This window comes from Sus scrofa, chromosome 1, assembly GCF_054392235.1.
Source record: "Sus scrofa isolate SSC_HxYL_T2T_F1_AM1 chromosome 1, Sscrofa_HxYL_maternal_Yorkshire_Landrace_v2.0, whole genome shotgun sequence".
Lineage (NCBI taxonomy): Eukaryota > Metazoa > Chordata > Mammalia > Artiodactyla > Suidae > Sus > Sus scrofa.
The window spans coordinates 62,614,673-62,903,030 of record NC_139383.1 but is presented as its reverse complement, the minus strand read 5'-3'; the positions used below and the strand labels follow the sequence as shown (position 1 = coordinate 62,903,030).

The window sequence follows — 288,358 nt, the reverse complement described above, 5'->3', positions numbered from 1 at the left end:
TATAAAGGCTCACCCATTCACTCTAATTCTGTCTGGACAGCTCTGACATGTCATTCTTTCTTCCTCATATCCCGAGTTCCATATGAGGCCTACAACTCTGATCATGCTCCAGGGTTAACTCTTCCATTTTCATGCTTTCATGGGCATGTATATTCTGACAGTCTTCAATTCATATTTCCAGCCCAGATCTCTTGCCTAAGCATCAAATCTATATAACTAACTGCCTACTGGCTGAATCCTTTTATCAGGAGACATTATATTTCTGTGCTTAAGAAAATGAACTCTGGAAACTACTGCTTTTGTAAGCACTTTAACTCACCTGCCTGCTTAGTAAAGCTGGGATACCATCGAGTCTTTCTTTGCATAAGTTTCCTTATCTATAAAATGGACATGAGAATAGGATCTACCTCCTAGGTGTGTGCGGAATCAAATGAGTTAATGCACGTAAGGAGTTTACAACCATTCCTGGCACATTATAAGTTCAAAATAAATGTTAGCTGGTTACTATTAGTCACTAGGCTATCTTGCCTTTACCAAAGGAAGTGGATTCAAGTCCTAACTAAACGACGTTATCATTGATTTTCCATCTCCTATAGTGACTACTTCAAATTAATCACCAAATCATAGTGAATCTGTGTTCTTAGAATTGGTTGAATGTGTCCAATTTCTTCTTCTCTGTTGCCGCTATCTTAGTTTAATCCCATATCTCTTATTACAAGAGACCAGTTAAGAAATGAAGAACATGAACTATGGGGTCAACATGAGCTGGGTTGAAGTTCAAGTCCACTAGCTGAAAGATACTGGGTAAATTACATTTCCTATCTCTATTCATTATTATTATTATTTTTTTGGCCTGGAAAACAAAAATTGTTTTGCTTACCTTAGAAGATTGCAAAAACTATTACAAGGAAAGCACTGTTTGTGTTATCCACAACTTAAAATAATACAAATGACCATTAATAAAAGACTGAATTAAGTAGACTATTATGTTTTCATAAACAGAATGCCACATAGCAATGAAAATAAACTACTATTGGACACTTCAACATGACCGAGTCTTAGAAAGGTAATATTGAGTCTCTTCACATAAAAAAATCAAGACACAATATATAGTATTTATATATTTATATAAAAATTAAAATAGGAAAATCTTAACTCTTATTTAGTGAGGTATACCTCTTGGTGAAACCAAAGGGAAGCACGTGGTTGTAATTACCATAAGTCAAACACACAAACGGGGCCAGGAACTACTGAAAAGAGTTTGTCTGGGAAGTGATGATCTGAAGGCTTTTGAGTTGCTGACAATGTTAGTTTTCTCAATCTGCAAGGAAGTTGCATGGATATTTCTATATAAATAGGATTTATTATACTGTAGATTATATTAAACAATTTTTATGGATTATTATTTTATGTATTTTTGTATGATAGTTACATTTTATAAATTAGAAAAGTTTTTATAAAGGGAATGTAATCAATGAAAACTAAGTGTAGGCATAGGAAATAGGAAAATGTGAATAACACACTGACAGTATATGTGTGTTTGTATATATCATATATATATATAATATATGTTATATATAAAAATGCATATATATATAAAACTTTTGTGAACAACGGGTTATTATCAGGCTTGAACATCAAGCCTCTTTCAGAAAGTTCTCTTATTCTCTTAGCACTATTTCCTTGGAAAGAGTAAAGATGAATGAGGAATATTTTGTCTCCCTCACTTGTTGTGTGGAACACACATCTGCCTGGGATTAGGGGGGTGGTGAGTCTACATAGGGCCTATGTGATAACTATGATCTAAAGCTTGGTGGGGAAAGAGGCTGAGGTTTCCTTGTGTCAAGATGACCCACATATACCTTGGCTCTTATCTGTGGGAGGCATATGCGTCCATATGGTTGAGGTTGCAAATGAAACCTCTTTTTATTATACTTATGTAGCTCTGAGATGAGATGGGGATGAGATAAAGATGCTGAACCTACTGCTTAATTTCCTTGTGTAATGCCAAGTAAGCTTGATACTGTGTCCACTCCTCCCTGGGTCTCTTGGGTCTGGTTGCCCTCTCATACCCACAGTCCCACTGTGGTGCTGGAGGATGGTACTGGAAGTACATTTGGCTTTCAAACCATTGAGTCAAAACACTGTGATGCAGGAAATAGGACTAGGTAGGAATGGGGAAAAAATTCTGTTGAGAATTTGATGCCTGGGTAGCAGCATTACATAGATTTATCTCCTGGATTACTGGTAAAATAGTCAAGGAAAGGCAAAGTGGGACAGGCTGGCAAAGTGGCAACTAAAGAATTAAGGAAATGGTCAATTGTATAGACCCATTATTAGGTGGAAGTTAGGACAAGGGGTTAAAAAATGAAGACATTTAATGAATTCTTTCAAAAGATTTACTAGCTCATTAACAGTAGTTGGAAAGAGGAGAATCTGCTCCATTCTGGTAGCTGCCTTCCTTAATAAATCCCATGAGCTATGTTTCCTTTAATCAGCGTGGATGAATTTAAATTCAATGATGTTTTTGGGGAACGATAACAAAAGGTGTTGATTCAGGCTGACTCTGTAAATTCAGGCAGTAGAAACCAAAAAGGACTGACTTAAAGGTTACGACATATGTCCTACCTTCAGTGGAAATGCCAAGACCACGTGCCTTGATTAAAGTAGAATATCCTAGGTTTGGTAAAACTTTTTTAGTTGAGTGGGTATTGGTACGTAATGTACTAGAAATCTCCAGGAAGCAAGATGACAGTATTAATAAGCTAAAAAGGAAGTTAATGGGAGATGAAGGAGATGTAATAGGAGGTACAATGGTCCTAGAAAACTCCAGATAGAAACATAATAAAGGAAGAGATATCCAAAAGAGCCATCCCCTGTGCTTGAATCTATAAGTGGAGAGGATGTTGACACATGAACCGAGGTCTTGCCCTTATTGAGCTGTAGCTGAATGTTGGGGACATCTGCCCTTTGCCAGGTTTTAATTTGATCAGCTTAATCAAAGCCCTTGCAATTCCCCTAACTTTCCTTTGTAGTAAAGACTAAACTGTACTACCTCCAGGAGGGCAACAGGAAATCTCCATCCTGGTTAAAGAAGTCTTGGAATCGGTAGGAGGAGTTTATAAATTGTGGAGATTAATCTCTTGTCAATCGATTCATTTGCAAAGATTTTCTCCCATTTTGTGGGTCGTCTTTTCATTTTGTTGAGGGTTTCCTTTGCTGTGCAGAAACTACTAAGTTTAATTAAGTCCCATTTGTTTATTTTTGTTTTTACTGTCGTTACTCTAAGAGGTGGATCTGAGAAGATGTTGCTGTCGTTTATGTGAGAGAGTGTTTGGCCTATGTTTTCCTCTAAGAGTTTCATAGTGTCTGGTCTTATATCTAGGTCTTTAATCCATTTTGAGTTTATTTTTGTGTATGGTGTTAAGGAGTGTTCTAATTTCATTCTTTTCCATGTGGCTGTCCAGTTTTCCCAGCACCACTTATTGAACAGGCTTTCTTTTCTCCATTATATATTCTTGCCTCCTTTGTCATAGATTAGTTGGCTGCAGGTGCGTGGGCTAAGTGAAGTCAGACAATGAGACACCAACATCAAATACTATCACTGACATGTGGAATCTGAAAAAGGACACAGTGAACTTCTTTGTAGAGCAGATACTGACTCACAGACTTTGAAAACCTTATGGTTTCCAAAGGAGACAGTTTGGGGGGTGGGGGTAGGCACTGGGGGTGTGGGATAGAAATCCTATAAAATTGGATTGTGATGATCATTGTACAACTATAAATGTAATAAATTCATTGAGTAATAAAAAAAAGACAAAAAAAAAAAAAAGAAGTCTTGGAATCAAGTGTCCTAATTGAACTCCAGATCTTGCCATCTTCGTTGTGTCTGGCCTACGAGAAATTTCCAGAGATGAAGAAAACAATTCTCCCCAAAGCTTCTACTGGGCAGGCATTATAAAAACTATTAGGAAGTTAAGCAGGCCAGTGGTGGTGGCATGTGCTCATAGCCTCAGAATCTCCAAAAATGTTAAGCACTGTGTATATTTATACCAGAGAGATGCCACTCTGCATACTTCTACTCTCTTCTTTTAAAGTTACTCACATTCTGCAGGATTCGGTTACTGCCCTGTCTGTTGATTCCTTAAGCTGATAATATACTTTCCTTCTTAGAAAGAAAGCTGGGACTGGAGGGAGGGTAATTTAAAAGCTATAGCTGAGGATGCCTGGATAATCTGGCTAAGAAGAATCAAGACCCATCCCAGTCAGTCCTTTTTCTAGGAATGATATAGGCAAGGACCACAAGAGGCATTTCACAAACAGCAAAGGGAAAACTGCTATCCATTCTGGTCTTTACAGTAAGAGAGAGGCACAAGGCCTCAAAGGCGGACACATACACCATATCTGGGAATCCAGTTGGCCCTGATATACAAAGAGACTAATGAAAGCAGTGGGTTTGAATGTGAGCCAGAGCAGAGAGTAGCCCAAGCTTCCCCTCTGGGATTGATAATCCTGACATAATAAGTGCCAAGATTTTTAAAGTGGCTACTCAAGTCCCTGGCAAAAGCTTTAGAATGCTGCTTAAAGGTGATTGCTAGAATTCTGGGCTAAAAATCTCCCTGATACTATGTCTAAAAACAGCTCATGTGAGAGAAAGATTTTGGTGCACTATCTGGCTCTAGAAGAAATAGCCCTATAAGGGTATAACCTGAAGAGCGTCAGATTATATTGAGGCTTGAGTTACTGATGATGTCGTGGGTGGATAGCAGAAAACAAACACAATTCCAACAAGAAGGAGCTGTTTACTCTCCCTGATAAAATATAAATGGTATGTTTGGGAACATGCTAGAGAGATCTGCTCTGAGGGAGTACATTATGTGCATGAGTAGGTAGCCTTTCTGCCTCTACAGTGGAGCTCCTGAAGACCCACCCACTCTTGTCGCCCTGGGGTCTGAAACATGTCGAGGCAAAACCTCTGCCAGATTCCTTCATGGGAGTTGTCCTACTGAATGGTTGGGCTTGGTATGGAAGGCTGTAGTTCCCACCGTGGCTCAGTGGTAATGAACCTGACTAGTATTCATAACGATGTGGGTTCAATCCATGATTCCTGGCCACGCTCAGTGGCTTAAAGGATCTGGCATTGCCATGAGGTGTGTATGGAAGGCTGCTGCTGTCTGAGAGTCTGTAACAGTTCTGGAAACAGAAGGCAGTAAGTATACATAGTAGGGTGAATTGAGAGCAGTATGTATTACTATGCAGGAAAAATTTGGTTCTTGGCTTCAAGGAAATGTCTGAATACATAGAGGCTCCTGGGCCATGCCCAGGGCTGTGCTGTATAAACAGGTAGCACATGGTTCCTTGATGAACACATACCTAATAGAAGCATTGTGTGAAAGTGAAATTGTGAATGTCCCTGAAGAAACTCCTAGGGAGAACTGCATTTGTAGATGCCCACCAAGAGGCCCCTTTATGGCATTAGAAGGCCAAGGCAGATGCCCTGGTCTGCCCCTGGAGAAAAAAGTTGTGTTCATGAGATGAGCTGGCACAATAATGTTCAAGCAATGCCATGGTGGATGAAAGAATGGTATATACTAGTGTCACCTGGAAAAGTCACTAGTATGGTAACAGACTGTCCTAAATGCTATCAAGAGAAAAAATACTTCCAAAAATGGCATTGCATTGGGTCAAGGACATCACTGACAGATGGATTATGTAGAAAACTTCTCATAGCTTCCGAACTATTCCAATGGGTCTTTTCAGGAATAGATAAGTCTTTGGGGTCCCTTTCACATGTCTCATAGAGAATGCATTTCACCATAGCCAGTTTACCAAAATGGGACAAAGAGCACAATATACAATGTACTCCTATCAGTTACACAGGAGTGGCTTAAGTGAAAATTAGGATAAGTAGTTAAAACAGTCAGTTTTGAATGACAGAGTGTGCAAAGTATAAGAAGGATGAGAAAAGCTTGGCTAGCAGCTCAGTGGGTGTGTGCTTCATCTGAGTATAAGAAGAACTGAGGGAAGAACGGCCTTAGGAAGGGTTCGTGTGGACTGGGAGTAAGAGAGTGGGGAATGAAGCTGTGACACTCATCTGTGTCTTTTACACCTCTAGAGGCTTTTTTTTCTTTGGGGTTATCCAACCTAGTGGTTTACATTAGAATTACATTTGCCCTCCTTCCAGCTGAATGGAGCATTCCTCCTTAAGATACTCTATTCCTTTTAATCAGTTATTTATTCCTAAAGTGACCCTAAAGTGTCACTTTGCCTAATGTGATCAAGCTAAGACTCACTCTAAATGTAGCCTTATTGCCCGGTGGTGGAGACTGATCTGTTGTCTTCTTCTTTCTTTCTTTTTTTCTTTCTTTTTACTGCCACAACTGCAGCATATGGAAGTTCTTAGGTTAGGGGCCACAGCAATGCCAGATCTGGGCCACGTCTGTGATCTGCTTACGGCAATGCCGGATCCTTAACCCACTGCATAAGATCAGGGATCGTACCTGCATCCTCGTGGATACTATGTCAGGTTCTTAACTTGCTAGCCACAACAGGAATTCCTGAGCTATTGTCATTTATCTTTGCAAACATACCATCTATTTCTAGGAATGAAAGGACCTCTCGTTACCAGGAAGGAAGGAAGAGCCACTTGGGATATTATGCCCAGAAACAGTTCTGGGAAGGGGCTCTATGTTCAGAAAGGGATGTCTATGGTTGTTGATGGCTATTGTGTTTAAAGGCCAGTGCTGGGGTATTTTAAAGCACAGCCAGAGAGCTATACCTATTGAAATGCTAAGGGCCATCTAAATCATGGCAGGATGTCACTGGAACACGTGCTCTTTATCATTCCCTTATTGCATGCATGCCAGGTTTTAAAATGAGGGGCAACTTCTTGCTATACAGTTATTGGGTATTGAGCAGATAAAAGACCAACACTGTGTTCTCTCTGCAGGGTAAATGAGTTGTACTCTACATTAATATGTGGAACCAGTGTCAATAAAAACCTATTCTTTCATAGCTGAGTATGATTAGGCCTCCAGGCCAGAAGGAATCTTGAATTTATTGAACACTCTAGTGACCATCCCTGTCACTGAAAATATATAGTCTATGGGTAAGAGATGATTCTGCTGGGAAGGATGGGGAAATTACACCGCAATAAAAACAAATATTTGGTGTACTTAAGTATTACTGTAATATCTTATCTACCGCTATTTGGTGTAATATTAACAAGCAATTTGTGTGCTAAGCATAACTTTAATGTCTCATCTACTGCTATTTGGCATAATAAAGTATTTTATGGGCTTACATATGGAAATTAAAGAAAATAAAATGTTTACTGATGATGACCTCCAGGATGAAAAGATATTTTGGGAAACTGATTTAAAATTTTCAATTTCCCTTAACCCCTTGGAAACTAATTGTCCAGACAAAATGGTGAATTTGGCCTTTGAGAAACTAAACACACATATAAATGTCTCTAAAGATTTTTGAAAGGTACAAGTGATAATAAATGAGAGGAAGATGTGCAATTCATAAGAAAGTATCAAAGATTTATGAAGCACATTGCTCAAGATTAAAACATTTTAGGAAAATGATACCTACACTTTATTGGATAGCCCATATCATGGTAGTTTCAGATATGTTAGCTTGCTTTTTCCTGCATATAAAATATCAGATGTGCCCATCAGAAAAAAAAAATTGCAGGACATCTAAGGAATATATTTTTTTGAAAATATTGACTTGAGGTCATGGGGGTGAAACTGTGAGAAAGAATTTAAAATCAGCCTGGTCTGATACAGCCTCTCAGAGAACAACCTCAGTTTCCCAGAATACTCTTTTCCTTGGAAGGAATGGAGCTCAGAAAAAATGAGAAATGAAGTGTCTGCTGTGTGAAGTCAGCCCTGGGATGGGAGTGCATGTTGGCAAGCAGGTCTGGGGATTAAATGGTATCAAGAATTGGCAGAAGATACAGCTAGTAGCTTCTATGCAACAAGGTGACCCCCACACACTTTGGCTCTTATTAAGTGGAACCCAAACATCCTGTGGAGTGCTAGACAAAAGAATGTATGTACATGGGGTTGCTGAGAAAGAAGATGCTATAACTCTGAATCCCTCTGCCTGAATCATGTCATAAAGCTAAATAAAAAGAAAACCCATTTATGCAAAACATCTAGACCATTTAGGGAGACATCTATTCACCATGTGACCCAGCTTCATCCTCTCTTATAATCTCATTCCTAATCTCTGTATACCTATCTATTAAAAATATATAGATAAATATTTTAGAAGACTTGTACTTCCAAGAAATAGCTTTTCCTTATCCCCGACCATTTGCCACATTTCCCCCTTTGTTTACAATGTCCCATTTCCGCTGTGAACTTTACCCAATTTCTGCTAACCTGCCTTAAAGGATGTACTTCGTTACGAGGCAGTGATAATTATTCAGGATTTATCATGGCATGAATGAATTATATCCCAAGACTCTCTGTATCACTTTGATCTAATTTTATGTTCATTGGGCAATCTTCTAATTATCCTTGAGTTATTTTTCAAATCTTTCTCCTGGGCACTTTTATGTAATAAAGGAATAACCCAGATGGTGGGTACTAGAGTTCTGGTGAGTAGGCTAGTATATCAGTGTCCATGTATTAATTTATGACTTTATTAATGTCAATCAGTACATGAGGACATTATAATATGAAAGAACTGAGAAATTCAAGTATCTTTTATCCATAAACCTAAGGATTATGCCCTTGACACCAAAGCATTGCAGCTAGTGAGGCGGATTTTCTTCTGCTATCTTACTCTAATTGCAGTCAGCAAGCTATCTCCCTCTAACTGCAGTCAGAAAAGCTTGTTTTTATTACTGTATCTCTCCATAATCACAATAATATTTTCTTTAAAACAAAATTAATAATATTTTGTCCAATTAACCTAGGTCAATGACAGCTTTGTAAACTGGTATACATAACTTGATGCTAAATATATAATTACTTAAGGGAATGAGGAGATGAGTCACAGATGCGGAGAAAATATTTGCAAAAGACACATCTGATACAGGACTGTTATTCAAAATATATGAAGAAATCTAAAACTCAAGAATAAGAAAACAAAAAACACCATTAAAAAAATAGGCGCAAAGACTTAAACACTTCAGCAAAGGCGATATACAGATGCCAAATAAGCATTATGGAAAGATACTCCAAATCATATGTCATCATGGTAAAGCAAATTAAAACAACGAGACATAACTACACATCTATTAGAATGATCAAAGTCCAGAACACTGACAACATCAAATGTTGGTGAGGATATGGAGCAACAAGAAATCTCATACATTGTTGGTGGGAATGCAAAATGGTACAGCCAATTTGGAAAACAGTATGGTATATTTTTGGCAAAACAAAACTTATTCTAACCGCACAACCCAGCAATCATGCTCCTTGGTATTTACCTAAAGGAACCAAAAATTTATGTCACACAGAACCTCAACATGAATGTTTATAGCCACTTTATTAATAACTGCTAAAACTTGGAAGCCACAAAGATGTCCTTCAACAGGAATGAATGAATAAATTATTCTATACACAATGATGGAATATAATTCAGCAGTAAAACAAAATGAGTTATCCAGCCATGAAAAGACATGGAGGAACTTTAAATGCATATTATTTAAAAAAAAAACTTTGGCCACACCTGCATGTAGAGAATCCCAGGCCCGAAACAGAACCCATGACATAGCAGTGACCCAAACCAGTGCAGTGACACCAGATCCTTAATCTGCTGCACCACAACAGAATCCCTAAATGCATATTATTTTGCGTGTGTGTGTGTGTATGTGTCTTTTTTTTTGCTTTTTGTTTTTTAGGGCTGCACCCTTGACTTATGGAAGTTTCCGGGCTCGGATTCAAATCAGAGCTGTAGCTGCTGGCACTCACCACAACCACAGCAATGCCAGATCTGAGCCACATCTGCAACCTACACCACAGCTCACAGCAATGCTGGATCCTTAACACACTAAGCGAGGCCAGGGATTGAGCCTGCATCCTTATAGATATTAGTTGGGTTAGTTACCGCTAAACCACAATGGGAACTCCATGAATGTGTATTATTAATTGAAAACAGTCCGTTTGAAAAGACTACATACTGTATGATCCCAGCTATATGACATTCTGGAAAAGGCAAAACTATGAGGACAATAAAAGGATCAGTGTTTTCCAGGACTTAGGAGGAGGGAAGGATAAATAAGAGGGCTATAAAGGATTTTTAGGGTGGTGAAACGATGTATGATACAATTCATTATATTTGTCCAAACCTATATAAAGAAGTTCCTTAGAGTAAACTCTAAGGTAAACAATGGACTTTGTGTAATTATGACAAGTCAATGTAGGTTCATCAACTGTAAAATATGTACCGTTCTACTGGAGGATGTTGATAATGGAGAAGTCTGTGCATAGATGGGGCAGAAGGGTATGGTAAAGCTCTGTACTTTTACCTCAACTTTTTTTTTATGATCCTGAAACGAATTTAAATATTCTTTAAAAATAAATGCAAATGAACACAAACTTTAATTATTGCTCCTTCATGGAAGAGTTATAGCATACTTTTAAGACTATAGACTCCCAGAGTTTCCATAATGGTGCAGTGGAAACGAATCCAACTAGGAACCATGAGGTTGTGGGTTCGATCCCTGGCCTTGCTCAGTGGGTTAAGTATCTGGCGTTGCTATGAGCTGTGGTGTAGGTTGCAGAGGCAGCTTGGATCTGGTGTTGCTGCAGCTCTGGTGTAGGCCGGCAGCTATAGCTCTGATTAGACCCCTAGCCTGGGAACCCCCATATGCCATGGGTGCAGCCCTGAAAAGACAAAAAGACACACACACACACACACACACACACACACACAAAACCACTATAGACTCTGGAGTCATAAAATGTAAATTTGTATCTTAGATCCACTTGAATACCCATGTGACCTGGCACACTTGATTTATGTTTCCGTTTCCTCACGTGTAAATTGGCAATAATAGTGTTGTCACCTTCATCATAGGGTAGGTATAGTAATTAGGTAAAATAATGCATGTTATAAGTTGAAAAGTATGTCTGGATCATGTAAAGCATCCAATAATACTAGCCATAAAATATTTTGAACTGTCTCTTTTAATATAGGACTCAGGTGTCAAAGGGCATAAAATGATCTTGCAAAAAATATTCTCAGTGAGAAGGGATGATTCAGTGCATGAGCAACCAGGAATTGTGCTCGGAAATGAAAACATTTTATAAGTCATACATGCTAAGGAAATACTTCTGGTACTGGCTTTCATTAAGCTGATCAGTCAAGGTTACTGGTTCTTAATTAACAAAAATTAGCTTTCTTTGTAAAGTGAGTTACAGGTGTATTGTGATGTCAACAAAGCCCTTTTTTTTTTTTTTTTTCATTTTTTGGCTGCACCTGCGGCATATGGAAGTTTCCCGGCCAGGGGTCCAATGGAAGATACAGCTGTGGCCTAAGCTGCAGCTTGTAGCCATGCCTGATCCTTAACCCACTGAGCAAGGCCAGAGATAAAACCCACATCCTCACAGAGACAATGTTGGGTACCTTAACTCTCTGAACTATGATGAGGGCTCCCTATTTTAAATATATTATATTTACTAGGACATTCAAGTAAGAATGTCACTCTTTGTCAGCCCATTGCTTTGTGTAAGACTCTGGCTTTAATCAAATATGTATCAGAGGATGAAATATAAATTAAAAACATAAATAGAAATGTGACTAAAAGAACATCTAAGCCGTAGTTAATATAATTTAATAATCCCCAAGAGTTTTGCCAAAAACTACTAGCATTCCAAAGGAACAAGGAAGCAAAGAGCCACTTGCCTAAGTAATAGCAGTTATTCCTTTTATTAGGTATCCCTCATTCACTAGACATCTCATTGTCTCTTACTTACATTGTCTAATTACAATAATATCAAAATTGTCTCTGTGCCTCCAAAATGGCAACCCTCTAATGTAGGCTTCCCACTTCTATCAGAGCAATCTTCCCAAATATAAACTTGTCCATTTGGTCCCATTCTTAAAATTCTTCTGGTTTTCTGTTTCTTGTGAAATAAAATTCATTATGGCTATTGCCTAAACTTCCTCGGCTCATGGAGCCTTTCATACCCCAGTTATTTTCTTCAGAGCATCCTTCGGGTAAAATAAATATCCAACAGCATAATTTATTAAATAGTTAATTATGATAAATTAATAGTGGTAATCTGTATGGTTTGACACAGATATTGCAGTGTCTTCTCCTGCAATTTAAACGGCTCCATGGCATTCCCATGAGTTTGTGTGGCATCCTGAGGTACAATGGTGCATAATCTGGGTACTGTGACACTATGACATATTTTTATTCCTCATCTACTTCTCTTTGCTTAACTTAGAAACTGCCTCCCCTCCCTTTGAGCCTTCATCCCACTCGCAGACTCTTATCGTTCCACAATTCATTTCTCCGATGCAGTGGAGAATTTCATTTATCAGCAGTTTTTCTTATTCTAATTCCTCTTCATGCACTAATTTTCCTGTCCCTCTCCAACTGCAGAACATCTACTACATCGTCAAAGTTCATTCTAGTATTCCCCCTTTTATTAACATTCATTGTTTAGATAGGGTTGACTTCTACTTATGCTTGCACTCTACCTTACACACACTTCTATCATGGCAGCTGTAGTAGTTTATTTCTTTATGTTTTTACTTTCTCCTAGACAGTAGGCCCCTTGATCAAGGGGCAAAACCACATGTAACAGCTCAAGATGCATCCATAGGATGACCCTAATCCGCTTTAAGGACCCTGCTGAGAAAAGTCAAGGCTGCTAAAATAATTTGTTTCAGCTAACATCTGAAGATGCCCCAATTTCCCAATTTCTGTGGGATGTTAGAAGACTTAAATAAACATCAATTAGCAAATCCAAATGTATTTCATATGAGCTAATCCTCCCTAATTTTTTACATACCTAACTCTGTTGAGTTTCTGTTTAGCCCCTTCCCTAGTCTGACATTCTCTCTTTAGTCACTTCTGAACAAATTCAGTTCCTATTGTACTGTTTTTCCCTATATTACTTATTAAAATTTGCCTTTATCACTTTTAAGTGATAGTTTCAAGCCTTTTGAATGTATGACACCATGAAGAATTTTTAAGGAACATTTATAATTAATGCATTCAATATTTCAACTCTAATAGGCTATAAAGATTATAAACTTTATTCTCTTTCCAGTAAGTATTGATCTCATTTAAAATATGAATTTCCATATCAAAACTTGTATCCTAGACAAAAAGTTCATCTCTTCTCAAGCTGAAATTTCACAGCTTACAAAGGGAAACTTGGAAATGTTGGGAAGCTTTTATTCAATATTCAGTTGACCACTCGTATATTTTAAAACAGATATCTGGGAGTTCCCGTCTTGGCACAGTGGAAACAAATCCGACTAGGAATCATGAGGTTGGGTATGGGATCCCTGGCCCCACTCAGTGGGTTAAGGATCTGGCATTGCCACGAACTGTGGTGTAAGTCACAGACAAGGCTTGGATCCAGCGTTGCTGCGCCTGTGGCGTAGGCTGGCAGCTGTAGCTCCTATTTGATGCCTAGCCTGGGAATTTCCATGTGCTGTGGGTGCTGGCCCTAAAAAAAAAAGTAAAAAACCAATAAATAAATAAATAAGTAAAATAAAACAAATATTGATTGTGTAAGTTAACAATGCATAAAATATGTATGGACAAATTGATTGGTATGTGTTATTTTCTTAATATGGGTAAAGGTCCCGAATTCTACACACTAAATTAAAAGCCTTTACAATGTAACTTTGACAATGTATTGGTCCTAAAAAGGTAATGTCTTGGCTATGTTCCAGTGAAGTACTTGCCTCTTTTGAGACATGACCAAGAAATGAGATCATATCTAAATTCCCTTCCACTGTTAATATGTATTCTACTAAGGTACAGCTTAATAGCTTCTTTTTTTCATAGGGATACTGAGTTTTCTCAATCATTTTTTTTTTTCAACTTAGCAGGTAATTCAATTGCTGTTATAGACTTTCTTCTGGCAGAGATTCCCAAGAGAATCTTTGCTCCCTAAAGCTACTGACCCTTATAACATCACAGGCTATGGATTGTCAACAATTCATCACATATTTAATAACAAAGGTATTTTCATTTTGTGTGCTGCAAAAAGATTCTTTTTTTCCAGTAATGCTAAAAGCACCCTTGTGAAGGAAAGATGTTTTCCAATATTATATCTAATTGACAAATGGAGGAACTCTGGCTCAGAGGTGCAATTAAGGTCACAGAAGTCACTGGTGCACTAAGATGTGGAATTCCTAAACTGATGACTTCAAGGCCCTTGTTCTAAACATTCAGTCATTTGGGATACAATCATATGTGTTGGAGGGAAAAAAGAGTTGGAAAGAATACAGCTATTTTTCCCTTATCAGGAAATGGTCATGTTTTCTATTCTAATCTTTATTTATAAAAGTTTTACGGATACTAAGAGGAGGGGGCTGGTATTTGGTGGCAGTCTTCTGTGTGCTGGTCACTGTGTGAGGGGCTTTACATAGTATCTTGTCAGATCTAGCTAAAAAACAGTATAAGGTGGCTGTTTTTATCTCCATTTTACATGAAAGAACTAAGTCATTTCCTTAAGGTCACACAGCTAATAAATGTCATATTTGGGTCACAAGCAGCCTGAGCTTTGAAGCCCATGAATCCTTTACCTGAAGTTCCTTATATGAAGATACTCCTTTCTAATTCTACATGAGAATTGAGAAATGCATAGAATTATCAGATATATATATACTATTAAGACAATTGTATACCACACCATAAAATTACAGTTATAGAATATTAAATACAGAATTGTCTTTAAATAATAAGCTCAATTAAATGCTTAGTCTGTTACAGCTGATCAAGATAGCCTAAATGTTCCCCTCAATTTGACAGACGTTTCGACAGATTTCTAACCTCCTTTTTCTCAGAGCACTGACTTTGGAAAACTTCTAACTGTGACTCTTTCCATTTGAAACATATATAAATCTCCCAGACTCTCGCCAGATTTATATCCCAGAAACTTCTTCCTCAAGGACTTGGGAGCCATTCCTTTGAAATGTAACCATCAAGGAAGAAAGGGCCCCTGTCTCCTGGTCTCCGTGAGAGGCAGGGAGCCTAAAGTCCTTGAACACCTGTTAGCAAACACAGATGGCCTAATCTGCCCCTTCCCCCCAGATATCTGCAAACTCAAGAATAAATCTCAAAGTACTCAACATATCCTATTGATCAGCCCCCCATTTAACAACCTCTGTTCTCCAGTACTTTTCTACTAGCCCTTCCTAGAGCTCAACACCCACACCCCCACACCTTTGTCTAAGGACCAAGTTGGCTTTCCAGATTTGATCCATGCTTTCTCTCCTATTGCTGTCAATGTATCAATTCCTGTCTGCATGTCTTATTCAGTGTCATTTTACTTTCTTTAACAGAATACATCCAATTCTATGTAAATATTGAGAAATTTGCCTATTGATAAAATCTTATATTAAAAACAAAAGCATATTTTGTTTTCTGTGCTTATTACGTATTTGTTAACAAATTGTATTGTTTTCTATGAAAATGGCATTCGGGTTTAAGTAAAATTCTGTTCAAGAAAGATTGTTCACATTTCTCTAGTAGTAATTTCAAATACTTAATATCTACTGAGCAAAAGATGATTACCCACTTAAAATTAAATTGAAATGTCCTTAGAAAACAAACTTTTGATTACCAAAGGGGAAAAAGAGGGTGAAGGAGGGATAAATTAGGAGTTCAGGATTAGCAGATACAAACTACTAGATATAAAATACTGTACACCAGAAAAATAACACATCATAAATCAACTATACTTCAATAAAAAATTGAAACGTCTTCAAAAATATACATACAAAATATGTATGAAGGTAATGCTTTTAATGGCTTTTACTTTTCCGTCCCTTCCTCATTTCCTTCCTTTTAACTTAATTATCTTTTCAAGATTTTATTGCCAAAAACAATGAAATTTTGTGGTATGAGGGGTTAGAATTTCAACTTTTTTTTTTTTTAGGGCTACACCTGTGGCATATGGAAGTTCCCAGGCTAGGGGTCGAATCGGAGCTACAGTTGCTGGCATGTATATACCACAGCCACAGCAACGTGGGATCTGAGCCACATCTGCAATCTACACCACAGCTCACAGCAATGCTGGATCTTTAACCCACTAAGTGAGGCCAACGATCAAACGTACATCCTCATGGATCCTAGTCGGGTTCATTATTGCTGAGCCATGACAGGAATTCTCAGGACTTCAACACATGGATTTTGGAGAATACATTCAGCCCATAACTCTCCTCATTCCCTAACTCTCTCTGCCTAGCTCACTATTCTTTGGCTGGACTGCAATTCTTGATCTTAAAAAATGCTACCCAATGCTTTTGCTGTTTCTCATCGGGAATACTATTATCCCAGATTTTCCTAATTTAACACTTTTACCTCATTCAGAAATATCTTCCATGACATTCTAGTGGAAGCAACCTTCCTTTCCAGAACATAAATTCTTTCATTACACACACTCCTGCAAGTTTTCTTCACAGCACTGATCAGTACCTGACACAATGTTGTATCTGTGTTAGTTTGTTACTTCTTTGTCGGCCTTGCACTCCTTGCTTCCAATGTAAGATTCATGACGTCTTATTGGTCATGTTTATTGCCTGCATGCCTTGTATCTGTTAGGTGCTTTATTAATCAGGGTTTTCCAGAGAAACAGAAGCAAGAGGAGATAAGGCAAACATAGAGATATAGAAGTAATGGAAGAGAGATATAGAGATAGGGATTTATGATGAGGGATTGGCTCACACAATTATGGAAGGCTAAGATTACATGGGCTGAGAAGTCCTACAATCTGCTCTCTGCAAGCTGGCAGTCCTGGTGGTATGATTCCAGGATAAAGTTGAAGGCTTAAGAATCAGAGATGTCAATGATGTAAGTCTCATCTGAATTTGAAATGACAGGAACCAGGAGTGTTGATGTCTGAGGACAGGAAAAGATGGAGGTCCCAACTCAAGCAAACAGAGCAAATTTACCCATCCTTCTCTTCGTTCTTGTCAGGCCCTCAACAGATTGGGTGATGCCAAATCACATTGGTGAGGTTGATCTTTATTTCTTAGTCTACCTATTCAAATGCTAATCTCTTCCAGAAATCCCTTCACAGACATACTCAGAAATAATGTTCTACCAGCTATCTGGACATCACTTAGCCTAGCCAAGTTGACATAAGAAATTAACCATCATAGTGTTTACATTTTTTACTGAAAAATGGATTTGTTCTAAGTGTGCATGAAACTCTGAGTAGGGCTAAAGATCACCTAAGAATTTAGACACAGAAAGAAAGGATAAGTCCTGGATACACTGGATCTAGAACATTCAAGTTAAATCTAGTTATTAACAATCCGCATTTATCATAATTTAAAGATCCATGAAGTAGACCTATCATGAGTCTTTAGGATTTATGAGGCCCCAAATTTACATTGCTAAGAACTGCCATTATCAAGAAAGCTGTACATTTTTCTGACTATAAAATCATTTTACTACCATCAAAGCGTACATCTCTGTAATTTTAAAACTCTGGTTAGATCATAAATAGTTATATATATTTTTTATTTTAGCAAAGATTCAGAATATATTTCTTTAAGAAAAAAGTCACATCATGCAATCTTTGGGAACTATACCTTCCTGTATTGGTTTTGTCCTATGATTGATTTGATTTCTAAAAGTTGTAAAGTGAAGCTAAAATTGGAAGCCAAATTATTAATATTTAAAGATTGATTTACTCTTGACAAAGTAAGAGTTAGATTTATTTAATTACTATGAGATCCAGGATTTTATGTGGTAATTTCATAAAATTTAGGATATGGAATGACAGATTTAGAGAAGTCAAACTGTCTTCTCACCAAAATACTTCTGTTAGTTCAGCATATTTTCTGCCTGTTTCTATTAAGTTGATTTGAATACTCACAGTCTCAAAAAACTATAGACTATGATTCATGTTTTTAAGCCATGAAATATATTTTATTTTAGAATGTAGTTTTCCTACAGATAAGTTTATTTCTCTCAGTAGAAGTATATAGGGATATACTTGATAAGGTTATAAATACACTGGTAAAATAATCAGGATATATTTAATATAATAGAGGAAGGATAAAACAAACTTCCCTGTCAGGACAGCTGTTTCCAAGTATGCTGAGGACTGGATGGGAAGATTGTATATGAAGTGAGATAAGTGAAAACATGAGTCTTCCAGAGCATTTCATATATATAAATGACATCACAGAAAAATTATCTGAGAAGTATGTTTACTACAAGGCCAATTATAAAATTTAAACTGTTGGTGGGAATGTAAGCTGGTACAACCACTATGGAGAACAGTATGGAGGTACTTTAGAAAACCATACATAGTACTACCATATGACCCAGCAATCCCACTCTTGGGCATATATCTGAACAAAACCTTCCTGGAAAAAGACAGATGCACCCTCATGTTCATTGCAGCTCTATATGCAAGACAAGGAAACAACCCAAATGTCCATTGACAGATGACTGGATTAGGAAGATGTGGTATATACACACAATGGAATACTACTCAGCCATAAAAAGAATTAAATCATGCCATTTGCAGTAACATGGAGGGAACTAGAGACTCTCATACTGAGTGAAGTAAGTCGGAAAGAGAAAGACAAATACCACATGATATCACTTATATCTGGAATCTAATATAAAGCACAAACGAACTTTTCCACAGAAAAGAAAATCATGGACTTGGAGAACAGACTTGTGGTTGCCAAGGGGGAGAGGGAGAGAGTGGGATGGATTGGGTGCTTGGGGTTAATAGATGCAGACTATTGCTTTTGGAATGGGTTAGCAATGAGATACTGCTGTGTAGCACTGGGAAATCTGTCTAGTCAATTATAATGGAACATGTAATATAAGAAAAAAGAATGTATACATGTATGTGTAACTGGGTCACCATGCTATACGGTAGAAAATTGACAGAACCCTGTAAACCAGCTATAATGGAAAAAAATAAAATTCATTATATATGAAAAAAAATTTAAACAATCTCTATTAAAAGTCATTTTTGATGTATCTCAAGAGTTAGTGTAATAAAGTTAGTTCAGTATAATCAGAAGGTAAAGTTTTATGTAAAGATTGCCTACACATACCCACAAAAATGTTCTTTGGTTTCAACAAATTTGGAGAAAACTGTTTAGGTTCAGAGTAGTTGTCCCATTGGTGGGTGATTTTGGAGTTCTCACTAAATAAGCCACTGAGTGAAATGAGTAATTTTAATGCAGCCCTGCCTTTGTTTCCAAAGTTGAGATTTTTCTGTTTACAAACCTTTAGGAATGACTCTCAAGAGTCAATGCTCTAATTATGTTGCTTTTCAAATGACTTTTTTTTTTCATATAAGACTCAAAGATTATACAATTCACCCATTTATAGTGTGCAATACAATGAACTTTAGTACATTCGCAGATGTACGCAACTGTCACCACAGTCAATTTTAGAATAGTTTCATCACCTCGACAAGAAACCTGATGGATTTAATGTGTTTTAATGGTTGATTAATCCAATGAATGATTGATTAAATTAATGATTAATTAAATAATTATTAGTAACTTATTTAATGATTCACTAATTAACAATTTAATAATTTTCCTGTGTTCAAATGATAACTCAGTCTTTCTCCTGCAACTGTCCTAAAAGACAGAAAAGGAGAAATCTTTGTTGTTTGATATTCCCCTATTCCAGTGATTTACCTCCTCCTCACTCTGAGACAAATCGGTTTATAATTGAGACAAAAACAAAAAGATAAAACTAACTTGAGGTCATTACTATAATATGAGTGCATGACAGCCAGTTAATGAGTCTAGATTCCCTAAGCAATTTGAGAATCAGTCTATCTACATTCACTCCAGAACACATAGTTTTTTGCATCTATTTAAACATGAATTATCCCAGATCTTCTCTCCTGGAGGGGACTAAATGGTGGTAAATTTCATACATCTTGATGCTAAAAAATCAAGATATTTTCATTATGTACCTTGACATACTTAGTGAAATTCAAGTATCTTCTACCTCATGAAGGAATCAAATAGTTGACATGTCAGAATCAGGGAAACGTGTTCTTTTACCTCACTGATGTATGCATATGAATATATTTTACCTTCTCTCTCTTTCACACCTACGTGAGCACACACGCAACACAACATCCACACATCCACACATAAAACACATGCACATACATATACAGAAAATAGTGCAAGTTAACATCATTTCATGTGGTATAAGTTTTTTCAGCTGTTTCCAGAATTAAGATTATATTCAGGGATTTTTCTAAGTAATTATCTTGTTTTGGATTAAAATTAGTAGTAGTGGCTGATTTTAATTTATTTTTTATTTATTGCTTTCTTTTAAAGTTTTGTAAGCACAATACAGAAAGTCTGAAAAACAGAAAAATACTATCTTGCCATCAAAACAACATTCCTGTTCTAATTTTAGCATCTCTTTCCAACTCCTTATGTCCTTTTTCTAATATAAAGTGAATTACAAGCAATTTCATCGAATTAGTTACTCTTCATATACATCATTTTCTAATGCTCGAAGGATAAGGTTTTTGAGGAAATGTCTCTCTTGGGAACTTATAGAGCATATTAGCATTTAATGTTGAAAAAAGCTTAGAGCGAAGAGTCCTGGCTAAAAGAATCTGTTAACTATTCTTGGTCACAGAACTCTTTATTCAAATAACATTAATTAACATACTATGGAACACACTTTATGAAGAGATTAATTATTTACTTATTGATGCTCTCTATATGTTTGGGGATAAATATACTTGGGAATGTAGCTTTTTTCATACTTTATGTTATATTCATAAGACAGATTTCTTAAAATTGAAATAATGGGTGGAAATTACAGATATTTTTAAAGGATCTGTGAAGGATTTTTTCAGTTGCTTCCAGAAAGATGGACTGGTTACAACATACTTGAGTATGTTTCTTTCCTTGAACATTTGCCTGCATTTATATTATCATATTTTAAATCTTTGCTAATGTAATAGGAAAAAGGACACTTTACTTGATTTTAATTTATTCTATAAAATAATTGTCTGAGATATTTGAAATAACATATATTAATGTCATTTATTAATATATGTTATTTAATTTGAAAACCATTGTAATACCTATTTAAATATTCGTTACTGTGGTCTAGCAAATGTGAGCACAAGCATCTTTTGGGATCTGTGGGGGGTTAATTCCAATACTCCAGAGGACATGAAAGTCTGAGGATGTTCAAATTCCTTATATAAAATGGCACAGTATTTGCATGTAACTTATACACAGCCTCCCGTATACTTGTAATCATCTCTAGATTACTTATAATAGCTAATACAATATAAATGCTACTATACAGTTGCCAGCACATCACAATTTCAACTTTTGTCTTTTGATAATTTCCGTTTTATTTTCTATTTTTTTCCAAATGTTTCTGATCTGTGGTTGGTTGAATTTGAGGATGCAGAACCCATGGATGTGGAAGTCTGATTTTATTTAGTTGTACAACATCAAAGACAATAAATTATGCAATTTCCCTTTTTTTTGATTCCTAATAAATTTTAAAGTCATGGTCAAGGTGAAAAACAATTCAGCTGAGAATCCTATTTTAACTTGATGTTAGCAGTCTTTCTTTGGTCCCAGAGAGAAAACAAAACAAAACAAAACAAAATTGATTTGAGCTATTTTAAGGGAAAAAAAGGAGTTTCATAGAAAAAAAGATATGTATAATTTAATGGTTTAGTGGAGTATCTCCCAGAATTCAGAGTTTTGGACAATCAAACCACATGAAAGCTGCTGCTAAGTCAACTTCAAGATATACAGATTTGCCATTCTGAAGTTAAGTCAAAGCTTTAATGATACTTTGCCTCAACCACTCCATGGCTTATAACTGATTCCAAATGGAAAATGCCCAGAAGAGATACTCTGGAGCCCAGTTCTGGAAAGATGTAGCTAATACTAATATTGCAGACACATTATCAGTTTCATCTTTTCTACAGTAAGTTTCTAGGTTCCCCATGAAAACTCCCAGCTCTAGAAAAGTCAAAGGATCAGGTCTCAGGCCATCAGAAAAGTGGAAAGAAATGATGTGCCAGCCTTAGCAACACAACCTTGTGGTTGAAGCCCCATCCTCTTATCCTTTCTTTTTCCATCCCTATACACGTTCAGCCCATAATCAGAAGATGGAGCCTGCTGTACAGACGGGCTCTGTACCTCCCTCAAGATTATTGCATCAAAGTTAGGAGCTGATTTTTAACTAGTTAACTATTTTCATCAGAGATATGATAGTCAATTTTTAGAATTGCTTATTGAATGGCTTAAAAAGAAGCGAATTTTCTACAGAAAAAATACTCCATATATCTAGTTTATGATAATTTGGTTCTTTATGTCCTCATTATTCTTCCTCAGTTTAATCTTCCATAGACAATTAATTGTATTATAATTTTTTTTACTGCAATTCTGTTTCTAAAAAGATCAGATCCTAGACCAAATCCAACCTGCAGGTATGTTTTGTTAGGTTACATAAGTTTGTGCGTGTGTGTGTGTGTGTGTGTGTGTGTGTGTGTGTGTGGTAAAATGCACATAGCAACATCCAGTTTACCATTTAAATCTTTTTTTTTTTTATTAATTTTTTTAAGGCCACACCTGCAGCATATGGACTTTCCCAGGCTAGGGGTCCATTTGGAGCTGCTGCTGCTGGCCTACACCACAGCCACAGCCACACCAGATCCGAGCTGCAACTGCAACCTACACCACAGCTTATGGCAACGCCTGATCTGTAACCCACTGAGGGGGTCCAGGGATCAAACCCTCATCCGCATGGATACTAGTTGGGTTCATTACCACTGAGCCACAATAGGAACTCCCTTTTAAATCTTTTAAAATGTACTACTTACTGGTATTTACTGGTACTTACTGGTATTAAGTACATTCACATTGTTGGGTAACATCACCACTACCCATTCCAATGTTTTCATTATCCCACACTGAAATCTAAACAACAATTCCCCATTATCTCCACTAGAGCCTCTGAACACCACCATGTTACTTTCAGTCTCTGTAAATTTGACTATTTTAGCTAATTTAGGTAAGTGGAATCATATATTTGTCCTTTTGTGTTTGGGTTATTTCATTTAGCACAATATTTTCAAGGTTCACCCATGTTGTAACATTTATCAGAATTTCACTGAATAATATTCCATTGTGTGTGTGTGTGTATGTGTGTGTGTGTGTGTGTGTGTGTATCACCCGTTATTTTCTGTATTTTTTTATAAAGCCATCCTAGAAAGTGTGAAGTTGTATCCAATGGTGTTTTTAATTTGCATTCCCACATAACGATTTGAACCATTTTAAAAAGTAGACAATATTGAGGAGTTCCCTTTGTGGCTCAGTGATTAATAAACCTGACTAGGATCCATAAGAATGTGGGTTTGATCCCTGGACTTTCTCAGTGGGTTAAGGATCTGGCATTGTCATGAGCTGTGGTGTAGGTTGCAGACATGGCTTGGATCCAGCATTGCTGTGACTGTGGTCTAGGCTGGCAGCTGTAGCTCTGATTTGACCTCTAGCCTGGGAACTTCCATATGCTGCAGGTATGGCCATGAAATAGCAAAAAAAAAAAAAAAAAAAAAGTTGCCAATATTTAAAAAACCTAAAGATTTTATATAGAAACCTAGAGTTGCAACTTTTGAAAAAACAGAAGTTGTGATAATTTATAATTCTACCTGGCAGCTATGAGTTGGAGCTGAGACATGCTGGCCACCTTTAGATAGGACATATGTTTTCTTACACCAAGGAGACCATTTTCCAAACTCATTTATATTATTTGCACAGCCCCCATAAACAGTAAGTTTGCCTTCCCTGTCACCAAGTTGTCCTAGACAACATATGCTTCATTTGGAATTAGCCCATAAATATTCTAATGTTCAACAGCTATGGAGTTGAGATGACAATAATTGACTTCGGGCATAAAGAATAATTTACCAGGCTGAGTGAAATGATTATATTTCTGTTCTTATGACCATCTTAGATCTATAAACATAGAGTTTGTGGGCAGCTTTTAATTCAGAATGTGTCCTAAATTGAAATTATCTCCACAAGTGTTGTCGTTTGGAGTGTTTTAAAAATCTAATTAAATTCAAAAAAGATCTGGAAATTGCCTTAAGGTACTTATGCAAGCAGTGTGTGTAAAAATAAGAAAGAAAGTAAATAGCTATTTTAATGGGAAAAACACTCAGCCATGAAGGCTATTTTTCTAATTTTTGATTGTATCAGGGCATGTTTGGCTGGAGCCTGTTCACAGCTACTACCACCAAGAGCCAGTATCAGTATCCCGGTGTCTGCTTGAATCCATTGCAACTTTTTTTTTAACAAAGAAAGGAGAGAGGTGAGAGCATGACAGCAGTGATATGATACATTCTGTTTCCCTACATGGCCAGCTTTCAAGACTTAATTGAGAGAGGAGTTAAAGACAAATATGTAAAACAATTTTGAGTAAAAATCAGAACTACATAGAAACAAAGAAATCAAGTATGAGATAGAATTGAAGAGGAGAATGATTTTATTTTTCCTCTCTGCAAAGAACACAGCATGCAGCTGGAGGATTGAAAATTTTGGCAAAGTTTTTCGACGGCAAGTTTTACATGAATATTGTTGATTGCCTGATGGCTACCATTGATGTTGATGCCACTCTGTGCAGCTTAGAAGGAAGAGGAATTGGATAAGCAGAACGAGGAGAAGAACAAGTTCTGAGCAGAGGCTGTGCTGTGACTATAGTTGAAAGGCTGACTATAGTTGAAATCCATCATGTGAGAAACCTACTTGGGAATAATCAGAAAAAAAATAAGGACATTTGAGGGGTCCTAAATTTTAAAAATTAGGATCCTTGGGATTTTTGCCATTATGATTTGGATAAAAATGAAAACCCTGAACATTTACTATATAGATTTGTAATTATTGGGTTACTCATTTATATCAGTTAAAATGCCCTCTACTTCTTGCAACAGAAACAGTCACTTTTTCAAAAGGACTTCAAGAAGGAGAAGGATCGTCTTTTGCATAACAGTAGTCTAGAGGAAGTGTGGTATCCAGGCCTTGTTGTTTAGATTTCTGTAGTCCTCTTGGGTTTGCCCTTCACCCTGTTGTGGCTATTCTCAGATTATATTAGGGAATTTTTACCCATAGCAGGTACCATGTACGGATATGTGTCCAGAGAGAAAAATAGAGGGAACTATTCCCAGAGTTCCTCAGCGCTTTGCTTTGCATATCATTGGCTAGAATTTGCTAAAAGGTCCAATTGTAAGAATACAGTTGTTAAGAAAATGAGATCTCTAGGATTAGCTTTGATTTATGAGAAAATCTCCCTGAGGTTAGGAAGAGAGATCCTTTCCCCTTAGTCACATGAGATTGAACTTAAACAGAAAAAGGAATTCAAATGTGATAAAGGAAGGATGAAATAGAGATTATGTAGACCATTAAGATCATCTATCTTTTTTTTTTTTTTTTTTGTCTTTTTGCCTTTTTTTAGGGCCTCTTCTGTGGCATATGGAGGTTCCCAGGATAGGGGTCTAATTGGAGCTGTAGCTCCTGGCCTATGCCAGAGCCACAGCAATGCAGGATCTGAGCCGCGTCTGCGATCTACACCACAGCTCACGGCAATGATGGGATCCTTAACCCACTGAGCAAGGCCAGGGATCGAATCCACAACCTCGTGGTTCTTGGTTGGATTCATTAACCACTGAGCCATGGTGGGAACTCCAAGATCATCTATCGTTGAGTCTCTCTGTGAAACATTCAAGTTGACAGCAAAGGCAGTGCAGACTCTGGTCTCCCATAAGAAACCTGTGTTTGATCTCAAAGCAAGTTTGTCTTGTCCTTTCCTGAACTTTGAGCCACATGAAGGAAAGATGAAACCATGGGGACAAAGAAAACATCTAAAGAAAACAATAATCTAAAGGAAATAATTCCCTGAATGAACATGTAAATAGAGTTAGCTTCCACAAGAAAAATTATACCAACAACCCATTCCCAGATCAGGAAAGAGTAATGAAAGAAATACTAGTGAGGAAAGAAGAAGGCAATAGTTTTGAGCTCAAAGGGGACTCATGGCTGAAGATGAATTTTTTTAAAAATTTGTATTTCAGTATTATGATTTCTCACATCTTTTCCTCTCCATCTCTCCCATTCCTTCTATATGTTATCATTTTTGGAGGGGCATATTAGCTTTTGTAATCTCTACTTATTACCATTTGCTATTAAAAATATTCTGAGGATATATATGCCAAAGTAAATAAAACAGGAAAAGTATGAATGGGAGGAGAGTTTGGAAGGGTAGAAAAGAGTCATATAAACTTGCTGGAGAGGTTTAATAATTTATGCAATTGTGGCATGGGATACTACTCCAGATATTGAATTGGATTGAGTGAAGTAACTGTCATTACTTCCATCCTTAAATTTTTCAATTCAATGAAGTCGCAAATATAGCACTAATAATCTATTAAAAGCAGATTACATATCAGCTATATTTCCTTTGTATGACTCCTAACATGTTAAATTCAATATAATTTTGTATTTAATGATTTTCAATGTCATTTAGAGGGAGCACACTTTTCTGGTTTACCTTTGTACATGCACTATATATTTATGCTAATTTTATGTGTTCAATTATTTAGAGAGTCAGCCTATATTTGTTAAGAAAGTTAAAAAGAATAGCATGATATACCTTCTACACTCTAATCTGAAATGATTGGTTTTTATTTATGCAAATAGAATTGAGAACATATGTAAGGTGATTGTTTAAAGCATTCTACCACAATTTGTTTCAACAAATATTTTGGATACCCACAAAGTACTACAGTTTAAATAATAAATACTTCCAGATGAAATAGATTTTTGATACCAGTACTAAAAGAATATGTCAGACCAGGGCTTAGGTTAAAAGAGATGTCGAAAGAAGGCCTCTAAAGGTAGAGAAAATGGCCTGAAGTTATATGAGGGCCCAGACAACTGATGTTTAACGTCAGGAGGAATGTAAGAAAATTTATTTGGTGCATTACAGAAATTGTGATTCTGGAGATGGTCAGAAAGGGCACTGCAAATAAACATTGTATTGAATGCCTCAGAATCCTAGGGACAAATGTGACCGCTTAACCTCATTTGCTTGGCAAATAACAGTTGTTTGGGGAAAATGTACAAAACAATTTTTTAGTAACTCTCATTTGCTACAGAAAATCTGCAGAAAGTAACGAGTATCTGTGTTAACTGATGGTGTTTGGATAAGAGCATAGACTTGAGAATTTTACAGCTAATTCAAAATATTGTAGATGATACCTTAGATGTGAGGAGGCTTGATTGCACTTCATTGGAGTACTTGGAAAAAAAAAGTTTTCTCAAATTATTCAAATTACATAGTTTAGCATTTTCAATTAACTAGAATTTATTGATATCTAAGCTTCTTTAAATCAGTGACACATGTTTTTATTACTTCATTTTCATTTTTTATTTAAATTTTTTATTATAGTATAGTTGATTTACAATGTTCCTTCAATTTCTGCTGTATTGCTTTATTTTTATATTAACTATTTTTCTCATTAGCTTATAGACCCATGTAATTTCCTGATAAGTGATAAACTCATTGAAAATCTTGAAGGCACATTCAACTAAATCTTCATTACAACTGACAAGCTGCAATTTTATCTGACAATGATATTTTAAAAGTTACTTGAAAATAATTATATTTTCCTCAAAAAAGATTTAAAATGGTCATGAATTTGTACACTTGATTTTTTTTCTCATCAGCCATGATTATTCTGTCAAGGTATGTAAGGAGCCACAGAGTTGGCCATAGTTGATTTTGAAATTTGAATTCCAAGTGACAAAACTCCCATTAGAAACATTTGTGGAACTTGCATCTCATTTAAAAGTTCTGTAAGTTTAAAATGTGCTTAGCCAGAAAAATATGATCATTATGAGAAGTTTTACATAGAGATGAAAGTGGCCTATAAATGCCTTCACATCTTCCATGCTAATGTGGGTGCTGCTATAAAAATGGAAAGTACACTGCAACAATTTTTATCCAATTTGCAGTTCTCTGCCTTTAACATGGTAAAACACTGAATGCACATAAGGCTCCCTTGCTCATCTGGTTAAAAAAAATCACCATATCTAGGTCCCAAACTGCTCAATTCAAATGTATGTCCTAACATTTTATAGTAAAGTTGTTTCTCAGACCTTAGAGGCATAGAAAAGAATAGAAAACTCCTTAGTTTTTTACTTAACTTTACATATTTCAAATTAATTTATTATGAATTCAATAAATCACTATTTCATATGCATAATATGACAGATACTCTTCTTCTATTTGTTGTCCTAAGAATGTCATGTAAGAAATTCAATTTGGATCACAAGAGGATAGGGAAACACTTAAAGAGAAACTGAAGTAGAAAAGCTTTGAGCACACACTGCCAAATAGGAGGGTGAGGCCAATCTTGCCCCATCCAATTCAAAGTGGAACCATCAGATAACCATAGCCATGAAAGTGATACTAGTTGAGATCAGAAAAAGTAATCTGAGCCCAGACCAAGTTGTTATTTTATAGAATCTCTCTAGCTAATAGGCAATCATTTGAGAGGTCTTGATTTTTAGCAACCAATGGCTGAAACAAGTATGCACATTTGCTGGCAAATGGATTCACCAGAATTTGTTCAGAGGCCCTCTCTTCCAGTGCTATCAGCCCTACATGTAAAAGTCTTCAGAGTTCCTTAATGCCATATGTAGAATATCTCTATACCCATGTGTAGACATTATTGTTCTGTCTTGCTTATGAAGGAAATCCCTGAAAATTCATTACATCCCCAACCTGCTCTATTTTTCATTACTCATCATAAGGGAACTTTAAAAAATAGATTTTAGAAAAAGAGCAATAAACACAGAGTATGCATGCCACAAGTTCCTCACTGGCACTCTCAGCTAACATTGCTAGTTTATCATGATGTTCTTTCCATAGAGCCACAGCTGCAGAATCTTTTACACAGCTCCCTAGGTGGGCATTACCAACTGATACAAAATGGCCCATGAGATACCAGCCTTTTCTATTTCCACCCATTCCCACTAGCGTGGACTTTGCCCTACTTGGGGCCACTCTAAATTCTTAGGAGAATGCCAGGAAGGGATGTAACCTGAGAAGGGCAAGATAAATGATCTTGCTCTTACAGTTTTGACCTATTAACTCCTAGATTAAGTCAGCAAGGTATTTCATGCACATCAATTTCAGCAATATTTCTAAATTTCACTTTTCCTTCAAACGGTTTAAGGAAAAAATATTCTCTTTTGCTTATTCCTTGACTTTGTTAAACCAAAGAATTGACCAAGAATTCCACAGTTAAAGAACTGAGACCACCAAACATTAGAACAATGTTTTATAAATATTCTTCTGAAATCTTTGAATTTTTTCTCATAAAATGTTTGATTTTTCTTTTTTAATTCCTTTGAGAATATAGCAAAATTTATAACAATAATTGCCTAAATAAAAAGTAGCAATTTACTGAGGAATCTAGGTGAAGGATATATGAGAGTTTTCTGTGCTATTCTTGGAAATTTTTTTCTAAATTTAAAAATATTTCAAAATAAAAAGCTAAAAAAGTAATAATTACTGTTAATAAAGCTGAATAGTATAAATATTTGATTAAAAACACACTTTTAATAATAATCTGGAGACTCCATTTGGAGCGTTAGTTATCTCTAGCTCATATCCTGAAATTTCCCAGTTATTTTAATAGCATATTTATATGTTGAAATCAAACGCCAAATTTATCTGAATTAATGCCAGAAATTAGTAACATCAGCTACAAGTTTCTTAATTATAAGGGGGCATAATCTGCATTTTATTTTGATAAATAACTTTTACACTATTTATTTTATGTTAAAGATTAGTAGTTATTGATTTAGATCTTTCTAAATATAACTGGTTTGTGATATTGCTACATCTCAGAGGTGGTACTCAGTAGTCATATGCTACCATCATGTATCTGAAACAACTTTACATTGAACCCATAATATTAATTATTTAAATAAAAATAATATAATGTAGGGGAGTTCCCGTCATGGCTCAGTGGGTAACGAATCCAACTAGGAACCATGAGGTTGTGGGTTTGATCCCTGGCCTTGCTCAGTGGGTTAGGGATCCGGCGTTGCTATGAGCTGTGGTGTAGGTTGCAGATGCAGCTCGGATCCTGCGTTGCTGTGGCTCTGGTGTAGGCTGGTGGCTACAACTCAGATTTGACCCCTCACCTGGGAACCTTCATATACCGTGGGAGTGGCCCAAGAAAATGGCAAAAAGGCAAAAAAAAAAAATATATATATATATATACATATATATATATAATGTATAATATATATACATATATTTTAAGCATAATTCGAGATAAAATATCCATATTTTATCAAATTATTCGATAGAATGTTTTTATTTACTAATATAATGATTTTTCAACTGAATTTCACAGCAAAGTATGACTGGTTAAACATAGAAATGTAATATGAGACTCTAACTGTGACATAAAATAACTTCTATAATGAAATGTAATATGATTAATACTGACCAACTAAAAGTGATAGGGATGGAGAAGGCACAGGCAGTTGTAGAAGTTCCAATAAAGGATCATAGATGGAGAAGGAAATCCAGGGGGCTTTGAGAGATCACTGTAAGCTAATAAATTGCTCAAGAAGGCCATGAGAACAAGGCAGGCTTTCATGCTTGACAAGTGGAGGTGAGAGAATTGCCTCAGGTCATTGGGTGGGGGATGGGATGAGGCCTACATTCAGATTCAGATCTAGGGCAGGAATTTGAGGACCAACCTTCTGCTAATTTGAATACACACCTTACCAGATACCTAGGAGGACCTACTACTCCCAGAAAGGAAGAGGCAGGCTTTTCCGACCCCCAGTCCCCTTGGATGATAAAACTGTAGCCCACCAGATTCTGGGGCAGAGCTTCCTTGCCTGCCCACTTGCACTTTTCACAAGTGTCCTATCTTAATAAATCTATTTCTTGCCTATCACTCTGTCTCTCACTGATTTCCCTCTGTGCGGAGACATGAAGTACCTGAACCTCAGTGTGTCCAGACAACGGGTGAATGACTCTAATTTAAAACTTTGGGTTTAAGTCCCAATATGGGTTTTGCCTGAGTTCAAGTCCTAGCACACGCGTGTTCAAGTCCTAGTTCCTGTTCTGGCTGGTGTCAGGCCATTAATGCTGTCAGTTTCAAAAGCACATTTGCAACAAACTTGCTTATACAGTGGTATAAGGGGATTGGTATCCAGGACTTGGTATCCACTGGGGATTGGTATCCAGGATCCCTTGTTATCCACAGGGGATTGGTTCCAGGACTCACAGTGAATATCAAAATATCTGGGTACTCAATCCCATAGTCAGCTCTCTGTAGGTGGGTTCTGCATCTATGGATTCAACCATCTATGGGTAATGCATTGTTTGTGATCTTTGGTTTATTGAATCCATGGAGTTGGAACTCTGGATACAGAGCATGGATTGCATAGTTACTGTAAAACTCCACATGTAAGTGGACCTGCACAGTTCAAATCCATATTGTTCTAAGGTCAACTGTAGTATGGCAACTTTTTGTACTTAAATACAAACAAGAAAAAGTTATTTATGAAGTAAGATGCAAATATATTTTGTATCAAGAACAGGATACCTAATATTGATGATGCTCAATAAATGTTTCATGATAAGAATCTCTCAGTATATATGAAGGAAGTCTTCAGGCTAGATATCTCTTTCATAGATTCATTATTAAATTCATAAAACTGGTTTAAGAGGAGAGGACAAAATGTGCCTCAAAGTGGTGATAGAATGAAGTTAAACTTGACCAAAGAAAATAGATATGTACTGAAGTACTTTCAATGGGGTAAATTTCCAGTTTTAAAATTCTGCCTCTTTTGCTGACTTAAAAGTGTTACTACATTATTCAATTTATTAAAATCAAAGTCTGTTACTATACATTAAATGGGTTAAACATATATTACTTAATATTTCTCATACTCTAAGAAGGACTGACTATAGTTGAATTTATATTTTTATAATACTTATTCTGCAAAACAATGAATTTTTTTTCTTTTAATTTTTATCTTTTTAGAGCCACTCCCATGGCATTTGGAAGTTCCCAGTCTAGGGGATGAATTGGAGCTGCAGCTGCAAGCATACGTCACAGTCACAGCAATGCTGAATCCAAGCTATATCTATAAGCTACACTGCAGCTCATGGAAATGCTGGATCCTTAGCCCACTGATGGAGGCCAGGGATCGATTTCTCATCCTCATGGATAATAATCTGTTTCCAAAGTTGCTGAGAAAATATACATCAAGGACTTCCTGTTGTATCTCCTGCAGAAATGGAGGCTGTTTATAGTTTCCTATGCTCTTCTTCCCCCAAAACCACTTTTTTGGGAGCACACACTGTTTAGATAGTTGATATAGAACATGCAAGTCAGCAAAACTTTCTTTATGTATATATATATGAAAGGGGGTACATGCAATTAAACATACATCTTGGTAGAGAGTCATGAGAAGCAAATGTTTCCATTAATGATTGTAGCACTTTTATAGATATAAGAAGATGCAAGAAACTGGGTTCATAAAATTTTCTCCTGAAAATATGTAATTATCTGAAAGCCTTTCTGCCAGTTTTTCCCAGAACAGAGAATGCCTCACTCCTGATTTGTGCATTGAACTCCTTTCAGGGTGTTTTGGAGGTCAGTGACTGCAGCGGCTAATGACCTAATCCTTGTACAGCCAAATGGCAAATGTCATTCTTTAGTTTTCAGAAGCATATGGAATAGAAATGTGGTGTCGAAAGCTATGAATCACTTTCTCTTTCTTGGTCTCCATTCATTAACGATGCTTCCTTACTCAGCCAGGGAACTGCAAGGTGTAAACTGTTTCCATATTAAAGAGAAATACTCTACTCATTCAAACTACTCAGTATTCCTCTGGATATTATTTTTTATCTCTCTCTGCTTATGGATTTTTATTTACCTCCAAAAGAATTTTCTGATAAGACATTTTGTTATGTTTCTTTTGTAATTATTAAATAAAACTCTGTTCTCCCCCTCTTTAGTTACTTTCATCTCATTCTGAGTTATATGCTTGATTGTCTCCTGCCTGAGACTTACCAGAGTGTTAATGATTGTAAATCAAGAGATAGCCACTATTCAGTAACACAACTTTAAATGAGCTTTGAGTCTTAAGGGAATTGTTTGTCTGTTTTTTGTTTTACTAACAATAAAAGGAATCTCTTTTTCAATTTTGTGCCTTGAAATATGTGTAATTGAGATTTGCAAACTTTTAGACATATCTCACCAATGAGAAAATACTATGATATGTATTTTCATACCAACACTATTCTGAGGCTTATGTTTTATTCTTGAACTTTAGAAATTCATAAAAAATACTCTGAAGATTGTTTTCTCTAAACAAATTAAAATATTCATCTTAGGGGAATGCCAAATAGGATATCCATGCAAATTCTAATATGTTAACTTTATTGCACATACTTCAATATCCTCAAGACTTAGTATTATTATTATACTTGAGAAATGTCTTAAAATTTTTTCTATCACGAGAAAAAAATTATGCCATCTATGATAGTTGTGTAATTCAACACAGTTTACAATGATTTTTAAATAGGATTATTCCATATTTGAGAATTATATCTGAGTGAAAATGTAAATTTGTCTTATTCAAACAGCAAGTCTTTCAGAAATAATGCAAATTACTTGTATGTACCTATTAGGATAATTTCAGTGCTAATTAACTGAAAACACTAATGCAAACTAGCTTAAACAGTATTTTCTTGATAAACTAAAAATTCAAAGATAGGGTAAGCTCCAGGAATGGTACAAACATAATTCTGAACATTCCTTCAAGAGTTTAGGTCCCTTCCATACCCACTGGGCCAGCATTAACTTTGCCCTGGTCAGTTTCCCTCTGGTTGCAATTTTTTTTCATATCATCATGAAAAAGGTAAAGAAACTTTTTCCAACAAATGCAAAATAATACTTCTCTTCACTCTGGCCAGCTCAGAGAGTAGAGTTCTGCCCAAACCTGTGCCAGATACAACCACCAGAGACACTTTTGGGTTTAACATCAAGATAATGAAGTATTAGGTCCATCAGTTGTATAACGTTTTCCGAGGCCCAGAGAGAGACCCTAGCAATATGTTCACATGTTCATATTTTCTTTTTTGAAAATTTTGCAAAATAAAATTTTTAAATCTAAATTAGTTAAGACTGCTGTGTCTTAACTTTAGCTTATTCTTTCTCTACCACACTATCCTTCATTTTAGGTGGTGTTCAAGTTTTGAGTTTTGAGGGGCTCCTGCTAAGAATTTGTGTGAGAGTTCACTTAGTTTAGGGTTAATGGTATACATTCATGTGGTTTGTGGTTGCCTTTATCTTTAGTTGGTATAGTTAACATTTTGCTAGCCTTCCAGTGTACTGCCCACTGTGCTTAGGTTGAATTGTAATATGAACATACCTTAAGGAATTTAGTGTGGGAAGGGGGTGGGTAATGGTGGGGAAAAATTTTTAACTCTAGATAATAATATAGTCTATGAAATACTTTTCAAACATCAGAAGAATAAACTTGTTAGCTGAGGATTCAACTCTCATCTTTAAATTATATAAATAGAAGATTATTCTTGTCAAATACATTTAATATTGAAGAATATATAAGTATAAATAAATCATACTTTTTTTCTCTTTGATGGAAATTGCTTGAAACAGAATTTCTTAATTTGTAGTAGCAAAACCAAAAACAGGAAGTCATTATCAATAGTAAAATAAAAGTTGTTTGATTTTAACTTTTCTGGGTGAAGAACTGAAGCATTTTTCTACTCTTTCTATAGAAAGTGATACTAAAAATTATTTTGTAGGAAATAACAATCAAGATCTATGGATTTTGAAAAGGAAGGAAAATGTAGAGATGAGTCAAGCAGTTCATTAAAATTATATTTTTTGTGCTTGAAGTTTTTGTGCTTAAATTTGTAACTTTCTTTTTTAAATAATATTTAATCATCATATTTTTACATTTATAATTTGTATTCTTTTCCTACAGACAGTCCCCAAATTTTACAGTTTTCAGAAGCAAAAAAATCTTGGTCCTTCTGACTAAAGAAATGCTATAAAGACCAATCAAGATTACACTTTGGAATAAAAGGGTTGATTTGAGTTCTTCTAGGGTAGTGAAGATAGAGGCTGGGTGAGCCACCAAGATGTTCCAAGTCATGATAAAAGATGTAACATAGATAAATATAAAAGTTAATTTGTATTTCAAGAGAATATTGGTAAGTATTGAGAAGAATCACTTGTGTATATGCAACATATGGTTCTTTTTCCCTCCAGATAATCATAAGTTGGAATTTATAAATAAAGAGAAGCATTAGTCACCTAAATCCTTTGCTTTAAAAGAATGCATATCAAGACAGTTGATAGAGTTATCTGTTTTCTGCCAAACTCATCTCATCAGAAAATATATGGCCCATTGAAAATAGGATGATTTTGATGTATTTATTGACATAGATAAAAGAGTTGATGTTGGGAGATCACAAGGGCTACTCTAATGAAGTGGTTGTGGCAGCAGATGAGCTGGTACCACCCCCTAGGTTTAAGGGGACCAAGAGATGTAGTTAGAATCCAGAGGGATATAATGGGGTGTCCTCTACTGCCTGGAGCCTTTTGAGTGACTTTTGGTTCAGGGATTAGCCAGTTTGAGGTCACTTTGAAAGGGGAAGGAACCAGGAAAATAAATATCTTTACCTCAATCTTCTCTCTTCCTTCAAATTAATGCTCAATTTCTCCATGGGCTCAACTCAACTGGAAGTCAGAGGAATGAGCAAGCATGGATATGACTTATACAGGTCAACCCCCTGGGTTACAACACAGGATAGATAACAGATATGGTGGAGCAAAATGGTGCTAAATATTGATGAATAAATGATGTCAGAACAATGTCAATTTAAATTTATGTGTCCTTGAATTGACTGGATATTTAGTGTGATAGATAATGGATAGCTATATATATATCTATATAGCTATAGATATATATATAAAAATGTGTACACATAAATTTATGTACACATATACATAAATATGTATGTGTAAATGTATAAATTTTATCCTATGGGATAGAATATTGTACACATTTATATCTTTTTCTCTCTCTCTATATATAGTACACATTTATGTATCTATGTAAATGTATAAATTTTATCCTATGGGATAGAATACCCATTGTCTATGTCAGTAAACATATGTATTCAGTTACTCATAGAATAGAATTATCTTTTTCTGAGTTAGGCCATTTCTACCTAAGAAATATCCATCATTATTCAGATTTCTCTCATTCATAATTTGTGATATAATTGTTTTTTCTCATTGACACTTCCAATCTCATGAATAATTATATTTGAAGAGTCTTCGCAATTCATTTCACAACTGCACTCATAACAAAATAATAAGAAAATTATTTTTGAAGAGAAAAGGATAATTCTGTCATTTATTATATTTTTCCTTGCTCAGCTTTTGAAAGAGATCTAAATATGAATAAATAGAATCATAAAGGATAGAGAATAAAATTATTCTATTCAATTTTGCTAAAAAATATAAATTTTTTATGGGGAAATTTTCATCTGTTTATTTGAATTTCCCATAAGAAAAACTTCAATATGGATCCCAAGATGAGATTACGTATTTCCCCCAATAAGAGATATCTCTACTGAGCTTCAATTCACTTTATCCAATACTAAGTGGTGGTAGAATATACGATAAATGGGATTCAGTTTAAATGTCGGTTTTCATATGCCTGCAATACACATAACATACATACAGTATATAACATAGATTTTACATAAACTATATATGACATATACAAAAGTAGGTATGGTCACATATCTTGGGGATTAAGATGGATTACATTCATATTTCTTCATTAAGTGCTCATTGGAAAAATTCTTTTTCAAAAGAAACAAAGATAATATTGCCATTGTATTTATTATCACTGTATTTCTTGTGCAAATAGTTATTTTTTCCACATTATTTCAGATGGATTAAATTGTTTTAAAGGTATTTTCATCTTTGGGCTTGAAAAAAGCTCTAGCAAACAAAGTAAGCCATTATGAGATATTTCTTTTCTTAGCTATGCCATTAAGGAAAGAGATACAAACTAAATTCAGGTGGGTGTAAAGAAAAATACTTGATTGACTTTATGAACTAATGTAAAGAAGGGGCCTAACTTTGTGCCACAGCTAAATCTGGGCTTAAAGGCCCCCTTATTATTGAGATTTCTGGCAGCTTTGCCATTTTTGAAATAAAGGATGTACTGCTGTTCCATCTTCCTGTCTCCATTCCTACCCTCCATTCCTTCCTTCCTTCTCTACTTTTCTTTAACAAATATTTACTGAGCACTGACCCAGGGGTGGCTCTTAGTGATATGATTGCAAACAAGATGTGAATGATCAAATGATCTATTGCTTCAAAGAATTTGTAAATAATTAGTGAATTATGCTAAAATTACAATTTTCGTTATATATAATGAAATTTATATATTATAGTTGAGGAAACTGAGATCCAAGGAGTATCTTGCTTAAAGTCACAAACCAAGGCTGTAAATTCAGTCACAAATCAAAGCTGTAAGCCTGACTCTAGGATCTGTACCCTTAACCATGCACTATATTCCTCTCAGAGGGGAAATAGAGGAAATAAGTGATTCTGATGACAATAAAAATTGCAATCAAAAGATAGATGAAGAATTTTTAGATTATGATGACTGAGAGTTGATTATGTGAAATTATACCTGATGAATAATTAAAACACCAATTTCCCTTCTCTGTATCAATATCATTTAATTGGAAATTGTCATTGCATCTTTTTATTTGTATCTTTTGTTACATCAAACATTTAGTCCTCTTTGGAAGCATAGGTCTTTTGTTTTTCTTATCATCTATAGAATTTTGGGCATATGTGACTCCACTTTTAATGTACTAAAGAAACTTGAGTAGCATCATAAATATAATCATCTGATAAACTGGTTTTCTGGAATCCATTTATAGAATCAAATTAGTGCTTTGCAAACTATAATTTTGAAGTGTTTTCATTCCTGGAAAATGATAATTTTATTTGGGATATTTATGCATGAAATGCTTTATGATTATATAACTCCATTAGTAAATGTACTGCTTCCATCTTGCCAACATTTATCACCAATAAAGATGCCTATCATTTTGGCATTTCTTATTACTCAATGTTTATTGTGATTATTGCTATTGATTTCATTAATGCAATAGCATTTTGTTTTTATATCACTTTTGAAACATATGCAGAAAAGTTGTTTATAATACAAGTAAAATAAATCCCTTTAAGTGTTTCATTTGCTAGAGCAATGCACATTCACTGAAACCTTTTTTCTTTTTGTGGTAAATGCATTTGATGCTTTGGTTGTAATTAGAACAAGAAAAATTAGTTCAGGCATAAGTAGAATCTTGACTTTATTATTCTCAAATTTCATTTTCAAGGCTTTCATATTGCCCTGCCTAAAGCCAATCATTGATCTCATGTTGATGTTTGGCATCCGGCACTATATCTATAAGATTGACTCCCCTCTTCTGCTTAAGAGGATTCCTTCTCTCCTTCTTCATATTAAATTAGATTTTCTATTTCCCACCACTTGGTTGTTATATTCATTTCAGATATATAAATTATTAATAGTTAAATAAATGAGTTATATGCCACTGCATCTTGTATGGTAATTCTTCATTTTTAACACAGGCCTCTTGGAAGTGGAAATATTTATTTTTTCTTTTTTTTGTCTTTTCTAAGGCCGCACCTGTGGCATATGGAGGTTCCCAGGCTTAGAGTCTAATTGAAGCTGTAACTGCTGGCCTATACCACAGCCACAGCAATGTGGGATCTGAGCCACCTCTGCAACCTACACCACAGCTCATGGCAATGCCAGATCCTTAACCCACTGAGTGAGGCCAGAGATTGAACCTACAACCTCATGGTTCCTAATCAGATTCATTAACCATTGAGCCATGACAGGAACTCTGGAAGTGGAAATATTTTAATCTTAGAGAAGAAAAATATCTAAATGTGCTATATTAGCTAATAAGAGAGTGTGGCACAAACATTTTGGCTACAGGTGTTGTATCATTATTCAGTTTGAATTTCATTAGCTCTGATTGAGGAGATCACGTGCTCAAGAGATTTGAGGATTATGCAAAGCAAAATTGGAGTAACACTGAGGGAAGTGAAGCACTTGACTTAGTCACAGTATTTAAAGGGACACCAAAAAAATACCCAATTATGAAGATAAAAAAAATTCAATGAAATTTAAAAAAATCAATGCCAATGTAAGGAATAATATGATGAATAAAATATCAAACTTTTAAATCAGGAGAGGATGAATACCCGTGAATATTTTTTCTTTTGCCTTAGGATCCACATGGCACTTATACTGAGCACTCTTTGGTAGAATTAATATTTCTAAAATGTAAATATTTAAGTATTCGTTGTTAACTAAAAAGCAAAAAAGGAACACTAAAATGACTTAACCATTTTTGTCAAGCCATTGTACAATTAAAGATAAACAAAATAAAGAGGTGATCAAATACAGATGGCCAACAAACACATGAAAAAATGCTCAACATCGCTGATTATAAGAGAAATGCAAATCAAAACTACCATGAGATATCACCTCACACCAGTCAGAATGGCCATCATTAATAAATCCACAAATAACGAGTGCTGGAGGGGCTGTGGAGAAAAGGGAACCCTCCTGCACTGCTGGTGGGAATGTAAACTGGTACAGCCACTATGGAGAACAGTTTGGAGATACCTTAGAAATCTATACATGGAACTTCCATATGACCCTGCAATCCCACTCTTGGGCATCTATCCAGACAAAGCTCTACTTAAAAGAGACACATGCACCCGCATGTTCATTGCAGCACTATTCACAATAGCCAAGACATGGAAACAATCCAAATGTCCATCGACAGATGATTGGATTCGGAAGAGGTGGTATATATACACAATGGAATACTACTCAGCCATAAAAAAGGATGACATCATGCCATTTGAAGCAACATGGATGGAACTAGAGAATCTCATCCTGAGTGAAATGAGCCAGAAAGACAAAGACAAATACCATATGATATCACTTATAACTGGAATCTAATATCCAGCACAAATGAACATCTCCTCAGAAAAGAAAATCATGGACTTGGAGAAGAGACTTGTGGTTGCCTGATGGGAGGGGGAGGGAGTGGGAGGGATCGGGAGCTTGGGCTTATTAGACACAACCTAGAATAGATTTACAAGGAGATCCTGCTGAATAGCATTGGGAACTATGTCTAGATACTCATGTTGCAACAGAAGAAAGGGTGGGGGAAAAACTGTAATTGCAATGTATACATGTAAGGATAACCTGACCCCCTTGCTGTACAGTGGGAAAATTAAAAAAAAAAAAAAAAAGATAATCACTGAGGAAAAAGGATATCGGCCTGAACAGGTGTTTATTATAGACGAAGTGCCTTATTCTGGAAAAAAAATTCCACAAAGGACATTCATTAGTAAGGAAGAGAAACTGTCTAACAGCCTATCATCACAGGTAAATGGGTTTTTTTTAAAAGTAACAATGTTTCCAATACTCTACTATGGATTTGACTGTAATACTGTATGCCACAAATATTATATAATAATTCATTCATTACTGTATAAGCTAGGCTATCATGAAGCAATCATATTACATTAGGCTACAGAAAAGAGATCATATTGCTGCCTCATTATCAATGCATGATTCATTATACTTGTAAATAAACATGAATTTCTTTTTCACGTTATCTTTTCAAAAAAAAAAAAACAGAGGTGATCAAGGTGGCAAGAGTAGGACACTGAGCTCATCTCCTGCCAAGAATATATCATAGATACATCTACATATGGAGCATCTCTCACTGAAAACAAACTAAAGGCTGAAAGGAAAGCTCTTCTATAATCAAGGCTGTAAAGAAAAATTCATATGGAGTCAAGTAGGAGGGGAGGAGAAGTGATCAGATTGGGACCCACGTCCCTAGCAGGGGACACAGAAGAAGAGGGGGAAATCATGGGCTTAGACATCCTCCCTAGGAAATGAGAGGTTTGAGCCATATATTGAGTACCCCAGCCCTGGGGTCAATGCCAGGAAGACACGTTCCTTTAGCTGGTTTGAAAACCAGTGGCACTTATTGGAGGGCAGTGACAAACTGAGACTCTGCTCATGAAGAGCATATGCACACATTTGCCTATTTCTAGGAACAAGGCAGAGGAAGCCGATAAAAATAGCCTCGGGCTCTGACCAATTTCCTGTGACTGCCCTACCCTGCACCTGTTGCCTGCTCCAGCTCGTCTTGCTCCAGCAGAGCTCTCCACTAGGGCAAAGACTGCCTTGCTGAGAAGAGTGTGCATTGGAGCTTTGGAGAAAGTAAAACCTGACTCTGAACTGGGTCAGGGTAACCATTGGTAATGAGTATGTAGAGGCAGTGGATAAGGAACTGCCTGGAGTTCTGACTGGCTTGCTGGAACTGTTCCGGCACGCATGAAATCTAAGAGAAAGGATCACAAGCACTCCACTCAGAAAGTGATCAAATCACAAGAGAACAAACTATAAGAAGAAGAAAAACAGAGAAGTACAAAAATAACAAGAAAACAAGTATAAAATTACCAGAAGTATTACATATCAATAATCACTTTAAATGCTCCAATCAAAAGAATAGTATGGCTCATTAGAAAGAAAAAAGAAGTCCCATCTATAGGCTGCCTGCAAGAGACTCACTTGAGACCTAGAGACACACGAACTGAAAGTGAGGGGATAGAAAAAGTTATTTCATACAAAGGAGATGACAGAAATTCTGGGGTAGCAATATTCATATCTGAAAAAGTAGACTTTAAAATAAAGTCTATAACAAAAGACAAAGATGAGCATTATATAATGATAAAGGGATCAATACAAAATGATATTTGTTAACATAATGCACCTAATAAAGGAACACTTAAATATATAAAGGAAATATTAACAAACATAAAGGAGAAATATGCAATAATACAGTAATACAAGGGGACTTTAACAACACACATCAACCTACTATATGGGAAATGCATTTGCAAATGATTTGTCCAATAAAAGGTTAATACCTAAGCTATATTAATAGCTCATACACCTCAACATTAAAAGAACAACTTAGTTAAAAAAGGGGCAGATGTGAATAGACATTTTTCCATGGAAGATATACAGATGGACAAGAGGCACAGAGAAAGATGCCCAATATTATTAACTGTCAGGGACATGCAAATTAAAAACACAATGAGACATTATCTGACATCTGTGAGAATAGCTATCATCAGAAAGACTACAAAGAAAATTTGACAAGGATGTGGAGAAAAGTGAACCCTAGTACACTGAAGGTGGGAATGTAAATTGGTGTAGCCATTATGGAAAACAGTATGGAGGTTATTCTAAAAACTAAAAAGAGAACTACCATATGATCCAGCAATTCCTCTCCTGGGTGTATACCCCAAGAAAATAAGAACACTAATTTGAAAAGACATATGAACCCCAATGTTCATAGCAGCATTATTTACAATAGCCAAGATGTGTCCATCCACAAATGGCATTGTGGCATTGTGTGTGTGTATATATATATTTCATTATATATATATAATGAAATATTACTCAACCATAAAAAGAATGAAATTTTGCCATTTGTAGCAACATGGATAGACCTGAAGGGTATTATGTTTAGTGAAATAAATCAACATACAAAGATAACTACTGTATGTTATCACTTATATCACTTATATGTAAAATCTTAAAACATAAAACAAATGAATAAATAGAACAAAATTGAAACAGACTTATATACAGAGAACAAACTAGTAATTACCAATGGGAAGAGGTGTGGGGTAAAGAGTACAGTAGGAGAGGGGATTAAGAGGTACAAATGCTATATATGGAATCAGTAAGATACAAGGATATATATTGTACAGCAGAGAGAATATAGCCAATATTTCAAAATAACTTTCAATTGAGTACAATCTATAAAAAAATTAATTACTATGTTGTACACCTGAAGCTAATACAATGTTGTAAATCAACTATACTTATTTTAAAAATGAAAACACAGTATTGTCTTTCAAATCAAAATGTCAGATTAAGCACAAGTATTTACTGCCTAGGGCTATTGCACCATACTGAAAATGATAGGGATGGAGTAGGCACAGGCAGTTGTAGAAGTCCCAATAAAGGATCATAGATAGAGAAGGAAATCCAGGGGATTTTGGGAGATCACTGTAAGTCAATAAATTGCTCAGAAAAAGTCATCAGAACAAGGCAGGCTTGCTTGACTAGTGGAGGTATGAGAACTGCCTCAGGTTGTTGGGCGGGGGATGGGATGAGGTCTGCATTCAGATTCAGATCTAGGGCAGGAATTTGAGGACCAACCTTCTGCTAATTTGAATACACACCTTACCAGATACCTAGGAGGACCTACTATTCCCAGAAAGGAAGAGGCAGGCTTTTCCGACCCCCAGTCCCCTTGGATGATAAAACTGTAGCCCACCAGATTCTGGGGCAGAGCTTCCTTGCCTGCCCACTTGCACCTTTCACAAGTGTCCTATCTTAATAAATCTATTTCTTGCCTATCACTCTGTCTCTCACTGATTTCCCTCTGTGTGGAGACATGAAGAACCTGAACCTCAGTGTGTCCAGACACAGGGTGAGTGATTCTAAGTTAAAACTGTGGATTTAAGTCCCAATCTGGGGTTAGGCCAGTTTTGAGCCCCAGCACATGGGTTCAATTCCCAATCTAAATTTAGGCCTGCTTCGAGCCCAGGCATGTTCAAGTCCCAATCTGGGTTTAGGCTGGGTTTGCGTCCCAGGACATGGGTTCAAGTACCAATCTGGATTTAGGCCGGATTCAAGTCCTGGCTCTTGGGTTCAAGTCCCAGTTTATGTTCCGGCTAGGGTCAGGCTGTTAGTACTGTCAGTTTCAAAAGTAGCCAGTGAATTATAACAGTACAGCGTGGGAGGGTTATCAGAGGACAGTGCTCTTTTGGAAGGAGAAGGCGGTGGCAAGTGTTGAAGTAAGGTGGAGGAAGCAAATATGAGGATGCTTTAGGGGATCTTAGAAGCAAGAAATTGGATTCAGAGTAGACTGGGATAAAAAGAGAGGCCAAAAGCAGATGGATGGATACAGGACAACTTTGACTGTTTTCCAACCCAACAATACTCATCATATCCCTACACAGATGCATACCAAAGGCAGCCAGGCATTATTCCAAGACCTAAAAATCTGGGGCATATCTCCAAAGAATGTAATTCTAGTTTGCATGATTTTGCTTCTAAATTCTGGCATATGGGGACCCAAAGAGGGGGATTATTCTTTCCAGCAATATGAAGCTATCCTTCAATAAATTCTGCTTATATAAACTGAACTTATAGTGGCCAGGGTCCTGGATTCTGAGGCCACAGTGCCTGAAGATGAATGGAACTTATAAAAGTAATAATACATTTAAAAGTTCTAAAAAGTTCTCAATGATAAGTGTTCAATTAAATTAGTTGCCGATATTGTTATAAATTTCCACTCGGGGAAGATGTCTAAAAGAAATTAGCCCTATTTGTACCACCTCTGAGGAAGCATAGTAGATTTCTAGATCAGGGTTCAGTAAATTTTTCTGTAAAGAGTCAGATAGTAAATATTTTTGGCTTTGTGGGAGGTAAGGTCTTTGTTGCAATTGCTCAGTTCTGTCTGTGGCAAAAAAGTCACAGGCAATACAAAAATAAATGTGCATGGTTTTGTTTGAATACATCTGTACTTAAAAAACAAACAGTGAATCAGGCCAGATGTGGCTTTGGGTTGCAGTTTGATGTCCCTTGCAGAATAAATGACTGGCTTTTACACATAAGAGTAAAACAAAGGATCACTAGATTCAAGAGTTTTGAGGCCACTGTGAAGAACCTCTCAGATACTCCTCCTTTAGTGTAGGACTTGGGGTCTCAGATGCTGGGAGGGTTGTAGGTAGATGGAATTTAGCTGCCAGCTTCTTCAGTGACTGTCTCAGCCGCAGAGTGCCTCACCCAAGGTCACATCCTTCCCTGGCAGCGTCCACATCTAGTAAGTGATAGATGTGATAGTGTGTATGTCTGACCATCTCTATCCTTCTGGGGATATTCTAAATGACCATTCAGTTGGGGCATCTGAGGCTGTCATTGAGCCTGCACTGCAGATCAACTTCTTCCTTTGCTCAGCATTGTATTCTTCCTCTCTTTCCAGCTGGTATTAGTCCCAAAGGCATTCCATAATAAGTGCTTAGCAGGCCAAACTCTGTTGTATGATCTGCTTCCCAGGAACCTATGATTTGAAGAAAACAGGTGTTCTAAAAGAGAAAGATAAAAAACCCACAGACAATCTGATCTTCAAGAAAAAGAATTGAGAGATGGAAGGAAAAGCAAAAGAAATGAAATGAATATGGAAGCAATGTATATAGATTTAAGAAGATATTACAGCCATAAAATTATGAGATCCAAAAATAAATTTAATAAAGTTTAAAGAATAACAAACATTAAAAAATTGAATATAAAATATCTGAGTATATAGGAAAAGTTAGTGAGGACATATCTAAACAAGAATAATATTTATTTTAATGGGAGTTTTGAAAAAGAAAAGAGAAATTGAGGGTACTAAAATATTAAAGAAATATTATCATGTACATAAAATGAATCCCCAAACTAAATTGTGAATGATATTTAATTTTCAATAACAACTTAACTTTCCTTTTAGGCTTCATTTGTGGAAAAACTTAATGAGGTATGAAATGAAAAATTCTTGAGGTTTTAATGAACATTTCCTGATTACTGATGAGACTGAGCTCCTTGTCATATGGTTATTGGCCATTTAGAAATCTTCTGTAGTAAAATGTCAGTCCAAGTTTGCTGCCCATTTTTTTAGTGTTACCTGTCTTTTTTTTTATTGATTTATGCATTACTTATATGTCTCATATATAACTCCTTTGCTGGCTATATGCATTGCAAACAGCTTACATTATTTTATGATTTACCTTTCCATTCTTTAGTAGTTTATTTTGGTGAATAACCGAATTTATCAATCTTTTTATGATTAGTGTCTTTTGTGTGTGTAATATTTAAGAAATGTTGACTACCCCAAGTCTTAAAAAATTATGCTTGTTTTTTCTTTTTATGGTTGCATTTGTGACATATGGAAGTTCCTGGCACCAGGGGTCAAATTGGAGCTGCAGCTATGGTCTATGCCACAGCCACAGCAACACCAGATCTGAGCCATATCTGTGACCTCTGCCACTGCTTGTGGTAATGCCAGATGTTCAAAGCCAGGGATCAAAGGCCATATCCTTACAGAGACTATGTCATGTCCTTAACCTGCTGAGCCACAACAGGAACTCTGAAAATATTATGTTTTGTTTTAGAAGCTTTATTGCTTTACTTCTTATATTCGCATCTATAATTGATTTTGTGTATTGTATGAGAGATTATATGGATATGTAAATGACCCAAAGCTATTTATTTATTTATTTATTTTTTGCTTTTTAGGGCTGCACTCATGGCATATGGAAGTTCCCAGGTTAGGGGTCGAAACAGACCTACAGCCTCCACTCTACACTATAGCCACAGCAATGCCAGATCCGTGCCGAGTCTGTGACCTACACCATAGGTCACGGCAATGCTGGATTCTTAATTCACTGAGCAAGGCCAGGATTGAACCTGCACCCTTCTGGATCCTAGTCGGTTTCCTTAACCACTGAGCCACAAAGGGAAATCTTATTTATTTATTTACAAATATGTTTATTCTCCTGCCATTTATTTAATTTCTTTCACTAATATTTTGCATTTGTTTTTCTAGAGTGTTACCTGATGTTACTTGATATTAATATAAGTGATACATTTAAAAATTTTATTTTTTAAATTTCAATTGCTAATATATTGAGCTGTATTTTATTTTTATGTTAAACACATAGACAGTGACTTTGCTAAATCCACAATTGTATCCTTCTGTATTTTAAAAAATATTTCTATGTATAAAATTATGACTTTTCTAACTAATTTTAGTGTTTTTTTCTTTCTTTAAAAACCTTACACCTTTCCCTCCCTTCTCTTTTTATGTTCAAAGTAATCCTCGGAACAATACTGAATATTGTATTGACACAAAAAGAGCAGATTTGTGGTTACCAATGGGGAGAGGGAGTTGGCTATTAGATGCAAACTGTTTCACTTAGAATGGATAGGCAATGAGGTCCTGCTGTATAGCATAGGGAACTTTGTCCAGTCACTTGTGATGGAACATGATGAAAGATAATATTAGCAAGTGTGTATAGATGTATGACTGGGTCACTTTGCTGTGTAGCAGAAATTGGTAGAACAATGCAAATCAACTATAATAAAAATTATAAAAAGAAGCAAAAAGAAAGTATACATGTAAAAAATAGCAACCTCAAATATAAAGGTATCTAGAAACATATCTACGAAAAGTTGTATAAAACTTTCATGTGTGAAGTTTAAAAAAATTTTTAAGACCTAAATAAGTGGAAACATCCGCAATATCAATGGATTTGTAGAATTGATTTCTGAAGATGTTGATTTCCTGTAATTTTTGAATTGGAATGTCTTCATATTAAAATTCTCATGAGGTTTTTTGAGGTTCATAGGTTGACTCTAATATGTTTAAGGCAGAGCAAAGAACAAAGAATGCCAGAACAGTTTTGAAGAGGTAGATAAACATGAGGGTTCACTCAGTCCAGCACCATAGCAAGACTTAACTAGTTTAATTAAGCAATAAGAAAGTGATATTAGCATAGGGAGAGGCAGAATGGAGTCCAGAAACAGGCCTACACTCATATGGAGAGATGATAGTTCAAATCAGTGCGGAAATGAAGACTTCAAGTAAGCAGCATTGGAACAATTGGTTATCCATATGGAAAAAATAAGCTAGATCCCTACATCAAACCATATTTAAGTGGATTAAAGACCAAAGTATGAGAAAGAGTGACTTTAAAAGTTTTGGAAGAAAATGAAATATAATGTTTTATGATCTCAGGGTAGGAAAAGATTTCTTAACCACAGTATCTGAAGCACAAACATGAATGGGAAAAAAATATATTTGACTACATTAAAATATTTAAAAAATCTGGTTTTACCCTAAAGGTATTAAAAGAGACAACTACAAAACTTAGGCTTGGTGAAGCTTTTTGGTACATACTTCACCAAGAAGGGATTTGGTCCAGAATTTATAAACAGCTCCAGTGGAAAAGGCCAGGTGATATGAGGATACCCAAGGGCTTCGAAACATAAGAAATGATTTCCCTCCCTCCTAATTATCAATGTCATGTAAATTTATGTTTTTAAAATTTAAGTATAGATGACTTACAAAAAAGAAGCAATGATGGTTTGGAAGTTACAGTTTCATCAGAAAAGCACTAGATTATTAGAACTGATAATATTTAGCTTGGCATCAATTTCTCAATACTTACGAGATTCATTAGCCAACCAAAGAAGGAAAAACTACTCATTGTAGGTTTACTATAATCTTAAGTTACATCTATATAATTAAGGGCAATTGGTTTAATAAGTGTAAATAATTGAGTAATATTTTTTTTTTTCCTTTAAGAACACATTTAAAGAAAAAAAAACCTTATGATTGACTCAAAAGTCAGTATCAAGATTGTAGATAATCTAAAAGTAAATAAATAAAACAATAAGCTTTTCTGTCTTAAAAAAAAAGTATCAGCATTCGAGAAGATATAAGAAGATATAATGATGTGGATGGAGGAAGTGGGTAGATTTAGGACAAAGCAATAGGCCTGGTGATTTCTGAAAGCTCATTTAAAATTTGTGGTCCTGACTCTGGTAGGTGACCAGTCAATATACTTGTGAGTCAGCTACCGTTAGATGCTCAGTCTCAGTACAGTCTAGGTGGAAAGTGGATGTAGTGGAAACATATATAATACAAAATAGGGAAAGCCATGAGATGAGAACAGGAGGAAAGAATGTCCTGAGAGAGAGGGTTTTGGAGTAAAAAGAGATGTTACAAAATAGTCTGATTATGAAGGTAGATGAATATGAAAATATGATAAACATATGCTAAACTTTTACACATAGACACATGATATATAAATAAAATAATTCAAACTACCAGGAAAATCAAATTCAACACAAAACTAAAAAGCAAAAGATCTAATTAAGAAAACCATGTTCTATATATGGAGCAAATTAAGGTGTTTCATCATTTTAAGCAATTGATGGAAAGTTACAAGTGGGAGTTGCAGTGTCCTTGATGATAAGAATATGGCCCTTAGAGATTTCCAGGTTATAATATTGGAAAACTAACATACATTCTGGCTTTAGAACAATCAATAGCTACAGCATTTTACTCATATGCTGCTGTTCATAGGTTTTCAACTTTAAGAATCAAGAGGAAACAGAAGACTTAATTGTGATTTCCTATTTAGACACACATATTATCTTTAAAGAAATTGATCACCGAATAAGGTTCTAGGCAGAAGGGAGGATGAAAGAGCTGAGTCAATATACAGAATGAAGAGCATTCATCAACAAATAAAAATGTGTTATTGACTGTTAAAAAGGTAACTGATAGTGTAAATAGGTATTGTCTACTGAGGTGCTAGAGCTGGCCTGTACTGGATTACAAGAACTAATTGCTAAATTTTCAGGAATTTTTCAAGTCAATTCTCTGGTAACTTAAAATTATTTACTCCATTCCCACACGGAAATCAGTAAAGGCTACAAATTGGGGCTTTTTTAAGTGACGCCACTGTTAAAATTTTATCAACACACAACTGTTTAATAACCATGGAACAAGTTGTAAAGTCAAAGACAGCTGACTTAGGTTTTTTTAAGTTAGATGAATCTCTCACTTTCAACTCTTTTTTTATTTCTTTAATGACCACACATGTAGCATATGACATTCCTAGACCAGAGGTCTAACTGGAGCTGCAGTTGGGACCTATGCCACCACCACAGCAACACTTGATCCTTAACCCACTGAGTGAGGCCAGGAATTAAATCTGCTTTGTCACAGAGACAATGTTGGGTCATTAATTTGCTAAGCCACAACAGGAACTCCACATTTTAAACTCTTAGGAGGGAGTAATTAGATATCTTTGAAACTGAAAAATCAGGAAATACAGTCTTAAGATATTAGAAAACATAAAAAGAAATAAAAACAAATGTTTAGAAGAAATTGATTCAGATTATAATTGTGATTAGGAAGATTGGGGAGATAGATTAATTTTTTATTAAGACATTTCCTATTCTATGTGCTTACTAATCATACCACATTGAAATTCTGTTCAATAAGTTTAAATATATTAATTACGTAATAATTATGCAGTAAAATATAGAGATTTATGAATTAAATTTAAAGCTATTTTCCTAAAGAGATGAAGCATTCCATGCCTCTGATTATATATTCCCATTACTACTGCTAGTCATTATTTAGACGTAAAAATTGAGAAGTGCATGTAAATGTGAAATACATTTACAAATAGTGTCTACCCTCATAGTTACCTAAATCAACTCAATGGTTTAAGTACTTTCAATGTACCTGATAGCCACTCATCAGGTATAAGCATGCTGTTCCTGATATTCTTTGGGGGATTCTAATCTCCTCTGCTCCCCATAGTAGTCCCATTTGTCTTAAATGCACAAGGTGGGCTGTAGTTGAAGTGCTGCTCCCTTGAGGTAAGCAGAACAAAACACAGACAGAAAGGACGCACCACATTTCTGCAGGTACGTTTCTATAGGGGGAGAAACAGATCTTGAAGTTCCAGCTGAAATTTAATTTAGTATGGTATGAGAACTGAATTTTATTTTCCTTCTCTCCACTTATTATTTTACTGCTTCCTTCACAAATTATCTTTTTTCCTCATTTTAATTTTTATTACTATGAGACTGCAGAACCTGGTGTGTTTTTTATTTGTTTGCTTGTTTTTTTAATAGGGCATATTCTAGGAAGAAATTCATTTGCATGTGATTCTCATTTTCAGGTTGATTTCCATGCAAGTTTCAATGTGAACTTGAGAACACAGCAGAATTTCAGAGGTGAACTCTTGCCAGGGAAAGAAAAACATTTGGTTCATAGATGAGTTACAATGTGTCAGAATCATATGAAAACGTATTTTGAGGGGGTAGCTTCACAGTTATAAAAATTGTAATGTGCAACTAATTTTGCTTGTGATTGTATGTGACATAGGAGAAATGTTAACACCTGAAAAAGGAATAATTTTAGTGAATATTTTAAGTGGACTTAAAACTGTATCTTTTGGGAGTTCCCATCGTGGCACAGTAGAAATGAATCTGACTAGGGACCATGAAGTTACAGGTTTAATCGCTGGCCTCGCTCCCTAGTGTGTTAAGGGTCCAGCGTTGCTGTAAACTGTGGTGTAGGTCACAGATGCAGCTTGGGTCTTGTGTTGCTATGGCTGTGGTGTAGACTGGCAGCTGTAGCTCTGATTCGACCCCTAGCCTGGGAACCTCCATATGCTGAGGGTGCGGCCCTAAAAAACAAAAACTATATCTTTTAGCAGAAGAAAAACCATCATATTTAAATATACATTATTAAAAACTTTAAAAGCACTTGTTTCCCAAAAGATAAATAAAAATGTCTTAACTTACTTTCCAAATCTGTGTCACAAGAAAATAATTTCAAATCTGTGTTCACAGTAAACAGAAAACTGTCACATTCAGTAGAAAAAATTACGTTTTATATTTGGTTGTCAAAATAGATACATTGCATCTGTGAGGCAAGATTAAATTTTATCTTTCCTTAGTGTACAATAACATAGCTAAAATTTATAAGCTAGAACTATAGTGGAGGTACAACCTATCCGATATTTAGAATTTAAAGTATGACTGTAAAACTGAATCAGAATATTAAAGATAGGAGCTTTCTTAATCAAAACTTAATCACTTTCCTCCAATTTATGTGTATAAAATTGACATAGACAATTGCAATGTGATTAGTTCTGTATTGTGGTACTATAGAAAAATAAGAGAGAAGTAGCTAACTTAAGATAGTTTGAGGAAAAAAAAAAATCTCAAATGTGCTGGCTTTGGTAGTCATCCAGGTAAAGAATGAAGGAAATGCATTCCAGGTAGAAGAAAATGTACATGTGTAGTTATTGAAGGGAAAGAGTCTGTTTATAGAATCAGAAACAGAAATCCAAAAGACAATTGGCTTTGACAATAAAGCCATCATTTATGTTTAAAAATAATAGGGGTCTCCATTTGTGATATGAATTAGTCTCTGGCCCTGTTCCTTTCTGTTTTTGTTGTGTTTGTATGTTTTATTTTATTTTATTTTATTTTTTTTGTATTCTCATTCTTAAACTGACAAGATGACTCTCCACAAGAGCTGGAAAATATGTTTCTATGTTGAAGTCTAAAAAAATGGAAGAATACTTTTCACAATATATTGGAATGTAAATTCTTCAGACTGGTTGGGTCATGTGCCCAAACCTGGATACAACATAGTTGCCAGGGGAATATTATACGTTAACTGAATTTATCTCTGAATCCATTGGCATTTGCAAGGGCTTTGGGATTATTATGACTGACCAAGACAAATAAGTGTTCCTTTGAATCTAGCAAAGGGGTTAGCTTCCATGAATCAGAAAATTTTTTTAAATGGAAAAGATTGAATAACTTGGTACTGCAGCTACTATAGGAAGTTTCTAGACCTACATATTCATCTTCCCATCCCCTTCTTCTCTGCTTTATTTTGTTTTTATGCCTTTTTTTTTTTTTTTTTTTTTTTTTTTTTTTTTTTTTTGCTTTTTAGGGCTACACCTGCAGCATATGTAAATTCCTGGACTAGAGGTCAAATTGGAGCTGCAGCAACATGGGATCTGAGCTGGATACTGGTCAGGTTCATTACTGCTAGCCATAATGAGAACTCGCTCTTATATCACTGTTTATGAGAATTTATATATTACTTAATTTTTCTGTGTTTTCTGTCTTTCCACAATGAAATGTAAAATCCATAAAATATAAATTTGAATCAGTTTTTTAAATTGATAAATCCCTAGTTGATAGTTAATAAAAATCATTTAACTAAATGAAAGAATAAACATAAGTGAAAGAGAAAAATCTAGGGTTGTTTCCATAACATGTGTGGATTTGTTGACTTCTAAAGACTTAGGAATTGGATTGAGATAATACAATCAAGGATGAAAATGTCAAGGGAAAAAACTAAAATGATTGGTCACCCTAGTATCAAGGTCCTTGGGAGAAATATGTCCAAAAAATAAACGGGCTACTGGTTTATAGAGGGTAAAAGAAAGATCTGGAGTATATATGTTTATGTATGTATGCAATTCTCAGTTCTTTAAAAGATGACAACAGATTTTGGTTTTGACTGTCATGTGAGAACATTAGGCTCCAGCGATGTGGCTTTTTTTTTAAGTAAAGAGAATTTTTTTTCATTTTTCTTTCTTCTTCTTCTTTTTTTTTAATGACTGCACCAGTGGCATATGGAAGTTCCTGGACCAGGAATTGAATCTCAGCTGCAGGTGTGGCAACACCAGATCCTTTAACCCATTGTAAAGGGCCAGGGATAAAACCCATGCCTCCACAGTGAGATCGATCGATCAATCGATCTCTCTATCTAGATAGTATAGTATGCGTATATATATGTGTATATATATATATTATATAATTTGTACTATATATATATGTATATATGTTGAGTTATTAACAATTAGGTAGTAAGTGATTTTATGAGGGTAGAGAGTTTCCCAGAATTATGTAGATGTGGAAGAGACAATTATTTTTCTGTCTAGTGTCTGGAGTGTAGGCTTAAAAGTTTGCTGTTTATTTTGTTCCACAGATGAATTGTAATCTCTTGAAGAACGGACTGAAAATTCCAGAGGCCTGGCTCTGTCTTTGGCTTAAGGATGAAAGTTAAGTGGGATGTTTGAAGTTTTTACCCTTTCAAGATCAGCTAACTAAGAAAGAGTCCAGGGAGAAGCCTCAGTATAACGGAAATAAAATATTATGGAAGGTATATCTTAGGATCCATGAGAAGCAGGTACCAAGCAAATTTTGGTTTTCTGGTCAGGTTAGCAAATTTTTCAAGATAAAGAAACAGTAAGTTGCCATTATTTCACACTCACAATGAACCATATGAAAAGTATTTCTTTTTTTTTGACACTGCTGCCAGCAGAGCTAGTTGCAGTGGGTTCCCAGGTCTGCCAGTTACATTATAGGTCTGCAAATAATGGAAGCATTTGATACTACAGCTTGAGATATTGGGATTTATGGAATATCAACAGTGATGCTAAAAGGCCACTGGGTACATGAATCTCAATTATATCATAAAGCACCGTCTGGAGTTCTGTTGAAAGCATTAGTGTTGTAAAGCACTACTATCGTTTTCAAAATTTGTCGTTGTCTACTTTTAAGTATTTCTGAAGTTACTTGGTAAATCTTGTATATGTTTTATAAAATTCTGTTAGATGCTGCACCCTGTTAAAATAGATCAGATTTGGCTTTTCTCAGATATATTTTTCCTTCTAGTTTTAGCACAAGACATTTTTTTTTTTTCACAGAATGTATGAGAGGAGAACAACTTGAAAATCTCAATGGGAATTTTTTTTTTTTCTGAGCCACAGGGGGAGAAGGGATTGAAGCAGATGAGGCTATGATCATTGGGAATGCCTGCATCTATACTTCTCTTCAGATAAACTTTTTTTCTTTCTTATCTGTGCTGTCCAACTTGGCAGACACTAGCTACAGGTGGCTATTGAGCACGAGCAATGTGGCTAATTCAAACTGAAATGGGCTCTAAGTGTAAAATACACCCGAGATTTTGAAGACTTAATATGATGAAACAAAGAATGTAAAATACCTCATTAGTAGTTTTATTTACTGTTCATTGGATTTAATAAATTAAAATTTAATTAGTGTAATATGTTATTATTTACTGAATGATATACTCTAATATTTATTAAATTTGAGTAAATATTGAAATAATACTATTTTGCATTGTGTTACAAAAGAATATTTCTCAAGTTTCTTCTTGCAGTTTTAATGTGCCTACTAGAAAAATTTTAAAAATATATGATTTGCATTAGTGGCTCACATATAATTTCTATTGGACAACGTTGTTCCATACTTCTTAATCTCTCTCAATTCAACTGCAAATACAAAATGAGAGAATATACTGTGTGTGTGGGGGGGGGTAAGTGTGTATGTCTACATGTGTGTGTGTTGCATGGTTGGAATTATTAGTAATCATGTTGTTTCCCTTCATTCATCTAGAGCTTTTGTCTGACTTTAAATTTAAAGCACTATACACTAGTGACATACAATGAAAGTACTTCTACATAAAATGGATATTAAATAGAGGACATTATAGAGTAGAATTCCTATTTTATCTCTAGAGAAAATGTTTTGTAGTATAGAAGAAATCTTGGAACATTTTCCCCTAACCTTTATACTGTAATCTCTTAAGAAGAGAGGCAATTTAAAGCATACATTGCAGGTATTACAAGTATTATTTTAATGACAGCTTTCAAATGTTGATACCATTTATCATCTAAAGTCTTCTGAATTCTGAGATAATGTTTAAATTCCATAAAATATATTATTACAGTGTTCAAGTTTAGTAATGTAATTCTTATATTTTGCATGCAGTTCTAAATTAGAAAATATGAATAAAGAGTGTCTTCAATTTTATATAAAAAATATTTACATCATTCTTTCCATGAAATGAATCATTTGAAATGCTTATTAAATTCTTATTATATGCCAAATATTTTACAGGGTTGAACTCTCCAAACAAAACTATAAATTGCTCACTATAAGTACTCTTTTTTTACAGACCAGGCAACTGATATGCAGAGGGGTTGACTACTGTGTTCAAGGTCTCCCAGCTGGTTCAAGGATAGACTGGAGATTCAGCCCTGAAAGTCTGGTACTAAAGTCTCTACCTAAACATCATGATATCCTGTCTCTCCTAGCCATGATATTTTGATAATATTTCACATCTAAACTATTTTGACATTCATAAAATATAGCTCATTATAATTAAGTGAAAACAAATTTAACAAATTAAAACAGGGTAACAGTTACTGAGCAACAGCCATGTTCCTGAGACAGTTATAAAAACTTTACATTTATTATCTTATTTATTTATTTATTTGTCTTTTTGCCTTTTCTTGGGCCACTCCCATGGCATTTGGAGGTTCCCAGGCTAGGGGTCTAATCAGAGCTGTAGCTGCCGGCCTGCACCAAAACCATAGCAATGCTGGATCTGAGCCATGTCTGCAACCTCCACCACAGCTCACAGCAATGCTGGATCCTTAACCCACTGAGCAAGGCCAGGGATTGAACCTGCAACCTCATGGTTCCTAGTCAGATTCGTTAACCACTGTGTCACGATGGGAACTCCTACATTTATTATCTTAAATCTTCAACCATGATGCCCATTTTAAGGATAACGAAACGGACAAATCCACAGGTTGAGAGCACAGGGAGGACCTGAGCCCTGATTGTGCAGCCAAAATCCTACTCTTTTCTACACAAAACTGAGGACAAATTGCATGATAGATCCTTGGATGCTTGGAAACAACCAAATGGAGAGTGGTTATGTGACATTCAAGTACAGCACTTGCTGCAAAATTTAATATGAAATAAAGAAAGGACAAACCACTGCATATAAGAACAGAGAGTCAGATAGATGAAATAAGTGAAAATGCGCAAATACAGGACAACTTACTCTTTAAAAAAAAAAAAAAAATTGGGCCTTTCATGTAACCATCTAAATGGGGAAAGAAGAGCTCCAAGAGATAATCAGGTGATAAAGATACAGGAATGTAGGTAAAATTCTTATGTATTATAGTATACATTCCTTTGAAGTTACACATTATAGAGTATCTTTATGATGATAATCTTTATAATCTCTATTCTAGTTTAAGAAGTCCATATTTGCCTTAACTAGATCACGCTCAGTGCATTCTTGAACGGAAACTGCTTTTGATTCTTTGAAATCTGAGGCCATAACAGGTTTTCAGAACAACTAGGAATTAGAGGCTCTTGTTACTAGTTGCTTTTTTCCTATGGGTTTATTAAGCAACCTAAAGGTTGGTTGGGCTGAACTATCAGTAACAATCCCTATTGAAGAAAAAGATTCAGTCCATTTGGTAATTATTGAGATAAATACTTTGGAGGTTAGTAGAGTGGGTAGGAAAGATATTTATGGACCGTGCAATATAAGAGGTTATAAAACCACAAGATCATATCTCTTCACTTCACCCTTTTTGCGTGTGGTCTTTAGAACATTGTAAGTGAAATAATTACTCTGTGTAGCACAGAGCATGAACTCAGATGTTGACCAGTGGGTAATAGGTGTGTGCTGCAATGTATTTACACTTACTCCAAGGTAAATAGTGATGGAGAAAGGAAACATGTTATCCATAAGGACATGGTTGGGTTTAGATGCTAACTACATTATAACATGGTATCCTCACAACAACTCTATAAAATAGGTATATTACCTTTGTACATATGGGAGACTAAGACATAGGAAGGCTAGATAACTTGTCAAATATACACAGCAAATAAGTAATGGGATTGGGGTTCAAACTGGAGTCTTTTTTATTTCAAAACTCTGTTGTTGCAAGTCAGCAACAATTCAGTCACTCAGGGCATACAATTTAATTGAAGACTTACAAATTCTCACATATATTCTTTAGTCTTAGAATGCACTTATTTCAAATTTATAGCCAGCTCCATACTTGATACAAAGTGGATAGAAATCTTCTGGTTTGGGGCCTCATTTTCAGAAACACCATTACCATAACCAAAAAGAGTATTTATTTGGACTTTGTCCTAGAATGACTAAGAAAGTTATCAGATACCTCAAAGATGAATAGCATACTGGCAGACATAGACCACACAACTGAATGTTTTGTATTATGTTATCTGAAAATGCTGTCCTCTCTTTTACATTTTTAGCACTATCAGGAGGAAAGCCTCTCCAGTTCTGCTGATGTTGTTTCCAGTGGAGTTTCCTAATAGCATCACATTCCTTCCATTTTATCCTCCCACTCACTCTGTTACTGGGGACTGGGAAGGCATGACAACAGGTGAATTTGAGAAGAGTGACCTGTGCCTGGTGAGTCGTGGCCCTGTCCTTTTTTCTTAGGGAGCCAGTCAGCCTGTAGAGAGCACACACCCTTTTATTCTTCCTGGGAGGCATGAGCCCATCCCACTGTGACTGCACACATGTGATTGTCTGCTTTTGGTTGCAGGTACCAGATGCATTTCAATCTCATATGCAGCTCTGTCTCCCAAACTAAACTTGATCAGCAATAAAGATGATATTTTAGCACCTAATCTACAGTACTTTTTTTTTCTCTCTTGGTTCAAAAATTGAAAGGGTTATACAAGTAGTACTTCTCTTTCACTCAAAGCTTCCTCACATTTGGTTTTATTTTGAGAAAACCAAGGGATGAAAGAGGCCGTGGAATTTATAGCTTTAACATGCAGAGAAGTTTTGTTGTACATGGCTTTGGACTGCCCTATGAGAACACCAAACTGTGATTTTTAGCAGCTTGCCAACACTGATCATAGGCTAGGTGGGATTTTAGAGTTGTGAAACTTAAGATGGTCACCGATACTTAATCTTGGTAAGTGATTGTGTTTATATTGACTCTGTCCATAGCTCACGGCTGTTTCTGTGGGGCCTTCCATCCTCATAAAACAAGTACAGGTTGCCTCCTTTCATTCTCTGATGGCAAAAGTTGAAGGATACACAATCTGTCTAATCCACATATGGAGTAGAGTGAGAGCCCCTGAACAAGATTTCCAGCTGGTTGTGCCTCGGGTTGCCGCCCAAGAGGAAATACAATTTTTCTAAGAACCATTGACTTAAGATAAGGCTAGACTAAAGGGGAGATATTTTAGGATAAATAGGAAGGGGTTTTTAGTGAATTCCTTAGATGGGTCTATGAGTGGAAGATATAAATGGCCAGGAGTTGTGTTCCTATTCACTACAAAGCAGAGGATCTACCTTGATTTTGTTAGTGCTAAATTTAGCCTGATTTTGTAGAAGCAGGTGCTGCAACTTCTGTTCTGCATTCATGTCCAGGAAGAAAACTTTGGAGAGAACAGTTTGGAATTCAAGGGAATAGTTAGTGTGGTGGTGTAAGTGCTGTATGCTTCATGAAGGAACATGGCTAAGAAATTTTTAAAATTCAACACAGAATTAAAGACCATGGCCTACAGTGCACGCAGCAGTCTCTTTGGCCCATACAGTCTATAAAGATGAAGACTTCAGAAACATAAGTAGTAATTCTACTTAGAAATCTGCCCAGGGTGATGTTGCAGCTGAATCAAATGTAAGACAAGGAGAAAGCTAGCCTAGGAGGCATACATCTTACACGTAAACAATTCCCTAGTAAGAGACAATCACAGACATTTTTATGGGGCACACACTAAACTTTTTTTCCCCCCCGCAAGGTATTTTCAAGGCACAATTCTCAGAGTTATCTGCAATTCAGAGTGACAATCATGAAATCACTTCACAGAAAGTGGTTTGAATGCATTGGGTTGAAAGTGTATCTGCTTCCTATTGCAACTGTAACAAATTACCATACCTTTAGTGGCTTAAAATAACACAAATTTTTTATCTTTAGTTCTGGAGGTCAGAAGTCTGAAATGAGTCTAATGGGCTTTAGCCTGATTTTAATCAAGATGTTGGGACAGCCGTGTTTCTTATGGAGGTTCTAGGACAGAATCTGTTTCCTTACCTTTTCCAGACTCTAGAGACTGCCCGCATTTCTTGGCTCATGGACCCTTCCTTCATCTTCAGAATGCATCAGTCCAGTCTTTACTTCCATCATGATATCTTCTGTCTACTGGAACTTCCTGTCTCCCTCTTTAAAGACTCTGTGATTACATTGGGTCCACCTGGATAACCCAGGATAATCTCCCTATCTTAAGACTCTTCATTTAATAAAATTTTGAAGTCCCTTTTGCCATGTAGTAATGTATTTCCCTTTTGCCATGTAGTAATGTATTTATAGCCCCAGAAATTACAATATAATTATTTTTGGGGTCATTATTTAGCTTACCACAAGAACAAAAGATGTCTCATAGAAAATTTTATGACTAGTGTGTCATGCTTCCAATGCTAAAGTTTGAGAGGAAATGAATGTCTTTATGTATTTTGTGATTGGAGTATTAATTGTCATTTAATCTATTTGAAAGGACTGAGATATTAGTGAATATATTTGGACACTATTTGGGATGGAAAATAGAAGGAAAACATATTTTTCATTTCCAGCTAAATAATGGCCTTGGATTTAATGTGCTATCCTGAGTCATTTCTGAAGTTTGGAAGTCAATAGCTAAACAGGCACATGTGGAGACAGAAAGGTCCCCAAGGAAGCAGTGACCCCATGGATGATGTAGCATGAATTTCCTCTCCTGAGGGGCGCAGGATGATTCAAGAGTAAGGATTAGCCCTATAGGTTAAGACGATTAAAGCTGGGGGATATTGAGAAAGCTTTCCTCCCCAGCTGTGATATTTCTTTCCTTATTTGAGATAGACCGTGTATAACACATGGTCTTTCTCCTTCTCCTCTGGAAAGGTGGGCTGATTTATCTGGATGGCATATTTTTGAAGAATAACTAGAAGGTTCTGGCTCAACTTCAGGCTTCTATATTCTTTGGAAACCCACCTGCTCACAGAGGGCTGTCATCTTCATTTTTGTCCCAGGGCCAGTTCTTTCCATTGGGCCAGGTGCCTGCCTTAGTCCACCTGGCCCACTATTGTGACTTAGTAGATATGTCTGATTAATTCTGGGATTCAGTTATTGTGTCCCTTTGCTATGTTTCTCAATTTGTAAAATATCCACTGGGAAGGGAGGATGTTACTGATTTGTCATCTTAGAGATCACAGAAACAATAACGAAATGGATTTAGCCTAGTATTTACAAACTATGTTCCATGCAGCATCTGTATTTTAGCAAATGCTTTTCTGAGCTGTTTCTTGGGAAGGTTGTTTTATATTCAAATATTTTTGGAAATCATTGGGTTAAACAAAGTTGAAAGAAAATTTTATTTTATTTTTTTACTATTTTATTTAACCTATAATGGGAATTCTCAGTCTTGGATATGCTAATATGTATTGTGATTCTCCGAGGAATACAGTTTTTGCAATTTGTTTTTCCATAGATCATTTTACAAACAATTTCAATCCCATACCCCAAAGAGTTTTTAAAATGTATAGATATATAGAATAACTATAATAACTAATGAAGACTGCTATTATGAAAAAACAGAGCTATATTATCTGCCTTAGTGAAAATATTAAAAAACAGTTTAAAACTATGTATTAAATTTAAAAAATATGATGAAAACTTGGTTAATAAACTGCCCAGTACATTTAATCTCACACGTCACAAAACTCCAAATGAGAAAATGCACACTACATTTAACCTCATGAGCTGAAAAACTCCAAATGAGTTTCTGTGCATTGGCAACGGCAAGAGAAAAAAATGCTTTGTTGTGCATTTGTTAACTGTGGGCTGTTACTTTTTGTTTCATAATGAAGGTAGTTGATGTCCTCTTTTTTCCTTTGTGTTTTGGATTTGTTAAAAATGTATCAACTCAAGAAGTTAGAAAAGCTAATCTTGGATGTACTTAAAGAAGAAAGTATCAACAAAATATGATAATAATAGAAATTAATATAACAGAAAAAATTACCAAAAAGACAAGAGCATCAGATAAGATCATCATATCCAATACCTGATTCCTTAAAAGACTAATAAAATAAATAAAGTCCATATTAATTAAGAGAAAAGAGAAGTCACAAAGAAGTCATCAAGTCACAAAGAATTCATAAAGAGAATTTAAAAACACAAAACTGAGAAGTAAAACTAAATTTTTAAACGATTACAACTTTGTGTCACATTAAGCTTGAAAGATTAGATGAAAAGATTAATTCCCTTGAAAATGTAATCTAAAAATTCTGTTTTAAATAGGAACTTAAAAATGGGCAAAGACATTTTTGGGTTAAAATTTCCCCTATCCAAAATTCCAAACAAAGTTTTTATAGGCAAGTTCATATCAAGAAAAATATGAATTCTAACTTTTATAAGCTCTCTAGATAATAAAGTAGAAGATTCACAAACTCATTTATTGGATGTAATGTAATTTTCAAACAAGAAAGAGATCAAATTCTGAAAGGAAAATCATAGAAAATATCACTCTGAATATAGATGTAAAATTGTATAAGCATATTGACAAAAGGAATTCAGAAACAGTTTTAAAAAGTTACATGACTGAATTTACTTGTAAGTAATAGAAAATCCATTAATGTAAACCTCAACATTAAAGGAAAAAAATCATATCATCTGTTTGACTGCAATGATTCAATAGCTGCAAAAAACTATTGATAGTATTCAAATCTTCCATGTGATCGATGAAATAAAAAACAAAACTTTTTGTAAACTAGGATGTAAGGCTTAAGATCTTCAACTTGTCAGAAGAAAATAAACCTCTCCCTCCTTTTCCTTCTTTGTCTCCTCTGTCCCCTCTACCATTCTCTTTATTTCTATTTCTATAATTCTTTCAACTTAATGAAAGCAATTGATATTTGAAACAATTGATTTGATTTTATGACATGGCAGGAATTCCTGTTAATAATATTTTTTTTCAGCATTGCATTGAAGGTAGTCAGTGAAATAAATCAAGATAAGTAAATAAAAGACAATAAAAATTAAAACATATATAACAGAAGAGGATATACTGCCATACTTTACTATCTAACAGAAAAATTTTGAGTTGATGGATGAAAGATCCATACTTAAAAATCAATTCTAGTTTTTAAATTGGGAATAAGTTGTTAGAGTGAGAAATTTCTTAAAAGACAAAATTCATAATAGCAAAATATTATCTAGAAATATTTTTTATAAAACTGTAAAACTGTGGGTGGCAAAAATCTAATTTTTTGTTTGTTTCTATATAATATTTTTTGTACCTTTTATTCAGAAATAAATGATATTGCTCATATATACTTATGTATGCAATGAAATATAAAATGTCATTCTACAAACTGAAAAAAAAAGGAATTAAACAAAAACAAAACAAAACCAAACAAATGTCTATCAGGTGAAGAATGGTGGTTATTTCTAGAGAAGGAGCATACAGGTAGAGGTATAGATTAAGGCGATAATGTACATTTTAAAAAAATCTTTAAAAACAGATCTGATTTATTTATTTTTAATTTAATTAATTTATTTTTGGCCACACGCATAGCACATGGAGGTTTCTGGGCCAGGGATTGAATCCACACCACTGCAGTGACCAGAGCTGCTGCAGTGACAATGCCAATCCTTAACCTGCTGCACCAAAGAACTCCTGATGTATTTATTTTTCTTTTTGACACACCTGCAGCATGTGGAAGTTCCCAGGCTAGGCGTCAAATTGGAGCTGTAGCTTCAGGCCTGCTCAACCGCCACAGCAATGCAGGATCTGAGCCACATCTGCGACCTACATTGCAGCTTGCAGCAATGCTGGATCCTTAAGGCCCCTGAGCCAGGCCAGGAGTGGCACCGACACCCTAAAGGAGACTGTTTGATTCATAACTCCTTGAACCAGAATGAGAACTCTCTGATTTTTATTTTATTTATTTTATTTTATTTTAGTCTTTTTGCTATTTCTTGGGCCGCTCCCGCAGCATATGGAGGTTCCCAGGCTAGGGGTCAAATCGGAGCTGTAGACACCGGCCTACGCCAGAGCCACAGCAACGTGAGATCCAAGCCGCATCTGCAACCTACACCACAGCTCACGGCAACGCCGGATGGTCAACCTACTGAGCAAGGGCAGGGACTGAACCTTCAACCTCATGGTTCCTAGTCGGATTCGTTAACCACTGCGCCACGACAGGAACTCCTGATTTATTCTTTCAAGGACTTTTAAAAGAGATATTTTGAAGAGATCTATATTTCCTTACAGTATCAATAGCAATTGCTTCTAACTTTTAAATTTGTTTCTAACATCTTCTGTAAAGTATAACTTCATCACTTGAAGAATAGAACATAGGGTTTTTCCTCACCTTTGGCAAGGCACATCAGTGGACTAATTTTATTTCCCCAAAATTTAACTGATCAAACTCCACAATCTCTTTAATCTTCTTTTTAGCCAGAATTGATCAAGGTGAAATTTATAATTGTAAAACATAAAATAGCTAACTTGTTTAATTTGGGGTCAATTCATTGATCTTGATGTCTCTGGGATAACATGTCAATAGGGACAACAAACTTTGATTCTGAAACAGTCTTTTCTCCTACGGCTTAGGTTCTATAAAGTACATTTTTAATATTTTACTAGTAATATAAGGTCTAAAATAATAACCCTGAGTTAACCATTTATTAATGGTTAATAATTACTTATGGATACCTTAGTCTGTGTGCTTCACTAAGGGACAAGTGGGTATTTCCTATGGGGCATGATCTCAAATTCTCACATGAACTGCATGAAGCTTCTTTCCATTTTACAATTAAGGAACAAGTAGTTTAATAAAGGGTAAGTAATGTTCTTGAATGCATATGGGCAGATTTTATTTTAAACAGCTCATTAATTGTAGTAGGGAGTTAAACCTAGATTCTCTGACTCTAAATTCTGGGCTGGTTCCTGTATATCTTACTAAACATTAAAACACACTAATGTTAGATTATGGTCTCTTTGGTTGGTTGTTTACCTACTTTGGAGGGTTGTTATGGGAAACTAAGTATATTTCAAATCATGCTGGGCAGTTGCCATAGTGCTTTGGCTATCTCCTGCTCACTACCTTAGATCCATCATATTCTGCTGGAGGGAGGGCAAAGCAGTAAAAGCTGTGATCGACTGCTTGGGCTGATTCACTCTGACTGTAATGGTTGGAGGGATTGCTGCATACTGGTGGCTATAAGAATTTCAATGCTCCCTCTCCCTCACATGGTCTTCTTTAGTTTGAATACAGTCTTAGATTTGCTTGCTCTCTTGATGCCTGTAGCTCTAGTTTCACTTTTCATTTCTCTCTTACATATATATTCTATGACAGGTTCCCTGATGATGGAATATAATTTTTTAATTGACTTCTCAAAAAATATGCCTTCTAAAATTCAACTACCTGCCATGGTGTTTTAAACATCTCAAAATTGTCAAGATTAGGAGGTCACACAGAAACAGACTCACTGACATAGAAAACAGACTTGTGGTTGCCATGGGAAGGAGGAAGGGAGTGGGATGGACTAGGAGTTTGGGGTTAGTAGATGCAAACTATTACATTTAGAGAAGATAAACAATAAGGTTCTACTATATAGCACAGGGAACTATATCCAGTCTCTTGGGATAGACCATGATGGAGGATAACATAAGAAAAGGAATACATATATGACTGGGTCATTCTGCTGCACAGAAGAATTTGACAGAAACTTTAAATCAACTATACTTTAATAAAAAATTTAAAACATATTAGAAGGTCGATAGGTTTCAATGTTATTTTAAAGGATTAATGTTCATATTAAAAAACTACAGCTTAGTTTAAGTAATTTGATTTCTAGTAAGTTTGATTTATGGATTCAGAATCATTGTAGTTTTGATTGCTATAACTTCATTTATAATTACAGACTTTTCATAACTTTAATATAAAAAAATTTTACATGTAACATTTCCAGTATTTAAATATTAGACACAATATTGAGGTTCTCAAAGCAAATTAAAATGATCAAGACTAAGAGTAAACCACTTTAAGTTTTGCGATCTTCTTTATAATTCTAAAAGATCATCAGTTGTGTTGATGAACTGTACTTTAAGGATGTCATGGATCTACACTCCTAGGGAAACTATGATATCGCCATGTCTTTCATTTTTACCAATCCCTCTCTTATTACACTTAATTTTTTAAAATAGAAGACAAGTAATATTAAAAATAAGCTCTAGAGAAGTTATATTTTTATCCTCTTTCTTAAAAAGAAATCACTAAGAAAAAGTGAAAATAAATTGAAATGGAATTCAACTGTATATATTTTAATTTTCTGTATGGTAGTCTGGGATAATACAGGCAAGAAATCATATTCAGTGGAAGCTATGGGACTCCCTTATTGTGAACTTCCTATGTGAACAGCACTTTCATTTAATCTCAAATGATTTTTATAGCAAACTGAATCTTTATACTTCAGTGTTATTACCATTGCCATTTTCCAGGAAACTATTACAAGCTACTGCTTGCCCAAGGTCAGGTAGCTAGTAAATGTGCAGTCAAGATACAGACCCAGACATTTTGGACTACAGCGCCTATACTTGCTAGTATTCTGTAACACCACTGTGACTTTTACAGAGCCATTTGCTACCTTGGATTACCATTTTATACATATCACAAACTCTATTTTTCAGGTTGTAAAACATGCAACACAATCAGAATCCACAAAGTCTTAATATCTGCATGAAAACTAAGTTAGATGGAATAAGGGAGATCCATGATCATTTGCCGTTTTGATTTAAACATAAAAATAATGAAATGCTAGGATTTGAGTAACATCTAACGTACAACTGAAATTATTATTAAATAGGTATGCATGTGGCTTATAGATGGACCTGGTAGAGAAAATTATATTATCATTCACTTTCTTCTAAGAAGCATATATTTTCCTATTTAATTTCATATATTGTCTTTTATTAGTGTTCTTAAAACTTTATTCCAAAGATGACATTTTCAAAAAAATTGTCTAGTTTTCAAAAAACAACTTGCTTTTAACATTGAAGAAAGATATAAATGATCCGGCATGATTTCTCCTGATAGCTATGGGTTTACCTTCACCTCAGATCCAGAAATACGGTAGATATGTATCAAAAGTATAGATATAATCACTTAGGCATTTAAAGGGTGAGGATTGCCCTTCTTTTTCATTAAGACAGCAACTATGAAAAGGATAATAATTTGCATTCTGAACTGAAGGAAAATAGAGGCCATTGAACTGTTCAAATGAAGGAAAAGCCTGGCACAAGAAGATAACAATTTTACCTGCAAGTTTCTGAATTCTTCTTTTTTTTTTTTTTTTTTTTTTTGCCTTTTCTAGGGCCGCTCCTGCGGCATATGGAGGTTCCAAGGCTAGGGGTCTAATCAGAGCTGTGGCTGCCGGCCTAAGCCATAGCCACAGCAAGGCGGGATCCAAGCCATGTCTGCAACCCACACCACAGCTCACTGCAATGCTGGATCCTTAACCCACTGAGCAATGCCAGGGATCAAACCTGCAACCTCATGGTTCCTAGTTGGATTCATTAACCACTGAGCCACGACAGAAACTCCTGAACTACTCTTTATGGTGAGGAAGCTGAGAAGCTTAGTCCTAGTTGAGGAGCTGACCATGCAGGCTGGTGTCAGTTCAGATCCTGAGGTGCTCAAGAGTGGAATGACCCCAAGGAATGTGCCTGAGCTGAAACAGTCATGGCATCAGGAACTGGGTGGAAGTGAATGGAAGAAGGCTTGGCTCAATAGCGCATTTTGTCTATCATGCAGGGCTGGCTACTCTGACTTCAAAGAAAAAAAAAGTCATAGTATAGAGGAAGGTAGACTGGTAAATGAAGAAATTAATGCTTTTAAGTAATTAAGTAAAATAAGTGTAAAAATGCAATAAATGTTAAAATGGGATTCCAGACTTTAAAATTAGACAAATTTTTAAAATATGTATTGACTGGGATTTCTCTTGTGATGCAGCAGGTTAAAGATCTGGCATGTCACTGCAGTGGCATTGGTCAACTTCCATGTGCCATGGGTGTGGGCAAAAAAAAAAAATGCATCGACTAAAATCTTGGATTCATCTTTTCATGTATTTATGCATGTATATGTCCATCTATTCATTTAACACAAATTATTTGTGAGATGGTAAGATGCTAAGGATTCTACATGAATAAAACAGTTATGGTCCCTATCATCATTAATCTTGCATTCTTTAGCGAAACAAATTCAACAAATTATCTCATGTAACTAAATAGTTGTAACAACAACAACAACAACAACAACAATAAATGCCAAGGACAGGATGCTGTGAGAAAGAATTAGCAGAAATATACTGAAATTTGGGAAATCAGTGAATATCTCTCTGAGCAAGTGTAACTTAACCTGACAGAGAAGAAAGAGGTAACCTGGAAATGGGACACAGAAAGTGAGGTTCCATGTAAAGGCCCCGAATATTTGAAGACAAGAGAGAAGATCATTTCAGCTGAACTAGCAACAGAAGGAATCAAGTGATATAAAATGATTTTAAAAAGATAAGCAGTAATCTGGTCATTCAGGTGATTTTAACATCTTCTTTTTTTTTTTTTATCGAACTTTGTTAGCCAAAAAACTTCTTCGTATGAAGACAGACCCCAATCTATGAAAGAAAAAAACAAATGGTTTTGGGAAAAAAAGATACAAAATGCTCAACTTCAATAAATGTTCTGGTTAAATTAATGAATAATTTATAGGAGATAGATAGGAGAAAGACCTGAAAACTTTTAGGAAAAAAAGTCTCCTCTGCTTTGATTTGGGATAACCAATCTGGCTTTAGACTTTCACTCAGCAGTAATCAATGCTAGAAGACAAAGTAGAAATAGACACATAGTTCCAAACCATAGGAGAGATTAGCAAGGAATATTAACTCAATCTCAAAGTAATTCAAAGATAAAAACAAGGCAGATATTTTTGAACAACAAGGTAATTAAGGAATATGGAATCCATGCGAGCATCTTTTTAAAAAAAAATCCAATGGATAAGGAAGTACTTAAGCACTACACTGAAAGACATCTGGGTTGTTTCCAATCTTTCTATTACCAAAATGCTACAAACATAATTTTTCAAACCCACAAATAAATCTGTAGGATGAATCCCCAGGGTGGACTTAGTCCAGCATACTTTTGATTTTTAAATTTGATGCCTACATTTTAAGCTTCATGTAATTTTTAGCATCATAATGACCTTTATTGGCCTCATACGTTTTTTAAAAATAATTCAAAATTTGCCCCATGTATATGATGAAATCTGCTTTTTTTTGCTTACATTAAATTTTTGTTTTAGAGAATAAAATACGGTAGTCATGAGCAGAATTTCTGGAGCTAGATTGCCTGAGTTCAGATACAGTTCTGTCATTTTCTGTGTGAGTTTGAGCAAGATATATGTCTATTTTCAGTTTTTTTTTAAAAATGGATAAATAACACCTATCAGGTAGAATCATTAAGGATGTTGATTAATTTAACATACTTTGTATCAAATGATTAACACAGTAAGTGGCAGTTAGATTTAAATATTTTTTATTTTATCAGGCAAGTCCTATATACAATACATATTACTTCCTGGACTCTTAAATTCTTTGGTTGTAACTTTTTTTCCTCTTCAAGTGGAAAATCCTCTATAATACATGCATATTTGACTTTTAGATTAAGTAACAAATACATGTTTATTAGAGAAAAACATCTTAGATAATACTACTCTATATTATATATTAGCTTGAATATTTATTTATTTTTTACTTTTTAGGGCTGCATCTGCTGCATACGCAGGTTCCCAGACTACGTGTTGAATCAGAGATACAGCTGCCGGCCTATGCTGCAGCCACAACAATGCCAGATATGAGTCATGTCTGCAACCTACACAACAGCTTATGGCAACAGAAAATACTTAACCCACTTAGCAAGGCCAGGAATTGAGCCCGCATCCTTATGGATACTAGTCTGGTTCATTTCCACTGAGCTACAATGGGAACTCCTAGCTTAAAGCTTTATAATATTGCTAATATTCGATCATTTTATTGAATCTAGCTAATGTATGAGTAGGAAGGGTCTTTTTGTAACAATTTTAACTGTTTTCCAACAGAAGAGTTATTTAATATTTCCCAAAGCAGTCAGTCCTCAAGATGAGCTCTAATGGAATCTCTTTCCTGAAGAATTTCTCACCTGATACAAAGAGATTCGTCATTTGTAGAAATGGACTTTCACTATATTTAAATATGTTTATGCTGTCCATTGTCTCTATGTTTTTTAAATATTTCTTTCTCCAATTACAATTTTTTATTAGCACTTAGTTTTCTATTCTTTTTAAAATTACTCAATGAATTTTTTTACATTTATAGTTGTACAACGATTATCACAACACAATTTTATAGCATTTCCATCCTAATAGTTTTCTGTTCTTCACACACTATGTACTCAATATACAGGTATGAAATAAATAAATGTATTGAGGTATATGTGGACAAGGGCATAAATAAACTAGATTTTTATTATATTCTACATAATCAATGTCATCAAAATATTTCTTGATTTATTAATTAACAAATTAAACAATTAGAATGACTGTCCTTTGGCTTAAACCAAAAAATTGTTTGTTTGAACAAATTCAATAATAAATCATTATTTTTCTCTCAGCAGCTGGTATGAATAGATTGTGTCATGCCTTTGCTAAGAACAGGTTTCAACTTGTATGTGAAAGTATTAGTTTGGTGGTACTTTAATAATATCAGAAATAGAGGTCTAATAGACAATGAACAAAAAATGAAAAATTCTATGTGGTTGTTAGATTGCTTCTGGAAGGTCATGGAAGCAGAGATAGGCAGCGCCTCAGATAAGCAAACGAGAGCCATAGTAGTGATGTCAAGCAATAAGGATAATGGCCATTTGAAGCATCTGCTATGTGATAGGTGATTTCTATGTGTCTCCTTATTTGTTCCTTATATGTTCTCATAAGATAATTCATACCATAACCTGCCCTTATGAATGGAATAACTGAGGCACAGAGAGGTTAGGGCATTTATCCAAGATCACAGAACCAGTGAGTAGAAGAGCTAAGATTCAGACCTATACATCTATTCCAGAGTTGCATGATACACCATTATGCAGATCTGCTCTTCTGAGCTAGATACATCCTGTTTGCCTTCTAGAACTGCTTTTACGCATCTCCATTTTGATTAAACAGATAGCTATCAACAGGCTCATGTTTTCCTGGCTGTCTTAATAGATGGTTATCTACAGGCCAACAGGCTCTTTTGCCTTCTAGGCCCCTCTAGGGTCTGGCCAAAGTGGGACACCATCAAGAGATGAGAGAATGAGGCCAGGGCTCAAATTAAGCCATGAAATTTTATTTTGAATGTGAACATTATTTTTTCAAAAATAACAATACTGAAACCGACAATGACCTTCCCATTTCAACAATTTTTAAATATTTAAAGTTTAACTGTAGATAGTTGAATTTTAGAAGGTGTGTTTTTCTGAAAAATCAATTACAAAATTGATTATCTTGGCTCCCACCTTGCCACCTTATTGTGAGTTTGCTGTGTCTTTCTACAAAGACCAGAGTTCCTTTAGTTAACTGCTTCATATTGTCAGCTAGTCCATGTTCCAATAACTATTTCCTCACTTGTTCCTTCAGGTTTGGGGGTGGGGAGAGCTTCAATGTTATTTACCTCCTGCTCTATCTTTTTGGTTTACTTGAACCCTTCTGTAGTTTGTAAATAGTCCTTTTATTCAACTCATCAAATTATCCAGTTGGGTTGTTCTATCTTTTTCCTAACAGAATCATGATTGAAAAATCCTCTAGTAAAACATTCAATTATATCTTAGGAGATATTATGCCATCAAATCAAATGGTTTATGCCCTATTTTGCCAAATACATAGCAAGCACATTAATGCTTAGCACATAGTGAAGTGCTTAATTAGTTAAGTGCTTATTGACTGTCTGTGGAACTTTGAAGCTTTTAATTTAATTAAGATGTTAAAATAATATGTAATTATATTTAGAGTTTATCATATTATTTCTGTGATGCTGGATGAAAAATGATGAATCTTTCAAAAGGCATGCTGGAAAACCCATTCTTCAAAATTAGCGTAGTTAATCACTGGGACATCATTTTATAAAGTCTGATTTCCTTAAGGATCTAATGTCAAAGTAGAGAGTCTACAAGAAAGAGTTGTTCACATTTGCCCAATAATACTGAAAGATACTACTCAGCCATAAAAAGAATGAAATGATGCCAACTGCAGCAACATGGATAGACCTAGAGATTACCATACTAAATGAAGTTGCATAGTGAAAGACAAACATCATATAATATCACTTATGTGTGGAATCAAAAAAAAAAAAAAAGAAAGAATACCAGTGAACTAATTTGCAGAACAGAAACAGACTCACAGACTTCAAAAAACTTATGGTCACAGGCAGGATTTTCCTAAAGAAATCTACACTACTTGGACAATGACAAGGAATATTATTAACAAATAAATCAAAGAATGAAAAACTCACAGGTGATACACTTGTGTTTTGAAGTAGAAATTTCATGTGAACTTAAATTCAGAGCATTCCAAGCATGTAAATAACTTCTTAGTTACACAAAGATGAAAATAGCTTTGAGAAATCATTGTTCTGTCAAAATTCTTTAAAAAGGCAAATGAACTAATATTCATTTAAGACTAATCTTCACTAAATATAATCAACATTCAATTTTTTATGCTAAAATTTTTAACCAAGTTACCTCATCTTTGAATAAGAAAATACATGTTGTTATAAAAGCTCTCAATTTATTCCAGTATAGAGTTTGTGAAATTTTCATTTAAAAAAGTTATAACTTATGTTTTCATAAAGTGATGCAATGTCATTAGACATTCAAAATTAAATGTTATTCTTTTATGTTTAATTGTGTATAAAATTCAAATAAAACAAAATGGGATATTTAGATCTCTAGAATAATTCTAGAAATATAGAATAATTCTCTTAGGTTTCTCTAGAATACACAGAGTTTCTTTATTTTGTACCATTGACTTCATAGTATAGGTTAGGCTGATGAACCCCCCATCAGAATAATCTTTTAATGTATAAAATAGAATACATAGGATTACTAAGGAAAGTAATAATAATAAAATATAATATATATTAGCACCCCTTTTAGAAATGACTAATGACTATTATAAGAATCTAGAATTTTATTTTAATGATATATCAACATATTTGAAAGTATGAAATTTAAGGTTTATATGTATGAATGATGAAACTATAAAAAATTATAAAATTATAATAATTTTTCTGATCATATAAGTAATGTAGGCTTACCGGAAAAATGTAGAAAAACTTAAAGGGAGCTAAATGATTAATAATCCCAATATGCAGAGATGGGTCTTATCCATATACCATGTATATACTTACAGAATTTTAAAAATTGAGATAATACTAAATATACTTATTTTATAAATTTATTTTTCTTACACATTTTATAATACTTTTCATCTCATTTAATGATCACTTGGTATTTTATCTTTGGACAACAAAATATAGTTGATATGCTATTGAATCTTTAGGTTTTCTAATTTTTCCTATGGTAAACAATCTGTAATGTGCATTTAAGAGATACTATCTGATCATAGTAATTCTTTTTAGCTCATTTTATACAAATAGACTTCCTTGAAAATACTATAAATCATTTTTAATATTGTCTATTTTAAAATTTTAACAACTGCTTTCTTATTTGTACATTTTAGTATAAGAATCATATTACTTACATTGTTTATTTGTGATAAATTTTAGTATTTTAGTGAAAGAAGCCCTTGTTTCTATTTTTAAGTGTACTTCACTTTCTTGTCAATTTATTAAAACTATCTAGAACTAATTTTTAAAAATTTCACTGTGTTTTTAGTTGGGATGGTCAATACATAAATGCATTAACTGTTTTCTTCTCACTTCTTGACATCTTAATTTATATTTACCAGTCAAGTTTAATGTTAAAGTTTCTCAGGTTCATTTATCAAAAGTTGACATTTATTGCCATCATCAAAGAGCCTTATGTTAAGTTTTATCTGATTTGCACTGAAATATTGGAAAACTCTTGATTAAATTTTTAATAGCCTATTGGTTGATTTTTTGAATTTGTTAGTAAATGTCATGTCATCTGTTAATATTAATGCTGTTTCTTTCCAAGTGTTTTTATGGCTAACACATGAAGAATGTTGCTAAATAATGATAAATGAGAATTTCTGATGTCTGGCTCTTGGCTTAAATAGACATGTGTTCCACTTAAGCCGTGCCTCATATTGTCTTTGATTTACTATAGAATTTTAATGTGTTTCCATCATGTTAATAAATTTCACAATATTAAACAGCCTTGCATTTCTGGAGGAAATGTTACATTTTCTCTATATACTTATTATATTGCTGAATTTTACTTACTAATGTTTTATTGGATTACTTTTTAAATCATTGTGAGAGTTTGTCAGTACATTTTTTATTCTCACTTTTTTTTTTTTTGGTGATTCTTATCAGGGATATTTTGGCTTCATCAAAGCCATTTAACATGGACTTGGGGATTATTACTCATTAAGAAGTGTTATACCTATTGAAATGCATGGCAAATATAATGGACCATGTGTTGTGTTGGGACTGGCCAAAAAGTCAGGTATACAGGAACAGGGATAGGTCAGGTGCAGAAGAACAATAGATAGTAGGGGAATAGCGACTGATTCAGGTTCAGTTCTGGGCGAGATGGACCAGAAATGGCAGCTTATGTGATTATCACATACAGAGGCTTTAGGTACAGCTAGATGAGATAGAAGGCAACAATAAAGGGTCAGAAAAGGGTGGGGAGCTGCTATTAACTTCAGAAGTGAATTCTAAAGTGACGAGGAGTTTGAACACCTGACCCTGAAAAAAATCCACTTTACTGAGGTAAAACTGACACAAAAAAGCTGTAACATATTTTATGTCTACAACTTAATGAGTTTGGAGATAATATACAGGGTGAAACCATCATCAAAACCTGTGCCATAAACAACCTCATTATTTCCAAAGTTTCCAGTCATCCTCTCTCTCTCTTTATCCTTTCCTTCTTTTGCTCCTTCCTTCCTTCCCTATTATCTATATTGTATACATATTTACATATTATTATTTTTATGATTAGAACAATAGGATTCCCTTATTAAATTTTAGTGTATATAATATAGTATTGTTTATTGTAGGCACTATGCTGTATTTTTTCATCTACTGATCTTGTGTAACTGAAATTTTGACTAATACTTAACAATTTCTCTATCCCCTCAGCCCTTAGCAACCTGCATTGTCCCCTCTGCTTCCATGAGTTTGACATCTATTTTAGATTTCTCATATAAATGGTAGTATGCAATATTTGTTCTTCTGTGTCTGGCTTATTTCACTTTGTGTAATGTCTTTCAGGTTCATCCTTGTTGCTGCAAATATAATTGCAGGACTTCCTTCTTTTTTAAGGTTGAATAATATTCTTCTGTGTGTATATATCACATTTTCTTTATCCATCATCCTTTGATGGACACTTAGGCTGCTACCATGTCTTGGCTATTATGAACAATGCTGCAGTGAACATGGGGTGCAGCTATCTCTTCAACATCCTGGTTTTAATTCCTTTGTGTATATTCTCAGAAGTGGGATTGCTGGATCATCTGATAGCTCTGCTTTTAATTTTTGGAGAAACCTAAGATAACAAACATTGGTGAGAAATGTGGAGAGAAGGGAACTCTTGTACACTGTTGATGAGAATGTAAATTGGTGCAGCCACTCTGGAGAACAATGTAAGCCACTCTGGAGACCACAGTGCAGCCACTCTGAAGCTTTCCCTCTCTCCCCAAGTCTCTCCTCTCTCTCTCTTGCTGTCTCTTTCTAGTAGGGATGATTATGCTTAAATAACTACAGTTAATTAAATTCAAAATTATTACATTTTTTACACACTATTAATTATTTATTACTATATGAAATAAACTTTTCTCTCAAAATTCTTTCCTGAACTTGGAGTTTTGACTTATATCTTAAGGACATAGCAAAACACTTGATTCAATGACAATGCTAAAGTTTAGCTAATTCATTTATAATGTGTGTGGTTTTTTTTTTTATTTATTTTTTTTTTTAGGCTTTTTACGGCCACACGCCATGGCATATGGAAGTTCCCAGGCAAGTGGTCGAATCAGAGCTACAGCTGCCAGCTATGCCACAGCCACAGCAATGCCAGATCCAAGCCAACCTATACCATGGCTCATGGCAATGCCAGATCCTCAACCCACTGAGCAAGGCCAGGGATCTAACCTGCATCCTCATGGATCCCAGCCAGGTTCATTAACCACTGAGCCATGAAGGGAACTCCAAATAATGTGTGATATTTTTATTTCTAAAATTTTTTCATCCATAAAAGAACTAGTTACACAAATATGCATGTAGCAAAACTAAACATAGTTTTAAAAAAGTTTTAACTACAAAAATCTCAAACATCTTTTTTCTCGCAATAACTTGGTAATTGATTTAGCATTTTCTACAATTAAAAAAAATTACTGTTCAAATTTTTTTATCCATAAAAAGTGACAAGCATCCTTTAAATCAGGTACAAAATTGTTTAGTTTTTGTTTAAAAATTCTTCAACTGGAGAGAATGGTAAAACACATTTACAACTAGAAATGTATCTTGGGTCCTGCTATAATTTTGAAAATTCAATTATGAGGACATACGTTGCTTTAGCCATGTAAACATGTTAGTTATAGCTAGCTGTTTGTTTATCTGGCAAATGGAGATGACCATTTTGTAGAGCAGTCTGTTGTCACTTGCACTGTACCTAGTAAACTGTGATTTTCATTTTCCTAGGGAGTGCTGCCTCATTGTGGCCAGTTTAAGAATCACTGAAGTTTGACAAGGGATTAGCTTTGGCAAATAATGCTTCATCAAACTTTACATATACATTTTCTCACATGTAATATAAAGAAATATCTATCTATTTTATAAGAAATGCTATAAAAGATGGTCTCTTCTGCTGGGAGAGCTACTTAATTATAACTTGTTAATAAGCCTTTTCTGATTTACAGTGTCTTATGGATTTTGTTTCACTAGATGTTTCTAAGGTATCAAGAGAGAATAGCAGAAAGATGAAATAATTTATGTAATCATCATCTCTCAAATAATTTAGTACATTTAATCTCTAATACTACAAATTCAGGAAGCTGGTGGCTGTTAATATGAATTCAACTTCACGTTTAATTTCATTTTTTTACATTATCTTGATTGATTTTTAAGGCTACTGTTACTGAACCTAAACAGTGAAGATGATGAATTAAATTACATTATGATGACTGATTTCATCAGAGTGATTCCATAAAAGTTGACACTAGTGGTAGAAATGGTGATGATAACTCACTTAATGACGATGAGGCCATTATTGATTTCCCTTTTTATTTTAGTACATCAGTGTCTTCATTCACAGCATTGAAATCATTTTCTTCCAATTATAAAAGCAAATTGCTATAGATTAAATCGCTCTTTTTGAATATTAGAACAATAGAACATTAGAATCATGGGTTTTCCTAACAACCTTTTTCAACCACCCTTATTAGAGATGTAAAAATTCTTCTCATCCCTATGCCCCTCTTATTATTCTATAGATGTGAGGTCACAAAGTTCTTATATAGTATTTCATGCTGGAAGTAAGGCTGGGCAGGAAATCAGAAAACTTGAACTTTGTTCCTTGTGGCCACTAATGAGGTATGCATGCACTTGAATTCCATTGTGATGTGCACAGAGTCCTTCACCTTTCATCAGAGGACATTAGATTAGGCCATTTTTCAGACTTTTAAAAAATTATCTAAAATAGAAGTAGGTTCCCCAGTAGTTGAAATTCTGTTTAATTTGATTTAAATCAATTCAATTTGCATCCATTCCATTCAAAAGTATTCGAACCAAGGAGCACTGTCACTGCTTTCCATAGGACCATGCTTGTCATGAGCACTGGGCTATCGGGAACCAGCAGTGAGGAGGAAGGATGTTAAAAGATTTATAAAGACCATTTTGCGACTTCCAAAATAGTTCACTTCTCTTCTATTAAATGTGATCCTAGGAGTTCCTGTCATGGATCAGTGGCTAACAAACCTGACTAGTATCCATGAAGACTAGGGTTTGATCCCTGGCCTTGCTCAGTGGGTTAAGGATCCTGCGTTGTCGTGAGCTGTGGTGTAGGTCACAGATGTGGTTCGGATCCCGCATTGCTGAGGCTGTGGCATAGGCCGATTTGATCCCTCGCTCTGGGAACCTCCATATGCCATGGGTACGATCCTAAAAAGGCAAAAGAGAAAAAAATAGGTGATTTTTGTTACTGAGAAAGTGACCTCCTTAAAGAGGCTAAATTTTGGCATGTTTTCCTGCTCCTCTCCAGGTCTCCCAATAGCTAACTGTGTCTTCAGCCCACACCTGTGGGGCTCCCCAGGTCCCATTTGTTCTAGGCACTGTGCCCAAATTCATCTTTCTTTACATTCACTCTGATACATCAGCCACATTTTTCCCATTTTCTGGATGCTGTGACTTGTTCTCAACTACCTTTGCTATTGCGTGTAGATCTAAAATTATAAATGAATTCTAATTAAAACACAATATCTTGACATTTGTTATTTACATTTTGGATCCTAATTTCAGTTACACTGGATTAGAATCCCAACTCTTCCTCTAGAAGGACAGGCTTCCTCCCAATAAGAGGAAGATAATCTTGCCAAACTAACAGTTTTGTTGCAGCAACTAAATTATCAAAGGAAGTAATTTGTAAAATGCTCAGACCTGGGCAATTAACATTCAATCACTCAATAATACAGTGATCATTATGCTTATAATTATTGCTATTATTTTAGATAAGGCCATTTGAAAGGCAAGAAAACTCAAGGGGATTCAACATACCTCTCAAGGCTTGCCCAGCAGACATGTATTCTCCCACATTTTACATTGTTCTTTTTCCTCAAAAATATGTGCTTCAACTCTGCAGATAACCATGTTTCAACACTAGTCCCATGAGAGATTAATCTTATGCAAGAGAAAAAGATATTAGAGTAAGTTTCCGAAAACATTGTGTTTAATAGGCACCTCTTCCAAGGGCAATAGTCTGCATCTATTAACCCCAAGCACCCCTTTGGAATGGATTAGCAATGAGATCCTGCTGTGTAGCACTGGGAACTATGTCTGGTCACTTATGATGGAGCATGATAATGTGAGAAAAAATAATGTATACATGTATATGTAACTGGGTCACCATGCTGTACAGTAGAAAATTGACAGAACATTGTAAACCAGCTAAAGGAAAAAATAAAAATCATTATATATATAAAAAAGGCACCTCTTGATGATTCAGCTTCTCAATTAGAATGTTGAAAACACTTAGAAAACTTTTAATAAAGAAACTATACAACATCAATTAGACAAACAAAAGAAATAAAAGTTATCCAGATTGGAAGAAAAGAGGTAAAATTTTCACTACATGCAGATGACATGATACTATATTTAGAAAACCCTAAGGACTCCACACAAAAATCACTCAAACCAATCAATGAATTCAGAAAAGTAGCAGGATATAAGATTAACATTCAGAAATCAGCTGCATTTCTGTATACTAACAATGAAATATTAGAAAAGAAATATTTAAAAGTATCTTTTAAAATCACACTCCCAAAAATTAAATACATAGGAATAAACCTATTCAAGGAGGTGAGAGACTTATATGCTGAGAACTACAAAACAATCAAGGAAATTAAAGAGGATTCAAAGAAACAGAAAGATATCCCATGCTCCTGGATTAGAAGAATTAATATCATTAAAATGGCCATACTACACAAAGCAATCCACAGATTTAATGTGATCCCTATCAAATTTTTCAGAGAACTAGAATAAACAATCCAAAAATTATATGGAATCATAAAAGACCCAGAATTTCCAAAGCAATCCTGAGGGGGGAAAAAAACAAAAACAAAAACAAAAAACCAAAAACAAACAAACAAACATACAAAAACTAAGTAGGAAGCATAACTCTCCCAGACTTTAGACAATATTAAAAGCTATAGTCATCAAGACAGTATGGTACTGGTACAAAAACAGACATATGGACCAATGGAACAGAATAGAGAATGCAGAAATAAATTCAGACAACTATGGTCAATTAATCTTTGACAAAGGAAGCAAGAATATAAAATGGGAAAAATCTCTTCAGAAAGAGGTACTGGGAAAACTAGACAGCTGCATGTAAATCAGTGAAATTAGAATGCACCCTCACACCATGCACAAAAATAAACTAAAAATGGCTTAACAACTTAAACATAAGACACCAGAAAACTGCTAGAAGAAAACATAGGCAAAACATTCTCTGACAATAACCATACAAATGCTTTCTTAGGTCAGCCACCTAAGGCAATAGAAATAAAAGCTAAAATAAGCCAATTGGACCTAATCAAACTTACAAACTTTTGCACAGCAAAGGAAACCATTAAAAAAAAAACCCAAAAAGACAATGTACAGAATGAGAGAAAAAAGAAAAATTGAAAAATGAGCAGACCTAAACATACATTTCTCCAAAGAAGATATAAAGATGGTCAACAAGCACATGAAAAAAATGCTCAACATCATTATTAGAGAAAAGCAAATCAAAACCACTATGAGGTTCCACCTCACATGACCAGTCAGAATGGCTATCATTAATAAGTCTACAAATAACAAATGCTGGAGAGGGTGTGGAGAAAAGGTACTGTCCTACACTGTTGGTGGGAACATAAATTGGTACATCCGCTATGGAAAACAGTATAGAAGTTCCTCAGAAAACTAAATATAAATCTATTCTATAATCTAGCAATCTCCCTCCTGGGCATACATCAGGATAAAACTTTCATTCAAAAAGATACACCTACCCCTATGTTCATTGCAGCACTATTCACAATAGCCAGGACATGGAAACAATCTAAATGCTCATCTACAGACGAATGGATTAAGAAGATGTGGTACATATACATAATGGAACACTACTCCGCCATAAAAAAGAACAAAATAATGCCATTTGCAGAAATATGGATGAAACTAGAGACTCTCATACTGAGTGAAGTAAGTCAGAAAGAGAAAGACAAATACCATATGATATGACAGATGTGGAATCTAAAATATGGCACAAAGGAACCTATCTACAGAACAGAAACAGACCTAAAGACATGAGAGCAGACTTGTGGTTACCAAGGGGGAGGGAGAAGGAGTGGGATAGACTGGGAGCCTGGAGTTAGTAGATGTAAACTATTACATTTAGAATGGATAGGCATTGAGGTCCTGCTGTATAGTAGAGGGAACTATATCCAATCACTTGTGACAGAACATGGTAGACGATAATATGAGAAAATGAACATATATATGTATCTAAAACTAGGTAACTTTGCTGTACAGCAGAAATTGACAGAACATTGTGAATCAACTATAACAAAAAATTTTAAAAAGAAACTATACAAATATTATTATACAACAACTCCTAATGTGTGTTATATTAAACACATGTTGGGAGATGCTGGTATGTAAGTTATATAAAGATCAAATTACAATCTTATTGAGAACATTAGGAAATATATTATGAATCATTGCAGACTAACTTATAAAACAGGAGCCTATATTTCTTTTATGTATTTATGCAATATTTATTTTGAAATACTCACTTATTATTAAGATACTTCTTATTTTGAATGACAGTGATTTTGGAAATAAGTATTTCCTGTGATTTTGTGGTGAAATATTTTAAATATGTCTATATTCAATAGATTATTAAACATATTATTGAACAGATATTTCTTGAGTTTGTGATATTTTCTAAGCAAGAAATAGAAATTCAATTTGACCCAAATTTGACCCATTGCTGGAATACTTGTGTAATTTGGAGATCAAAGAAGAGTTGGGCATCAAGATTTAAGAAAAGCAGGGAGAATGCTGAACCCAGGCATGCCTGGTGTTAGGGACCTTCATGCTAAAGTGCCTCTCCTGTTCCTTTTTCCTTTTTCTTTCAATACATTGATTTCATTCAATTTCAATGTGGATCATCTTGCTCTATGGGCCAGAATATACCTCACTGAGAGCTCTTGAGTTTAGTGGTTTACATTTTTAGCCAAGAAGGCAGATTCTCACACATTCAGCTCTAGATCTCTTTGGGAAAGACTCTCAAGGTTAAGGTTCAACCAGTGCCCAGCACCAGGCCAGAACTCAGAGAACAGGTTGACCCTGTGCTAATGTGATTATGCCCACAAAACCCACCACGAAGTGTGCCTAGAAGAAAAGGGTGATGGAGAAGTAATTCATGGATTTTCACTGTGCCAGGATTAGCTATCACTGTTCACTGGCCAAAAGGAGCATTAACTTTTTCAATTAAACTTCTCAGAGGCCAATATCAGTTAAGTATCTTCCCTCTGGAAATTTACTCTCCTTGTAAGAATGTGCTCACATTCCAGCATCTCTCCACAGTTTCTCTGAGTTACTGGCAGCCTATGCACTACTGCTTCTAGGCCATTCTTATCCACCCATGCTGTCAGTCTGCTCAGGGAGCCCAGACTCTTCACTTTTGGTGAGGGGAGAATACGGTTGGCTGGCTCAAAGCTGTGTGTGTTGGGAGGAATGGGGTTGAATTTTTATAAATGCTTAAAGTGCAGATGGAAGGAGACTCAAAATGCTGGGTGTAAACATACTGTTCCTATGTCAACACCCTCAACCATCTCCTCTGTCACCTCTCAATCAGCTCTGAAGAAACTGTCTTCTGTCACATGCGGAACATTCCTCTATGTTCAGCACTCCCCCCATCCCAAACTTAAGGTCACATTTTCTACCACAGATACTTATTTATCTTCTCAAAGCTCATTTCTTTTTCCAAAAAGGAATTCTGATTAAAAACCTGTTCTCACTGTCTTATTCCACTACAGCCATCTATTTTAAAGGTTTCTGATGTGTTGCTTAAGTAATCTGAGTTCTGAGCTGAAGTTTCCAATGTCTTTGACCAAATAACAGAAGAAAAATATATATTCACACACACACATATATAGTACATATTGTGGGTTTTATTTATACACATATATAACATATATTACGTTTTCATATATAACATGTTATATATGTTTATATAAATATGTATATATGTGTATGTGTATAAAATTTACTGGATCTTTTTATTAATAAGGTTCTGTGAGAGTTGATATAAAGGTAATGGAGGTGAGTATAATGGAGCTTTAGCAGATCACAGTGATAATTATCAAGAAATGATACAATAATTTTGCCAATAGTAATAACAGCTCCCACTTACATAATGCGTGCTATTATCTAAGCGCTCTTCTGAGTACTTTATATAGAATAATTATCCTAATTCCTACAATCACCCTTTAAGTAGCTAATATTATTATTTCTATTTTACAGATAAGGAAAATGAAACACAGAGAAGTTAAATAATTTGTTCAGGGCACACAGCTCATACCTGGGATTTAAACCCAGGAAATCTGGCTTTGTGTCTCTGCTCTTAAAGAAACATTGGCATAAGTTTAAGAAAGTGTAAAGCATTGCTAATCATTGGGGTTCTTAGAGAGATGATAAGGGCGGGCGATCTGGCAGGGCTGTTTACTGCAGGTGAGGATGCTACCACGGGAGACTGGGCTGCATTTCTTAGGGGGTGGCTGTGGTGAAGAAGGTCACATGGCAGGACTGGATATTTGAGCAAGAGGCACAGAGCATGTAGGGAGATGAAAATGATGAAGGACCCCACATAGTGCAAGATGTGTTTCCCCCACAATCTTCAGTGCTTCACCACAAATATAACAGACACATCTCTGAAACAGTAATTAGTGGAAAATAGCAACATGGTCATGGTAAACATGATGGTCAGTGTGGTGCCAAAAGATGGAACTAACTTGAATTAGGTGTGGGCGCAGAGGAATCTATGATGACATAAATTTAGGAACTAAATTTGAGATATTTGGATATATGTAAAACATAATTTGGAACATATATCAGTAGGAAGGGCAATGTATTTTGATGTATGTGTTACAAATTGAGAATTTTGTTCATCAAGCCATGCCAGAAAATATTATGAAGCAATTTTCACATCAAGTCTAGAAGGAGCAAGTAAATACACAACTGAATTACTGTGGAGCCTAATCAGACAGCCTTAGACTTTGAGGAGTCCTTGAGTTCATGCTATTAGTGAAACCAGTTGGAAATGAGGGGGAAATAGACCACATACGGAGGAGTCATTTGCACCTGGGGGGCTGGACTTGCCATGGGTACCTCTCAGCATTCAGGAGTGAAACTTTGATGAATAAGGATCTTGAGGAATTCCCATTATGGTGTAGCAGAAACAAATCCGATAGGAACCATGAGGTTGCTGATTTGATCTGTGGCCTTACTCAGTGGGTTAAGGATCCAGCATTGCTGTGAGCTGTGGTGTAGGTCACAGATGAGGCTTGGATCTGGCATTGCTGTGGCTGTGCCATAGGCTGTCAGCTGTAGCTCTGATTCAACCCTAGCCTAGGAACATCCATATATCACAGGTGTAGCCCTATAAAGCAAAAAAAAAAAAAAGAATTCCTAGTGTGGCACTAAGCAGATCATTCTTTTTTGGTGAGAGAGTTCATTAAAATAAATCATAGCTCTGAAGAGACACCCTTAATTTCCTCTGCTTGGTGAGACTTGACATGTGTGATGACCTGGAAGACCCAAATAATAGCCCCAAAATAATGGGTACACACTGTGGCACGATTTCTGGAGTCTTAATGGAATTTATTGGAGAAAGACATATTGCCTGAAAGTCAAAGAAGATTTCACAGAAGTGTTTCAATTGAATTAAAAAAAAAAAAAAGTTGTGTTTTCAACAGACAGGGAAACAAAGGTTTTTCCATTCAAGGGAACAACCAGAAATAAAACAAGAATCAAAGGAAATTGGGGGTATGTGGGGAAAAGTGAAGTTTTGAATTTAGCTAAAACATGGGCTACAAGTTAGGAAGGATGTGGTGAGTAATACAGAGGGAAAAATATGTCCAGTTGACATAATAGAGAATTTAAATATCAGGATATTAAATAATGTTGGCATCTTATTAGTTATGTATGAAGCAGTAACTAAACATTATGAGCAGGGGAATGGCATGATTGTATTGAAATAGCCTATTTCAAATTCAGTTTGTTCCTAAAATGGTTCATTAAGTGTTGAAAATAATAGTTATAAAACATTTTAAGAACTCACAGCATGGCTTAAGAATCAGCTGAGTAAGTATATTTTTAAAATCTTCTTATTTGGTTGAATAAAAGACAGATTTATTCTTTTAGGATAGAAAGTTGAAGCATCAAAAAGGCCTCATATATAATATACATATAAAACATATATATATTTATACTAATCACATTTATACTCTTTTAATTAATATGTTAACTCAATTATAAAATATACATTTGGTCATTAAATATGCATTTTGATTATATATGCTTTCCTTATGAGTTTATGCTTTACATTTCAAATGGCCAGCAATCCTACATTTTCTCTTAGAAGAAGAAAGGAAATTGTTACATATGTATATTTACATAATAGCAGAAATATATCAGCATGCCTATAAAATTTTACTTGATTAATTTTGGTATAATTTTCATTATCTCATAAGATACATACAGCATAAGACACCTTTATAGTAAGATACCTATTTTATTATGGCATAAATTATTTGAAGTAGTCATACTTAAATATACATGAAATACATAGCAGAACTAAGTTTTTTTGCAAAGAGAATACAGATGTGTAATCGTGACCCAGATCAAGAGGTAGAAATCACTGGAATCCCAGATTCTTTCTTCCTTCTCCCAGTCATTAGCCATGTCCCACAAAATTAACCATTATTCATCATCTATCATCATAGATTTTTTTCTTTCTGTTTTTGAATTCTATATACACATGGAATCATGTAGTATTTATTTTCTATTTGATATCTTTCATGCAACATAACCCTGTAAGTTTTACTCAGGTTGTTGCATTCAGTAGTAGTTCATTTTGTTCCTTTTTGTTCCTTCTTTGTTTATATATGTAGGTCACTGTATAAATACACCAGTGTCTACCTCTATGCTAGTTTCAATTGTCTTTATTATTGTTGCCATATTTTTATTATTATGCATAAAGCTGCTAAGAGCAGCCTTGTATGTGTCATCTCATGTAGAGATGTACTCAGTTGTGTTTTTAGTATATCAGGGAAAGGAATTATTGCAACATAGGGTATGCATATATTCAGCCCTGGTTGAACTTGAATCATATTCTCTATTTTGAGCAGGGGTCTTTAGAGGATGGACCTGTTATCACTCTGGTAGAACAAGAAAAGTGGCTCTTTTGTGGTTGCTCTGGCAACATTAGTGGCACTGTTGTATTTAGTACTTGTTTTTAGGACACTACTGAATTTTCATATGTAAGTATGGAAGTAAAGCCAGCAAAGTATAATGATTTGATTAAAGTCGTATATAAATTAAGTAAGAGATTTGGAAATATAACTCGAAATGTGTCAACTCTCAAGTCATCATAAAATTTCCACTTAAAAATTAAATCAAAAGGCAAAATGTTCTTGTGAAAAGAACATGACTCAGGAGTCAGAGGAATGAGCTGAATTCCTGGGTTTGTCAAATGGTGTTAAGATCTCTGAAAGGTCTGAGATTTTACCCTACTTGTAAAGTAACAGTTTTGCCTGATTAAGTTTCATGGATCCTGCTAGAACTCTGAGACAAAGGACAGTTTATAACTAACAGTAATAGTACTAGCCAGATGTAGTCATCCTTTTGTATCCATGGGTGATTGGTCCCAGGACCCCTGTGGATACCAAAATATGTGGATGCTCAAGTCCCTTATGTAAAACAGCACATTTGTATATTACATACATACAGTCTCTTATATACTTTAAATAATCTCTAGGTTATTTGTAATATCTAATACGATGTAAATGGTATGTAAGTAGTTGCCAGTATGTGGCAGATTCAAGTTTTGCTTTTTGGATATTTCCAGAATTTTTTTCCAACTACATTTGGTCCACGTACTTGAATCCTCAGATGTGGGACTTGTTAATACGAAGGGCTGAGTGTGTAGGTGTATTTGGGTTAGTTCCCAAACCCCTGATCCCCAAAGAGTAACATGAAGAGGGCAAGATGACACCTGCACAGGTGGTTGGTTGCATCTCTCTGGGTTTAAGGAACCCATCTTTCATAATTTGCAGTAAGCACATCTGCTCTTTGCTCCAGATGGGCACAATTTCTCTTTACTCTATGGTTGTGAGACAATCTGCCTTTTGCTTTAGAGGGAGACACTATAGCTTCAAGACTACTACCTATACAAACGTCATAGAAAAGGTAATTTGGAAGAATGATTAGTCAATACTTTATTCACAAGATAGGCAAAAATGCAAAAGGTATAAGGAGAACTATCTCCAATAATACTGACTCTGTTTTTATACCACCTTGGTTTCTGGAAAAATTTCCCATACATACAGTACTATGTTGTACATCCTGATTCATCTTACTGGCAGAATTGTGACCATATCTGTTAAATATACCTCTTATAGCATTTACTTAAGTCTGCAATCAATAGGGACATCAAGCATCAGAATGAGGTTAACTTACAGAAATGACCCTAATGTAACCCCAATCCAACCAGGTCTGAACCAGGATGGCCTACAGTTGCCATCAGGAGAAAGAAAGAAGCATTATGCCAGAAAAAAATCAAGGTAGAATCTCAAATTTCAAAACAGATTCATATAACCCTCCATCCCTTTTGTCTTAATAATTACTCAGTCAGAATCCAGGACAAGAGAATCTCTCTTTGTGAATAACAACATTTAATGGATTAACTACCTAGTAACTGTGGACCAAGAAGTGATAAGGAAGGCTGAATCAGAACTATTTTGTATCTACTTTAAAAAAGCTCTTCTAAAGCCCAATGATCCAGATCCCTGTTTTGTTAAGGAGCATGAAAGGTCCATTGACTTCCTTGATTACGATCTCATTGTTGAGTGGCAATTTGCAATAAAAGGCACATCTTTGTGAGTCAGCAAAATTTATAAAAACTGAAAAAATGACAGATAGTTTTAAGGACCATAATGGTATGGCTAGAATCTGTTGTTCCCATTGTAACAGAAGAAGCATAACTTCGAAAAGTATCAACAGTGGTTCAGATGCTACTTGTTCTTGGGGAGATGGGTTTCAAGGTCCAGAATAGGAAATCTTCCTGGAGTGAGTGGGAGCAAAACATCATACAACGCAGCCTCTCTCATCACCAGAAAAACAGATAAACTTTTGGTAGAAATCCTATGTCTGGTGTATAAAAATAGACTCTGCTTAGAAACATGGAGTCTTTATTTTGTGTCCAGGCTATGATGGTGGATGTGTTGCTATTTCTAGTGCAATGATGGATGCAGGCAGTGGTGGTAGAAATCTGGGTAGTGGAGACTTGCTCAGCAGTTTGTTTCTAATTAGTCCCATCAGAAAATGGGCTCGTTGTGGGCATCTGTTTGAATGGTCTAGATGATTTAATCAGAAACAGCTAATTTGTTTCTATATTTTTCAGCTCAATAGAGGTTGTCTTGTCTTCCAGTAGTTTTTAGTAGGAGAAAATATATATAACATGGCCATTGGCAATAGGCCAAGAGCCAGACAAAAATATTTAACAAGGTTTGTCTTTGGTAGTATTGGCCAGAGATTCGAGACCAGCATTGGGTTTTGTTCACTGAGCAAAGTGACCATGTTCATTTTCACCAGGTAGACCCAGCCCAGACAGCCCACCTTCAGCATAACTAATTTTCAGTGAATCAGGCCCAGGCAGGTTTACAGAAACCTCTCTGTATTGAAGCCTCTATAAAGGCAGTGGCTGTGCTTCAGAAGGTGGAGTAAAGAACAAAGTTTATCCCCAGAATATAGCTACGAAACTGACACTTTTCATATGCAGCTGAGGGCCACTGGAGCCAGACAGCTGCATTCTTGAGTACATTATTCAATCTGACAACTTAGAGCTGGCGGAGGCTTTCCCACATAACATCTGAGTTGAGTCACCCAAACTGGGGACAGTGGGCTGGAGGGTCACGAAGGTCACATGGATCAGACACTCGGTTTTAATAAGAACTCAGTAGCAAGCTAATAGCTGTCTTTCAAAAGCATTGCGCCTGGTCACTGTGTGTGGGAGGTGACAAGCCCAGTGCCCAGAGGGGCACTACTGGGTGGAGTTTTCCTCTCATTGCCAGGGGTGCCAATCAGCACAAGCATCAATCACACACACTTGAAGCTCAAAGGAGTTGTGAGGGTTGGGAGCCTTCCTCCATAGTAGAAAGAATACCACAGTTTACTGGACAACTTGTTCCTCAGACCGACTTGAAGGTATTGGTTTTCCAATTGGCTGATATACAGGCCTAAGTGGAACTCCTATGTGAGGCATATCTGTCTCCAACAACTAGAGTGTGACCAGGTAGGTACTCAGCCTCCTTTTTCTTCCTTGGGGATTGAACAGACAGTAGGTTTTTGCTGACTGCCAAAACGTAAGAGATCCATAGAGAATTGTCTCTCTACACCTGGCAGTTGTAAAATGTGAGACAGGTTCCATACATTTCTCACTTTCAATTTCTTTTGTGGAGATATTGTAAAATCTGGAGCAGATGTGTGGAAAATGCCTGTCATATAGTAGGTTTTTAAAATGTTGAGCAGAAAACTTGTGCATAAAAGAGAAGTGTGTGTCAATATGTACAATAATAAAATAGATATATGGCTTAAATGATAAATATTATAAACTTTCAGTTGAATTCAACATTTCTATTAAAGTAACGGATTACATTATTAGCAATATGAATTTATTATATCATTCATGACTAAGTGCTGATTGAGAAGATATCTTTCTATAAAGTCCCTTATTTCAAGACTTCTCTTAAATAATAACACATACTGGCCTGCTTGTATATGTTCTTTGGTATAAATGCACATACACCTATACATAAATATTAATAAAATCATGCAAAACTCAAGGTGAATTAAAAAAATCAGGTCTGTATTTTGTAAGTTCACAAAATGTGCTGGGATATATTATATGTGCCTTTGTGTTTATCATTATCAAAATTAATATACTTGTAGAAATAATTCTGTAGATTGTTTTTTAACTGTTACTCTATTGCCATTTCTTCATATTCATTTATGCAATGCAATCATTAATGCATTGGTCAAGCATACGGATGTATCATTTTTAATGGTTTCTGAATAACATCCACTCTACCAGAAACTTGAATGGATATTAAGGAGATGTAAGGAATAATTTTTACTGACCAGGTATTAACAGTGTAATTGTGGAGAGCAATCCATGGTGATGAAAGTAAAAAGGGTAGATGTAAAATAATGTTAAAGAGAGGAAAGATGATTTAATGTGAGCTAGATAGGTTAGAGAATGCTATAAAGAGAAGGTCAAATTTAAAGAAAAGTGAAATTATAAAGGAAAGAAAAACAGAATTTGCAAAGTATTCAGAGGGCATGTAAAATGAAAAGTATTGTGATCTCTAAAGAGACTAGGTTAACTTCAGGAAAGATGCTGCCATAACATTGGCCTAGCTTTTGCATCCTTGGGTCAGTGACAAACCTCATAGTTTGATCTAAAAATATGAATTTAGGGTCTATGGCTGTACCATTCTGAACATGCCCAATCTCATCTATATGAATTTATGAAAGATTATGGAACATATATTTAATAAATATTAAACAAATTTTCCTTATAAAATTATTACAGTAATTTTTTTTTTTGTCTTTTTTGCCGTTTCTTGGGCCGCTCCTGCGGCATATGAAGGTTCCCAGGCTAGGGGTCCAATCGGAGCTGTAGCCGCCGGCCTACACCAGAGCCACAGCAATGTGGGATCCGAGCCGCATCTGCAACCTACACCACAGCTCACGGCAACGCCGGGTCCTTAACCCATTGAGCAAGGCCAGGGATCGAACCCTCAACCTCATTGTTCCTAGTCGGATTCGTTAACCACTGAATCACGACGGGAATTCCTACAGTAATTATTAACTATCTAATATTTTTGTTCCTCTTACATTAAATAATTTTGCCTAGGAAGTGGCTTGCTACTTTTCAGCACCCACCACCACACCCTTACCTCTAAGGGGGGATAGTGATTGGTTTCAGCCAATGGAAGGTGAGGGTACTGATGTGTGTTATTTTCAGCCCCTTTAGAAAAGGTTAAGAATTGAGTACACATGTATGCATTTCTCATTGTGTTTTCCTCCAACTATTATTTGAACAGAGGATTTCAAGGCCATAGAAAAAGGCAGAAAAAATGTTGGAAACCTGGGTCCCTGAAGGATCACATGTTGGGATCATGGCAGAAAGAAAGAAATACTACTGTGTTAAGCCACTGAGATCTGAGGTTTATCTTTCCATCACCTAGCTAATACATCAATTTATTTGTCTCAATTTACCATACAATTACATTTTAATCATAATAATATCAGAGCACCATATTTTCATTCTTTTCTAGGAAGAGAGCAAGCAAATTTTGACTTAATGGGACTCAATATATAGAATTCCTTTTAATATTCCATTCTCTGAAAGTCACTGTTCTGAAACAATAGTAAAAACCTTTTTAGGAATAAATTTCTGTACAGAGGCGAAACAAAGCAACAACAACAACAAAAAAACCCCACAAACAAAACAAACTAAAACAGCAAACTATGTGGCCTAGAAAACCTAAATACTAGTGTTAGGATCTAAAGGATGATGTGCTGAACGTTTTCCGGGCAGACAATGCCGGGGTGTCACAGACATATTTCTACAATATTTTCTTAGCCTCTTTGCTGGAAACTCCATCTTGTCCTGCTTTACTTTACCCTGTCTTCCTGCTTGAAAAACAGTAGCAGTGATGGTAAATAACTTAAGCTTAAGAACAAAGACCTAAAGGCATAAGTTATTCATATGGTCAGCTGAATAAGGACATAATGCGTTGGTCTAGGCACGCCGGACCTGTGCAGACTGGCACGATGTTTGCACAAGCATGATATGTTCTCTAAAGAATAAGAGAAAGAGGAACCTTATGGCCAAGTGGTTTATGAGCAGTCATTAGCAGAATATACATTAGCAAAGAGAACCAAGGTGCAAACCTAGCACACTGCAGATAGGCATGCTGTTTGCGGAAGCACAGTGAGGATTCTCTGAAATGATATGCATAGATAGCTAACACCAAGCTTCCTCAAATGCTAATGATTGTTAAATGCCTAAAAGTCAGAGTAAAAGCTTAACCATCTACCAGCTATGTGACTTTTAAAATAATAAAAGAACTTACAAAATAATTAAAAAAAAAACAACCCTATATCCTCCACCTATAGCCCCCTCCTCACTTGACATAATCCTAAAGAGCACAATAAAAGCAGTGTGGTTTCTTGAAGTTGTGCTCTTGGTCCCTGACACCTTGAGTCCCTAGGTTCCCACCTTTACTTAAGATAAATATGTCTGTGTTTTGTTTTATGTTAACTTTTTTCCTTAAGTTTCCCGGTACCCATTCTTCAGTCTCATCCTGCTGAGCTGGTCTGGGCACAGGGGAACTTTGTAAAAAAAAAATGTTTATTTCAAACTCTACTGCAAGGTGATTTAGGAAGCATTTCCTTTTTATAGCCTCACTTTAGGCAGTGTCCAGTGTCTTTTAGCAGACAATTTAGCTGCTTCAGTAGATTTTATTGCTTCTTTTTAAATTTGTCAAGTTGTCCTTTGCCTATAGCTTCAACTAGACTGGATGGCGAGAGTATTGCCTCCAGTTGTGATTGCTCTGTTTCCCTATGACACCTTGAGCCCTTAGTGTTAAGGCTTTTCCCAAGTGCTCTATCAACATTCAGATTCAAAGTTTACTCTGTTTTGTCATTATTTGGAGGTATATCTTACCCTGAGCTCATCATTTCAGGCTCTTTATCCTTTGTTGTAATGTCCTTATGTCTCAAACCCTTAGTGCATTATTCATAGCACTAGAAAATAGAGCTGATATTAAAATGTGGGGCTCTGTTTTATTTTACTCTTTCTCTCTCTCATATTTTGCTCCTTAGTTAGTGATAGGTACTACTTTTTACTATCTGAAAAGTCATGAATATTTTTAGCTTAATCTGGCACATTAGATGCAGACTTGTAAAATTAGAATCTGCAATATTTTCTTCAATTTGGAAACGTAATATGTGTACTCAAGAAAAAATTTGTATTTTCATTAGGTACTAAAAATTAAATACATCACAATTTAGGGCATAGGTGTGAAGAGAAGTTTTAAAAAATGTATGACTGTTTACAGGTATCTTGTAAATAATGACCACTTATTGATTAAGAAAAACAATCTAGGCTTCACTACACTAAATTAATCCTAGGTGACCTTATGTAAAACTGTTGAAAGAGATTGTATCCTTGCTATAACATCTTAAATTGCAAACACATATGTAGGATATTACAAACATCTTATTGTTTTGTCTGTGTGTATATTGTCTCTTTTAATAAAATATTTGGAGAAACATTTTTTAAAAAGACAGATTTTAAAAATTTAACTAAATGGAGATACAAAGGGAAATGAAGACAAAGGAAAAGAAAAAAGTTTCTGATTATGTCTAACTCTAAAGTTACAACAATGAGAAAACAATTTGTGTCCGGGATTCCACAAAGCCAAGCCAAAATTAGCCATGTTATCAAAGAAGCACCAGTCTTAGAATTAGCTCATATTCAAGCTCCTGCTCTGTAGGTGGGTGAGTTTGGGCAAATCACATTACTTATTCAAACCTCAGTTTCCCCATATTGAAAATAATAGGTTAAAACTAGGTCACTTCTAAAGTGCCTTCTAGATAGAAAAACTGGTCACTGTTTTGCCAGCAGAAACTCATAACTTTCTTGGCAATGAATTCATGAGAATGCTAAATTGGGAATTTGCTATTTGTTTTCCTAGCCATGACACTAATGTCCCTACAATTCTCCCCTCCCCTAATCTAAAAAATGTACCGATGAGTCTCAGAATATCAAAATTTATTATGGAAAGGAGTATTTTGTTTTAACTGACTTATTTTCTGTGAATTTGGCCTACCTGAGTAAAGTTAAAAAATATATTTATTTTAATTGGCAGTAGAGACAAATGAGGAATAACCTTATATCTCGCTAAGTAAAAATACCAAGATTCTTATGTATAGAGAAGGAAATCTTGTTTAATTAGTTCTCCATGAGAAATACAAGAACATCCAGAAAAAAAAAAACTATAATTTGAAAAGATACATGCACTCCAATGTTTTTGCAGCACTATTTACAGCACTATTAGCCAAGACATGGAAGCAATATAAGTGTCCAGTGACAGAGGAATGGATAAAGATGTGGTACATATATACAATGGAATATTACTCAGGTATAAAAAAGAATGAAATAATGCCATTTGCAGCAACATGGATGGACCCAGAGATTATGCTAGTAAGTGAAGTTAGACAGTGAAAGACAAACATCATGTAATATCACTTATATGTCGAATCTAAAAAAGGATACAACCAAACTTATTTGTAGAACAGAAATAGACTTACAGACTTTGCAAAACTTATGGTTACCAAAGGGGACAGCTGAAGCAGGGAGGGATGGACTGGGGGTTTGGGATTGGCATATGCACCCTCAGGTATATGGAATGATTGGCCAATGGGGACCTGCTGTATAGCACAGAAAATTTTACCCAATATTCTGAGATAATCTGTGTGGGAAAAGAATCTGAGAGAGAATGGATGGGTATACATGTATAACAGAAAAAAATTTCAAAAAATAAGTAAATGAAATAGAATCCTTTAATAGAGGATGGTATTAATTTTCTGTTTAACTTTGTAGAAAAATGCAACTTGAATAAAAAAGTTATACAAAATGTAGCATGCATTTCTTAAAGTATGAAGAACATGTTTTTTAACATCTAAGAAACTGCTGTTTTTTCTTACAAACAAGTGATATCAAACTTATAAACAGGATTTCCTAATGGTCCCTTAAATAGAAAGTAATTGTTTCCATATTCCCAGATATTTTATCAAAATTCTGTTTTACTGCAAGCTTTTTAAAAAGATATTTAGATAAATTTAGGGTTTTGAGCTGTATCAATATGTAGTCTCACTACTACGCTATCCCTGATTGCGGTATCCTCTTATGTATATTTACTTACTACTTATGAAGAGTTATATCATAACTTTTTCTTTTTGGCCACACTGGTGGTATGTGGAAATTCTAGGACCAGGGATTGAACCCACACCATAGACACGATCCAAAACATAGCAGTGACAACACTGGACCCTTAAATCACTATTCTACCAGGGAACTCCTATCACCATTTTTTAATTAAGTCTTTTTCCATTAGTGCCTGTACCTTTCTGTGTTTTCTATAAAAGATCAATGAACAGTTTTTGATACCATAAAACATAATTTTATTATGTTGCGTTGTTGGTTTCTACTGTCACACTAATCCGTCACCACGTATTCCTTGAGTCTCTTAATTTTAACTGGGCTGCTGAGGAAATTTAACGGTATGTATAAGAAATCCAATTTTTCTTCAAAAATAATTATGTGGTTTCTATGTCTTTGCTAGAGGTTAATATGCTGAGTCAAGTTCTAATTTATTTTTGATAACATTGATAATTTCAACAATTATCTTCAGGGAATATTGGGTGTACTAGGTTTTAAATTACAGGAACACTTGCATCTCTAAGGCACTGTATTAGTCAAAAAGGATTTTGGTTGGGATTCTCATCCTGGTGCAGTGGTTAACGAATCTGACTAGAAACCATGAGGTTGTGGGTTCGATCCATGGCCTTGCTCAGTGGGTTAAGGATCCAGTGTTGCCATGAGCTGTGGTGTAGATTGCAGACACGGCTCAGATCCCGCGTTACTGTGGCTCTGGCATATGGCAGTGGCTATAGCTCCGATTAGACCTCTAGCCTGGGAACCTCCATATGCCACGGGAGCTTTCTTAAAAAAGACAAAAAAAAAAAAAAAAAGGATTTTGGTTGTGTTTAATAACAAAACCCAATTAATAGTACCTGGAAAAAGTCAGGGATTTATATATTTCCACTGTGATGACCAAGAAAGTATTTAAAAGTGATATAAATGATATATCCAAAATGGATATATGGATTTGAGCTTGGCCTGGAATCATATTTCCATCCTTCTGTAAAATCAGTACCCCTCAGTACCAAATAACAGGTATTTAGTAAAAACTTTATTTCTGTGTAAGTAGACATTAGACAGAGTGGAAAGTTTGTTTTGTTTTTTGTTTCTTTTTTTTTGTTATTTTTAGGGTCGCACCTGTGGCATTTGGAAGTTCCCAGGCACAGGTGAAACTTTCACTTTGAAATCCCAGTGTCATACAATGTCCTGGACCATATTTAAATTATACCAAAACATACTTAGGTATCCATGGTTGGTAGTGATGAGAGTGGAATCCACTATCTTGCTGAAATAGTCTGATGACTTTCAGGAAAAATGTGAAAGAGGAAACAATTATTTCTGAACATTACTGACTATTTTAAAAGGCAACCAATTTCAACTCCCAAATACAGCCCATGATTCATTCAAACCTCTTTATTAGATGGAGGGCAAAACATAAGCTCCTATATTTCACAGAATAAATTAAATGTGTATAATTTTGAAAATAAGAATAAATAGGCCTTAAAGACAAGTATATATGACCATAGTATTCCAAATATTATGGCTGGATTAAGAAGACGTGGTATATATACACAATAGAATATTACTCAGCCATAAAAAAGAACAAAATAATGCCATTTGCAGCAACATGAATGAAACTAGAGACTCTGATACTAAGTGAAGTCAGAAAGAGAAAGATGAATACCATATGATATTACCTATACGTGGAATCTAATATAGGGCATAAATGAACTTTTCCCCAGAAAAAAAACCTCATGGACTTGGAGAACAGACTTGTGGTTGCCAAGGGGGAGGGGGAGGGGCGTGGATGGACTGGGAGTCTAGGGTTAACGAATGCAAACTATTGCCCTTGGAATGGATAAGCAATGAGATCCTGCTGTATAGCACTGGGAACTATATCTAGTCACTTGTGATGGAGCATGGTGGAGGATAATAAGAGAAAAAGAATGTATATATCTGTATGTGTGACTGGGTCACTTTTCTGTACAATAGAATATTGACAGAACACTGTAAACAAACTATAATAGAAAAAATAAAAATCGTTAAAAATATTCAAGAGAAAATAAAACAAACAGTATTCCTGTTGTTCTATATAATCTAGGTAATTGAAAAAAAATACATGTTTTAGAATATTTCATCATGTAAATCTCTTGACAGTTGTCAGTTAGATATGCTTCAAGTCATGGAGACCTGGTGTTCATTACAACAGGAAAAAAAAGTATGTTCCCTTCTATTATTAATCAATAGCCCATAATACCAGCAAATGCTTAATCAATCTATACTGCAGTTAATTCTATGCAAAATGCTTTTGTTAATTTAATACAATTGAATATTTACATCTCTGTAAGAGATACTACCAATACCATTTTGAGATATTACCAATACCATTTTTTCAGCTGATTAGAAATTTTAAGGAACTTACCTAATTTGACAAGGGTATGAAATGACAGATTTAAAATTGCACATACCCTATCCTAGTCTTCACATTCTTTTAATTCCATTATTTTAAACCTCTAGGTCATAGGACTTTCCGGTCTAATTAGAAAAATTTAGGCTCTTAATATCATTTAAAACCTATTATATCCAGCATTTGTATTGAATTCTAATTATATGTATTAATGAAAAGAAATAGGGGCACAGTGACATGAGTTACCAAAAATCTTTTTTTGTTGTTTGTGTGTATATGTGATGTTTTCTCTAAAAAATGTCTGCATAGAAATATCTTAGTGGTTGTGTCTGATATTCTGGGAATTTCATAAGATAATTCAACCACATGTGGAACAGTTATTTTAGAGGGATCCAGCAAGCTACTTAATTTTTTCACTAACTCTCTTATTTGTGTATGTTACCATACTACCCAATCTATGCTGTGGTGGAACACACAGTAACAGTTGACTTTCAGTAGCAATTTAAACACTCTCTTTTAGAGAAATCTGCACTTTCCTTCTGGATTCCCAATTGTTCTGCCATTTTTCACCTCAGATGAACTCTCCTGGTTAGCCGGAAAACAATTTAATAGTAATGTATGCGAATTCCTCCAGCTCTAACTCAGTTTACATAAGGATCAGGAGAATGGGCCTCAGCCATTCTCAGTTCTGAAATTATTTTACAAGTGGTGGCTGGAATGAGCAAGACAACCTGTATGTGCAAACCTTTGTTCTAATACCTATGCCAATGTGACCATTCAACAGGAGAAATGGCATACGGTACCAAAAGTTCTCTTGAATGTGAAGATTTGAGTCAATTCTTTCAAATTGCATTAAAGTTTCTTAGCATCTACCCTCAGTTTTTCAGAATGCAACAACCTCTTTCCTAACTTCTCCCCAGTGACCCCCAGATGAGGCTCGCTGGACACAGGAAGGCTCAGCTTCCAACTAATGTTTACTTCATTTCCAGATTTGTTTTTGTTAAAGTATTCTTACAATAGTGCTGTTAGCATAGCAAGGAGAATGATTTCTATTAAGCATCTGAGAGTAATCATGTGAACAATTAGTCTTTCCTGGAAATTAATAATACTTCATTAAACTCCCTCATTGTCCCATCCAAAAATGAAGTTTTCATAGTTCTGGCTTATTTTCCCTCCATGATTTTTCTCACTCTATATTCATTTTTTCCCTCATCAACTGACATAGATGTTCTTCTCCCCTGTTTGATAGATTCCTTAGTTCCCTTCTGAATTCTTCCTCTGATGATTAACTCTTTAGAAACCAGGTTGAACATGTACTCCCTTATGTCTAAGAGCAACTTGCTATTGATGTAAATTCAAGATACAAAGGCTTACTAAGTTTTATAATCATTTATTTTCATTAGTGCTTGAATCTCCTGAGAACTATAAAACACTATTATATCATGTCTGTTAGTAAGACAACACTACAAAGCTTCTATTGCTTTATGTACACAAAAAAGATTCAGAACTCCCAGAATTTGAATGGGAAATGTGTTTTGCCATTATTGCATTGATTGTGTGCTTCAAACAGGATGATTTACAACTGCTGCTCTTCCTGCTTGTAAATTATGGGATGCTATAATTTTCACTTAATCTTTATCAATTTAGCTTTGGATTATTTAGTGAACTCTCTAATTTGTAGTAAATATATAATTTTGACTTAAATTTTTCCAATTAATAGACTTTAAGATGTGAGTATTGAAATTCAAAGTTGAATTAGGCATACTTATATTAATTACTAAAGCAGATAAAATACATATTTCTCAAAATATTGACAGCTTCATTGTTTCTCTTCTACCTATGCATTTATGCTATTTAAATAACTTTCAATATATTATTAAATAAATATAATACATTTACTGTTATTTTATGTCATAGCATATTATTTTGTTATAAAATTCATATACATGGTCATATTTATCTCTTAACAATATTAATAAGCAACTTATAGGTAGAGATAACTTTTCAATGGATTTATTTTGTTAATCCTCAATTCTTTGTTATCATCAAGATATTTTTCCATGGAAAGAAAGCATGGTAGGGTGAGGAAAACTGGCTTTGGGTCTTCTGATCCCTTCCATTTCAATGTGGTAAAACTCATGAGCAAAAACCTATGATTCTGAGATGGTACTCCTGCAGAAAATATATATCGTCTTACTTTGATATACAGAATAATATTATTCAATGGAATTTCAGAATTAGTGATCCTATATTTTTACTAATACAAAGCAAAAATAAACAGGAATTTTACTTCATAGGAGTTGAAAATGTGACAGATTTCTATACCTAAGGACTAGCATAATAATAAATGGATGTTATCAAATTTTCAGAGGAAATATTTTTCTTTATGCACACACATGTAATGTCTAAATTAAAAACCCAATCTCATATTGCCCTAATAATCTATAACATATGTGTACATGCATATACATATGTGCATGTAGACATATATTTTTACATATGTGTACATATGTGTGCATTTTATATTTTCTATGTAATTGTGTCACTGTTGGCTTTGTTCTACTTGTAGCCTGTTGCATACTAGATATAGCAAGTTGTTGATGGCAGCATTTCTTTTAGGCTTAGACATAGCTGTGAATTGGGCAAAACTTATATCCAGTTTGATCCTCTTTTCCTGGTCTGTGTATTTTGTTTTCTTTTGGTATTTCCTTTTTAAATACTTGGGGACAGGAGTTCCCACTGTGACACAGTAGGTTAAGCATATGATTGCAGTGGATTGGGTCACTGTGGAGGCATGGGTTTGATCCACATGCATGGTGGGTTAAAGGATCTGCTGTTGCTTGGATTCAGTCCCTGGCCCAGGAACTTCATGTGCTGTGGGTGCAGCCATACAATTAAAATAAAATAAAGTAAAATAAAATAAAATAAAATAAAACATCTGGTACAGACATTTAAAAATACTCTCAAGGAGAAAGTAGACCATTAAACTTGTTTTCATTGAGTCAGGGAGAGAGACTAATAAGGGCGTTAAACCAAAATGTAAAGGCTAAGTTTCTAATGAGTGGATTTCAAACATTAAGAAGGGAGTAAAGAATGAATTCACCAGCCTCCTCAAAACCCACAGCTCACCCATAGGTGCCTAACCTCCCCAACTGCTTATGTGTCTTACCCAAAGGAGAATAGATGTATACAAATTTAAAAGGTCAATTAATGTTTAAAAATAGCCACACTCTATAGGTTTTAAATATTTGGTGTATAAAGTATCCTATATGTTATGAAAGAAAAAAAAATGTGAATTTGATAAAATTTCATTAGCAACTACTAATAAAACAATCCATATTTCCTCTTATTTTCTGGCAGTTCCCTAGTTTCCTTAACATTTGAAATCTGAGCATGGGCAGACAAGTTTGTGGTATGGAGAACATTATTAATCCTCATAAACTGCTAGGTTTACTTATCATATTTTAAAATGCAGTCCTGGACTCAGAATTTCTAGATTCACTAGAGTTCTTTTACAAAGGAGACTGCATACATTTATCTCTTAAAGCCTGACAGATTTTGGTCATCATTAAGCTCATTAATCTCAGACTCTAGTCTAATGACACTGAATGTGATATAGCAGTGCTGTGCCATATACAACATTAAAAGCATGTCGAGTAACTCTATGAGGGAATTGTCAAAATACATAAGAATTAGAGTTTCATTTACTGCACACTAAATTTTCAACACAAACCTTTAAGCATTGGTTGCAATTTGGTTCTAGGCTATGAATTAGAAGTCATTTAACAGTTTGGAAAATTACTATATCTGGATTACAGTAGTTAAAATAATATAACTGGACTAATTAAAAACTGTAACTGTGCTTGTGTGTATATGTATGTTTATATGTATATGTAAGTCATGTTATGATAAGATCTTAACTCCTTAGGAATCTTAGTTACTTCATTTAAGAAAACACAACATTTTACTATGCGAACAATTATTATTTATCATTATACTAGGCTTGCTACTTTGAGGGGGCCTAGATAATACAGATTTATCTATTTTTATAGATAGTTTGCTTAAGCAATCATGTTAACAAATTAATCACCTCCTCCATTTGTATATTTGTCAAATGTCACAGGTATATCCTCTTATTTCCAGAAGAGAGGTAGTTTGTTCAATCTAATCAGGACCACCCAAGCCCTATACCCCAAAAGGCTGCTTTCTGACCAAAGAGAAAAGAAAATTTTAAACAGGTAAGTACCAAATAATTAAATATGTCTCTTAAACATGTCATTTTGCTTTTGACAAATAACTTGCCTTTAACTTCTATTAAACAATAAGTGATTCATGCTGAAAGAAATAAAATCAAAGGTGATGATATTGACTAGGCTTTCTTCCTTTAGAATCTAACCAAAATAAACTAAGCCCTGATAACAATTCCTGGATTTTGCTATCAAAATTGTAAAAGAAGAAAACAATAATTATCATGGATTTTTATCTCCACCTTATGAACAGGATTACTTTAAAGTGGAATGGGGAATGGGGAACCCTGGAGAGATGCTAGTTTTCCTTTTTAGATAGTAATTTTTTTTCACTCACTTAATATTTTTTATTAATTTCCTGAGAACAGGTGTCATATTGGAGATACTCGTATTTCCTACCACAATTAAAAGCAACTTCCTTTTCTCATTGACCTGGACAATCCTCATTCATTTTATAAACTGGCAGGAGTAGCTTTCTTTAGCTCAATTCTGGAGGGAGGCTCTTCCTTGAACATCAGCCGTAAGAAAAACAGAAAGCACATGCATTTGTGCAACAAGCTGGAAAGAAATAAATCACTGCAGGAAGACAAGGGTGATTCAATGAAGAAGGCAAGTTTCTTTCGAAGGATAGGCTGAGGTGAGAGTAGAGACTGGGAAGCAGGTACAATTCCTGCTATTTTCTATAATACATGGTGCAATGGATGCAAAAACTACTTTCTGTTTCTATTCAAGGCATAGACTTAACTATATATACCACTGTTTCCTCTCAAGAGTATTACAAATAAGTACATTAAAAAATTTTTCATTTTGAAACAGACCTTTAGTATTACTACATTAAGGTTATTCAGTGGTTAAATCACGGAATCTTACTAATTTGATGAAGTTTTATCTTCTGCCTCCCTAGAAAAATATGGATATATACTCACATTTTTACATACAGTTTTTTAAGAGTTTACTGAATCCATATATCCCATGGACCCAAGGTTATAAACTGGTATCTGATATTACAAATTGTGAACTTTTATTTGAGCTTTAAACAGTTAAGATTAAGTAATTGTAATCTTGTGTGTAGTAAAAACAATACATTTCAATAAGCCAGAATTTTCAAACTGTGTTCCATGGATAAATAATTTTGTTGGATGTTAAAATATTTTACATTAAAATTATTTCCTACGTTCCATAGTCAAATAAGCTTCTAAGAAATGCTGAGTTAGTGATTATAAACAGCTTTTTCTGAATAAGGATTTCTCAGAGTTTTTAATACTCTAATCTATGTTTTGATTCTCCAAGAAGGGAAATGAGCTCAGAGAGTTTTTATAATATGTTTGTACATTGGACATTTTTTCTTTCATGGAGCATCTCACAGGAATAATGTTTATCTGAATCTCAAGAATTTGGGAAATGTTACAATAACCTTTTCCAAATTGGGCCACAAAGATTTAGAGATGCAACTACTTTGGACATCTCTTGTAAGTTGTTTGAACACAACTGAATCACACTGATTTAAGCATATTGATTCACCTTTAAGCCCTCACAAATTAGTTCTGTTGATATTTCAAATTTCAACTGGTACTGATGTGCACACTGATCATAGGGCATTTCTGTTATAGCTATGATCACATTGTATTTAAGAAAATATAAGAACCTGAAATAAATGAATGTGAGTCACTTTCAAATACATTTAATGAATAAGTCCATTTATTAAGTGAAACTTAAAAATTGGAGCTGATATTATGTTCAGTGTCTTGAGTGGAAATTCCAACCACATTCTTAATCTGATACTGAACTTAAGTAAAAGCTAACTCTTCTGTGAGTCAGAGTGAGCCCATTCTACTTATTTGTTTTTACTGGAGTTATATGCACATCAAAAGATTCGTGGATTTTGAACATCTAAAAATGCTAGACCATTCATCGTATTCAGCATATAAAACATGAAATACATGTAATTTAGATGAAGATGAGTGTGTTACATTCTAAGCTGATCCAATGGTAAATGCACTGAGCCAATTTTGCTTGAGTATATAAACTTTTTACATGGAATAACTTGGTTGTTTTTGAAACAATGAATTAATTTATGACATTTAAATTTACCATTTCTGTGACCTGATAAATTTAACGACACTTCCAAAGTACTTAAGATATCTTCATTTGACAGCTAACACAGGAAAATTTAGGCCAGAGGATGTGGAAGTATTCAGAAATCTTTGAATACAAGTTGTTCTTTCTCAGAGAAAGACAAATACCATACGATATCATTACATGTGGCAGTTAAATATGACACAAAATGAACCTATCAATGAAACAGAAGCAGACTCGCAGACAAAGAGAATAGATTTATGGTTGCCAAGGAGATGTGGGTGGGGGTAGGATGGAGTGGGAGTTTGGGATTAACAGATGTAACTATTGTACATTGGATAGATAAACAACAAGGTCCTACTGTATAGCACAGGGAACTTTATTCAATATCGTGTGACAAACCATAATGGGAAAGAATATAAAAAAGAGTGTGTATGTATGTATATAATTGAATCACTTTGCTGTGCAGCAGAAATTAACACAACATTGCAAATCAACTACAATTTTTTTTTTTAATTTGCTCTTTCTCCATCTTGGTCTCTATTTCTGCCTATGTCCCTATCTCTATCTCTGCCATTTCTACTTCTCTATCTGTACCTATAGCTACATTTATATCAGCCTATTGTGTTCCCCTCTCCCAGCTGGGAACTTAGGAAATATATTTACTTTTCTCTTATAGATTTTTCTCTTTTTGCAAATAACTGATTCACATTTATAAAACACATTTTCAAACTGGAATTATTTTTAATGCCTAACTTAAAATGTTATTTTAATATCTTGATTCTCTTATTTCCCAGGAGATTACATTCTACCCTAGGTTAGGTATAAGCATATTCTATCAGGACTCATAATTAAAAACAAAATTTCCCCAGAATAGTTTTGTCTGTGGTGGAATCAGCTTACCTTTAGTTATATGCTTGAGTGGCTGTAGCCTAATTATCAGCTCTCAGCTGAAAATGAGTACCCCAAGCTCCAGCTGCTATGGAGCCTGCATTTCATTTATTTAATTTTTTTCATCAGTGAGGCAAGCGTAGCATAAATCTGTGAGACACAAAACTGCGACCAGAGATTCAACACTTTCTACAGCTAAATTAAGCAGAATGTTATAAAAGCAAACACACTACTATCTGCAAAGTTAAGGGAATGGAGTTTATAAAAATCCAATATTCTGGTCAATAACGATCACTGTATCACACTGGTATAAAGTCATACATTTCCAAAGGATTAGATTGTGATGAAAAATACAACCTGATATATGTAACAATAATAATTTGACTTTTCTTTGATTAGTAAATAAAATTCTCTGGGTCTTAGAGTCAGTATTAATAACCACAATCATTGTTAAGAATAAATGCTAGTATTAATAAATAGACATTTTAATATTTTCAATTAACATATGGCTAGAAAAATAAAGGTTTAATATATTTCACTGATGAATCAATAAGTACTCTGAAAAATAGTTAACTCACATGGGATTCAAGGATGCACACAGACTGAAAGTGAGGAGAAAACAATATTCTGTGCAAATTGCATTATTTAAAGTCTTTCAGAATGTATGAATTTGGCTGAGAAAGAATATGTATGATTGTTTCCAATTTCTTACCCTTCCTTTAGTTGGCTGATATAAAAGTGATAGATAATGATTACATCTGTTTGGGCTTCTGTACATGGGTTTATTATGTTCTATCACAGGTTGAGGTTCTAAAATTCTAGATATGTAAAACTGAAAGAAAATTATACTCTGAGTATTCAGAGAAAAAGATATATTGATTCTAGAAATTCTGTTATATATATATATATTTTTTTGTCTTTTGTCTTTTTTTGAGGGCTGCACCCACGGCATGTGGAGATTCCCAGGCTAGGGGTCTAATCAGAGCTGTTGCTGCCGGCCTACTCCAGAGCCACAGCAACATGGGATCCGAGCCACATCTGCGACATATACCACAGCTCACAGCAACACTGGATCCTTAACCCACTGAGTGAGGCAAGGGATTGAACCTGAAACCTCATGGGTCCTAGTCGGATTCGCTTCCGCTGAGCCATGACAGGAACTCCAAAATTCTGTCATATTTATTTATTTATTTATTTATTTTTTCATCCTTGTGGAAATCACCTTGGAATATTTTCAGCAGGGACGTCAGAACATCTGCCTAACTCCAACTTTGTGGACTGAATTTTTCTGATTGTGATATATACAGTTTATATAGAGTAGGTAGCTGTTTGATGTCAGAGTTGCTCTGAGTTGACTTAATTTGGAAAACAAAAGCAACTGTTTTAACAATGGCATAGAGTTTAAGTAATACCAGTTTAATGCTTTCATAGAGAAGAAATCAAACATTAATTTTAGCTGCCTTATTTAGTGTTGACTTCTTTTATTTTGGTATGAAGTTACTGCAGATTCCCTCTAATAAATTTTCTTCCAGCAAGTTACTGATTAGATTTGTAACCTTTTGGAACGGGGCTCCTGTTTGAACATAATATATCTCAGCTGAGCTATATATTAATGTCATCACTGATCATCTGTAAAGGCCTCCATGAAGAATTTACATTTATGCTAGATGTGCTGGTAATTTACTGGAAAGAAAATCCATAGTATAATTATGAAACAACATGGCTGACCTATTTTTCTCTATTGATTCCAGTTCAATGTATCTTTGTTTTGTTGGTTAAACTTCAAGGTAGCTCTGTATCTGCTTTCACTCAAAGTGTGATAAAAAATTACCAGCATGCAAATAATTAGAGAAGAGCACTCCGAAACATATTTTATCCTAGGGGTTGATTTAAGTTCTGGAGGGAGATGGGGAGCTCCATATCTGTCATGCAGTGGTAAACAGATTATTGAGGACTACTTTCTCTAAGCATTCATCCAGTTGTATAAACAGAATGCAATTTCTCATTAAAAAGAATGATGTTATATAATAAAAATTTAGATGAAAAGTGACATGTGTGTTTCCATTACCCTAATGAAAATGGACAGTGCTACTATCTATCTAGGAAGTAGAAGGTAACCAGAGCCAATCATTACACTGAATATTCTTAGACCAGCAGCACCTAAGATTGGCAAGGACCCATTTTAAGATAAAACCATTTTCTGAATCTGCCTTGTAAATAACCCAGAAGCCTCATTATGTTGTTTCAATTCAAATTAGATATTTACTAGGTGTACAAAATTTGGAACAGCAAAATGTTAGATGATAGGGAAGGTTATTCTGAATTGATCCTTTCTCCTGTGGTGAGAATCATGTATATGGATTTTTATGCTATTTTATTTTGGCTATAGAAAATAGCAACTAAAAAAAATTAAAAACAGAATTGAAGCATGGCTGATAGTAGGTAAATGAGACAAATGGGAGCCATTTCAGAAAACCCTGGGGGCATAGACTGAGGTCGTGACTGAACTAAGGATGGCTCTTTCTCCCTGGGTGTGCTAATTATTTCAGCCTTATAAATTGACTGTGAACTAAAATAGTTTCAATAGGAAATGGAAACTGGGTGATAAGGTGTATAGGAAATAAAGATCTCTGAATTAAGAAGACACTCTCCGAGTTCCTATTGTGGCTCAGTGGTTAACGAATCTGACTGGGAAACATGAGGTTGTGGGTTCGATCCCTGGCCTTGCTCAGTGGATTAAGGATTTGGTGTTGCCATGAGCTGTGGTGTAGGTCGCAGATGTGGCTCGTATCCCGTGTTGCTGTGGCTGCAGCTCTGATTAGACCCCTCACCTGGGAACCTTCATATGCCATGGGAGTGGCTCTAGAGAAGGCAAAAAAAAAAAAAAAAAAAAAAGAAGAAGAAGAAGATGCTCTCTAGAAACTTAGGGGGAAAAGAGAGCAGCTAGTTTTCTGATCGGCTTACACAGCCATGAGTACAGAGAGATTGAAAACCTTAGATATAAAAACGCCAATACTCACTGAAAGCTAATAGTGTGTGACAACTAAAATGTAAAGGGACTAAAGAAACAAAAAAAAAGTGAATAGGAGAAAAGTGTAATAGAGTTTAAAGCCAGCTGCTTTCCTAACAGTGTGATAGAGACTGTACAGACCAGTGGGAGTTAATCAGAGGGGCCTTAGACCACAGAACATTCTTTTCCATGGGGAGAGGGCTGAGGGAGTGGGTCATGGACTCCAGTGGCTCAAGACATAAGTGAGATATCTGAACAGTCACCACAAAGTGTCCTGAAGTGTAGGAATGAATCCAGTGGACAGAATATTCTTTATTTAAGAAGATGAGGTAACATGAAATGAATCAAGACCTAAAATACTGAGAAATTGCTATTGGCAAGGGCTGATGCTCTGGCCAGAAACAGGAATGTTTTCTGTTAAAGTACGAGTCACCTGATAATTTTCCTGAATCAGTAATGAGGCTTCTGGATATGATCTGGTGAAGAAATCAGGTACTCTTGATTGGAAATGATATCAACAAGAATTTTATAAGACATCCTGATCCATTGTAAATGCCCTACTTCATTGTTTTTGTTATTTGTTTCTTCAGATGGAGGATCTTCATAATACTAAAACTAAAAAATGGAGATGATTTGGTAGCTGGGAAGGACTCATGTTTTAGGCTCTTCTCCAAAATCAATCTGTGGAGGAGAGTTATATCCCAAAATGGTAAAGAAGGCAATTAACTGTGAAGTGGAAAACAAAGTAGGCCGAATCCTTCAGAATCAGTATGATGAAAAAAAGGGCCTCACAGGACATAGCTTGGAAATCTCTGGTAGTTCCATTTCAGGAAGACTGACATTAGTGGAGGGCATGTCCCTATAGTGGTCATTTGTCATGTTGACCACTGTGCCCCAGACAACTTGCCTATTAGAGGGTACATCTAGGTTGGCTGGAAGGTTGGCATCTGACCAATGTTCACCCCTCTCCCAGCCTCAGGAACCAGAGTGTGGGCATGAGCTAAAATGCTTGGATCCTCCTGTCCAGGGTTCTGAACCTGGGACAAGTGATGAAAAGATGCATGACAGAGATAAGAATTCATTCCAGCAAGAATGGCAGATGTGGCATCTGGTGCTGTGGCAGCTGTGAGGTGGTGTGTTCCCATGTGGTACCCACCCCTTGTGATATCAGCGAGGGCAGCATGGTGGCTTACACTCTACTCTTCTTGGATCCTTTTAGCTGTAGTTCTTTCTCCCTGGATAAACTAAGCACTTTCCAGTTCTCCAAGCCTAGAATTTTAGCTTTTGTTTTAATTCTGTGAAATACTGCCACCTTGCCAATAACTTCTTTTCACCTTCTATTAAACAGGATGGGACTTCTTATATTTGAAACCAGCGAGCCTTATTGATAAATCATTTAACCAAAGAATAAACTGTTACTATAGCAGTGGAGGGAAGACCCATCTTGAGAAGAAATTTGTAGAAGAGGTGAGTTATATACAAGGAATCAGAGATATCTTAATGAGTATTTGGGCCTGGTGTGAGCTGTAGGCTCCAAGTCCTATCTCTACTGTATAGTTGCTATTTCAAAGTAACCTCTTTAAATTTCTTTCTTTATAATATAAAATGATAATACCAACATTGCATAATAATTAGATTAAATGGTTTAGTATATATGAGATGTTTAGAAAGAGGCCTGGAACATAGTTACTACTCAATATTTGTAATTATTGTCCTAATTCATATGAAACTCTTCATACATTTTAATTGAATTATAATTAGGTACAGATTTTGCACATCAGATAGAAGAGTGAACATGAGAGAAGACCCTCATGGAACTCAATTCCTAGTAAGTATAGAGGATTCCATACTCAGAGATGGTGAGTGGGGCAGAAAGAAACTCTAGGTCATCCAGGATGAACAAGGAAGCATGGAAGCCTGCAAGGCCAGCTCATATATGGGGAATGGCAAGGGTCATGTGTGGCATCTCCCTTGTAAAGGTACATAGGAGACACATAAAACTACGCTGAGGCAAAGAAACTGGCTGAATATCACTGATACATGAACATGTGCAAACTTGCCCCTCCCACTGCACCACACAATTTTTTGCGCTCCTTTAGAAATTCTTTTTTTTATTTTTAATTTTAAAAATTTTAAAATTTTATAACGATTTTTATTTTTTCCATTATAGCTGATTTACAGTTTTCTGTCCATTTTCTACTGTATAGCAAGGTGACACTGTTGCACATACATGTATACATTCTTTCTTTTCACATCATCATGTTCCATCACAAGTGACTAGATATAGTTCCCAGTGCTATACAGCAGGATCTCATTGCTTATCCATTCCAAAGGCAATAGTTTGCATCTATTAACCCCAAATTTCCAATCCGTCCCACTCCCTCCCCCTCCTAAAGTGAGTTCTCCTCAGACTGGTAAAAAGTGAGGTGATTTTATAAGAAAATTGAAAGAGTAGTATGAAGAGAGATTAAAAGTCTCAAAGTCGCTGTCTTTCTAACTTATTTCAGTTACATGTGAAATCTAAAATATGGCCACAAATGAACCTATCTACAAAACAGAAACAGACTCACAGACATAGAGAACAGACCTATGGTTGCCAAGGGGCTGGGGAGGAAGTGGGATGGATGGGGAGGGGAATTTGGGTTGGTAGATGCAAACTGTTACATTTAGAAAGGATAAGTGATGAAGTGCTACTCTTTAGCCTAGGGATCTATATTCAGTCTGTTGGGAAAGACCAAGATGAAAGAATTAGGATTACGATCAATTGTGATGAGAAAAAGAAGTATATGTATGTAAGACTGGGTCACTAAGCTGTACAGCAGAAACTGACACAACACTGTAAATCAAGTATATTCTAATGAAAAAATTTTAAAAAATAATAAAAGTATTATGGAGGAAAAAAGCCTCAAGATTTGAGGATGAGTGTCATGGATGTGGGAGGAATAGGAGCAGATAGGAAGCAGTAGTATGGTGCTGGGATGTGGCCACACAGTTATGAGAATGTTATCCAAGAAAGGCCTGTAGTACCTGCACAGAGCTGTCAGTATATATGTTGTCCTGTTCCTATGATGTAATTTGCATTCGTGTGCTTTTAGTTGGTAAAACTCAGAAAGAAGTGTTGAGGGTGTTCTCTTGGTGATGCTTTCAGCTACTTGACCTGACCTGGGAAGCTTTAGGAGGGAGGTTGAAAGTAAAAGCTCTCAGGAAAAAACCTGGACATGTTGTGATGCTGGTGTCCTTCTTTAACCACCACTCTATCTTTTTGATGTCAAATAAACAATACTCAGTGAAGACTTCTGGAGTTGTGTTTTTTTTCCTGCCACATCTGAATTATTTTGAAATGACTTTTGGCTGAATGGATTATTTCTGTAACTCAATAAAGATGCCACCCCCCCCCACCCCCCCGTGAAACACGAGGGCTCTCTGAGTCCAGAACAAGGTTGTAAAGTGGAGGAAAGAGCTAGGCTAAGGAATGCAGACTTCATTCTGTACACAAGAGGACACTTGGGCAATATAAGCTATGAGATTTGGAGTTAGATATAACTGTGCTTGAAAAATTTCTAGCTTCAAGATATTGCAGCTGCTTAGCGTCTACAAAATAAACACTAACTCAGAATTAGGATTACAATCAAGTGTGATAACATACATGGAGTTCATTATAATAGCTGGCATCCAGGTGTAATGTTAATGTAATTGAAATGTGGATGTAGGCATGAGGAAGAAGAATTCAGTACTGAAGATAAATATTTGAAAAAATAATAGTTAAAATTATGAACTAGAAGAAGGATCAGTCAATTGCAACAGTTTGTTTCCTGTTTTTGTAAATAAAATCTTAAGAACAGAGCTACCCCCCATTTCTTTAAGTGTTGCTAGCAGCTGCTTTCATGCTACAGTGGTAGAGTTGAGTAGTTATGACAGAGGTCAGGAAATGTATAAAGTTTGTGTTTTTTTGTTCTTTTTTTTTTTTTAAAGGCCACACCTGTAGGATATGGAATTTCCCAGGCTAGAGGTCAAAGCGGAGCTACAGCTGAGGCCTACACTACAGCCACAACAACACTGGATCCAAGCTGCCTCTGTGAACTACACTGCATCTGTGGCAACGCAAGATCCTTAACCCACTGAGCAAGGCCAGGAATCAAACCCTCACCCTCATAGACATTATGTCATGTTCTTAACCAACTGAGCCACAGCAGGAACTCTGTTAATATTTGTTATTTGTTCCTTTACAGAAAAAAATTTTCTGACTTCCAGACTAGAGAAATGAATGAGTTGGATAATAAAATATGGAAATAAAACTGAAGCGTCCTGAGCCCGAATATAAGAATGTCTCCATGTAAGGATTTTTTTCCTTTTCATTTTGGGGATATCATTAGTACTTCCATATTTATAAAGAGAAGATAACGGGGTCATCAAAACAGTCTATTAAAAGGATTGTAGATATAATTCAAAGTGTATCTTTTTGCCAAGTCCTCTCTCTTTGCATCAAGTAAATAACAAGCATGGGCAGGAAACTCAACCTGTTTTCAGCTTTTAGCCTAAGGAGGCTTCTAAGAAAGGTGAACATTTTCTAGTATAGGAGGAAATTCACAAAGGTAAAATTCTAGAATTTCTTGCAACTAAGGCTACAGCTAAATCTGTAAAGGTTTATTAGTCAAAAAGCCTGAGGGCAAAACTGTCATAGTGCACCCACTGTCCTAATGAAAAAAAAAATACAGAAAGAGAGGTAGGTGATAGATAGTTTAGCACTATGCTATATATCTTAAGCTTCATTGACAAAGTGAAATGACAAACAGATTTGTTTGGGTGCTAAAGTTTTCAATCTACCTCTCTATTTGGGATCCAGCTTAATCATATTATATCCAACATGGAAGGCAGAAGCTTAAATCACAAAATGATATTTGCAAAATTTCAAGCAACTGAACTAACTATTCCACACATGGATACCCCCTCAATGACTCTGCATGTAATACTGTCCTTATAACTTTCCCATTAAATTAAATGTGTTTTTTTTCTCCAGAGGACACCCTTGATGTTGGCATTTTGGCTTCAAGGCCCCATAGATTTAATGTTTCTGAACTAACTTTCAATCTTATTGGCATATCATGACTGAGAATGTTGCCCCTGAATAATGCTTACCCTTTTGGACATCTGTTCTTACACAGATATTACTCAGACTTAAAGGAAAAAAAAAAAAAAAAAACAACCTACCAGAGCATACTTAATCAGATTTATCTTGGAGTCTAACTACCAGATAAGAAAGTCAATTTAAAGAAACAAAATTGTTATCTGTTTGGTGATTTTTTTTTAAACTCAATTAGTTTCATTACCATTTCACATTTACTTTTTATTTAAAAGTGTTTTCATTTGAAAGGCTTTTATTTGAAAGCCTATTGTACGCAAAAGTAAACAAGCTAATAATACCCATTTAATCAATATGGAAAAAGATGGTGTGACTTAAGCAAGTGATTTTTATTTTTTATTTTCCTAAAATCTTTTGACCATACTTTTAAAACTGTATTTCCTAAATATTCAAGTGTAATGCTTTTATGTATGCATCATGATGTATTCAACATGACTCTTTGCTTTGATTTTTGACTACTTGCTTATGACCACAGATGAAGGTGAAAAAAATTATGTGTCTCTGAGAGATTTATAGAAATAAGTTAATGAAGATTTTCAAGGCAGTTCATTCTTGATTTTTCTGAAGTCCATAGTAGATGAGTTTCAAGATGAAATTCCAGTTAAAGTTATAAAACACGTGAAAATCGAAAACTCAATAAATCTTGCTTAAGTAGTCCAGGAAGAACATTCATCATGCTGTTCACACTCTCCAATCATCACATTCAGAGTCCCTAAGCAATAATGTGAACTAACCATCTTCATCTGATTAAACAAAGATTACCTATTAACATGTCAAGACCAACTAAATGAAAGTCACATTCCCCAAAATGACTCTGTCTTAGTAATGAGTTGTATGGATTTTTAAAATGAAATTGGTTCTGTTACATTTATAGGAGAAAATTGCTACCAATTTGAATACCAAGTGGAAAAAACTGGCTTCATTGTTTCACATCTTAAACAGTGGTAAAAATCAGAATATATTAAAAATATTTTAAAATAAACAGATACTTTCAAAAATTTATAAATCACCTTAGTTGTGAGCAGTCCTCACACTGTTCTTGCTTTATTATGAATGGCCATAACTCTTAAATACAAAGTGCCCAAAGACATAGTTGGTAAGCTGAACACAACATTTTGTGCAGTAGAAAGAGGACAGAAATATATTTCAGACCCATATAAGTAGTTTAGTTTATCCTATTTTTCATTTGCCTATGTATACCAGCTGCTGCAGCTTAGATTTCTCTAAGGAGAGCATGAAGTCAAAAATCTAATTTAAAGGTATAAGCTGTGAGCAGTTGAGGTTTAATTTGGGAATTTATAGATTCACCACTGGCAATAAACTCTAAGGAGTACATCTAATATAGCGCATTATGGCAGCATCATTCAATGTACTGTAGTTAAAGGCTTGTCAGCATTTCTATTTTAAACTCCTCTTTTCTGGTGTTTGTGATTTGACCACTAAGAATTGCTGGGGCTTGAAAAAACAGTTTCAGAAAAAATGAGTTCAGCAGCAAATTGTATCATTTTCATTTTTGATCAGTGGAATGAACAACAAAATTGTACAAAAGAGTCAAGTCAGGTCAAGTAAGGTAGGACTTGACCTTGTAACAGGAAGGTAGGGAGAAATCACCAGTTCAGGCTCTTTACATGGATGGTACACTAGAAATCCCAAATATGTAGTCATAAGTGGGAGAATATAACAAGAAATTGAGTTGGGGAATAAGGGGAAAAGCCAATAGAAATTGAAGAAAACCATCCTTTTAAAAAGCCTTGTTGTTATATGTGATACATATTTAACGAGACATTCCGTATTTAGTAGGAGAATGCTACCCTGTGAAATACAGTGTAAAGCTTTTGGAAAATTAGTTAGATAAAAATGCGATATATTAATATCTGGCATGTCTAGGAATGAGGAGTTTGCATCCTCTGTGGTAGTTGTCCACAAACTACCACAGAGGTTTATGTGCCATTTTAGAGTGCTGACTCTGAGCTTACATTCCAGCATGAAACTAGAGGAATACACAGACAAAATAAAAAACTGTGTGACTTTACTTCTATGGCTAGAGCAACCAGCAAGGAAAGTTGCATGGTGGGAAGAGAAGTGAGAGCCAGCAATTACATATCACAGTATAGAAAGAGACAAAAAAAAAACAATTCCTGAACAATGCAGGGCTACAGTCCATGGTTCCCATCATAGACAGTTCTTATCCAATTGAAGTGGACCATTTGGGTTGGATACACTTTCCCCCTTTTCAGGAAAGTGCCAACACCAATTTCTTAAATATCCAGTGTATATTCATATTATATTGATATATATATATAATTTGTTTATTTTTAAATTTTTATTTTAGGGCTGCACCAGTGGCATGTGCAAGCTTCTGGGCTAGGGGTCAAATTGGGGCTTCAGCTGCTGGCCTATGCCACAGCCACAGCAACACCAGATCCAAACCGTGTTTGCAAACTACAGCACAGCTTAGGGCAATGCCAGATCCTTAACCCAATGAGCATGGCCAGGGATTGAACCCGCATCCTCATGGATTCTAGTTGGATTCTTAACCCGCTGTGGCACAATGGGAACTCCCTTGGTGTATATTCATACACATTGTTCTATAACTGAGCAGGATCCTATGGGTCCTTCCGGAAATAGATACTGCCCTCCCATACCCAACTATGTCTTCTGCCTGCCTCTTATCTGTAGAAAGACTTTAGCCTACAAGGCCTTCCCTGAGTTCCAAAGAATAAATTTAATCAGAAATATGAGAAAATGCAGAAAGAAAGGTAAACAGAAAAGCAAGACAAAATGATAATATTTTAGGCATTAAATAAAGTCAAGGTCCTTCAGTTCCTCCTCCCAGACCACAGATAATATTCTTAGGCATGTCTTTTGAGCTATTTTGCAGATACTAGAACAACCACTAGGTGGACAAAGTTAATTGTAGGCATCCAATAGACACATAGACCCCAGATCAGTTAAAACCAGAAGGTTGATGATGTTGACTCCCAATTATCTCACCAAAAACCAATCAGAAGAATGTCTATGAGCTGATCACATACCTCACTCTCTCACCTTATCTTTATAAACCTTTCCCCAAAAACCTTTGGGGAGTTCATGCCTTTTGAGTGCTAGCTACCTGGACTCCTGTGTGGTGCCCTGCAATAAGTGCTACACTTTCCTTCACCATAATTCAATGTCAGTAGACTGGCTTTAATGTGCATGGGCAAGTAGACTGCTGCAATAACAATTCCACTCTGTGTCATTAGTTAATTCATTCAGATTGGACCTCTGGACTGAACTGACTCAACTAGAATCACCTTCCCAAGGACTTAGACTTAGGAAAAAGGAGAAAGGGGCACAGGATACCATTCTGTAGAGTGAAAGGGAGAAAGGAAGCTGACAGAGAGAGAGAGATGTAAAGATAACAGAGCAGAATCCTAATAAGTTCCTGATTCTGGTTTGTTCCTGAGGCCCAGATGCATGTCTGTTCTTGAATTCTCCTGATACTCCAGTGACCATTAATAATCCTCTTCTTGTATTAAATTTCTTAGCACCCATTACTTAAACTGGGATCCTCATGAATACTTAAGTTAACAAAGCCATACCAATATGGAAGCAGTTTTTATTCCATTTCATAAAATTGTAAGACTTGATTCATTTCTTTGATTTGTCATATATTAAGCTTTTCTTCTCTGGAGATCAAATTGATGAACTATTCTTTATCTTAATGTCTCATTCAAATAGAGTCCAGATTGATTGAAGTCTATTTTTATCACATTTTTTTTTCTCATGTCCCTCCTCTGATTTTCTATCAACTTACTAATTTTTCCTCCTTGGTATCTTTTCCTCTAAGATCTGAACCTTAAAGAATTATTATTTATCTGAGATGTAAAAGCTACAGATTGATCCTAGTCTTTGGTTTTGGATTCTGTTGATGATAAAAGAAAGGTAATGCAGAAATAACAATAATAAAAAAAATCAAGTAGGATTAAATAATAAGTTTTTTTTCATATCTAGGTGAAAAATAGGCTCTATTACTAAGGAAATCAGATCTAGTTGCCTTTATCAGCCCCCTCTTTGGTAGTCCCTGAAAGCTCTAGTTTTTTCAAATGAGGTTGCAAAATGACTGCAGCAATTCTACCCTTCTACAATGTATCACACCACCCCAAAGAAAACAGAGATTCTATAGCTCCCCCCCAAGGCATGGGATTTTTTAAATTCATTGCCTTATACTAGGTCAGGGCCAAAGGGAATGAGATGTAAAAAACTGGCTTAAACTAGTAAAGGTACACTGGTTAGCAATAAAGGAGTATCTCACCCAAGATGCTCTTCTGATAATGGCAGAGAGAACTTCTCAGACAATAATTACAATATGCCTGGTCATATAAGGAGGGAAAGATGTTGGGAAAGAAACCAGACCACATCTGCAGTACTATGCATTTTGTATCCTTTCCCAGAAGTGAGGTTAGTTTAGAGGATGTGGCTCAGATGGCATGGAATCTTCATTTGTGTGAGAGAAAGTAGGAATGGGTCACAGAAAAAGGAATATGCAGGAACTAGGAGCTCCTGTGGCAACACATGTGGTATTCATACAGAAGGTAGTAGTGAGAGTGCAAACTACTAAAATTAAGGCAGGAGGACCTGAAAGAATTGCTAAAGTAGAACACAGCAGCGGCAATAAATCTGGGAGAATGTGAGCATCTCAAATCTGGATCTGAGTTCCTCAGACCTCAGAAGCATGAAGAAATCAACACCCAAAGAGGAGACACTCTGAGAAGATTTTGCTAATAAACAGAATATATAGTCTAGGGAATATATGATTAGATTATTAAAATACCCTAATAAACGTCTGCCTGGCTTGCCCTGGGAGCAAATAAAAAGGTCAGCTAATTCATCCTGGAGATGGAGATCTTGGAAGGCTTTGGACAGTAGGGATATGAGTGGATTCTTGAGGACTCAGTAAGAAGTAGTTAGGTATGGAGGGTTGGTCAAAGCATTCTAGACAGAGGGAGTGATTTTATGCAGATCCTGATATAAAAATTAAAGAAAAAAAAAAAACAGGTCAATCACCTTCCTATTTCCTCCTACCAGGAACAGAAAATAACAGCATGTGTTCAGAGCATTTTAGAAAATAAGTAGATCTGATCTTCCTGAGCTGGGTCCGAGAATTCATAAATATCCTCCAATGATCCTCAAAGGGATCTGTGAACTACCCCTAAAATTATATCCAAACATGTATGCGTGTATAGGAACCTTTATCTAAACAAAAATTTTAACCCAATTATCATATCTGCAAAGGGGTTTACAACACACAGAGAAAGTTAAGAAGATAGAAAGAAAATTGAAAAAAATAGTAGAGAATCTCTGACAAGTCTTCTAGAGGAAAACAAGAAAAGATGATTAGAGTTTCTAAGAAACTCCCTGTTTCTAAAGGTCCTTCTAAAGTCACTAAGGTTACCCACCCAATAGTCTCGACTCTAGTCCCTTAGATGTCACCTCTTTAGTTACACCCTTTGAAAGTTTTAATACAGCTCTTGGAACACAGCTTTCTATAAACTGCCTGCATGTTCCCTATTCACTTCCTCATATTCTATTGTCTCTCAGGGACTAGTTTCTCTGGTGTTTTGTTGACAGAGAGAGAAAATTACAAATATTTCTTCTTAATTGACTTTAACTGCTTTTGTAGTTCATTTTGTTTGGCCATGAAATGGAGATGGCTCCACTGATGACTGGTTTGTTCCCATGCAAATCTCCTAGGAGCCCTGAGGAGACTGGCTACCTCTCTCCACTGCACCCCAAGTAGTGGCATCACAAGAGATCCTAGGATATACGTGCCTCCTGGTTTGCCCTGCAGTGTTGTCTTGGCATTTCTGTCCTCTATGGAGACATGATGGACCCACATTCCACACACGTTGGGGGCTGGGAATTTAAGACTATAGTCCTGACTCTCTTTCTATCTGGCAGTTTCCCACCAACTGATTTCCGTTCCCTTTTCTCCTGTGCTACCACTTATACAGAGAACAAAAGGGTGAGACATGAAGTGGAAAACACTGAGTCTCTGCTGAGCTCTTACAGTGAATTGGATGAGCCACAGGTCCTATTTAAACTCTGGTCTATTCTTCCACTTACTTGAGTAAATTTCTGAATATCAGGAGGCAAACATTCCACTCAGCAGCTACTTTGAGTATAATCATCAGACATAAAATGCATGTTACTAGTTACTGGGTTTTTGCTTTTGCAGAGATTGAAATCCTGGCTTACTCTCCTTAGTGCATCCCTGAGTAGTGATGATTTGCCAAGAGATCAGAGACTGCTGCTTGCTTTCCTGTCTAAAATGGCTGTTTAAAATTAATCAGTAAATGATGACATTTTAGACTCTAGTGGAAGATTGCAATTGAGTATCTGCTGTCTATAATCTGCTTTGCATTTCCAATTGCCTTCTGTCTTGGTGGAGAGCAGAACTTGCTATGTACACTCAATTCTGGAAACTCTGAATACCCACTTCTCCCACTGCCCTTTGTTTCTTTTTTTTAATTTTGTATTTTTTTTTACTCAATGAATTTATTGCTTTTGTAGTTGTACAATGATCATCACAATTCAGTTTTATAAGATTTCCATCCCACAATCCCAGCTCATCTCCCAACCCTCCAAACTGTCTCCTTTGGAGACCATAAGATTTTCAAAGTCTGTGAGTCAGTATCTGTTCTGCAAAGACGTTCATTCTGTCCTTTTTTTCAGATTCCACATGTCAGTGAAAGCATTTGATGTTGGTGTCTCATTGTTTAACTGACTTCACTTAGCATGATAATTTCTAGGTCCAACCATGTTGCTAAAAATGCCAGTATTTTGTTATTTTTAAAGGCTGAGTTATATGCCATTGTGTATATGTACCACACCTTCTTGATCCACTTCTCTGTCGATGGACATTTAGGTTGTTTCCATGTCTTGGCTATTGCAAATAGTGCTGCAATGAACATTGGAGTACATGTGTCTTTTCAATTCATGGTTTTCTCTGGATAGATGACCAGGAGTGGGACTGCTGGGTCAAATGGTATTTCTATGCTTGTTTTCTAGGAATCTCCATGCTGTTTTCCACAGTGGTTGCACCAATTTACAATCCCACCAACAGTGTAATAGGGGTCCTTTTTCTCCACGCCCTCTCCAGCACTTATTGTTTGTAGACTTTTTGATGATGGCCATTCTGGCTGGTGTGAGGTGGTACCTCATAGTGGTTTTGATTTGCATTTCTCTAATGATGAGTGATTTTGAACATCTTTTCATATGTTTTTTGGTCATCTATATGTCTTCTTTGGAGAACTGTCTGTTTAGATCTTCTACCCATTTTTTGATGGGGTTGTTTGTTGTTTTTTGGTATTGAGCTGCAGAAGGTGTTTATAAATTTTGGAGATTAATCCCTTGTCAGTTGATTCACTTGCAAATATTTTCTGCCATTCTGTGGATTGTCTTTTCATTTTGTTTAGGGTTTCCTTTGCTGTGTAGAAACTTTTAAATTTAATTAGGTCCCATTTGTTTATTTTTGCTTTTACTGTCATTACTCTAAGAGGTGAATCTGAGAAGATGTTGCTGTCATTTATGTCAGAAAGTGTTTGGCCTATGTTTTCCTCTAAGAGTTTTATAGTGTCTGGTCTTATATCTAGGTCTTTAATCCATGTTGAGTTTATTTCTGTGTGTGGTGTTAGGGAGTGTTCTAATTTCATTCTTTTCCATGTGGCTGTCCAGTTTTCCCAGCACCTCTTATTGAAAAGTCTGTCTTTTCTCCATTGTCTATTCTTGCCTCATTTGTCACAGATTAGTTGGCTGTAGGTGTGTGAGTTTAATTCTGGGCTTTCTATCCTGTTCCACTGATCTATATTTCTGTCTTTGTGCCAGTACCATACGGTTTTGATGACTGTTGTTTGTAGTATAATCCGAAGTTTGGGAGCCTGATTCCTCCAGCTCTCAGTCTTCCAAGACTAAACCAAGATGAAATAGAAAAGATGAATGGACCAATCACAAGAACTGAAATTGAAACTGTGATTAAAAAACTTCCAACAGACAAAAGTCCAGGACCAGATGGCTTCACAGGCAAATTCTATCAAATATTTAGAGAAGAGGTAACACCTATACTTTGGAAACTATTTCAAAAAATTGCAGAGAAAGGGATACTCCCAAACTCATTCTATGAGGCCACCATCACCCTGATACCAAAACCAGACAAAGATACCACAAAAAAGAAAACTACAGGCCAATTTCACTGATGAACATAGATGCAAAAATCCTCAAAATACTAGCCAACCAAATCCAACAATACCTTAAAAGGATTGCACATCATGATCAAGTGGGATTTATCCCAGGGATAAAAGGGCTCTTCAATATCTGAAAGTCAATCAATGTCAACACCACATTAACAAACTGAAGAACAAAAACCATATGATCCTCTCGATAGATGCGGAAAAATCCTCTGACAAAATCCAACACCCATTTCTGATAAAAAGCCTTCAGAAAGTGGGCATAATGGGAACCTACCTCAACACAATAAAGGCCATATATGATAAACCCACAGCAAACATAATTCTCAATGGTGAAAATCTGAAAGAATTCCCACTGAGATCAGGAACAAGTCAAGGATGTCTGCTCTCACCACTACTATTCAACATAATTTTGGAAGTCCTAGCCACAGCAATCAGAGAAGTAAAAGAGATAAAAGGAATCCAAATTAGAAAGGAAGAAGTAAAACTATCACTATTTGAAGATGACATGATACTATACCTAAAGACTCTACCAGAAAACTGTTAGAGCTCATCCACGAATTTGGCAAAGTCGCAGGATACAAAATTATTACACAGAAATCGACGGCATTTCTATACACTAACAGTGAAAGATCAGAAAGAGAAATTAGGGAAGCAATCCCATTTACCATCACATCCAAAAGAATAAAATACCTAGGAGTAAACCCTACCTAAAGAGTCAAAAGACCTGTACTCTGAAAACTATAAGACCATGATGAAAGAAATCAAAGATGATACAAATAGATGGAAAGATATACCATGCTCATGGATTGGAAGAGTTAATATTATCTAAATGACTATATTACCCAAGGCAATCTACAGATTCAATGTGGTCCGTATCAAATTACCAAGGACAGTTTTCATAGAACATGAACAAAATATTTTAAAGTTTGTTTGGAAGCACAAAAGACCCAGAATACCCAGTGCCCTTTGAAGCCAGAGCCTGACCACTCAATCTAGACTCAGTTACTCACATGCTCCTGCCCTGAACTTTGATGGAGATAAGCAAGATGGTTGTGGATGACAGCTAAGTCAGTGGCATGATTGAATCTCCAGGTTCAGCTGCTTCAGATTTTCCAGTGGGGCTTAAAGTGTCTAGAGGGAATGACAGTTGGGGCCCAGACATACTCAGCTTCACCTGGGCTTCAGCATCAGTAGCATCATGTCCTCTCCAGGTGTCCCCCCCGACTTTTGACAATATTTTTCAGTGGACTTGGCCACTATTCAGTCTCCTGGTCCTGACCAATTTCTGAGCCAGGTTCTCCAGCATTCCAGATGATTTTGTGTGAACTATCCAAAATCCTATTCTGCTAAAATCAGCCAAAGACAATTTCTGACACTCACAACTAATAGGATAAACTGAAATTTTTCTCAACTTAGCTGTCTGGCTGGGTGAATTTCTACTATCAGCTCATATAGCTGACTTATTTCTCCAGTGATTTTCATATATGGGACTCTATTCCTTCCAGTCTATCTTGTTAGAGAGAAATTAACCCAAGAAATGAGAACTAGAAGATAGAAAAAATAAAATCAATATGGTAATATTTTTTAGCTGGATACCTTTATTTTAAAAAAACTTCTATTTGTATTTTGTGTGTGTGTGTGTGTCTGGAATTTATTCCTGTGCCATAAGTTTTTGTTTCTTTAGTTTCTTCTGGGATATCTTTTTCTTCTATGCAACCTCCTCTTCTGGCTTAGGAACAATCTGCTCTTTTTCAGTAAGGATCAACTCAATGTGGTAGGGAGAACTCATGTAAGGGTTGATCTGACCAGGATTGGTCCTATTCTGCATCTTGGGGCTTTTTTCACCTGGATGTACTCAATGACCAGAGAATCTACATCTAAGCCCTAAGTTCAGCATTACCCAGTGTATTTTTTAGCACGTGTGATAAAAATTGTGCATTCTTTTTCAGCTACCAACCCTGTGTCCAACCCCACTGTTTGACCTGGACACACCTACCAACTCTCCCATTGGAAGGACAACATATATATATACCCTAAATGGGTAGTTTCACGAGTGTTCTTAAAGTAAACACGAAGATTTGAACCTCTGATCTGCATGATTTTGTGGGATTTTTCTGGGTCAAGTGAAAAGCAAACCATTTTTAGAGTTCAACTTAGGCGACTTACCAGAAAAGGAAAATGATCTTCTTTTAAAAATATTTTAAAAATACAATTATTGTACTTATGCAAATGAAGGGTGTTTTGTATTACTTGTGGAGATTATCTAATAGTTAATCACATATGTCAAAACGTATGATTCATTTAATACATGCAATCAATTTTATGGCAGGTGAGTGCCACTCATACATAAATAATACTGTTAATATTTTACTGCATGCAAATTCTTCTTTATAAATAAAATTAGTAATTAATGTTTTAAAATCTTTATACTGTGTAAATTATGCAAAGAAAATTCTTACAAAAGAGTATGAAAAGCATACCAGATAATTGAAAGATGTTAAGTGATGATTATGACAACATTTTTAATTACTCAAACATATCACTTGGAGTATTAAAGAGTCTTTGCAGTAAAGCAATTTTTTCTAAGAAAGCAAAGAACAGATTCTGCCAGAAGGGATCCCGCCTGGCACTCACAGCTGGGATGTAATGTTTTCTAGTTTAATATTAGCAATGTCACAAGGAAGGTCACCGTATTACCATGACAGATCAAGGCAAACACATGATCAATGTATAATTGTATATGAACACAAACAAAACCCCAAATACCATTCAAGCCATTAAAATGACGAAAGGTCCCCCTGTCCTGGCTAATGTGAGTAATTTCTGCCTTGTTATTAATCATAGCATAAGCTTTGCTCTATTCTTCTCTACTTCTAGAGAATTATCACCTCTGCTTTCTGACAGCATCCACTCCAGATCAAAGCCCCAATACCCTATGATCCCTCTCCCAAATCACCTTGCAGGATGATCCTATGACAGGTCATCCTAACATCCTCTTACTGAGACGTCCCACAGTTCCCTTAGTGTGCCTTCTCTGTCATTGAAAAGAGTCAATTAGAACAAATTCGTTCAATTACTGGTATGTTTCTGGTGGTCTGTAGTTCAAGGGCATCAGCAGTTCAAATATAAATTGTGCTTAGTTTTAAAGTACACGCTAGCTCCAAAGCATATCTGCATGTATCATTAATGCTTACTTTTCGGGGATGTTTTTCCAACCAAGGTATTACATCCAATGAGTAATAGGCCATATAAAATTGTCTCAAAATTAGAAAAATTAACATGAAAAAATAGGTAATTATTTTTTGCTGGTCTATCAGAAATCAGTATTTAAAAAAACTCATATTTTACAGAAATTTTTATAACTGACATTTTTTCTCTAATACTCTATTGTTCCCGTATTCATTTCATAACCATAAAAGCAAATTATTCTTGACAAGAGTCACAAATACATATATATTTGTCTTTTTAGGGCCACACCTGACGCATATGGAGGTTCCCAGGCTAGGGGTCAAATCAGAGCTATAGCTGCTGGCCTACCCTACAGCCACAGCAACACAGGATCCCAGCTGTGTCTGCGATCTACACCACAGCTCACAGCAACGCCGGATCCTTAATCAGAGAGGCCAGAGATCAAACCTATATCTTCATGGATACTAGTCGGATTTGTTAACCACTGAACCACCATGGAAACTCCATATTGCTAATTAGATTTAAATTTAAGAGTGATTTTCAAGTTGCAAATGAAACCTAGATCATTTTTCTTTTACATCCCCCCTCCCCAAAATAGCCATTGAATCTTTTGGTCTTATTTACAAAAAAGATAAACTTATATTTCTACCATAAGGAATATAAAGTAAAGAACTCTGCTGCCTAACTGAATTTGCTAAAGTCCACATTGACATTACTATAATTTTAAGAACTTTCTTGTCTGCAATGTAAATTTATAGCAATTACTGTCTTCAATAATATTTAAAAATAAACATACAGGTAGGAATATATATAGATTTCTCATTGTAGGTAAATTTAAGCTGAAGAAATATGCTCTCATCAATAATCTGGCCAGCAGCTATAGCTTTGTACCAATCCTAATAAATTTTACAAAACCACAGAATAGAAAGTCCCCAACATAAAGCAAGAGGGTAGGGATGTTACTAGACATTCTTCCAATAGAGTGACTTATGATGTTCAACAACAAAAAATGACAAACAGTTTCTTAGTTTTATTATGGCCAGAGTTGGATGCTGGAAATTTATAATGGAAAGTCTTTAAGATACTCAAATATTCATAAATGAAATCAGGTAGGGAATTGGAAATTCATTAGATTGTTAAAGAAATTGTTTTCTAAATGTATGTATGACATGTCTTCCCACACATAAAGTTGAAAAATTAGTATATTAGCCTATGTACACAGAGAATGCAATTTAAATAATCCAGGCATAGTTAGTGCTTTGAGCTTTAGCAAATATAATTTTCCATAGTTATTAAACTAAAAGAGAAAAACCTAAGGCTTTTTGGACAAGAAATGTCAAAGGGTCATTTCTAATATGGTACAAATGGCTTGAACATTAAGAGCTTCCATTAGTGACTCAAAGTAACTTAGCTACTAATTCACAATTCTTAATGCACATCAATTAATATTTTCTTCTCTACAAATATTATGGCAATAGTTTAACTAATGATGCATATGAACAGGAAAAAAAGTTTTGTATTGTTTGGTAAAGCTACCTAAAACAACAACAACACAACAAACTGTGAGTGAAGATTGATGGAGATCTAAAATCTTCCCTTTCAAGTTAAGAGTACCTCCCTGATCCTGTGCACTTTGTACTGCTTCATTTAGATTCTCAGTGTATTGACACTGATGTCTCAGACTTCTCAGTGTTTCCCATTCAAAGTAAAGCTTTCAATTTTTTTTTTTTCTCTCTCTGTGTTCCATCAACCACTAGGTACCTTTCTGGCCTCTACCTTTTCCACACAGCCTCTGTCTGCTCTTTAGCTGATATTCTATGTACATATTATGGTTAGCATTCTCTGACAAATAATAATGCCATAGGGATGGCTTAGAAAGGTATTTACTTATGTGATACATATCCTTTCAGAGGATATGTAGATAACTTTACATTTAGGTGGCTGCCATTATCATATCAGAATCATGAGGCTTACAAAATGATTTTGTTGGGATTATCATTACTTTTTGTGAACCATAAACTAAGGACTGAGTTAATAAAGGAAAGGAGAAAGGATAAACCAAATGTAAGCAATTCAATGTTTAGTCCCCTTTCAAAAGATGTTTCTGAAGAACAGTGGCTACCATAAAGGGTCAATAAATATTTATTGACTGTAGAGCAAATGTTAAAGGAGAAGGATTCAACTGATTTATAATCTCATTTTATATTAAGTGACATTTATTGGTTAAATGTGTATAAGGCATGTGATATTTCAGGGAAAAATAAATACCATATTGGAATGATAAAGTTCTCAGGGTTCCTTCTATCCTCACAGAAAAGGCTAGAAAAAAAATAAAAACCTTAAAAGGAAACATATATCATCAGTTTTTGCAATATGTACATCAGTTGATACCTATAATAGGACTATAGAACTTTATGGTTAGCTCCATGTTTCCCTTTATACCTTTTAGAAGGAAAATATTATTTCAGACAGGTACTGATTTTTATGATACAAATAACTTATTATTTTTTTTATTTTTTTATTTTTGTCTTTTTTGTTGTTGTTATTGTTGCTATTTCTTGGGCCGCTCCCGCGGCATATGGAGGTTCCCAGGCTAGGGGTTGAATCGGAGCTGTAGCCACCGGCCTACACCAGAGCCACAGCAACGCGGAATCCGAGCTGCGTCTGCAACCTACACCACAGCTCACGGCAACGCCGGATCGTTAACCCACTGAGCAAGGGCAGGGACCGAACCCGCAACCTCATGGTTCCTAGTCTGGTTCGTTAACCACTGTGCCACGACGGGAACTCCCAAATAACTTATTAATTTAAAAACCCCTTTGAAGTCTTTTAGAGCTTTTGATTCATCCTCCCTGCTACACTGGGAGGATGAATCAATTCTAGCGTGCCAATTTTTATTTTATTTTTATCGAGACCCATTTTTGAGAAAGAGCCCTCTGATCATCAGCATAAAAAAGAAAAATGTATTTTGTATTGATGAAATAAACATGAAATTTATACAGAATAATTCTCTGAGTAATTATAGTTAATACAATCAGGTATCAGTTTGTCTAGTCTGCTCTTAGCAATAGAAATTAATAACAGCTGATTTTTTAAAGAAGAAATTTGACAATAGTAATTAACCAGTGATCTTGTCTAATTTACCCTGAAACATCTAACATTTATGAAATTGGAGGTATCTGTACTCAGTTTCATCAAAGATAGATAGATTAATCTGTGCACTACTCCAGTCCCTTAGAAGATTAGTTTCTGAAATGCTATTCATTGCATTCCTGTTGCTTGAGTTAAAGTAATGATTTATGATCAAGCTGTATTCAAGTATTTTTAAACTACTACAGCTTAATTATAGACTTTTTTTCTGTGTTCTCTCTCTTGTACCTTTTTCATTGGCCAAAAATTTGACCACTTTCTCAAGTTACTAGTCTTATCTCAATATTAAAGAGGGAAAAAACAATAGCAACAACAATAAAAATTTTCTGTGGTTGGTAAAAACTGAAGCTTTCCATCTCTTCCAAGACATCAGGAACTTATACATGTAATGCTATGAACAAATTTATACTATCAATAAAAATATTTTGGTGCACCAGACTGTTTTCCTGTTAAACTTCTGCTGTAGTTTTTTTGACATATTTCTGTTAAATTTCTGATGTGTTTCATGGCCTTATCTTGAATAATAAAATTTAACTTTTTTACATCTTGGAAACTTCTTTAAGTAAAAAGTTATCCATTATCTTTAAAGAATAACTTTCCTAGTCATGTAGCTTATGGGAAACAGAGATCGCTTTATTTATAATATTTATGTTTTCAGGGAGTGGTTATTTCACAGTTACAAAAGATATATAATCAAACTTTCAGAAGTGAATTTATTCAGGTGTATCCAAAATGGCTAATTTCACTTATAAAAAAGAAAAAAAACAACTAAAAATAACATAGTAACATAGCTAGTGTAGCATCATACTAATTGTATCATTAATTACCATGATAAAAATTAACCAAAATTTTACCTTTTAAAAAACTATATCAGATATTGTTTCAACGAATAGGTAGAGGTAGGCATAGACTGTTAAATTTAGGGAAAATAAACAACTACCACTACAAGTTGAAGTCTGAGTTATCCTTATTTAGTTCAACCCTGAGGGCAAGCCTGGTTTGGGGGAGGTTGAGGATGAACCCCAGCATTGCTATCCTCTGGAAGCTACATCTGAGAATCCCCAGATCAGAAAAAAAAGCAACAGGATTTTCTAGGAAATCACTAAATGTCACAAGCATCCTTAAAAATATAAGATGCTTTTAAATGTTCCCTCCTCTTTTTTGGATAATTATGGCAATAGAATATCTAATATAATAAAAATTATATTAGATATAATTTTTAAAGAAGTCCCAAGTTCTGTAGCCCCCTCAGATAAATTTCATATCAAAGAATAAGAGGAATTTGTAATGTTTAACAGTTCTGAGAAAAATCCCTTTAAAACTGGTCTTTGAAATTTAATATTATGTCTAAACAAGAGAGAACTGTGCATTAAGCCTGACCAAACTACATTAAGACAATTATGGCAGTATAGAATTATTGTCAATCATATCTCTGCCAAAGAGAATTATAAAAGGGCCAAGAACACATCTTTCCCTTGAAATAACATCTAATTATAGACAAAACAGTTGGTATTTGCTTTAAAAATATAAGTGGATTTTAGTTAGGTTTAAGCCTATGAAGAAAAGACTAAATTTTAATAAAAGATTCAAAACTAGTGTGCTGTTCTCTAAAGTACTATAATATTGTCTTTAGTAGGGAATATAGGTATGAAGAATACCATTTTGGTTAGTTTCCAAATCACATTTTGATCTGGTACATTTATTATTTGTCAAATGTCAGTGAAAGAAGCCATCACTGACATTTGGCAAGTAATAAATAAAAAGGGTTTAGGGTGCCTGCTGTTAGGTTAAGAGGAAACATCATAGCATGATAAAGAATCTAGGTCATGGTAGGGAAGGAAAGAAAGAAGCATAAGCCTGGGTATCCAAAAGGCAGATGAGAAAAATAGAGGGGCAAAGATAAACTCCAAATATGAAATGGAAGGTTAGAATAGAATATTAGAGAGAGATTCAAAAATGCTTTTCTCATTGATCTATAACTTGAACATCTCCTCAAGTTAGCAATCATATATTATCAAGAATTGATGAGGCACTCAGTCTTTCAAAAGATTTTAAAACCCAAATAACTAACTTCACAGTAAAATATAGCTGTTATCAATGAAAAGATATCCTGCTGGTGAATCAGTTTTATTTATTTGTTTTCAATCTAATTTCATGAATAGAAAAGAGTTTGACCTCATATTTCTTTTATTTGTGAGTTGGCGTGCTTTGCTGAACAACTGTGAAAGGATATGCTCAATATTATCATGAAGTCTAGAGGCTAAAGTGATTTTCATGGATAAAGACCAGAGGCACTGCATTTAGATTCTATTCTTGACTTGCTCAGGGATGGTGCAGGAAGGAAGTTTCAATGTTTAAGCAGACAACATTTTTGGGCAGGAAACTTGCAGATGTGTGTTTGGGCAATAAGCACACAGTGATACTAATCAGTGGCAAAGTTATGAACTAAATTATGTTCCTTCAAATTCATATATTGAAGTTCTGACCTCCAATGTGACAATATTTGGAGATGGGGCCTAAAAAAAAATAATTAAGATAAAATGATGTCCTAAGGGTTAAGCCCTAATCCAAAATGGCTGGTGTTATAAAAAGAGGAGGATACACCAGAGAACTTCCTCTCTGCACAGAGAAGAGGCTTTATAAAGGCACAATGGGAAGCCAGGAAGAGATATCTCTCCAGAAACCAACCCCAATGTGACCCTGATCTTGGACTAGTAGCCTCCAGAACTGTGGAAAAATAAATTTCTGTTGTTTAAGCCACCAAGTCTGTGGTATTTTTTAATGGCCATCTAAGAAGACTAATAGAGGCACAGTGTCTCAGAAGACACAACTAGAGTTAGAAATAACATTTGGGGTCACAGAGAGACTATAGAAAGATGGCCCATTTAAGGATGAAACTCAACAATCTGGGCTTCCTAGAAACCATAATACAATTAGTAAAACCCGTAATTATTCCATACTCTGCAAGCCTCTGTATAAGCATTGTTTCATTCAATCTCATTAATAATTATATGAAGTATATATTCTTAACCTCATCAAAGAACAAGGCTCAGAAAGAACGGTAAAGTAACTTGGTTATGGTTCATTGGCAATAAATCAAAGAATCTCATTTTAAATCAAGGTCTCCTTGACCTGAATGCTCTATTACTCTGGAACCTTTGCTACCTTGTTAACCAGTCACAATTTATAGCCACTTTAATGCAATGTCAATAGTTTCCCAAACCAATTGTATTGAAGAGTAGGAGCACTGGGAAAGCTTTTAAAATTTACAATTTCTGGAGTTCCTGTCGTGCCATAGCAGAAACAAATATGACTAGGAACCATGAAGTTGTGGGTTCGATCCCTGGCCTTGCTCAGTGGGTTAAGGATCTGGTGTTGCTGTGAGCTGTGGTGTAGGTCGCAGGCATGGCTCAGATCCCCTGTTGTTGTGGCTCTGGAGTAGGCCAGTGGCAATAGCTTCAATTAGACCCCTAGCCTGGGTACCTCCATATGCCACAGGTGTGGCCCTAAAAAGACAAAAAGACAAAAAAAAAAAAAATTGCAATTTCCACGCATGCTTCAGCAGCACATATACAAAAATTGGAACAACATAGAGAAGATTAGTATGGTCCCCTGCACAAGGATGGCTAACATACAGCATTCCATATTAAAACAAAATTAAAAAATTAAAAAGCAATGCAATTGCTTAAAACAAAAGCCAAAAATTTAAAATTACAATTTCCAGTTCTCGCAAATAAAGATTTTTTAAATTCAGTGTCTCTGGAATACATCACTAGAGACAATTAGGTTATTCCTGAATTCTTTTTCAATTTCCTTATTTACAAAATGATGTGAAAATGTCTTTTCTTTTCCACTATTTCTCTTTAGAGCTGGGATATCCAATATGGCAGCTCCTGGTAACATGTGTTTATTAAACACTTAAATGTGGCTTCTTTGAACTGAGATATAAAATAAATGAAAAATACACATTAGATTATAAAGACAGTACAAGAAATAATGAAAATACTAACAAATTTTGTTTGTTACATTTTGAAATAATTTTAACTCTACAAGTTTAAATAAAATATATTATTGAAATTAATTTAATCTGTTTTTATTTTCCTATTAAAACATAGCTTTACATGATTAATTAAATATCAGTATAAAGGTAAGTGCTTCTTGGAGTTCCTGTTGTGGCACAGTGGAAACGAATCCAACTAGTATCCATGAGGATGTGGGTTTGATTTCTCGCCTCGCTCAATGGGTTAAGGATCTGGCGTCCTGTGAGCTGTGGCATAAGTTGCAGATGCGGCTCAGATCTGGATCTTGCATTGCTGTGGCTATGGTGTCAGCCTGCAGCTGTAGCTCTGATCCTACCCCTTTCCTAGGAACCTCCATATGCTATTGGCCTAAGCCACAGCCATGGCAATGCCGGATCCAAGCCAAGTCTGCAACCTACACTGCAGCTCACAGCAACGCTAGATACATGACCCACTGAGCATGAATGAAGCCAGGGATTGAACTCGCATCCTTACCCACATCCTCATGGGTACTAGTCGGATTCGTTTCCACTGGGCCACAATGGGAACTCCTAGAATTGACATTTATTAAAGGGGCAAGTATTTTGTGAAAAGATGAAGAAATGCAATTAGGTGTGTTTTGCAATGCTCATCTATGTTATGTAAATATTCCTATTGGGAGGCCATTTGTATTAAACAGTAAGAACTAGGTGAAATTTTCTTTAGTGGTGTTCTACTGTATACCTTAGTATTTCTCTTTTCATGCTTGGAATTGATATTTCTGATGAAAATATCAGAAAAGACTTGAAAGAAACCATTAAGGTCGTTAGGAAAATTATTAAAATCAAAAATTTTTTGTTAAAACATTAAATTTTTCTAATACTCAGTACTATTTACATAGACATTCAAAGCAAAGTGGATATAATATTTTTCTGTTTCTACTACTGCATGATCATTGCATTATTTCTGAAGAGGCAGGATTCACTTGAAAACCCATTCTGCTGATGAACAGAACTTCATATGACTCTCTTAGGTCACAGGTTTACTATAACACTGTATACTGACTGTAAAAACCCTTAGTTTTATGATATGACTTTTATAGTCATATTATTACATTTTTCTTACTACTATGATTTAAAGAGAAATAAATTTCATTATTAAGATGACTCATATCCAGTTCTAAGATCTTTTATTTTTAACTGGAGAACTTAAATTATATCCGTATTTTAGGTTTTTCTTTTTTAACGCAACAGTAAGATTATTCATTCTGTATGGTAGTTTATGAATGAATTGAGATAGTGTGTCCATTTTGTAAAGTATTTGGCAAAGAGAAATGCTGATAATACAGTTTGTTCTCCTTTTCTTCCTCATTTGCCTGTTCTGCAAATATTTTATCAGTATTTGGTTCCAAACATGTGCCTCACATTTAAAAATGTTGGGATGTTTTTATGCAGGGAAAACTAAATTTCTACTTCAAAGAGCATGTCTGTTAGCAATGAGATAATAAAACACCTCAATCTTAGAATTCAAATACAAACAACTCCTTAACTCATGAATCTGTAGGCTACGTTTTAGGCTGTACTAGTTCCTTACCGTTGCTGTAACAATTACCACAAATTTAGTAGCTTCAAACAACACAGATTTATTATTTTATAGTTTTAATCTTCAGAAGTGTGAAATGGGTAAGCGGGTTAAAATGTAAGGTGTCAGTGGCGCTTTCTTCCTCCCCAAAGCTCTGGGGGCCATCCATTCCCTTCCCTTCTCTAGTTTCTGGACGCCATCCATGTTCTTGGGTTCATGGTCCCTTCTACCTTCAAAGCAGCAGTATAGTATCATCAAATATTTCTCTCTCCTTCTCTGACCTTTCTGCCTATCTTTTCTAAGATCCCTTGTGATTACATTAGACCCACCCAGAGGATCCAGGATAATTTCCCCCATTAAAAATTTTTTTTTTCCTTTTAGGGCTGTATCCACAGCATATGGCAGTTCCTGCGCTAGGGGTCAAATCAGAGCTGTAGCCCCTGGCTTACGCCACAGCCATAGCAATGCCAGATCCAAGTCACATCTCCGACCTACACCACAGCTCATGGCAACACTGGATCCTTAACCCACTGAGAGAGGCCAGGGATCGAGCCTGCATCCTCATGGATGCTGGTCAGATTTGTTTCCTCTGAGCCACAACGGGAACTCCAAATTTCACCCATTTTAAGATCTGCAACATCCCTTTTGTCATTTGGGTGTTACTATCTATTCACAGGTCCTAGGAATGATAATGTGAATATACTTGGGAAATCATTATTCTGCCTTTTAGCTGGTCACAGCTAACCCTCCTCAGGGTTCTATGCTAGATTGAGAGTCAGATGGTTCTGTTTCTAGAGCTTGTTGCTGGCTGTCTTCCAAGTTTCTCATTTTACATGAGTCTATCACAAACCTAAATGCACAAAGGCCAGCCTTGCCATGTTCACACAGCATTTGCACAATCAAACTGTCAATGACACAGATTCAGGGAAGCCACTAATGGGGACTATCAATGCAATAAGTCTGCTACCACGGGTCACCAATATTTAAGTTTAATGAAAAGAAAATATAATTACTTACACAAAATAAATGGACAATTTTGAATTTGTATTCATTTCATCTATCTAGCTTATGTAGCATAATTGCACTTAAAAAATTAAAAAGTACTTGGTCTTAGGTAGGTGTATCTAATATTTCTCAAGTTACCAGGGGGCATGTAGGTTCAAATTGTAACTTGGTTATAGCTGGGCTATTATTTCATCTGAAGTCATCCCTCTTCAGACAATAATATAATGGTTCAAGTATCTTGCATTTCTTTGTTAGTAGTTATTTGCACCTTGGACATTTATTTGAAAAAATAAATCTTTTTTTAAAGGCGGCAGATATTAGCAGTAGGTATCTAAGCTTGACAGGTCACAAACTGTGTGCCTTTGAGCAAGTTATGTGAGTTAAACTAAGTGGTCAATAACTGTTCCCAATTAACAAATAGAGTATATCCAATGTGATCCTTCCAGTGATCTGTTTCTCTTAAGCCGCAGAGCACACCCAAGGAACTGAGAAGGAACTGGAGGATATATGTTAATACAGGTTGGTAGGTATATACGTACATGTGCAAAGATTATTTTGACTGTCAATTCAGCTCACTAAAAGATTTTCATAGTAAAGTAGAAATTTTATGCCATATAACACACATACATTTTATGATCTGACTTGTGAATGAATAAACGTTTGCAAAGGCTTTTTGGTCCAAATATAGAGTTTGACTTAACCCCATTTGCTAGTACTTCAGGTTGAATTCTTTTTGTCTTATCCAGGGGAAAGGACCAATGGAGAATAAAGATTAATTCAATCACTAACTTATTTGTGAAGTAACCATTAGAAAATAGTATTTATTTGGTACTGAACATACTTTTATGAAGATGTAGAGTTGCAAATGATTCATCTAACACTGATTCTAAAAACGTTTGTCATTCCAAATTTTTAAAGATTACTGCACTTGAGTAGCTCAATTAAGAAATATTTATAAAATAAATATTCTAGCTTAATTTAGCTCTCAAAGAAAGAGAGGTTGGTTACACCGTGGCAAATTGCTATTCTTAAAAGGATAATTTTTAAACATTTTAAATGTGTATGTTTACAGAAGACATCTAAGTGAATTCCTGTTTCATTATAATGTAAAGCTTGCCCTCTAGTGGTATCAGACCAGTTAAAATTCGGGGAAAACAATGGAGGATTTTAGTACTCGAAATTGGCTTTATCATTTTATTTTCTTTCAGAAGTAGCATGGTAAAAATATAAATATTGTAAACAAAATGCATCAGCTTCTCTGAAATGTATATTGGAAAGTATATCTTACATGTGTGACTTACTTTTTTTAAAACAAGTATATTTTAAATAAACACGGAATCATTACTAAAAGTTAAATTAAAACAAAATTTGGGGTTTCATTTCTCATTTTACTTGTTAACATCCCTCCCAATATTGTGATGATTAACAGTGAATAGGTAGTCGCCCATAGTGGCACGTGTGACCTGCTGTTGAGTCAAATGGACAAAGAAACCTGTATAAATAAGCTTAAGTCTATTTTAAGAACTTATTTTGGCTTAACTCACCATTTTATTTTCAAAAATTGCCTACAGAAGAGTAATAAAAAATGCAATGGATAGATTAAAATCTGTCTGAAAGATATTTGTTTAAAAAAATAAAAGAACAAAGGAAAATGCTTATTTTAACATAATGGGCCTTTAACACAGTGTAACTGCAGAGGAGTGTCTAAACTGAATAATTCTTGAATAATTTCAAAACGTTCATGGGAAAGAAGGCCCTATCTCCTTGTTAATTTTATTGTAGAGATTTTAAAAATAAAGTGGTTGTTTTGAGGCTCCAAAATGCATTAAACTTATTTATCTATTATCCAAATTTATTTAAGTTGCATATTATGGGCTCAGTTTATTTTGAAAGATTGTTTTCAAAGGAGTTTTGCAGAATTGTTATTCTCCTTTCACTTGGTAAAATACATATAAAATGATTTTTTAGGAAGGAGCAATCGTTTTTCTGACCTTGTGCTTAGAAAAATGATCTGATAATAAATCCATATTCTCCTCAGGTCACACAACCAACCTACAAAAAATTAAAGTATTGGTCCATAGAGGGATTTCTAAATGATTCTTAGGACAAAAGCAAAACAAGTTAACGGTGTTTAGTGTGCAGGAAATATTATATGTAATTTTTGTTTGTTTCTTTTATGTTTTCTTCTTACCAAATTCAGAGACAAATGTTGTACCTGTTTAAAGAGCAAAAGTAGATGCATTTTTAGGGATACATATACCATGAAAGCATTACCAAACACTACTGAAGACTGTTAACCAAGAAACCTATATCAACAAAACTATCCTTCAAAAATGAAGGAGAAATTTAAAAAAAAATATATGTGCCTTCCATATTTAGCTATGTTAGTTACCTTTATCAGTACTCTTTATTTCTTCACATACACTATTGTCTGGTGTCCTTTTATTTCAGCCAGAAATATTCCCTTAACTATTTCTTGCAAGGCAGTCCAGCTAATAATGAATTTTCTGTTTTGCTGGATATAGATTTGGTTAACAGTCTTTTTCATTTAGCACATTGAATGTGCCATCCCATTGCCTGCTGAGTTACATAGTTTCTAATGAGGAATAAGTTTTTAATCTCTTTGAGGATCCTTTGTACTTGAGTCACTTTCTTCTTATTACTTCTAAGATTCGTTTTAGTTTGGCTTTCAAAAGTTGACCAATGATGCGTCTAGATATTTGTGTCAAATTTATACTAGTAGGAAGTCATTGAGCTTCATGGATATGCAAATTTGTTTGTCACTACATTTGGGAAGTTATGGACCACTATTTCTTCAAAGTCTTTCTACCCCTTTCGTCTCTTCTCTTTAGAGGACTTCCACTATATCTTTATATTTGATAATGCTCCTCAAGTCTTTAAGCTCTAACCATTTTTCTTTATTATATTTTCTCTGTTACTTAGGCTGGAAAACCTTATTTGACCTCTGTATAAGAGAGTAGGGCACCTCCAAAATTTGGTCTATACAGAAAATCAGAATGTGAGCTGATTTGGAAAAAATAGGCTTTTTTCCCTGAATTAGTAAAGAAGAAGTTATACCAGGTTAGGATGGGCGCTAAATCCAATGATCAACATCATTATATATTTCTTTTACTTCCCTAGATAGGATTTCTTTAGCTTTTTGAATATATTTTTAGTAGTTGATTAAAGTTTCTGTCCAGCAATTTCAACATATGGACTGCCTGTGGGACTTTTTCTATTGAGTTCTTTTTTCTTTCTATTACTTCATACTTTCTTGCTTATTCAAGTATTTCATAATTTTTTTTTTTTTGTAAACTAGACACTTTAAATAACATAGTATTATTCACAGCAGCCAAGCTATGAAGTTAATTCTAAATGTTCATCTATGGGTGAATGGATAAAGAAAATGTAGTATATACACACAATGAAATCTTATATAAAAAGAGGAAATCCTGCCCAGGGAGGGGAGAAATGGAGAGTTGTTCAATGAGTATAAAGTTTTAGCTAGGCAGGATTAATGATTTTTAGAGCTCTACTGTACAACATAGTACCTATAATGAACAATAATGTAGTACTGTGCACCTACATTTTTTTGTAAAGAGAGTCTCTACCTTAAATGTTCTTACTGCAAAACAAAACAAAAGCAAAGGTGTATGAGGACATTTTTGAAGAAATTTTTTGGAGGTAATGGATATATTTATTATCTTGATCGTGGTGATAGTTTCATGGTTGTATGCATATACTCAAACTCATAAATCTGTATACATTGAATATGTTCAGTGTTTTATATATAAATTATATGTCAATAAAAGGCTGTGAAAGAAAGAAAGGAAAGTTCTTGTTGTGGTACAGCAGAAATGAATCCGACTAGTATCCATGAGGTTGCACATTAGATCCCAGTCCTTTCTCAGTGGGTCAGAGATCCAGTGTTGCCATGAACTATGGCCTAATCATGGACCCTGCATTGCTGTGGCTGTAGCATAGGCCTGCAGCTCTAGTTCTGATTCCACCCCAAGCCTGGGAATTTCCATATACCAGGGGTGCAGCTCTAGAAAGCAAAGAAAAGAAAGGAGGAAAAAAAGAGAGAAAGCGATTCTTGGGTGTTCCTGTTGTGGCACAGGGGAAATGAATCTGACTAGGAACCATGAGGTTGAAGGTTTGATCCATGGCCTCACTCAGTGGGTTAAGGATCCTGCATTGCCATGAGCTGTGGTGTAGGTCACAGACATGGCTCTGAACTGTCATTGCTGTGGCTCTGGCATAGGCCAGCGGCAACAGCTCTGATTATTCCCCTAGCCTGGGAACCTCCATATGCCACAGGTGCTGCCCTAAAAAGACAAAAAAAAAAAAAAGGAATGAAAGCAATTCTGGAAATCAGATCCCCTTCTCTCAGGGTTTGTTGTTATCATTGCTGCTGTTAGTTTAATGATTTTCTTGGATTAATTATATACAGTCCAATTTGTCATATGTGATCACTGAAATCTATGCTTTATTGGTTTAGTGGTCAAAGATTGGACAGAAATTTCCTTAAATGCTTATTTCAGACAATCCCCACATTCTTTGCTGAGGAGCTGTGTGTGTGTGTGTGTGCATGTGTGGGTTGTAGTTTAATAACCATGCTATAACAAGCATTTTACCTCTCTGCATTAGCCTTTACTTCTGCTTACAGACTCTTAAGGTCAGTCAGAGGTCAGAGACTAGACCTTCTCAGTTCTTTCCAGGATATCTGCATAGCCCTGATCATGTGTTTTTAGATTTCTTTACTAGGTCTTAGTTTTTCAAAGCTCCAAATGAACATCTCACTCCTTAGTTTTTTTGTTTTTTGGTCAGCTTCTTGTTAACTCCAGTGAGTTCAGCACAACCTGAGGCAAAGCTAAACAATTGCTACTAATTGTCTTTGACAAATGCCCAGAGGGTGGGGCTCCTAACTCAAAGTAAGAGCTTTGATTAAAGCCAAATACAGACAAAACCCTGAGGACTGTGTTTTTCGGCAAGCTGCTAGATAGGTAGGATAGTGACAAATCTCTGCAGATGGGATTCTGGTGAACTTCTAAGACATTCTGCTCTAAACTGCTGGTTTTAATAGCAGTTTTTTAAGATAATTTTTAAGGTTATTACAGAGCGGAGAACAGGAGACACAGATAAGGTAAGTTAAAATTCCAAAAATCATACTCTTCTTTCAGAGATTCGACTGTTTTTCTTGTATAAACACAACTCACATTATTCAATCCTTTACTTAATGTCCTGAGTTCAGAAAAGTTGATTTTAACATTTTTGCCAGAGTTCTGGTTGCTTTAATTGAGAAGTGGATTTTCAGAGGGACTTACTTTGCCATTCTGGAAATCAAATAACCTCAAGTTTTAAAAGCACCATTGGTCCTTATTTGGCATTAGTCTAAACTTGTGAATTACTGTAAGAATTTAAATTTATAAAATTTTCTTTTCCATTCCAAGTTACTAATGAAGCTTCATTTTTTTCTGTCCTTACATTAAATGTCTGATTTAAGTTTTATTGTATTTATTTTTCCTGCAAATTATCCAACTGCTTTGTACTAGTCTGAAAAAAAGCTATTGATTTCTATATTTTTCATGTGGCCTCTATACTGAACTCTCTTAATTTTTCTAATAGTGTACTCTCTTGGGTGTCTAGAGGGATTCTTAACTTCCATATGAAATGTTATACTTAAAATGGTTGCTTTGTATACATATTTTCTCATGAATTAAAGCCAGGTTTGAAGTAGACTTTTTAAAAGATTAATATGATTTTTAATTCTGAAACACTTGCTAATGATTTCAAGGGCATATCCTCCTGTGTGTGCGCTGAGTATGAGTTCAAATTTTGTGATGAAGGCTGAAAACATCCTGGTTAGTAGGATACGGAGTTCTAATTTTGTTGGGTGGAATATGTCAAGCAAGCAAGGGCATGTAGGAACTAGTTTTTAATACTGATCTATTGTCTTGCAGTAGAGCTTATATGAAACAATGCTGGCTTGACAGTGAGGAAAGAGAGGTACCAGTCTCAGGAATATAAGCTAAGGAATTACAAAAAACTTAGAAACCAATATAAATAATATTTAATATAAAATTTTAAAAAGAAAATGTGATACAAAAATGAATGATGAACAAAATATCTAAAGTTCAAATAAAGACAGACTTATCATCAAGCCATATTGGAGCCTGAGGTGAAAGAAGAAATTAATAAATGCCTCAATCACATCACCCTAGTCCAATCCCTAAAACAATAGTTATGCTAGTAATTCTAGTGTTTTATTTTGTGATATGGTTATATTTTTGAATTAGAATAAATTTAGTATCATGAAAAAATTTAGTCCATTCTAGCAAAAAACAAGCATGTATACATAGTATTTTCATAGACTATAATTTCATTGTTGAAGAAATATACATATATAGCATATGATGGCACTTGGTATGGGACAGAAATTCTTTAACACTTTTAGAAACACCATAGTGATTTAGACCAGGTGTTGCTGGTCCAAAGCAGGAATATTGCGTCACTTCTATATATGTGGTCTTTCTAAATGATTCAACAGGTTTAAAACACTGTGATTAAAGACAACACATAGAAATTTTTTGAATAACTTTATACTTTTTGTTAATTCAAAAATATTAACAGAGCCCTTATGATTCAAGCACCGTTTCTGCATTGGGCATACAGCATTTGACCACATGCACAGACATCTCTGCTCTCATGGATATTATATTCCTGTGGAGGAGCAGGGCATAAATAACATAAATGAAATATCTAGTACATTAATAGTAATAATTACTAAAGATAAAAATTAAAGTGAGAATGTTGAGTGTGAGAGGAATTCATAATTCACGTAGGAAGGCCAGGAAAGGCTTTACTGAGAAATTACATTTGTGTAAAACCCTGAAGGAAGTAAGGGAGAAGGTCATGAGGAGAATATCAAGAACATTTTTATAGGGAGAAAATGAAGAGTTGCAAGGAAGGATCATGCCTGGCAAGTTCAAGAAGTGTGACTAGATCAGAGTAAGCAAGGTAGAGAGAAGCTGGGCATGAAGTTAGAGATGTTACAGGGGTGCAGTGGGGGACCAGAGCACATGCATGGAAATAGATCTGCTTTTTATTACAAATGAGATGGCAATACATTCAAAAGCTTTGAGTAGAAAAGCAACATGATTTGGGATCAGTTTTAACATGTTCATTCTGCATCTTGTACTGAGAATAGAGTTCAAGGCACCCGAAGTGAAACTACTGTGATAATATAGACAGGAGATAAAAGTGGAATGGTCCCAGTTAGTGACATTGGAGGTGAAAAGAAGTGATAGAATTCTGAATTTTGAACACAGAATCAATGAGATTTGGTCAATGAAAATTTATATTTTGGATCTTTAGAGAAATAGATGAACCAAAGATGATACCAACTATTTTGATCAAAACAATTTTAAGTATGGCATTGCCATTAACAGGGGAGCTGCTTTGTACTGGAACCTCAGAAGCTCAGTTAAGGTCATTTTATGTTTGAGATGACATTCAAATAAAGGCTTACTAGCAGTTAGATATCATGAAATTCTGGATAACAGTTTTCCAAAGATGTTCATATCCTAACCCTTAGCAACTGTGAATGTTACTCTAGGCAGCAGAAAGGACTTCATACATGGGACTAAGAATCTTGATGTGGAGGGATTATGCTGGATTTTTCATGTGAGCCCAAAATAAGCCAAGAATTCTTCTCTTGTGCTTACTTATAGGAGGGAGTCAGGAGATTAGAATCAGTAGTGGGAGATGTAATGATGGAAACAAAATGTGGGAGTAATACAAAGATGTGGCTCTGAGCTAAGGAATGCAGGCAGACTCTAAACACTGAAAAGGCTAAGAACAAATGGACTCTTTTCTAAAGTCTTTAGAAGGAAAGCATATCCACTGAAACCATGATGTTAGATTTGTGACTGTCAGAACTGTAAGAAAATAAACCTGTATTGTTTTAAACCTGTTTGTGGTAATTTGTTACAGCAGCAATAGGAAACTAATAAAGGTATATATGTCTGGTGTTCAGGAGAAAGATCTGATTGGGAGTATACATTTGGGCATATAGATATACTGTTAAATTAGATCATACAGAGAGGGAAGAGAGAAGTCATCCAAGGAATGAGCCCTGGGGTATGCAACACATAGAGGCTGGAGACATGGCAAGAAAGATCTGCAAAAGAGGACAGGAAAAAAATCAAACTCTTCTTGTGTCCTAAAGACTTAAGAAAGAGACAGCCATTGGGCTATTCATGAGAATTTTTGAGGATGGTGAGATAAAATCCGAAAATAGTGAGTACACGAGAAAATGGACAAAGAGAAATAAAGGACTGTAGGTATATCTCAAGAAATTGTACTGTGATGAGTGAGTGGAGAGGGACTGTCCAGGAGGGAAAAGTAAGGTTAAGGGATAATTTATTTTTTATAATGAGAGGAATAATAGAATATTTTTTCATGCTGATAATTATAAATGGAAAAATTGATAAAGGAATGAGGAGAAAATTCCTTGAACAGTGTTCTTCTTTATGCAAGATATCATGGAGCTATTGCATGAGTGAAGAAATAGCCTTGGCCAGGAGCGTATTCAGCTCCTCCTTTGAAAATAGAAGGAAGGTAAGGTGTGTGGTCGTGGAAGTAAAAAGTTGGTAGATATTGTAGAGGTAGTCTATAAAAATTTTCTCTGATTGCTTCAGTTTTCTTAATAAAGAAGAAATGTGGTCAACAGATGAAAGTGAGAGGAAAGTTGTTAAAGGGCTGAGGAGGAAGCATGTCTCCTTTGATATAATACTTCCCATATTATTTCCCCATTATATTTTATCCCTAAAAACTCTTATAAGTATTGTATTCTGATAGACTTTATCTGTATAGAGTAGTTTTAGATTTTTAATAAAATTGAGAGGAAATTATAGACATTTTCCAGATACTCTCTGTTCCTACGCACATGGATAGCCTCTGCCATTATCAACATCATTCACCAGAACTGTACATTTTTTTTTTTTACCAAGGATGAACTACATTGAACCAGCATAATCAGTCAAAGTCTATAATTTACTTTAAAGTTCACTTTTGGTGTTGTATGTTCAATGGATTTGGACAAATATATAGTAACATACATCCACCAATAAAGTACCATTCAGAACAGTTACACTGCCCTAAACATTCTCTATATTCTATTTATTCATCCCCCATCTATTGCCCTCATCTCTGGCAAATGCTGATCTTTTTATTGTTTCCATAGTTTTGCCTTTTCCAGACATCATATAGTTAGAATAATGTAATATGTAGCTTTGTACATACACAGATTGGCTTTTTTTCATTTAGTAATATGCATTTAAAGTTCCTCTATTTCTTTTCAAGGCTCGATAGCTCATTTCTTTGTAATACTGAATAACATTCCATTGTCTGGATTAAAACCATTTATTTATGCATCACCTACTCTAGGACATTTTGCTTGCTTCCAAGTTCTAATAATTTTGAAAAAAAACTGCTATAATTATCCATGTGGTGGTTTTTATACAGACATGTTTTTAACTTTTTTGGGTAAATACCAAGGAGCATAATTGGTGGATGGTAAGAGTGTGTGTGTGTGTGTGTGTGTGTGTGTGTGTGTAATTTTATTTTATATTGGAGTATAGTTGACTTACAAGGTTGTGTTATTTTCAGGTATACAGCAAAGTGATTCAGTTACACATATATCCATTCTTTTTCAGATTATTTTCCCATATAGGTTATTACAGAATATTGAGTTGAATTCTCAATATATAATAGGTTTGAGTATATTTTATTTTATAAAAAATTGCCAAACTGTCTTCCAAAATGACTGCACCATTTTGCATCCCTATCAGCAGTGAATGAGAGTTCCTGTTGGTCCACATTCTTTCTGACAATTGGTATTGTTTCTGCTCTGGATTTTGATTATTCTGATAAGTGTGTAGTGGTATCTCATTTTTATTTTAATTTGCATTTCCCCAATGGCGTATGATGGGGACAATCTTTTCATGTTATATTTGCTCTGACTATATCTTCTTTGTTGAGGTGTCTGTAAAATCTTTGGTTCCATTTTTAAATTGTGCTATTTGTTTTCTTGTTGCTGAGTTTGTTTTTTGCATATTTCAGATAACTATTCCTTATCAGATGTGCCTTTGCCAAAGCTGCCTCCCAGTCTGTGGCTTTATATCTCTTGATACTGTCTTTTGCAGTACAGAGTTTTTAATTTTAATGAAGTCCAAATAACCAATGTTTTCATCCATGGATCATGTTTTTGGTATGATAAATAAGAAAGGATCATAGTACCAAAAGTCACCTTGGATGTCGTCTATGTTATCTTTTAGGTGTTTTACAATTTTGCATTTAAAACTTATGTCTATGATCCACTTTGAGTTAATTTTTTGTATTAATTTTTAATTTTTTTAATTCTAAAATTTTTGGAACCAACTCAATTGGAGAGCATAATGTCATACTAGGATCTGCCTCTATTTCCCCCCTTTTCAGCTTCTTTCATCTTTCTCTTCCACCCTATTGTCCCCATTATTTTTCACCTTTTTCTCTCCTTTTGTTTATACTCCATCACATTTTATATTTGTGGCCTCTTGGCATGAACATGTTTCATTTGGCATTCACGTATTTTGGAGACCTATTAAAGTAATCATGTTTAAATGAAAGTGTAGAATGCTGCTCGCAATCATATGAATGGCTGGAAATGAGCCATTTTTATTTATATTGGAACAATATAGAGTAGGTAAAAGTAACTAGAAAATAACAGATTCATTATATTTGTATATTACATGGTAAAATAAAGACAGTAAAATAGGAGCAAGTATTATCATGAAAAAAATATTTATTTCTATACAGAATTAATAAATCTGGTACCCTCATAAGTAAAAGAAAAAGTTTCTAGGTTCTATTTGGAATAATGAGAACTTTACACTGGTGTCTAAAGGATATTTAAATGAAATTTGTTTTATGACTAATTATTAGAGAAGAAATATAATATACAGTAATTAAAAATAACACAAACCAGAGAGATGAGATTCTCCTGATTCTATTTCCAGAGATTTTGTTAAAAGAGTATAAAGATATATTTTGCACAATAGAATTATTAAAAAGGAAAATCATATAATTATAATTTTTTATTTTTTTATTGTTAAAAATCTTTTTAGGGCCACACCCATGGCATATGGAAGTTCCCAGGCTAGGGGTCGAATTGGAGGTATACATGACAGCCACAGACACAGCAACATTGGATTTGAGCTGCATCTGCAACCTACGCCACAGTTCAGAGCAACGTCAGATGCTTAACCCACTGAGCAAGGCCAGGGATTGAACCCGAGTCCTCAGAGATACCAGTCGGGTTTGTTACCACTGAGCCACGATGGGAACTCCTACAAATTTTTAAAATTATGTATTTGGTGTAAACTGTGCCCAATAGGATACAAAATGAAGATAAAATATTTTGGCCCATCTAGTGCTATTTCAGTCTATATTAATACCAATACTACAGAGGTGATAGATTTCAGATTTATGCTATTCTGAAAACATAATAAGTTTCATACTGAAGACTGTAATTACTATGATGAGTGCTAAAAAGGTATTAAATTTTCAAAGTACATTTTCTTTTAGATTGTCTGTAAAAGAACAGAGTCATGCATTTATTAAAAGTGCATTGTTAGCATCAAAAGTAACTAGTCCTCAAATTTATGACTTCACATATACATTGACTGGGAAGAAATTAAAGTAGATAGATGACATACATATATGAAAATGGCAAGGATTAAGGGCATTGTTCAAGTGTGATGCAATGTTATCTGGCCCTGATGTTGGATAGTGAGGAGCATTTGCTCCACACAAACTAAGTTATATAAATGTGAATTTCTGTGTTTTTTCCAACTTTAACTACAACCAAGGGGTGTTTAACATTTGTGCTCTCTGAATCAGGAATCTAACTTCAGAGTCTTCAAGTGCTTTAATGTTGTTCTTGAAATATATGCAGGTAGGCATTATTAATTTTCATTAGGGATGCTTGTAATATTTGTTTCATTGATGAGATAAGTGGTATTAAAAGACACCGTTTGACTAGAAAGATTTTACTGGTTCCTCACTAGCAAGTCTAACACTTTCACAAGATACCCCACTAAATGGAGATTTTTCTGAACTATCTGACCAGAAGTTTCTGGCAGATCCTGCCATCAGGATATTGTTACCTCTAACTCAGAGTGAAATTTCCTATCAAGGTACTCCCTGAAATGTGTCAGGACAGAGAGTGAGATCTTCACAAAGCCTATATGAACAGATTGCTTGGCTGTTTTGCGTTGGCATTATAGTCAATGTTTGTATCTTTATCAGAATTTGGAACAAGACTTGCAGTTATTGTAACATGCCAGCTGGTATTGAGATTGTGGGAGAGAAGATGCATAGCTCCTACCTACCTCTAACTGCCAGAGGCTACCAATATTTACCCAAAGTACCCAACAATTGCTGAACAGCCAAATTGGCTTGGATCCACTGAACACAATCAGATGAGAAGAAAATCTAGAAGGTGCTATGCAAATCACTAAAGTTTTAGAAGAACAGACAACTTTTCTAGAAATCTTTTGGAACAATTTATTTTGAGGATAATCTCATGAGCATGAATTTGAATTGTATTTAGATCAGAGAAGAGATCAACCAGTAACTAGAATGACATATATTTTAAAATCAATGAAGAATTTCCAATCACATGTTTTCTCTGGGCTAGAGCTCTACAGAGGTTAGATAGGGTCAAAAATTTTATCATAGTCTCCTAAGATGTTCCACCTAGAGGGACAGAGAGTTTTATATGAACTTCCTAAGATCACATGTGTGGAAAGGCCATGATCCTAGAAAGAGATACATCAAAGGAGTCACTGATCCTGGTCTATTCTTTTATTCCTAATCTCAAATATCTGCAACCCAGCCATCACGCTTCACTTCACAATCCAGTCTTCCACGTGACCAGTTCATATGTCTACTCTTCTCAACCATCATCACCCCCTCCTACCCTACTCATTAATACAATGGATGCAATTGGAAGAGAGCATCCACATGAGCCTTATCCTATCAAATATCTACATGGATGTATGCAATTAGTCCTTTCCTTCTGTTCCTCTGGTTGAATTCTCAGTGATTTTAGCCAAGGTTATATTCTCTACTTATGCTGCTAGAATTCATCCCACTTTACATAATTAATTCCATCATTTCAGCACTTTTCTCCTCTTCATTGAAAATCATATTTTCCCCATTCTGTTGGATTCTTCATATCCACTTTCATTCCTCCAATTCTAAAAGCAAACTTCTCTTGACTTTGGTGTTTAATGCAAATATCAAACACCAGTCTTCTTTCATATGACCCTTTAGCTACATTAAATACAATTGTTTACTTTCTCTTTCTTAGAGCAAATCTTGTAGGAAACCAAATTGCTTTTTCCTCCTTTTTCCTTACTTTACAGGCCTCTAGTTCTCAATAATTTTAAGTAGATATCTTAAACTAATAAATCCCAAACAGAACTTATTCTTTTCACTTCTAAATCCATTCTTTCCTCAATCTTTCCCATTTAAACTCTAGCAACTTCATTCTTCCAACTGCATAAGCAAAACAATGTTATCCTTGATTCTTCTCTTTCTCTCAAAACCTATATTAAATCTCTGAGAGAGTTCTGTTGGTTTCGCCTTCAAACTATACCTTGATTGTTACTATAGTATCAATACCACCTCCCTGGCAAAAGTCACTGTGATGTCTTACCTAATTACTACACAGATTTTCTAATTTTATACTTCCTCATTTTTATAGTCTATTCTAAGAATAGCAATCAGATACAGTCCTCCATAGGACTGCATTACATTGACTTTCTACTTCATATATTAACAACTAGAGTCTTTCTAATGGTCTGCATAACCATCCATGATCTGGTCACCCAATTCCTCTTTGCCTATATCTCTTATTTCTCTTCTAGTCATTCATTCTGTATGACTCTTTTAGGTCTCCTAACTCTTTCCTGCTTATACCAGGCATGCACCTGATTTAGCAATCATTCATTTGTTTTTCCCTTCACCTGGAAAACTCTTGTTCCATAATTAAACATATGGCTCTCTTCCTTGGCACTTTCAAGTGTTTGCTTAAATATTACCATCTCTGTAAGACCCTCTATGGCCAATCTTTTAAAATTTGCAAACATGACCTAGACCTCCAAAACTACCTGTCTCTCATCCCTTTAAAATTCTTATCCCTAGCATGCAATACCTTCTTACATGCTGAGTATTTTGCTTATTTATTTTATCATATTCTCCAATTTGAGATCCATAAAAGAGGTTTTCTTTCCCCCTTTATCTCTTTCTCTCTCTTTTTCAAAAGTGCACTCATTTAATCTTCATATCTGCTTTCTTCTATACTTATCCTCTCATTTTCTAGATGAGAAACTGAAGCATGATGAGGTTAACTTAATTACTCCAGACCCTAGACCTCAGAATGTATGGAGCAGAGATTCAAGTCTAGGCAGATGGCATCCAGAGTCCATGCTAATATTTCTACTTAATTTTGTTTACTGATGCAGAGGGACATGATACATGTTCAAATATTTGTTGAATGAATTATCCTGCATCATCTGGGTGGCATGTCCTGCATAGTCTGGAGGCAGAAGCGGTTCTTATATTGTCTTCCTCAATGTACAATGTGTGATTCCCTATTTTGACTCTGCAAGGTAGTGGTCTTTGGAAAGGAAAATTTACTGCACTTCAGGTATTTCAGAAATATTTCACTGAATTCATAAGATCTAGATCTATACATCAATAGAGAAACCACTAGTACCATGTAGTTATTGAGGACTTGAAATGTGGCTGATTTGACCTGAGATGTGGCTAAAACTACACATTGGATTTCAAAACCTAGCTTTTAAAAATGTAAATTATCTCTTTAATGCTTTTCATATTGATTATGTGTTGAAATGGTAATATTTTGGGTTCATTGGGGCAAATATATATTATTAAAATTGTTTACCTACTTATTTTACTTATTTGTTTTTGCTTTAAAAATTATATATGTTGCTCACATTATATTTCATTTGAATAGTGCCAGTCTAGACAATAGCTGCGAGGCAAAGGCTGCATATAAACTCAATGGTGTGATCTATGAAGGCTTAGGCTGTCAGCAAAGATGATGACTGAGCTTTTATAGCAGGACCAATATGATTAGCTCATACTTAATGACATTTTTAAGAAAACAGTCCCTCCAGTTCACTTCCATCCTTTGCTTGGATGCCCTAGAAAGCATCTTGTTGCTATTTATATTGTTGCTATCCATGCAAATGAAGTTTAAGGAAACAGTTTATATATCATTGAAACAGATCTCTAGCAACATGGTGCACTTTGGCATTTCATAAGCATAAAACTGAATTGTGTTATCTGACCAACACTTAGTAAAGTTGATATTTAAATTGCTAATATCTCTAAAGAGAGAAGATTGAGACTTGCTCTCTAGATTGTAAGTAAATTAATTACAGCCTATATGTGTTTTCAGTGAAGTATAGAGTGACTGCTTCACATAATCTCTTTTCAGCATTATAGACAATATTAACATTATATCCAGAAAAAATATATTAAGAATTGCTGCCAGGCCATGTTTAGTTTGTTCTCTAGAAATCTATATGATCTGAGACAAAAAGCAACATCTAAATGATTTATAAAACTTAACTAAGAAAACTTTTAGAAAGTGAGATATTTTTCTCTGACATACATCTATTGTCTGGCAATCATATGTGTCACATTATTTCAAATGAATTACTTACTTTTCTTTGTACAATGTGAGATAAGTCAGATTCCTCTTCTGCAGCATCTTTAAAACTTTAGACTGCATATTATTTCCTCATTGAAAACTCTCATATGACATTAGACTATACCATGTGCAGAGTGTTATACTGAGATTGTGACAATAGAGGACAGTAAAGCACTAGGCTTTGTAATTTCACAGAAGAAATCGTCTGGATAGTGGGAAGAAAAAACCCAGCCTTGTAAACATGTATACCTTAATCGACTCTAGTTCTGTATCAAAATTTTTTATTTTCATATAGAGGAAAAAATTAAAGAGCTTTTTTAGGAGTGGAAATATTGGCACAAAAACTGAAGATCACATGTAAGTTTTAGCATATGGTTAAAATTTAAACTTTCTGTTTTTAGTGAAAGTTTTTACTGTTTTATAATAGAGACTTTGGGATATATGTACTTTTAAATTTATCCTTTTTTTTTTTTTGGCTATGACCTTTGAACACTAATAATAAAGAATCTAGTCACCTCCGCTGAATCCCTTTTATCACAATACAATGAAATATGTGCAGTTCATCTGCTGTACATATTTTATGAGCTGAGTGTAATCAATTAAAAAAAGGAGCATATTCTGAGTCCATGAACACTTCTTTTTTCTAGTTCACAGATCTGCCCCTCAAAGTAAAATTTTAATTGAATTTCATTGTGTATTAGAAGGGTAAAAAATGGATTTTTAAAAACTATTAGCTTGTTATAGACTCTTTTCAATATAAATCATAATAGTATAATATAGGCTTATTTACTTTTGCCAAGGTAAATGTTGGCAAAAAAAATACTGAAACCTGGCTAATTAGATTAGCTCATATTAAAGAATATGAGTCTATTTTCATCTTAAAAGTTACAGACAGGTCAATGAAACAACCTTCAAAGTATAACAACTGAAAAAAAAATAGGTAAAAAGCATAAAAACCTGTTCAACACATGGCAAATCTAACAGCATGGGTAATAAGAAAACAGTTATTATTATTCTTTTAATTTGGAATTTTATATGCCTTCCTAGTTTCAAGAGTGGTACAGTTTACACTCACAAATGCTAAATAATTTAAGTTCCCTATCTTTCTGCCAGATTTAATATACCATAGTTATTTTATTTATTTATTTATTTCATTTTTTTTCTTGTTTTTCATGGCTGCACTCACGGCATATGGAAGTTCCCAGGCTAGGGGTCCAATCAGAGCTACAGCTGCCCCCTACACCACAGTTCACAGCAATGCTGGATCCTTAACCCAATGAGTGAGGCCAGGGATCGAACCTGCAACCTCATGGTTACTAGTTGGATTTGTTTCTGCTGTGCCACAATGGGAACCCCTATCATAGTTATTTTAACTACTTAAATCTTATTTTACTCAGATGGGTTATTTCATATGGAGTAGGAATTAGAGAATGATCTCAGTCACAGGCTCAGAATAAACTCTGATACTTTTTGATGTCTAAAGTAAGAAGTTATTTGGCAGCATGCAGAAGTTCCCAGGTGACAATTCTGGATCCTTAAGTGCTGAGTCACCAGGGAACTCCGAAGCTGTGATATATTTATAATACTTTTTTTGCTTATATATAAAACATAAGGGCCTAACTCCATTCTAATTATTTTCTCATGAATAATAGTAAACAGAAGAGGCTGTGGAGAAGTATGAGCTTACATTTATGTTAGAAAATAATGTGAAGTCTGGTTAATTTCAATATGCTGTGAGCCACAGGGGAAGTTCCAGTTAATTTCAGTCTGAATGAATTTTTCACCAATTGACTGAATAAGAAATGATTCAAAATATTTTATTAAATATCTATTTGCTTCAGTATAGTAAAATAGTAGGCTCTGTGAATTTCCTACTCAGATATAATGTAAACATTATCATGGTGCACTTTATTGTGAATCGTTTAAGTCTACATTCAGTTCATTTGTTCTTGATCCTCTTTTCGTGAAGTCATAAAATTATGTAATTAGAAATTAAAATTATAATCATTCATGCTACCGATTTTATGTTACTGATTTCAGGCCATTTCTTGGAAGTAGCTAGACTACTATATTGCTTCTCATGACCCTCAATAGTGACATGTCAGGTGTAAGCATCAGATGTGCAAGACTTCCATTCACTACAGTGAAAGATATATTTGAATCAGAACCTGGTGAACTTGCATGTCATGTGGCCCAATAATGAATATAAAGTCATTGCTGACAAGTTCACATGACATCATTTCAATCACATGGAAAAAATATACCTATATCATAACAGAGACTATGATTTAAATAGGTCTTCCCTGGAGCTAGAATAAAACTCATACAAGATCTATAGATCAAAACCTAAGAGCCAGTCCAGAAAGTCATTTATTCACTAGTGACTTGAACTAGTCTTATGGTAGTGAAGTAGGATCTAGGGCTTTTGTAGAGTAAACTTTACATTCACTGAAATTTGTATTCTTGCGGTTTCTTCACTTCTGTATGTGTTGTGTGTATATATTAAATATTTTGAAGACAAATACATGAGCAGTAGCATATTAATAATATTGAAAATTAGACATAAGTATTTTCTCAAGTGGTTAAGAAGCTTGATAAAAGATCTTATATATTTTAGGTAGGCCAATTCTGATATATCTTTATTCTACCTAGAGCTTGAGAACAAGGACGTTTGAACTGGGCATGAGCTTATTCACCTGAAAATGCTAGTAGAAAGAATAGTTCAATAAAACTCTAACACAGAATTTTGAGGTATTTGGAACCAAGATAAATAAAGAACTTTTAAAGTGTTTCACTAGCAGCATTAATGAGGCTGTTATCATTGAGTAGTTTATCTTGCTAACTCCCAAAGTGCTAATAACATAATAATATAGAATGAAATCCTAATAGAATAATAATTTCAGCCAGAAACCCAGAATAGAAACTTTTATTATAAGAGTGCTATAGGGTCATTTTTGTAAATGTTCCAAAGAATCAAGCGGTTGTTTGTATTAGTGTTATTGGAATTCCAGGAGCCTTCAAAAGGAAAGCAATATGCCAATTTGTTTAAAACAGCTTCCATCATATATCCAAGGGACTGACCCCTTCATCTTTTTTTATTTTTATTTTTTAACACTTTGATCATGCTTGTCTTTTATTTTTTATTTTATTTATTTATTTATTTATTTAATTTATTTTTGGTTTTTAGGGCCACACCTCGGCACATGGAAGTTCCCAGGCTAGAGGTCGAATTGGAGCTACAGGTGCCGGCCTGCGCCACAGCCACAGCAACATCAGATCCGAGCTGCATCTGCAGCCTACACGACAGCTCACAGCAACGTCAGATCCTTAACCCACTGAGTGAGGCCAGGGATTGAATCGGCAACTTCATGGTTCCTAGTCGGATTTGTTTCTGCTGTGCCATAATGGGAACTCCCCCTTCATCTTTCATAAAGCTTCACTCAAATATCACCGTCTCATTGAGGCCTATCTGATGAATTTATTTACTACTATGTCCCCTACCCCTACAGTATCATAGTCCCTTAAATTCTGATTCCCATCTTCTTGATCCACTTTTTCCCTTTTCCCCATACCATTCTAAGGTTAGGATTTCCAAAAAGTCTGACTTCTGTTAAATGTTGAATCTTTCAACATAATAACTATGATATTAGAACGTACTAATGAGATGATTATTTCCCAGGCAGAGACTAAGATATCACTAATAAATTGTTCATCTTATTCAATCTTCACCCTATTCAAACTCTCACGTCTAACATCATTGCTAATTTACTTTCTCTTTCCATGATTATAATATATCCAAGAAGCCAGTTACATTTTTAGAAGACACATTGAGAAATATTAATTATAAAATACATTCTTATTAATATTTCTTAGACACACAAGAAAAAACATGCTAGTAGAGAAAAAAACTCCCCTGCTCTTCTGTGACCCAAAGTCATTAACTGCAAATATCTTTGCATGTTCCCTTCCCCTAGTTCTTCTGTTCCAGTTATCCTCTGATAGCTGATGTCATGTTGTGATTTTTTTTAACATAATTCTACAAGTACTTCCTAAATTATCACCAGGTCATCAACATCTTCATTTTTAATGGCTACATATTATTGCGTAGGATGTGAGTGCTCTGCTTTTCTCCTCCACTTCCTTATTTGGGTTGGCAGTTTACCTGCAGAGGTTATAGGTCTGCAGTCACCTTTAGTTCTATTCCTAGGGTTATTATCGTACTTCTGAGAATTTTTTGTAACTTGCAGGTTCAGACATTTAAAGCCAATGGAGAAAAAAGGTGTTTATGATTACTCTCTGCCTTTTGGAGAAATCTATGCTTTAATTTCTTGCCAGAGTATATAGGAGTGCCATTCATCTTATGCTCTTGCTATAGATTTATTTTTGAAAAATTTCAAAAATTTTGATAAGAATTCAGATAAGGCATATTCTACTCTGTCCTCTTACTGCATTTTAAAGATAATAAATACTTTTAGATATTCTAAAAAAGTTTTTATATTTTTATTCATAATTGCTTTCTCTTTCTCTGTAAGTGCAAATCAACATTGTCTCATGCTATACTTACTGAACTATATCCTATAATTATTACAATTCCCAGTGATCTTTCAAAAACCTTTCTATATAGCCACTGATTTACATGAAAATTTTAATTAACTCGTTATATAAGAAAATCCAACTCACATTATTATTTAGGTATTATATCTCATATTTTAGCATAAAATTATTAATGAAACAGGAATAAATATTTTAAAAGACTCAATTTAGTTCATTTAAACCCAGGAAACCTTCCTCAATGCCCTTTTAGTTTTATGGGATAATCAATCCTACATTTTTAGTGTAATGTATAAATTTACAAAACTCATTGTACTTTCCTTTAGAGAGCTGGTAATAAGATACATCCAGGTAAAACTATCTGGAAGATCCTTTCATAGAGATGCTTAACATGGCCCAGTTAAGAGGGACCCATTCCAGTTGAGTATGACCTGTTTATTCAACAGTGTCATATTCACAAGGCAATTACATTGGCCTGGATGATTCATGGGACATATTAAAGCACTGAATAAAGTGTTATTGTAGTCATTATACTTCACTGTAAGTGAGCATTTTCACAGCATTATATAAGTATTATGCAACATAAAGTTAATAGGGAAACAGTATTAACCATGTTTGTGCTCTGTTACTATTTGTGTGTACAGGTTCCCTTTGGTGTTTTGAGTGGTGAAATGAGTATAATGTTTTATGGAAACCGTTACTACAGAGTAATAATTTCTCATACTGTGTTCAGGATTCATGCCTAATCCCCTAGGTCACTAATTTAGAATACTGCATTGGCTGGCATGTGCTAACTCTAATCTGCCCAGTCCTTTTAGATTAAACATTATATTTAAGAGGCAGAATTTCAATCAAATTTGTGCTATTGTCAGAATGGCTCTTAATTAGCAATGTATACCTATGGTATATGTAGGTCTACATGATGGACATTCTGCTTACTTCCTGTTTACTGTCTACTTACAGACCACTTCAGCTCTGACATCACTTGGTTATATGCTGACTGATCTAGATCAAGATAGTTGTTGATAAGAAGGTGAGCAGGCTGACAAGAATGGCAGGAAATGAAATTTGCTAGTTTGAAGATAAAAATATGTCTCCACTTTTCCAAACCTTGATTAAAATTGTTATTAATAATAACTGTCTTAAAGCTATATTAAGATGTATTAAAAACTTAATAAACATATATTTAGAAAAGTATATATTTCTTTAATAATCTAGGTTAAAAAATTGCTAAAGATGATAATATGTAAGAGCAATGCCTGACCACATAGAGCAGCTCTCTTCTTCCACTTTTCATTAACTGAGGTTGTGTATTATTCTCTTTTCTGGTTTCCTAAGCTGAACACTACTTCTAATAGAAATGAGGCTGGCTGGTCACCTAACACTGTCCAGCAATAAGGCAGAAATATACCTTAACTTCTTACTTTCTCAGAGCTGAACTAGAAGAGCCAGGATGGCCAAGTTGAAGATTTTTTTTTTGAAAGCTGTTGCTTGCCAGTAAAATACATAGTTATGATAAATCAAAGAATAGTTTGAAAGAGCATAAGGTTACTAGATAATGAATTTGCAGTAAAATGTACTACTTCTTTCACATCCTAAAGTTTCAGATCTTAATATATGAGATTAAAATTTAACTGCATTTAGTGTATATTTATATGATACAGTCAAAAATAAAATTTATGAGATGTGCAATTACATATTTTTTCGCTTGTTTCGTTTTTAATCTCAGAAGCAATTTGCAATTCTTTGAGAGAAAGGCCAAGTGGCTGTGAGCTATGTCAGATGGTAGTGCTCTGAATACTGTTAGACAAAAGCAGCATTCATTCCCTCAAGAATGTAAAGTTTCACTTTTTAAATAAACATATATAGCCATATCTTACTTTACTGTGCTTCACAGATACTGCATTTTTTAACAGGTTGAAGTTTTGTAGCAACTGTGTTGAGTAAGTCTACGGACACTGCTTTTACAATAGCATTTGCTCACTTCTTATCTCTGTGTCTCATTTTGGTAATTCTTACAATATTTCAAGCTTTCTAAATATTATTATATTTGTTATGTGGATCTGTGATCAGTGATCTTTGATGTTACTACTATCGTTTGGGGGCATTGTGAAGCATGCCCATATAAGATGACAAACTTAATAAATGTGTATGTTCTAACTGCTTTACTGACTGGCCATTCCCCCATCTCTCTCCCTCTCCTAGGGGCCTCCATATTTTCTGAGACACAACAATATTGAAATTGGACCCATTTATAACCCTACAATGACATTTAAGTGTTCAAGCGAAAGTAATAGTCACAAATCTATCACTTTCAATCAAAAGCTAGAAATAATTAAGCTTAGTGAGGAAGGCATGTCAAAATCCAAGCTGTGAATACAAAGGAAAAATTCTTGAAGGAATTAAAAATGCTACTCCTGAGAACATATGAATGATAAGAAAGCAATGGCTTTATTGCTGATATAGAATTTTAGTCTTGGTAGATCAAATCAGCCACAACATTACCTTAAAACAAAGCCTATTCCAGAGCTAGGCCTTAACTCTCTTCAATTCTATGAAGGCTGAGAGAGGTGAGGAAGTTGCAGAAGAAAAGTTTGAAGAGGAGGTTCGTTCACAAAGTTTGAAGAAAGAAGCTATCTCCATAACATTAGAAGTTCAAGGTGAAGCAGCAAGTTCTGATGTAAAAGCTGTGGCAAGTTATCCAGAGAATCTAGCTAAGGTAACTCATGAAGGTGGCTACACTAAACAACATGTTTTTAAAGTAGACAAAATAGCCTTGTACCAGAAGAAGATGCCATCTAGGACTTTTATAACTAGAGAGAAGAAATCAATTTTTGGCTCCAAAACTTCAAAGGACACTCTGACTCTCTTTTTAGGGATCAATGAAGCCACTTTAAGTGACTTTAAGTTGAAGCCCATGCTCATTTATTATTGTGAAAATTCTAGAGCCCGTAAGAATTATACTAAATCTACCCTGTCTGGGCCTTATAAGTGGAACAAGAAAAACTGGCTGACAGTCTGTCCTTTTTTCAGATTTTACATGTCGGTGAAAGCATTTGATGTTGGTGTCTCATGGTATGGCTGACTTCACTTAGCATGATAATTTCTAGGTCCATCCATGTTGCTAAAAATGCTAGTATTTCATTCATTTTAATGGCTGAGTAATATTCCATTGTGTATATGTACCACATCTTCTTGATCCACTCCTCTGTTGATGGACATTTAGGTTGTTTCCATGTCTTGGCTATTTCAAATAGTGCTGCAATGAACATTGGAGTACATGTGTCTTTGCGAGTCATGGTTTTCTCTGGATAGATGCCCAGGAGTGGGAACTTCTTTGCAGAACAGATGCTGACTCACAGACATTGAAAGACTTATGGTCTCCGGAGGAGACAGTTTGAAAGGGGGGAGGGATGTGCTTGGGTTATGGGATGGAAATCCTGTGAAATTGGATTGTTATGATCATTATACAACTACAGATGTGATAAATTCATTTGAGTAATTAAAAAAAATACAAAAAAACCTGGCTGGCAGCACATCTGTTTACAACATGGTTTATCGAATATTTTAATCCAATTGTTGAGACCTACTGCTCAGAAAAAAGATTCCTTTCAAGATATTCCTGCTCATTGACAATGCACTTGGTCACCAAAGAGTATGATTATTAATCTTGTTTTCATGCCTGCTAACACAATATCCATCTTTTAGCCAATGGGTCAAGGAGTGATTTCAACTTTCAAGTCTTATAATTTATTAAATCCATTTTTATAAGGCTATAGCTGCTATAGATAGTTATTTTTATGATAGATCTGGACAACATCAATAGAAAATATTCTAGAAAGGATTCACTATTCTAGGTGCCAATAAGAACATTCCTTATTCATGGGAACAGGTCAAAATACAAATATTAACAGGAGGTTGGAAGAAGTTGATTCCAACTCTCATGGATGACCTTAAGGGATTCAAGACTTAATCAAGGAAATGACTGTAGATGTGGTGAAAACAGCAAGAGAACTAGAATTAGAAATGGAGTCTGAAGAGGTGTCTGAATTGCTTCAATCTCATGATCAAACCTGAATGGATGAGAACATGCTTCTTATGGATAAGCAAAGAAAGTGGCTTCTTGAAGTGAAACTTCTCCTGATGAAGATGCCATAATGACTATTGAAATGGCAATATATTATTTTGGCTATTACATAAATTTAGCTTATAAGGAACTGGCAAGGTTTGAGAGGATTGATTCCAATTCTTAAAGACATCCTAGTGTGGGCAAAATGCTGTCAAACAGCATTGCAAGTTACAGAGAAATTGTTCCTGAAAGGAAAAGTCAATCTCTGTGGCAAATCTCATTGTCTTATTCTGAGAAACTTCCAGTCACCCCAATCTTCAGCAACCATTACTCTGATCAGTCAGCAGCCATCAATATTGAGGCAAGACCCTCCACCAGTAAAAACATTACTACTTACTGAGGTTCACGTGATATTTAGCATTGTTACAGCAATACGGATTTTTTAAATCAAGGTATGTACACTTTTTTAGATGCTATGTTCTTGCACATTTAATAGACTATATATAGTCTAGTGTAAACATAACTTCAATATGCATTGGGAAACTTTAAAAATTGTGTGACTTACATTACTGCTATCTTCACTTTACTGCAGTGGTTGAGAGCTAGACCTGCCATATCTGTGAGATATGTCTGTAATGATAATTAGATTTATTTTAGACAATATTCTGGATTCATTTTTATTTTGAAGTAATTTTTAATTGAAATATGATATACACTCTGATAAGTATATAACCATAATTACATATAGCTAAAATATGCATAAATACAGATGATACATATAAATATATAAAAATGATATTTTACATATAAATTCTTTATCAGATAGATTGTTGCTAATATTTATTCAGTCTGTGGTTTGTCTTATCAATTTATTGATTATTTCTTTTGCTATGCACGAGTTTTTGAGTGCCACATCTTTTTTAGCAATTATTTTGCTATACAATTTTTTTCACTGCCACATCTTTACTTTAGCAATTATTGCCTGTGATTTTGGTGTCTTATTTAAAAAATCATTACCAAGCTCAATTTCAAGGAGCTTTACCCTATGATTTCTTCTAGGTTTTTAAGGTATTAAATTTAAGTCTTTAATCCATTTTGAGTTAATATTTGTGAGTGGCATAAGCTGAAGGTACAATTTTATTCTTTTGCAAGTGAATATAAAGTTTTTCCAACATTATTTACTGAAGATACTATTCTTTCCCTATTGTATATTTTTGGCACCCTGGCCAAAAATTAGTTGGCAGTATGTGTGTGGGTTTATTTTGGGGGGGTCTCTATTTTGTTTCACTGGTCTCTGTGCCTATTTTGATGCTAGTGCCATTCTGTTTTGATAAGTATTATTTTAAATTAATTTGAATCCTTAAATGTGATGTCTCTGGCTTTGCCCTTATCTTAAGGTTCCTTTGTCTATTTGGGGTCTTTTACTGTTCATATATCTAATTTTTGTTTCTGTTTTTATAAAAATACCATTGAAATTTCCATTGGGATTATACTGAACCTGTAAATTGCTTTTGGTAGTATTTTAACAGTATTAATTCTTCTGATCCTTGAGCATGGGGTATCTTTCCACTGATTTCTGTTTTTAGTGTATTTTATCAATGTCTTAGGGTTTTTAGTGCATAGGTTTTCATATCTTTGGTTAAATTCATTCTTAAGAATTATATTGTTCTGATGCTATTGTAAATGGTACTGCTTTCATAATTTCTCTTTCATCTAGTTTGTTGACAGTGCTTAGAAATGAAAATATTTTTTAAGTTAATTTTGTACCCCACAACTTTAATGAATTCTTTTATTCATTCTAACCATTTTTTTTGTGTGGAATGTTTAGGGTTTTATATACATAAAAGAATGCCATCTGCAACTTAATAGCCTAAAAGTGAATAAATCCACTTTAAAAATGGTCCAAGGATCTGAGTAGCCATTTTTCCAGTGAAGAGTTAATAAATGGCCAATAGGTACCTAGACAGGTTTACAACAACACTAATTGTCAAGAAATGCAAATCAAAACTACAATAATACAACCTCAGGTCTGTTATGATGGCTATTTTCAAAAAGACAATAGTTAACACATGTTGTGAGGTTAGAGAATAAGGAAACACTTATATACTACTGATGGGAATATGAATTGATATAGTTATTATGTAAAACAGTATGTCAGTTTTTCAAAAAGCAAAAATTGAGCTATCATATAATTTAGCAATCTAACTCCTGGGTATATATCTAAAGGAAATGAAATGAATATATCAGAGAGATATCTGCAACCCCATGTTCATTGCAGCATTATTCACAATAGCCAAGATAAGATATGGAAAACACTTAAATGTCCTTTGATAGATATAAGGATAAAGAAACTGTGTTACACACACGCACACTCACACACACACACACACACACACACACACGTCCACTCTCTCTCTCTCTCTCACTGAAATATTACCCAACCGTAAAAAGAAGGTAATCATGTTATTTACAATTACATGGATAAACCTGAAGGGCATTCAGGACATTATACCAAGTGAAAAAAGCCAGAGAAAGACAAACACTTTGGTATCACTTATATATAGAATCTAAAACAAACGAACATGATTTCAGAGAAACAGATAATAGAATAATGGATGCCCGGGCCTGAAGGAAGGTCCAAAGGGTACACACTTTTGGTTATAAAATTTCCGAGGTTCTAATGTTTATTGTCACAACGGAAGTTAATTATATGGTATTATGTGCTTGAAATTTGCTTAGGGTAGATCGTAAGCATTTTCACTACAAAAAAAAAAAAAAAGAAAAAAGTATTAAGTATGTGAGGTGCTGGATGAACTAATTATCTTGATCTTAGTAATCATTCCAAAATGTATGTACATCAAATTATCACATTGTACATTTTAATGTATACAATTACATTTGTCAATTATTCCTCAATAAAGTTGGAAATATGTACATATAAATAAATACATATGGGAAGTTCCCATGTTGTGCAGTAGGTTAAGCATTTGGCATTGCCACAGCTGTGGCACAGGCTGCAACTGTGGCAAGGGTTCAATCACAGGTCCGGGAACTTCCACGTGTTGCAGTTGTGGTCAAAAAATTTTTTTAATTTTTATATATATATATATATAATTATTTACATATGGACTTTCACTTATAAATATATTAATGTATATTTTATTATATATATGTACTTTATTATATATCTGTGCTTATGTGTATATATATGTTATGTGCTTATAAATATTTATTCATATATACAAAATATACATAAGCACATACATGATATATAACATGTCATTCAGAAATAGGAGATAGGTTTTTACAGGAAAATGGATAGGCACTTGAGAAGCACTGGCTTCTGCCATGAAGTCTTTCAGATTTGCTCAGGGTAGCAACAGTTCTGGGCTTTTTCCCGGTGATAGTCAGAAAGAAGGAATGATTGAAGTCTGTCTGAGGCATCATATATAAATGCCCTGTCTCTTACTTTGCTTTTGGCTCTTTTATTTTTTCACCTGGCAATTCTTTCCTTGGAACTTTCCATTAGTGTTTGCTTTGAAACAGTAACAGTTACACTCAAGGGAGAAGTTGTTGCAATGTCTTTTGCTATTGGAGCAGGTTTGTGTCTGCCTTCAGTTAAGGGCATCCTCCTCCAGGCAGTGCTGTACCAGCACTAAAGCCACAGGACAATTTGATCATCTTGATTTCAATTTTACAGACCTGAATACAGTGCTTGCCTGTGAATAAAGATGTACATTTAGAATGAAATTTTGCTTATTATGTCAAGGATTAGATGCTTTGATTTTACATATATTAAACATATTTATAAAAGCCCAGTGAACTTTAAAAAAATAATGTAAATGGCCTATGCCAGAGCCGCAGCACCATGGCATCCGAGCCGCATCTGTGACCTACACCACAGCTCACAGCGATGCCGGATCCTTAACCCACTGAGCGAGGCCAGGGATTGAACCCGCAACCTCATTGTTCCTAGTCGGATTCGTTAACCACTGAGCCACAAGGGGAACTCCCGCCCTTTAACAAAATTCTGAGATGACACATTTTTCTATAGCATAACAACATTTCTTAATTTGATGTTTTTAATAAAAAATGAGTAAGATTTATAAAGGCATTTCAAATTAGTGTAACAAATTCTTCTAATTTCTAGTTTTGAGATGCCAATTGTTTCATTTCTTTACTTCCCCTGACTTTTAAAATCTCATTGAAAAGAACAGGGGAATATGGAAATGTTTGAAAAGATCTATTAATGTCCATTGCTTGCGAAGGTGTGAGTATATGCTTCCTTGTATACAATGTTAGTGGAAATGTAAATTATGTCCATTTAAAATAACAACTTAATAACATGTAAAAATTAAAGGATGATAGAAATGTGCAAAAATATGTCTAAAGTTGTTATACATAACTACTTATAATTATAAAAGTTATAGGCAGAAAAAATGGTCATCAGATTGCTCAAATAAGCTATACCTTAAAAGTGTGTCAAGTTGCTTTAAAAGTACAGCAAATGATGATGATAGTAAACTATTCACCCATTTTAACATTTTAAGTGTATGTATTCAGTTAAGTAAGCACTTGAATGTATTTGCTGCACATGTATGTGTGTTTCTAAGTCCAAAAATATATCTCGAAATTAACTTGTTTTAGCAGTTAGACAAATTATAGGGTAAGTTTCTAAGAGGTTTTAAACTTTCTAAACTTACTTTCAATAACTAAACACATCTTACTTTTGTGAAGAGTTAAAAGAAATGAGTTTCCATTTAGATACATAAGTCATTTAATACTGTTAGATATTATGCACTTATTCACTTAATTTATTCATGTTTATTATAGATCTCCCTTGCCTGTCTGATGCCACACCAGGGGAGGTCACAGGATCAAGAAGTAAGACAATGATAAGGATGAATTAATAGAAGACCAGGGGTGAGGTGAGGTCAGTGTACACGAGAGATTTGTAGAGATTAGTTGTGGTCATAAAGGGCAAAGATGGGGCTTATTGTTTTCCATAAATATTTTTGAGAAGTTGTTTTATTGACTTTTTTTTTTTTTAGTCTGTTGTGAATTCTTTAGACTTATCAGAAGTATTTAAATTCAGTGTTGAAATAGACTGGAGGTTTGGGTCATTCATAGCGTTGCAGGGTTCTGACCTATCAACTAAGGGAGCGTGGAAGGGCAGAGAAAGTTCATTTTCTGGTTAGTTTCACTGGAAGGCAGTTGTTCTGAAGGAGTCTTTGGTTTCCAGATCTTTAGTATGAATTCCTTAATGTTTCTCTGAGTAGTGAGAGCCCTCTCTGAGGCATACAAAGCCTATTCTCTAGTGGATCTAACAATATTTTTGTAACTATATACCACATGACAACTAAGGGTTATTCTTTCCCTGAACTTTCTGAAAGAATAATTAAAAGGCTAGCTCACTTTTTTATCTGGCATTTTATCATCTGGAGTGGTAAAGAATACAACTCTTAACAGGGAGTCTGAATTTGAACACTGATTCTACATTCTCTTTTCTTTTCTTTTCTTCCTTTTTTGGCCTCACCTAAAGCACATGGAAGTTCCTGGACTACGGGTCAAATTTGAGCTGTAGCTGAGGCCTACACCACAGTAACGGCAACACTGAATCTGAGCCGTATCTACACCACAGCTTGTGGCAACACCAGATTCTTAACATACTGAGTGAGTCCAGGGGTCTAACCTGTATCCTCATAGACACTATGCTGGGTTCTTAATCTGCTGAGACACAACGGGAACTCCTCTACCACTTTCTTGTTCCGAATCTTTGAGCAAATCATCACTTTTCTGAGTCTTATATTCCTTTTCTATAAAATGCAGATAAAAATATTACATACCTCACTGGAGTTTTGCGATGATTAAAATGAGGATTATATGTAGAGAATGTAGAACCACGACTGGTATACAATACATGCTCAAAAAAATGGTCACTGTCCTAGATTCTCTTAATGACTACAAAAATCAAAGTATTGGAGTTCCTGTCATGGCTCAGCAGAAACAAATCTGATTAGCATCCATGAAGTTGCAGGTTAGATCTCTGACCTCACTCAGTGGGTTAAGGATCTTGCATTGCCTTGAGCTGTGGTGTAGGTCAGAGATGCAGCTTTGGATTCTGTATTGCTGTGGCTGTGGTGTCAGCCAGCAGATACAGCTCTGATTTGACTCCTAACCTGAGACCCTCCATATGCCATGGGTGTAGCCATAAAAAGACAAAAAAAAAAAAATCAAAGTTTAAACTATATTTTCATATATTTTAAAGTAGTATAGGGCAAAAAAATAATTGTTTTTAAATTTAATTGCAAATAGATTCTCAGTGAAAATTCTCTCATGCTAGCTACTCTATGGATAATTTGTCCTAATAAATTTCAAGCATCAAGATCATGAAAATGTGATTTTTTAAGGTAAAATGACAGAACATTCTTAATTGTTTAATTTGTTTTAATTGTGCAATGCTATCATTTAGGCTATTATTTATACTGTGTAAGAAAATATAGATTATTTTATGTGAAGTCAGTATATTACTGTCAGGAAGTATCTTAATTGTATAATTAAACTAAAACTAAATTTGCTAAGACATCTACGATATATTAGACAGTACAGCCATTAGAGAAATACATCATGGAAATCACTCCCTGAGATATACAGTGAATTAATATAATATGAAACTGAGTTGTTGCTATAAAGATGTATTTAGAAAAACGCATCCAAATGAATCACACAGAAGCTATTACTCCAAAATGATAATTAAACTGGCAATTCTTGTTGTCCTTCTTCAGTCCTAATTGTGCTTGACCGTGTTGGCCACATTTCTGTACTTTTTTTGGTGTTTATGACACTATACAACATTTGTTCTTTTCTTATTTTTACAATCTCTTTTTTACTCATTCCTTTTCTTTCTCCTCCCCACGCAAATTATATTCTCAATGCTGAGCCCTTGTAATGTTGTTCTTTCCTTTTATTTTCCTCCATTGCAAGATCCCTGTTTCTTTGTCACACTTTCCTTATGTGTCTCTCATCATTATCTGTTTCAATTTCGGATCCCAGTTTCCACACACTTTCTTTACGCATATTTGTACCACTGTATCACCCCAAACTCATTATTTAGGAATCCAAAACCTTCACAATCACACACTCCCAGATATTAGTTCCTATCTTCCATGAGTTTTCCTAATTTTTCCCATGATACTTTCTAATCCATTCTGGCCCATGTACTAGTAACTATTCAGGGAACACTGAGGTTTATGCTGGGAATGATGACCCCCTTATAGGTATTTGCTCAGACTTGGCTTCTGCTCTTTCACTTGGCCAGTTATTGCCCCCTCTCATTGGTCATCACTCTTTTTGCCCTTGTGTAAGCATGATAATTGGTGGTGGCAGGCTTACTCTAATTTGATAAATGATATAAATGATATGCTTGATACATAATATGTGCTCAATAAATGTTCAATGTTATGAAATTCTTTGCAGCTTTTCTCTCATGTACAAATTCTCAGTTCACCTCTTAACTTCTGCATTCATATATTTTACGTGTCCTTCTGTTTTGCAACACATTCCACTCAAGGCAGTATTCAATTTGGCCATCAACTTTGCCTCGGTACAACCAGAATTGTTTGGACTAGGAAATGACCTATATCTTGATTGTCCAAGCTTCTAAAATTTAAAACTGATGGAATATTTTAACTTTATCTAGGGAGCCACCTTAAAGAAATATCTCTACTTAAGTTTATCATCTTTTACAACATAAAATTCTAGGAATTACTTTTAAAGAAAGAATTTATCTCAATATTATCACTATTTTTGATGGACATAAAGACTGCTGTATACTGCAGGAATAGAGCATGAAATTAAAATTCCTATGAGTGTATATGTAATCTGATAAAGAGGATATAGAAATTCTTACATGTCCTGAAGTGATAGGATCCCAGTGGCTATGTCAGCTTTCTTCTATTGTCAACTTGGCTAATTCTACACAGTGGTGGGTAGAGCTAAAATATTAATTAGATGGGGAATATGAACGAAACATACAGAATTCTGCCCTTGGACTTTTCATCGATTTTTAACAAAACACATTTAAGCTTAGCTACCTGTTATTAAAATCTTGAAAATTCTAGTCATATATTTATATTTATATTAAGTTGAAGTTGATAACAACTAGAAACATATTGGTTTGCACTTCTGGAAAATGTGTAGGTAGAGGGTTATTTGTGGGGGTAGAGTATATATTTTAAGGGCCTGGTATTCACACATTTGTGCAGTCCCCTCCCACTGAATCTCAGTTGACTCTTGCTTTAACTAAGAGAATGCAGAAGAATTGAAAGTGGGCCTGTTGAAGATCAAAACTGAAAGAAGACCTGGCATGTTATGCTTTTGTGCTATGGGGTACTCTGGCCAACATGTAAGAGGTCTGACCTCCATGAGGCTGCCTCCTTCATATTGTGAGGAAATCAACCTACCCAACTGGAGAAGCCACTCAAAGAATAACCAAAGACCCTGACAGCGCAGCTGAGTTCCCAGGTAGCAGCCGGCACTAACTTTCCAGAAATGTGAAGGAGGCCATCTAAGAAACGAATTGTTCAGTTCTAGGAAAACTACCCTGCTGATGCCATATGGAACACAGATGAGCTGTCAGTGTCCTAACTGCAGAACTGCAAGCAAATGAAGTTTGTTGTTTCAGTCACTAAGTTTTGAAGACATTTGTTATGTAGCCATAGATAACAGAAACATTTTTTTTTCTTTGTATTGATGTATTTAAATGTATTAAGCTATGGCTGCTAGAGTTAATGTGATTTCTTTTGAAATATATTTTAAAAGTACATTTATGAAGTTTTCAAGTAGTGAGGAAAATTATATTTTGTTATTTCACCTTGCTGTGATATTTATGGCTAATCACAATTTTAGATGCATGGAGTAATTTATAGTTATATGAATAGGACACTGAACTAGGAGCTTGCCTATTTAACTATTAGTTTAATATACATCATAATTAACTAAATGGGAACAATAAAATTACATAGCCATGTAATAATTTATTTTGTGTTCATGCACCATGTCCAATTTTTCTATCTTAAACTTTAACCTTTATAATATCACTCACATTATGAATTTGTACAAACAGATGCTCATTTTATTTTATTTCTTAATTACTTGAGGGATCTGGCATGATTATTTATGCAATTATATTAATAAGATGTAACTTCAGAACATTGCTACTGAAAAAAAATGAAATAGCCACTCAAGTTTGATAGTTCAAAATGAAAATGTCAAAACAGACCACTAATTTATAGCAATATTTAAAAGTAGCATCATAAAATATATGCACATGTAATAGAGAAATAAAAGGAATAGAGAGAGGCAGATAATACTAATTCGTCTTTGTAAAGGGTGCTACAGGATATGCCTTCAGCCAGTGTTCCCTAATGACCAATCTGTTCTTTTTGAATGTAAATGTAGTGGTTGGTAGATAATCATATCATGTCGATGATCTACTTCCTTTAGATTCAAAGGACAGAATATGTCAAGATGGAAGTAAACGTTGAGAGAACATGATTTTTCTGATTTGGAATACATCATTTTTCATTCATGTTTATTCATGTAATAATTAAGTAAAATTATGTAACTGAAGCAAAAAATAAAATAAGGCAACCTTATTTTAAGTTATGTATAACACTCACACACTCACATATCCTTGTATTCGAAAGTGAGTAACTTTTTCTTTATTAAAATGCCTCTATAGGTTAGCATTTAGTAGCCTACATCTTCTTTTTCTGAACTGGTTCAATTATTTATGCAAAATAATTGGTTTAGTAATCCAGAAATTTTATTTCCGTATTTAGATGAGTTCACACTTATGTAAAGAGACATAGTCATATAAACCATCTAACTTCTCCTTTAACTTGTTTTATTTTTACTTAAAGAATAATATTTCCCAAACATAAATGAGGTAGAGCTAACAGAGGCTGAAAATGTTATGGTACAGTGATAATCATGTATATCATGTTTGTTCATTCTCACTGTACTAATGGTCTTTCATTTCCCCCAAAGTTACAAAGCATTTGCTTTACTATATATATTTTTCTCTTCTTATAATTCTCTAACCTGTTGTCTTCGGTATTCTAGGAAGACTAGATAATTTTATTATAGATAATTTTGATTCCTAGTACAAATACATTTCTAGTGATCATAATTAAAAAACTACCCTGATTCTTGGCATAGCTCTACAGAGCTTTTGTTGATTGTGGCAAAAGTAACTTTTTTTTTTTTCCAATTTCCTTAATTTCGTATGGTTTCTATTTAGAGACAGATACTCTTAAAACCTGCCACTAAGTCTCTATTATGGTTCTGCTGGGGTTTTAACTTATTAGATTTGGACCTAACCTTATCAAACGAGCTTCTAACTAATGATTATACTCTAAAGACCACTTTTAAGCTAATTGGCTTTCCCTGTTTAATTGTTTTACAAAATTGATAATTTAGTAGAAATATAATAAGCCTTTAGTATTTTAGATAATTTGGCCCCTTTGTGGTCTTTAGAGGGTTCTCACTTAATAGAAAATTATAATGCACATTATGAAATTTAGGTCTTGCTTTCAGCCATGATGTGTAAAGGCTATTGTACAGTATAGAGACAGTTTTGATAATGCTATGATATTGCCATGGATGTTGAATGATTACACTGAATGTTATATGTTTTATTTTACATTTTGAATTGTATAAAACAATAATCTGAAAGTATTTTGGGGGATTTCAAGTAATTATGTAATTTTCAGGAGGACTTTTTTATAATTCCTATTTTTCAATCAAGGCAAAAATCTATTTCTACATTTTACTTCATAATTAAATTATTTACCTGATTTTATTTAGTATAACTATAGCGGAACCTGTTTTCTGATTGCCAGAATAATGCATTCTACTGGGCCATAACAAAAGAACAATTTAGGACTTCCCATCATGGCTCAGCAGAAATGAATTCAACTAGTATCCATGAGGATGTGGGTTTGATCCTTGGCCCCGCTAAATGGATCAAGGATACAGGATTGCCATGAGGAGCTGTGGTGTAGGTCATAGATGCGACTCAGATCCTGTGTTGCTGTGGCTGTGGCCAGCAGCTGTAGCTCCTATTTGATCCCTAGTCTGGGAACTTCCATATGCTGTGGGTGTGGCCCTAAACAGCAAAAAAAAAAAAAAAAAAAAAAAGAACAATTTAAAGGTTGTTGAATAACTTTAAAATATTTGTTAAAACTACTCATTTCTGAGCCTCAGATGATGAAAAGTTGCTCTGAATACTGTAACACTTGCTAAAGAAGTTGTAATATCTGCTAGAAAAGTACTTGCTGCATTGCTTTATAATGGCTTTCATGTCCTTATCCACAGATCCAGAAGGACTAAACTCTATACTAGTTTTGCAGGAAAGGCTGAGGAACTCCCTGCCAACCTTGTACCCCATTGAAACAATTTGCTTTCCAGGAGTAGACTGAGAATGGGAAAGCAAAAATAGATAACAATATGAAGTACGGTAAATATGCTCTGATAATATTTCTCTTTTGAAAGTATAAAATATAGAGCATTTTTTATTAGGATAGAAAATAAAAACAAAAATGACCATCCCACCATCTTGTGGAATGATTTACTATAAGATTTGTTATGTTATAGACATGAAATAAATATTTGTTAAATGAGAAATGCAATGAAAGAACTTATGGTATCCACTCTTTTCTATCCCCTTTGATTAAGTGTAGAAAAACATTCTTTGGGTTTTGGGGGGAAAGGGGAGAAATGGAGGTTCCTGGATTGATTTTTCCTATATAGGCACACAAAGCTAAATTTTAATGACAAAATGAAATAGCTCTTATAACCATAATTTTCCTTTAAGCACCCATTAAGAGTAAAACAGTATTGAACACTTGTAAAAGAACAGCCATATTTCAAACAAACAAACAAACAAGCGATTATACGTAATGACAGTTTTAAAAAGGAAATTGTACTGTGTTGTCTTAAGGTTCTTTACAGAGTTGAGCCCTAATTTGGACATGCATTTTCTTCCTTTAGACATTAATTCTACCTATGTGCTCTATCCTGAGTAGCAAACTTAGTCTCCAAGTTTTTAAAAAATATCCCCACATTTCATAAAACTGCTCTGTAGTGTTGTGAGGAACATATCTGTAGATATGATTTAGATGATTCTAAACTTAGAATATTGTACAGCATAATCCACAGGGCACATCCCCCCAGATACATCATCTAATCTTGGGAGCCAGCAAATGACATCAATAAAGCAGGAAGTGAAGTTAATTACAGGTTCCCATTCAGCGTCCCTCTGTCACTGGTGGCCCATTATAATGAATCATTCTTCAAATTGAGAAGAGATTGACAGAAATTTTATAAACTTTTCATTCCCCATGTCTTCCCAGTGTAATAAGTGCCTGCTGTACACTGGGAAAGTGATTAAATATCAATTTCACGGAAACCTGGGAATAATGTTTAAAAGACTAATGAGACACTATTTTTACTGCTTAGGTACTGTGACTCCCCCATGAGTCAGAAGAATGCCTGTCATTCTAATTAGTCATCATTTGGCCAGTTTTTTTTTTTTTTCCTCATTCTTGTAAAGGTCCCTAACTGGGTTATTTGAGAACTTTAAACTTAGCTCCTCAGTGGGAGGAATGTTCTTATAAAATCAATATGATTGCCATGTTATAATTCTTTTGATTTTTTTTACACCAAAGGTAAGCACCAATTTTATTTGAAAAATATCTTTTGCAATAAATCCATTTCCAACTGACCTTACTCCCAACATGAAAACTTGCTTTATTAAAAGTTAGATTTTTAAATACCTGAAAATGGTTTCTAGTGCCAAAATTATGATTATACCTTTATATTTGATACACATTTAAAATTATTATTCCAATTATTCTGTCTCTTTGAGTAAAAGGAGCACATATCCTATAATAATATCTGAAGTAGAACCAGTTCCTATAAAAGTAAAAACAGACACATTCTTTCTCCAACATTAAAATGAATTGACTACTTGCAATACAAGAAGTGTTCTAGTTTCAGGAGAATTTGAAGAACTATTTTTTTTTTTTTTTTGTCCTGAGCTAAGTTATATCATGATCATTCTGAAGAGAGTCAGAGACCAAAGAGTAATATTTTCATGAACAATGGAAATTGTATTCACCCAGATGCTCAGAAAGGTAAAGTTTTGCTCATAAATATTTTCCAAACAATTCCAAAATTTATATGGTATAATAAGTATATAACTATTTAACTTCAGAGGTAGAAGAAACCTGAGAAGTAATTTTCTTCACTCTCCCATCCAAAGCCTTTTATCTCCTCTCCGATAGCCTCATAAACTTTGAACTCTACATCCCCTTTCCTCCAGCTTTTTAGTGGATTTTGAAACTAAGTAGGAATTGACATTTATCTTTACTAAAGTTCTTTTTGTTAAATATGGACGATCAATTGAACTTGTAAAAATAATTTTTTTGCATACAATTACACTGAGTATTAGCTATGCCCTCCAGTTTTGTTCCAACCTGAACATATTTAAAGATGCAATAGTGTCTCAGTCAAGTTATGGATACAAATTTTGAAGAGAACATTTCTCCAAGATGTTCAGTTACATATTCATATGCCAGGATTTTCTTTTCTTTTCATTTTTTCCTTTTTAGCTTTTTAGGGCCATGGGGTACAGCATATGGAAGTTCCCAGGCTAGGGGTCAAAATGGAGCTATAGCTACCAGCCTATGCCACAGCCATAGCAACGCCAGATCTGAGTCATTCTGCGACCTACACCAGAGCTGGTGGCAATGCCGGATCCTTAACACACAGAGCAGGGCCAGGGATTGAACCCACATCTTCATGGATACATGAACTCCAGCCCAGTATTTTCAATCAGAAAATGAGTATTTTCTTCAAACTCCCATACTCCATTTTTTCCACAAGTTTATTATGAAAGGCTTTGAAAAATGTTTTGCCAAAAAAAACCTAGAAATGCCGGCAAATGGCCTCTAATAATCTAATAAACCCATTAAAAGGCAAATAGATCTGACACCAGTGATTTCTGTGAAACTCTTGTTTAATTGGGACATTTCTTTGTTTCCAACATTTTGGCTTCTTTCCCATTTTCATGTATTCTCAACATAGACACAGGTCAATAGAATTATGTGTAATTTTCTCTGTACTCTCTTACATGAATCATTCAGGAAAAAGGACATGAATTCATTGATAGAAACTAAACTCTCTTGCAATTACCTCAGTACTAACAATTGCCTGAATGTTACTTATTTTCAAAGTTAAAATTATATTCCAAAAAAAAACCAGAAAAAAAGTGAATCAAACCTTCCTTTTTATATAAAACTAAATACTCTTTGAACATAGTATAATAAAGAAATCTAAAAGAAAAAAGAAAAACCAAGCTAAAAAACACAGAATTCCTCTTATTGTTATCTATTTAAAAATTTCATGAGTTCCCACTGTGGTGCAATGGGTTAAGAATCCAACTGCAGTGGCTCAGGTCGCTACAGAGGCATAGGTTTGTTATCTGGCCTGGCACGTGGGTTAAAGGATCCTGCATTGCCATGTAGGTCACAGTTTGGATTGGATCCCGTCCCTAGCCTGGGAAATTCCACATGCTCTGAGTGTAGCCATAAAAAAAAAAAAAAGAAAAAAAAATTCAGTTACAATGTTTCAGGTAAGGTGATCAATAATTGATATTTTAAGAATAAATAAGAATAATAGGAATAGACAAAATCAGCTTTGAAAGCTGATAAAATCTATATACATCTTAGGCACAGTAAACAGATTGGATTAAGAACGCACAAGTTCTGTTACAAAATGCCCCAGTGAGGGTATTAATTAAACATGGCAATCCATTTAGAATTTTTTCCCTTTTGGTTGCTGCTAATTACTGAGACATTATTTGATGAGTTGGTTCATCTGGGGAAATGTACGCAGAACACACACATTTTACCAACTCACATGATTTGGTATGGCTGCCATGTTTTTTAAATTCACTTCATGAGAATCATCAGCTTAAACAAGATGTCCCATAACATAATATTTTTTACTGTAAGATCTCTCTCTCTTTCTCTCTGTCTTTTTTTTTTTGGGGGGGGGGGAGACAATGATGTACAGTGGCTTGATGTAGCATCTCAGTCCAGACAAGGGATTGAACCTGACCCTCAGTGGTGAAAGCACTGAGTCCTAACCCCTAGACCATCGGGGAGGTTCCTGTAGGGTATCTTTTTGTTTGTTTCCACATCAACTATATGCTGGCATAATCTACTAAACTATGCTGAATGTATATATGTAAGACTGGATTTCACTAATCAAATCATTTCTTCCACTGACTAATCAAATATTATAATTACATAAAAGACAAATATTCCACACATCTAAGGGGGTCAGAACTATTGAAAGACCTATTTTCTGAGTCTGAGAAGCTAAAGTACAACATGTTTTTGGCAAACTTATTTCCCAGTTGTGAACTGTATTGATTTTAGTCCCTAATATGTGATCATCGTTTTTTAAAAAAAGTCTTGAAATCTCCTTTTCAGCACTTAGGTTTTAGCAAACTATATTGTTCCTTGTCTGAATTAAGCTCAAAATGAATATATGAAACACATTTTCAAAGATAACACGGAAAATCAAACAAAAATGACCTATGTACAATTGTGGTATTTGGAAAAAATGATCTTGTTATCTCCCCTGCAACTATAATTTTAACCATCTTTTCCTTTAAAGCCATGTTTAAAACTTTTCAGGATATCAGTGTTTTTACAGATTTACCTTATATATAGACTCAATTAATTGAATTAAATTTGTTTAATCATGTACTGCTTAAAAGAAGAATTATACTTCTGGTACTGTATTACTGGTAATTTAGAGAGTTTAATAAGGGGGCTATGTTTCAGTAGTTAAAAACTTACTTTTTGATTTGCAAATAATGTACATAGACTTGATTGCTTTTCATGCTTGTTATAGTGCTCATTTGGAGACTTCTCAATAGAATATATGAATTTCTAATGCAGTATTTATAGATACAAGGTCACTGGTTAGGAAAAAAAATCAGAAAAAAAAATTGGTAAATGACCAGATATAAACTAATGGATGAAGAGGAGTATTTAAATGGAAGATCAATTTCACAAAGCAATCAATTCCATATGCCCTATAAGGTTACACAAATTGTATTCATTACTTCATAATTTCAGTGGTAGAGGGAAGCACTTCAGACAAAAAGGCCAAGAAAATTAAAACACTTAAAAGGGTTGAAATGTTTGTGTGTGTGAAAGTTTTCTGCCTCTGCATATCCTCGTCATTAGCTATTCAGTCATTTCAGGGATAAAGTCACATGCTTTTCGTGAATAGGTAGATTATATTTTTGTGAAAGTCTGTAATACCTGATAAATGAGAGCAGTGGGGGAACAAGGTGGTAAATATTTGGATGGTGGCTGAGTGTTGATTTCTTGTCTGTTCAGTGCTCCAGTTCGACAACTCCTTTTGTCTGTATACTATTGGAAACCACAATCAAGATGTTCTAATCGTCTTACATTCTTAGGCTTACTAGCAAGTGCACGATATATTATAAACAGATGTTCAGCTTAGCGGGAAGTCTCATGAAAGACCTGAAATCCTGATCCTTTCCTGAAAATGTATAGCATCTGGCATGTTTGAAATAGAACTGCTCTCATTTACTCATCCATGCAATGATATTCCTGTGTGTTTAGATACTATGACTCACTTTTCCAGGGATGACTTAACTCAGTTTTTCTCATGAGAAATAACCTAGAAGAATTGTCAGGAAAAATATATGAAATAAGAAAACAGCATCATGTGTTAAGACCATGGCTGGCAACAATATTCCCTCTATTTCAATTTTGGGTCAAGCACTGGTATTATCAGGATACCATATTTTATTTCAGGCCTGTCCCACATATAGGCTATGGAACAAGTTAAATTTCAAAGAACTGGTCTTTCTACTGACATTATTATATTACCTAAAGCCTCATTCTTTAGAATACAATTTAAAATTGATTTTTCTTTTTAAAATGTCACTAAGGTACAAATTCATAGACTTGTGTATTTTATAATTCTTTTTTTCTAAACCAACCTCAAATATTTTACAATTTTCAAGACTCTGTTGCAGCAGCCTGCTTCCACTTATACATTCTTATCCCACTGGCCTATGATTCATTTGTATACAATTAGTAAATTATTTTATGTAACATATCAGTCAAGATTATGTAATGACTAAAAAGCATCATTAGATATTTCTACCTTGAAATTGAGAAGCAGCATTACAAGGATTTGAAAAAGTAGAAAAGTGTTGTGTGTGTGTGTGTGTGTGTGTATGTGTGTGTTTTGTAAGTATCCCTGATTCCTTTGACAGGCCTTTAAAATATTTTAGGCATACAAAATGTTGTCCTCTCAGATGTCCAGTACATTCAACATTGAGGGAAAAATAAAATAGAAAATAAAAGGTACAGAGACAGAAAAAGAGACAGAGTCAAGAGTGTCACAGTCAAGGATTTCCCATTGTGGATCAGTGGAAACGAATCTGACTAGGAACCATGAGGCTGCAGGTTCGATCCCTGGCCTCATTCAGTGGGTTAAGGATCCGGCGTTGCCATGAACTGTGGTGTAGGTCACACCTGTGGCTCAGATCTGGCATTGATATGGCTCTGACATAGGCTAGTGGCTACAGTTCCAATTCGACCCCTAGCCTGGGAACCTCCATATGCTGTGGGTGTGGCTACACCCCTAAAAACAAACAAACAAACAAACAAAAATGTTGTCACTCTCAAGACCTGGGAATTAATTCTAACAACCTGATTGAAGATGTTGAGATGTGATTGGTGTTTTTGTCAAATGAAAACAAGATAAAACAAAACCCTGTTGCTGTAATAGATCTCCAGAAACAAAGAAATATGAAGAAAACTCAAGGAAAGTAGAAATAAATAAAGAGAATAAAATAAAAAGACAAAGAAGAAAACCACTAACATGCAATGTAATTAACTTGATTAGAAAGAGTAGGAGCAGAAAGAGAGGAGCATCTGTAGGAAACAGCAGCTGTTAAAGTCAACTGAGAAGTCTTCCATGGGGAAGGGAGAAGACAAGGACTTTGAAGGTATCTAATGTCATCAAATAAAATACCCTAGCAGTCTGTAGAGCGTTCACACGTTTGGATTTTCCTATAATATAGTCACTGACTAAACATCAAGTGTTTTTACCTACTAGCTTTATTTTATGGTCTACCACCTAAACAGACGTAGTAGACAGAGCTAGTTAGAGCATAGGATGCATTCTAAAACACATGTTTATGATTGGGTATAAATGCTGGTGAAAGAAACTCTGGTTTAATCAAGAAGAAAGTGTATTTCCCTCTCACATAGAAGCCCACATTGGCATTCCAGGATTGGTAAGTACAATTTGCACTGTTATTAGATAATATTTTTATCCACATTTTTCTGGATCGTACTCAAAATTTGGATTTTAACTGGCTTTTCTGTTCCAGTCAGCTTGTCTGTAATTGGACAAAGAAGAAGGAGAGAAGTGAAAGGGATTGGATACACTCACTCCTTTTCAGAATGTTTCCTAGCAGTTTCATGTGTAATTTGTTTTCACAGCCCACTGGTAAAAACTTGCTTACTTGCATACCTCATAGCTGCAATGAGGATTGGACATCACAGCATTTTTCTCAAGATGGCTGTATTCCCAGCTAATAACCAGGAGATGTACCTGCTATAGGAAAAGAGAGTAGAACTTTGAAGATAAACAGCAGCATCTATCACTCATCTACTTCAAAATTATCTTCCAATAATGGGTAAAAAGATTTTGGAGGGGGGGGTATAAACTTTAAAGTGCAATTGGAGATAATTACACATGGATTGAAATTTGTGAAAATAAGATTATTAAAGATTATCATATTAATTTTTCTGTAAGTGTTTAGAATGTAAAAATAGCATCTTTAAAAAATTCTGAAGCACTGAAAATTGCCAATGAAAGTTATACTCTGTGTATGACTCTTTTGGAACACTTTCATAAGACTAGTTTTAGGAAGGAGATTAGAAATTGGCACATCTCTGTCCCAATCTTAATTGGAATTTTCAAAGGTTTTTATGAGCAAATGCAATTGAATAAGCTATGATTCTTCCCAAGTACAATTTTGTCACTTTAAATACAGACACAACACTAGAAAGCTACTATAGTCCATCAAAAAGAATGCATAAACCATGAAGCTGCAATATAATTTTGTGCCCTTTTCAGAAAACTCATTTCTGAATGCAATCTAGACTCTGAATAGTGTTACAACGCCAGTGAGATTGGTCTGCTTATGACACTTACCATATTCTAACTTAATATTTTTTCATGAATTGTTTTCCTAATTTTTAAGGGAATATGTTCAGTTTGACTACTCTTAGGTGTAATACCCCATCAGACAAAATCTTGAGTTTTCCAAAAGGGCACACCTCCAGAACCACCCAAAGAGGGCAGTTAGATTCTACATTTTTTTCTCCCTTCCCAGATTCTGAAATATTTCTGACAAAGTGTGTGCCTGTGTGTGTTTATCTGTTGCGGGGGGTGGGGGGAAGGTAGTTCAGAGAGTGATTTAAATTTTCCTTATTTATATTTATTTTATGCTTGTGTACTTTTCTTAATAGTTTTTGTGACTGTGATGTTTGGTTTTGATTTGTGGTTGCTCTGTTTTTTAAGTATGTTAACCCCTTCCTCTATCTGCTTGTTTTAGCCTGATATTTGTATGGGCTCAAACACATTTCTTACTTTCCTTCCCCATATTCTATGATTTTGAAATCTTTTTTAACATCCTCATGTTTGTCTTTTTGCTGTTCCTTGTGTTTATTTCCACTTTTATAGTAGTTTTGTTTTTTCTTTTAGATCTGGCTTATTTAAGTGATTGCTTTCCAATTGTGATTTCCTCCATACTATTTCTTCTTACTTCTTTTATATTGACAGAAGCCTTTTTAGTATTTCTTTTAGAATGGGTTTAGTATTGCTGTACTTGTTTAGCTTTTGTTTGTTGGAGAAATGCTTTATTTCTTCTATTTTAAATGATATTTTTGCTGGGTAGAGTATTATAGGAAGCAAATTTTTCTCTTTTATAAATTCAAATATATACTGCCACTCTCTTCTGGCCTGTAGTGTTTCTGTAAAGAAATCAGCTGATAGCTTTATGGGGTTCCCTTATAATTAACATTTTGTGTTTCTCTTGCTGCATTTAGAAGCCTCTATTTATCTTTAACTTTTGCCATTTTATTATAATATATCTTGGTGTGGGCCTGTTTGGGCTCAACTTATATAATAATAAATCATCCAATCAAGAAAAGGGAGGAACAAAGGAGAAAAACTTTCCTTGAAAAAGGCACATGCACCTGTATGCTCATTGCAGCACTACTCACAGTAGCCAAGACATGGAAACAACCTAAATGTTCATCAACAGATGAATAGATTAAAAAGATGTGGTATATATACACAGTGGAATATTATCCATTAAAAAAGAACAAAATAATGCAATTTGCAGCAACATGAATGGAACCAGAGACTCTCATACTAAGTGAAGTAAGTTAGAAAGAGAAAGACAAATACCATATGATATCATATGTCTGGAATCTAATATACAGCATAAATGAAACTTTCCACCAAAAAGAAACTCATTGACTTGGAGAACAGACTTGCCAAGGGGGAGAAGGAGGGAGTGGGATGGACTGGGGATTTGGGGTTAATAGATGCAAACTATTGCATTTGGAATGGGTAAGCAATGAGATCCTGCTGTATAGTCACTTATGATGGAGCATGATAGAGGATAATATGATAAAAAGTCTATCTATCTGTGTGACTGGGTCACTTTTCCATACATTAGAAAATTGACAGAACACTGTAAATCAACTATAATGTAAAAAAAATTAAAATCATTAAAAATAACAAAAATATTTTCCTTATTTAATAACACCCAACTATTTAAAAATATGACTTGCCTTCTCTGCTCAATTTTTACTTGATTATCATCTCTCTCCCTCCCTCCCTACCTCTCTTTCTTGATGTCTATCGATCTATCATCTTTTTATTATCTGCATTCATGCCTCTATCATTTGTCCCAAACAATAGTTATCACTTGAAACAGCTGCTTCTAATTTCTCCTCAAATTTCCTGTCTGTATTTTCCCCACAAAAAACCTCTCTCTTATCCAACTCCACTCTTACTCAAGCAGAATGTCATTACACTAGGAAATTGAGGGGCTTTTTATCATCCTCCTTATCTTCTAATCTGGAAGAACAAGGTCACTGTCCCTTGGCCTAATGCTACATCTGTTCATTTTTCTTTGAGGATTCTAATACTTGTGTAGATGATTCTGTGTGTTTTCCGGTTTTCCACCATTTTCTATCTATAATCCACAAGACTAGATTGAGATGAGCTTCAAAGAGTATAGTGGATGGCAAGAGTCAGGACAGATAGAAAACTAAAACTGAATATTGGAGACAAAATACAGTGTTTGATTAGTTTAAAAAAAGTATATTAGGAAAGGTAGGGCTTATTACTTCTCTCTGTTTTTCTTTCTTTCTCACACATACTTTAAAGTTCAAGAAAACTGTTAAGAAAGGCAAAGTAAAAACCCATGTACAGGACAACGAAATAAAGATGGTAATTTTTTTTTACTTTTGTCTCATATTTTTTTTCTTAAAAATATTGTAAAGTTACACTTAGAATGGATAAGCAATGAGGTCATACTGTACAGCACAGGGAATTATATCTAATCTCTTGGGATAGAATATGATGGAAGATAATATGAGAAAAGGAATGTTTATATATGTTTGACTTGGTCACTTTGCAGTACAGCAGAAATTGCCACAACACTGTAAATCAACAATAAATGCTAGAGAGTGTGTGGAGAAAAGGGAAACCTATTACACTGTTGGTGGGAATATAAATTGGTGCAATCACTGTGGAAAACAGTATGGCGACTCCTCAGAAAACTAAACATAGAATTACCATTTGATCAAGCAATCCCACTTCTGGGCATTTATCCAGAGAAAACCGTGACTCAAAAAGATACATGTACTCCAAAGTTCACTGCAGCACTATATACAATAGCCAAGACATGGAAACAATCTAAAGGTCAGTTGACAGAGGAGTGGATAAAGAAGGTGTGGTACATATACACAATGGAGTATTACTCACCCATTAAAAGGAAAGAAATAATGGCATTTGCAGCAACATGGACAGGTCTAGAAATTATCATGCTAAGTGAAGTTAGTCAGACAGTGAGACACCAACATCAAATGCTTTCACTGACATGTGGAATCTAAAAAAAGGACACAATGAACTTCTTTTCAGAACAGATACTGACTCACAGACTTTGAAAAACTTATGGTTTCCAAAGGAGACAGGTTGGGGGGTAGGAGGATGTGCTGGGGACTTGGGATGGAAATGCTATAAAACTGGGTTGTGATGATCATTGTGCAATTATAAACATAATAAAATTCATAAAAAAAAAAAAAAACTTGTAGTGTTAAAGACCATTGTTTAGTTAAGGTGATCACAGTCCAGATTTTGTTAGTGTTATAAATTCAGGGAAATTTGTACTTTTTATGTATTTATTAAATATATTACTTTGTATATTTTATACCTCTTCATCTTTCTGTGTTAATTCTATCAAAAGTTAAACATTAAAAATTGTCACTTGCTAAGTTTCTAGAATTTTCTGGGAATAATGACGCCAAGGAACAATTCCCATCTGTTGAAACATCTTGAAATAAAAGAAAATAGTTTAAAATGTGAACTGTAGAGGAAGAGTGTATATTTAGTAACTTATTGTACTGGAAGTCAAGGAAGTGGGATATGGCACAAGCGGGTGTGTATCATTTAAAGGGCAAGGAGTCTGGGTGAGGCAGTTTGATCCTGTCAAGAGAACCCAGATATGGGAGAATCCTCAGTACAAACCTAATAATAATAATAATAATAATAAAACTCCATACACCCTTTTCCAGTAGGTAATCTATCCCCATATTCCTACTTTGTTTTACTCTCTGAAACTGAAATGAGGTTCTGATCCAAGTCTCAATCTTTAAACCATCTTTCATTTTTCCTATTTTTTACAAATTTACCAGATACTCATTATTTTATCATAGAGACAGTTTTTGTGGACTGGTTCTGATATCCTGTATCCTAATAGCTCTACAGACAGCTCTCCATCTCTTCATTACCATCAGCACATGATAACAGAACCCAGATACCTGATTACCTCCCTGGTGGATTGTTTGGCATACCTGATCCTGCCACTCTGATTAACCCTGCCTTTGGGATCAGCTCCACAGAAAGGGTCTCACCCACCTCCCATTGACATTGTGCTAGTGATGCAGAAATAATGGATAATGTCTTAAATGCTGCTGACAAGGCAAAGAACATTGATAATGAGAGTAGAGAAGTTAACTTTCTGAAGAGCAAGAAAATTACTTGGAAGAAGGCTGATTCAGCCTTTGATTCACTAATTAATTTTTGAAAAAGACAGAAGTGTCACGGAGTCCAGGAGGTCATGGAACTGAACATTCTTCATTTTAGTTCAATAAGAAAGAGGTAAATGGAAACAAAAACTTGCTATCAGAGATTTTCTCAGGAAAATAAGTTCTGCCTATCTCCTGGAGCAAGTATTTAGTGAGCTCTAAGTTCAATATAACAATAACCAGAACCAAAGAACAAAAACTGATATTTATTATTATGCCCCTTGGCTAAAGTGTGTTGTGTTTGGTAGACAAGTTGATATAATATTTCTGAATTATATTTTCTCTCAAGAAAGGTTTTTACATTAACAGTGCATAAAGATTCAATCCCTTCAGTTTTCTATTATCCAGTTAGAACTCCCATGGTTGATAAGAAATATTTACCAATGTTTAAGTCAAAGGCACTTTAATATACACTTTCCAAAAAATTCCATTGAATTAATGATTATTGGTTCAATTTTTATGTCACTTATTACCATGCTTATTAGAAATGCATAATATATACACTTTTATTGACATTATAGAATGAAATTTTAATTTACATATTATCTAAAATTTCATTATTGAGTATTGCCTAAAACTTCCTTTTTATGTTTTATTTTTAAACAATAAGTTTATCACATATGTAACAAAGTTATTACACTTTGATTTTTTTTTATTTAAATTATTTAAGCATTCTTCTCTCAGTCCCCAAAAGTTTCATTCAGAATTTTAACTTGATACCATGACCAATAAAATCCCTTTTTCTCTTTTCTTATTTGATATGACACTGTTATTTGGTAATTAAGTTTTTCCTTTAATTTAATAGAGGTCATTTTCAACCTGATTTTAGAATGGTAGCTAAAATGGCATTAAAAACACAAAATGAGGTTTTGTCACAGTTAATGCTTAAGAAAAAAGAAAATGGTTAGTGGACTCAAATAGAGCCCATTAAGCTGGTTTGGGCAAAAGAATGCAGAGCAAACTGAATACATTTTAATGGGCATTGTTTTGGGAAAACTTGGTATTGATAAGAATAAAAATGTAGTTTTATTATTGCGCTTGTTAAAAGACACTTCTGGTTTGTAAAATAGTAAAGCCATATATCATTGATTATAGCCAGAAGAAAAAAAGCCCAGAAAGTTTCATGAGAAATATGGAATCTGTGTCTCTTTGAAATTTTTATTAATTATTCATATGGAATATAATAAAAACAAAAACAAAGGAGTTCCCATCATAGCTCAGTGGTTAACGAACCCGACGAGTAACAGTGAGGTTGAGAGTTCGATCCCTGACCTTGCTCAGTGGGTTAGGGATCTGTTATTGCCATGAGCTGTGGTGTAGATTGCAGATGCAGCTTGGATCTGGAGTTGCTGTTGTGTAGGCCAGCAGCCACAGCTGTGATATGACCCCTAGCCTGGGAACCTCCATATGCTGTGGGTCTGGCCCAAAAAAAGACAAAAGACAAAAAAATCAAACAAAAGAAAGCAATATTGCTCATTCCTATCATCACCACCCAGAAGGAACTGCTGAGGGCAAGTCCCAGACCCAAAATCTTTTATGGGAACTGAGTGGAGGTTGTCAGGACCTTAGGTGCCCCACATTAGACTCCGAATGGAGCGTAAAGTAAAACTGATGCAGATATTGTTTTCAGGGCCTTTTAGAAAGAAGAAAAGCTTTCAGACTTTCAGAAATTTAGATAGAGTTTGGGAATCCAGTGAAATTAAAAAAGAAGTAGGAACAGATTATGTGCATACAATTCATAAATCACTGTGGGAGTCACAAAATCAGCAAAAACCAGGAAAAAAGGACAAATTCAGTTCATTTGTATAGACAAGATTTCTAGTAAAAGTGCTTGGAATATATTGAATGCTGATTCATCCAGACCCTCTACTAATGTCTCTTTTTTTTAATTTTATGATCAATTGTTCACTGCATTTCTATGAGGAGGTTGCTTTTATTTACATTTTCTAAATTAGGAAACAGAGTTTGAGATGGTAAGTAAAACACTCAAGGAGCTCACTGATGATTTTCAGCAGAGACTGGAAATACCTCTATTCCTTTTTTGTTTACAATATTCTGTTCTTAATCCATATAATAAAAAATTTTAGCTATACTACATTGCCTCTTCTGCCTAGGGCTTCCACACTTACTCAGTGAAGAAGTGTTAATGGACTATATATTTTTGGTTGAATATAACTATGCCTAAGTTAATTGAATCATAAAGTATAAATAATTCTTATTGTATAATGTGAGTTCAATCATATTCAATTAATGTTTTTATTGTCTTCATAAACTTGCACATTGTAACACTCATCTAGGTATCTTGCCTGGTTCTCAATGTAAAAGTCAAGATTCTGATTCTAGGATACATGATTCTAAAAAAAGTTAATAAATAAATAAATAAATAAAATAAAAAAATGTTACCCGAATAAGGACTATTTTCTAACCTACATTAAATTAATTAAATTTCATTTAGTTGTGCAGTGACTTCCTATAGCCTGTTCCTCTCAAGATAATCCACCTTATTATAGAACCATAGTTGAGTATGATACTAGAGAGTATAAAATAATTTAAAAAAAATGAAGCATATAGGCAAAACTAGAAAAGACCTGGAATTGCTATTTACCAAAGAGGTAGGAAGTAGAAGAGAAAATGTTTTATGAATAGAAACAAAGTATATAATTGTTGGAAGAAAATCCAGGCTTTCTCAGGCATTGAGTAGCCTGGAAAAAGAAATAATGATTATTTTACCAGATTCTAAAGGCTATCTCTGGTGATTAAAGTGCAAGATTCTTGGTAAAAAGAAAAATAAGACACAATATGCAGGATGATTTTTTTTTCTGAGATTAACTTTGAAAATGAGGAAAATCTCTATTAGAACTAGTCACATCATATTTGAAGATCTGAGTTTCACTAGAGGAATATTTATATGAGAATTTTATCTTTTATTTAATACATACAAGCTTAAGCATTCCCTTTATAGATATGATTTTTATGTGTTAGATACACTTATGCATAAAATTTATATTCATTATTCACTAAACATTTCAGATTTATAAATGTATTTATAATAATTGCATTTGCTTTTATAATGTCCTTATGCAATATGTAGGAGATGAACTAATCTAACAGTGTTGCCCTGCTTTGGTCACCACTGCAATCACCACTACCAACACTTTCAGGTTTGGATGACCTTGCCACTTTTATAAACTGCTCCCAACCATAATTACTACCACAGTTATCAGAATTAAGTTGAAGGCATCCATATGGTAAATACTGGAATTTAACTGATTTTTAGCAAAAATAGGTGAGAAATCCATTTTATCAATTTAACATGTCATTGATTATTTATTTCATTGTGATAATTATGGTAAACTGACATTAGTAGGAAAATCAGTAAGCATAACCACTTAAATCCAAAATTCACGCATTGTTTTCTAAAGCCTGGTTACAATCATTAACTTATGATAATGGCTGGCATTTAATGATATGCTAGCCACATTGGCAAATACTTCGTCTCAGGAACTCTGCACAGCCATCCTGAGAAGCAAAACTATTGACTGTCATTTCCACTTTATGGATAGGGAAATCGAGGCTTAGAGATGTAACAATAATCTACCTAATTCACACAGACAAAAGGTAGGAAAAAACAGGATTGAAAACTTGGCTGAATTTAGCTACCAGAGCTCTGTGCAGGCAAAACCTGTGCCCACCATTATGAGAGTTAGCATTGGCAGGTGATGGAAAAAAACAGGAGGGGGGTCAGTTTAACAATTTGCACTTTCCTTCCTTCCTTTCTTCCTTCCTTCTTTTCTTTCTTTCTGTCTGTCTGTCTCTATTTTTAGGGCCACATCCATGGCATATGGAGGTTCCCAGGCTAGGGGTCCAATCAGAGCTGAAGCTGCAGGCTTATGCCACAGCCACAGCAATGCCAGATCTGAGCTGTGTCTGTGACCTATACCACAGCTCATGGCAATCCTGGACCATTAACTCACTGAGCAAGGCCAGGGATCAAACCCACATCCTCATGGATACTAGTCAGTTTCATTAACCACTGAGCCATATGGGAACTCCCACTTTATTTTCTGTAATGAAAATTTTAAAGAGTTCTTTGATTTTTATGGAAATATAATCATGAGCAACATCATATGGTGGTTGAAGAGCTTAAAATCTAGTGCTAAAGTACATGGATTCAATCCTGGCTCAACAAATTACCTTAATTGCATTATTTAACCTCTCTGTGCCTATTTTTTCATTATTATAATAGTGACTAAATAGTTCCTATCTCACAAGGTTATTATAAAGATTAAACAAATAGCTCACATAAAGTACTTAGTCCTTGGCACAGGGTAAATTGGTCGCCTAGAATATTATTATCACAAGTTGTATTTGTAACATTAAACTGGTATTGATAAAAAGTGGTTGGAATATATTGTTAAATGGTCATAGCTGCTGTAGACTGAACATATTTATATAACTTTGCACATAGAGGTAGAAATTTCAAAGGAGTGGGATTATAAAAAAAAAAAAAGCGTGTAATCACAGATTATACACAGACTAGATATGCAATATTTTCCTGGGAGTTTCAAAGTAAGAAATTTAAGAATAGAATCACATGAATTTAAGGCTGGTACATTAACTTTCTAGAATCAATGAATATTCAAATGGAAAGGACATGCAGTCAATTAAATAGAATGGCAAAATTCAATGTAATATTTGGAAATTTACCAATAAGTTTTTTGTTTTGTTTTGTTTTTTGTCTTTTTCCTTTTTCTAGGGCTGCTTCCCATGGCATATTGAGGTTCCCAGGCTAAGGGTCTAATTGGAGCTATAGCCACCAGCCAAAGCCAGAGCCACAGCAATGCAGGATCCGAGCCGTGTCTCCAACCTACATCACAGCTCACGGCGACGCCAGATCCTTAACCCACCGAGCAAGGCTAGGGGTTGAACCCACAACCTCATGGTTCCTAGTCGGATTCATTAACCACTGTGCCCTGACGGGAACTCCAGGAAATTTACAAATTTTTAAAGAAATATATACTGTATTCAATGTAGTTTGTGATGAAGAGTCAATTATTCAGAGTTGCTGTGTAACAATCTGAATCTGTTTCAATCTGTAGTGCTATAAACTTTATTTTCAATGAAGTCTCTGAATAGATATGCTTTGCTTGTTTGGCCTCTATGTATTGCCTATCAAAATAAGGAGCATGAGGTACACAGTAACAAAGTATAGAGGATTATTTGGGCTAGCTTCCCCCCAGAATGTAACCATTAACAACAATTCATGCTTACTTCCTCTTCATAAAGGATCACTGAACATTTACGAGAATGTTCTGATGATGCTTTCTATTTAGAACAAAACCAGAATAAAGCTTTATATAGTAGAAAGCAGTTCTTAGTGGCAATAATCTAGGACAATTTTCTTTCTCATATGGAACATCAAATCACTCTTGGATTAGGTTTAAATCCCTAGACTCCACTGATGATGAACTTACTTTCCTCTTGATAATTCACAAAACTTCTAAGAGGATCAGGAGTAAAGAACAGAATCTTTAACCCCATCACAGGGTATGATTGACAGATAAAGTTCATGATCCATGTTCAAATTCCTTTTCTTTTCTTTTCTTTTCTTTTTTTTTTTGTCTTTTTGCCATTTCTTGGGCCGCTCCCGCGGCATATGGAGGTTCCCAGGCTAGGGGTCTAATTGGAGCTGTAGCCACCAGCACCTACGCCAGAGCCACAGCAACGCGGGATCCGAGCCGCGTCTGCAACCTACACCACAGCTCACGGCAACGCCGGGTCCTTAACCCATTGAGCAAGGGCAGGGATGGAACCCGCAATCTCATGGTTCCTAGTCGGATTCGTTAACCACTGCGCCACGACGGGAACTCCCATTTCAAATTTCTTTATCAAAATCATCGTATCTGACTTTGTAAGAATCATAAATTCTCCCTTATTGTCCCTGGTTATACTCGGATTTTTTATACCTTACAACCAAGTAATTATGTTTTTCCTACAATTTTTTTCCTGGTTATTTACACATTATTAAATTTTGTCCAATACTACACTTATTTTTTCTTCATATTTTAGAGATTCATCAGATTACTGAGATTTTTTTTAAAATAAAGGTTTGAATAAGAAGAACCAACACATAATAAACTCAGTGGTAAAAGAATGTGGTGTTAAAAATATGATTCAAAAATTTGAGTCCAACTTCATTAAAATTTAGTTTAAGAGTTTGAGTTAAGGAGAAAATTCTCAGAGATGACTCACTTACCTCTCATCTATGTCCAGGGGAAGATGGCAGCTTTTTTCCTTTGTATGGTGCTTCACAGTTTCAAATTACATTCATGCACATCCCCCTAGTTCTGAGAAGGTGGAAGACTAAGAGCATTGACATACCTGGTGTGTAGGACACATGGGCTGGGTCCTCCAGGCTGGCAGAATGAGCTAGTGGGTGGCTAGCTGTCCTACTCAGGGATGGTCTTGCTCAGGCCCACAGATACAGGATGAATCCAGGCTTCAGCTCTTCCTTCAAAAAAAAAAAAAAAAAAATGCAGTTGCTTTCTTTAAGATACTAGAAAACAGAGATGGAGTTTCAAAACAAAGTGGGAATCAAGCTGATGTCCAAAAGCTTGATTCCTACCTAGAGCAAAGAAGTGCTCTAGGCTTTCAGAAGGGGCTGCCCAGAGAGCTGTGTACTACTTTAGATCTCTCATGGCTCAGAACTAACCATGTTGGGATCTGCTTTTAAAGTGATGCCCAAGCTTGTTCTCTGTCCTTTGACCCTAATGTGCTTTTCAGCATTATGCTTTGCATAGTCAATATCAGCTATTTTTCACCACCTTAGGACTCTGCTGTTTCCAGCTTATTGTTCTTGCCTACAAATCATTTCTCTGGCTAGAATTCCATTTCCAGCCTCCTTGTTGTCTTCGGAGTGTAAAATCCTCATAGAGAAATCCTATTTTTCTCAAGAGATAATGTTCTTCCTCACTGAGCAACAATAACTCAGCGGATATTTAGTTACACAATTACTATATCACAATTTGTTATTAAAAACTAAATCATGAAGTCATTATTTTTACATGTGTATTATGTACCACAGTGTATAGTAAATGCAATATTTATGGAAAAAATCTTTTAGAACCATATGGCTTCAATTTGAAACCCAAGTTTTGTCACTAACTAGCTACCTGGCCTTAAGTAAATATTAAAATTTTTTACTCAAAATTATTTTCTCTTAAAATTGTAAATTGTAATAACTATCTTACAGGGTTGTTGAAAATTGTTTAAGATAATGTTTGTAAATTATATTTTAAAATTGCCTAGAATAGATTCTTTCCATTTATTCTCATTTACTTCTATTCTTTGATGATTTTTCTACAAACTAAATAATTATTTATGCAATTACCCTAGGATTATTAAGTAAAATGTAGCAGTTGTTCTCTCACCCTATAAGCAACTGCTTGAAATAGCATTAATGCCCTGTAGAGAGTGACCCATGTTAGTCATTTTAATTAGAGTGAAAACATTGCACTTACCTTCCAATAAGAAAACTAAAGTTGATTTTATATATGCATTCTTTTTCTCCTATCACCCTCTCCCAGGTTCCATCCCAAGAGATTGGATATAGTTCCCTTTGTTATACAGTAAGACCTCACTGCCTATCCATTCTAAATGTAATAGAATTTGCATAGCCATAGCAGTTCCTCACCATATTTTGCTAGGCATCATGAGCTATGAATGTCAATATCACAGTAAACAAGAGAAAAGTAGAAAATGTGCAAATAAAAGCAAGGGGGTGCTGTCCTTATGTGCCTGCTTTTTATTTGCTTATACACCTAAAGTTAGATAAGTTAGCCTATGATGAAGTGTTTCTCCCTTACCAGGAATGAGGAAGACTCATTTAGCCAACATACATTAGTATTTAATCCATCACAGGCATTACATATACAAACACGAACATGTGCCCCTGATCTTATGTTCTAGTGGGGAAGCCAGATGTGTAAACACATTATTACAATTCAATTGGTTTAAACAGTCAAAGAGAAGTAGGAGTCTATTATGTTGGGACACCATAGAGGCTAGAAGAAATTCTTAAAATTAAAGTAAACTCAGTCTAGCATAGAACAGTGTAACATACAAATATGCAACTATAATGGATAAATTTATGTAGTAACAGTTACATAGAAAATCATTGGAATTGCTGAGTTATATGGTACTTCTATTTTTAGTTTTTTGAGAAAACTCTATACTGTTTTCCACAGTGGCCACACCAATGTACATTCCCACCAACAGTGCACAGGAGTTCCCCTTTCTTCACATCTTCACCAACTCTTGTTATTTGTTGTCTTTTTGATGATAGCCATTCTGGCAGGTATGAAGTGGTATCACACCTCATTTTTAAATAAGGTTTTTTTCTTTGATGTTGAGTTGTGTGAGCTTTTTATATATGTTGTACATTAAAACCTTATCAGTGATACCATTTGCAAATATATTATCTGATTCAGTAGGTTGTCTTTTCATTTTGCTGAAGTTTTCCTTTGCTGTGAAAAAGTTTTACATTTAATTAGGTCCTATTGGTTTATTTTTGCTTTTATTTCCTTTGCTTTAGGAGACAGATCGAAAAAATATTGCTAGGATTTATGTCAAAGAGTATTCTGCCTATGTTTTCCTCTAGGAGTTTTATGGTTTCCAGTCTTACATTTAGGTTTTTAATACACTTTGAGTTTATTTTTGTATATGGTGTTAGAAAAAGAACGTTCTAACAATTATGCAGCAATTCCATTCCTGGATATATATCCAAAAAAACTCGAAATCACTAATTTGAAAAGATACACCTATCCCCATGTTTATAGCAAGATTATTTACAATGGCCAAAATAAGGAAGCAACCTAAGTGTCCATTGACATTTGGATGGATAAAGTGGATGTAATACACACAGAACACAAACACACACACACTATATAATGGAACACTACTCAGCCATAAAGAAGAATGGAATTTTGCCATTTGCAGTAACGTGGGTAGACTTGGAGGGTATTATGCTAAGTGAAATAAGTCAGACAGAGAAGACAGATACTGTTTGATAATAACATATGTGAAATCTAAAAATACAACAAATTTGTGAATATTTAAAAAAATAAGCGGGAGTTCCCGTCGTGGCGCAGTGGTTAACGAACCAGACTAGGAACCATGAGGTTACGGGTTCGATCCCTGCCCTTGCTCAGTGGGTTGACGATCCGGCGTTGCCGTGAGCTGTGGTGTAGGTTGCAGACGCGGCTCGGATCCTGCGTTGCTGTGCCTCTGGCATAGGCTGGTGGCTACAGCTCCGATTAGACCCCTAGCCTGGGAACCTCCATATGCCGAGGGAGCGGCCCAAGAAATAGCAAAAAGATTAAAAAAAAAAAAAAAAAATCAAAAGGAGTTCCCGTCGTGGCGCAGTGGTTAACGAATCCGACTAGGAACCATGAGATTGCGGGTTCGATCCCTGCCCTTGCTCAGTGGGTTGACGATCCGGCGTTGCCGTGAGCTGTGGTGTAGGTTGCAGACGCGGCTCGGATCCTGCGTTGCTGTGCCTCTGGCATAGGCTGGTGGCTACAGCTCCAATTAGACCCCTAGCCTGGAAACCTCCATATGCCGTGGGAGCGGCCCAAGAAATGCCAAAAAAAAAAAAAAAAATAAGCAGACTCACAGATATATAGAACAGATGTGTGGTTACCAGTGGGGAGAGGGAGGAGGGGAGGGACAATATATAGGGGTAGGGAATTATGAGGTACAAATTATTATGTATAAGATGAGCTACAAGGACATAGTGTACAACATGGGAAATATAGCCAATAATTTTATAACTATAAACAGATTATAATCTTTTAAAATTGTGGATTGCTATACTGTACACCTATAATAGATTTAATATTGCACAACTAAACTTCAATATAATTTTTTTAAAACGAAAAATCAAAGTAATACATTTCTCTTAATAAACCTAGCTTCAAGTTTCTGCTTCTATGTAGATCCAATTCCCTCTTTTAGTTGTGTGTGTTTTTTTTTTTACTTAGTTAAAATATAAAAGTAGATATTAAAATGTCTATTATAAAATCTACAAATTTGATGTTCAAAAATTAGGGTTTAGGAGTTCCCATTGTGGCTCAGTGGTTAACGAATCTAACTAAGAACCATGAGGTTGCGGGTTCAATCCCTGGCCTCACTCAGTGGGTTAAGGATCTGGTGTTGCCATGAGCTCTGGTGTAGGTCACAGATAAGGCTTGGATCCTGCGTTGCTGTGGCTCTGCTGTGGGCGGCAGCTACAGCTCCAATTAGACCCTAGCCTGGGAACCTCCATATGCTGTGGGAGTGGCCCTAGAAAGGCAAAAAGACAAAAAAAAAAATTAGTGTTTAATTACTAGTTAACAAGCTGACACTCTTCTGCAAAGCCTTGTGCCAAGTACTTAGCTGTAAAGTTATGCAGGACAGAGTACCCCTGACCTAAGAGTTCAATTAACCTAAATTTCAATGCAATGTTACTATAGTCACCCATCATAGGAAATTAAATGAATGTGAAAACATAACAGCTTATGAATTTATAAAACAAAGTCATTTGTTTTGGGATATTTGTATTTTGGTTATCTATATATTTATTGAGCTAGTATAGACATCTGGGGATGTAACTAGATTTCTTAATTTGCTGGTTGTGGTGGTACCAAGTCTGCTTCCCTTGAAATTACCTATGATCTTACTGGAAACAAGGTACTCCCACCTCACCTTCAAAAGGTAATAATATTGTCTCCCTTGTGTTTTTCTAAATAAATATATTTTAAAAATTAATTGTCTATACATAGTTTTATTAGAATGTAATACTTCTTTTGAGTTCCTAATTTTTATTTCTGTTATACTAAGTTTCTATTGGATTAACGAGTTATTGGGTAGAATCATTTCTTTTCTTTCTAAAGCAATATTTATCACTATACTGAATATCTGTATGTCTTTCAAATATGCCTAGGTGTTCCCTTGAATTTCTAGTGTTAAAATAGTAATGTTTATTTTGTGTGCATAAGTTATTATATAATTTTTTGTTAATGAATCATTGATACAGAATAATCATCTTTCCTCTTATAGTTCTAGATTTTGATGCCTGTTGATATGAAGTGAATCTATTAAGCATGAAAAAAATGATAATATTTAAGGTGATTCCATTATGGACTCTTGAATGCATGTAAAATTGTTGCATGGTGGAGGAAGGAATAGTTTCATGTAATTATATTTAACATCACTTTTAATTTGCTCATTTATAGAAGATGCATGAGTATATAGTTTGTAAGCCCCCAAAATTTATAAAAAGAAAGAAAAAATGGACCAAAAGTCAGACAATTCAAAAGAATTAAAAAGAGAAAAATAATTGAATCTGATAGTAGAAACATCAGTAATAGTATTGTAGTCATAATAAATGTAAATATATTAATCTCCCTACTAAAAGAAAAAAAAACTAAGCTTAAAAAAGCAATTTTATCTAAATGTTATGCATAAAGAAGTTTAAAAAGACCCAAAATTATTTAAATGTTTGAGCAAAAATGTATGATGTAAATGCATATAAGTCCAGTTTACCAATACTTAATTAAGCCAATATAAATTTCTAAATTTCAAGATAAGAACATGAATGGAACAGAGCCCTTTTTGCAATGATACACACTACAGTTCATCAACATATATAATAGTTCTGATCTTTTACTCATCAAGCACCATAACATTGAATTACATACAGAAAAAAGTCATTACCAATACATGAACTAGACAAAACCACATTGAGAAGGAGATCAATCACACTTTCTCTAGAATTTGAGAATTATATTGGCAACACTATAAAGTAGGTTACAGAGAAGACATATAAATGAAAAAAATAAGATTGATTTTATGTCCATTGTTAATGCAACAAAGAAAAAGAGAGGGAGATGGAGAGACAGAAACAAAGCTATATATATATATATATATATATATATATATATATATACACACACACACACACAAAGATATATATATATATACACACACACATATATATATACAAAGATATACACACATACACATATATATAAAAGTATGTATATGGAGAGAGAGGGAGAACACATTGAATGTTCTGAATCAGTGATATCTTCAATTTACTTTAAAGATTAAATTTAAAGGAATTATAGATAATTTAGAAATTTATGATAGCAAGAACCAAGAGGGAAGCAGTCTTTCAGAATCTGCAGAATTTATGGCGGGGGGGAGGGATCTGGCTTTAGAGTTCAGAGCCATCTTTATCTAAATATCCGAAGCAGGGAAGGATGTGTGATTGTTAAGACTACATAAGTTTCCAAGGTAAAACAAATACAGATTTTCTAATTAAGTTCCCAGAATATTAACAACACAACAATATTAGCGTTAGGAGTATGAGTTCATTCAGTGAAACAAAATTCATGGTATGTAGCTTGGTAGAGAGGTATCATTATGGAAGCAAATGGCAAATTGCAATGTTAAACACTCAGAATATGGCAAGGTAATTCAAAAGGAAGATTTGATGTTATCAGGGCTTAGGACCATGGAAGGGGCTGGGCTGGTAGATAGTGGGACCACAGAAGGGACTCTGCCCAGTGAAAGTGGAGCCAAGGAGGAGACATAACTGCTGCTCCTACAATGCCCCACCAGTAAGGGAAAGGAAGAAGAAATAACCTGGTTGCTCCCTTCTCACTCTCTATTCACCCAAAAGTGCCTCTCACTGGCCAACATTAGTCAATATCTCATTAGTGAATGAACCTGGGACACCTCATTTGCTGGGTCAGTCCCCCATGATACAGAGAGCGTAAGGGGTGGAGGGAAACAGATCTTGTAAATAGGCAAGTGATGGGCATATAACATTACCTACTAATTGGAGAAGCCTACAGGTTTACCTTAATTTTCTCTTTATTATACTCAGAGAGAAATGGATAGAATAAATGTTTGTCTTATTAAACAAAATTATTAAAAACATACTATCACTAAGCATTCTTAAGGGAAAAAAAACAAAATTATTCCATTTTGGAGGAAAATATTATATGTTAGAAATCAAAATGTGTGTAGTGCTAAACAAGCAAGATTTGTGGCATAATCTTAACACATTTGTTCCCCATCTTTCTTTGAAACATTATTCAGCTGGAATAATCATACACAGAATGAGAACTAAGATAAATTTCATGCTTTGTTTCTCATTGGCTAACTGAAAGTTCTACATTTACTTTATTTATTTATTTTACATTAACTTTAAATAAATAATTCACCCCTCAATTCAGAAATTTAAATACCCAATATAGAGACAGGATTAAGATGGCAGAGTAGAAGGACTAGAGCTCATCTTCTCCCATGAAAACAACAAAATTACAACCAACTGCAGAACAACCATTAACAAAATAGACTGAAAACTACTAAAAATGTATCCTATACCAAAAGACAAAGAATAAAACTCACTGAGATGGTAGAAGGGGCACTTACACGATTTAAACACCCTCATACCTTCCAGGTGGGGAACCCACAGATTAGAAAATAACTATGTCACAGAGGATCACCCACAGGAGTGAGAATTCCAAGCCCCACATCAGGTTCCCATGCCTGGGGGTCTGGCATTGGGAGGAGGAACCCCCAGAGCATTTGGCACTGAAAGCCAGAAGGGCTTGTGTGCAGGAGCTCCACAGGAATGGGGGAAACAGAGACCCCACTCTTGAAGGGTGCACACAGGCTTTAATGTGCACTGGGTCCCAGGGCAAAGCAGAATCCATAAGAATCTGGGTCATACTTACCTGCAGATATTGGAGGATTTCATAGGAAAACAGAGGATGACTGTGGCTCATTGCAGGGGAAGGACATTGGAGGAAAAGGTCTCAGCATTAATCATCAGCATAAACTCCCCTGGAGGTGGTCATTTTGGAAAAATCCGGACCTACCCACCAGGGCTGAGAAGCCGTAGGCTGAATAACAAACCAGATGGGAACACAGTCCCATCCATCAGCAAACAGGCTGACTAAAGACATCCTAGGGACACAACCACCTCTAACCACACACAGAGACAAAGTCCCACCCACCGGAGGGATAAGAACCAGCTCCACCTACCAGTGGGCAGGCACCAGTCCCTCCCATCAGGAAAGCTGCAGGAAGCCCCCATACCAGCTTCAGCCACAAGGGGGAGGGGTTCATAAGAAGCAAGAGAGGCTACAGGTTATTGTCTGAAAAATGGAGAACACACACAAAAAAATCTATACAACATGAAAAGGCAGAGAATAATGACCCTTATAAATGAACAAGAAAAATCTCTAGAAAAATAGCTAAGTGGTCTGGAGATTAACAACCTCCATAAAAAAAGACTTTAGACTATGATTGTAAAGTTGACTCAAGATCTTGGAAATAAATTGGAAGCAAAGATTGATAAATTACAAGAAAAATTGAGCAAAGAAATAGAAGATTTAAAGATTAAGCAAGCAAAGATGCAAAATACAATAAATGAAATAAAAAAAATTCACTAGAAGAAAATAACAGCAGAATACAGGAAGCAGAAGAATGAATAAACAATGTGGAAGACAGACTGATGGAAATCACTGACACAGAATAGAAAAGAGAGAAAAGATTGAAAAGAAATGATGGTCTAAGAGAAATCTGGGACAACTTTAAATGTACCAACATTCACATTATAGGAGTGCCAGAAGGAGAAGAGAGAGAGAAAGGGCCAGAGAAAATATTTAATGAGATAATAGTTGAAAACTTCCCTAACATGGGAAAGAAATCATTCACTCAGATCCAGGAAGCACAACAAATATCATATAAAATAAACCCAAAGAGGAACACCCTGAGACACATATTAATCAAACTTATTGAAATTAAAGACAAAGAAAAAATACTGAAACCAGCTAGGGAAAATAAACAAATAACATACAAAGGAACCCCTGCAAGGTTATTGGCTGACTTTTCAGCAGAGACTGCAGGCCAGAAGGGAGTGGCACAATACACTTAAACTGATGAAATGAAAAAAACTCAAACCATGATTACTCTACCCAGCAAGGCTCTCATTCAGATGTGAATGAGAAATCAAAAGATTTACAGACAAGCAAAAGCTAAAAGAATTCAGCATTACAACAAACATTAAAGGAACTTCTCTAGATGGAAAAGAAAAGGCCACAACTAGAAACAAACAAAATTTACAAAAGGCAAGGCTCAACTGTAAAGGCGTACATATAGTAAACGTAGGAAATAATCCACACATAAATATGCTACCAAAACCAGAAATTGTGAGAAGAAGGTACAAATGCAGGATACTGGAGATGCATTTGCAATTAAGAGAACAACAACTTAAAACAATCTTGTTTATATATAGACACCTATATCAAACTGTCATGGTAACTGCAAACCAAAAATCTACAATAGATACACACACAAATAAGAAAAATCAATCCAAACAAAACACTAGAGATAGTCATCAAATCTCAAGAGTAGAAGGGAAGAAAAAATAGCAACAAAAACAAACCCAAAACAATTAACAAAAGGGCAATAAGAACATACTTATCAATCATTACCTTAAATATAAAAGGACTAAATGCCCCAACCAAAAGACACTCCTGGCTGAAAAGGTACAAATATAAGACCCATATATATGCTGTCTTCATGAGACCTACTTCAGTTCTAGGGACACATACAAACTGAAAGTGAGAGGCTGAAAGAAAATATTCCACACAAACAGAAATAAAAATAAAGCTGGGGTAGCAATACTTATATCAGATGAAATAGACCTTAAAACAAATATTATAAAAGATGAAAAAAAGGACATTACCTAAAGAGAAAAGAATCAATCCAAGAAGAAGATATAACAATTGTAAATGTATATGCACCCAATATGGATGGCCTTAATATATAAGTCAACTGATAACAGCCTTAAAAATGAGAAATTGACAATAACACAATAATCATGGGGGACTTTAACACCCCACTTATAGCAATAGACACATCATCCAGACAGAAAATCAACCAGAAAACACAGGCCTTAAATGATGCATTAGACCAGATGGACTTAATAGATACTTATAGAATATTCCATCCAAAAGCAGCAGCATACGCATTCTTCTCAAGTGAACACGGAACATTCTCTAGGATAGATCACATTATGGGTCACAAATCAAGCCTCAATAGGTTTAAAAAAATTGAAATCATATCAGGCACAATACTATAAGACTTGAAATCAACAAAAAGAAAAAAAAAAACTGCAAAAAAACCCACACAAACATGTGGAGACTAAACAACATGCTTCTAAATAACCAATGGATTAGTGAAGAAATCAAAGAGGAGATTAATAAATACCTAGAAGCAAATGACAACAAAGACACAATAATCTAAAATGTATGGGATGCAGCAAAAGCAGTTCTAAGAGGGAAGTTTATAGCAATAAAGGCACCTCAAGATCCAAGAAAAATCTCAAACAACCTAACTTTACACCTAAAGTAACTAGATGAAGAACAGACAAAACCCAAAGTTAGCAGAAGGAAATAAATCATAAAGATGAGAGCAGAAGTAAATGAAACGGAAACAAAGAAACAATAGAAAACATCATCAATGAAACAAAAAGCTTGTACTAAACACTTAGCCAGATTCATCGAGAAAAAAGAGAGAACTCAAATCAATAAAATTAGAAATGAAAAAGGAGATATTACAACAGACATCACAGAAATACGAAGGATCATAATAGACTACTACAAGCAACTATATGCCAATAAAATGGAGGACCTAGAAAAAATGGACACAAATCTTAGGAAAGTACAATCTTACAAGACTAAACCAAGGAGAAATAGAAAAGATGAACAGACAAATTGCTTGTACTGAAATTGAAACTGATTAAAAATCTGCCAGCAGGAGTTCCTGTCGTGGCTCAGTGGCTAACGAATCCAACTAGGAACCATGAGGTTGTGGGTTTGATCCCTGGCCTTGCTCAGTGTGTTAAGGATCCAGCGTTGTCGTGAGCTGTGGTGTAGGTTGCAGACTCAGCTCAGATACCGTGGTGCTGTGGCTCTGGCGTAGGCCAGCAGCTATAGCTCTGATTCGACCACTAGCCTGGGAACCTCCATTTGCCACAGGAGTGGCCCAAGAAAATGGCAAAAAGACAAAAAAAAAAAAAAGAAAAAAAAATCTGCCAACAAACAAAAGTCCAGGTCCAGATGGGTTCACAGGCAAATTCTATCAAAAATTTACAGAAGAGTTAAGAACTATCCTTCTGACATTATTCCAAAAAACTGCAGAGGAAGGAACACTCCCAAACTCATTCTATGAGGCAATCATCACCCTAATACCAAAACCTGAAAAAAAAAAACCACACACACACACACAAAAAACAACACACACAAAAAAAGAAACCACAGAAAAGGCAATATCACTGATGAAGACAGATGCTAAAATTCTCAACAAACTGCTAGCAAAGTGAATCCAGAAATTCATTAAAAGGATTGTACACCATGATCAAGTGAGATTTATCAAGTTAGATTCAAGGATTTTTCAATAGCTGCGAATCAATCAGTATGATACACCACATTAAAAAACTGAAGAATAAAGACCATACGTTCCTCCCAATAGACACATAAAAACCTTTTGATAAAATCTTACACCCATTTCTCATAAAAATCCTCCAGAAAGTGGGCATAGAAGGAACCTACCTTGACATAATAAAGGCCATATATGACAAACCCACAGCTAACATCATTGGTGAAAAGCTGAAAGAATTCTGGCTAAAATCAGGAGCAAGATAAGGATGTCTGCTCTCGCCACTTCTACTGAATATAATTTTGGAAGTACTAGCCATGGCAATCAGAGAAGAAAATGAATCACAAATTGGAAAGGAAGAAATAAAAGTATTACTGTTCGCATATGACATGATACTATACCTAGAAAATCCTAAATATGCTGTGAGAGAATTGTTAGGGCTCATCAACAAATTTAGTAAAGTTGCAGGATACAAAATTAATATACAGAAATTGACTACATTGCTATATACAGGTTAGAAATCCTATAATTAAACCCATGTACCTATGGTCAACTAATCAATGACAAAGGAGGCAAGAATATACAATGGAGGACAAACAATCTCTTCAATAAGTGGTGCTGGGAAACCTATACGGCTACATGTAAAATAATGAAATTAGATAACTCTCCAACATTATAAATAAAAATAAACTCAAAATGGATGAAAGACTTAAATATAAGACCTCTTAGAGGAAAACATAGGCCAAACACTCTCTGACATAAACCACAACAATATCTTCTCAGATCCACCTCCTAGAGTAATGGAAATAAAAATGAAAATAAACAGATTGAACCTAATTAAACTGAAAAGTTTTTGCACAGCAAAGGAAATACCAAACAAAATGAGATGACAACCCATAGAATGGGAGAAAATATTTGCAAATGAAACAACTGACAAGGGATTAATCTCCAAAATATATAATTACTTCCTATAGATCAATACAAAAAAATAACAAAATAAAAAACAAAACCAAACAACCCTATCAAAAAAACAGGCAGAATATCTAAACAGACAGTTTCCAAAGAAGACATATAGTTGGCCAAAAAACACATGAAAAGAGGTTCAATATCACTAATTATTAAAGAAATGCAAATCAAAACTCTTATGAGGTACCACACTATACCTGCCAGAATGGCCATCATCGAAAAGTCTACAAACAATAAGTGCTGGAGAGGGTGTGGAATAAAGGAAACTCTCTTACGGTGTTGGTGGGAATATAAATTGGTGCAACCACTATGGAAAAGAGTATGTAGATTCCTCAAAAAACTAATAATATTATTACTATATAATTCAGCGATTATAGTCCTGGGCATCTATCCAGAGAAAACCATGACTTGAAAAGATACCTGTACCCCAGCGTTTACTGTGGCACTATATGCGATGGCCAAGACATGGAAGCAACCTAAATGTCCATTGATAGAGGAGTAGATAAAGAGGATGTGGTACATATATACAATGGACTATTACTCAGCCATAAAAAGAATGAAATAATGGCATTTACGTCAACATTGATGGACTTAGAAATTATCATGCTAAGAGAACTTATGAGACAGTGAGACACAAACATCGTATGTTGTCACTTATATGTGGAATCTAAAAAAAGGAGTTCCCATCATGGCTCAGCAGAAATGAATCCAACTAGGAACAATGACACTGAAGGTTCAATCCCTGGCCTCACTCAGAGGGTTAAGGATCCGGCCTTGCCATGGGCTGTGGTGTAGTTTGCAGACGCGTCTTGGATCTGGCGTTGCTGTGGCTGTGGTGTAGGCCGGCAGCTGTAGCTCTGATTAGACCCCTAGCTTGGAAACTTCCATATGCTACAGGTGTGGCCCTAAAAAGCAAAAATAAATAAATAAAAAATAAAAAAAAGGATACAGTGAACTTATTTGCAGAAAAGAAACAGACTTACAGACTTTGAAAAATTCATGGTTACCAAAAGAGACAGGTTTGTGGCAGGGAGGGATAGATTATGGGTTTGGGACAGAAATGTTCTAAAATTAGGTCGTAATGATGGTTGTATAACTATAAACATAATAAAATTCATTGAATTAAATAAATAAATAACTACCCAATCTTGAGGATTAATAAAAACTTCAAATTTGGCCTATAATTAATTACTTTGTATTCTCCCAGCTCAGACCTGCTTCAGGTTGGGAAGTTGCCCAGGGCCTTGTTCCTTATTACCTTCTCCCAGTTCATTTATACCCCCACCAACTAGCAATATTTCACTCCAAGAAAAATAGAGGGAAGGTAGTCAGAAGAGATGGAGAATGGTCCTGGTCAATTTTGATGTAGCTGAGTTGCATCCAGGCTCTAGGTCTTACAGATCCTGAAATCCATTTCTTCTCTTTTGTTAACTATTTCAGTTTCCCTAATAAATCCATATTTCCTCCATTTCCCCAGACCCGGGCAAATACTTTTCTCCTCCCAAGTAACATACATATGAGTCTTTCCCCATCTTCTGGGCACGTGAAGGTGACTTCAGCCTCATTTTGCTGGAGGCTTTTCCATCTCAAGAACTTATTGAACAGGCCCTAAAATAATGTGAAACTTGCTTTCAGTCACATAGCTCATGTTCACAGGAGAGCTGGGAATGCATGGGAATCCCAAATCAGGAAAGTTACGAAAAATTTCTAAGTGTAATACCCAAGAACTAAAGAACCAAGCTTGGGAGTCAAGTAGCATAGGAAGCTATTAAGAGGAGAACTCAAATATGCCACCTAAGTTATACCATTAAAAAGAATGAATTATTAACATTTCTGTATCCCTTGAGTCACATGGTTCAAATCAGAGAGAGATTATTTGCTAATTTTATGTCTTGTGCCTACCTTTTGGCTTTACTCAATTGTAAAGAGAATGAATTGGGTAAAAGACTATTTCAAGACCCCTCTGTTTATATAAGCATTTAAGCTTAACTATACCACAAAATCTGTACATAATGTGGACCTTGATCAACTGTAGTGAAAGAGAAAGTCCTGCTGTGTAAGCATTTATCAAGCTTCTACTTAAGTCCTGTTCTCTAATATTGCATTTGGAAAAGCAGGTCACCAGACCAAACCCAGATGAAAGGCATTGAGAAAGAGACTCTGCCTCTTGCTGAGAGAAGCTGCAAAATTCAAAGTAAAGGGAACATGAAGAATGTGTGAATTTTCTTTGGCAACCTCTCTCATGAATTTCAAAAAACTGCTTCACATTCATACTAGAAGTTTCTCAACACTTTTGTATAAAGCACAATTCTTGGTATTGGAGATTTAATTATAAATATTAAAAAATGCTTCTTCCTAAGAAATATTTACTCTGAAGGGATAAATATAGGCCACATGACTGAAATACTATATGCTCTGTGCTATGATAAGAATATGAATGGTGCTGTTATGACATTGAGGGTAACGTTGAAGGAGGAGTGATTCCAAGCTTTTAGTAGAGGAGTGAACAAAAGTTATGCTCTCTGAAAAAGACAATTTGAAGGGTTTAAGTTAGAAGAAAAACAGGACCTATAATTATTCTACTGAAGTTTCTAGTCAATGTATAAAGCACAAGAAAAAAAAAAGTGGCAGAAAGACTAAAAATGAAAAAGTATAGCCATTATGATTTGTAGATGATGAAATTGTGTATGTAGATGATCCAAAAAGATCTATCAATAAACTATTAAAATTAGCATTTGAGGAATTCCTCTGTGGCTCGGTGGGTTAAGGACCCAGCAATGTAACAGCAGTGGATCAGGTAGCTGCACTGGTGTGCGTTTGATCCCTGGTCTGGGAAAGTCCACATGCTGCAGGCCTGGGAAAAAAAAAAATTAGTATTTGAATTTAACACTTTATGGACACAATTTCATTATGCAGATTTTAGTTGAGTTTTAGAGTAGCAAGAATTGTTTGGAGAATAAGGAGTTCCTGTTGTGGCTCAGCAGTAACAAACCTGACTAGTATCCATGACATGGGTTCAATCCCTGACCTTTCTCGTGGGTTAAGGATCTAGCATTGCCATAGCTATGGTGTAGGTCACAGACATGGCTTGGATCCTGGTGCTGTTATTGCAGCATAGGCTGGGGGCTATAGCTCTGATGTGACCCCCAGCCTGGAAACCTCTGGACGCTGCAGGTGCAGACATAAAAAGCCAAAAAAAAAAAAAAAAAAAGAATTGTGTGTAGAATGACATTTTTGAAGAAATACCATTTAAAATTATATCAGAAGATATCATTTATATGTGGAATTTAAAATATGTCACAAATGAACCTATCTAGAGAATAGAAAGAGACTCACAGACGTGGGGAACAGATATGTATATAACTGGGTCATTTTGCTGTATAGCAGAAATTGACAGAACTTTGTAAATCAACTACAATAAAAAATTTTTTTAAAGGCTCATAGTTGGTTATTTAACACGAGGTGTGGCTCTTATCTGTGAGCTTTCTCTTGCCTGAAATGGCTTCTCGGTCTTCCTCTCCGCTACAGTCCTAGTTCAGATATTCATATATTCTTCTATGACCTACTACAGTCATCCTCTTAGTGGCTTCTCAGTTCTGATTTCTTATGCATCCGATACAATCCTATTTGGATACGTAACTATTCTCAGTCAGAATGTGTTGATAGATTTCTATTATTACCTTACCAAAATCTAACCTCCTTAGCATGAGTTAACCTTACCCCCAACCCAGGCACATTTCCCTCTACAGCTGGCCTTTTGCCCATCTCTTCTCTCCATCTCTCTCTTCTTTTCCTTCTCCTGCTTATAACAGATAAGGCTTGCTAGTCTTTGAAGTCAACACTCAAATTCTCCTTTCCAAATTTTCTGTTTTCTCTCCTCTTAACCTACTATGGCAAACTCTCATATTACTTAACTCTGTTCTTCAAATATGCTTTGCATCTTATTAGAGACTGATAATCTTCTATTGTTTTCCACACATCTGTTTCTTCACTGCATTATGAGCCACTTTAATGAAAATACTAAATCTCTAAAGTGCCTGGTATAGGGAGAGGTTTAATAAGTATGTGAAAAACAAAATGAAATAATGAAATATTTTTCTTCAGAATACTTTGATTAATTACTTTAGGTGAGAAAATTAAAGATTATTTTAACTAACTGATAATTAAATAAGATGAAACTTTCTATTTCACAACCAGAAACTAGTATTTACTCTTAGCTGACTAAATGATTTTTTAAAAATCCGCATTATTTATCTTTTAAAGATAGAATGATGATTTGTATATTACAAACTATTCTCTCTGGCCCACATGGGATTTGACTTTAATGTTCTTTCAAATATTAGACTTACCACATAGAGATGTCTTCTATTAAGATTTTAAACTATCATATGACTTCCGTCCAAAAAACTACAGAAATAATCGAAATTTGAAATTATTATTTTATTTAAATGAAACATTAGATATAAATTATTCCAAACTAACTCTGAAGTATATTCTAAAAACAACATTTTCTTCTATGTTTTATACACAAATGGCAACAAAATGAAAGGGCCATTAAGTTAATATACATTAGATAAAATAAATGTAAATATTTCTAAAACAATGAAACAATTCCAAAACACCACTCTTTTTTATTATTTAAGTTATAATATAAAAGGAAATAAGGTGAAATTTTACATTTATAGTTATAATGTTTATGCCTTAGGCTATTGCAATATACCTGTAGTTAATGGAAAACTTGTTTTAACTTGGTGATATAAGCACAATTTGCTTCAGGAATTGAATTTAATTATAGAATTTTATTTTGAAAGATGAGATAAAATTATAGAACTTAATTCTTTCTTTATATGTACTACTTTCTTGAAGTACAGAGTAGAGGAAACTTTCTACCTGTAAACTCTATCTGACCATTCTATAAAAATCTATTTACTGATTTTGGTTCTATGTTTTAATCACTAATATATTTACATTTTTATTACTTAAAATCTAACTTTGAAATATTCAATATTATAAGTCTACTATATTTTTGTCTAATTTTATCTTAGAATTTTGAGGACATGATGTGTACATCAACTATCAGAAGTTTCAGGGATTGGATTTGGAGGGCTATTTGATTATATTAGGCTAAGAAATAAGGCATATCTTGCCAACCCATTTCTCCTATTAGAAAGTGAATAATCACTAATGAAAATAATAAACTACTTATTAGCTCTGCCTGACTACTGTTGGGAAACAAATACCGAAATCAACTGAACTAGATGGGAGTTTGGCCTCTTGCAGAGGTTGAAGCCCATCGTGGTGCGGTGGAAACGAATCCAACTAGGAACCATGAGGTTGCAGGTTTGATCCCTGGCCTCACTCAGTGGGTTAAGGATCTGGCATTGCTGTGAGCTGTGGTGTAGGTCACAAACGCGGCTCAGATCTGGCCTTGCTGTGATTGTGGTGTAGGCTGGCAGCTGTAGCTCAGATCCAGTTAGACACGTAGCCTGGGAACATCCTTGTGTTGCAGGTACGGCCCTAAAAAGAAAAAAAAAAAAAAAAAAGCAAAAGAAAAAGAAAAACACACTTAAATCTGAATCTTAAAGTGAGAACTTTCTTATTCATTTAAAAAAACAAAAAACAAAAAACAAAAAAACAAAAACAGAACTGGCAAAGATAGCCATTAGATTTTAGAATTCTCGTATGTCAAACTTTGAAAATATTTAATTTAATTAAAATAATTTTTTTGTCTTTTTGTCTCTTTAGGGTCGCTCCTACAGCATATGGAATTTCCCAGGATAGGGGTCCTATCAGATCTGTAGAAGCTGGTGTACGCCAGAGCCACAGTAATGCCGGATCCAAGCCACGTCTTCGACCTAAACCAGAGCTCACGGCAAGGCTGGATCCTTAACCCACTGAGTGAGGCCAAGGATACAACTTGCATCCTCATGGATGCTAGTCAGGTTCATTAACTGCTGAGCCACAATGGGAACTCCTAATTTTATTTTTTAAATCAAGAACTTTTTCTTCTAAATAATGACCTACATGAGAATATTCCTGGCTTCTGTTCTTAAATTAAGTATTTACCTGAATATGGCTTTGGTGAAAAGAAAGTTTAGATCCCAACTAATAAAAATCTAAACTGAAAATAAATATTATATTCAATTTTAATTTACTAAGGACATTTTAATGTTTGTCATCAAAATTTTATCAGAAGAATGTAATTGATGCATCTGGTCAAAATCCAGACTTGGCAGTTTCATTATTTGTATGCCATTTATAGAAAATGTAAGTTACAAAAACAGATATGAGTGATGAGTAGAGAGAATTTGGGAAGGATATTCGGAGAAAGCAGGATATGAATTCCTACAAAGTCGGGGCTCCATCTCCTTTTGCTCAGGTAGGCAGGGCAACAGGACCACTCAGATTTGTGAAATGTTTCTTGAAGTGAAACACACAAGCCAAGGACCTGACTTTCACAGAGATCTGGAGAATAAAATAGGGACTAATTTAATGCTCTGAAAATGGAAAGAACAGGTGTTTGGGGATCATTTTGAGATGGCTGTTGTGTTTTCTGGGGTTTGTAATCCTAGACTCAGTCTTTTTCAAGCAGAGGATGTATAAAGTCTTTCCTGAGTCATAGGTATGAGATGTGCACAGGGGAAGACATGCGTAGTTCCTATTAGTCACTGCTAAATAACGTCACCTGGGAGAGTGGAAAAGTTACAATAGCAAGAAGCTGAAGGTGAATGCGAGATCCCTAGAGGCTTAAGTGATGACCCAAAGGAATTCATATCCCAGGTTAAAGGATCTGTAGGATGAACTTCCCAGCAAATGACTCTCTATCCACAAGAGAAAGAGTCATCAGGCACATGAGTGTTAAGATCAGTTTATAATGCAACAATTTAAAGTAAGATCTCTCTACTTTAACCTCTTCACATCTTGCCTAATACACTTCTCCCCATGCCTCTCTCACATCCACCCTCGGTCTCAATCAGAAAAAAAAAATTAGAGAATTCAGACTTACTTTTTTTTAAGCATTCAAGTGAAAGTTGACTCAAAATAAGGAAAAAGGGAAAAGGAAATCAAAAAGTTTAAACAAAATTTGCATCAAGTACTTTTTGTACCAGACCTCCTAATGTCTTAGTCAAGTTTGTGCTTGTCAGTTAAAGGGACAGAAGCATCATATATGAACTAAGAGTGGACAGAAAATCCTTGGCTGTTTGGGAGTGATAACAGAATCATTCCTCCAAACCACAGCCCTCAGCCTGTATCTTATAAAAACATGTTATTTACTTTATAAAATTGTCACAAAATTTAAATATATGAATAATTGTAAGGAGCTTGGAAATAAGCTTGACACACAGTCCAATCTCAAAAATGTTAGTTGTTTTTATCGGGCAATAAACTTCTGAGTTAATTTCATATAGAATAAATCTTCTGATAAAAATGATCAAATAGTAATTTTCATAGGTCAAAATTGGCTTATCTGCAAATGTTTGTGAATATTAGCTTCTTGTATAATATTCGGTGAAATGTGAAAACATGCAGAATATTTAATATACATCTTAAATAAATAAGACTTTAGAAACAGATTCAATTATTGCCTCAATAACAATAACTCAGATATCAATCCCAGAAAACTTTAATTTTCACTTAAATATTATGGGTGCTTTTATCTGTTATTTAATATATATTTCTATGTCTTCTTCTTGATCATAATATAGACTAGTCATTCCCTTAACTGTGAATATTATTGTAATTGGTATCTTTATTTTCCCTTATCTAATTTTTTAATGTTACCTAAAAATTATTTTAGCGTATTTTATTATTCTTTAAGCTATTATATGCAGGTCATTAGATATGAAAATATATTTTGGTTAGATTCATCTAAAACTTCATTTTTCTTGGTTGACCCACAGTGATATATTTTAAGCTATTCTAAATTCTGTCATTATAACACACTCTTTATGCTGTAGAGACTTAATATCATCAGATCCTTGAGTACTGAAGAGACACAAATAATATAATTTTTCTTTGGATTCTGAGGTGAATATTTTAAACTTCATTACCTATATTAAAGTACTCACCTACCCAATTAGCACAAAGACTCTTAACTTCCAAAATTGGAAATAAGGAACACCATTTGCACTTGATTTTAGAATGTATGCCAAAAATAATTAGCTTCTGTAACAGAGAATGACTCTGAATTTATTGTAAGCTATGACTACAGCATAGAAAAGTACTGCCAAAGCAAAAGGAATTCTCATGTTTCAAGGACGTAAAGTTTTGATTTAACTCTCAAAAATGAAGTCAAGGAGTTCCTGTTGTTGCTTTAAGAATCTGATGTAGTGTCCCTGAGGATGCAGGGTCAATCTCTGGAGTTGCTCAGTGGGTTAAGGATCCAGATTCTTGTTGCAAGCTGTGGTGTAAGTAAAAGATGTGGCTCCTGCATTGCTGTGGTTGTGGTGAAGGCTGGCAGCTGCAGCTCTGATTCAGCCGCTGTCCTGGGAACTTCCGTAGGCTGCAAGTGTGGGCTTTAAAAAAAAAAGAGAGAAAGAAGAAGTCAAGATGTGTTTTAGACCATACCAGAATCTGGAGATTTGATGTGGTCTTAGACATTCCATAGCATGAAGTCAAACAGAAAATTCAACCAGCAACACCATCCCCTTTCAGATGTGGAAGCAATTTTGTACACCAATGATTGAATGAGGTGTAAAAGCAGTTTTCTTGCTTTGAGGCACTTGATCTCTGGCCATATCTACTCTTCATAATCTCCATTTTACTCTTCACTGATGGTCTTACTTGCCTACTTTTAAATTAGGTCCTTATCCAATATTGAAACCTGAGGGCTATCCACTATATAATACTCACATTTACATTCATTGCCTATTCCTGATATGTATTTACTTATTGTATGTGTGTTTATATTTGCTTTCCACAAATTCCTCTAAGTTCCTTGGAGTAAGCTTATCTTATTGACAGGTAAGTTTTGCTCCAAGAACTCAGAGTTTCTTGTAATATGGTAGGCCTTTACCAGGTAGCTAAACCAGGGGAAGAAATTTTTCAAAGATATGCTATATGCTCTCTTTGAGACAGTTTATTATTGGGCATCTTCTAGGAAATCTAAGACGGTTCTGTCAACTACTCAGGGTGTCCAGGGTCCTCAAGCATGAGCCACTCAGAATCTGAATTGGTCACAAATTTTCCTACATTCTTTAGGTCAGATCTGGGTATTAGCAGCAGAATCTTTTGTAATTTGTGAAATAACAATATCTACTGAAAACTATTAATTTTTATTTTCTGCCTTTTTACTATATAAATATATTAGCTACATTTCTCAATGAATCCAGAATTAGGGAAACTTCATATTCTTAGTACATTTAATAAACCTGAGAGATATTCACTCACCCATACACAAATGGTTAGCAAACTGTATTATTTATGATATTCATGCATAAGAATGTAACTGAAAAATCACTTCAGCAATGTTTTTTTGGGTCCATGCCTACAGCATGTGGAAGTTCCCAGGCCAGGGATTGAACTGCACCACAGCAGAGACCTGAGCCACAGCAGTGACAAAGCTGGATCCCCAACCCACTGAGTCACAAGGGAACTCTACTTCAGCAACATTTTTAATACTGGGCTAAGATCTTTCTCTTTTGCTAAAGTGTATCTGATAAGGCAAGTACACAGAAGGCATTAATGCCAGGCAGAATGTGAGAAATGCTGAGTTAGACATCCAAAATATTCTCATGATGTTAAGAGACACAATGCACACCATTTCTTTTAGGATATCAGGGAAAATAGCATGAAAATGATGTCTTATGCAGGCCTTGGAATAACAGTAAAGCTCTGTTGGATGACGCTATAGAAACTTCATCCCAAAGAAGAGTAAATGTTTGGAGGTGAAAGAAAACATGAAGCTTTGTAAAGGAAACAGCAAACAATCCAGCTGTACTAGAGGATGGAATTTGTGTTTGGTAGAAAATATTAGATTTCTTCTAATAAGTTGGAAGTGATCTAGGAGGTCATATTTCTATTTAGGTTAGAATTGATATAACATATCTGTACCCTTTAAATGTTAGGATATCAGTAGCATATAAGGCCATTCTTATCTTTATTTGACTGAAAATCAGAGACAGAAATATATTTATCCCACCACCTGCCATATATATATATACACACACACATATATACACACATAAACACACCTCATAAAAATGTTTTATAAAATTACATATACATACTTAGATGTGTTTTTACTTATGCTATTTTGTTCTTCTATAATTTCTTCTGTGCTATTCAATATTATTTTAAAATGATGTCTGTGATCCACTAGTTTATAAGTCCTTGAATTAGGCCATAACCAGCAGTTTAAAAGATACCAGTTATGAGGCATATAATTATTGGAATGGGTAAGTGTTTAGATAGGAGGGCTAGATAGGAAATAACAGAATTACTTCTAAAAAATTGAACTGATCTAAACATGAGTGGTAAAATCAAAGAATGTATGCCAATATCCAGAGATATTTGGGATGGAGTATCCATGAGTCTTGCATATGAAGGATATTTGTGAGGATCAGGAAATGAAGACAGACAGAATAATCCTCAAATTTCAAAATTAGGTGATTAGCAAATTCAGGGAGAATAGCCTATTGATGAAATAATAAATATGGGAAGTGTATGACCACGTAAGTGCTTAAATGTTGAATTTTCTTTTGGACACAATCCAAAATACTTTCTGCTCCCTTAGATTAAATTCAAAAAAAGGGAAATGCAAGGAGAAAAAAAAGTGTGTTTATAAAAGGAATAATGCAGAGTTCCTATCATGGCTCAGCAGAAACATCTGACTAGCATCTATGAGGAGGCAGTTTCGATTCCTGGCCTCACTCATTGGGTTAAGGATCTGGCTTTGCCATGAGCTGTGGTGTAGGTCACAGATGTAGCTTGGATCCCACATTGCTATGGCTGTGGTACAGGACAGCAGGTATAGCTCTGATTTGACCCCTGGCCTAGGAAACTCCATATGCTACGGGTGTGGCCCTAAAAAGACAAAAATAAATAAATAAATAAAAATAAAAGGAATAATGCTAAAATCTATCCTAAATGAAACTCTTCAACCTCAGTGACTTAACACATTAAAGCTTACTTCTGGTTTATGTCAGAGTCTATAATGGCATTCTGGTCAGGCTGCCATTCTTCAGAGAATAGCAATCCAAGAACTAATGCTTCTATGCTTCTTTCATCATGTGGCTCCTCCATCTTCAGTCTAGTTTTGTTGTCCTGGAGGTGTTCCACTCCAACCAACCAGAAAGGAAAATAACAGGGCATATCACATGTGGATTCTTATGGATTAGGCTTGAAAAAGATATTGATCACTTCCATTAAAATTCCATCAACCACAACAATCACTTACTTACATGGGTGGTTGGAAACCTCATCTAAGCAAAAGAGGAAACCAAATTTGATGACCTCTGTTTGAGATATTGTATTCATTTTCTAAGGCTACTGTAAAAGTGTACTGCAATTGAGCAACTTAAACAGCAGAAATTTATTGTTTCATAGTCCTAGAGGCTGGAAATCCAAGATCAAGGTCTTGGTAGAGTGGGTCCCATCTGAGCTGTAAGGAAGAACGTGTCCTATGCCTCTTGCCTAGCTCTCAGTGGTTTCCTAGAAATCTGTGGCATTCTTTGACTTATGGGATCATTACCCTCATTTCTGTCTTCAGGTGCACAGGGCATTCTCCCTTGTCTATGTCCAAATTTCTCCTTTTTATAGGGACAACAGTCATATTGAATTAGTAGCCCACTCTACTCCAGTATGTCACCATCTTAACTAAAACTATATCTGTAACAACCCTATTCCCAAATTCACATCCTGAGGCATTAGAGGTTAAGACTTAACCAATGAATTTGGAGGGAGACATAATTCAACCCATAACTCATACATAAAGATAATTGAAGTACTAAACACACAGACTTGGAATGACTTGAATTAATATGATGGATCAATTTCATCAAAGAAACCTTCAGGGTAGAGAGAAAAGAGAAGACTGCTTTGTGTAGATATTTTGGAAGTGTTTGGAGTAGAAGACAAGCAGGAAAATAATTCAGAGAAGCTCCCAGATTTCTTCAGGAGTGTCAGAGGTGAGGGGCAGATGAGGATAATTCAAATGAGCATGATATAGAGTCACAGAATCACAGAAGGAGAGTGTTGTGTCTGAGGAGAATGTTTCCTGAAGGAAAGAATTACCACTGCCAATGGTTGCAGCTGCCCTGAGGCTCTTTGCCAGGTTGGTGTTCAGGATTCGCTTTGTATAATGAGGACATTCTCATACAAAGAACAATAGTTTGCCCGACATATTTAATGAGCTACTGTCAGAACTGGGATTGGCAAGGGGAGCTCACAAGTCAGGAATGAGCCAAGTTCCTGGCTCCCTAGTCTATATATACCACCTGTCTGTTTTCACTGGGAGAAAGAGTGAGAGAACACACACTTGTCTCTATAGAATTTTAACTTGCGAAATGTTTTGGATTGCTTATTCAATCTTTCTGTTATATTTTAGGGCCAGAAAGTTTTCTGGATCTATTTCATGGCAAATCGGGATCTACAAATTCATGTGGTATGATCCTGTTACAACACCCGTGACTAGGGAAGTAGTATGACACATGCAAAGCCAGCCAGGCTGGACGTGCTACATCCAGGCTCTAGTGCTCATCCCAAGTATGTGAACTTGAACAGTCATCAAGCTATCTGAATTATAATCTCTTCATGTATAAAACTCATGTTAGAGTAGGAAAATGCTTAAGGTCTAGGACCATCCTGGCTATAATCTTCTCTGCTTTTATTTCCTACCTGGATTAAGTAAATGGGGACTGAGAGGCTCCATGTAAAAGAGGCTCCATCATAGGCTTTCTCACATACACTAATTATTTGACTCCTTACTTTGGGTCAGTTTTTAAGAGAATATTCTCTATAATGTACATTCATGGAGCACAATTTGAAATTGATAGAATGCTGTGCATTGTAATCAAAATATTGTTCTGAAACATCCCACCATGTGTCATGAAAGCAGAGTACATAGTAAAAGCAAAGAGAAACAGACTTTATGAAGACAGTATTCACAGAGAGGTAAGACTGGCATAACTCTTTCCCACACTTGGCACTAGAAGTCTATAGATATTGCAGGTTTCTTTATACAGCAATACCTGGAAGGGTTTGTTACCTAGGAACTTGAGGCAAATGTCTAAATAATATGTGAAAGATAATTGTAACCATACTCTTAAGTGAGAAATATAAATACATATATAATATAATATATAATGATTTAATGTATATATGTGTTTATTCATATTGGTATGTATAAATATGCACATTTTTTCATGTATATATCTCTATATACATGAAAATATATATGAAACTACAAATAATACCTATAAATGCTAGGAAATAGGTTTTTATGTAAACAAAATGTGATAGAAAAATAAGATTAACCAAATATTAATTTTTATTTGGGTAGTATAATTTAAGAAAAATATGATTCATAAAAATAGTCTATATTGTAACTTTAGTATCCAGTCACTTCAACTAATTTATAACGTATAATTTTATTAACATTTCTTTTTCCTTTTGTTTTTCTTTTTTGGCCACACCCATGACATATGAAAGTTTCCAGGCCAGAGATTTTTTTTTTTTTGGCTTTTTAGGGCTGTACCCACAGCATATAGAGTTTCCCAGACTAGGGTCAAATTGGAGCTGTAGGTGCTGGCCTATGCCACAACCACAGCCACACCAGATCTGAGCCACATCTGCAGCCTACACCACAGCTCATGGCAATGCCAGATCCTTAACCCACTGAGCGAGGCTGGGGACCGAACCTCCAACCTCATGGTTCCAGTCCCATTTGTTTTCACTGGGCCACGACAGGAACTCCCAGGCCAGAGACTGATTATGAGCAGCAGCTCTGATCTAAGCCACAGCTGTGGTAATGCCAGATCCTTAACCCACTGCACCAGGCAGGGAATTGAACCCAGGTCTCTGCAGCAACCCAAGCCAATGCAGTCAGATCCTTAACCCACTGAGCCAGGGCAGGAATTCTCTATTTGATAAAATTTTAATAAAATTATACAAAGATACTTACAGAGATGAATGGAAAAATAAAAATTAAGTGATCCTGTCTTTTCTACTATATAATCTGATATTAAACATTTTTATAATCTATTCTTTTTTATCTTTTAAATCTGTTCTTTAGAACAGATTTGACCCATTGAATCTGAATAAATGTAATTGTGAAAACATCAGACCTTGCAGATGCCAGTTCTTCATCTAGTTTTTTTTGGGGGGAATTGCATATGTAGGAATTGAAAACAGGTGCATATATAAAACAAAGGAAAAAATCCATTGGAAAAGCAAACTACTTTACAAATTTTGGCATGAATTTTTATGTAACACTTGGAAAGAATGTCAGTAAAAACTTAGCTATTTTTTTGAGTATTGTAGTATCTCCTTAATAAAAATTCACCATAGTCATTTTTTAGTTATTTTAAATAGATACTATTTTAACATTATTTCAGTAGAACAACTCTTCTTTTGGGAAGAACATCAGTAAAAATCCAGGAGACACATTTTAAGAATTGTGTACTGCCTTCATAAAAAGAATAAATACTGGCCAATATTTTAATTTTTTAAAATCAGAAAATATTTTGACATTATTTTAATCTCATGTTTCGTCTTGTATTAAATAGTAAGATAGAATGTATTTTCAATTATGCATATCTTTCAAAATAATTTAAGAGCTTTCTCTATGTCAAGTGTTCTTCTAGGTTTTAATACATAAGAGGGGCAAAGTCCTTGCTTCTTTGAGACAAAAAACAAGTAAAGCAGAAAATATGTACAAAATGAAACATGCGGTAGAAGGGTGAAGGCTATTTAAAAATGGGTGTCTGAAAAGGCCCTGCTAAGGACATACCAGTTAAGCTTAGAACTGTAGAGCGATAAGTAATCAGAGAAGATGTGTGAAATGTGTATTCCAAGCAGATGAATGGAGGCAAATAGACTTAAGAAAAGGGGACCTGAGTCTTTAAGGAACAGAATAGATGCTGAGCCAGGGAACTAAGACCAGGCATGTGAGGAGATAAGTTCAGCATGGTTGATTTATTACAGCTGGTTACTGTGGTGCTGAGAGGTTAGCTAAGGGACTCCATAATACTGCTGTCTTGACATCCATTTTGTGCAGCCAGGCAGCCTGCAGGGGCGCTGAACTGACACTAGCCCTCTGCTTGGAACTCACACCCTAGGTCACAGCCTGCAGAAGCACACGCAAATGTAAAATCCTGATATGAGAACAACCCTGAGAAAAGGATGCTCCTGAGCTGCCCAGAGACTTCACCTAGTGCAACCCTTAGGTAAGAGTCTCCCTGCTTAAGGCTGATCAAGGACGTGACTCCCGTGGACCCTAATAAAAGCATGTGTCCTACTGGTACCCTCCCTTGTCTTCCCCATGTGCCTCTGGAGGTGCTGGGTACCCCCCTCAGGACCTGCGAGTAATAAACTTCTCTATTTCACTTTCCCTTGCCATCTGGTCTTTTGTTGAGCTGTGGCTCACTCTGCACACCCTGGGGCTCTACTAAACAAATGTTAATTTAACAAAGTCACAACAAATGGGGTTTGGGGAAGAGGCCCAGGGAAGCCCCTGGGACTATAGGACCTTGTAAACAAATTTATATCAGCCTGAAAGGTATAGTTATGAGATGTTACCAGCCCTCAAAAAGATGAGTGTAGTTTGTAAGGGAACCCCCTGCTATATGTCTTCCCCCTGCCTCCTTTGCTGACCTCCCCACTACCTGTTGCAGCATTAGGAGAGTTTGAAGCTGAAGGAAGTCTTAAAGAGTTGTTATGGAGAAAAACTTTGCAATGGACTATTTGTTTCCTCCCCACATGCACCTGTTTAAACCCTAGTCCAGAAGTGAAGGTATTTTGAGGGGACACCTATGGGAGTGATTAAGTCATGAGGGTGGAGCACTGGTGAAGAGGATTAGTGCTTTTATTAAATGAGGCCAGAGTTAGCTGGCTCTATTTCTGCCATGTGAAAACACAACTCGGCCCTCTGCAACCAGGAGGGGGGCTCTCACCAGAACCTCACAGTGACTGCTCTGACATTGTGATTTCAGACTTCAGTGAGAAAGAAATGGTTGTTGATTAAGCCACCCAGCCTATGGTAATTTGTTATAGCAGCCTGAACTAAGACAAGACTTGTTTCAATTTTACATGTGTTAATCAAAATTATTTTACAGTGAGGCTGACAAGTGTTCTTGCAATAAAAATCTACTTAGATTCATTCAGATAGAATGGCATATTTTTTTCCTCTACCTTATTCAATATTCCTGAAGTGCTGAAAGTCCTATAAAGGGAACTGGGACACAAGTACCTCTATTCAGCTCACTCGTACTTAAAGGAATGTACCAATCAATAAGTAGTAATTAGGCATCTACTCTATGCAAGACATTCTATTAGAAGCAAAATAGGATGACACAGTTCCTATTTTGTAGGAAATTATCTTCTACTTGGGGAGAAGTGATACAGGCCAACAGGAAATATAATTAAACATATGAGTCAATACAACATCATTATAATTATCCTCCACTTCATAATAATAGCAAATAAGTTTATTGAATACTTATAATGTTCAGACATGCTTCCAAGAGCTTCTAAGCACAGACCCTGTCATCTAATCTTCATGTTAATTCTATGTGGTATATTGTTGTCATTATACTCATTTTACAAGCAAGAAAACAGGAAGATAGAAAGACCAAGGAAACTGCAGAACTAACAAAAATAAGTGAAATAGGAATTCACATAGGAGAGAGCCCTTTCAGTTTGAGGAGAGGTAAAAGGAGTTTTGATCTGGGGCTCAAGGTGCAGGTGGGTTTTTGAAAGGGGGTAGGGGAGAGGAGAGGAGATGAGGGGTGCCTTCTAGGCTGAAGAAATTGTTTGGGAAGTTGTAGGAATCAGAAAGCTCAAGGTGATTTCAGGGTTATTGAGTTAGCCCGAACAACTAGAAAGGAGGGATCTTGGAGGATAGTATGGTGAGAGATACTGAGTGTTCATCTTTGTAATTTATTTTATGTGTTGGAGAGTTAGGAAATTATTATATTGGTTTAGAGGTGGGATGATAAGGACAGAATTAGTGCGAAGCTACTGGGTCTGGAAATGAGGCAGCAGATGTGAGGGAGCTTTGCAGGGAATAATCAATAGGCTTTCAAAACTAATTAGATGTGAGAGCTGTGCTATGTCTGGTTGTGGAGGATTGAATTGCTTAACGAGTGGCCACAGGATGGAGCTCTCCATTAACTAGCGTGGGATAGCAGCCTGGGTCTTTTAGAAAAGAGGGATTATGGATAAAACACAGGACAGAATTCCGCAAAAGTCCTTTAATGGAAAAAAAATAAGAAACAAGAAAAACAAAAATTTTAAGCAAATGCAAATTTTTACATTTCTCTCCCCAAAGCACAGCTCCTGAAATAAAAACTCTTATTTGTGTAGAAATATATTTGTAATTGGACTAATGGTCATCAAACACAGAGAGATAGATAGGTGGATAGATAGATAGATAAATAGATAGATGATAGGTAAATTAATATCCTTCAATTTGGCAAATTTATTTAGGAGTTTATCATAAATAAGATATCAATGATAGCCACAACTCCATGTGTATGTATGTATGTATTTGTATGTATATTTGATACAGGTAAAAAAAACTTACGAATTGGAACCTGTTATCAGTAATAGAAAAATGGTTCAATGATTGGTACAAATTATCATATAATAATTAAAATCATGTCTTCAAGAATATTTAATGGCACACCCCATATGTATGATATACTATTTAATTTAAAAAAAATGTATTAAGCATTATGTAAAGAATGGTCTATGTTTAAAACTTATATTTTAGGAGTTCCCATCATGGCTCAGGGAAAATGAATCTGACTAGTATCCATGAGGACACAGGTTTGATCCCTGGACTTGCCTAACAGGTTAAGGATCTGGCGTTGCTGTGAGCTGTGGTGTAGGTCACAGACATGGCTCAGATCCCACATTTCTGTGGCTGTGGCGTAGGCCCATGGCTATGGCTCTGATTCGACCCCTAGCCTGGGAACCTCCATATGCCACAGCTGAGGCCCTAAAAAGATTAAAAAAAAACCTTATATTTTAAACATGTTATGTATTGATATATGAGTATCTATACATGTAAGTATACATACATCAATAAGATTTGAAGGCTGTCTATAGACCAAATTATAAATGGATTATTTCCAGATTTCTGGGTTATAGACCAGTTATTAGTTTTAGCTTCTTTTTAAATGATCTTTTCTAAATTTTACGCCGTAAGAAATCACTAAAATGAAGTATGTTTAAAAAACATACTGTGTTATGTATCAATGGTAAAGTACCTCTATACTTCTAGTTAAAACAATTGCTTACACATATTGCTAAAGCCTGGAACTTTTAATGTAGTTTAAGCCTCACACTGGAGCTCACACACTCATGGCCTGGTAAATGTTAACTGTGGTACCACCACTCTATCTGTCTTGAACTTCTTCAGTGATGTCAGAAAGACAGCTGTAACCCCATGCAAAGTAAATTAGCCTTTACTTCAAGTAGCTGCTATTTCAAGTAGCATTGGACTACTGCACTTGAATTTACCCAAGCAGGAGTAAAGCGGTAGCCATTTGTGATAGTAAAGTAAGAATAATCTAACATCTGCTACATACTTAGTTCAGCAATAAAGTTAGCTTAAATACAGTAACTGCTTATGGCCTGCTTTTCATTGTTTTGTTTCTTTAGTAAAAGCATTTAAGACTAAAGTTATATGATTCTGTTCTGTCTTTCCATCCCAGATTGGATGAGATGCTAGAAATAGAGTTAAGATAAATAAGTCCCATTGATTTACCATTGTATTTCAGTCTTACTTTATATTTGAGGATTATAGCTTTCATGATGCTGCATCTGGTTTCAGTTTCTAATAGCTATCATTTTTTTGCATACTCATAGTGCCAAGCTCTATCTATCTATCTATCTAGTCATTTAATCTTCTTCATATTTATTCCAGGCAAATATAATTACCCCATTCTTGAATCAGATTGATATCTTAGAACTGATAAATAACTTGCTTAAAAATCACACTGCAATGAGGTGAAAAGAGCTCTAATTGGATTCATGCCTGTCTGCCTCCAAGGCCTCTTTGGTCCCTGCCAGGTTTCCTTCTACATCCTCTGGACATTCTTCCTCTAGCATTGTTTACTAGTTGCATTTTTACCTCCTCATTTATAGGCATCCCTTGAGATTATTGATTCTTTTTCTATGCTTCTTGTTGAACTGAACCATTGGCATTACACTGATAATCTCTTATGAGGCAAACTTGAAGTTACACTGCTGCTATACACTTCACTCCACTCCTAACCAATTACATCTTTTAAGTCAACTTTCATGGTGAACAGTCACTAAAGTGGCCTGTGTGATCCCTGCCTCCTGGTGTTCATAACTTTGTGTGGGAGTGACTTTGTGATTTATAGTCATGGCAATGATAACTATGCATAATGTTTTATTAAGGGATTACTCCAGAACCTATGCCTAGGTTGTTAATTCTAGGTGTCAAAATTTCCCAAAAGCTCATCATTTTTTTTTCTCACTGTATCAATTATTTACGCTGGAGTTACTGGATAGCGCAGCGGAGGGCTTTAAGGGTTTGAAAAACCTTCTTTTTGACTTTCTCCCACAAGGCAGAACTTTACTGTGATAGGCTGAGAGCTGTTTCCACAGACTGAGTACACCCCCTGTGTGGTAACTTCTGGAGAGGAAAGGCCATGCACAAGGACCCCTTATTCAGCCTGTTCTCCTTGTGTGTCCTTTGAGCCCACTGAAGAAACCACTATTTTGTGTTAAACTTAGGTGTCACTTTCAATGATTTTCTAATCTTTATTTCTGCATAAATAATTCAACAATAGAGGATGGTATCAAATGATTTTTGTTCAAATTTTGGGGTGCTTAATGGAAGTGACCAAGTGAGAAATGTCACAGTTGAATGAATGAAAGCAAAGTCTTTCCCTAACCAAGTTGGAGAGGTGCTAACAAACATCTCTGGCTGAAAATGGCTGGTCAAAGTCTAGAACTTGGAAAAGACTTCAAAGTAGCCCCACTACTAGTAAGATGTCAGTGATCTCCTCACAGAGATAGGACAGGAAGAGACACAAAGCAAAAACAAGGTAGAGACTCTAGGATCAGGACATTTTACCTCTTTAGTTTCTGGACTTGTGTTCATAGAAGACATCTAGACATTGTACAATACCCATCTTAACTTCCACAGACTGTGTTTGGTTTTTCCGTTAGTGATCATGAAACCAGCATCCTCCACTTGAGATTGGGACTGCTTAGACTGATAAGGCTCTAGTCCCATATGTTTCCTCAAATCACTCAGAGTCCCTTGACCACAGAAAGGCTAGGGCTATCTGACTCTAAAACTTATTTTACATTAAATTGTAACATGGTCAATTCTCTCAAGGTTCAGGTGAATTACAGGAGAAAAAAAATGATATTTTCTATAATCATAAGAAATGATTCAGGCCATGAATCATTTCATGAAAAGCAAAGCAAAACAAACAAAACAAAACCAAGAAAGGCATGGAGAGTCAATGATAAGGTATATAGAGGAAGACTTTGGATCTGGCTTGTAGGATTACAGGTAGAGTGAATTTTTAATTATAATTTGAACAAGAGGTATGATTTAGACATAAAGATTAGAGATGAGGCATGACAATGCAGCAGATTGGGAAAACCTTCTATAGGCAGAATTACATTTTATTAGAAGGAACATATATTATCTTTTTTTTTTTTTTTTTTTTTTTTTTTTAGGGCTGCACCCATAGCATATGTAAGTTCCCAGGCCAGGGGTTAATTCAAAGCTACAGCTACAGGCCTACACCACAGCCACAGCAACGTGGTATCTTAGCCATGTCTGTGACCTACACCACAGCTCACGGCAGCACTGGATCCCCAACCTACTGAGTGAAGCCAAGGATTGAATCCGAATCCTCATGGATACTAGTCAGATTTGTTTCTGTTGTGCCACAATGGGAACTCCCATCTAATTTTCTTCTATAAATAATATTTAGAGAATAGGATATACCCTGAGGATTAGGGAGGATGAGCAAGAAGAAAGAAAGTCTAATGTTGGAATATGGGCTTTATTCTCTAGGCTTTGGGAGTTGTTAAAGACTTTTTAGAATCAGAATGATATTTCAAAGCAAAATGATCATTGGCTGCAAAAGTGAAAGTTAATGGAGATGGGAAAAAACTGTTATGAGAGTAAAATGTTCTCAAAGTTAGTGCTCAAATATTCTAGAGAAGATAAATTTAGAATAAAGAAGGAGGCGTGGTTGGGTAGGTAGAACCAAAAGCCAAAACATTTTAGAAGTTTAGGAGCAGATAAGCATTGCTGAAGAGAGGGACTCAAAAGTTTTTAGCTTCTTTGACTAGATGATGCTAGAAATTGGAAGGTTAGGAGGTAAAGGAACCTGTGAGTATTTTGGGAAACCTAGATAATTTTGTTTTTGGAAATGTTAATTCTAAGGAAATGGTGACAATCAAATTTTCCAGTGGGATCTTACAAGAGAGGTTAGTTGTGGGTACTAATATAATATTTGGGTCACTAACATAATAATTGGACCACACACCAAAAAGTGAGCAATTATGTAAGAGCCAAAATGTTACTGTGCTAAGTCGGTTGCTATATTTACAGCTTGTGGTGAGATTCACAATACAGTTGCCCAGGAAAAGAACAATGCTTAAAAAAAAATGTTTAACAGTTTCCTAGAGCACTTTCTTTCAGCAGGGCATGGACGGTGATATTTTTCACTTGAAATAACGAGATTTATTGAGATGGATAAATAACTTCTCTTTCCACACCAGAAGTCAGAAAGACAAAATTGACAAATAGAGAAAGAAAGTCTGAACAGATAACAAAGTGTTATAGGCCATATGACATAAGGGTAATGAGGGGATGCAGAAAAGGGAAGAAGTCTGACACCCTGGATGGGAGAGAGGAAGCAATGTGCATCCCTCACAGTACATGAGGTAGACAGTGAGAGGGAGAAATGAGAACAGGGAGCATAGACATTATAAGGCTTTATGACAAGGATAGCAAACTCTAGAAATGACAATATCATGCTGAATACTTAATGAGGGAGTTGGCAGTTCCTCTTGAAATGAGGATGGAGTCTCTCAGAGACTGATCAACACAGGTCATGGTCTCACCAAAGGTTAACCAATATCAGAAGATGGAAAACCAAGAGCAGGAGAACAGATGATAAATGGTACAAACAGGGTTGTAACCTCTTAGGTTTGCAAATTATTATCAACCCTCAAAAGAGGAGGAATAATTTTAAAACTCCAATTTGTGAAGATATCTGTGATTCATTGTGTGTCTTTAATTTAATGATTTATTAAATTTGGTCATTTTAAATAAAAAAATTATCCCTTTTACAGTTATTCTCAGACAATTTTACAGGGCCCTATGTTGTCTAGTAACCACAGTATCCCCTAGTATTTGATTAAAACTTGGACTCTAGTGGAAGCTAAATATTTTTGAATTAGTGAATAAGTGGGTGAATGAATGAATGAATGAATGTAGTTTCAAATTTACTATGGAACAGAATTCATGTAAGAGAACTTCTTGAGTCCAAGTGGACCCAAATGAACATCTTGTCTTCACAATAGTGTCAAAGAAGGGAATAAATCATCCTAATTAAGTCTACCTCAACTTCTACTAATGTGGTAGAAAGTGAGTCTGACAATTCCAGATGCAAGAAGCATAGTTTCCTTTTGAAATGTCTGCTGCTAAAGAGAGAATTAGGACAGTGATTCAAAAGGGTGGTAGCTTTGAAAATTTATAATTATTTTTTTCCTTTTTAAATTAGAATATAGTTGATTTACAATGATGTGCCAATTTCTGCTGTACAGCAAAGTGACCCAGTCATATACACGCACACATACACACATTCCCTTTCTTATATTATCTTCCATCATGGTCTATCCCAAAAGACTGGATATAGTTCCCTGTGCTATATAGTGAGACCTCATTGCTTATCCACTCTAAATGTAATAGTTTACATCTACCAACCCCAAACTCCAGTCCATCCTACTTTCTCCCCATCCCCCTTAGCAACTGCAAGTCTTGAAAACTTGCATAATGCAACACTGACTTGTCTATTTGATGAGATGTAAAACACTGCAACTCATTGTAATCCTGTTCATAATCCTCTTTCAATATTTACTAAAAAATAAATGATTTTAAAATAATTAAGCATGTTCACAAATGTATAGGTTTAAAACAAATATTGAAAACATAATTGCTTCTATAATGGTCATGAGATATGTTTTCCATGATGAACAGGAAAGTAGTTTTTTCCCTTATCTGTAGTTTCCACTTCTAAACTAACTTTAATATAGCCTTCTATCACTAGATGGATAGGTATTGGATAGTGATCGAAGAGATATGGTTCAATATCTGGTTAAAATTAAACCAATATAAATTTCACATCAATCATTTTGTCTATTCTAACATTTTCTCAAACCCTTTATTTTCTTTTTCTTAACTATATGCCCAAATATATTTCTTAATATTAATAGAAATAAAAATTTTTATTGAATATTCTATAAGGGCATAATGCACTAGAGTTTTTGGACCTAGGTTTTTAGTTCTTTATACTTAAGCCAGCTGTATAAAGTTCCATTTTTGTACATACAACTACTTTTAGCACAGTAGACTGCCAAACTTCACTGACTTTTTTTTCGTGCTGCCTGCTCTAAATTTGTTATTCTCCTCAGAGTTTTCAAATTTAACAAATTCACAGATGCTTTCTCTGTCTAGGCTCATTTATGTAGATTTTTACAACAGTAAATATGTCTACTGACCCACTCAACACTTCCCTTCTTACAGCTCTGGTAAATTCCCAGTGTTTTAAGCATCCCTCTTCCACTCAGAAACTTGACTTAGTATAATCATGTCATTATGTGATGTTTGAAAACTGTTCTTAAACATGGTAGCATGGAGGTTAATAGGACTTAGATTATTGTTTGCACAGAATTTTATGACCTCAACACTCCCATTTGCTTTTTATTAAGAAGACATTTTAACCCCTGTATTTGAGGAGAGATCAATATAACTTTAAGTTTTATGATCAGCAGTACTTGGTAGGACACATTGATTTTAGAGACAAATGTGGATAATGCTGGCAACTATTATCTTAGCAGTGAAATCGTTGCTTTGGACCATGGCCAACTAAATTTCCAGAAAATTAAGTTATAATTTGAGAAGAAATAAACAGTATTTTCCTTTGATAAATTTCATATTTCCCTCCCTTACATATCCCAAGCATTGTTAAGGAAAAATATAAATTATTAAAAGAAAATTATATTAGCTATTCTCTTAAAAATATAGAAATATGTTTTCTTCCTCTATAAGTAGTTTGAGTTTAACATGATGATCTAATACCTTTGTTTCACTTGTTCTACTTCTAAAATTATAGCTTTTTATTGACATGATGCTCAAGGATGTTTTTAGAGAATGCCTCTGGAATTGAAATGTCAGCATTTTTAATATTACCAGATTTGAAAGGTTTTATTCTTGGGATCAATTAGTCACATGGTAAATTCCATTTCAGTTATTCATGATGATGACTTTTTTATATTGTAAATTCCATGTGTGTATGAATAATATTTCTTGATCTGTGGTAAAAATTAATCATTTTTTATTTAACCTATTGTCAATCTATAGTTCAGCAGAGTAAATTCCACTCAGGAGTGATTCTTTATGATGATTGAGAGAATTAGTCATAAAATTTCTGGGGAAATTTCATGTTTGAAAATATCGGTGTTGAGTATCCAAATGCTACTAAGGTCATCAATTTTCCTGCCTTTGATGAAAATTTGTTTTGTTTATTGTCTCATCAACTTTTATTACCATGTTCTGCCTATTATAGCTGATGTTGTATTCAATAATGATTTTCTACAAAAGCCACTTTCCTAAAGATCTTGATTCTTTTATAAACTTAATTGAGAAGCTATTTTGGGATTTCATGAATCTTAATAGAAGCTTAACTATTGTTATCTATTTTTGTCTTTTAGCATCCAGAAATTGTACCTAGAGTACCAATCAGGACTGAAATCTCAGCATTCCAATAGAGAGTAGACTAATAACATATCTGTAATTACAGCTGGAAGAGAAGTTATAAGAATGAATTGAAAAACCGTTTTGTCCATGATTCTCAAAATACAAACTATGATATGAATTTTTGTTTTACTAACATATCAGAATATTTTAACTAATTTCCAAGAAAATTTAAAATGCTGTCAGTCACTTGCTTTATTGTTTGCATTTTAGGTCCTTGGAACTCATTTTCAGTAATTGAAAGATGTATTCTTTAATGCTTTACTATAAAAGATTGAAATTTTATTTTATATACCTATATCATGAACCTGCTTGAGTCTAAGGATAATATTATGGTAACTTTTTCCTTAATTTCTATAAATGGCTTCCTTTCTCTCAAATGGTCATGGATTCTTATATAACCACATATTTCTACAGCTTTTAAAATGATATTGTATTGAAAATATGCAGAATCTACTGGAACATTGGGCAAGTTCTGTAAACTATCCTCTTTAGGGATCTTACTTTTCATAAACATTCTTTTAATAGATATCAGACTGAAATTAAATCTAGAACATATGAACTGAAACAGAAGAAATACAGCTAGTTAGTATTTAAATAGAAGATTAATGGAGGGGAAAGAAAGGGTATGCCCCTGGCTAAATGAAATAGTGAAATTATTTTAAATTCATAGATGAGTGATTGATATAGAATACTGCACATGAATAAATAATTTTTAAAGAGTTATCAAATGATAATTCAATCATAACATGTCATATCTGGCAACATGGAAAATAAATTAGACTATGCTTGGCAAGAAAAATATTCAAAACTGATCATACAGAAAACTATTGGCATAATCATTATACTGAGAAGGAAGATTTTATTTTTTAGAATTTATTGAAAGTGAGATTATGGGGATTATATACAGGTTAATTTAAGGATCAACCAAATAAAAATGTCATCCACATTGCTCACCTGTGAGCTGACTAGAACTTTACCAGAATATCTGATTAAAAAAATTGGTGAGAGATAAATTTAAGAAATACTAAATAACAGAAAGAGTTTTTAGTTAGAATTGGACATATTAGATGTATACTAGTGATAGTAATATGGCAAAATAACTTGATGACCACACAATTTTAATATGATTTTGCAAAATATCTGAGGGATAATTTAATAATATATACTGTTACTTAAGTATACATTTGAAAATTTTGAAAAAGAGTAATTTTAATTATAGGATTAATAATAATTACATCAAAATCTGAAAGCAGCTCACTGCTTACTTTTAACATCTAAATAACCAATGTACTTGTATATAATAAGCTATATATTATATGATTACTATATATTATGCCATTGCATTACATATATTTATAAGAATTGTATATGTTAGTATTTCTATTGTTCATTTTCAAAGACTTAAAAATTTATGTAACTTTTCATTGTAACTGTAGATGTCAACTGCTCTTACTAATAAAAATTTAAAAATAAATTCCTTTAGTTAAAATTTAGAGGGTCTAAAAAAAGGGAATAATGATTTTATTTTTGCTTAATACATATACAGAGTGTTTATTCTATACACAGTTTGTACAGATACATCCCCAGTTGGGTACCTCACCCCTGAGAAGTTTTAAGGGAAATGTTACCTAGGAAAGAAACTTTTCTATGATTCCAAATGTTTCTGAGAAGCTTATATTTTGGCCTTACTCATGTGGAGTGTGTAAGAACTAATTTGACTGCTATCAGAGTCCTACGACTTTTGGCCAGAATTCTCATTCTTATTTCAGAATGTCCTTACCAATTGAGCTTCTTTGGGAACAGAGGAATTTCAGAATTCAGAGTCTTCTAACACTAGCTAAGGACCATTTGCTCTCACATCAGAAAACGGGCTCCTCTTGAGTGACAGAGCTCTTCCTTTTCAGCTACAGACAGTGCCACAGAAACCAGAACAACTTTGCGAAGACTACAATTGGGTCGCTATATACAGATTTGTGACAGTGTTAATCATTATTCTCATATAATCTTTGGACTGTCCTTAATGATTGGTAGGAAATACAAAGCATGTGTCAGAATGCTGCTGTTTCCATGTTAAGTGCATATGGACTCTAGTTTGAGATCCTGAGCTGAAACAATTAGAACCATTATGCCTTTAAAAGCATAAAATATCATAAAGACCTCAGTGTTGAGATTTTATTTTCTCATCAAACCCATCATAAAAAAGTCTAATGACTTGACTGATATTTATTACCCCCAAATAGTAAATTTTTTTAATTTTAAAAATGAAATCAAAACCATTGTGTATTTAAAATTTTATTAATTTTTTAAAATATCTATCCCAACTTCCTAGAATATGCTTTAATGCCTAAAATGAAATGTAACTTATAATATATATTATTTATAACACAAAACTCTGATATATATAATATATATGATATGTATAATATATAACCTGAAGTTATATAATATATATTGTATATATTATATTTATAATATATATGTACATAATAGTTCTTAATGCCACTATACTTCAGTTTTGTTACTCTGGTTTTCCAATTGTATGTGGCTGTGTGGAAACTGGGGATGATATTAAGTGGTTCAAAAGCTAGACCTGAAGTCATTTCCAAATATATGAAAGTTATTCATGTCCAATAAGCAAAGTATCTCTATTAGAAACACCATCCAGCTAGTGATAGAGGATATGGGGAAGGGCTAGGCTGAATGAATGGATTAACAAGTGAATCTCAAATCCAGTATAACTTCCAATTACATACAAGGGGACTGGGGAATTGAAGGGGTCTTAAACTCAGTCCCTTAATCTTAAACGAAATTGACAAGGGGGTTAGGAGGAAGAGTTATTAGATTTAGAAAATAAAAACTAGAGAATATTGGATTTTGGTAAAACAATGAAGGATTTTTTGGATAAGTTTGACCTATGTAAAATTTGGGACATAACTTATGCTAAAAATTATCCATCATTTATCTGAAAATCAAAGCTACCTGTGACATTTGTGTTTTATTTAGCAAGGCTAAGGCAGGTGGGGACTAAATAAAAAAAAACAAAAAAAGCTTCTGATTACTTTTAGGGAACCAGCCTTACTAATTATCTATGCTATAGTGTTCTCCTGTAGAACATGAGTAATTTCCCAGAACACCAACTTAGAGAAGGTTGGCCACCACAGAATGGAGTAAAAAACAAGACCTCCTACCATCATGTTTGAGGACAGATTAGACTGAAAACAGCTACTCCAGACTTCTAACTCCAAGTTTATTAATCTTCTATAACTTGAAATGTACCATTGCACAGTACCTAGTAAAACGCTATGTTTCCCCCTGTACTTGTAAAAAGCCTTAGCCCTTTTTTTTTTTTTTTTTTTTTTGTCTTTTTGCCATTTTCTTGGGCCACTCTCGCGGCATATGGAGGTTCCCAGGTTAGGGGTCTAATCGGAGCTGTAGCCACCAGCCAGCCTATGCCAGAGCCACAGCAACGCTGGATCCGAGCCGTGTCTGCAACCTACACCACAGCTTATGGCAATGCCGGATCGTTAACCCACTGAGCAAGGGCAGGGATCGAACCTGCAACCTCATGGTTCCTAGTCGGATTCCATAACCACTGCGCCACAACGGGAACTCCAACCTTAGCCCTTTTTGACCGACAATCTTGGACTGAGGGTCTCTGTGCTTAGTAACAGTAATTTGAATACAACTTCCCTCCAGTTTTTAGCATGGGGTTGTTGTGAAAGGTTTTTCACACTGCTAAAGAACCCCTTAATTGAGCTGAACACTATACCTATTTAATTTCCTTTTCTCAAACATGTATCTTGCATAATAATTAGCCAAAGTCTATTTCACTGTGGGGAGAGCATTGGCACTTTTGGCATTAGATTAGTTGTTCCTCAAAATCCTTTCTCTCCCTTTTCCATACTGAGAATATTTCACCTTGGCTCTTGGAAGGTGAGTGATCTGGATGTGTCTCTTTCAATGGGCTGTAGCAGAGGTGTGGTTGTGACCAAACTTAGACATGCAGATAAAGATAACACTCTAGAAAAGAGCAGAGTGTCAAGGTAGAGCAAGCCTGTGTTCTGAATGGGCATGGAGAGCAGAGCTACCCCTGAAACTTACCCGCCAAAGTGTCACAGGTTAAACCCTTATCTTACTTGCAGCATTGAGTTATAGGTATTCTTAGGTACAGCAGTTTAACCTATACACTAATATGTATTTTATGTTAAGGTTTTATTAATTACCCATGGTATTCCTTTTACTTTTTACTTTAATATTTTCCAAAGTTCTTACTGCCCAGGTAATATGCCCAGGTAAGAAGTATTAAGACAATCATAAAGTATCACTGTTGAAGATGGAATCAGAAACCAAATGTCCTGGATTGGAATCAGACTCTGTATTAATAAAATAATTGGACTTGAATGAGTTATTTTACTTCTGAATGTCTGTTTTCCCATTTGTAAAATGGTAATATTAATAATAACAATACCTGCCTTATAGAATTGTTGAAAGGATTCAATGAGATAATATTAGAAAACAATAGCAAATGGTACATTTTCTGAAACATAATAAATACTTAATAGGTTAATAATAATGATTATTGCCAATTTTCTCAAGGAGCAGCCTTTACTGATAATAATAGTAATGACAGTTTACATATATTGAGTGTTGATAATGTGCAAGACACTTTTCCAAACACCTTGAAAGGATTTTCATATTTATTTTTCAAATTCATTCAATGGATATTTGATTGCCAAGTCTGTGCAGGTTCCATTCTTGAATCTATATAAAGAATGCTGTGACATGATAAAAAACTCATGTCAAAGCATGTAAAGAGGGAATATATCTCAACATAATACCAGGTTGTGCTGGGAAAACTGGACAGCTGCATGTAAATCAGTGAAACTGGAACACATCTTCACAACATGTACAAAAATAAACTCAAAATGGATTAAAGACTTAAACATAAGACATGACACCATAAAACTTCTAGAAGAGAACATAGGCAAAACATTCTCAGACATTAACCATACAAATGTTTAGGTCAGTCTCCCAAGGCAATAGAAATAAAAAAATAAAAATAAAAATAAACACATGGGACTTAATCAAACTTACAATGTTTGCACAGCAAAGGAAACCATTAAAAAAATGAAAAGCAACTATTGCTGGGAAACCTGGACAGCTACATGCAAATCAATGAAACTAGAACACACCCTCACACCATGCACAAAAATAAACTCAAAATGCCTGAAAGATAAGACACCATCAAACTTCCGGAAAAGAACATAGGCCAAACATTCTCTGACATCAACCTTATGAATATTTTCTCAGGTCAGTCTCCCAAAGCAACAGAAATAAGAGTAAAAATAGACTGATGGGACCTAATCAAACTGACAAGCTTTTGCACAGCAAATGAAATCAAAAAGAAAACAAAAAGACAACTTACAGAATGGGAGAAAATAGTTTCAAATGATGCATCTGACAAGTGCTTACTCTCTAGAATGTAAAAGCAACTTATACAACTCAACAGCAAAAAAGCCAACAACCCAATTGAAAAATGGGCAAAAGACCTGAGCAGACATTTTTCCAAGGAAGATGTACAGATGACCAACAAGCATATGAAAAAATGTTCAACATCCCTGATTATTAGAGAAATGCAAACCAAAACTACCAGGAGATACTACCTCACACCAGTCAGAATGGCCATCATTAAGAAGTCCACAAATAACAAATGCTGGTTGGGATGTGGAGAAAAGGGAACCTCCCTACACTGTTGGTGGGAATGTAAGCTGGTATAACCACTATGGAGAACAGTATTTAGGTACCTTAGAAATCTATACATAGAAGCACCATATGACCCAGCAATCCCACTCTTGGGCATATATCTGGATAAAACTCTACTTTAAAAAGACACAGGCACCCACATGTTCATTGCAGCTCGATTCCCAATAGCCAAGACATGGAAACAACCCAAATGTCCATCAACAGACGATTGGCTTGATCCCCTTGCTGTATAGTGGGAAAATAAAAAACAAACAAACAAAAAAACAGACGATTGGGTTAGGAAGATGTGGTATATATATATAGAGAGATAGATAGATAGATAGGACTACTACTCAGCCATAAAAAAGAATGAAATAAAGCCATCTGCAGCAACATGGATGGAACCAGAGACTCTCATACTGGGTGAAGTAAGTCAGAATGAGAAAGACAAATACCACACGATATTACTTATATCTGGAATCTAATATACAGCACAAATGAGCCTTTCCACAGAAAAGAAAATCGTGGACTTGGAGAATAGACTTTTGGTTGCCAAGGGGGAGGGGTAGGGAGTGGGGTGGCTTGGGAACTTGGGGTTAATAGATGCAAACTATTGCCTTTGGCATGGATTAGCAATGAGATCCTGCTGTGTAGCATTGGAAACTATGTCTAGTCACTTATGATGGAGCATGATAATGTGTGAAAATAGAATGTGTACATGTACGTGTGACTGGGTCACCATGCTGTACAGTAGAAAAAAAAATTATTGGGGAAATAACAACTAAAAAAGATAAAAAAATGAAAAGACAACCTATGGAATGGGAGAAAATGGTTGCAAATGATGCAAACAATGAGGCCTTAATCCCAAAATATAGAAACAACAGATACAACTCAACAACAAACAAACAATGCAATCAAACTACGGGCAGAAGACCTAAATAGATGTTTCTCCAAATAAGCCATATAGATGGCCAACAGGCACGTGAAGAAAATGCCCAACATCACTAATTAATGAGAAATGCAAATCAAAACTACAATGAGTTACTACTTCATACCAGTCAAAATGGCCTTTATTAATAAGTCTACTCAAATAACAAATGCTAGAGATGGTATGGAGAAAAGGGAACCCTCTTGCACCATTGGTGGTTTTGTAAATTGGTACAATCACTGTGAAAAACAGCATGGAGTTTCCTCAGAAAATTGAATATAGAACTACCATATGATCCAACAATCCCACTCCTGGGCATATATTCAGATAAAACTACAATTCAAAAAGATACATGCACCCCTATGTTCATTGCAGCACTATTCACAATAGCTAAGATATGAAAACAACATAAATGTCCATCCACAGATGAATGGGTTAAGATGTGGTACATATACGCAATGGAATATTACTCAGCCATAAAAAGAATGAAATAATGCCATTTGCAGCAACATGGATGCAACTAGAGATTCTCACATTGAGTGAAGTAAATCAGAAAGACAAATTCGTATGACATCACTTATATGCATAATCTAAAATATGTCACAAATGAACCTATCCACAAAACAGAAAAGGACTCACAGACAGAGAACAGACTTGTAGTTCCCAAGGGGGAGGGGGTTGAGAGAGGGATGGACTGGGAGTTGGTATTAGTAAATGCAGACTATTATATTTAGAATATATAAGCAATGAGGTCCTGCTGTATAGCACAGGGAGCTATATCTAGTCTTCTGGGATAGACCATGATTGAAGACAATATAAGAAAGGGACTGTATGTGACTGGGTCAGTTTGCTATACAGCAGAAATTGGCATAACATTCTAAATCAATTATGCTTTAATAATAATAAGAGTAAAAAAAGAGGAATAACATGGAGAATAGACTTGTGGTTGCCAGAGTGGGAGAGGGAGTGGGATGGATTGTAAATTTGGGGTTAATAGATGTCAACTATTGCCTTTGGAATGGATTAGCAATGAGATCCTGCTATAGAGCACTGGTAACTATATCTAGTCACTTATGATGGAGCACAATAATGTAAGAAAAAGGAATGTGTATGTGTATGGGTGACTGGGTCAACTTGCTGTATAATAGAAAATTGACAGAACACTGTAAACCAGCTATAATGGAAAAAAAATAAAAATCATTAAAATTAAAAAAGGAATAAATCTGTTTCAATATAGAAAAAGAATGCTGTGATAAAACTCATAGCTTACAGGGATATTTATTTTCTACTGGATGAAATATAATATTAAAAAATAGCTGAACTTTTCCATGTATTAATATTATATAGAACAATAAAGCAGGCCAGATGAAAGTTTGGTCAAGAGAAGCTGTCTTCCAGAAAGTGATACTTGTGGAGAGATCTGATGGGAATGTGGAGTAAACAGCAAGCAATATTGGAGAGAATGCTCCTGGACAAGAGGCTACAGTGTTCAAATCCCTGAAAGATGATCAGCCTGGGCATGTTTGTGGAATACCAAGGAAGCCAGTATGGTGAGGCTGGAGGTGCAGGGGAAAGGGGAAGAAGCAGGGGAGGGGAGGAAGCAGAATCTGAGGAAGCATGGCCCTGCACATACCTTGCTTTCAGACTTTTATCCTCATGAACTGTGAGACAATACATTTCTGTGTTTTTCAGCCACCTCATTTGTGGCACTTTGTTTAACAGTCCTACAGAACTAAAACACTCCAACTTTCTGGTGTGTGTGCTCTGTGTTCTAGTGCCAGTGGAGAAGGTAAACGCCGGGATTCTTAGTGACGCAGAAGGTAGATGCCACTACTCCACTACTTTAAGGCTGGCTTTTTTACTACAAACAGATTTTCCCTTAAGAAAAAATGTGGACAACAAAACATGTCAGGAGTAACATGACCAAGTATCAGTTTAACTATAGCAGCTCAGGCATGAGAGTTTAACTTTTTTTTTAACATTGTATTTTAAAGTTTTATTGAAGTATGATTTACAACGTTGTGACAATTTCTGCTGTACAACAGTGATTCAGTTATACATGTACACATATCCATTCTCTTTCAGATTCTTTTCACACAAAGATTATCACAGAATATTGTGTTGAGTTCTCTGTGCTAATCATTCCATATACCAGTGTATATATTTAACTTTTTTTAAAAAAATAGCTAACATTTATTGAGTTTTTACTATATGGTGCATCTCATGCTATATTCACTCACCTGTATTGCTTTTATAACTCTGTGAGTTAGGTATCATGCATGTCTTTTAAATAGGAGAGGTTAAATGACTGGCCTTGAGAATTTTGGTGGCAGCCTTAGAACCTAGATAATCTGACCCATCACTGCTAGTCTCTCTGCCTTGTTCTGTGTCAGAAACACTGTTTGAGGAGCAATTTTTTTTTTTTTTAGTGGACTATGAGGTTCCCTTGGCTATTAATTTCAAGGTTCCAAAACTTGTTTTTCTCAAATCTTGTGTGTTTGCTACCTGTCTTCAATTGTTTTGCCTATAGTTTGCTTTCAGCTCTATCAGCTATTCTGATGTCTGTTCAGTATTGAATTAGCATTCCAGCAATCTTTCTGCCAACACTAAATTGGCTCATTTTCTCTTCAACAGTTCAGTACACTGACCATGCACTGCAGCCTGTGTGATTTGCTAAATTGAATCACTTGTGCTGTTATTTATGTTTATTATCAATGGTTATTTACATGGCATGCTGTAATCTTGATTTACAATGATAGCATTAATTGACTGCATTTGACTGCACCTTAACTCTACATAATTTGCCTATAAATTTTCAGAAATGTGTTGTTTTGTTTAGCGTGGGAGGCTCATGGCCATTTTTGCAAGGCTGCCCTATTGATGTTGTTCTCACTAATTGGCTGTATGTGGTGTAGAGCTTAACCTCACAGAAAGGTTTACAGTTTTCTGCCAAAACAAAATTCCCCTTTATCTCTCCTTAGCAATGTTTACCTCTCCTACTGCTTTCTAAATCACAAGGCCATAAGACCACTGGTGTTCACCTGTGGCCAGATAAATTCACCATTCAGTCACAAACACGAATTCCCATGAAAGTCCAACTTAAGCTAATAGAAAAGGCAGAGATCAATAGGAAATTACAATGGCTTTTCTGTAAGCCCTCTGCATCTGTTGGTTTTAATAACTGATATGCTACTTTGGTCTCCACACCAATACTCTGCACCTTGGCTTTCCATCAGAATCACCTGTGGCGTTTTTTAAATGGTACACATGGTCAAGAGCTTTTCATTTTGTTGTTCTATGGGAGTATGTTCTCTGTTCAATGTTGGCAAATCTGTTTGTAAATTATATCACTCATGATTAGAAAAAATGCTTGCTAAAATTTCAGTTTTCTTAAATTTACCAAGTCTTGATTTGAGTCCCAAGATGTGATCTATCCTGGATAATGTTCCATGTGCACTTGAGAAGAATACATATTCATTTTGGATGAAATGTTTTATAGATATCAATTAAGTCTATTTGGTCTAGTGTGTCATTTAAAGACAGTGTTTCCTTGTTGATTCTCTGTCTAGATTATCTGTCTAATAGCCAAGACATGGAAACAACCTAGATGTTCAACAGCAGAGGATTGGATAAATAAGATGTGGTACAGATATGCATTGGAATATTATCCAGCCATAAAAAAGAATGAAATAATGCCATTTGCAGCAACATGGATGAACCTAGAGATTATCATATTAAGTGAAGTAAGCCAGGAAGAGAAAGACAAATATCCTAAGATATCACTTACATGTAGATTTTAATAAAAATGATACAAAAGAACTTGTTCATAGGATGGAAAGAAACTCAGAGATTTCAAGGGCAAACTTGGGTTACCAAAAGGAAAACTGAGGAGGGGTAAGAATAAATTGGGAGGATAGGGTTGGCACGTGCACACAACTGTATATATAGGGTACATAACTAACAGGGACTTACTACATAGCACAAAGAGTTCTTCACAATGTTCTGTAATAATCTATATGGGAAAAATAATATATGTATATATATACATATATATGTACAACTGATTCACTTTAGTGTAAACTTAAAGCTAGTACAATCTTGTAAATCAACTATACTCCAGTAAAAATTTAAAAGTAAGAGTAAACCATTCACACCTGAACATAGCATTGGTCAACTCATTTATCTATTATTCTATCTGGTTTTGAGCATAAAATAATCAATTTATAGAGTAAAACTGAACAAAATACAATTCTATTTAATGTTATAATAATTTCAATTTTTTGAAATACATCCTCTTCAGTTTTATCTAGTTAGTAAAGTTTTGCTACAAGTACATGAAGCCCTGATACTTGAAAAACTGGAGAGATGTACCAAGTTCATGGATTGAAATACTCAACATGGTAAAAACTTTGATTCTCCACAAATTCATATTGGTTTATTGCAATTTCTGTCAAGAGCAGACCATGGATTTCAGTATACACAGAAAAGCTTACTCTGATATGTATATAAAGGGGCATGGGACTTAGGAAACTAAAACAATCTGAAAAAAAAATAATAAAGTGGAAGGAATCACTCTGCCTAATTTTAATATTTGCTATATAGCAAGCCTAACTAAGACAGGCTTAGTTGTTGAAGAGAGATATATCTAGAAGTTTTTTATTTAATTTTTCTTTCTGCAACCAAGATGAGGATATCTTTTTTCATTGAATAACATTGGTATTTGTAATGGCTTCATCTAGTAGTACTGTGGGTATAAAAATATTTAGTTATTAGGACAAATTATATTATTTGGTAGCCTTCCCTTTTCTTTCAGTATTTTAAATATTCAAGTGATTATATCAATATGACAATACACTACCTGATGAAGTGTTTATTAGTAATTATTGCTAACTTTGTTTTTCACCTCCATACCTATGTTTTTGAAAGTTCTTCATATGATTCTTATCTGCCTTAGATTTTGAGACTTACTCTACATTATATTCTTGCTCTGGATTTTATACAAAATATGTTCTACTCCATAGACTCCATAGCACTTACTAGTGAAATTATGCATCCTAAAATCAGCTTGGCCATTAATATTGCTATTCTAGTGTACTTGAAACTGTGGCTTATTTGCTCTTTTGCAACCTACATGTACATTTATTTTGACAAAAATCATACAAATACCCATATCCTTTACCTGGATCATTCATTTGTACTAAAGTCTATCTAGACAGATCTATTTTTCAAAAATAAGAAAAGATGAGAAGCAAAAAGCCTAGGAGAAAGCTGTGAAAGAAGTGAGATTGTTCTGCTTTAATCAAAGTTTTCCACAAAGAGCACAAAGTTGGAAAGTATATGTTCCTTTCTTTTCTCGCTACATATTTTCATTTTCCCCTATAATCTATAGCAGTTTTTAGGCAGAATTGTTATACAATTACTTAAGAGACGAAATAGAATGCTTCAGATTCTGTGGCTACAGTGGCTCCAGCAGAGATTTTGTGCAAAAACTTACATAAATACACGCTCGATATTGACCCTTAGTCTCAAAATTTAAAGGACAGGAAGGATATCAACAAATTGGTATAAAACTGCAGCAGAGTTTTCATAGCTCTACTCTGAAGTCGAATAGCTATATTTACACTGGGTTATTTTATTTTATTTTACAACTGGACTAAGTAATTTTTTCTTTATTTAAGGATCACCATTTATTTACTCCCTGACACTATGTGTCCCCAACCCCCAGCTTCCTTCACCACAGACCTAGTTCTTCCACAACTCCTCTTTTTAAACTTCTCTCTTTCAAGATTTACTTTTCTCCTGTGTTTTCAATTGTCCCTTCCAAATGAATCATTCCAGCACTCAAATGTGCCCTGGTATTCTCTGATATTAAAAAATAAATAAATAAAAGCAAAAGCAAGCAAAAAACAGTGTTTGACAAAACTGACATCTCCTAACATAGAAAACCTTTTTGCTTTTCTCATGTAATTTTCTTAAAAAAAAAAAAGCAGTTTAAAATGACTGTTTTCATTTATTCATTTTCCTTTCACTCTAAAATGGACTCTAATCTGATTTCTACCCAAATTGCTACAAGAAAACTGCTCCCTCATCAGTCCTTAATGACTAATGGATTTAAATGACCCCACATTTTAATCTGCAGCCATGAACTTGCTAATGAGATGCAAATTTATATCTCTGCCTACCCATTCAATATTTTACTAGACTGCTTCTCAATGATAAAAATTTATGCTCAAAAATTTACCAAACTTTTCCTCTTTTCTATGTTTTTACTTCTCATATTTTGCTTTGTTTTTTTCATATTTAAATACATGGTATACCTCTATTATGCCGATACTTAAAAATAGCTATTTTTGAATCATTCTCATCCCTTCTCTCACTGTCTACTCCCTCTCTTTCTGGTATGATTCTCTATATATTATCCATTACATACTTGTGACAATATTATGGCCCCAGTATTTCTTGATTTGGTATAGCTGTGTGCATTTCCATTGGCATCAGACTAACTCAAGCCACTACCACTTTTGTCTGGACTACTGTGAGAACCTCCTGTTTGGTCTCCCTGCTTTATTCTTGCCCTCAAATATATCATTATGCATAAACCTTAAGCTGATATTTTATAGCTGGACATTTAATCATGTCATCGCCCTGCTAAAAACAAAATTTAATACCATTCAACTCACTTTTTTCAAGGAATTAAGTATGACTCTGTGGGCACTAGGTTTGACTACTTCCCCAACTTTATCTTCAGACATTCTCTCTTGACTCACTGTGCCAATAATATTGTCCTTCTTCCAGTTCCCTGAATTTACCAAATGACTTCCTACCCCAGGCATTCACACATGCTATGAATTGTCTGGAATGTCCTTGACCTGCTTGATTTTTCGCCAAAGTGCAGATCATAGCTTAAATTCTGCTTCCTTGGACTCATGCCTCAATTCTCTTACTTTAACTCACAAAGCTGTACTTATTTAATATAGGTGCTTTTTCTGATTATTTTGTGCTTTTATTACTCATATATATATATATACTTTATAATCTAATATATATTTTATATAAAATTTTTAAAATGCATTATTTATTTATAATTTATTTTTTGTCTTTCCCACTAAAGTCTAAGTTTCATAAGAACATCACCTGTTTGTATTTTTAAAATACTGTATACCTAGCAGTTGTCATAGATCCTGGAAATACAAGGTATTAAATTATTTGTGGCATAAACAAATGGATTAAATGGATGAACAACAGAGATAAACTTTATTTCCTCCTTCAACATCTCAAAAATAACTTATGATGATGCATCTATGACATGTGTTGTGTAATATAGAGCCAAATAATATACAACATTTAAGAATTCTGAATTTGTTGTAGCAAATTAATGTAACCTCATTATAAATTGCTTGGAGCTATCCATTTACAAAATAATGCTACTAATGTGAAAAATGAAAGCACTGAAAAATGATTCCAATTTTAGAAAAGAACATTTTGAATGAGAACATTAACATTTGCAAAGACATTTATTTTCAATTTTTAGCAAGATGACTAAATGGCAATATGTGCTTTTGATTTGTGTACGAAGGTGTAGATGGTTGATTCTACTTATATGCTGGAGTGAGTGTATTACATACTGGAAAAAAAAAAGTTGAATTCAATTGCTGCCATTTCCCAATCTCAGCCTAGGATATGGTATAATATAGAGTCAAGATCTGCTTAACAATACTGTAACTTCTGCTTAATGTAAGTTATAAATTTTCATCCTGACATTTGTGTGAGGTGGTGCACCTTACTTGGTAAGTGAATGCTCTCTAAGACAAAATGATTAAAAGGATTTTTCAAGGTGGCAACTTCAGGGTTGGCTTTCACAGGCATCTGATTCCAATTCACAGGCTTTGGTCCACTAAGCCATTTTGCGTTTTCTTGTAAGGGTCAGTGAAGCCATATTCTTAAACCCTGAACTCAAGTTAAACATCCCAAGGAATTTTGGGGGCTTTATACTTTAACCTTTGTATATTTTCAAGCTAAAAACTATCAACCTTAGTTATCTCTGTCAAAAAAGGCCAAGCAAGTACTTGTAAGGCTTTATTTTATTTTATTTTATTTTTCTTACTAGATAACAAGAGGCCAGGTGGCAAGGAGCTTTTTTGAGATTTCCAGTTACCTCTCTGCTATTAAGCCCTCTACTAAGCGGAAAGTTCAGGCATTTGGCAAAATTTGGAAACCTAGCTGTCTTGACTACATGACACTAGAAAGCCAAGTTAAAGGTTAAGAATCTGTAAGAGTCTGTTAATGACATTTGTCTTCATATCTCAGAAGAATATAGGCTACATCTTGTGTAATTTAGAAGTGTATTACCTTTACAATCCTTCCTAGTCTTACCTTATTGGGTTTCTGTAGTTTATTCTCTTCAAGCCAAAAGAGGCAAAGAGAAAAAGAGGTTACCTACTAAAGAACAATCAATTACAAGAGTAGTTGAAGATCTTCATGATGTGTCTCTTTCTAATTTCACTCTATTTTTATGGATTTTAATGATCAACAAGAAGAACATTGCCTCATTTGTTGCAGATTTGGTTTTAGTTTGGCAAAATGATGTCAGTTATTTAACAGGAATTAGAATGTTACTTGGCCTACTAAGCACCTTCCATTAGTGTTTTAAGATTCATCCTCAGTCAAATGCCCTGCCCATTATTAATGAAGCATTTTTCCCTCCCACTCTAACACCCAGCCTATTGATAGGGTTGGTGAAACAAACACATAAATGCCTCTATATTGGGGTTAACTTAAAAACACTTATATTTTCTTTATTGAATCTAAAGGTTTGTTTTTGTTATTACAGATTGATCTTTGAGTCACATATGTCCGTGGCAAATCTCCATAAACTTGATATTTGACAATAGAAAATAATGAAATATCTTATCTGCCATGAAGTTTTCCCATTAATGAAAATTTGAAGGAGTGTTGGAGTTTGAGTGTTAGCAGCCAACTTGAGGAGTTGAGAAACTTTTAAATTGTCACTTTTATTTCCGCTTTTGTCTCAAATCTAACTAAAGAATTCGGAAGGAAACAACTTCCAACATATTTTTAAATTTTACACATCTCCAGAGTTGGTTTCTGGAAGCTTTTCTTAAGAGAAAGTGCCATAAAAGTGCAAAGGCCTCCATTAGCTTTTTATTAAGTAGTCTTAATTGTTTTGGTGAAGGAAAGAGAAAAATACAAGCAGAGTGAATTTTGAAATGTATTTGTGACTGTGGGAGAGCTTCCAACATTATATAAAATGTTATAAAATATTTTCTTTGAGCTGGATTGAGACACTGGTGAGAAAGTTAAAAGATATGTCATGAGGTCAATAAAGTGTCTCAAGATTTGGCAAAATAGTTATTTTGTATTTTCTATATTATTACTAATGAATACCACTACCCTGCTCCCATCTCTACCACTACTATGATTCCTACTATTATTAAGTTAATAATTATAATTTTAATGTTATTTTAATCATTATAAACAAGTCATCAATACAAACATTTTCCATATAGTTTTTTTTTTCACTTATTTCTCACACATATAATAAAGGTGGGCATTTTCATTCTGATACAGTAACTTAGAGAAGTAAATATTCCACCATATTTAGAGAAGACACTCTAACCTGAGTCTGCCTGACATTTAAGTCTGAGTTGTAATCACTGAATTGCATGATCTACTAAGTTCTAAGGGGTCAGAATCATAAAAGGCACTGGGAAGAGGCCGATAGCTGAGGCAACCAGTATGAAAACTTATTTCTTAAGTCTTGGTATAAGATCAAATGGGGCGCTTATGAGAAAGGTAGAATCTCAGGGCCCACACAAACTTCCTGAACCAAAATCTGCATTTAACACAATTCCTAGATGAAAGTCAATGTTGAGTTTATCTTTTTAAAAATATATCCTTTTAATAGAATGTTTGAAAAATATAGTCAATTTGTTGACTAAAATTACAGTCCCTGTATCTATGTGATTTTCTTAACATAATAGGCTACTAAGCATTTTTTTTTATTCAGTAACCCTTTTATTTTGATTTATTTATTTATTCAATAGTTATTATTTGTACTTCTATTTCAAACAAGATGTTTAAATGTTTTATATGATGCTAAGATAAAGAAAATATTTCATTTCATCAAAGGAGATAATATAAACTATAGATAGTTATTTCAGGTGCCATTGATTAAAGGCCATAAACAAAAATAAAGTTTTGACATTGGTAATGTTTACATACTCTGCGGATTTATCAAAAAAAAAGAAAAAAAATCTTCATAAAGTACTTCCTGTCAACAAATAAATTAAATATTTTGGGAGAATATTTTCTTGGTGTACTTATTCACTCTGGTTGCAGTGACTTAATTTATACAGTTACCCCTAATGAAAAAAGTTTAGCATTTTATTATTTTTGAAATGCATTTTCAAATTCTGTGAAAGCTAGAACAATATTCAACTTCCTCTTGTGTGTCATCTATCTTGCTCTTATTAACTACTTCTTTTTAGGTATAACTTTCACCTAAAATTCTTTTTTCAGAATCCAAAATTATAAACACTCTTGAGAATCAAAAGTTGACTTTTCATGCTCTCTTTTGTCAATTAACAAAAAATGCAAATAGAGGAAGAGAGAAAGATTTTACTAAAAACCTAAAATCTTTCATTCTTAGAATTTCACATCCACTAGAATGTCCAGTTTGAGTGGCATAGTCATCGCTTGGTGAGTTTGTTGCTACTGGTAGGCTGTCTTTACATGTTTATATATTCTCAAAGAAAATGCTCACTGCCTACATAAATGTTCCTAAGTCTCATTAAGCAGGTTATAGAACAATCATGAAGCAAGCATTGCGATAAAGAATGTATTATATTTCTAAGTGATCAGATATGGATTAAGATTTTAGGGATATACTGGAGATGAGTAGTAGAGTTACATAAACAAAAGTTTCATGGAGGAGACTGAATTTGATCTTTTTCTTCAAATGCACAGGATTCATTATAAGAAAAGAATGCTTTTAAAGGAGGAAGCAAAGATGAAGCATGAAAGAAATGTGAAACTGAGGGAAAGAGGCCATGTTGGGATTAAAAATTTCTATGGCAAAGACATATAGACAGTCAGCCTCACCATGACAGGATGCTGGGGGAGGCATGCTGTCATTATTTTTAAAATGTTTTAGTATAAAACTACAATGTAGCTTCATTAATGTAATATTGTTTATGATTCTTTAAATTTTATGTTAATGTTTGTTATGAATAATCCTATTATAACTTCATTTTTTATCCAACATTTTTGTTTTTAATGCTAATCTTATCAATACATTTAGGTAAAATTAATTTTCATGATTTATTACTATTTGATACCTTATTTATCCCCTATTAGTAGGCATTGGCATCATTTACAATTGTTTTGCTATAAGAGGGCTACAGTAAATATCATGTCATAGGTTATAAAGTTTTACACCTATAGATATTTGGGAATCTGCATTAGAAGATATGAACTTTACTAGATGTTTACCAATTTCCCTAAAAACATTGTTTTAACACTGCATTCTCACCAGAAATGTATGTGTTTATGTCTGTCCATACTTTCTCCATACTTAGTATCATCACTTAAAAAAAAAAAAAAAAGAGCAAAGTTAGAGAATCTAACACTTAATATCATCATTCTGTTTTAAAAATCCAAACCAGAACAAAGTCAGAGGACTGGCATCATCTGACTTTAAGACATACTTTAAAGTTCTAGTAATCAAGACAGTGTGGTACTGGCACAAAAAAAAAAAAAAAAAAAATAGGCAAATAGATCAATGAAACAGAATAGAGAGCCCAGAAGTAGAACTCCGCTCATACATATAGTCGGCTAATCTTTGACAAAGGAGCAAAGACAATGCAATAGAGCAAAGATAGTCTTATCAACAAATGGCAATGAAACAACTAGATGTCACATTCAAAAAAAATTAATCTAGACAAAGAAGTTACATCCTTCACAAAAGTCAATTCAAAGTGGACCATAGTCCTAAATATAAAGGACAGAACTACAAAATTCCTATAAAATATAGATGAAAATCTAGATGATGTTGAACATGGCAATGACTTTTTAGATATAATATCAAAGGTGAGATCTATTAAATAATTGATAAAGTATACCTCATTAGAATTAAATGTCTGCTCTGTAAGAACACTGTCCACAGAGTGAGAAGATAAGCCACAGGCTAAATGATAATATTTTCAGAAGACACAACTAATAAAGGACTTTTTTCCAAATATAGAAAAAAATACTTAATGCTAAGGAAACAAAGAACATGATTAATAAGTGGTCCAAAAGTCTTAAACAGAGACCTTACCAAGGAAGATAAAATTATAGCAAATAAGCTTATGAAAAGATTCCCAATATCACATGCCATAAGAGAAGTGCAAATTATAACAAAAAAGAAATTCAGGAGTTCCTGTTGTGGCGCAGTGGTCAACGAATCCGACTAGAAACCATGAGGTTGCGTGTTCGGTCCCTGCCCTTGCTCAGCGGGTTAACGATCAGGCATTGCCGTGAGCTGTGGTGTAGGTTGCAGATGCGGCTTGGATCCCGCGTTGCTGTGGCTCTGGCATAGGCTGGCAGCTACAGCTCTGATTCGACCCCTAGCCTGGGAACCTCCATATGCCGTGGGAGCGGACCAAGAAATAGCAAAAAGACCAAAAAAATAAATAAAGAAAGAAAGAAATTCCACTATACACCTATTAGAATGGGAGAAATCTAAAACACTGACAACACAGAGGAATGGGAACTCTCATTCATTGTTGGTGAGAATGCGCAATGGGACAGCCACGTTTAAAGACAGTTTGACAGTTTCTTACCAAACTAAACATACTCTACCATAAGATCAAACAATCCAGAATTGTGGTATTTACTCAAATAAGTTAAAAACATGTCCACATAGAAACCTGCAAGAAGTTACTTACAGCAGCTTTATTCACAATTGCCAAAGCTTGGAAGCAACCAAGATGTCCTTCAGTATGTGAATGGAAACTGAGCTACATTTAGACAGTGGAATACTAAAAATAAATGAGTTATCAAGTCATAAAAGAAATGGAGGGAATTTAAACACATTTTACAAAGTGAAAGAAGCCAATTTGAAAAGGCTGCATACTGTATGATTCCAACTATTTGACATCCTGGAAAAGGTAAAATGGTGGAGACAGTTAAAGAGTTTCAGAGGTTGCCAGGGGCTGGGAGATGGAGGGATAAATAGGCAAAACAACTCCTTAGAAAAGAAAATCATGGACTTGGAGAAGAGACCTGTGGCTGCCTGATGGGAGGGGGAGGGGGAGGGAGTGGGAGGGATCAGGAGCTTGGGCTTATCAGACACAACTTAGAATAGATTTACAAGGAGATCCTGCTGAATAGCATTGAGAACTTTGTCTAGATACTCATGTTGCAACAGAAGAAAGGCTGGGGGAAAAATGTAATTGTAATGTATACATGTAAGGATAACCTGACCCCCTTGCTGTACAGTGGGAAAATAAAAAAAAAAAAAATAGGCAAAACAAAAGGATTTTTAGGGCAGAAGTGATTCTGTACAGTACTCTAATGGTGTGTGCTTGTTGTTAGATACTTGTCAAAACTCATTGAATATACAACACCAAAAGGGAATCCTAATTTGAATTATAGATTTAGCATAATAATAATGGGTCACTGTAGGTTCACTAATAGTAACAGATGTATCACTCTGTTAAGATGTATTGGCGGTTGGGTAGGCTGTGTCTGAGAAGCACAGGGTATATGGGAACACTGTGATTTCTGATCATTTTTGCTGTGAACCCAAAACTTCTCTAAAAAAATAGTCTAATATAAAAATCAAAACCAAGAATAATTAGCACATCTAAATATATGAATATTGTGATGTGTTAATATTGTGAAGTATCCAATCAGTATACCAATACTCACTTGTTTTATATAATTTATATAATCTTTTTTTGTAGATTGCTCATTGAATAAGAGATGAGTAAGTTTCTTTTACAGTACAGGTTCTCTTGCTTTCCATATCTCCACCATTTTTTTGTTGTTGTTGTTATGATTGATAATTCAAACAATTTGGCTCTTGGCCTACTAGTTCCTCACATTTGGCGTTTTGTTGATTATATCTCAACAGCATTTTTTAATATGTTTTTCTGTCCTTCGTATTTCCAAGAAATAGGAAGTAGGACTCAGAGAGTTGGTTAGGTTTATGTTCCATGTTGATCTGTTTGTTTCTGCCTGTATGTGTTTTTGATGTTTGCTGTTATTAGTTTTGCTTCGCTTTATAACATGACTACTGTACATGTGGTAATATCTGGTGCATCCTGAGGGAAATTGATGCACAACTGTGTATTATAATTAAACAGATCCATTAATTTGACCAAGCATTCCATTCACGTTAAAGCACTGCTAATTTGTCTGCTAGATGGAATATTTCTTTAAAAGGAAGATTCCTTTATGTAATCTAGTATTTTTCCAGGGAAAGTGTGGGGAAAATTGGGTAAATATTTAATTCTTTCCTTTTCTTAGCTTTACAATAATGAAAAACATCCTTTAACAATAACCCTTTGGCAGATGGTAGTTCTTTTTTGTTTTGTTTTATTTTTTAGTCTCCTCATGAACTCATGCCTTTAAACATATTTTGTACATTTCAATCTATTGCAGTTGATATCAATACTCAAACTTTCCAAATTTTGGCCAAGTGGGATCCTTTTCAAGATGACTCCTGAGTTGTTTTCACATGTTCTCAACATCTCTGATACGTCAATATAGCCTATTTCATCTAGAATGTCTCCTACCTTGGTCTTTCTACAAGCCCTGGTTCCTTCAGGTGAAATAAAAGAAATACATGTATATATATATGTATAAATCTATATGTATAATGAAATATATCTATATGTATATATGAAATATATATCTCTGTGTTTGTATGTATATATATACATATATAGAGAGAGAAAATTTTTTTTTGGCCACAGCATGTGTGAAAATTCCCTGGCCAGGGACTGAACCCATGCCACAACAGTGACCCGAGCCACAGAAGTGACCCAAGACACAACAGTGACAAAGCTGAGTCTTTAACCCACTGAACCACCAGGGAATTCCCTAAATACTTATATTTATATTTATAAAGTGTATATATATATATATATATATATATATATATAACAAATTTAGATTCATTGCTAATGGTTATCATTTCTAAGCTTTTTACCTTGGAAACATATAGGAAAATTTTTTTAATGTATTTTCTTAAAGATATTTTTATTAAATTATCTTTGGAACTCATACTGATGCATCCCATTCAAATTTAGGGCCTCTAGGGTTTTTAGTTAATATCTTTCACATTATATATATTTCTCTTACATCTGTGCTGAGAACTCCAGTTCTCGATAAACCTGAGACTATAAGAATTAAAATTTAAAATACTATTCATTTGCTTTATCTCACACCACACTTGCAATATATCAGTATAAAAATATGAATACTTAAACAAAAATATGATTGCCTAAGTGATTTTTGGCATTTCTTTTTATCATTAATATATATTCTTTTGGGATAGTCAAATTATTATGCTTTAAGATCACTTAATATTTCCTCTCTTTATGTCACCAATTGAATACACATCTAGAATCATTTGTTCCTTGTTCTATTTTCAAAAATTTATTTAAAAGTATAATTCTAATGGTAAATATAAAATGTTTATAGACTTTCAAAGTCATATCTGTATAACAAGATATATTTAAAGAAGTCTAAGATCTGGGCTTGTACCTCCATGCTATTTCCTCCCTCCTCTTAGGGGCAACCATCCCCCCCCCCCTTAAACTATAACTTATTCTTCCATAATGTATCTATTTTTTCTGTTTTTAACATAGGAGGATGTCCCTTTTCAATATTTTGTTGGTTTGTTCCTGTGGTTGCCTTTATACTCCACAATTTTCCATGACACTGTCATCCTCCTTTCCTGTTAGATATACTGGCTCCTTACTGCAAGTAATAATTACATGTAATTATGAAGTTCATTACTAAATTCTACTTCTTCCTGTCCTCTTCCCCAGCATCTGATTTGAAGCAATTCAGTTTAATGCACAGTTAATAACTACAATATCATCAATGAGCACATTCCATCCCCTATTCTCTTTAGAGTCTGGTAGTGTTATTCACATCTGATTTAGTCTCAACTTTGAATCAACCCTATCCCCTAAATAGTCTCTAATTTTCTCTCCTTCATTTCCTAGAAATCATAAGTTCAGAATATTTTAAAATATTATTTCCTGAATATACCATATGTTCAACTTTAACTCATATTTATTGAATATATTATCTAATTTTGGTTTCATATTTAATGAAATGAAATGATATTAATTTGTTAATTTAATATTTTACCCCATCTTATTTTTCTACTTCCAGAAGATTTTGAAATTAGTTGTATAATTAAGGGTTAATTATTTCTATCAATTGTGTCAAGGAAACAGAACTCAAAATCTGGTCAAAATAAGATTCGCAGCAGATGGAAACTGAGCAGTTGTCTAGCATTATGGAAGACTGAATACGCTGGGAACTTGAGGGTCTGATGGATTCTAAAAGGCATTTATTACTCCTAAAACACTTTCCCAGTTTCCAGACATATTTTAAAAACTCCTGTCTAGATGAAATCCTGGAAGAATTATCTACATAGTATTATTAATAATGTCATACATGTAAGCAATAAAAAACATTTGCCAAATTAAGAATATTGTAATTACATAAGATCTTTAACTCCATATTTGCTTAAATATCTATATACGTGTGTATTTTATTTTAATACACTTTATATAGAAAAGATTCATATATTCTTTGTTTTTTTTTGTTTTTTTTTTTAGGGCTGCACCTGTGGCACATGGAAGTTCCCAGGCTAGTGGAGGAATCAGAGCTACAGTTCCTGGCCTACACCACAGCCACAGCAAAGCAGGATCCAAGCCATGTCTGCCACCTCCACCACATCTCAAGGCAACACTGGATCCCCCACCCACTGAGTGAGGCTAAGGATGGAACCCATATCCTTATGGACACCAGTTGCATTAATTTCTGCTGCTCCACTACAGGAACCCCAAGATTCATGTATTCATTTAACAAATATTTATGTAGTTCTTTTTTGATAACGTAGCCATTAACTTAAACTAACCCAGAAGATCAAAACAAGAGCAACAAAATTTGGAAGGATCCTTAAGTTTGTATAATCTCTTAATGGGTTAAAATTACTCCATTTTCTACAGAAAGTGGGAGTTTCTTTTTCATTTTCTTTTCTTTGCTTTTTTTTTTTTTTTTTTTTTTTGCCTTTATGTCTTTTTAGGGCCATACCCAGGGTATATGGAGGTTCCCAGTCTAGGGATCAAATTGGAGCTGTAGCCGCTGGATTACACCACAGGCACAGCAACTCCAGATCCAAGTTGCATCTGCAACCTACACCACACCTCATGGCAGCACAGGATCCTTAATCCACTGACCAAAGCCAGGGATTGAACCTGCATCCTCATGGATACCAGTCAGATTCGTTTCAGCTGAGACATGATGGGAACTCCAAAAGTGAGAGTTTCTGTATCATAAGTCCCACTCATCTAATTCTGATAGATGTAAGTAGCATGCATATGTTCTTAACATTGGTTAAATAGATATGGATGTAATGGAAATGTTTTACCTGTTGGCTACTTGGAACTACAAGGAAAGATATGCTTCCTTGATCCCATTCATTAAGTATATCATATTATTGTTGTTAGTCATGAATATGGGCACAGCTTAGAATTTCATCTGTGTTATCTTTTGAAATATCACATACCCTTTATTCTATCAGTTATGTGAGAAAGCTATTTATAGAGACATACTTATCATGAAGCTCTTATGTACTATCCACTGGTATAGGTACTTGTATTAAAACAGTAAGTTAGATAAATTGCAAGCCTTTTGATACTTTACAATCTAGTAGAGAAGACAGGCAAACAGGCCCTTCTAATGCAGAAAGGAATGTGATAAGTGAGCCTTTCTTATAGAAGATTTGATTATGAAGTAATCAAAGGGATGGGAAGTAAAATACTAGGCTAGGCACCTGGCTGGGTTTTAGTATTCCTATAATATAATTTGATTTTATGGCATGGAATCTGCTCTTAAAACCCAAAATATAGGTCGCCCTTACGTGGAAATTGTATATATACGAATGTAGTATTGAGTTGGCAAGGAGAAAAATAAGATATCTCATTCCACATTTAACATTATTGTATTTCTGGCCAAAGATTTAAAGAGGTTGTGAAGCTATTGATCTAGAAATCATAGTGCAAACATTACACTGGCAAGCACAAACTCATTCATATACTAGCTTTTAGAAATTTTAGAATTTGTATAACTATGTTTTAAATAATCTTCATATTTGCAATGAATTATGAATTAGATTTTGAAACATGCAATGGTTTAGACAGCAGAAAATCTATTGTTGTTAAGATTTGTATTACAATATCTATACAATTTCTAGAGAAACATTTTAAAATTCTAATGTGGATTTGTGATGTAAAATTTTACTAAGTCTCTAAGACAATTATGAACTTTGATTTTCCACCCGTACAAGGACTTGACTAAAAACTATTTTCTGACTCTGATGAAGAGTTTAAACATCCATGCCCATATTCGTCTAGAACCGTTTTTATGCATAGTTAAACCTATTTAAAAGTATGCTAAAGAAATGTCAAAGACCTTTTATGGAGGGTAGAATAAAGGGGTAAATAAATAGTATATACGGAAAAATAAAACTTTGAAAAAGAAAGCAGTAAAAACAAGAAAACCAAAAACTGCAATGGATTTATGATGAGGAAACTTAAATAATTATAATTAGGTAAGTTAGTTTGTATTAATCTATTTTTATTTCATCAGAGTATTTGTCTATGCACTTTTGTGAACTTTAGAGCTATCTAAATCATTACAGTATAGGTTACAATATAGGTTAGGAACACTGTCTTATTTTGTATGTACATAAAGACTAATGAAGTCATAAAATAACAAGGTTAGAAGGGATCTTAAATTCAGTTCAATCATCATTTTTGTGAGGTATTACAGGCTATTTGCCATTTGATAGATATTATACAAATGTATAATATTTTTCTGCATTTGATTATATGAGAGTAAATTTTGATAGTAAGAGAGTAATTTGTGGAGGGTGAATGTGGTCACATCAAATTAATAGTTTAGTAATAATATAGTAGAACCTAGCACAGAGCAGTCCTGTGATTAAATTTCATTTCTTCGTAATGGAGTCATCAGTGATTATATTTGAAACATAGATCTGAATGTTCTGAGATTTTAGAGAAGCTGTAGCTTTACTTTAGGATACAAGGTGGTGCTGTTTCATTTTACAAACAAAACCTGCTCTTACCAAAGCTAGCAAAGCTAGAATGAGGCCATCATATCTTATAAAGAGCAAGAATACTGAAGAAGCCAATTCCATACCTCTACATGCCAGTTATGATTTTGTTTAATGGAAAAATAGATAAGTTATATCTATATACACTGTATAATGTAAATACAGAGGCAATAACAATATTCAGTGAAGGATGAAATGTTCATTTTTTAGAATTTACAGGGTTCTGTGGCCTGCAATCTTTGCAGTGGCTGCAAAGGCCCCAGCCTTAAGAGAATAAAAATACATGCTTAATGAAAGACAAGTGAAAGTTAAGGTTTATTTCTAGTTCTTCTCTACTGACAAACATTTTAGTGGTTTTGTAAATGAAAATCTAAGCTCATCTTTTAGTTTCAAATCAAATGGCCTCCTTTATTAATGAGGACTAAAGGCTCCACATCTTCTATCTTCTCAAATGCTAATCACCATTGCCAACTTACAGTATGATTTTAAGTGCTACAAAAAGTGAGGACTTTTTTATATCATTCATTCTCTGAACTTCTTATTAGCTGGCATAGAGAATATAAATGAGAATGTAGGGTCCAGATTTTCTGTGTGACATCAAATTAAGTAAATTATCTGAGCCTGATTTTTAATTTCATTTTAAAATATGCTTAATAGAACATATTCATGGTAGCTCGTGGGGCATTTGTAATGTTTGTTAAACAAATTGAGAGAGTATTTTTTAAAAATCACAATATACATGTTTACTGAAAACTGATACTGTAAAGAATTTGGTTGTTTTGTGCATGTTGATATCCTTGGCAGATTTCAGCAAAAAATGATTGACATCGATAACAATTTTATCAGGTGTTTCTTTATACTTCAATCTATTTATCTTAAAGGTTTTGGCTACTAAAAAGAAAAAAATTAACTCAAAACCTCTGCCGGAAATTTGTGAAATGCAATTATACCCTTTACTGATTTTTTTTCAATCGTTCTACACTGACATATCAGTTATTTAAATGTCGGTATTGATGCTACTTTTCTTTTAAAATTTTTGCATTTTCCTTACTAAAAGCTGACTTGTTATTTCCAAATAATAGGGAGGGAAGAACTGCACTATCCACTTATTTTGGCCTAAAATAGACTTATTTAAATAATGCTTTATACTCAGCTTTACCAACAATAGTAGTAAACTCATTTATTGACAATATTATATTACATGGTACTATATATTCTATGGAGTACAAAAATATCATTAACATAACTTTGAAAAGAAGTTTATACTAGCAGAATTTAAGTCAGTGAGGACAAGGAAGGCAAGTAATTCATTTAGTAACAAAAACCCATTAATAAAAATGTTTAATAGATAGTAACCAATTAGGCTTAACTTGCCAAAAGGAGATCACAGCCCTTATGATACTTCTCTAAAATCTAATGTCTAGACACTTTGGTATGGGTATTAGAAATTTCTTCTTTTGAAAAGCATCTTTTAGGTTGTATTATTATGTAGGGATAGAAATTATGTCTTTCAATCACATAGGAGCCCGAATTTCAAAAATAGCTGTGCCATTTACTATTGTAAATAAGCCTCTTTTGGCATCAGTTCCTCATATATGAATAAAATGGCGATAGTGCTTAATTCCCTCATGGTTAGATGGATGATTTTACGTGATAATACATGTACAATGTTTATCGATAATGAATACTCAGTAAGAATTAGCTCATTATTATAGTAAACATATTTTCTGTTAAATCTCTTCAAATACCTTCAAAATACTTAATTGCTTTTGTTTTTTTGCTTTTTTCATTTTATAGCTGCACCCACGGCATATGGAAGTTTCTGGGCTAGGGGCCAAATTGGACCTGCAGCTGATGGCTTACACCATAGCCACAACAAAGCTGGATCCCCGGATCCAGCCAACATCTGTGACCTAGGCCATGGCTTACGTCAACACTGGATCCTTAACTCACTGAGTGAGGCCAGGGATCAAACTCACATCTCAGGGATGCTTTGTCAGGTTCTTAACCTGCTGAGCCATAATGGGAACTCCCCAAATACTTAATTGTTAAACTTTACTAATTCATTTCCTGTCACATAGGTATAAAAGGGACAAAATGTTTAAAAACTAATTAATTGCTTTCAAAGAGTATAGCATGGGAAAATGGGGAGAGAGCAACAGAATCATTTTACAATGGAGAAACCTGAAAAACACTATCCCAGCAGGTGATCAAGGTCAGCCTCAACAGTGATGTCACTTTGATAGTAAGCATCCTCATGCGATATGAGGAAATGGCACCTTTCCTGTGCAGTCTTCCTTCTAAAAACATATAACCACAGCCTAATCAGAAGATTAACATCAGACAAACACTTATTGAGGGATAGTCTACAAAATTTCTGATGAGTGCTTCTCAAAAGTCTCAAGATCATTAGAGACAAGAAAAGCCTGAGAAAATATCACAGGCAAGAGAAGCCTTAAGGAGGCATGATGACCAATTATGTAGATGTAAAATTATATGAATCTGAGTCACATTCAAATAAACTCTAACTTAAAAGAGTGCACTTGGCCATCATTACCAAAACACCCAGAACCAGTATCATTAACAGTATGTGATGCCATTCCATATCCTTTCTAGAAATATGTATTAAGTAATGGGTAGGTTGAAGATACATTATTTTATTAAGGTAGGGTGATAGTATATAAACTCTTTTAGTAAATATTCAAGTTCATTTGATGTAAACAGAAGAAAAAGAAATAGGAAAAACCAAAGGAACTGCTGTTCTTCAGATAAATATTTCTTTGTCATATTTTTTGCAAAAGATCAGGCAAAGGTTAAGGATTTATGAAACACACTATGAGGTTGAATCACTATTATTTAAAAATCTACATGCTTCAGTTTTTTATAGTATCAACTTAGGCTGGCTATAAATGATGAGATAATTAGATGCATTATAGAGCTTATTAATAGACCTATAAACATTGCTGCCTGAGACATCTGGGAAGCTGATCCTCATTCTTGCTCCACAGCCCCAAGTTAAGGGATGTACTTACACTGGGCTGTGTAAACCTGAAGAGGGTGATAAATGGGATCTGGGCTGATGCTGGGTATATGGGACCTCACCTTGTTAATGTGTGTTATATTATGTAAATTCTGAGATGGATGTGGAACACTTGGCTCAAAGGAGATGGTCCCTGGTGCATATCAACTAGCTCGAGTTAATGCTATTTGAAGCTTAGGTATATAAGCCTATGTACACAGGCAGGGCTAAGAGGGAGGCAGGAAACAACCAAAGTGCTTCATACTTAATCAGAAATTATTACTAGCAAACTCCTGTGAAAAGTTTGAGGTGCATATTTTTGTCCTTTCATTGATTCTAGAACTTTTTGATTTCTCCTTTGTGCACTCCCATTTTGCTGCCTTTCTTCACTATTCTTAATAAGAGCGAACCCTATATGATTGATCTAGTGGTTTGTGTACTTGGTCTTTCCACTATTTGGTTTCTGCTTTTGACCCAGGATAGTATGGTGGAAATACATGATAATTTTCATATTTTCTTCTTTCTCACAAAATTGTACAAATTATATTACTACATTTTATTGTTATGGTTTAAGGCATTTTTGTGGTTGTTTTTGCTCTGTAGGTATAACAAAGCTCCTTGATAGTAACTTCATTGCTGATTTTACATTTTGGTTCATTTGCTGATTGTTGGGGTCTGGTAATCAGGAATTTATTTTTCACAAAATGATCGTAGGTATTGTGTTACCTGAGTAATTTCATATGTGATAAAATCACTGTCTTGCTTTTCTTTCTTTTTTTTCATTTTAGGGCCTCACCTGCGGCACAGGTGAGTTCCCAGGCTAGGGACTGAATCGGATTTGCAGCTACAGGCCTGTGCCACAGTCACAGCAATGCAGTATCTGAGCAGCACCTGTGACCTATATACCACAGCTCAAGGCAATGCCAGGCACTTAATCCAATGAGCAAGGCCAGGGATTGAACCCACATCCTCATGGATACTAGTCGGGTTAATTACTGCTGAGTCACAACAGGAACTCCCTGCCTTACTTTTCTAATTGAGTAATATCTGGCCAGTATCAAATGAGTCTTGGGCCCCTTTTTATTTTTCTCAGGGCTTATTACCCATGGATTTATCATCTTCTGGTATTGAATGCTATGAAGGGAAATCTCAAGCCCTTATTTTTTCTTCTTGTAAGTGTGTTTATTTATTTTCCAGGATGTCTAAAAATTCTTTCTTTATCCTGATCTTCAGTAATATAATTTGGATATGACTCACTGTTAGCTGTTCTATATACCAAGCTATTCCTGGAAAATGGCACACCACTCTGTCTACAGATGTTGTCTTCCTTCATTTCAGACATTTTTTTTTTCTTGTACTGCATTATTAAATAATTCCTCATTCTATTTGTTGAGTTCCTTACTTCAGGGATATAAGCTATTCTGATGTTAGATTGTCTGAATTGTGCAATTATTATCTGCTCGCATTGTGATTATCTCCATTTGTGTCTCCATCAGAATTTTCATTTCATTTTCTTCTAGAAAAAAATGAAAGTGCCGTTTTTGGCACTTTTAGCTTCCCATAGCACCATAGTTTTTAAAACTATTTAATTCTTTTTATCTCTAATATTTTGTCTTTTTTAAAAACAAATTTTATGTTCTTATTTAGTGTTCTATTACGCCTAGCTCTCCTCTACACTGAGCTCAAAGTTCACAGTTGATCTAATTTGGATTTTAATACACTCTATAATTAAAAAAAAAACCCAAAATACAATTGCTGAAATCAGAGAGAAGTTTATTTTCCATTTACCTAACAGTTCAGGGTTAATGTCCCAGGTTGGTGAATGGTTCTACATATATGCATTCGAGACTTGGGCTAAAATTGACTCTAGACCTTCAACACATAGCTGTCATGTTCATTCTAGTCGTTACCACCTTTATCGGACAAAGAAAATGCAAATACACGGGGCCTGAGAGTTAAGAGAAGCATATATTCCAACAGTAGTAGTTTCAATCACAACTTTTATTCCTTGGCTTACATTTTGTCTAGGTTGAATAGTTATTATTTACACACTTTAAAAAATTCTGTAGTATATTTGCATAGTTCCTATGTCATCTCTTTCTTTTGGGGGGGGTATTTAGTGAATTTTGCCCAGATTTTCTCTTTGTACTGATATACTTTGTTTAGCTTCTCCTTAACTTTTATCTGAGACTGTTTAATTTTTCCTCTGAACTAACTTTTGTGAACCACATATACTATATACCAACCATATTTCTCAGTCACTGTCTTTAAGCAGGGGAAACTGAGGAGTAAGAAGTAACGTAATGTCTTAAATTTTACTTTTTTTTTTCCTTTTTCTCCATGTTTATGGCATCATATGGTTCCCATTCCTTTTTTGATAATTGCAAATATATTTTAAATTGTTTACTATACATTCATTTCACTTAAGAAGGATAGTACTTATTAGGCTTTCATGAACTGCCATGCTCTTTATCAGAAATTTTAGCATAATTAATTTTTACTGAGTTTTTTATTTTTTATATAGACTATGAGACTCAGTACTGTTGACTTGTTTGGCATTGTGGAGTAAGCAATATTTAGAATGGTGTCTGAATAGTAAACTATCAATCACTGCTATATATCTCAATGACTGATTTATAAATGGTCACAAACTTGCATATATAAGTCTCTATTTCTTTAAGGGAATTAAATGTCCATACATGAAGTAAAGTATTCTGAGATCTCTATTCCAAATGATAATGTAAGAAAATTCACTACCCATTATCTGATCTTCCAGTCAAAATTAACACTCTCTAGATGAATTCCATTTCCCACACTGGTAAAACAGATGGAAATAATTTCTAGTGTTTCCGGCAATTATTTGTTCTAGACACGTAGATGAAGACTATTAAAGAGAAATATATCATATTTATTTTATTTTATTTTACTTCACTTATTTATTTTTTCTTTTTAGGGCCATAACTGCAGCATACTGAAGATCCCAGGCTAGTGGTCAAATCAGAGCTGCAGTGGCCGGTCTGTGCCAAAGCGACAGCAACACCAGATCTGAGCCACGTCTGTGACCTACACCACAGATCCCACAGATCACAGAAACATCAGATCCTCAACCCACTAAGCAAGGCCAGGGATCAAATCCACATCCTCATGGATACTTGTTAGGTTCTTAACCCGCTGAGCCATGATGGGAACTGCTATCCTCTTTATTTTATAACTTTGTATTCTCAAACTTGTAAAAGCAAAGAAATCTTTCATTACGTTAGTATTCTGTATTCTAAATACAATAGTTCATCAAATGAAAAAGTGTACTAGTTTTTATAAGTCCACCTTTAAATGTCAAAATACCAGTCCAATTTAAAAATATTACTATTATAAACATAAGCATCAAAGTAAGCGGAGGCAACTTGTAAAGAGTTTCCTCTGGACTGACAGCAAACATGAAATTTTTAGTTAATTTAGGAAGTGAAATCTTTGAAAAAGAACCTATAATGAAACTTTAGCTTCAGTTATACATAGAGCTGTAATTCTGTGTGTCTGGAATAAAAGCCCTGAACTTGGATTTATGATTGCCATGTGCAATGTATTCCTTATACAGTATTTTTTTTCTTTTTGCTCTGGTTTCATTTTTATAGACTGTCATTTACTATATATGAACTCATTTTTACACTAAACCCTTTGGCAAACTCACCTCAGTATTTAAGGGATTGCCTGTCTATTTGAGAACTTGGCTTAAAACAACAATGGGGCAAATGGTAGAAAGATGGCAAAAATCTGCTTTCTAGATTAACAGCCAATGAGCAGAAAATAGACATGTACACATAAGTGAGGCTGAACATCTAAAATAAGATGTGCTTAATTATAAACTATGTAATTCTCTAATTTGCATTGAACTGTAGGTTTTGTTGAGCTTTCACGTCTGTGAGGCAGGAGGGGTGCTATGTGTGTCCAGGGCTGGGGAAGGCCCACACCCAGGACTTGACTTTCCTTTGGAAAACTTCACAGTGACATTACCCAAGACCTGCCTGCATCCTTGATCATTTTGCCACTTTTCTGAATTTGACTTTCTCAAATGACATCATTTTGGCCCAAATGGTTTTAAATTCTCTCTGAATTCTTTAGATTACATATGTACATGTGAATGCCTAGTGATAGCCACATTTCAATCACCTGGAAGATAGTTTCCATGATAATATAATGTCCTTGGTAAAAATATAATTTAAAATATGTGAAACTTGACTTATGACACTCCTAAAAATGTGTTTCTCCCATAGTCTTCTTTATCTCAGCTGATGGTAATAGTTCTTTCTCTCCAGTATGACATTTAATTCATCTAAAAACTGTTGGCTCTGCTTTCAAAATACATACAGATTCTGCACACTTAATCATCACCCCAATACCACTTCTCTGGCCAAGGCCACCAGGAGCTTTCGCCTGGGTTCTTGTATACCCCCTTGTCAGGTCTCACTGTTTCCACCCTTGCCCTGAGCTCCTGTCCACAGCACAGCATCCTCTTCTGTTATAAAACATATTGTGTCACTCAGAAGACACTTTCACAAGTAAAGAATCACAAGCTACTTCTAGATGTATACTGTAATCATTAAAGGCTTAGCTCTAATAAGAAAAGGTTTAGATATTTATCTAACAGATATATAAATTACTATACAAAACCCATGCTCTGTGTTTAAAAGCACTAGATGAAGAAGCGGACTGCTCCAAATTCAAATTCTTTTTCTACTGTCAATTATTAACTATGATTCAAGAAATTTGATGAATATTTACAAACATCAATATTTTGATATACAAAATGTGATCAAAACAATGCCATATCATTTTATATGACTAATATAATAATAATAATTTGTAAAACTGGTATATCAGGGTCTAACCAAGGACAAACACATTTTAAATATTTATAGCAGGGCATTTCATTCTGGTAATTAGTTGCAAAGGTGATATGGATTTGAGGAAGCCATAAAAGGGAAGATGAAATCATCCAGAACAGCAAGAAGCTACTGCACTCTTAGATTGGAGGGGTGAAATACGCTACTGCTGGAGACTGGAAGTTGTCCTTTCAAAGCTGGAACCACGATGGGCCAGTCAGATACAAGCTTGAACCACAGAGAAACCATGGTTGAATAAACTGCCCAAGAAACATGAAGACAAGAATAAGTGTTTTCCCCTTATCACTGCCCTTCAAAATCCCACAAGTGTCTTCACCGTTCAAAGCAACCAGAAGCCAACTGACAATGGATCCTAGGAAAAGCCTGGAAGAGACGAAACCCTCCATGAAGAATGAAGCAGGAAAAGAGAGAATAGATTGGGTGAATTTGGCCCAGGACTGGCACAATCTGTCACCAAAGATAATCAGTTCTGTAGTCTCGAAGATATTTTATTTTTGATTTTTAGGTTTTTTTTTTTCTTTTTAGGGCCACACCTGTGGTATATGGAGGTTCCCAGGCTAGGGGTCCAAACAGAGCTGTAGCTGCCAGCCTACACCAGAGCCACAGCAATGCCAGATCCAAGCTGCGTCTGCAACCTACACCGCTGCTCACAGCAACGCTGGGATCCTTAACCCAGTGAGCGAGGCCAGGGATCAAACCCACAACCTCAAGGTTCCTAGTCAAATTAGTTTCCGCTGTGCCGTGATGGGAACTCGTAGAAGATACTTTAATGTTCATGCAAAGCAGTGACTTTAAATGGCCATGACATAGAAAATATACTATCTAGGAGCACAGAGGAAAGGAAAATTGCTATTATGGGCTAAGGGTTAATAGATGTTAAAATTAACAATTACAAATGCCAAGGTAAATATTTTTAGTTGATTACTGATATTAGCCTATGCTTTTTTTTGTATTACTTGGGTACTATATCTGTATCTTTCTCTCTCTCTCTCTCTCTCTCTCTCTCCCTATATATATATATATAAAACCTTCTGAATGAGAAAAAAAGAGTACATATAACTATTAACCAACAGAGGGTAGCAGGAATCAATTTGAAAAAACAATAATTGTGCAGTATTATTTTAGGTAGTTTATTGATTTTAAAATGGAAACAAGCTATTGAGATATCTGAGTTATAAAAATGGAGAAAAAATAAATAAACAGCCTAAGTCCACATGCAGAATTGAAGAGGAAGGCTGCTCATCACTGAGGATACATGGTCTCCATTAATTCTAATGGCTTTCATTCATGAGTGGGGACCATAAATCCCATAGGATCATGAATTCATATCTATTTTCTTGAATAACACACATTTAATATGCTAATGTAAATAAACTTGGAATGTAAAAACATGTCTTCTTTATTGCTCATTATGAATCTTCTTGCATCATGATAAAAATGTTGCATTTCCATTAAAGAAGTTGAAAATTCAAGTACTGCAGCTGAAATGTACAAAATGTCTAGGTTGTAAGTAACCTCAGCCTTGTGATACTACTATGACTTAGCTTTGCAACTACCTCAGAGCAAAAAGACCAGTGAACCAGTATTCTTTTTTACTGTGTTTACATAAAGCTCAAGAGTCATACACATCTCCCCAGACAATATGAGGGGAAAAAAAGCCCTTTTGCATAGAAACTCAGTGTCAGTGAAATTAAGAACCAAATGTTTGTATGTCCACAAAGAAATTTTTGTGTTGACCCATTTTCTGCCAATGCATAGGCAAGATCAGGTGAAACTCAAATGTTTTGGATTGCTTTAGATAACTCAGTAGACATGCCCTGCTACAGTAATTAGTGGCATTGTTTTAAAGTTTACAGAAGGAAAAATATGAAGCTAAGCTCTAGGATAGAAATTAGGTTAAGAATAAAAAAAGAAATAAGTAAATATTTACTTAAATTCAGAACCAAAGATGGAGCAGTGAGATGAAGTCTTTTGTTATTAAAGATGAAGTTTTTTTTTTAAAGTAAAGCTACACAGTATATAATTCTGATCTAATTTTTTGTTAATATCGATTAAATTTCTTTGAGATCACAATATGTATAATTAAAATAGGGGTCTTGTTTGCTATGTTTGCATTCTAAAGTATTAATAGAAGTATGGTTGTGTTTCTTCCTACACTAGATGATTTGAAAGTCCCCTGTTTTTGTCAAACAGTTTGCAAATGAACTTTGTAATTCTGTAAAGAGGAAATAAGGAAATCCTGATAAGTGGAAATAATTATCATTGCTCACTTATTTTCAGTGAATCCACCCACATTTGTCTCTTTCAAGATTACACAGAAAAATATTGACAAGTATATAACTACTCCTTTTAACCTAAACTACAAGCCACTATTATTGCTGAACTTTTCCTCATTGTCCTTTCTTGAAAATTATAAAATGAGCATTTGAATTTCTCAATACATTTAGTGTTGCCTAAATGAGCACATATCATTCTGGGAAGTGTAAGGAAATTTCTAAAACATCAATTGGTTTATAGTCTTTAGGTAAAATGTTTCCCATTTTAATTCCTTTCTAAACCTGTTTCCTCTAGAATATGCAATGTGCAATGAAATTGCTTATTACAAAGTGCCACTAATTATATGCCACCATAACGGTTTTATTTTACATTTTATTGTATTCCTTAGATTTAAACGGTCTCTAATGTGTTCAAAGTTAATATTTGATGAAAACTTGTTAATATTTAAATAGTTTGCCTAATGCAGTAGTTTCTCCTGAAAATGGGAGTATATCATGTGATCATCTTTGAGTGAATAAAGAGAAAACCTCAAATGATCTTTCCTTTGGTCAGCTGCACTTTTACTCTGTTCAGGACTTTAGATTTTTTCAGGAGTTCACATATAAGATGGATGTGAATTTGAATAGATTTTTACTCTTCATGATTTCTTTTTTTTTTTTTTTTTTTTTTTTGTCTTTTGTTGTTGTTGTTGTTGTTGCTATTTCGTGGGCCGCTCCCGCGGCATATGGAGGTTCCCAGGCTAGGGGTTGAATCGGAGCTGTAGCCACCGGCCTATGCCAGAGCCACAGCAACGCGGGATCCGAGCCGCGTCTGCAACCTACACCACAGCTCACGGCAACGCCGGATCGTTAACCCACTGAGCAAGGGCAGGGACCGAACCCGCAACCTCATGGTTCCTAGTCGGATTCGTTAACCACTGCGCCACGACGGGAACTCCCATGATTTCTTTTTAAATGTGACTTTTATTGTATTCTGATTATCTTTTAGAGATTTCAATATATTGTAGCCTGTATTTTTTAATATTAAGGAACAACTTCTCATGAGTTTACCAAAAAGATATAAAAGATAATTAATTTTATATTTTGATTTTTCTGGATTCTAATTATTTCATTTCTAAGGTGGCAACTTTATCAGTAACTCATTAGAATAGTCCATGATTTTTAGGGAAGAGTTATGATTTTTAGGAGGACAATGCAAGAGAAATTTAAATTGATTTTCATTGCATAGGTAGAATACTGTGATTTAGAGCAGTAAGAGAATCCTTAGGAGGGAGAGCGAGGAGTGTAGTCATATGGTCCATGACAATGATCTGAGCATCATAAAACCTTACTCTTCTTGGACTCTGATTTGTTTACATTGATGTTCTTTTAAGTCATGCTACATATTTTGCTGTTAAAAATAAGTTGACTATTTTTTTTAGTATCAAATGGCATAATTTTTTGCTTCATCCATAGGCTGGGAAGCAAAGAGATGATACTTGCCTTGTAAGTCTTTTTTTCTTCCTTTTTTGGACTATTTAATGTTTTATGAAGAAAATAGAATAATCCTGCCTCTTTGTAACTAGTTAGGGCCTGATACCTGAGGGTAAACCTCTCTCTGACTTTCACAGTGTTTTTTGGCATCTCCTTAGGAGTGGGGCCTTCTTCTTATAAAGGGTAGTGATGCATCAGTCATACATTTACATTTTATATTTCTCAAAACTTTTCACTCAAAAATCCATATCGATATTTTAAATATACATGAAGAGCTTCACTAAAAAAACCTGCTATTTTGAATAGTAATTTTCAAAATGCTTTTTGTACATTATTCCATTTGTTACTCAAAGTTACAGAACTTCTCATGAATATAGATTAGAAAGATGTACTTTACAGAGAAAGAAATCGAAAACTCAGAAAAAAACGTTTTTCCAAAATAAATGGAGTACTCTTAGAAATGTGTTGTTTTGATTTTGGATTGAAAACACTGTACCAGATAGTTTACTAGACCATAGTTACCAGAAATCCCAGTGAAACTGACACCACAGGGAATAATGGGAATTCCCTCTCCATAGATATTTTTGTTACCTGAGGAAATCCTAGCTTTCCTCTAAAATTCTACTATTGGAGATAATCTTTCCTTTTCCCACTGGATTCTTTCATCATGGAGATTTTGTCTTTTTTTCCTAGGAATTAAAAATTATTTATATATATGTTTCCCCTAGACTGTGAAGCTCAGGACCAGGGTTGGTTTAACTTTTGTCTTCCACATATCTATTGAAGTTTTTTTTTTATATGACAGTACTTAATACGTGTTTATTTAAATATGTTACTATGATTTTGAACATCTGTAAGAAAGGAAATTAGCATGAAACTTTGCATGAAACATAAATAGCAAAACATTAGGAACTATCAGAAACTTAGTCCTAAGTGCTGTATTAAGTTCTCTAACAATCTATGCAAATAGTCAGTATTGAAAATGAAGGAAGTTAGTGGGAATATAAATTAAACAGTTACAATAAGAACCAATGGAAAAAAAGTCTTTATGGATTTAAGTCCTTATTAAAGATTAAAGCTGGAAATTTTATATTTAACTTGTGCAATGGGTGTTGTGAAGTGGGATGTTTTGTGGAAGTTGAGTGACTTTATTTGGACTATGGAATCTGCAGAGAATAGAAATATTCCTGTGATGGATTAATTCCATTAAAAAAAAAATGGAGTGAGTGGCATGACACGTGGAGAACTCTTAAGGCAAAACTACATGCTAGAATATGAGTCTTCAGATTTAGGTACTTTTGGTGATGGGAGTTTGGAGTGAAGTAGCATATTGCCACATTTACTTATGCCTATTAAGTCATTTTTTTAAAAGAATCAGCACTTTTAAAGTAGAAATACTAACTTTCTTGACTCCTAAAATAATAAACAGACAATCTTCTATCCTTGAGGACATTTCTCTCTATAGCAAGAAGATTAAGGGGCTGATAGGACTGCTGCTGCCACAGTCATACATATTCCTAAAATTCCTTAATCATAACCTTATGGTTTATACAGATTACATATGTGAAAATGTTTGGGAATGTTTCACTTTCACCCTGGATGACTGCATAATGATTGAGTTACAGAATTACGTAGTAATCTTGTCTCATTTAAATCAAGTAAATCAGAGAAATTATCCATGCCCTATGCAAAGTCAAACATACCTCGAACGGTACTACAGATATTTCACATTCTTAATGCAAACTTTCTTTTAGTCTCTCAAGTAGATTCCTTTGTTCCAATTGACACATAGTGGTTAGTATATTTTTGGGTGGAAATTTTCAATGAAATCTGGGTATTTAAAAATACTTAGTGTATTTAGAAAATATATTCTTATAGAATCTCTGCAATATGTTGTGGTTCAGAGATGTTAAACTTTACTATTCCTTTGATGTCACAAACATCAGTACACTCAAGAGTTCATATATTTATTAAAATCAGAGAAATTAGAGTCCCTTGGGTGCATTTTTGCAAATGTGTATGTCTCCCTCTCTTTCTAAAGTTCAGGGGTTTTTAAGACACTTCATTACTCACATGATACTGTTATAATAGTTCTTAAATATTCCAAAAGAGAATACTGATAACACTGAGAGGCATCTGGTCAGAAGCAGATGTATTTTAGGTAACTTAAGTCATATGTTGAGAATCCTCAGAGGAGGCCGACATGTGATTCACATCTAAAGGGTTTCCTAAATATCTGGTAGAAATTGACATAAAGATTACCTTTTATATTAAACAAGTGTTTACTATTTTAAACATTATAGTTGACATGCTATTTTAAAAGCATGGTAGAACAAAAGCATTTAAAAACCTGTTAGTGCTTTAAAACTCTGGCATTAAATCAAGACAGTCTTTTTAGCAGTTTGGTATTCATTCATGTCAGTTATTTCAAATGCTGTTTAATCTGTAGTTTATATAGTTTATAAAATTTAAGTCATTGGAATTAATATGCAGTCACTAGCACTGAACAAAAATCGTTTACATCGACTTAAATATATATTAGTGATATACAGTTATTTGCCTCCACATATAATTATGATTTTAAGTGTTCGATATGGCTCCCTCATCTGTTAAATTATGTAATATATTAATATGCAAAGTGATAAATATGAAAAACAAATCTTTCAACAAGGCATTGAAAAATAATAGATTTTTGAACTTTCTTTAGAGGTTTATTAGTTCAAAAAAAAAAAAAAAAGGAGTGCCAAGAACTTTTTAATGTATTAGGCTGCTAAACAAACACCAGTCATGATGGGATGCCACCAAATGACAGGGAGCTCACTGCCTCATAAGACATTCCACTTCATTACTGCAGTGCTTTCATATTTGAAAGGTAATCTTTATGTTAAATGAAATTGCAAAGATATTTTTATCCAGAAGTTACCTGGCTATAAAAATTACAATTGCTTTATTTCTACTTTTTTTTTTTTTGTATTTTAGGGCCATACCTGTGGCATACGGAGGTTCCCAGCCTAGGGGTCAAATTGGAACTAGCTGAGGGGGTACATCACAGTCACAAGCAATGCCAGATCTGAGCTGCGTCTGCGACCTACACCACAGCTCAGGGCAACCCCGGATCCTTAACCCACTGAGCAAGGCCAGGGATCGAACCTGCATCCTCACAGATACTTGTCAAATTCTTTTCCACTAAGCCACGATGGGAACTTTGCATTACTTCTTCTTGACATTTATTACTCTTAAGTGCCAGGCACCACATGAAACAATTATACACCTTTGATGGGTACTGCCTTTTGAAGATTACCTGCTTTCTTTACTATGGGACCTAAGGTTCTAATGTGCATATGAAATCTTCCAAAGTGGAAAATGACATGTGGCATTTATTAGAGTTGTCTGACCCAAAGCTAGTAGGTCTTGCACAAAAGAGCAGTTAGAGGAGTATTAGGGAAAAAGTGTGCTTAATTCCTGAAGCCCCTTGCTCTTGTCCACTTTTTCCCTCCCAAGATTGGAAAAGCTTTAGAGACATTATGAGTATGTCTAGGCTGGGTGGCTGCGTACTATCAGCCAGCATTAGTCCCAATTGGCAGATGCCCATTCTGATTAGCTATTTTAATAAAGCACTTCCATGACTGCTGGTTCTAAAACATTTTCAATACTTTTTTTATGAATAGGCTTAGTGTCTTAACCTAAAGATGCTAGTCTCCTAATGGCTCTCTTCTCTTGTCACATCAGAAACAAATTAGCCATGTCTTTTTCTATTTTAATAAGAACATATTCTGTTTGAAAAGGTTTTATTGGTAGGAGCTGTTATTGAATTGAGATAAAAATGTAAACTATATAATGAGAATAATGCTCTGCATTTTTTTACTTTATGTGTTATGTGGAATTTCTAGGAAGAAAATATGAAGTGAACTAAATAGGTTTTACTCAATGTTATAAGATCTTTACAATTATCTTATTTAAAGTATTTATTTGCTAAGAGTGATGATTTAACAAATATTTATGACAAAATCCTTATTTCATTTTAAAATAGAAACTGAATACTATTAAGATTATTATTCATCAAAGTAGATGAAAATGAACTGACCCTGAAAAGGCTTATTTTGCGAATGTGCATTTGTAATTATTTGGTTTAAAAAGTTCATTCCAGTAAGCAAAGTAGGGAGTTAATGGCTCCCATTCGTAAATAGGTGACATAACTTATTGTAATGCTCAATTATCTCTGGTCCATGAATTGTTCAATTATGCAAACACTCATCTGCCCAAATAAATACTCATTAAGGTGTGCATCTATGACAAAAATACAAATTTTCTGTATTTTTACTATGTATGTACACAGTAAAGTCCAGAGAAATGGATGAACAACACCAGTAAAAACTCTGGAATCTAGATATAATTTGAAAAATTAGATGCCCATTAAAGAGCAATAAAATGGGTTCCTTTAGAAAAAATGCATAAAACTATCTTGTTAGGTACATTCTCTGATTGGAGAGTAATAAATGAAAGCTCACATTAACATCCAAGTTCTATTTTTTTTTAAAGGAGAAATGGTCAAGGGTGAACGAAATGAGAATATCACTCAAGTCATAAGTTAGAATAATAAATAGCACACAGACAGGCCCTATAAGTTCTTCAAACTCAGTGAAAAAAGGAGAGTTCATGCATCTCATTCAAACTTCAAAGCTACTTTCTCCTTTTTATGTTTAAAGCAAAGCTTTCAAGAATGGAGGCCAGGTTTCCTTTACAATTTAAAATTCAAAGAGCACCACTTTGAAATTTAATAGAGCAGTGTTTGCTAAAGTAAACATTTTAGTCACAGTGACGGCAGATGCCTCCGTGCATCCGCAGCATTTTCTGTAAGTATTAAAGCAGTGCTTCAAACTATTGGAATGTTTCTTCCCCAATAGCCATTCAAAAAAGATATAGATTTGATAAGTGCAGCCTCCCACTTCTCCACACAGAACGCACCTTTAGCATTAAAGCAATTTTGAGACTTAGAAACTTCCGATGGCACTTTCTAAAACTGTGCTTTAGAAAAAATCTAATAGGAATATTGAAAATGAGGATCCCAGAATACTGTTAAAGGTTTTTACTGCCACCACCCCCATTCTCAACCACATAGGCCTGGAGAAAAAGGCCTCTGGAAGGACGAGAGAGGAGTGGGTTAGACAAGCATTTATGGTAATCAACACGTGGTATGAGAAACCTTTTGTATTATTATAAAATGGGTTACCAACACTTCTCAGTGCAAGGCGCTGTTTCTTTTACAATGCATACCAAATCCAATTATGGAGAAAGAAGGGTGGAAATTCTCTTCTATTGAGAGCTAAACCAGCTTACTAAACCATGTAATTTTTTCCAGTAAGCCTAGAACACATACATGTATACATTTTAAAAGACTTTTCTCCATGCATTGACTACTACATGCTATCAAACATCTTTTTTTATTCTTGCTTTTATTATTTTTAATATTTAAATGCTGTTGTTTGAAAATGTTCAATTATATTTCATTCTGAATATATTTAGAAGGATAAGAAATCGCAAGATTAATAGTAGAAAAACTTGGAAATCCAGTGGTCCAGAAAATGTATAGAAAATGTTATTGTTCTAATTTAGTTTATTTTGGGGATCTTTATCTATATACTATATAATCCAAATCAATTTGCTAATTTATACAATAATAGATTTCTCCAAACTATCATTAGAATTAACTTCTCTTATGATTTAATTCTATCAAGCCAAAATACATTTTGATAAGGTCCTGTGAAAATGCTATATTTAGAAGTACATGTATTGGCATAGCATAAAATCCATGTTTTTACTGATAGTCTATAAATAGGACTAGGTTAATCTCTTTGGGATTTAAAACCCATTTTAATTAGACAAATAAAAATAATTTTCATATTTTTCATGTTAGTCGCAAAATCCTAACTTCTCAGTTACAAATAGACATTGATCTCTGGAAATGTTATATCTTTTCAATTCATGGTGTGTTTAAATACATTGTATTTAGTGACATATGAACTTTTCTTCAAATTAAATTCAATTAAAAAGGAAAAAGAAACAAGAAAGTGCCATATTTCTAAACATGCAAGAGGCAAATTCAAATGCATTCTTCTGTTTGTTGTGCTATCAGTTGAATATGTTTTTTCCTCTGGCACAATAATTGTAGTGTTGCAGTTTTCTGGCAACAAATGGCTGCTGGGGGTCACCAAATGTCTCTGATTTGCTACAGCATTTAATCTTCCACAAAAGCTGTTTACTGCTTCATATGCACTGAATGCCAGGAACATTATCCTTTAAATCATGCCTAGCTGCTAATTAATGGATGTATAAATGTCTAACAGCCAAGTCTTTAAAGCAGAGCCATGAGTGAGTACAGCAGACATTCTGCACATAACTAAAATAGACTTCTGATGAACCATAAACTCTGATTTTTCTACATAGCTATTGTCATGCTGTGTATCTAACCAGATTGAAGTATATTTGAGAAATTTGCTTTAAAGCCATCTGAAACTGAAAATAGATTAGCAGTGCCAGAAGGGTTCAGGCATGCATTATTAGGTTACAGGGCTACATTTTTGTCTCTTCTGTGTTTCTCTTGGATGTCTACATTTTGGAAGCAAAACAAAAGCTCAAGATTCTGAATTGAATGCCCAGATTTGACATCATGTCATTGTGAGATTTTTGTCACCATAATTTCTTGAACTTTCTTTTCTGAAGGAAATAGAAATTACTTTCAAGATATTTCTTTGATGTCATTTTTTCTTGATATGTTCAGGGATCACTGGTTGTAATACAACCATCTAATGGAATCACCTAGAAAAATTTTAGTGTATTTTGTGTGCACTGCATGTCTGGCACCATACAAAATGCTTTTCCATGCATCATTTTGTGTCATCCTAAAAACCATGCTCCCTACTATAAGGGAGGTTTTAATTAATCTTGATATTGAGACGAGGGTAAGCAGAATTGGAATTTAGAAGCTTGCCCTGGGTTCCATAGCTTGCTAAGAGAAGGTATATGCACACTGTTGGTCAACGGGGGCCCACTGTGTAGTACAGGGGACTCTACCCAATATTCTGTAATAACCTATATGGGAAAAGATCTTAAAAAGAATGGATATGTGTATGTGTATACCTGAGTCACTTTGTTGTTCCGCAGAAATGATTACAACATTGTAAATTAACTGTTTTTCAATAAAACTTTTAAAAATGGAAACAAATAAATTAATTAATGGTGAACTAGAGATTAGCACTTGTCATATGCCTCTACATGGATTGAATTATGAGCCACTGCAGCTGCCAACTTTCAACACCCCTTGAGAGGTGCTCAGGGTAGAGATCAGGATTGAGATACTCTGTGCTCTGAGAAAACTAATAGAATAAGTCTTCAGATAGTTAGATATTTTAAAGAGAAGATTTTATGAGCCCAATTTTTGCATCTCCTTGTATTTAGAAAAACACTGAAATCCTTCATGGTGATGTCTGGTCCTCATGATTAGCAATAACCTTCATGAGGCTAGTAGCAACCTTCTGTAAAAATGTGTATTCAGTTGCATGTACCTCCCTATCACCAAAATCAATATATACTTACTTTTCCCCCTACCTCTTTGGAGAAGTTTCTCAGAGCTATCTGAAATGCTGCCTCCTGAGCTATCATCCTCATTTTGCCTCAAGTAAAACTTAATTGTCAAATTTTAGGTTGTACATGTTTTTAAAGTCGACAATATTAATTAATTTTTTTTTTAAAAAGTAAAAAATACCTGTAAGCAAACTGAGCACTGGCTAACACCAAGTCTTTTGGCCATGAGTACTTTATAGGATGTAAATCTCCCATTAGTCTTGACTTTATGTATATGTTAATACTTTGCCGAGTATTTATATCACAATCAGAAAACTGCTAGGAAATAAAGATAAAATAACTCAAGGCTGGCAAAGGAAGGGACAAACCATGATTAAGGCAACAATAAAGAATGGCAGAAAGAAAAAATAGAAGATGACTCCGACTTTCCAAAGTAGTGCCAAAATTTTGATTATCTTTTTATTTTAGGAATTATATTCAAATTCATACAGTGATAGGAAGGTAAATTAAATGTAACAGACAAAATATAGAGTGCCACTCTCTACCTACTGAAGCATGAAGGGAGAACAGATTCTGAGGTCATTAAATAGGAACTGAAATTCTACCTCTGATGTTTCTTAATTATTTGCCCTTAGGAAAGTTCATTTGCTTCTCAGAGCCTTAGTCTCCTTATCATTCAAACAAAGCTTATAAAATTATTGTGGGAAATGACATAAGCATGTGTCTGCTGAATATATGAAATGAATGAATAATTGAGACTCAAAACCTCTGATTTCAGTTCTAGCTCTGCCATGGATTAGTGATATGATTTTAAGCAAGTTACTAAAGTGCTCTTTCTTTTTTCAACTCCAGAAAGGTTTAATCATGCTCATTTATAGGTTGCTATAAGGATTCAGTGACATAATATTTGCAAAGTATTCCATAAAACAGAAAAATCTTTAACTTATTGTTACCTGTTTATTGTTCTTATTCCCCAAGCTACCCCAAACACTTTTATTTTCTTCTAAGTTACCAAGCATTCTGTAACTGGCATTCCACAAAATGCCTTATTTCCAAAATTATATTTCTTCCATTCTGATAATAATTCTCAATCCCGTAATGTAATAGCTGTAACTTAATCATCCAAGGAAGTTTTGGGTTTTTTTTTAATACCTTAAATGTATTTTTATTAAGCAAAATCCAGCCAGGAGTGCAAAATACATTGGAAAAATAAAGACAACTGAGGGAAGGTGGCTACAAGGAAAACAGGTCTGCTCTGCAAGATGATCTAATTCGCTGACATTATTAAGTCAGTGAGAAAAGAAAAAGACAGGCACACCTACCCCTGGCACCCAGGTATCCTCTGCATCTCACTGGGTATCAAATCAAGAAAGGAGAGTGAGGAAGAATTCCACATCTGAAGATGGCAATAGCAGCAGCGGCACTTTTAGATGTTAACAATGTATAACTGGTGTATATGTATGTGTGTGTTGTGAGTTTGTATTAAGTTGGAATAGGATTAGCTCCATCTGTGTGAGTTCGTTTGGCCTGAGAGCTACAGTTGTTTTTACATACACATTTACAGCTTTTATTTGAAATTAATTCTTATAAAATTGAGTAAGAACCTTGAAAGTTTTGGAAAAGTATGCAACAAATGACAGCACAAGATTACATTTGTAAAATCTTAGGATGGATAGTAGCTTAAAGATCATCTAGTACAAGGCTCACCTAAGAAGGAGTGGTAAATCTCCAGACAGGCATGCCAAAAATCTTCAGGCATAGAGAATTTGTTATTTTATGATATGCTTTTTTACAATGGACAAATCCAACTGAAAATTATTTACTCTGAGCTAAATGTTGCCTCCTCAGAACATGAGTTTTATTCTAGTTATATCTGAAGCATTTCCGCGACGCATCTCTCTCTCTTCTCATGACACTGTCTCGCATATTTGAGCATACATGTCACTCTCCATTTAATCTTCCCTCCTTTCCAAGCTGCCCTTTCAATAATTTATCAAGTATCCATTCCCAGACTATTTGCATATTTTCTTACTGATGTTTTATACATTGTCCTAGTTTATCAATGCCACATTCTGGTGGCACGGAATGAACATAACTTTTTTTTTCTCTTTAGGGCCTCACTTGCAATATATGGAAGTTTCCAGGCTAGGTAATGAAAGGGAGCTACAGCTGCCAGCCTACATCACAGCCACAGCAATGCGGGATCCAAGCTATGTCTGTGACGTACACCATGGCTGACAGCAACGCTGGATCCTTAACCCGCTGAGCCAGGCCAGGGATCAAACCTATGTCCTCATAGATATGAGTCAAGTTCGTTTCTGCTGAGCCACAGTGGGAACTCCAGAATGAACATTACAGTTAATGTTTGGAACTTTAGTGCAGTTTACAGAGAAACAATTCTAATCTGTGACGGGGGGGGGTGGGGGGGAACCTTGTTTTATGAATGCAGGCTAAAACGGTTTTAGCTTTATCAGTCAAATAACACTCGACTTATATTGCTTTTGTCATCAAGTAAATCCTTGTTATCTTTCACGAGCTATTATTTGATAGAACTCCCACATCCATTTTTTTTTTTTTTTTTTTTTTTTTTTTTGTCTTTTGGTCTTTTTTCTTTTGCTATTTCTTGGGCCGCTCCCACGGCATATGGAGGTTCCCAGGCTAGGGTTCCAATCAGAGCTGTAGCCATCAGCCTACCCAGAGCCACAGCAATACAGGATCCGAGCCGCGTCTGCAACCGACACCACAGCTCATGGCAATGCATGATCGTTAACCCACTGAGCAAGTCCAGGGATCGAACCCGCAACCTCATGGTTCCTAGTCGGATTCGTTAACCACTGCGCCACGACGGGAACTCCTCCCACATCTAGTTTTTGTGCAACTGATTTTTAACCTAAATATGTTACTCTGCATTTATCCTTACAAATTTCATTCCAACACCTCCAGCCAGGTGAGATAAATATGAATCCTGTCCTATCATCTGTTACATAAATTATGTCAACTGCAAATCTGATAAAACAAGCTTATTTAAATACAACAAAGAACATCTTGTTGGTGTTTGTAACACTTGTTTTCTTTGGTGCATAGTGTTTCCTTTTAGAAATAATTATCCACAGAGAAGTGGAATGTGTTCAATTAAATGCAGTCAATAGATATTAAACATCTACTTTAGACTAGAACTGAAATGGAGATGCCTGCCATCAAGGATTGTCAATATAATTGGTTAGTCATAGATACATGTAGTGACTTAAGAATGTAGCAATTAAAAAAAATATATGTATAAAACTCTATAGAGACACAGAATGAAGAACAGCTGATTAGGTAGAAGTGAGAAGGGAGTGTTCACAGAGATGGTTCTGGAAGAATGAATAAGCACTCATGTGGACAAAAATGAAAGAAAATACTTTTCCAGGCAGAAAAAGCCAACAAAGGTAAAAATATCATGGCATGGTGCTTTAAGCAAACCTTTTCAAAGTTCTGTCCGGAGATCTCCTGTACTATATCACTTAGTCAAAAATATGAGAAGTACTGATTCATGGATTCCCCCCAAATACCTAAAACAGTATATTAGAATGGTGAAAGAGAAACTACATTTGCATCAAGCTACCTTGATGATTACTGTGAATGTAAAGATTTAAAAACCACTGTTTCATGGTAGATGGAATTTTCCAGGATCATTGTAGCACTGGATTCATGATGTTGGAAACAGAAGCAGTGGTAAATAAGCATATGGTCTGACTGTGGAGAATCTCATGTGCCACTTTGAGGAGCTGGGGAAGAGAAACCTCTGAACATATTCTACAGGGTACTGAAATGGTCAGATTAATATTTAGGAAATTAAAGGCTGTCACAGTGTGAAAGATGTAATGGATGGGACACTGTGTAAAGACAAGGAGATTGTTCCAAGATGCTAGATGTGACAAAAGCTTAATACAGGTCAGGGGCCAAGAGATTGATGGGAGAGACTGATAAAAGGATTGATGAGGATCAATCAGTATTTCAAATTTAAGTATTATAGAACCTGGGGACCAAATGTGTTTATTTGAGAGCGAGGTGATAAAGAAGAGTCGGTGACAACTTGGAAGCTTCTAAATATTTGATGTGGATAGCTATCAACATTTTTGTGTAAAAAAATTAGAAGCAGATATGTGATGTAGAAGGAAAAGTTAGTTTGACTTTTGAATGGTTTAGTGTTGAACACTTGAGATTTGTTTATAGAAAAGTACCTAACAAAAAATTGGAAATAGGAATCTGAAGTTTAGGAGATGTCTCAGAACTGGCGAAATAGATTTGGGGACCATCATCAGATGTTGGGCAACTCCATGAATCAAGGAGGATGCCCTGTAAGAGTAAGACAGGTAAAAAGGAAGAGAATGGTGGGTGGTACATGGTTGATGCCAATGCTGAGAAACAGAGACAAAAAGAAGGCACTTGGGCAGGAGCCTATGAAGAAACAACCCAGGAGCACAAGAGAAAACATAAGTAACCATAATGAAAGCTAAGAGCAGGAAGAGTTTTTTAAAAAAAAAAAAAAAAAAAGAATGGGCAAGAGGGCCAGTTACAGACAACAGGATTAAACTGAAAATTACCAACTGGATATGGCAAGATCAATGGTAATTTGACAGGGGGCAAAGACAATAGTTTTAAAACAGTTTTAACCATTGGTTGTACTCTTAACATTTTGTACACAAAGAAAAGAGCCTTGGAGTTCCCGTTGTGGTACAGTGGTTAACGAATCTGACTAGGAAACATGAGGTTGCAGGTTCAATCCCTGGCCTTGCTCAGTGGGTTAAGGATCTGGCGTTGCCATGAGCTGTAGTGTAGGTTGCAGACGTGGCTTGGATCCTGAGTTGCCATGGCTCGGGCGTAGGCTGGCAGCTATGGCTCCGATTGGAACCCTAGCCTGGGAACCTCCATATGCCGCAGGAGCGGCCCTACAAAAGGCAAAAAGACAAAATAATAATAATAATAATAATAATAATAAATAAAAGAGCCTTAAGATGAAATGACATTTAAAGTGAAAAGTTATTTTTTAAAAATAGTTTTCTAATATTCAGTTAATCATTTAAGCCACAATTATAGTTTTCAAAAGCTAATCTTTAAGGGATTTTTATGTTTTATATCAGGAGTGAGTCAATAGTATCATCATAAATAGTAGGATAATTTATGGTCTCACAATTAGGTGAGGTCTTGCATGTTTTTTGTTAAGTAAAGTAGACCGTGGAAAACCACCGTTCCTCTTATAAGTAACATTTCAGTTGCTTTTCAGTTTGCGAAAATATAAAAGAGAACTGAAAAGACATTACTTTCAATTATAAACTGTGACAGCCTTAGAACAGTTTGCAGATATCCCCATTCTTTGTCCTAGACCTGACTGGATTGCACCTTCTCCCTCCCCTTGAAGTTAGGTATAGTCATGTAACAGGCTTTGGCAGATAAATATCAATGGATATGATAGATTTCACTTCTAGATAAAAGCCTTCAAGAGTCCATGTGCAATTCACCATATATACTTCCCCTCCCCCCCATAGCATGTGACAAAACCCTAGATGCTAGGTACATTAGCAGCTTGGAAAGCTGAGGCGAGTCCCAGGCAAGGCAGGATGGACACGTGAATAAACCTTTATTATTTTATGTCATATTGAGGAGTTCCCATCGTGGTGCAGTGGAAACAAATCCTACTAGGAACCATGAGGTTTCAGGTTCAATCCTTGGCCTCACTCAGTGGATTAAGGATCTGGCGCTGCTGTGAGCTGTGGTGTAGTCTCAGACGTGGCTTGGATCTAGCTTAGCTGTGGCTGTGGCATAGGCCGACAGCTGTAGCTCCAATTCGACCCCTAGTCTGAGAACCTCTGTATGCTGTGGATGCAGCTCTAAAAAGAAAAAAAAAATTATGTCGTATTGGGTTTTGGAGTTATTCATTACCTCAGCATGACCTAACCTATCCTGACTAATATAGAAATTGTTCCCTGTTGAGTACTTCGGTGAGATTTCCATCTTGCCTGCCCTCAGCAGTCCCTACTCTGAGTGGTCACTGGTTCTCACTGCATTACTTGAAAGATTAGAGATGGGAAGGTAGAGAGTTTTATAGAGATGGTAAGGTCATCCTTAAAAACCTCTGCTTGTGGATCACAGATAAGTGGAGTAATTTTTACAACTATGTTCTTTCAGATCACTTGGGAACTGAGGTGGGTGTTCAGAGAAGTGACTATACTCCTATAATTAGTTAACACAGATTAATCCAAAAAGATTCAAACCAAACAGTGGTGAAATTTTCATCTCAGAATTTCTCTGGCATCAGAACTTACGCCTGAAGACAAGGCAGCAGATATAATTGGCCATGTATTCTACAGTGAAAACCTTCTGCTGCTTTTCATTGTGAATTCTGACATCTTCCTTATTCATGCCAGACAGTGTCTTATTTCAAGATTACACATACAAGTAAATATTGTACAGTTCAGAGTCACACGTCAGTCACTCTGTACGAACTGTGTTTGAGTTGTTTTTCCTATTTTGATGATATGCATGCACTGATGAACCCATGTTTGACTGCCTCATTTCTCTTAATCAGGTACAAAATTGCAAGAATAATAAATTTCCTAAGTTGAAAAGTTATTGCACAGAAGGGACCCGTGATCTCTACTGCCTTAAGATGTGGTCTGTGACTCCTTTTCTGCAGGAAGAGTGTTACAATGTTTGTTTTCATGCTTGTTTCTTGTTTGTTACATCTGCTGTACTGTAATTTTAGCACATTGACTTTTTTCACCTCTATTTTCTATAAAATTGCTTACTTCCGAGACTTTTCCCAATTTGAGATAAAAGATGTGTCCTGTAGGATGGAAAGCACTCAGCCCAGTTACTCAAAGTTTTGGTTAGGAACAAAATGTATATGTGCATGTATATGTATATATATATACTGTTATCTCTAGTATATACATATTGCATATGGGATATTGTATATTTATATATGTGTGTGTGTATACATACATATATTCATTTTCAAAGAAACCATAAGCCTAGAAAATATCTAGGTGCAATTTATTTCACAGTTGTCACTATCTACTAACCAATATAAAAAAGGAAATGAAAAATTTAGGATTGTAAGTATGAAAAATTAGTTTGGACAGATTGATTATCTCTATTTCTATTTTCTCTTTATCATCTATCAGTCTTTTCAGAAACATATTAGTCACCATTCACCCAATGAGACACTGGTTATTGCATTTATGGGGGTTTCCTTAATGCTTCACAAATAAAATTTTGAATGAAGAAAATGGTATATTTGATAAGACTTTCATTTTTTTCTATTTTTTCTCAGGATTTTAGATGACAATAATTTTGTTTTAATTCAAGTACAGATTACTTGCCTAGTTAATTTGTATAGATTAATTTTTTTAAAAAAAAAAGAAAGAAAGAAAATTCAAGTGCAGACTATTTACAGAAATACCAGAAAAATTTCTTGATAAGTGGCTGGGCTTTGACAAAACAAGGCTTCTAGTGCATTGTTCAATCCTACAAGTATGAACTGATTTGGGAATTGATACAAAAAGGCATATGTCTTTTAACAAATTTATTTCATGATCATACACAATGTAAATATTTACCAAAGTAATACTTTCATTAACAGCATCATTTTATATAAAAATCTCAAACTTTGACTTCAAATCTAATATACTGTGAAAAAAATGTGTATGGTCTAAAATGACTAATCATTTAAGTTACTCTATTCACATTATGGCAGGATGATTTTACCTGAATTCACAGTAAAAGCATACCATATAAATTAGTGTATTCATATTTTCATGGAATTGAGACTATTTTTTAATATTGCTTGCTTATAATAATTTCATTATTTTAACTCAGAAGATATTCATATAGGAACCTGATCAATTTCTCTGCCCTCTTGCCTCCCTCTCTGGAAAACATATACTTAAAGTCTGAACACAGGTGAGAGAATATTCCTGGGTTTCCCATTTCCATACCAGAGGAATTATATCCAGTTATTCTGCAGCACACAAAAATCTGAATGCTATTAAACTTTGTAGAGAAATAAATCTTAAGATGCAGGTGACTTTAATTTGCTGAATTTACTGAATTTGCTAACATTTTACATTATAAAACCTTGATGAAATTTAGCCTAAGTTTTCCATTTTCACCAGTCTTTTTCATAGTAAGATCATTAAAGTTATGTTTCAGATTTTGTATATCTTAACTGTTCTCTCAAATAGAGCTCCAATAAACTCACTCTGATTTATTTATCAATAACAATGTATATAATTTCTATTTCTCTATGACTAACAGAATATTAGCAAACATCATCCATTTCATATGCTTACTAGTAGCTGTAAGTTAAAGCTACAATGGAATGTTAAAGCTTTTAAAAATCAATTTGCCTCTTTGTTCTGGGTATAGTTTATGCAATTAAATCACAGAAAATATATTGCTGATAGAAAGCCAACTGGCCACTTATTTTTAATCTGGGTCATACTTGTTGCCTTGTATATTTATGTAACAGGGGGGTTACTCATTTATTTTTCTTTTTTCTAATTTTAAAAGATCTTACTGTGAACAAGAATATTGCTGAATCTAACCTTCATGTATTTGGTATGTCTGAATTTCTTTGAAGAAGAGCACATTTTCACCAAAATTTAAAGGCTGATTTTTCTTAAAGGTAGGCTCTGTTAATAAGAGGAAAAGCATATTTAGGCATTGGGTACTGCTATTTATTTCTCTTTCAATGGAATATTCCTTTAAATAAAATCAGTCTCAGAACAGTTCTTGTTTCTCAGAGAAGTTATGTTATTTCCTCTTGGTAAGGAGAGAAGGTAATTATGTAATTATTTTTTATTATGTATATTTATGTGTAAAATCACATTTGGTTTGGATCCTGCCTTTTTAAAGTAAAAGGTACTGTTTCACCCCTGGGCATCTATCCAAAGAAAACCATGACTTAAACAGATACATATACTCCAGTGTTCATTGCAGCACTATATACAATAGCCAAGACATGGAAACAATCTAAATGTCCATCGACAGAGGAGTGGAAAAAGGAAGATGTGGTACATATACACAATGGAATATTACTCAGTCATCAAAAGGAAGGAAATAATGGCATTTGCAGCAACATGGATGGACCTAAAAATTATCATGCTAAGTGATGTTAGTCAGACAGTGAGACACCAGCATCATATGCTATCACTTACATGTGGAATCTTAAAAAAGGACACAATGAACTTCTTTGCAGAACAGATACTGACTCAGACTGAAAAACTCAATGGTTTCCAAATGAGACAGGGTTGGGGGTGGTAGAGGGATGGGCTGGGGATTTGGGATGGAAATGCTATAAAACTGGGTTGTGATGATCATTGTACAACTATAAATGTAATAAAATCCATTGAGTAGTTTTTTTTTAAAGTAATAGGTAATATTGTCTACTGAGATGGATCAGATTGTGGATATGAAATGGACAGGTGTACAATCAAGGGCTTGGTTGGAGAGAGACATCAAATAGTAGATCAACTGAAGACAGCTTTCAGGGTATTGACAAAAACAAATTCAACAGCAATTTTTACAAGTTAGATGAGTTCAGTTCTTTGTCAGAGCATTATCTAGTCAGAAACTCTAGTGTTTCTGTAAATGATTTTGTATTAGTTGACTTGATATCATTCATAATTTTGGAGGTCTTAGCAAAGAGTAAGTTCTAAAGCCATGGAACAGATTGTACTAATTTGGGGCAACTCATAAAATACTAATGATGATATTCACTACTCATCGAGTGTCTTCTGGGTGCCAGACACCAATGGGCCCTTTTCATGTTGCCTCTAATCTTTTTAACAACCTTGAAATGAAAATTAGCTCTATTTTATAGATGAGAGGCATAGATGTAAAAAGCTAAGTAACTGATTGTGGTAGAGCTGTGATGAATATTAGCATTTAGGTCGATCTGACTCTAAATAACATATTCCACTGATAATAGCAAGCTGGAGAATTATAGACACCTGCCCAGGTGGAAAACAGTAGCAGTTTATGGCTCTATTCACTCATGATCATGACTGTACCTGCTGAGATTACTGAAATAATATGCACTTATCATATTCCTCCATTAGTCCCATATATATTTGTTATAGTATGAGTCTCAATTTTAGGTTTATAATATAATGTAAACTGAACGTTACTAATTCAACTTCTTAATTACCTGCTGAATTACATTATATTGAAATAGATACTTATGCCCCAGAATCCCAGAAGACCTAAGAACACTCTTTTGATTACCAACTGTATCTCATGAAAAATGTTCTCCAACATCCTTTATCCCTTGGTATGAGAATCCCAACATTTTTGCTGGATAGACAGCCAGGCATAACTTACTCAGCTAAAACTGGTAGGGCCATATACAGCCAATGGAATGTGGTAAAACAGGTTAAATTCAATTTTTATGTTGTTTTTATTCAGGAAGAGGACTGGCCTTTTCTAATTTCCATTTCTCACTGTCTAGGATGCAACTACAGTGAGCCTTTGGGCTATGCTGACCTAGGCAACACTTTAGCAATGTTAGTACAACAGCATCAGTACCTTGCTCTGTGGAAAAAGGAATGGGTATCAAATAAAAGGCAGGTGTATTGGAAATTTAGAAAAAATTCAAAAGTATGCAGATCTAGTGATTGATTGTGAAAGTGAACTTCCAAGGGGGTGGAAGAATTGACTATGTAAGGAACCTGTGAAGTGAAAATGTTGGATAACTAAAATCATTACATAGAATATTTGGTAGATTTAAAATGAAGTGAGAACCAAATTTAAGATATTCATGGCAGTGACACAAAATTATTGATATCAGCAATTTGGATGTGGTAGAAATGTATTTGGGTAAGAATGTAAGCATCTTTTAGGAACAAATATTTTTTACTAAAGATTGGACATACAACAGTTTCGAAGTGGCAGTGAAGAACTTAAACATTCACTCCATCTACCAATATTTTTTACATGTATACTGTTGAAAATAACTACCTCTCCTTGATGAGGGAGTTCAAACTGTACCAATATCAAGCCAGGTCAGTGTTGAAGACATGCTTTAAAGTAAATGTGAATGATGAGAAGGTGAGAAAGAAGACAAGTGAGGAGTGGAATTTGTTTAGAATTAGGGAAACACGCTCTGGTGGACTGAAAGCAAATGGTAATGGCTCTTGGAAAAAGATAACACTAAAGGTCAGGATGAGAATTTATGAAAGGCTAAAGGTTGTTAATAACAGAGAATATGCAGATTAAAGAAATCAACAATTTTCCCCCTATTTTTGTGGACTGAATTGTGTCTCCCCACTCACCAATTTCTATGTTGAAGTCCTAACTCCCAAGATGATATTTGGAGATGAGAACTTTGGGAGAAACTTAGGTTTAGATGAGGTCATGAGGGTGGGGGCCTCATGATGGGATTATTGTTCTTATAAGAAGATACACCAGAGAGCATGTTTCTTTCCCCACCACATTAGGACACAGCAAGAAAGTGGCCATCGATGAGCCAGGAAGGGACCTCTTAGAAACTAACTGTGTTGGCATCTTGAATCACTCAAACTTGTAGCCACCAGAACTGTGAGAAATATATTCCTATTGTTTAAGTCACCAGGTCTAAATATTCTGTTGTGGAAGCCCAAGCAGACCAAGACTTTTTATTTTTTTTTATAACTTTCCTACTGCTGTGTAACAAATAACCACTGATTTAGTATTATAAAGACAACATAGGAGTTCCTATTGTGGTGCAGTGGTTGGCGAATCCTACTAGGAACCATGGGGTTGCAGGTTCAATCCCTGGCCTTGCTCAGTGGGTTAGGGATCCAGTGTTGCCGTGAACTGTGGTGTAGTTCACAGATGCGGCTTGGATCCTGTGTTGCTGTGGCTGTGGCGTAGGCAAGTGGCTACAGCTGCGATTGGACCCCTAGCCTGGGAACTTCCATATTCCGCAGGAGCAGCCCAAGAAATGGCAAAAAAAGACAAAAAAAAAAAAAAAAAAAAAAAAAAAACATAAATTTTCTATCTCACGGGGTTGGTGGGTCAAGTGTCTGCATAGAACTGAGCCCTCTACTCAAGGTTCAGTCCGGCCAAAATGAAGGTGTTAGTCAAGGCCACAATCTCATCTGAGGCTCAGGGTACCAAGGTCATCCAGGTTGTAGACAGAATTCAACTCTTTCTCTTGTAGGACAGACATCCTTATTTTGTTACTGGTTCTCAACCTAGAGTCACTTTTAGCTACTGGCAGCTGCCCTTAAGTATACCCACTTTCTTCTCTCATTTTTCAAAGACAGCAGGAGAACCTCCAATCAGCTACAACAGAATCTTATGTAACATAAAACAGTCACAGGAGTAACTATCATATCTCCTTTGCCTTATAATGCAATCAAGTCAGGGAAGTGACCGACAACTAATTCACAAGACCCAGCCACATACAGACAAGATGATAAAGTGCTGGTACATTGGAGGCCAGAATTTTAAGGGTGATCTTAGAATTCTGCCTACCACCTGATTAAACAGGTCCTTATAAAATATATTCTCAAACAGTAACACAACCATCTCTGTCTCATTCCATGTGCTCTTTCTCAAGATGACTTTCTTGCATAAAAGTGAAATCTCTTTCTTCTGCTTTGGAATCTGATGAAAACTGAGGGCTCCAACAGCAGCCCTGGCTGAGCTCCCACCTGGAAGCTAGCACCAAATGCCAACCATGTGAATAAAGTCATTTCGGACCTTCCAGGTATCCCACTGCTCCAACCAATATGATGTGAAGCCAAAGAGTAGAGGGCCAACACATAGAATTATTTAAAAAAAAATAGTTGATAGTTTAAGCCAATTGTTGGTGGTGTTTTACGTGCTTTGATACCTGGCTGGTGTAACCAAAACATAGGCAAAAGTAAGTAAGAAGAGACTGAGATTAAAGGAAGACAGTCTCCAATAGGGTAAGATGGTAAGAATAAATATATATGAATAACTAGGGTGCCCATAAAATTTTAATGTGCAGAGTAGGACACTTTTGAGAGAGGAAAGAAGCAGAATGAATATTCTTATCAAATTTATTGTTACCAAAGGGGAAACATGGGGAGAATGGATAAATTAGGGATTGAGATTGACACATTCACACTACTATCTATGAAACAGATGGGTAACAAGGAATTACTGTACAGCACATGCTAATCACTCAATATTGTGTAATAACCTAAATGGGAAAAGAATATAAAAAGGAATGCATATATACAACTGACTTACTTTGCTATACACCTGAAACTAATGCAACATTGTAAGTAAGCTCTATTCTGAAAACACTTATAGAAAAAAGAAAAAAAAGATGACCAACTGTAAGTTGGTACATGTCAAATGAAAGGGAAAAGTCCCAGTTAGTGTGACTGTTTTCATTGTCTTATGGTATAAGGAAAGGTGATGAACAAATACATTAGAGCAAGCTACAGTTTACACATACTGAAAAATAAGAAGTATACTGCTAAAGAAATAAGATTATTTTGAAGGGATTTAAAGGTTATCCAAATGCTGGTTAAAGTTCATTGGACTATTCCAGTATATCAGCTATCATAAAACTGTGAGGAGAATTTGGCTGTTAGAAAATTTGGTAGATCTTTTGAGGCTGCCTAAGAGAAGTTATAACTAAAAACACAGAAAAAATGGTTATTCTTTCCTATACAACAGAGTAATTCAGAATGGATGCCAGGGGACCACTTAGAGCAAAGCTTCAGCAGGTTCCCTTTTCAGTAATGGATAAGCACAAAGTGGAGCTCACTTTATGACACTTTTTTTTTTGTTTTTTTTTTGTTTTTTTTTTTTTAGAGTATGGCTATTTGTAACTTGTGTAAAATAAGATTATAAATGAGAGTTAAAAGTCATGTCCTTTGTTTGACCACAGTGAAAATAAATGATATGTATGAGTTGGTATGTGTCCCAAAGATTTCAGAGTTTATGGGTAGAAACAGAACCTAAGTCTCTTTTAGAAATTTTGAAGTCATTTGTAAGGTTTATCAGAACTGTTCTTGAATAATGCTTTTGACATTCTCAATCTTTTTCCTCTCAACCAGTCTTCATAAATATCTAAAACTTCATTATTTTTAGAGTTTCAGACTATTTAATTATTAGATAAATTATTGATCCAGTTGTCAGCTGTCCAGCTTGATTCTATTAGTCTGGTCAAAGGATATAAGTGAAAGGTTATAGAGAGTTGAAGTCTAAAGAATGAGGTTCCATAATCAGATCTTTTACTATCAGTGTTGCCTTTAAAGGCATTTACAATAAAGACACACAAAGTCCTATTGTTAGCAAGCTTAGTGTCCAAATTGACAAAAAAACTGGAGCTTGGCAACCAAGTTCACTGACTTTCTTGATTGCTATGAATTTTGTAATCAGTGCATTTCAGTAAAGTCTGCCAAGTTCACGATGAACCTTGACGCCAATGGGAAAATTGCACTTTGAAATCTTAAATTCTATTGCCAACACTCTGTCACCTTCTGTCCTTCCAGGATTTTCAATCCCATATACTCTCAATAGTTGCATTTTGATCTCATTAAAAAGTCCAGTCCCTTGACTCCACCTTTTTCACTTGTTGTGTGAACTGGACCTTATTTATTTTTCCCCACTGAACTGAATTTCTTTGATGCATTAACTTAGATTGCTTTTTCTTCACATTCACTTGCCTTTGCCACATCTTCAACCAAACTTTGGATCAACTCTACCATCTCCACTCGTATTCTTTACTTCTGCAATAGGCTTGCTGGTAAAAATAATAAAACATGGCACTTCTGCCATGTAAACTTTGCTCTCAATGCTCCCTCAAACTGGACCATAAATATCACTGAGAAAACATCGCATATTAAATCCTTTTTCCAATTTTTCAGTGGCTATTGCAAAATTTTCCTTTACTCTTTCAGCCACCTGATTTATCATAGGCACTGACTCAGGAATAAACTATTTTAGTTTTATACACACACACACATACACACACAGACACACAAACTCACATATACATTCTTTTGGCATTTTTTTAAGGTTGAGGCAAAGATCATGATTCCCGCCCCCCCTTCTTTGGAATAGCTCCTTTCATATTCAGGAATGAAATCTAAAAGTACTGGCTCTTAATGAGAACCAGCCATAGACATCTGGCCTAAATGGGGTAACTCAATTCCGTCTTCTGGGATTTTGGAATTGAAATAGCAATTCAATCTATTTAAGTGTTTAAAATTATAACAAGTGAATCCAACAAGTATATTCTTTTACGTGGACTAAGAAATGGAAAAAGCTGATTTGCAATCCAGCATGTATAGAAAAGCAGGGAGATAGAAATTAAAAAGTAACTTTGTGTTGGAGATCTTTCCATTTTTTGGTTCTGTGCTTGATGAAGACTAGGTTACACTTCTTCCAATGGACTCCTGGCTTGATTCCTTGGAAATATTCCCTTTGTTTATCTAAGTTAGCTGAAAATTAGTTTCTATTATGTGTAAATATAAGTCCTATTATTATTTGAATTATGAATTTTCTTTTTCTGTTTTATTGAGATATAATTGACAAACAAAACTAAGATATTTAAAGTGTGCAGCACGATGATTTTATATATGTATACATTATAAAATGATTTCTGTCCTCAAGTAAATATACTCTCTTAAGATACATGAGCCTCTCCAAAAAACCAAATTCAAATATATGTCATTAAAAGAGCATTGACAAGTTCTGTTACAGGTATTTAGGTCATTTTCCCATTTTCCCTTTTACTAATGATGTTTCTCCCATGTCCAGTATTTAGGGAGGTCGATTAATGGGAATATTTTAATTTGTATGGAATCATCCCCCAAATTTGACGCCAGTATACGCTCTCACCAAGACAATTTGAAAGTATCTTTCTTCACACTCTGCCAACAAGGAAAAAGTTCACTTTATTTATTTTCCAATACCATAGGATAAAATGGTATCTCATAGTCATTGCATTTATTTGACTATTATTTACATTATAATTATGTATTCATTATATAAGTGAAGGACAGAGATGTCATTTTCTCTATTATTTTTCTGCAGCTGGTATATAGGAAGAATGTAAATTTAAGTGACTAAATTTGTATTATATAGTTTTTTATTTATAGTCTCTTACAACTAAATATCATTTATTGAAGCATTAAAATTTTTTCTATTTTAATTTGTGTATAAACCTCTATGGCTTTGATATTTTGCTTTTATGCTTAGGAGACATTTCCATTTTAAGACAATGAAAAAGGAATTTTTATTTTTTCTAATAGTTATCTAAATGATTTCCCATTTAAATATGTGAATAATATATGGAATATTTTAAATAAAATGGTAATTACTAAAAGATCAATTTTAATAATATATTTCTAAATTATCCTAGTGCCATTTTTAAATTAAATTGCCTTTTCCTCACTGATTTGAAATGCCATGGCTATCATGGATTAACTACTTATCTATCCTGGAACTTGTTTCTTGATCTTTTTTCCCTACTGATCCTGAGTTAGTGCCTTGTCTTATTATAAAATTGTTGTGTGTTTCGGTATCTCATAGTACAAACCAAAAGCCTTTATTTTTTTTCTTATTTTTCCAAATTCTCTTGATCCTTATTAAGTATTTTACCTTAAAAAAAAAACTTGGTAGTGTTTTAATTAGGACCAAATTATAGTTATATATTTTTGATATTTATGCTCTTTGGTATACACATTCTGAATGACATTTACATCATCTGATTAATGTATTCTTTTATTATTAGAGAGGAAACTATTCCTAATAGTATATTCTCACTTAAAGTTTACATTGTGGAATTTTGTTAGAGGTATACTAGCTCTTTTTCTCTATATATTTATATCCTGTTATTACTTAACTATACTTATACCACTTTTATGATTAGGGTATCTGCAGATGTTGTTTTGCTATCCATCTCAGAATTATTTCCTTTCAATTGGCAAGTTTTTTTCTCCATTTACATTCATTATTGATATACTTAATTTAGTTTCATCCATGATATTTTTGTGTGAATATGCTTCCAAAGTAGTTTTATGGGGTTTTCTGTTTGTTTTTTGCCAAGAAATCCAGGTGTATTACTGGTCCTAAGATATTAGGAGGGATAATTTTTCTTAAGGCATTTCCCTAAGCTAAGTTATTATCAATTCTAAACTCTAATGTTTAGGAGATAAAGTGAATTCTTAAGGAACTCTCCCCACCCTTACACCAGCCTTCTGGTAATTAGTCAGAGACACACATGAATACTTAGGTGTTTAAAGACAGACATGGCCTTTTTCTACCTTTCTGCTGAAACTGTAATCCT

At 34.9% G+C, this 288,358-nt stretch overlaps 1 pseudogene; it reads left to right on the top strand.

Moving 5' to 3' along the window:
- Positions 1–131,117: 131,117 nt before the first annotated feature.
- Positions 131,118–131,215, top strand: LOC146406121 (U6 spliceosomal RNA; annotated as a pseudogene).
- Positions 131,216–288,358: the final 157,143 nt, after the last annotated feature.